The sequence below is a fragment of the Dermacentor albipictus genome, chromosome 1 (genome assembly GCF_038994185.2).
Source record: "Dermacentor albipictus isolate Rhodes 1998 colony chromosome 1, USDA_Dalb.pri_finalv2, whole genome shotgun sequence".
Taxonomy (NCBI): domain Eukaryota; kingdom Metazoa; phylum Arthropoda; class Arachnida; order Ixodida; family Ixodidae; genus Dermacentor; species Dermacentor albipictus.
Window position 1 is genome coordinate 182,460,026 of NC_091821.1, and position 281,486 is coordinate 182,741,511.

A 281,486-nucleotide genomic window follows, 5' to 3' on the forward strand; every position below is an offset into this window, starting at 1 on the left:
CGTCTCTTGCGAAAGCCAACTAGCACTATTCCTTCGCGATTTGCACACTAATCTTGACTGTAACATGCAAACTCCATCTTTCTTGATTTTGCAAAGGCTTTTGACAAAGTAACTTACCGCCGTCTGTTACTAAAACTCATCCTAATACATCCTACATCCTAATATTCTTAAATGGATTGAAGAATTCCTAACTAATCGTTCTCAGTCGGTCTATCTTAACGGCCATCTGTCCAAACCCCTCTCAGTTACCTCAGGCGTTCCACAAGGGTCTGTCCTCGGTCCCCTCCTATTTTTAATATAAACGACATACGCCTGCATGTTTCCTGTAGTATTCGAATGTTTGCTGATGACTGTGTTACTTACCGCACCATTACCAGTTGTCATGACCAACATATCCTTCAGACAGATCTTAACAACGTACTAAATTGGTGCAATGATTGGCTAATGTCCCAAAGAAAGAAAGAAAGAAAGAAAGAAAGAAAGAAAGAAAGAAAGAAAGAAAGAAGGAAGGAAGGAAGGAAAGAAAAAAAGAAATGACATACTTCTATTCACGGTTGTGCATCTCGAAATCGTGCCAGATAGAATCGTTTCCAGCATGTTTCACGCCAGACAATCAATGCCTGGCCAGCGAATCCTCGCGCACAAGTCTCGAAGCACTGTGATTTGTCCGAGTTTCACACTTGGTGAGCAGATGCATGCAAAATTATTTATGCAAGCGAATTCGCCTCACAAAACAAGCCCCCAAAAGCGGCACGGCTTGTAAAAAGTAGTCACAAACCAGTGGAATATTTGATCCTAGGAATAGATTCAGGAATCACCAGGTCGTTTAAAGATTATATTACACCAGGCGTTTTTTTGAAGACTTAAGAAAATGTTTGAATATCGCCTGTGGCATATAGCACAAATCTACTCCTTGAGCTGGACTACACGAAGAAGCGGACATTATTAATTGCGCAAGAAATCAGACGACATAATTGCCTAATTCACAATTTTTCACTAATCAACTTTCTAAATATTTGAAGGCACATATTGCAATTTGCGAATTGAAGCCAGTGAGTTTTCAGGGCACATTCACGTCAAACAAATTTTGAAACTAGCGCCAGTTTTGAGATAAGCGCCGTCGAACTTGCGCTAAAAATACGATGTTGTTCGGCTTAGTTTTACAGCAGAACGCGGAAAACGCCTTTTATGGATTGAAGCACAAAAATAACTGCAACGACACTGTATTTCACCAAACATTTTTGGAACGCAAATCTCAAAACTGGCGACATCCTTAGAATTCGCTTCCAAGTGTTCACGCCTTGCGAACTCACCGGCTGAAATTGGTTAACTGCAATATATGCGGGTAAATCCAATTAGCTTCAAATTTGATCAACAAAATTTCGGTAATTAGTTTATTATGCATCTCGATTTCTCGTGCAATTAATGCCCGCCTCTTAGAGCAATCCAGCGGAAGGAGTGGAATTGAGCTACCTGCCACAGGCGATTTTTTAAAACTCCGATTAGGTCTGAAAAGAAACGCCCTATATAAAATAGTCTAAAATGCAACACTTGGCCGGCAATAAAGACAATGTAACTGTAGCACTCCTCCAACTTAATCAGTGGAAAGAGGGGCAAACATGATGCGAAAAAAAAAGGTGCACTGGACTTCGTGTTGTACCTCAGCTGTGATCGATGGTGGAATATCGACAGAGCGTTCTGTGCACAAGCATACCGTGCATTTTCCTACGTGTTTCGAGAAGCAGGTGGTTGAATCCGCCTAACACTTAGGCTGGAAAAAAAATTATGAGCCATTCCACTCTGTGAAGGTGGATGACCAGCGAAGCTGTTTAGCACACGACACAGAGGCGACACAGAATTTTTAACAAAGGCACGGGCACATTTATTGTCCTGATCGGTGGTCATCGTGACGATAGGTACGCACGCACATTCTCGTATCGCCTCTGTTTTACTATATTAATTCCATCATATTCGCCTATAGTCCGGACTCCCGAGGAGGAACGCGCCTACGAAGAGCGACGGCAGGAACAGAGACGAGAATGCAATCGTCGCCGGCGGTCGACAAACAGCGCCGATGGAGACAAAACTTGCCAAGCGCATGCGGGACGTCGCTCTTCGGGGGCGCGTCGCTCCTCGGGAGTCCGGATAACGGCGCCAGAAGTGAAATTCGAAATGGAGAACGGCAACTTTCTTTTATGTACGTTCGCCTGGACGACGGGACCGCCGCAGCGAGGAGTTGGATGAAAGCAGAAACGCGTGACGTTTCGACGGTACCGCCACCACGGGAGAGCAGGAGCAAAGGAAGCTAGATACGCAGGCTCTTGGAACGCCGACAAAGAGGGGGCAGTGCGAATGTAGACGTGGCCGACGTGGGTCGGCCTTTTGGGCTAAGACCTCAAGCTCTTCATTGCAGGAGGTCTATCAGCGCCACGTCGCTCATCGTTAGTGACCTACTGTTGGCGCTTCCTCCTCATTGGACGGACTTCAGTGTATATTTTATTTATTTATTTGTTGCCCTTCTTGTAAACTTTCAAACTTTTCTCCTTCTTCCTTGTGTTCTAAACATTCGAATAATATCTGTTCTTACCCTTGTGCGCCTGGGACCTCTCTGGGTCCCAGGTGTGACAAGGGCAGTTGAAGGGCGCGTTACAGGTCCCGGAGCCCACTACACGGAATCCACAGGGGTATGTGCCATTGCGCTTGGACCCTTTCTGCACTATCACCGGGATCGGCCCACATTTTTGTTGACGCAGAAGAAATATGGACAAAACCCTAGCCATAAACAGCTTCGCTGTAGAAACGCTAAAATACGGTTGCAATCATTGGCTGCAACGCTGCATTGATCTAAGCAATATTGTTGATAGCTTTTAAGTTGATCGTCTCCTCTCTCCGATAGTAAGTACACATGGATGAAACTTTCATGAATGAAACACATGGAGAACAGCGTTGAGTTATACAAGGTGTCCCACATAACTTGAGCCAAGAATTTAAATATGAAAGGCGCATCAGAAGCGAATTGAACCGAACGCATACTATTCGCAATAGCCTAGAGTTACTCAGACATTTTTTTTTTGTTTTCCCCATCTCAGTAATTAATTAAGTTTAATTACCCAACTTCTTAATTATTGGCTGAGGACCCAAAGTATGATACGCATATTTGTAGCTAGAGCACCTTCAGTCGTTTCCTTTACTTTTTGCAGTTTTTTCTTGTAGCGCAAAAAGCACAAGGACGTTGAAGAGAAAACAGACACACACAGGCGCTAACTTCCAACAACCTAGAAGTTAGCACCTGTGTGTGTCTGTTAGTCAGCGCCTGTGGGTGTCTGTTTTCTCTTCTACGTCCTTGTGCTTCTTGCGCTACAAGAAAAACTGCAAAACTGCAAAACACTGCAACAAGCCCAAATATCTACACTGATGTTTCCTTTACGATACGTCTCACGTAGTCCTTTTTTCCGGGTTGCAGAGAAAGCTCGCGAAATATGAAAAATAGCCACGTGACGGAGCGCTTACACAGTGGTATCGTGCTGCTCTCAAACGTGCGTTCGGTGAACAAGGTCGGCTCCCGTCGAATGACGGCGAAAATTAAACTTAATTAAATAGTGAGCTAAGGGGAAAACAAAAAATTGTCTGAGTTACTATAGGCTATTGCGAATAGCATCCGTTCGATTCAATTCGCTTCCGACGCCCCTTTCATTTTAAAATTCTTGGCTCAAGTTATGTGGGACACCCAGTACAGCTACTATGTAAGCACATATCGTTCATATTAAAGCAATTCAGGACCATACAAGCAAAGAAAATGTTTGAGTGAGCCGAAAAAGAAACGCGCTTGCGTGCATGCTTGGACGATTTAAGCATGCGTGCACATCACACGGACGAGAAAACCTGATTTCGGATCATGTAATTGTGCCACGTTGAACGCGAATCTATCGACAGTCAAGTATAGACACATGCGAGAAGCGGTTGGGGGGGGGGGGGGTTGGATCGCCGCAATTTTAGCAGCAATACTGGGCAGAAAGAGTTCATTTCGGGCATGAGATCGTAACGGCCGAAATAGGGTGTTTATTGACAGATGTTATTTATTCTGCCAAAACAACAAAGGGGCTATGCGAATCGTAAGGGCTATGCGGGTACCGTAAGTTACACAGCGAGCAGTATACACGCGGCCCGAAAGCTGTTCTAGTCGCGCAACAGTGTCTTGACAAATTCCGACAAAGACTGCAAGCCCTTGCACGACGTTTGTTTAACTTGCCTATGCTCTGGTGGTGCAGTAAAAGCTAAACAATCGCTCCATATTTAGGAAGAAATATCTACAGGAAACAGGGGCAACCAACGCTGCAGTGATTGCCCGAAAGTCGGCTCTACGGCGCTGCGCACTGTCCCGCAGTTCAGCTGTGCACTTATTGATCGTATTTTATTTTCGTGCTTACGGCTCGTGTATCTATTTCAGGCCACACACGGCAGTTTGCGAGCAATGTGTGCACCGGGTCTCTCCGAACCGGCAGCTGACAAAGCGCAGATATGACCGGGTATTATTTTGACAGGTGGGCTTCTCGAGTTTGCCGAGTGCAGTGCTGTGAAGCGTCCGATTTTCACCAGTTTTCTTGAACATTTGGCAACTAAACGTTTATAATGACACAAAGAAACATCAATATAGCATTACAATTTGAATGTTTATTCTAAACAGGACCGAAAGCATGTAACACGATATCAGCCTCTTTTTTTCATGCTTGCATTACTTCTATTCAACACGTGCCAATTCGCCCGACAGTTTGCTTTGCTAAGATATATCGCAGCAGTACATTTGTCGATAAAACGGTTACAAAGTACTACAAACGAAAAGAAGAGCCCCTTAGGAGTGCAAGAGCAAGCTGAAAAGCTTTCAAACACCTTTAAACCGAAACATGTTAGCGCTAGAATCAGACACCCCTGACATCTTCTATATTATATGTAAGACTGTATAAATTATGCGGATTTAAATTATACACAAGGGAGAGAGAGAAGGGACTTAGTCTCCTCTTGCTCATTCTATTTCTCAATTTTACAAATGGGCACATTCTTTTGAAACGCGCAGAAAAAGATATTTCATTCATGACGGAAAACAAACAACCATATGTATTCAAAATACGCAAATTGTTGCAAGAAAGAACGATGTTTGACAGGGCGCAGCTATAAATATCGTTATGCTTGTTCCTCATGGTGTTACACGAATGGACCGCTGATTCGCACTGTTGCTTTCGTGCTATTTTCCATATGTTATATGTAGTGTGATTATCCGGACTACAATGTTCTGTCAGTAACACAGTAACATTTAGTGATAAATGAACTAGCGAATCTCCTCGAATATCCTCAAATATATCCAAGTGGTAACTTGTGCACATGCTCACTTGGAAGCACTATCATGCAGTTAGAGCTCAGAAAATTTTCTAAATGTTGCAACCAAACACTTAAATCATTTATTAACTTTTTATGGCTTTTTCTTAGGGCCTCTAAAATCAACCTAAAGCTTTATTTTTCACATCAGAACTGTTATTTTGTACACGATAATAGTAATTGTCGATCACACTTGTAATGTTAGGGCACAGACGAAACGTCTGGAAAGGGCTCGATAAGCAAGAATACCTTTTCGCTGGCAAGTTAGTCCGTTAGAAGAGTTAACTGCTGGGCTAGTTGGTGATCTTGCATACTGAAAAGATTTTGCGCCAAAAAAAAACACACACAAGAAAGACGACGACACCACGGGCGCTACTTCAACTGTTTAATGAGGGTGAAAGCCCTCGACATATATAGCCCTCCAAAACACCGCGCATGCGTACAAGGCAACATAGAGTACAAAGTTTTATCAAAGTAGGCGTGATAAAAACTTCAGCTCAGCCTCGTAAAGAAAAACCGATGTATCACTAACACAGTTAGGACCCGCTTTCTTGATGTAGAAGGCTTCCAATGTTTCACGCGATGTCTGATGTTTGCCTCTATCCAAAATCCTCGCTTCGCGGAACCGTGGAACACAATCGGTGCAAGCCCTGCAGTGATCCACAAGTCGCTCACCTTCATTATTTTTTATACCTTTTGCATGCTCCCTAAGCCGGTCGTTGACACAACGCCCCGTCTGTCCAATGTAGGATTTCCCGCAGGACAGAGGAATTTCATATACGACGTTTGTGGCACACTTAACGAAACGCTGGCCATGCTTCTTCTGACAGCCAGGCATTTGGCTTTCGCAAGTTATGCGACGGCTTAGCTGGGCAAGCTTTTGGGGAGCGGAGAACACGACCGGTACATTATACCGGTTTGCCACTTTTTTCAGGCTGTGCGTGACTTTATGGATGTATGGTATCACTAAAAACCACTCTTTCTTCTTCGGCTCTACCCTGCTTACCCCAGCCTTCACCTTCTTCAAAAGCGTTTCTGCCACAGGGACCAATACCGACTCAGGGAAGCCAGCTGCAACGAGCCTGCCCAATTGGTTGTCAAAACTTCCTTGCATGTCATGCACACACGACTTCCGGAGCGATGACTCCAGGCAGAGGTTGGCGATGCCTCTTTTTACTACCTTTGAGTGGGCCGAATTGTACGGCAGGAGCCCTTTTTGCGCACGAGGGGAGTAAGCCCAACAAATGTGCCCATCTGAAAACTTTAACTGTAAATCTAAAAACTGAAGCAAACCATTATCCGGTAGCTCATAAGTAAAACATAGTCCTTTCCCCAAGTTTCTAAAATCATCTAAAACACTGCTCACTGTAGCCTCATTCGAAACGGAGCACTGCTTGTTTAAACCCACTAAAAAGTCGTCCATGTAACGAAACATTTTAAGGACTTTGTCATTAATAAAATGGTTAAAACGATCGTGTAGAGAGCGATCGATGGATGATAAAAAGATATTGCAAAGTATGGGGGCTATGCAAGAGCCTGTGCATATGCCTTTTTTCTGCAGGTAAGGTTGCTCGTCAAACAAGATAAAAGTACTTCGGAGATAAAATTCTAAAAGGACTAAAAAGTTATCAACAGTGATACCAGCGGCATTTTGAAAAGCCACTGGGCCGCTCTCGTCTATGCAATCTTTAACAGAGGCAAACAGGTCCGGATAGGGCACTGAATAAAAAAGATCTTCTACATCAACAGAAAAGGCGTAATCTAGGTCATTCTTTTCTTCGAAAAAATGGGCTGCTTCCCTGAACTTTTTGTAAGAAAGGGATCAGTTATTACTAGGCTATTCAAACTTTTCTGAACGAACTTACTCACGCAATGTTGCTAGGTACCAGCTTCACTCACAATGGTACGGAAAGGAGCTTCGGGTTTGTGCGTTTTAACGGAAAAGAAAACATTTAACGCCCCCCTCTCACTCTTAGTTATATCTTTAGCTAGTCCTTGCAGATCGAGGCGCTTACAAAGTTCAATCGCTTTGCTCTTAATTCTCGTTTGAGTTTTTTTCACAACCACGAAGTTTTTGTTCACCGCCTGTGCTGCTTTCTCTCTATACATGGTTCTAGGCAATACTACGAAGCCGCCTATCTTATCTGCTTGCAAAAGGCTGAGTTCATTATCCTTAAAGAAATTAACTAGAGAACGCAAAGGGTCTTTAGAGCAGTTCTGTTCAGTCTGCATGACACTCTTGGCAAGGCAGTTCACTCCGTCCAAAAGGCAGCGCTCCCGATCTTCTTGTGGGGCCTTTTTCGACATAGCCCTGTTTAAGGCCATCAGTTCGTGGGGTGACGGCCCGTGCTTTTTTTTACCTTTAGGTGAGGAGGAAAAATTCTTCGTCCTTTAACCTATGGTTTGAAGTGATTTCGTGGTATGTCACGAGCGGGTCTTTGTTGTCCAGGTCCCTCCAGGCTGGTTCGAAGCGACGGGGCGGACCGCAGACGCGGAATGCGAGTTCTCGCGCCGGTTGGTGTGCCCGATCATTCGGATTACAGTGAGGCGTCCGGAAATGTTGCCCATGTGGGCCGGGAACCATGTGATGTGTGAGGACATGAGGACGTAATCTCCCATTTCCTGGCAGAAGATTTTGTTAACAACCGCGGCTGTTTTCCAAGAGACGAGGGCCGACGAGAAGAGTCCGAGTACATGATGGAGGCTCCTTTGCAGCTTCGAAGGGCAACCACGATGGCCATTTCTTCTGTTTCATAAGTGAAGTTGGTAACTACCGTGGCTGCGTTGACGAGCGAGCCATGGGCGTCCACCACGGAGACCGCGTAGGCGCCTCGATTCCATATCTGGCCGCGTCAACGAAGAGGACTTGCGTTTCGTTACATTTGATGTTGTCAAGGATTGCCTTGGCTCTGGCTTTTCTCCGCCTTTCGTTGTGGATCAGGTGTATGTTTCTTTGAATTGGATAAACTATTATTGCCCTCTTGGCGTTTGTGCATAGTTGCGACTTCTCTGGTGGCATGAAGAGGGGCTGTATGCCTGCTTCTAGTAAGATCTCGGTGCTCGCCCTTGTGAGTGAGAGCCGACTAATTTGGGCGTTTCGCTGTGCCTCAAAGAGTTCGGTTGCCGTGTTGTGTAACCCCATGCAGTTGGAGGAGTCGTTTCGTGCTAGTGTTTCTAGGGAAGCTTATAACCTTTTTTTTAATCCTGTTCTGATTAGTGTGTCGATTTTGTTTAGCTCCGTCTTCTTCCAGTTGAGGAAGGCGGCGGCGTAGGTAGGTTACATGGCTGATGAGGAAGGCGTGAAATGCTTTCATGAGGTTGTCCTCTTTCAGTCCGTCCCTTGTGCTGGTGAACCGTGATACGACCCTGGTGAAGTTGAGGGTGCTCTTTTCGCTGCGTTTTTGGGCTTCCGCGTTGTCATTGCTGTAAGCCCCAATGACTATGCCCAGGACCTTGATTGTTTTACACCTGGGGATGTTTCCTCCGTACCTGGTGTGTAGGTGAACGGGGAGGGAGCTAAGAGGCTGTCTCTCCCTGGGCCTTGTTTACAGAGGAGGAGCTCTGATGTGATGGGGGAGAGCTTCACGCCCATGTTTGTAAGGAAAGCTTCCGTGGTTCAATTGTTCCGTTCTTCTTGTAAGGGTCCGTGCTCTTCAAAATGTTAGAGTGCATCCGCACTCTGGGCAAATGTACAGACAGGTGGGACAGAGCTACGTTTTTCAGGGACAGTTGATGTTCTCGTAGGATTGTTTGACGTACCTTCCACTTTGCCTTACGTAAGGTTTTCGGCGCGAAAAGGGTATCCGGTAGACTATGCCTGCATTAAGTGGGAGACACACTGTTCGATCCGGCGTCCGACGCGCCAGAACGGCAGCCGGAATCGAGGTGTTTTGCCGTGCCGAAGCGCCGGATCGGACGCCCGGCGTGGGACAAACCGGGCAGGTTTCCATCGTCCGACGCTTCCGACAACCACACCGTCGTTTGACCACAGCCAGTGACAGCGCGGTTGGCATGTGACGTTCTCTGACGTTCCCTCCACAGCGGCGGCGCCGGTGCGCCGAAATTCACGCCGTCTTTCTTCCTTCTTTTTTCGCCGGCTACAATTCGTTTCCGACACGAAATAGTTACACGTTCAGTAAAATTATTTTGAACGTGTGCCTGTTCTGCAAAGCAGCGCCTAGTGCACTATACTGAGTTACTGGCGAGATCGGGAGCCGCGATGCGAGGGCATTTTGCAGGCAGACAGCACACACCGACCTTCTGAGCGAGGCTGCTCGCTTGGCTTTGTTAGGGTTGGCGTCTGGCACCACGTGTAGAGAAGAATTTCAACCGACCATCTCACCCTGCCTCGTCGAAATGAAGCGTGACTTCCTAATTTGCCATGACCGTTTCGAGTGTCTGCCTGTCTGCCGGAAGCCCCGCAGCGTACAGGCCTCTTTTGTGTGTGTATGTGTGTGTGGGTGTGCGAGTTAAGAGAGGCCCTTTCCTCGAGTTGGACCTAGAGGAGAACTTCTACGAACCCGCAACGCGCAAGAGACGGACAGGCGTCTACAATTCCAGGAGGCGTGACGACCTCCTCTCTGCAGCAAGCTCGGTATAGCCAGAGGAGGCGGGGCCCTCTTTGTGTGCCGATCACGTGACGTCGACGGAAGCAAGATCCCGCCCACGATTGTAGAGAGCCTATTTAAGGGGCTCCGAAATGTACTTTTAGACACTTCATGCTCTTCTCATTTTCTTTCATCTACCTTTGAATAAACTGTGCAAGTTTCGCACTAGAAAATCGTCTCGCCCTTGCTTGGTCGCCATGGTCTACCAGATGCCTGCAGCCCGCCGACAACGCCACGCTACCCAATAAGTAACGTCGGTCGAGCTTCGATAGGCAGGCGCCGCTACTTCTCGGCAGCAGTACGATACGCTACCCTGGAGTACGCAACAAACTGGCTGACAGCGATTGCGATACGGAACACTGGAGACCCCAACTTGGACGACAACTACGAGATCGTAGCCTCTTCATCCTGGCGACAACGTTCGGAAGCAAGGTGTCTGGATTCATGACTGCATATGGTGAGTGCACGGCTTTTCACTAAGATATCACTTGGCTTTACGTATTTTTTGGAAAGTACAGTGCAGTGATTTTTCTTTAACCGTTGACGGAAGTTTGAGTACGTCAAGGTTGTATAGAGTGAAGATTTAGCAGCACTAAGGGCAGCCATGAACTTGAAGGCACTTAAGAAGCCGGAATTGTTGAGCTTGGCCAAAGAGTTGGGCCTCCAAATTGCCGAATCAAAGAGAAAGCCGGAGATCATAGAGGCGATCGAAGCGACCGGGGCAGACGACGGTGAACTGAAGGAATGCCTAGAGAGCATCGCAGAGAAAGAGGAAGAGCGTAAGCGCCTAGAGGAAAAAGAGGAGCGCGAGCGGGCAGCACGTGAGGCCAAAGAAGAGCGCGACCGTGTTGCACGCGACGCACTCGAAATGAAGCGCCTAGAGATTGAGCTCTTGAAAGCTCAAAATTCTGAAAGACCTAGCCCGCAGGCACGTGAAAGCGAGCGCAGAATGACAGACTTGATGGCACCCTACGCAGTAGGAGGGGACATAGGCCTTTTTCTGGTACAGTTTGAGCGCAAGTGTGAGAAGGCAAAATTCGCGAGAAACACGTGGCCGCAACGCTTGCTTACGGTACTGCCACGTGAGGTAGCTGATATCATTGCCCGCATGGGGAAAGAAGAAGCCGAGGACTCGATGAAGTCAAAGCAAATCTGCTTAAAAAAGTACAGATTGTCAGCGGAAGCATTTAGGCGAAAATTCAGGGAAGTCTAAAAGACTAAAAGTGAGTCATATTCAGATTTTGCATACACCTTGGAGGTAAACCTGAAGGAATGGCTCAGAGAAGAGGGTGCACTCGGCGATGCCGAAAAGACAATGCAGTGCGTTGCTTTAGAACAGTTCTACCGCCGGCTGCCAGTAAACATCAAGCATTGGGTTCAGGATAGGCCAGGCGTAGACACTATCACGAGAGCGGCCAATCTCGCTGAGGAGTACGTAACCCGCCGTGCGTTCGAAGGCAACGAAGCTCCCAAGAAGGAGGTGACTAAATACAGACCCGACAAGCCAGAGCGATGGTCAAAGTCGAATCAGTATAAATCAAAGGAAAGGTCAGATTCAGTGAAAAGTAGTGACGAGAACAGCAAGGGAAGGGAGGAGTCACACGAACAGAGGGCAGAAAGGCAAAAGAGAAAAGCTTTCGAGGCCAAGAAACCAATAGTTTGCTACAACTGCCAGCAAACGGGGCATATCTCCGTGGGGTGAAGAAATCCCAAACTACTATTGATGTCACTAAGTAGTAACGTAGAAAATCTGAACTTGCTAGAACCATACATTCGAGACCTCGTGGTAAACGGCAAACCGTGTAGAGTGCTTCGCGACTCGGCAGCAATGGACGTGGTGCATCCGTCGTACGTAGAGGAAGGCCAATTCACAGGAGAATGTGCTTCGATAAGGCAAGCCGTAGAGGCCTCCAGTGTTTGTCTCCCTGTGGCCAAGATTCGTATCGAAGGCCCTTTTGGAGTACTGGACACTGAAGCCGCCATCTTGGCACATCTCCCACCGCAGTACCCGTATTTGTTTTCTAACAAATCAGAGGATTTGCTATGACGCAAGGGAATCATGTTTAATGAGGGAACAGTGCAAGCCCTAACTCGTTCCAAGGGAAGGGAGCTCGCGGCCAAGGCAGTGTACGATTGTCCAGTGGTGAAGGAAAGAGGTTTGACGGAGGATTCGTCAACCAGCACCAAACAGGACAGCCCTATAGGGGATAATGCGGAAAGTGCACCAGCTAAGGAAAAGGTCGGGAAAGCAGCAGAGCCTGAAATGTCTCGCGAGGCAGAATGCAGAAGAAAGTTATTAAATGTAAGCCCTGCCGCATTGATTGCTGAGCAGGAAAAAGATTTTACCCTGCGTAACCTAAGGCCAGACGCGAAAGAAGGTGTGGCCATACAGAACGCAAAGTTCCTAAACTCGTGCTGCCGCATCCCTATCGTGAGCAGCTCCTGCCCCTGGTACACGGGGGCTTTTGAACAGGGCATCTGGGCATTCGTAAAACAAAGGACCGCTTACTGCAGAAATTTTACTGGCCCGGCTGCTTTCGAGAAGTGGAAGCATTCATAGGAAGCTGCGACACATGTCAACGCATAGGTAAGCCCGGAGATAAAGCTAAAGCGCCAATGAAACTTCTTTCCATTATCACGGAGCCTTTTCGCAAGCTCATAATAGCCACAGTGGGACCACTTCCTGCAACGCAGTCTCGATATCGGCATATTCTCACTGTACTATGCCCCGCAACGAAATTCCCGGAGGCAGTGCCACTCAAAGAACTAAGGTCGGTGGAGATCGTCAACGCGCTTTTATCTATCTTCATGCGAGTAGGGTTTCCCGCAGAAATCCAGTCAGATTAACGATCCGTCTTTACGAGTGCACTGACCTCGATGTTTCTGGAAACGTGCTGTATTAAAATCATTCATAGCTCAGTGTACCACCCGCAGTCAAACGCGGTAGAGAAAGTCCACTCAGTCATGAAACGGCTTTTGCGAGCCCTTTGTTATGAGCACAAAGCCGATTGGGATGTTTGCTTGCCTGCAGCAATGTTCGCGCTTCGAACTGCATCGCAGGAGTCAACAGGTTTATCACCTTCGGAGCTAGTTTACGGTCGCTGCCTTCGGTCCCCTCTCCGCATTGTTCGAGAAGCCTGGGAAGGCCGGGCGGACGATCCTTCGATTGTGGCCACGTGTTGGAGCTGTTAGACCGACTGCACACATCACAAGAATTAGCAGGGCAGGAAATGCGTAGGGCGCAAAGCAATGCTAAGCATTACTATGACAGGACGACTCGAACGTGACGCTTTGAAGTTGGAAAAAAGGTAATGATCCTGAAACCCTCATTGAAAAACAAACTACAGGTTCAATGGGAAGGACTGGTTGACATAATTCAGAAATTATCTGAAACAAACTACGTAATCGCGGTACTGGGAAAAGGAAGGACCCCACAAGTGTACCACACAATCTACTTAAACCCTACCGGCAGAGGGAGGCCATTGTGAACATGTCCCTTAACCAACCTGAGGAGATACCTGTCGACTTTTCGGAGTTAACATCAGTATCGAGAGCAAAAGACATTCACGAGACCATTGACAAGCTAGTAGAACAGGCGGAGTTGAATTCCAATCAAAGGGCCGAACTGAGGGAACTCGTGTTTGAATTTAAAGACATATTTTCAGACACACCTGGCAGGACCACTGCGATCGTTCACGACATCGAGTGAACCTCATCGCACCCAGTTCGTTCGAAAGCTTACCGCGTTTCACCTCGTCAACGACAAGTCATGGCCGCTGAAGTAAACAAGATGTTAGGGCTAGGTGTAATCGAGCCAGGAGAGAGTGATTATACCTCGCCTCTTATCTTGGTTGAGGTCCCAGGAAAGGAGCCGCGACAGTGTATCAACTACCACAGGCTCAATTTAATCACAAAGGACCAGACTTATCCAATACGGCATATCGAGGAAAGGTTTGAGAAAGTGAGCAGTGCTAATTTCATCTCTACGCTCGATTTAGTCAGAGGGTACTGGCAGGTTCCGTTGACCAAGAGGGCAAGCAGGCTTGCTGCGTTTAATCATTTCCCCGATGGGAACTTTTCGGCCGAAAGTCCTGAGCTTTGGATTGAAGAATGCTCCCTATTGCTTCTCTAGCCTTATGGACCAGGTGCTACGGAGAATGGAGGACTTTGCCCTTCCGTATCTCGATGACAGCAATATTTTCTTCATCATGGGCGGATCATATGCAACACCTGCGAACCGTGTTGTGCCGTCTACGAGAGGCGAACTTAACTGTCAAGGATCCCAAATGTCAATTGGGGCGCGCGGAAGTAGCCTATCTAGGTCATGTAATAGGGCAAGGGCACTGTCCGCCTTCCGAGTTTAAACTGACCGCAATAGACAACTTTCCGCAACCACGCACCAAGCGGGACATCAGGTCATTCCTTGGATTGGCAGGTTATTACCAAAGATATAGCCCGCGTTATTCCGAGATTGCAAGTTCTTTAACGGATCTCTCAGAAAAACAAAACCACAAACGGTAAAGTGGGATGAGGCGAAAGAAAAGGCTTTTAGTATGCTGAAGAAAGCACTAACGAGTCAACCAGTGTTGAACGCGCCTGACTACTCTAAGCCATTCATCAGTGTGATGCCAGTGACCGGGGTATGGGGGTGGTGCTTTGTCAAAAGAGATATGACGAAAACGAACACCCTGTACTGTACGCCAGTAGAAAGCTTTCAGTTCAAGGAAGCATACAGTGCATCAGAAAAGGAATGCGCCTGCGTAGTATGGGCGGTGCAGAAGCTAGCATGCTATATCGCTGGTTCAAATTTCACCATAGAGACTGACCACTGTCCCCTTACATGGCTGCAGTCCATGTCTACGAAAAACGGTCGTCTTTTGCTCTGGAGCTTGGCTCTTCGACAGTACACCTTCGATATTCGCTACATGAAGGGTAAGCTCAACGGCAATTCCGACGGCATGAGTCGTTGCCCCTAGAGTAACGAAAGCCTCATGCTCACTCGGGTTTCCGTGGCATTTTTACGTTTGTATTTTTTTCATACGTTTCTTTTATTTTTGCGAAGTTGCAGTTGATTGTTAGCTGATTTTAGTAACCACGTTTTAACACTTTCAAGTTATGGCTGTTTTTTGTGTTCATGGGGGGAGGACGCGCGAAAGGAATGGGATAGCAGTAGCGGATTTTCTTTTTTTGTAAAGCCTGGTGATTCTTGGGGAAGGGTGGCCTTGTGCTCGCTGCTTTGTGGTTGCGGGTCCGGCACTGATCTAGGGTGATTGCTTGACCAAACAGGAGACGAAGCGTTGCGAGACCGGTTTGCAAGTCCAATTCACCAGACCGGACCAGGGAGAAAAGGCACAAGAGCGCCACAAGGACTGATGAATGCCTCCCAGGAATCTACCAGCTACGAACCAAGGGTTCGTCACCCCAAGGGAAATTCTGCTGCTAAAACGCCGATCCCTCGCCCAGTGGATGCTGGCTCCTGCCCGTCGGGATCTTCCTCCCCCCCCCCCCCCCCCCGCTGGAGATGCTGTTACGGTTGGCATGTAACACCCTGCTCAACCGGAACGAAGGATGGATGCTTAAATTGCGATGGTTATCTCGAGTGGATGACCAGTCTGGCAGGTGCACCGCCGTTTTCACAGGCCCCTTAGTGTGTGGGCGTGAAAACCTTTTCCGCAAACTGTGCGACTCTAGAAGGGACCCTTTCCGCGAACCAACATCACCTATTTTATAGAAGAACGGACCAGCCGCACATCGCTGACCCGCGGGTTGCCACCAGCGGAGGCAAGCTTGTGAAAGGTCACCAGGTGAAAAAGTATCCGCCGCCCGACCACAACGTCGCCTAGAAGAAAGGTCACCAGGGAAAAAGGTATTCGCCGCCCCAAACACAACGTCGCCTAGAAGAAAGGTCACCAGGGGAAACGGTGTCCGCCGCCCAACCACGACCAGACTCAGTGCCTGTCACGTGACGTGAGCAAGATCCCGGCCACGATTTTAGTGAGCCTATTTAAAGGGGCTCCGCAATGTACTTAATAAAAACACTACGCGGCAGCCTTCCTGGACATTTATGTAGGTACTTTCAAAACTAGGGAAGTTTTCGACTGTCGATATAATAATCTTGGGCAAACTAGATACACAGAATTCTTTACAGACCGGAAAGAGATACACAGATCTCTTTACCGAATACGTACAGTGAACGCCACTGCGCGCGGTCGCCGCGATGGTGTCGCCCGAACCGGCTTCTTGCGTGAAAGGTAGGTAAACGCTGGGAGTCAACTATGTGAAATATGTTCTTATAATGGGTTGTCTGTGTAAACAAATGGGGCATAACAGAATGAAGCCTCATTGCAGCGATCGCACGGGTTCGCAACGACCGACTGCGCATCTGCATGTATGTACGCGCACAATGTTTTGCTTTCGCTGTGAGCGCGTATTCGCAACGTGCCGTGACCTTTAGGTCGCAGCATATGAGCATGTGACAGTACACCAGCAACCACTGTTGCGTGGACGCTATCAGAACTGTTCAAAAATGATTTCGTTATAGAGACTTCGACGCCTACGGCGACTGTGATGTGCCGTCACGACGATTCAATCTTTTTTTGCCTTCCAAATTCTTGGACATTTCAATATTATTTCTCAAGTTGCGTCGCACTGTATGTTTATCGGTCTTCTCAGCGTGCGATTTCCGTCTGCTTCTTTTTCGTAATCCAGTGCATTAATTCATAACACAAACATGACCATATACCATGCCTTTTTTTAATGTGCGTCTTACCGCTTCCTTTCCGTTCCAGTGAACTTGCCAGTATCTAACATCAACAAGTTCATAGACCAAACCGTCATGACATTAGCCGGGCAGTGAGCGCGGGCGAGCGTCTCAGTACACGTATTCTGCTACTCACCGAACATCGCGCAGTCCCGGCGCCGTAGCAGCAATCTTCCTAGCGTCTGTGCTTGCTGCATACCCGAGTTGTAGCCGTTGGCTGTCTGCCGGTCCTAAGTTTCGCTAGCCAAGCTTCACGCAGCTCCTTGCTTTGCGGCTACGTGTGAATAAGGCTGACACCGGGCTCCGTTGCCTACGTCCGGCACGGCGGCACCGAGCAGCCCTTACAAAAATGACTTTAGACTGTCTATAGAAAGTCTATAGACTTCTTATAGACGACCTTTCCTTTCTATAGATTTGAACTTTTGTTGATACAAAGTCTGTAGACTGTCTATAGACGAAAGTCGATAAAGTTTCTTTTTCTTTTTGTCTATACGCAGTCTATAGACGGTCTATAGAAAAAAGTCGATAAGGTGTTTGCTCTTTTTTGCCTACTTTCCCTCTATGGACTACCTATAGACGAAAGTCGACACAGCTTCTATCTATTTTTGTCCATACTTTGTCTATAGACTTTCTATAGACGAAAGTCGATAAGGTTTCTATTTCTTTTGTCTACTTGCAGTCTATAGACAGTTTATAGAAAAAAGTCGATAAGGAGTTTGTTTCTTTATTGTATCCTTCCCCTCTATGGACTACCTATGGACAAAAGTAGATTACGGTCTCTATCTATTTTTGCCCATACTTTGTCTATAAAATTAAATTAAATTATGGGGTTTTACGTGCCAAAACCACTTTCTGATTATGAGGCACGCCGTAGTGGAGGGTTCCGGAAATTTCGACCACCTGGGGTTCTTTAACGTGCACCTAAATTTAAGTACACCGGTGTTTTCGCATTTCGCCCCCATCGAAATGCGGCCGCCGTGGCCGGGATTCGATCCCGCGACCTCGTGCTCAGCAGCCTAACACCATAGCCACTGAGCAACCACGGCGGCTATACTTTGTCTATAGACTTTCTATAGACGAAAGTCGATAAGGTTTCTATTTCTTTTTGTCTACTCGCAGTCTATAGACAGTCTATAGAAAAAAGTCGATAAGGTGTTTTTTTTTTATCCTTCCCCTCTATGGACTACCTATAGACGAAAGTGGATACGGTCTCTATCTATTTTTGTCCATACTTTGTCTACAGACTTTCTAAAGACGAAAGTCGATAAGGTTTCTATTTGTTTTCGTCTACTCGTAGATTATGGACGGTCTATAGAAAAAAGTCGATAAGGTGTTTGTTTCTTTTTTGTCTGCTTCTCCTCTATATGGACTACCTATAGACGAAAGCCGATACAGTCTCTTTTTATTTTTGTCCATACTCTGTCTATAGACTCTCTATATTAGACAGTTAATAATAATAGTCGGCTAAGGTTTCTATTTCTTTTTCTCTCCTGGTGTATTGAATGTCTATATAAGAAAGTCGATAATATGTAATGCCGAGTTCCCATACTCCCCGCCCTCTGCGAAGGCGATGATATGGCACTGGTTCATGCGCGACCGGCACCGCGTGCAACCCCGGCGCGGCGGGCAAACCGTGCAGACTGCTAGTCGTCATTCGGTGCAGCTGCACCGAACGAGGATCGCGGCGGAACAGGCAACGTCCGAGTCACAAAGGTCTTCCAGGCACCCGAAGGCCCTAATCCTGGCTGCTTCCCGGACGTACACTTCGCGAGACCAGCTGGTGAAGGTCAGATGGTGATGATGTGGCAAAGGTGGCGAATAAGTCGCGAAAGCCGGCAGACCAGGTGGTGAATTCACCACCTGGTCTGCCTCTGAGTTGTCGTGGTATTGCATGTCTATAGATTAACAATAGACAAACATCGTTAATCTGGGCCCAACCCGTGTACGCTGTAACCAAGCGCAGGTACCGATGGATAATACGTAGCTGCGTTTGATATAAGCCACTGAAGTTGTATACTGCTGAGATTGCTGTAGAGCCTATTTGTAGACATTAGTATACACATAGTGTATACCTCCGCATTTGTTGACCACATGATATGATCTACGTAGTCGGTCTCGGCAATCCCAAGACAGTCTTCACAGTTGTCGCATCACTTTTGCGGCAGTAGAATAAAGAAAGCAAAACGCCGATCCAATTGTTATAATAGTTGTTATGAACGCCAGCTTCAGCTACAAGTGGATTCCAAACAGGCATCGAGCTAACAGCAAGGTCACTCGTAATGTTTGTAGCTGACAACGCGCACTTTGTGAATGTGCGATGAACCGATGTCGCGCATGTGGTGTTCGCGTTGTGTGTCGTCCGATTCTCGGATACTTTTCACATTTTCTTCATACCTCGGCTGCGTCACTAACATAGGGCGGTTTTTTGTTGACTGATATCCTGCACTATAAACCCATCAAAGTTTCTCATTCACTTAAAATAGGTGCCAAATTATCAGAGCCCACCCAGTATTTCGCCGGCGGTATGCCTGGGCAGCCACGCATATGAGTACCTCAATGCTGTACTGATTGCTTTGACCTATCATCGGAACAGAAAATTAGCACTAACATACGTGCGGGCATCACATTTGGTGGTACGCTGGAAGATATGCTACAAGTACGCTGTATTACTAATCGACGCTGGCAATAATGCGTCTGAAACCTTTGAAGGGCCCTGTAATGGCTTTTACAAACAGCGCATTCAAGTTAGCGTTCCAGTCTCATACGATAGCCCACAGCGTTTGTCATACAACCTGCCAGCGCATTTCCTTCGTCCACGAAAAAAGATGAATAATGGTGATAAAGATGAATAAGCCACCCGTTCCGGCGCGCATGGCGCGGAGAGAGAGAGCGAAAAAAAAAATGAAGGAGGAAAAGGCGCTCACACTCCTCCGACCGCGCGCGCTCTCGCGCGCGGAGCTCTTGCGCATGCGCGGAGATCTTGCGCATGCGCGGCGGTGCGCCATCTCAACGAGTGCGCCAGGCACGTATACGGTTGTACCGGTGTGCGGTGTCCGCCTGAACGTTGGTGTCTGTGTATGCGTGTCATCTTTGTGGCATCACACGTCAACTACACTGAACGGTAAGCTTTAGCAAAGATGTTTTGCGTCAATAGCTCATGATTATGTGAGCGCATTTCGTAGCGCGAAGCGGCTGCATGTAGCGCAGGCGACTCGGGTATAGTGTCGGTTTGTCGTTGACATGGTTTCATAACGCGCTCTTGTTCTCGCTTCTACTATACGGAATGTCAGGCACGTACCCAGGATTTTTTTTCGGGGGGGGCCCACCACCTCCATCATCATCATCATCATCATCATCAGCCTGTTCTATGTCCACTGCCACCAAATGTCCACTGTTCTATCTCCAATTACCCCTGTCCGGCGCCAACCGATTCCAACTAGCGCCCGCGAATTTCCTAATTTCATCGCTCCACCGAGTGTTTTGTCGTCCTCGATTGCGTTTCCCTTCTCTTGGTACCCATTCTGTAACCCTAATGGTCTAACGGTTATCTAACCGGCGCATTACATGACCTGCCCAGCTATATTTTTTCCTCTTGATGTCAATTAGAATATCGTCTATACCCGTTCGCTCTCTGATCCAAACCACTCTCTTTCTCTCTTGACGTTATGCCTAGCAATCGTCGTTCGATCGCTCTTTGCGTGGTCCTTAACTTTCTCTCAAGTCTCTGCCCCATATGCACTGGCGAAACACTGGCAAATGCACTGGCAAATGCATTGCCACTGGACATATTGCACTGGCAAAATGCACTGATTCCACACCTTACTTTTCAATAATAAGGGTAAGCTTCCAGTCAGGAGCTGGCAATGTCTGCTGTATGCGATCCAACCTATTTTTATTCTTCTGTGAATTTCCTTCTCATGATCAGGGTTCCCTGTGATTAATTGACCGAGGTAGACGTACTCCTTTACAGTCTCTAGTGGCCGACTGGCCATCCTGATCTCTTGTTCCTTTGCCCGGCTATTTATCATTATCTTCATCTTCTGCATAATAATATTCAACCCCACTCTTACACTCTCTCTGTTAAGGTCTCCAATCATTTGTTGTAACTCGTCTGCATTGTTGTTGAATAGAACTATGTCATCGGCAAACCGAAGGTTACTAAGATATTTGCCGTCGATCTTTACTCCTAAGCCTTCCCAGTTTAATAGCCTGAATTCTTCTAAGCACGCAGAAAATAGCTTTGGTGAAATCGTGTCTCCCATTCTGACCCCTTTCTCTATAGGTATCTCCCTGCTTTTCTTGTGTAGAATTAAGGTAGCTGTAGCACCTCTTTAGATATTCTAACGCGAAAGACGAGTCAGTAAGAAGAGAAACTATTTACAGATTATATTTACAACAACGGTTGCAGCGCTGACCGGTTAGATTCACAGCGCGAGCCCAGTTCGTTCTCCCTCCTCTTTTCTGGAGTGATGGCGCCTACGCACCTCGTTCAAACAAACAAATACCTCACGCATGTGGCAATATTTTCCAAGCTTTTTACGTAAGCGTTCTGTATTCCTTGATTACGTAGTGCCTCTATGATTGCTGGTATCTCTACTGAATCAAATACCTTTTCGTAATCTATATAAGCCACATAGATAGGCTTATTGTACTCTGCAGATTTCGCGATAACCTGATTGATGACATGGATGTGATCCATTGTAAAGTATCTCTTCCTGAAGCCAGCCTGTTCCCTTGGTTGACAAAATCCAGTGTTAACCATATTCTATCGGAGAATATTTTGGCAAATATTTTATATAATACTGGGAGCAAGCTAATGGTCCCATAATTGTTCCATTCTTTAACGTCTCCTTTTTTTGTGGATTAGTATAATGTCTGCATTCTTCCAGTTTTCTGGGACCCTTGCAGTCGAAAGACACTTCGTATAAAGGGCGGCCAGTTTTCCAAGCATTATGTCTCTTCCATCTTTGATTAAATCGAGTGTTATTCCACCTTATCCTCCTGCTCTTCATCGTTTCATGTCTTGCAGGGCCCTTCTGACCTCATCGCTAGTTATAGGAGAGTTTCTGTATCCTGTTCATTACTGTTTCTAAGTGAACTATCGTGACTCCACTGGGTACTGTATACAGGTCAGCTTAGAATTTTTCCGCTGTTTTTACCATATCTTCGAGATTGCTGATGATATTATCCTTCTTATCTTTTAGTGCATACATTGTGGTTTGTCCTATGCCAGGTTTCTTTTTTACTGATTTCAGGTTGCGTTCATTTTTTACGGCTTCTTCAGTCTTTCACATGTTATAGTTTCGAATATCAGTTATTTCCGCCTTGTTGATCAGTTTTGACAGTTCCGCGAATAGCGTAACGCTGTGCGGCTGCCAGTCCCATACAACCGCGTAGAGCGCAGGACTCTGCGATTCTAGACGTACAGCGGTCACTGCGAAAGGTTAGAAAAACACCCACATAAGCACAGCAGAGAAGTGGCTACGTGAGGTGGTTCGACCGATTACTGTAGAAGCGTCATTCAAAACATGTAATTGTTCTCCACTTGCGGCGGCGTTTTCTCTACTTCCTTTTTAAATAAAAAGATGTTGATCCATAAATATTCTCATAAACAACGGTTAACTTTTTTTATTATTCGCTTTTGCTTGCAGTTTGGTTGTTGCCTTGGCTCTCTCCCTTAGTAGATCGCTTAATTTCTCAACTCCTTGCGATTTCTGTTTCCAGTTGCCAATTTTGCACGAAAAGTGCTATACAGTTAGGGAAAAACAGACGAGGTAACAGGCGACAGTCATCTTGCTTATGGGTTTAAGGGTTATTGCAGGGTTCCATGATGGACACTCTTTCACATTATTTTATTTCCCACCTTATCTAACCCATATCACGTGTATATGGTTGCGGGCATCTGCCAGCGTTGCGGCGAGCTGTAACTCAAGGAAACAATGAAGCAAAGGGATAAGTTAAACGCAATTGGCGTTTTCTCCGGCCGCAACTCGTTCCATGAGAGTACAGACCAGCTGAGTAACAGCCGCATCCCTCTCCTGGTCCCAGGATCAGCCTAAACAAAGAAGGTTGAACTAACAAAAGCAACAGCTATGGGCGTGACGGTTGAATAGATGGTGACAACTGAACGCATCTCGAGTTAATCGCGCGGGTGCGGAATCTACGAGAAAACTGTCCTTCACATTACAAGAGATACCGATAACTACCGCCATCTAAAAGGAGTGAAAAAGGCAGCATAATGCTGACCGATGAACAGCTGCGAAGTCTCAACATTGATCTGGCGGCGCTTTAGGAATGTGTGAGGAGTGGTGGCGTGAGTGGGGAGGGGGGGGGGGTATGCCACTTGATTTCGGGGGGGGCCCGGGCCCCCCCTGGCCCCCCCCTGGGTACGTGCCTGCGGAATGTTTTAGGGCGAGCGATCGCTCGGGCTTGTTGATTTTCGCATAATAGTTTAGGTGCGTAAAGAAGGAAGCTACACCATGTTTTAACTTGATATTGAGCTACCACTAAGCGGATTGTGTATGTTGGGCAGCCAGTGTGGTAGATCTCATTTCGTGGCGCTTGATCCGGCCGCGATGAATGCTACGCCGCATGTGTAGTGAAATTCTCGTGACACGCTTTACGTATATATCTCGAAATTGTGTTAGCATCAAGAATGTTCTGACAGACACGTATAGTTAAATAACTGCTAACGTACTCGGATGAAAGGCCGTGTTTGCGGGGCATGCATCAGCAGTGTGTGCACTGCCGTTTTCGCATTGTTTAAAGGTAGCAGTATTTTTAAGGTTTCTGGCAACCAATCTAAATAATTTTGGGAAGTTACCGCAAGCAAAACACGAGACTTGAAGAAATGTCAAGCGAAAATCTCTAGATTCACCCAATCTATTTATATGCAACCACAAACGCTTTTGGAGCATGAAACCTGCGATAAGCTCAGTCACTCGCAGCTTCGCAACTTAGCCGAAAAAATTGGAGCACAATAAATTAGTCGCTCCGGGAAGCAACTTTACACGTTTCAGACTGAAGGCATTGCGTTTGACGGTAGTTGGAAGATTTGTTTTTTGTCTCTTTTTTAAACAGTTTAGCAGCAGAAGTTATCTTTCGAGCTATATGAAAAGCGTTAAGCGCCTTTCGATGCTTCGGGGTTATGCAGTTTACGTGCTCTTAATCTCTAGGCAGCTGCTGGCGCAGATTCGCATTGTGCCAGTCGTGCACGGTATGAAGCCCTTGTCGTGCGCAATAAGTGTACCGGTTTTCATTACTGTTGCATGTAGTGCCGTCGTCTTGGACAGACTGCATACTATATGCGCTGTACAAAAGAAAAAAGAGCCAGATTATCAATTTGGTGGTCATTTCTTAGTAGATAACGCACAGATTATTCAAATAATTCAGTGGACATTGCATTTGTTCTACCCTTATTAACACACCTAAGAGATCGTAACATGTTTTAGTTGATAAGTAACCTGATCAGTACGCTTCCATTCATGTGCATTCTACTGAAAGTGTGGCAAATGTATTCATCTCGAAGTATGAGAAAAGAGACAATGCAGACTGTTCTAAGCGGAAATAAATTGCAAATGTTAACGTGATTGTTCAAAACTGCAGTCAGTATGCTGAGTATGTTCGATCGGCACGGGCACATTGCATTAACACCTGAAAAATGTGCACAGTCCAGCAGGGTATCTTTGTTTCAACAATTATTATTATAGGAATCGTTTGGGATTCTCACATTTCTTTTATTTTTATAAGTACACTGTGTGTCACATGAACCTGTCTTGAAACGAAACGTACCGTTGCTAACACCGGCGACCATTATGGTTGTCTAACTGCTTATCATACTGTAATATAACGAAACATCATAATGGTACTGATTAATATTGTCATGTAGTCTTTAGTCATAGGTAAACAAAGTTAACTAGAGGCATAAGTGGTGAGAGCAAATTATATAGAAAACTACTATTGAACTGTAAAAATAACTCGTTGTATAGTTTTCCCTCACATTGTTGCATTTGTTTTACGCGTGTCTCTGTGTCTTCCGTGCTGTACTCGTGTGGCCATCAATTACGAACTTGCCGAAGCCCTTGTCAGCTTTATTAAACAAGGGATTCAAGTCAGTTGCATCTAATCCTACATGTTAAGTGACTGACGTGTTATTCGTTTTATCTAAATATTATGGACTGGCACTACTTAGCAAGCATTAAACCATAGTATTTTTTATTGCACTTAAGCTGCAGGCGTCATAGATTGCCAGAAAATTTTCATGAAAACAGCCAGGAAAGGCTTGGAAAAAGATCGGGAAACTTTAAATTGGCCACATAGGTATGCTGTCTTGTTGCATGTCAAAGTTTCCAGAGAGTCTCTTGTTAAATATATTTTTAAAACGTTTCACTTCATAAAAATTGAGGGAAATTGGTTCTATTTATTGAAATAAAAAAGAAAGTCAAGCAGACTGACAAGGCATTTCTTACTCAATATGTTTTTTTTTTGCGTTAACTAAACGTCCTGAACCTCGATAGCCTAGAAAAAATTTTCATCTTTCAAAACACCTTAAATAATTTACTGTGATAGAATTCATTCGAACTATACTATCAGTTCTGTTTCCTAGGAGGTGCATATCTGTCGTGACATGACACAAAGTGCTCGTGTGGTATTTCGGGTGCTCATGTGGTATACCTAACTTGGAAACCTGTTAGCATGCCCAAGAGGCCTCATTACCTGCAAGAAATTAAGGTACCATATCAATACAATCAACCCATCTGCCATCTGTTGAAGTTATGGCCAATGACCCATTCATTTAAAAGTATGAGAAATACATTTCAATGTGTACTAAGCAAAATAAATTACAATCTTAGGCATGATACTGGGAATATTCCAGTCACGTCTTCTGAAAACATCCCTCTGCACGGGCATACTTAACTACCAGCCAAAAAAACTGTACAGACAGCCCAACTGGGTAACGTTTCCGCAATAAATATAGGGACCATTTGGGATAAGTACATTAATGCATCATATATGAACTTGTCATAAAAGGGAACATACTGTTGCTGACACGAGCAGCAGTTGTGACTGTTTAATTGTTCACCATACCATGCAATAGAACATTGCATAAAGGTACTGATTTGTATTGACAAGCAGCCATTAGTCTTAGTTAAACCGCATTAAGTATTGACTTAGATGGTTTGAGTAAATATATTCAGCTGCTTAATGAACATACAAAGAATACACATCTGTTATTTTTGCCTCATACTGCTGCATGTACTTATTTGCAGCATACACCTGCAGCACCTTTGGGACTAATGACGCATAGGTCAAGGCCAGCCTGGCGACCATGCTTGCCAAGGAGTAGTGTAAATATTTAATCTGTTTCCATAATAGCATAAGACAAGAATTTAAGGAATTCATGTATTATATCCAGCAATAAAAACGGTTAATGCATTGCCGGTGCATTTGTTTTATTTTTTGCACTGCATGATTCAGCACTATATAAATTCTTTCTGTTTATGCAACATATATGAAAGTACAGCTGGTTCAGGAGCTTTATTAATCTACTAACGGTAATGCATAGACGGTCTATAGACTCAGACTTCTTATAGAGTAGTCTATAAAAAGTGTATGGCCATAAGTCTATCGAAAGTCTATAGACAATCTATAGACTCAGACTTTTTATAGACTAGTCTATAAAAAGTGTATGGCCATAAGTCTACAGACAGTCTATAGACAGTGTATAGACAGTCTATAGACTCAGACTTTTTATAGACTAGTCTATAAAAAGTGTGCGGCCATAAGTCTATAGACTGTCTATAGACTAGTCTAAAGAAATGTCTATAGACAGTCTATAAACTCAGACTTTTTATAGACCAGTCTATAAAAAGTGTGCGGCCATAAATCTATAGACTGTCTATAGACCAGTCTAAAGAAATGTCTATAGACAGTCTATAGACTTCATAGACAAATGTCTACGGACTGTCTATGGACTTTCTATAAAAATTTTTGTAAGGGAGTAGCCTACCATGCTGCACGCCTCCATAGGCAGCCACTACCTATTACAGTACTTTCAAATGTTGTCAAGCAGACACCAAAGGCGGTAAAACCTAACCACTTAATTTTTACCGCGGCGCAGTTGGGACGTTAAACGAGTACTGCCACAAAAATTGCAAGTCGAGATAACTTATGAAATCGATTTAGATGGTCACACACACATCGTCTATAAAATATCAGCGGCGAATATAGCTTAGAGCATATCTAAAATTAATTTTAAAGTACGTGCGCGCAGCCAACCGCAAAACGGAGCACCTCGCGACATTGACATCACGCGGGATTGTAAATAGCCAAGAAAACAATACGTCATGTGGCTACGTCACGAATTTTTTTTGGCTGCCATGCGGCTTACATGTGCTCTTCTCCTCTGTTGTTGCTTGTTCCAGCTGTTGTACTTGTAGTGGGACGCTCTCCTTGTCGCTGCTACTGCAGTTTTTGTCGTGTCCATCGGGATATTTCCCACACTATCAGCTTGACTGCGCTGCACTGACCACGCACGAATATATACACGCTACTGGTTAAATACCATGCAGGCCACAACGTTCAACACCGGTTTGTTGTGTCTTACCATTTAACGTGGCCCATGCGAGGGTTTTGTTGAGGTTCGTCCTCTCCATCGCCGGCCGCAATATCCGAGTCGCTAAGTGATTGGCCACATTCGTCGTTTCCGTGAGTGCCATCGCCATTGCTATCAGCGGACCGTCGATCATGCGTTGAGAGGAGCAGCTGCGGGGTTCAGGTACGGTATTCGACGATGTGAAGTCAAGGACCTTGGTGAAGTGATACGAAACACATCGTACTGGCACTTGTATTCCAGTACGACGGGGTGCAGCGCACCACACTACACAATCCGCACGGAATTCAGCCATAGGAGTAAATGCTTCAGCCAAGCAAACTAGCTGGAGACACACTGATACTATAATGAGAGTGTTGTTGCTAACAAGTCTGGGCTTCTTGACTTTGAATGCACCCTTCAGAGTTTAAAATTGAAATGAATAATATGTACCTCTCTCGTCAACCGCAATTTCTGAAGAGCTAGGACATCTTTGCAGAAAGCACACAAGGGAACAAGGACAAAACGATTGCTAAGTTGGCATATGCATATTTAGCTCTCTAGCTGTAATAACTGTAATATATGCCTTCTCCGTGTGAAGTTTTGAGAACAGTAAAATTGATTCTAGTCAATTTATTGTCTTGAAGTGCATAGGCTTATTTATTTTGTTAATTAATTGCTGCCATAAAAGCTAAGCCGCAACTGTATGTGTGCTAGCTTGTGAGCATCATGTATCAGCCAGTGGAACAAAACTTTGTCGTTCAATTGAACACGCTAGAAATCTACGTTGCGCTTCGGTGAATGCTGTTTCCTGTGGGCGGGAGTGGAGTGAATGCACTGTTCAATGACGTAAAATTTCCTTGCCTCTGATGCGATAGGTCACAAAGCTTTGTAACCTGGCTTTTTGGCCAAAGCCTGCTTCAGTGATTTCGTTAATTTGATAGTGTCTTCAACTACTGGCTTTTCTCTGAGTGGTAAGAGATCAAGAAAAATGTGTTGTCAGATTACAGTCTGCACTGTGTGAATAATTACTCTGCAAGTTTGTCATCTTGATGTGATTAGTGCAATAAAAATAACCTGTTGTTACTCTTAATAGCTTATTGCCTTTCCAGTTTCTTTGAATTCTGCCCCCAAGGTTCCAAGAACCAGCACACTTGGCCTGCTGCCAGCAGCCGTTCATGCATTCCCTTGTATGAAATAAATTTGATCTAGACGCTCTTGCATCTTGAATCTTTTTCTACTTGCAGATTTGCTGCTACTATATAGCTGATTAGTCTGCGGTGTGAATGAATCGTAAAAGTAAGCTTTGCTTAAAATGTGCGCATGTGAACATTTGAAATGCGCTTAAATCTGTGTCTGCACCGCATGTATCGAAAACGTGCAGTTGTTGCGAACTATGGTTAGTGATAAATGACACTCTGTTAACGGTCACTGACATAACTGCAGGCACGATAGCTCTCTTGGCGACGGTCATTAATCGGCTGGTTTCGGCAGCCAAAATGCGCTAAGTGTCCACCTTACGTGTGTGAAGTTTTAAACACTCTTTAAAACATTAAATTTCTTGCTTTCTGACAATGATAAGACAACTTCATATGCATGCTGAAAATCATTGCACCGCCTTTTGTGGCAACGTACTGCGCGTTTGCGAGCGAACTTTGGAGCAGTTCGAGCCACGGGAGTATTTTATTTTGGGGAATCGAAGGCGGTCCTACCCCTATTTGTACGTTCATGTGTGTGTTTGTATGTGTGTGTTTGTATATGCGTGTTTACATAGGTACATACAAAGTTTCGGTTGGTTGGAAGTCCACCCCCTCCAACTGCACGAATGACTCGTTCGAGCGTAGCCTGTATTAAGAAGTGCCCTTTGCTAAGCGCCTGCGAACAAATGGAGCTTGTAGCTCGCGACCACTAGAGAAAAAGGCGGAACACCGCGCGGCATTTGGCTTTTAACAAGCTTTTAACAGGTGTATACAGGCTTAGAAGCCGGAATATCTGCGTGAGGTTGTTTATAGTTGGATGGGACTCACCTCCACCGAAGGAATGCACTAGTCCTAAGTGTCGCTGAAAAAACATGAGTGGGTGAATTTCCTAGCAAACAGTGTAATGTGAATGCAGTCACAACAAATGTGAACAGTGTACCTCCAATGGATCTTGATTTAACTTGGCTGTCAAAACATAGAGCGCACCTTGACGCAGCAGATTATCGACAATGTTTAAACTCGACATCAGAGTTACTCGCAGCGGCTCTCTCGTTTCTTATGATGCAAAAAGCTTCAGGTTCTTTTGAACTGCGTTCTGTTCTGTCAAGTTTAGCAGTTCCGAAAAATCTTTGATGACCTGAAATGATTAGTTTAACAAGTTTATAGCCCTCAGGAAATGCGCACGAAGTTGAAAGGCGGTGGTCTGGTACACTATTTCGTCGTAGAATGCTTGCAAGGTTTTATTAACACAAACAAAAAAACAGGAGTAAAAACAGACAAAGTGATAGTTAAGAATTAAGGGCGCTGCACCCTCCCTAGCTATCACTTTATTTCTCGTGGTTTTCCTGGTTTCATTGCCGTTTCATTGTTTCATTGCAGGCATGTTTGCTCACAAGACAAGCAGCATTTTCCTGGCAAATAAATAAGAAACACGAGCAAAACGTGCCACGCTGCTGCACGCATCAGCGTCTCTGTCCGCCCGCACAAACGTTGCTCGCACCACCCGCCTTCGGGCTGACATAGAGTTACTGTATGTGCTACCGCAGGTAGCATATACAGTAACTCTAGGCTGACAGTGTCGCGCGCGCCGCCCCGCGGGCGCGACAGAAAGGGGCCAGGTGCCGGGGCGGAGTTTGACAACTGAAAACAATGTAGAACGTTGATATAAATCTTATTGTCGTATATTTCGGCGCAATCTATATTCTTCGAAGTGCAGGAGACGCCGGGAACGCGTACAATTGCTATTAATTTCAACAATTGCGCTTGTCCAGGTGGCCAAATCGAAACACGCGAAGCGTCTCAAGGCACTGGCATGCCCGCGATAAATTCATAAGGGCATTTCATTCGCTTGTCGATACATGCGTCCGTGGCATAATGGTTTCAATATCAGGCTTCTGTGCTAGAGTCCCTGTGTTCGAATCCTGCCGTCGGGCCATTTCAATGATGTTTATTTAATTATTTGTTGCGCAATATACTGTTGAAAATGACGAGTTCACAAAGCCGTTTGAAGCCAAAATGACGATCGTTTCGGCAAATCCATGTACTTCCCATAATTCCCATGCTGGGACAACCGCTCCCATTGCAGCTCCCGTAGACACTAGCACCAGAGTTTCCTCTAGTAATTCTTGTAGGAAACTCTATGGGGGCGAGGACTTACGGAGTCGCCGTCTGTCGAAAGCGCCTCCTTTGCGTAGTACGAGGGATAACGCGGCGCGCTCCTCATAGGTTTGGCTTACGGCGCTCATAAAAACACCACGTGGCAGCCCTCCTACACATTTCTGTAAGTACTCTCAAAACGAGGGAAGTTTGTAACTGTCGAAATAATAATGTTGGGCCAACTGAAAGCACAGAATCGTTTATTGACGCTATCTCCTTACCGAATAGGTACAGTGAACGTCACAGCGCGCGGTCGTTGCGATAGGGTGTCCCGAGCCGGCTTCTCGCGTGAAAGGAAGGCAAACGTTAAAAGCAAACTATGTGAAATATTTTCTTATGGTAGGCTGTCTTTATAACCAGATGGAGCATAACAAAATCAAGCCTCAAGGCAGCGATCGCACAGGTTCGCAGCGACCGACTGCGCGTCTGCCTGCATGTCCGCGCAATGTTTCGCTTTCGCTGTGTACGCGTTTTCGCACCATGCTGCGAGCTTTAGGCCGCAGAATATGAGCTTTTGACAGTACACAAGCAACCATTGTTGCGTGGACGCTATCAGAGCTGTTAAAAAATAATTTCGTTATAGACTTCGACGCCTAGGCGACTGAGATGTGCCGTCGCGACGATGCAATCTTTTTTTTTTTCTAAATTCTTGGGCGTTTCAATAGTATTTCTCAAGTTCCGTCGCACTGTATGTTTATCGGTCTTCTCAGTGTGCGATTTCCAGCTGCTTCTTTTTCGTAATCCAGTGTATTAATTCACAACACCAACATGATCATATGTCATGCTTTTTTTTAATGTGCTTTTTACCGCTCCCTTTCAATTCCAGTGAACTTGCCAGCATCTACCATCAACAAGTTCATAGACCAAACCGCCATGATATTAGCCGGGCAGCGGGCGCGGGCGAGCGTCTCAGTGCGTGTTTTCTGCTACTCACTGAACATAGAAGACCCGGCGCCGTAGCAGAAATCTTCCTCGCGTCTGTCAAGGTGTCTACCAAGTTGCCATTTCCGAATTCCCTGAGTTTTCCAGGTTTTCCCTGAGCACCTTTGCAAAATTCCCTGAATGAGCCATACTTTTTTTTGTCAAGACAGGCTGACACCATGTTGCTCGATGCTGTCACTCTCTAATAAGCATGTTGAAAAAAAATGACTTAATCCAGTTTGAATAGTAAGGAGTAATATCTATTTTATTTAAGAAGAAAACAAAGGGCACAGCAAAAAAAGAATGGTAAAACCTATTCCAAATTGAGTCGAACATTGTCAAATATGAATGAAAAGGAGATGCATACGTAAGTAAATATTTTTGAATATGAGCTATTTCTATCAACTGATAGCAAGCTCATCGGTATGAGGCCTGAACTTTGCCACAACTAAGATTCTCTCTCAGCAGCTGGAAAGTCAAACTCAACTGACCTGACATACTCTCAGCCCGTACGCATCTCAGTGTTGGGTTTCACTGCATTAAAGAGTTTATTTTGGTTTGAATGAGGGACACCTGCATCTCGGCGTCAGCCAACACTGTTTTTTGAGCTCAAGCTCCTTCAAAGAGGCGGCGGCACGCTTCCTTTCCCGTTAATTCCTCAGTGTGTCGGTCCTTTCTGTTTTCATCCTCCTTTTACCACGCGTTCACCCCATAGATCATTTGAAGCATCCTCTTGGTCAGTTGCACAGTCAACGTCCGATTTTTTTGGACTCCCTAGGGGCCGCAAAAACATCCGAAAAATCGGACAGTCCGAAAAAAAAATTGGGGGACGCTTAAGCTTCGCCTTCAAGAGTGGAACGCGACAGCGTTCCCGTCGACCCGCCAAGGGGTGTAAGACAGTGGGCTACGGCGCAGCGACTACGCGCCCCGCATCGGACGCGGTGAGCGTCGAGAAGCGCCGCGTTCGACGCGGCAACGAAATGTGCGCCTGAGCAAGCGACGCACGCCTGAGCCTTAGAAACAGCTCGTTTCTAAGGCAACACCGCATTCACTAGAGACGCTTTTGTACCGCTTTGAAGCATCGAACTCATGGCTCAGTGGTAGAGTCTCCGTCTCACACTCCGGAAACCCTGGTTCGATTCCCACGTCGATTCCCACGTCGGAGACCCTGGTTCGATTCCCACGCTTACGACGTCGGCGTCGACGCCGACGACACCGGCTTTTCTGCGACACGAGCTCCTTAACGCTGTCGCGTTAAAATGCATGCATGTCTTTAACTGCCCTTAAGGGCTAAAATTGCCACAGGCACGTCCGAAAAAGCTCTTAAAGCCTGCCAGTACACTTATTAGGCATATCGGTGCTCGTACTGCGACAGGAGACGGGGGTGCACGCGTGTATAATTAAGGAATACATACTGCGTCCCATGAAAATTGCCTCTTCCCACGCTTATCCTTCGCCGCGTAACACTGCTGTACTAAGGCAAAGATAACTATCGGAGACTGGCATTACGCAACGCGTTGTGCTAGGCGAGCTTCGAAGCCACTCGCGAGGATTACAAAGGCGGAGTCGGTGCCATTGCTGACAGCAGCGAATTCTTTCAATGAAAAAAACAGCACCGCACGGTAAGAAGCTTAACAGCGAACGTAGAAGCAGCTAGGCCTAACATTGCCGAGGTGGTGGCTACGGCTACCAGCGGATCTGCGTGCGAGAGTGCCGGTTCGAGGCGGCTAGATAATCAAAATGGCGGCGGTGGTGGCTTTGATTAACGACCTACTGTATATACAGTAGGTCGTGCTTTGATTAATGCTATTTCAGACGTGCAGTCAGGGCAATATACATTGTCTATATGCAGTACGTGGTGTTGCCGCAAAGCCGCGCGAATATCGGGCATGTTCAAAAAGTCGGGCGTTTACTATGGCAATACCTCGTGCCGATGACATGGCGTCAATGGAATGACGATTCGTTGCAATTCCTGTTACTGAAGCCAGCATTAACACGACTTTCGTTCCATTTCAATAAAGTTACAGCGAATTTTCCCTGATGAAAGCAAATTTCCCGAGTTTTCCCTGAGTATTTCCAGACTATTCAATTTCCCCAAGAATTCCCGGTTTTCCTGGTTGGTAGCCAGCCTGTCTGTGCTTGCTGCATACCTGAGTTGTAGCCAATGGCTGTTTGCCGGTTCTAAGTTTTCTGAGCCAAGCTTCACGTAGCTTCTTGTCCTGCGGCTATTGCGGATAAGGCTGACACCGGGCCCCGCTGCGTACGTCCAGCACAGCGGCGCCGAACAGTAGCCAACCATGCTGCGCACCTCCAAAGGCAGCCCCCTACCTATTAGTGCTTTCAAATGTTGTCAAGCAAACACCCAAGACGGGAAAGTCTCACAACTTAATCAGAACCGCAGCGCAGGTGGGACTTTAAACTTTCGTTTTCAGCTCGCTTCGGCGCTTCCGAAGTAGCCGCTGTGTTCAAGTGATCCCTCATGCCACGTCACGCCGACGGTGGCGTCAGCTTTTCCAGTGGTGGAGCTCGCCCCCAATACAGACAGCCCATTATAAGAACATACTTCATATAGTTTGCTCTCAACGTTTGCCTACCTTTCACGCATGAAGGCCGTTCGGGGGACTACATCGCGGCGACCGCGCGCAGTGGCGTTCACTGTACGTATTTGGTAAAGAGGTAGCGCCTGTAAAGAATTCTGTGCATCTAGTTCGCCCAAGATTATTATTTTGAAAGTAAAAAACTTCCCTCGTTTTGAGAGTACTTACAGATATGCCTAGGAGGGCTGCCGCGTGGTTTTTATTGAGCGCCGTAAGCCAAACCTACGAGGAGCGCACCGCGTTGTCCCTCATACTACGCAAGGGAGGCGCTTCCGACAGATGGCGACTCCGTAAGTCCTCGCCCGCAATAGACTGTTCGGGCATCCTGCGACATCACATGAAAGTTGAATTGTCTGCTACTTGCAGCTTGTGCGAGTTTCGCGAGCCAGCAAAACCAGCGCAGCATTAGGCGATAATGATACTAGTGAAACGCGAAAGCGTGAGTGCCGCGGAGTCGAGCGGAAATGAAACCTTTCGACCGACCGCGTCATTGTCAAGGGTAATTTCAGCGAGATCTCTTTCTAAAAAAATTAAACAGAATGGGACAAGTAGCATTTTATTTCGTCTTATAGAAGGGTGTTTTTTTGCAACAAATGGTTGAGTACTAGTGATAGAATTTAACTGAGGAGTGCTTTCATCATCGGGCAAGTGCTTGAATGTCCTGGGGGAGTCTCTAACCATGTCCTGCATTTACCTCAATTTCTCGATTATTAAGGCTCTGTTCGCGATAATATTGGCGCCTTAGAGATTACCGAACACTAATCTATCACTTTAGCTTGACTTAATATTTGCCTTTAGTGTCCCTTTAAAGACGCGAGAAGGTGAGCACAGGAAGAGGATGCTGTGGAACCATTAGGCAGAAAGCGGAGGAAGAGCGTATGGCAAAAGCATGAGAAGCGTAGTGCAGTGACAGCGGCTATGAGGTGTTGCCAGAGTAGTGCGCATCGTCTGGGAGGTCTGTCTGCAGCGGCTGCTGTGAATCACTCCCACACGTCGCCCACACGCTGCCTCTCAAGATCTCCAGATTAGCGAGGCAGTCGCGCCACACTTCGCTTCGTTCGCAACGTGCCGCACGAGACGGATTGTCCACAGCAGCCAATATATCACGAAATGAAAAGGCGTATAGAGCTGCGCTCAAATTTCGCATTAGGGAGTATCTTAACTGTTGGTAAATTTTTGGCTGCCCAATTACAACCTAGTGGTCGTGCTGTTTTCACTAATGACGTCTGGAAGTGAGGCAGCTACTCGTGCTAAAAAAACTAAGACCAGAGACAACGCACACAACGCAATTGGTGCTTACATTTTTAACCTAGCTACATTTTTTAAAAAGTAACACAACACCAGGCAAGTATACTGAAAAAGATTTAGTGGGTGTAAATGGTACAGAGAGCATTGTCATGGGACACATGTGCAGCCATAATATGGCTTACAAGCTGACCTGCCTTCATTTTGGCCCTTTTCATTTTAATATGGCGTGCGCAACAGGATCTAGAGAGGCAGTATACAAGATCAAACCAAACAGATCATACCATAAAAGCCATAGTGGAGAACAAAATGTTAAAAATAGGTATTGTATGCAGATATTCAGTTGGTTGTCCACTAACTGCAGTCTTTAAACTAGCTAAGCAAAAAAAATATTCTGCACACATCTCTGGAACAAGTACAAACATGCTTATCGCAGCAGGCACTAACTTCAAAACCACCACACAACGTACAAATGTGGATACTAAAATACAAACAAGTTCGGGCTAACTAGAATGCAGTCTCATTTACCCGTTTGCTACTTTGTGTGATATCGGCATGATTCCAGCTTGGGCCTACACCATCTTTGGTGACAAGATGCATGGCATTGTGCTATAAAGCTCGAGTAACTTCTACTTTATACTTTCCCATTTGTGTTTTATTTGTCCACAACACACAAGAGACTGCAATTAAACAAGAATTAAAAGCTAGTTTTCTCTCATTTATTAAAAATAAATGTAATCAACTTAAGTTTTCTGTCAAATATATAAATATAAGAGCCATTTACAATGTGAAAAATATCTCAGAGGCAGTACAAAAGTATGAAGTACAAACCATCCCACCATGCACACGAACATAACATCAGTGCTAGCAGAGCTGTCTTTGTCCACAGCACTACATAATGTCAGACTCCTATCAGTCTTCTGTGGATGTAACTACCTTACAACGGCCTAAAATGAAGTGCACAACACTGAAGCTTAAGCAGAATGAGCAAAAAAAAAAGGTACAACATTAAAGTGCCTTTAAAGTGCCTTGCCACATTAAAGTGTGACAAAAATGGTACAATGGAATAACATATATGCACCAACCATCAAAAACGAGTAATGTCAGAGATACAATAAGAAACTTTTGCTATTCTAGGCCCACAGATGCAAATCCTTTTTTGCAGAGTTCTACGGATGGATGAAGCCAAATGGCCTGAGACCACTGAACACAGCCTTGTGCCTTTGTGTATATCGTCTACTGTGTTCAGAGATGCCTCTTCTGGCTTCTTTTCCAAATAAGCTGGTTTTTGTTTTTGCACAAACCTACTCCTTCACTTTCCTTTGGTATGAACATGCCATTTTCACAAGGTGTATTTACCCAGATCGCAGCAGATACAATGAAATTGGACTGTCAAGAGACGAACTCTCCCCAAATGTTAGCTGACCAGAACATCAACAAGACTAATGAGTTGTACTTCTTTCACATACCATGCTGGTAGCAGATGATTTAGATAATGGTGCACAATAGATAAAAAGCTCATTTTTGTGAAGCAATCTAACGCACTACTGTCATTTAAATTGGCATCACACGATTGCTTATTGTTTTCATCCATGCAACTACCGCCCATCACTACTGAAGTGTGTCAATATTGAAAAAGCCTTGAAATGAACACAGCGGAAATGTCTTTTCGCTTTCCTGCTATATCGTTTGCCACTTTAGCAATACATGTACATGGTTGGTGTGATCAGTCAAGTCTGGTTTGCACTTTTCCCAGTCAGCCACTTGTTTAAGAGGCCATCTAACAGCTGGCTAACGGAGTGATCATACGTTTAAATTATAGAAACAAGTATAGTCTTATCCCTTTATTAAATAATTATACTCTTAACTCAACACAAAAGTATTACACAAGTAAACGAACAGTAGTGAAACATTATAACCAAAAATGTTGCCATCCTGCATGATGTAGAATAAATAAGCATGCTTTAGCCATTGCTAAAGTATAGTAGTTATTTATATGGTACCCACAAGGAATTGTACTACTATTAATTTATTTTTCTGTACATAACAACAAGGGCTTGGCTTAAAGGTGGCACCACCTTCACACCATGTAACATCACACCACTTTCTCCACACAGCCTTAAAGAGCGCCCTTACACCAATTCCTCAAATCTGTCAGCCCTCTCCCGAGCTTTGTTTTAAATAAATAAAAGTTACATTCTGGGGTTTTACGTGCCAAAGCTCCGGTGTGATTACAAGGCACACCATAATGGGAGACTCACAATTAATTTTGACCACCAAGCACATGACTGTTTTTGCATTTTACTACCATCGAAGTGTGGCCAGGGGCACTGAAGATTCAATATGCATATGTCTATTGTTTTTACATGGCCATGATTACCAATAATCAAGCCCCATGGTTCACCAATAATCAAGCCCCTGGCCTTGGCCTTGTGCACAGCATTCTTTTACTCTCAATTCGACACGCTAACACACCTTCCCACGTTGCTGCACCCTGCCGCTATACACCCTCTCCCCTTTACAAGAACCCCACCTAGATATACTGTGGCAAGAAAAGCATACGTCGCCTTAAAGAAGACAAGTCCACTTGTCGAAACGTTGGCTCCTGCTTTCACCTTGTTCACGTTTTGCTCAATACCCAACAGAGCGTTTTGTTAAGAATAAGGGGAACAGTGCATTCTTATGGCCAGTTTGATGACATAGCTCCAAACAGGTGTCATTCTGGAAATTCTTTCCAAGTGGACATGCCTTCCAAACTCACTGGCTACAAGTCTTAAATTGAAATAAGTGTCGTAATGCAATTAAGCTAATTTGTGAATCCTTGTTAATTATTTTGGACACGTTTCAATTTCTCGCGCAAGTAATGTCCTCCTCTCGAGTAATCGAGCTCAAGGACTCGAATTATGTTATCTGCAAAGAGGCAATTTTTGAAATCAATGAAACTTAAAAATGATCAGCCTATATATATATATATATATATATATATATAGAGAGAGAGAGAGAGAGAGAGAGGCTGAGATTCAAATAAATAGTCTGTCCACAGGTATTTCACAATTACGTACACATAAGTTACATACTCGGGAAGCCAAGAGGGATGGAAATAAGCATACAACACTCCACAGATACACAACAGCTCTTGACAACGCGAGCAAAGTTTTTCAGTCATTCTCAGGTAACTGTGCAAACAAAATAGGCAAGCAAAGAAAATAACACTTTCTTGCATACATGGGGACACAAACAGACCTTTCACGTAGGCAAGAAAACTTGTTACCACTGTCAATTTGAGCAACTGTCCTTCATCTTGAATGAATACTTCACCACACTCTTCTTTAGTGAAGCACCTTCATGCTTTTCCTTTTACACTAGTTAATCATGGCCAACCAGAATAATGTTGTATGTGCCAAGGATAAAAACCATTATGCCAAAATTTCACTACAACTTAACAGCTAATAAATGCTTCTCATTCTGATTATGAACTAGTCACACCACTTCAAGGCTATGTTACACTTTCTATTTTTTTTGTGCTCACATGTGCAGTTTAGGGTTGGTAACATCTCATGTGCTACACTGCAAGTGCCACACAGTTGACCCTTTAGAGTTCAACTACTGCCATGGCTCTCTGTGCTCTGCCATCACTGAACATGCTTAGTAAACAGTACTGCTGGCCATGTGAGGAAGTAGATTTCTAAAGGAAGGAACTGCATCTACATCTCAGACGCAGCATGAAATATACAATATAGCTATACTTGGCGACAACGTAAGAATGTAACACAAGCTCTGCCTACAAAAGCGAAATGTGTTCCGAGGTCGGAATATAAACCGTAGAAAGATGTACAGGACTATGCTAAGGAACAAGCAGAGCTAATTAAATGCTTGCTCGTTGAATTCAGTGCTCCACAATGTTTGCTAATGCGCAAGAAAGATTAAGACAAAGTCCACATAAATAATCAAGAAAACTGTGGAAGTTTTAATAGGATATCCTGGGATAGCAAAGCAAAAATCTGGAGGACGCTTAAGCTTTGACTTTAAGAGTAGAACACGATAGCATTAAAGGATTCCCGACTGCTTCCCACACTTCCCGGCAAATGCAGCTTATGTAACCATAATGTTTACCGGGAAACACTGGCACAGAACACTATGCACGAAGGCAAGCTTTCTCGTAGAAATGAAGCCTCTCGTGTGGGCAGATCTTCTGTTATTGTTTCGCACTTTTAATATATCAGTCTGAGAAGAATCAATATAAAAAAGGCATGTGCTGTCAGTGTTTCGTTTCATGACATTTGTTTGTGGGCTGTCATTCTCAAAATTCCAAGGAATAACTTTGCAAAGAATGTAAGACAAGGTATGAGCAACTTTAGTGATAGAACTTTAGTGCTTTATAGAATATATATGGCAATTTTCGTTCTCAAGAGGGCCAACGCCAACACCGGATGCCGACACCGTATTTTCTGCAATACGGGGCCCTTAATGCTATCGCGTTAATAGGATTTTCAGTACTGATAGCTGTTTCACTGGTGACTGTCTCCCGATTATTAGCCCTTTCAGGGTCAATGACGTATATATACAGCGCAGCGAACAAGTCCAAGATGGTTGATGCCGTATATTTACGGTGCCGTCTATACGTGTAAAAAATGCGCACATTTCCAAACTTTTTCTTTTCTGGCATGTGCTGCCACTACGAGGAAACACAGGTAATATTTTTCTCGCGCCTCCCTTTTGGCTCTTGTTGCATGGTTTGTTTTAGAGCTAGTTTGCTCCGGCATGTCTATATACTACCGCTCGCGCGGTAGCGGGCGGGCGAGCAGCGGTTTCGGCTTCTTGCGCTCGCAAAACTGATGGCTATCTCGTTACTAATCACTCAAAGGGCGACTGCCTGTTTCTCGCTCGTTTAGTGCTCACAGGGGTGCACACAGGAAGGATGCCGCCATGCTCGTGTTTCCTTTTCTTTTTTGGAGACACACGAAAACTAATTACCTCTGCTTGGCGATAAGATGAAGATTAGCGGAAGTTTGTCACACGTTTTGCTTTTTTGATGGGCACACACACACAGTTTTCTTGAATGCACTCATTTACACAGTTCAATTATGCTATGGACGTAAATATTAGTGTACTAGCAGGAACATTCGAGAGTTGCAAAATATTCTCGTGTGCGCATTTTCTAAGCCTTGAATTATGTGTGAATTATGTGTATAACAATGCATCAAATTTTTAATTCTTATGAGTTTATTTCCTTTTTTTAGTGTTAGAAGCCAACTAACAATGACACCAAGGACAACATAGGGGAAATTACTTGTGCTTAATAAACGAAATAAAGAAACAATAAATTAATGGAAATGAAAGTGGATGAAGAAACAAGTTGGCGCAAGTGGGGAACGATCCCACAACCTTTGCGGCACCGTTTCCCCATCCACTTTCTTGGATATTTATGTTTCCTAGTAGAACCCTGGGAGTGTTAGCTAGCGCCACCACTTACAGACCTTGGCGGAGGACGTGGAACATCCTTTCTGCCACAGGCGTCACGAAAACATTATCTTTTTGGGTGAAGGCGACTGGCCAATAAACCCACACATACTACCTGAAGGCATCAATGTTGCCAGATTCGAGACCCTCGTTATGTAATAAACGAGAAGAAAGGGGATTGACCTACAACCTTCACGAAATGCGAAGGTTGTGGGCTCGTTCCTTATTTGCGGCAAGTTTTTCATCCACTTTCATTTCCATTAATTTATCGTTTATTTCATTTATTAAGCACAAGTATATTTCCCCTATGTTATCCTTGGTGTTAGTGTTTGTTCGCTTCTTATGATATTACTAATAAAAATCGGGCCCCTCGGTTAATCCCCTTACTTCTCAATTTTGTTCTTGTTGTTATTCATGAATAAACAGCACATATATACCAACGCAAAATTTTTTCTCACTTTATGGTCACCCTAGAAAAATTACGGAACTTCAACTTTTTGAAATAGGTCCCTCAGAAGAATTGGAATCTGCAATAAAAAAAAAATCAACCCTGGGTGGTCGCATATGATGAAAGAAATCGACCCTGAAAGGGTCAAACAAGTGATTTGCGACAAGATAGTTTCTGGTGATAATTATCATGAAGATCTTTTGAAGTGCATGTGGCAGGCATTCCAAAGTTATAATGGGCTGTTATCAACATCCTTGAAAAGTATACAATCAGCACATTACTAGTACCAACCTATGGAGCCAGAACTTCAAGGATAACTTTGCTTGCGAAAAAGCAAAGGACCATGCAATAAGTGATGGAATGGAAAATGGTAGCATTGACAGACAGAAAGAGGACTACATGAATTAGAGAGTAAACGGGTGTAGCTGCTATTCTGGTTGCAATTAAGACGAAGACATGATGTTGGGCAGGTCATGTAATGCACAGAGCAGTAACCCACGGTCTATTGGAACAACAGAATGGATGCCAAGAGAAGGTAAATGCAGTCATAGGTGGCAAAGAATTAGGTGGTGTAGGCGGGACATTCACAGGCATATGATAGAACGTGCTACCACAATACAGGGGTGATCAGAAATAACCAAGAGAGACCTTATTTCTGCTGTGAACATAAACAGGCTAATTATTATGGTGTTTGCTGGCTAAATTTAATAGCAGTTGTAGACACCAGAAATTTAGTGAACTGCACAAATACAAAATTTAACTCAATAAATTTTTTGTTAATGGGCCCCTCACCAGGTCTGGCTGTTTTGAGCTGACAAGCGCAGAGCATACAATGCACGATAGTGATCGTGTCTGCAAAGTATTACATCATTACTCGCCGCGGAAAGATCTGAAATTTCAAACCGAACGCTGTTTTCCCTTCTCCTCAAAGCCACTGTGCTCCAAGCCGGAGGATGATGTATGCGTGCTAGTGCACTGACGTACACGTGTTCACTGCGACGTTGTTCATGGTGACACGTAACTGAGAATTATTCTAGGCAACATCTGTTGTTTGTGTAATATGTTGCTTGAATAGACGAATTAAAGCTTAGAGAAATAATAGAGCACACAAACCTAATGTCTGCATGTTTTTGTTTTACTTCGCACCGCAGCGAGAAAGATGTACTTCCATTTCATCTGCTTGTCCCCACGTTGTGCAGTCGCACGTGCACATCAAAACTATGTCATTTTCTACCATGTTCCAGTGCAGGATCAGGCTCTGTGATCTGCGTAGCACTGACTTATAGCGCTAATTACGTGTCCTCATGCACAGTGTGCAAAATCGTGCACTGTGCGAAACAAGACAATCACAACAGCTCGTGCGCAATGCTGTCAGAGGAAGTGCGCCACACCGCAAAAAAGTGAGGACACGGGTTTTCAAGGCCTGATGCCACATTTCGCCACAGAATGTCGCCCCCTGTAATTTATGCGCATATTTTACTGCCAATATAAAGATATAATACACTCCATATAGTCAAAACTATTTGTTGATCCTAATGCTTAAATATGAAGTGACTGGAATGAAACATTACATCTCACTATGTATGCTTTTTAAAATTTTTCTTATGTACCCGTAACTAAAGGAGTTTTTGAAGGAGTTTTCAAAGGAGTTTTTGTGCTTTGGATTTGTGAACAAACTGATTTTCGTAGCAATCAATGCATGTTCCTTCAAATTCAAAGATGCAGTATGTGCTTCTTTGTATGAACTACCATGTTGCACTCCTGAATTACAGGCGGAGTACTACAAGTGATAACACTTAAGTTTATTGTGATTTCAGTGCTCTGAAGTCTTCTTACAGTTGTGCGTACATATGCTTGGCACCACATCCCACTGGCAAGATACTGCAATTCCATGGTATGAGAAAAGGTAAAAGCATAATTTCTGATATTTTCTAGACAGGCATATGTGAGTCTACTGCTCATACATTGAAACAGGATATACATGTTAAATAGTTATGAGCCTTTGGATAAAAGGTGAAGTGCAAGGGGCTGGGCAGGGAGAAAAGGAAGACAAAGTTGGGAGTAAATGGAGACAAAGTGTACATCATTTCCACAGCAAAGCTTTAAATGTATTGTGCCCTTTTAGCTAAGAATGCTACATTATTTTGGTGCAGCCAACAACCGACTCCAACATGTGCATGACATTCTTCCTTGAGGAGACCTCTGCTGCAAAGATCATCTTCTTGAGACACCAAGCTCAAGATGAACCACAGCTCAGTAGAGCTCGTGAACTTCGTTTTGGAGAAGGCTTCTATGTACTGAACTACTTTGGAGAGTGCCATGAAAGTGAAGTTGGATGATCTGGAGACCTTAGACAAAATAGCTTTTCAATGGATGTGTTACAAGAACTCCGGATCACGGTCTTCGACGGAAAAGGTGAGCTTCATTTTGAAGGCTCTTCAGCTACAGCACATCTTCAAAGGTTGGCTTGAATGCTGCAATACCAGTAATGCCACAACATGGCAGGCTTGGTAAGCTAGAAAAGATCCAAAGACTAAAGCCGAATGGCAGTGCTGCCGTCTTGAAGTTCCCGTACCAGCTCGCCGTGATGCCATGGATTTTGACAGTGCCTGTTTAGGTCTAGTCAATTACTTGAACTACAAGATGGACAACATCACATGCTAAAGGAGCCAAAGACTAAATTGAGCACATTTGGAGAACTTCTATATTGTCACAATGGCCTGCGTACGAGAAAATACTTCAAAACTTGTCATGTCACATTGGCACACCGGCGCTGCTGTGTCAGCTTGAAATTTAAAAAAATTAAGTTTAGCCTTCATTTCCTCTTATGGCGATCAACCTCTTACCATGAAATAGACGAAAACAGAGTTTTGAAGGAATACTTTACCACTCTAAACAGATTTAGTGTGTCCCTTTAAGCACTGAGCCAGTCCACAGAGCTGGTCTTCATGTTACCAAAGACGGTCGTTACCAAGACCACTCCTTTGCATAATGCCATCGATTAAAACCCTACAGGCACACGTCAGGGATGTAGGATGCAAGTGGGGCATTTCCCATGCCAAATGCTGCCTCAGTTTCGTCATTTATCTACAGAAACACTAATGTCCTCATCATGGGCATTCATGGAGTCGTCTTTGCATTCTAAGTTTAGCACACAGTCTTTGTAAATTTAGGCAATGTTTTTGATCCTTAAGCACAACGAAAACAAATTATGGACCTGACCTCACAGCAAGCAGCAACTGCAATCATATATATCAAATTCAGATGTTTGCCAAATAAAAATATTCCTAGACACAAGTGACTTTTTTTCCCTCATAACTCAATCATTCAAAACAGCCATTATAAGCTCCTGACTCCTATATAAGTAGTTGGACTCTCACTTAATCTTCAGAATGCCCCAGAACTCCTGGGAAACTTAGAAAACTACAGTGCCACTTTCTTGAACATACAAGAGGATGCGCTGCAATCTGACAAAGAATGCAGCTTGCATGCAGCAACACACACACGCTGCCTGCAGTAGCATTGGCAAGCAGGACATGTGAGATATATCTTGTTAGTGGTGGCCTTTACTAAGTTTGCTTTTACTCATGGCATACTTTCTCTTGTGTATTGACTTTATGAACATGTGAATCTTGCAAATGGCATGTGCAAGATTTGTAGGTTCAGTTCATGAACCTGCGAATCGCTCCAATGGCAATGGGAATGTCACTGGTGCGAAGAAAGAGCATATGACACAGTATACGTGCACCGGTGTTTTAGGCACCACATCTCAATCAATGCTGTGGCACGGTGCATCATATGAGTCTGACGAAAAATAATCAATGTTTGTTCCTTTCCAATAAAGTATCTGATCACTCACACAAACAGGTGCAGTGGTTAAAACCATGGGCTTGATACCTTTATTTTTTAATAAAGTCAACCCCTGCCCAAGGCAAACATGAGGAACGAACAAGTACAATAAGTCTTAACTCACACAAATTTCTTGACTCACAACTGCTGTTTGTGGTAAAATGACACTGCTACCTTTTGGTGCCAGTTTTAACTAATGTCTGGGAGATATAGGATAAAATAAAGAGACATATACATGCAGCTCTCTATATACCCTCAGTCCAAACTTGCCAAGGGTGATTAGAAAACTTAGAAAAAACTTAGCTAGCGATCACTGTGGTTACCCAATCGCTGTTGTACAAAATACACACAGGTAAGAAACAAAAAACAACTGATTTACAGGAATAGACTTAAAAAGGCAGTGAACGCCACAGGTGCACTAGAGGCTAGTGGGTCCCACCAGCTTGAGCAGCAGCCTCTTCTCGGCGCCGGTAATTGAGCAGGGTCTCACCAATGCGCTCCTTGGAATACTTGCACTTCGGTGAGCCACACTCACATGTGAACATTTTGTATTTAATTATCCAGAACTTTTCTCCATAGTCAAATCTGCAACAGCACAAACAGGAAATAATAAGGAAGCCTATTAAGAAAACTTTTGCTCAATAATTCAACAGATAACAAAGACAGGCATAATACCAAAATGTAAGCATTAAATTAGGTTATACCGGAAGATTATTCATTGGAAAATCACCACATTGACTAAGTCAGAAAATACTTTTACCAGCAGAGAAAATCCTAATTGAAAAGTAAACTCCCTTGGTCAGCTTCTTTTGTAATGAAATGGCGGAGTTTTCCATTTAAAAGCTGCATAACGGAGTACAAGAGTCGCTTCTTGAAGTAGAGTGCTCTGGATTAAACATTACCACCTGTCCCCCCCCCCCAAAGAGCAGCACCAGTGGCATCACTGTGTGATGACAGGGATTTTAAGGTCTCGTGAATAATGATTTGGGGCACTATTCAGCAGGAAAAACTCACAAACATTGCCAGACGGAAATTTCTTTCATTTTCAAGTGCAATGAATGCAACTGCTTATTTTTTACAGACAACAATTGATTAGCCTCAGCTAGTTGTTACCACAATTTGCTCCATCATAGTGAGCTGCTACAGGAATTTAAAGTGGCAATAAAACGAAACACTAAGTGAAGTGTGTTGGTGAATTCCATATCTGGGACACCGAAAAGGCCAATCTTAATGGTTGATTAGCTAGAACAAGCACAAAAGTTTAAGAAGGCTGCAAAACCAGCTCAAAGTTCTGACACTACCTCCCCGAAAGATAATGAACTTCGAATGAATCTACACAGAACTGTTTATCAGTCCATCGATAATTAAAGCTTACAGAGCATCATGAGAACCTATGACTCGACCTAACAAGTTCTGAGAAATTTCTCTCCACAGAAACAATCTAAACATGTGAAAGTACTTTGAAATCCATGATGTCCCATTAAGCAGCCAGCACTGAAGTTTGGGCATGAAATTCAGAATAAGAAACTTTGACCTTCATTTCATCAGCTAGCAATCAACCCTTTTTCTGCTAAATAAACAAACGCGTAACTTTAAAAGAACACTTCAATAGTTTAGGCTGATTTATTGTCGCCATTAAGTGTCCCTTTAAAGACCATACTGCCACCTGTCTTTCAGTTTTCTATAACTTTATGCCACACCAAATCCCTGCTTTCCTAACAAGTGGTCCATATGCTACTTCAGCAGTGCTACAACCCAGTTAGACCTAATATTTTCTTCAATGTCCCTTTAACCCTGTAACTGTTGATGACGAGTTAACTCGTCACGACAAAGGTTGCACAACCTTGTAATTTTGACACATGAATAAATAAGATACAATATCTTTTGCTACCTTTTTCAACAAGAGAAGTAAAAGTGCTATAAGCATTCCTGGTATATTTTTTTAGAAACAAATGGCAAGATAAATGCAGGCTTTAAAAAATCCACACTTTTCATTTAAAGGTATCAGTTGCAAGCACCCACAAGTGGAAGCACACAGTTCCCAGATTTCAATCCAGCAGTGAAATACAACACACAGGATGTAGATATGTGCCCTGCCAAAGCCCAGCAGATTTAATCAATCATTATGACATTGCTATAAATACTTATGGTATCAAGTGAAGATAGTTTGCAAATCTTGAAAGTGGCGCTCATATTTCAGAGCTCAAAGGCTCGGCAGTTTCGCTAGCTAAAGCCTGCTGACATAAACAGCAAATGTAAGTTTTGTTAAAGCACATATAAGATGTGGTGATACAATATCACCAATTGTTAAAATCATGTCAACATTTATTATGCAATCGGCAGAGGAGTTGACCACACACAAGCAAACTTCTGACTGAAGCAAAATCTCGGCCATATGCTCTGCCACAGTGCCTCAGGTCAATCAGTCCAACCTGAAGTGTTGCACCTAATGCAGTGTAACATACCCTCAGCACAGCAGAGCAATAACTGCACTTGTCATGCACTTTACCAGCAACTGTTATTTGTTGGCCACATGTCTCCCTTTTCAATAAAGGCAATTTTTTTTAAAGTTCAACACCTTCACGTTACCATCAGCGCCAGTTACCGTATTTACTCACAAAATGAACGCACTATTTTTCCCGAAAAATATGGGCAAAGTTGGGGTTGCATTCATAGGCAAGATAAAATTTCGAGTGATTTTTTTTTTCGCGGCCCCCTCTAAAAAAGTCAGTTTCGCCCGAAATGCAAACCATCTATTGCGATAGCAAATGTGTAGACACCTACATGAACTAAGGATAGTAGTTTTATCAGCCGTATAAACTTGCAAACATCTGCTTCAATGCAAACTGAATGGCGAGAGTGCTGCACACACAAAGGTGCAAGCCGCCATCAACTAAGCCCCCGACGCAGATCGCTTTGAAGATAGACGTCTACACGTCAAGTTTCATCCTAGACGCCAGCGCTCGTTTCTCCCATGGCGGAACGACTTCACCTCCCATGGGTGTACGTTTCTGTCACTTCCCTTCAAGGTCGAGCCCGAGCTTAGCTTGCGCTGCGCAAAAAACGTCTCTTGTTTGCAGCAGTGCCTCTTCGGATGACTGGAAATTATTATTGTGTTGTTAACTGCCACAACAGCAATGTAAACACGAAAGAGTTGGTGCCACCAGTGAAATCCTCTCGATTCACAGGACAATGGTACGAAAAAAGCAAACAGACGTGGATTACTGCGGTGCCCTGAACAAAGTAAGTAACCAACTGGCAAACGAAGTGATCTCGTTCATTGATCACTTGGGAGTGTATGACGGTTTTTACATGTAATCTGCATGAATTTTATGATTACTGGGTACATAATCCTTTTATTCAAATAAACACTTTCAGTTGTTAGACTAGCGCTTGTCTTCTTTCTTGTGTTTCATTTGTGTGTGCGCTGCCCAAGAATGGAAACCACTTCTGTTGCATGAGCTAGCAGTGGCCGGAGTTCATGCGTGCCAAGAAATTGAATATTTGCACAATGCATTGAACAAGATCAGAGTTCATTCCTGCATCACCACTGCACCGATCGATTGAGTTACTGGCAATACACGCCCGCGTATAGGTCGCGCCGGCATTGCTCAGGCAGAAATGATTACTAATGCTTTCAACTTCCTTCACTTGACAACTGTTAAAAAATTGCCATGCTATTTACGCTGCTGCCGCTATTCTATACTGTGGGGTCATACTAGTTAAAGTTGTGTGTGCATGTCGTATTTCTGCTATGCAGCAATATATTTTGTAGATTTCCGCATAGTGTCGGTGGAAGTCCATTGTTGCCAACAGAGAAGACACGGATTTGTTGCAAACATTTTGTGGGAAACTGAAAAAATGCCTAGCTACAGTCGCTGACTGATTTTTCGGACTCCAAAAATTTGGACATGCTCGATTATTCGGTCTGCTTCACGGCACCGTCATTCTCCCCATAGACCATAATGTATAACAACTTCCGAAAGTTCTGACACCTTGCAGCCTCTCGTGTGATTTTTCGGACACTACTTGAGCCAACTCGATCGAGAGCACCATGCACCAACTCTGACCGGTGCATGGTTCGACTTGCTGAACACCATTTTTGTTTTGAACGAAGCCTCCTTGCTGCCCCACGAAGTGGCGCTACTGCAAAACCCCGCTCATCATCATCGTTTCTGTATGGTTCGCTACAGTGGTTACAGCAGTTCCGGTCTCAGCTGAGTAAGCCACGTCAAGACAATCCAGCAGCTGATTTGTTTCTTTTTTCATGCCCGACGCTGCGAGTAGGCCACGTTTTTCGTTTGTGCGACTGGTGTCGGCGTGACGGCGTGGTGATGTTTGCTTTGCTTTGTGTGCTGTGTCAAGGTTGCGGTGATCCAACGCCGTATACGGAAACATTGTGTCAAGTGTCTAATGGCGCCGACAGTGCCCGCGCAGACTGCGCTGGGGAATGCCGGCAAGCGGGTGCCAGGAGGCCTAGGATTTGTCGCCTTCCGATGTGCTCCCTACAAACGCCGAAAATGTTCTGCCGAGACCTGCGCAGTGGTTGCATAGCGATCCCGGACACCGTCTCATTTGCCAGTTTCACAGGTACTGACACTGCTATACTGACATGCGCAGAACTCAATGACGGCGAGATCATTCGTCAGGTTTCTGCTGCACCGCCGCACGATGACTCCGAGTCGGAAGATGACGCACCATGTGCTATGCTGCCGTCGCATGCCGAGCGTGTACAAGCAGTGACTGTGCTTTCAGCCGCCTGTAGTGACCGTACGAGCCTCTCCGAGATTCAGACTTATATGATTGCGCGTAAACGGAACAGCGTGCAACGGTGCATTCACAATTTCTTCAAGCCTACTGCCGAGCCTGAATAAGTGTGTGGAAATAAAGTATTTTTTTCTTCTTAATCTGCTTTTTCAGACACCTGTTTATTCGGATAATCCCGCAGTCCCCGTGAGGTCTGAATAAACGGTCGGCGACTGTAACACGCATCTTACGTGCCAACAATTGTTCCGGTGGCACATACGATGTCGTTTCCGATTACCAGCTCCACGTCACTTACATAGCTAATCAGACGCTTCCATTTCACCGCATTGCAGCCATGAAAATAATGGTCAAGCGCACCAATCTTCTTAAAGGTGAATAGAAGTGTGCACATCGTCCTTCAAATAAAACGTCCACACACACAGGCACACACCGTGCGCGGTACGAAACGTGTCCAAACATGCGCAATGCAAGAGGCAATCAAGGCAGTGTGAATGAAAGATGGGAGAGATGTATACCCGCTAGTTGAATTTTACCCCGCATGTGGCGCTTTCACGCCGGTGCCGTTGTTGTTTTGCGCCGCAGCCGCACAATGCGTGCAATGGCAATGCGCAGTTGCTGCCAGAGGCACACCCCCCTCCTTCCCGACGCCGTGCTCGTGACGGAAGATTGCGTGTCTTCTTCCCGCTTTCCTACCTTGTACAAGAGAGATTGAGCCGCGATCATCCGCACCCCTCGGGCGCGGTTGTGCATTACTATAGTGAACTAGAATATGCAATATGCAGTTACTGCCGGAGTACAACCAAGCCCCACACACTCTCAAGTTCCAGCGATCGCCACAGAGGGCGAAAAATCAACCGCAGCGCATTCCAGCATGAAGCACATAAAGTGCAACTCCGGCGGTACTTTGATCACGTCAAGGTAATGGAATATTTAGGTTTTCGAGACCCCCTGTCACACGTCTGATAGTAAAATTGTTATGCAAATTAACAAAAAATTTTAAATAAGCAAAAAAGCTCAAAAACATAACCGAAACCTGACAAAGCAGCCAAGTGAACCTCTTCATGTGATGTCACGAGTGTCCACCGGAAAAGGCACGCAAGGCTTGCCGGTCTTGTCCGCTGGCAGCGAAGAGCAGAAGCTCGACTGAATCTCGACTGTGCCAGACCTTCAGGTGACAATATGCCAGCTACACCAGCTCTTCGGATCTGTCAAATATTGACAGTTAAAAGTCTCACAAATTCGAGTCATAAATCGTCATTCGCATTCAACCCACCACCAGAAAAGCCAGCACCATTGCGCTACATATCGTGCTGCAACATGAAGACCAAGGATACCCCTAACCACTGATTTTATATGTGCTTCTTGCTATTGTAGGTGTTTTACCTTTTCTCAGGGAAGCGCGTCACATGCTGTAGAAGAATCAACATTTGGGCGAGTCGGTACTGGTTGAACACCTTGAAGGGGCAGTGCAAGACGACGAAGACAAAAAGCAGGAAACACACAGGATAGCGCTGAACTCACAACTGACTTTATTAGAAGGCATACAAGAACTTATGTACTACAACCCATACCCACGTGCTCTTCCATGGATGGAGTCATTATTAGTGCACAGGAAAAAATGCAAAACCCTGTAGTCTAATGTTACACTATGAGGCGGTTTAAGAATTCAAATTCACTGTCATACAAATTTAATGATGGCTTGCTTCCACAATGCGATCCTTTTTTCCTGATATAATAGGCCTCGATAATCTCCCTCGCAGTCTGACTACCATGCGCAGAAAGTACTGTGGTGTCTTCATAGATTGGAGTGCACCCATGCTCAGAGCAATGCCACTTTACTCGTGCTTTTACTTTGTGCAACTGTTCTAGTCACAGTTTCTAAATAAATACCCTAGAGGGAAATGTGGCGCTAGTGTCTACGGGGGCTCTCATGAGCACAGCCTCAACCTACATGAGAATGATGGGAAGTACAGGCTTCGGATTGACTTTGATCTTTAGACTAGTGGCGTTTGCTTGCGGCGCAGTAAACGAAGCTATACTCAAATATTATCGCGTAAAATCTAATTCTATTTCTGCAGTACGTTATATAATGTACAACACGCTACATAAACTTTGTATGACTTTGAGATGGAAGCACGGTTTACTATGGTTTATCACCAGGGCACACCAGGGTATGCATTCTTGTGCGATTCTGTTCCCAATTTAACGCCAGAGAATAATTATTTACTTATTTTTGCAACAGAAATAACAACCGTGCATGTACTTATATAAAAATACTCATCAAGTATTTATGGAAATAAAAATTTTGTATTGTGAGAAAGTGTTGCGCCTTTGAGAAGAATGCTACAAGTGTCGTCTGCTACGACGCCTGCTCGCTGCAAACACAGAACTTTTCTCGCAGATGACAGGCACTTGTGAACTCTCTCGCTCTTTCAAAAGGTTGCGCCCGCTGTCACGATTACTGAACGTCTTCAAGTACCTTTAAGCACATCTACTGCAGTGCTAGCTAGGACGCTAGTGGCTTCCTACGAGTATGCTTCATCATATTTTATATTGAAGCACGGCTTCCAAAGCGTTATGGCGTGGCTTTGCACTTACCCATTTTGCGACACTAGACTACAGTCAGGAAGCAGCAACTTTTCCTACCACAATTAAGTTTGTGTTTGCAAACTCCTAAAACACACATTTCAATGAGCACATAAACGAGCAATGCATAATGAAGCCCTCAATAAAATTTGATTGTCAAGCCACTAGAAATATAACTGTCTATGTTTTGTGTCAGTAGTGCCTTCTTTTTGCTATTCTGAAGTTTCATAAAGCATGTAACGCTACAGCGTCAACCCAACACACTTAACAAACCAAGGTCCAAACGGTCAAAACATGTTCTTTCATCGTTTATGATGCCGTCGCTTTTTTGTCAGGGCTTTCACACCCCACGGCGACACAAACACCGTCCAAGCCGCTGGCCCAGTGCGCTATCACCACTTCGAGCAACATAAAAAAGGCAGAGAGCTTTGCGTTTCACTGTACCACTGCAGGTTATCGCAATTGCACTTGAGGCGAAACTAAAACTGGCAATCCGAAGCCTGTACTTCCCATCATTCCCATGATGGTTGAACGATCGCAGCACCTGATTTCCCTCTAGTTATACTAATATGAAACTCTATGGTTCTAGTATTGCTTGTGGCACATCCCTCTGTGTGTGGTTAAGTGAAAGCCTTAGATCTGTTTTAAGGTCACGTTGTGAGGTATAGAAAATATCACGTGATCCAAAGAAGGCCGGAAGCGAACCAAAGCATGTACAGCCGTGTAAAAGAGATGATTACTGATCAGCAAAGTTAATGATTGATTAGTGATTGTATTAATATGGATTAAGGTGTATTAAGGAGGATTAAAGTGTATTAAGGTCGAATGAAGGTGGATTAAGGAGGATTAGGGTGGATAAAGAAGGATTATGGCGGATTAAGGTCTATGAAGGAGGAGGATGAAGGTGGATTAGGGTGAAATATGTTGCAGTGCTAAACATTATTGCCTGCAAAATATTCTCTGCATTACTACATCAGGACCACAATCATGACTGACTGCTCAACCTTCGTTATCAAAGCGCATTGATGCAATTATTTTGGCTCGCATTAAATCAATGGAAAAAGTCTTCCCACAGAACAAAACCACAGAAAGGTACTTTTAAAACATTTGCTATTAAAGCGAAGGTTCCCGGCCTCCGCCTAGATGTCGATATCAACAGTAAGCATGTGCCGATCATGTGAACACCCACTACACATTGCCTGTATCTGTGAGAAAATGAAATAATAATTGTCCTCCACTCGTGCATGCATGGAAGTGAAGTTCAAAGGAAATTAAAAAAATCTAAGGTGTCCTTAGGTATCGCCTAAGAGATGCGAATGCAAAAACCTTGTAAAGCCTACTGTAATTCACCTTAATCGACCTCAATCAACCCTAATTCACCTTAATCCGCCCTAACCGACCTTAATCCTCCTTCATTCATCCTAATCCTCCGTAATACGTCTTAATCCTTGTTCATGCATTTTAATCCTCCTTTATACACCCTAATCTATCCTAATCCTTCTTAACACACCTTAATACACCGTAATCAACCTTAATCCTCCATAATTCACCTTATTCAATCACTAATGAATCATTAACTTAGCTAATCATTAATCTCTCATACATGGCTGGTCATGCTTTGGGTCGCTTCTGGCCTTCCTGGTCCACGTGATATTTTCTGTTCACAACGCGACCTTGAAACAGAGATCGAAAAGCTTTCGCCTTAAAACTTAAAAAATGCAATGTGGACTAGCTAGCGCTCATCATCTGCATCTGCGACGGGTATGCCACTAATTTTTTTTAAGGCCTGCATTCATTGTAAGACTGACGTACACATCGACGTAAGCTGAAAATAACAGCTCCTCTACAAGCCGCTATTTCAATTTTCAGTAAAACAGGCAACGGATCCTAACAATCGTAAATAGTGCGATCGAGAGGCTGTATCTTCGCACATAAATGTTCACAGCGGAAAGCAGAATCTATAGTGCTACATTTCCGAGTGAATAACAACAGTTGGCGACGTGCGAGGTGATGGAGCCCCAGCAGAATATTAAGCATACTGAGGACAACCCCATTTTTAGGCAACATACAAATTCCGGCAGCAAAAACGCTAGTAAGCAGGCCAGAAGAATTTAAAATATGCAGCATTAGGGGACCCTTTGATACGAGCAATAAGAAAAGACACCTCACCTCACAAACAACACTGTTCTTTGTCGGAACAAAGTTCTTTCGGCCAATGTTATGAAGTCATTGCTTCCTGCACAAGCCGTGACTCTTCCCTTGTGGTATCATAAAAAGTGCATAACCATCTTCTTCAGGCTTCTTGCTGCAGCTATATGCACAACAGCATGGCATAGCGCTAGCACAGAGAGCAGGAAACACAGCGTACAATGTTCGCTATGCCGAGCTAAAGCACTGAGCCAGCCGAGCTGAGGATAAAAATAGTGCGCACGAAAAAAAAAACAAGCAAAATGCAAGACCTGCGCGTTTCCAAGGGCAATGGCAGGCAGCGAGACCAATCGACATGCAGAACAACGGGCGCAAGATCGCTTACTGCGGGGGGGGGGGGGGGGGAAGAGTGATGGGGGGTAAAAGGCGAGGAATTTAAAAAGTGGTGGTACTTTCAAATTATGAAGGGACTTTAGTCCGATGGAGATAGCAGTGCCGCGGTGTGGCCTCGCAGCCGCTCTTGCGCCTGAAACCCAGGGACACATATTTTTGACCGCGGCTGTACTTCACCAGTTTGTCTAGAGCAATGCCTCCTCAAGAAGCATTTAGAGACATGCACCTCTTCCAGGACTGATCGCTCTCAACATAGCTGAGCAACTATAAGATTACGCACCCACACATATCTGTTTGCATTTTTGTAGACTGTTTTTATCATCTCTGCAGAGATGAAGAGTAGAAAGAAATCCCAAATCCCACGCCGTTGTAAACTGTCTTGCAATGATGTAGTCTTGTAGTGCTTGTAGTCTTGTAGTGCAACTGTCTTGTAGTGCTGGGCCGCGATGTGCTATGGGTGGCCTTCTTGGCGTGAATGGAAGTTTCTTTGCTGCCGATAACAGAACATCATAACCAAGCGAAGTATGTGCCCTGAAGATAATCAGCAGAGCTCTCAGGTCGTGCAAAAAGATCAGCAGATAAGCACGAACAAGGAAAGAGACTGCTCAAGGCTGTAAAGGAAACTCGCCGGCGAACAGCTGCTGCTTTGCTGTTATCTTCAGCATTATAACTCGATTCCTCATCACTATATTGAAGAGCAGGTGTAGCACAGTTTCGAGCACGACACTTTTCTGATGACCCCGCTGTGCAAAAATCTGATAAGACACTGAAATTTGCAATAGTTCTAACTTTGCCGTCATAATAATCATTTATTGCTTCTTTTAGCCACTGCCAACTCCCAGCCTACCTATCATTAACTGTCATGCATGCTGGACTGATAAGCAATTCCTCCAAAATGAATTTCATTCATTTGGTGCAAAAAATTATGCTCATCCAAAGCACATGTTTGAATCTATGTGAAACGGTAAACTAAATGCTATGCTTACAATTGTGTTTATTTTCATTCTATGCAAAGCGTATTTTCATGCAATGTTAGTTTATGCAGTACGTAAGTAAAAACTTTATTCTCTTTGGATGTTTCCATTTATGTCAATGCATACACCAAATCAGATGGGTGGACACTGTGGCACATCAATGCAGTGGTGTCTCAAGAGTAAAGGCAATGTATGATGCCTGTTGAGAAAAAAAACTGTGATTAAAATTGTATGGGCAGAGAAGTACGACACATATCTAAATACATTTTAGAATTCTATACCCCTTATGTGACAATGGCAGATACCATTCTGGATGTCTAAAGGAATGGCCGAGAATGGAAACGTACTCAAAGGCACACACCCAATGAACTAAGAATGGGGCGTCTTAAATATAAAAAAAAATATCAAAGAAGTCGTTGAATATCGCATGCTATTCCGTTAAGTATCCGGATCTGCTGTGTTGGCTTGATCTCTGTGCCGTTGATGGTGATAATTATGTTCGGCGATGGCTCTTTCTTTGGTCTTCCGGGCTGTAGCATGAGCAGCTCCGATTTCTGTGGAGCGCAGCTCAGGCCACAGGTCGTGGCATACTCGTGGACGGTCGTTGCCGCTCTCTGCAGAGCTTCCTCCGCCCAGGCATCGGACCCCGCGCAGTTCGTCCACACCGTTATATAGTCTGCATAGAATGCGTGGTCCACGCCTTCGATCTGATTGAGTAGTTCGGGCAGGGGCAGGAGGGCCAGGTTGAAAAGCAGAGGCGACAGGACCGACCCCTGTGGGGTACCCCAGTCTCCGAGCTCCACACGCTCAGACTGTTCCTTTCCTATCCAGATAGTCGTCGTTCTATTGGTTAAAAAATCTTTAATATAGCCGTAGGTCTTGCAGCCACACCCCGTCTTGAGCAGGTTCCCGAGCACGCTGGCATGGGAAACGTTGAAGGCCCCCTTGAGGTCCAAGGCCAGTATACCCTGGGGCGCGTGCCTCGTTGCTCTCTTAATCACTAGTTCGTGTAATTGGATCAGGATGTCTTGGGTGCTCAGGTGCTGGCGGAATCCATACATGGTCGCCGGCATCTGACACGTCTCGTCCAGGTGTGCTTGAAGTCTTCTGTGAACCATGCGACGGCAAGGCACACGCAGCCGTCAACAAAATCAAGACCACATTAGAGCAGGTCATGAGCATGATCCGAAGAGTCACCAATCAGAACAGAGGAATCAAAGACGAAGACGCACTGCACCTGGTGCAGGCATTCGTTGTGTCATGCGTAACGTACTCAGCCCCGTACCTCCAGCTTACGAAGGTGAACCGCGAGACGCTGAACACGACGATAAGGAAAGCAATCAAACTCGCCATGGGCATCCCAGTCTACTCATCAACGCAGAAGCTGCTGGACATGGGTGCCCACAACACGATGGAAGAGCTGGTGGAAGCACACCTATCCCACCAGAGAGTAAGGCTGAGCCAGACATAGCACAGCCGGGTCGTCCTACGCAAGATAGGATGGCAAATTGCACAACAACCAACAACGGAGCCGCTCCCCACAACGTGGAGAGACATTATTAAGACCAAGCCCCTCCCCTGAAACATGCAGCCGGGGAGGAACGACGAGAGACGCTCTGCTCGAGCCAAGGCACTGGCTCGACAGCTGGAAGAGGACCCTGAGGTTCTCTACACGGACGCCTCGCTTTCCAAGCACCGCACCAGAGCAACGGTGGTCGTCGCCACCATCGATAAACTGGTCACAGGCGTGTCGATACGGATGACAAATACAGCTGAAGAAGAAGTGACCGTGGCCCTCGCACTCGCACAACCGGGAGTGAGGACCGTGGTCACAGACTCCAAGACCGCCTACGCAAGCTACCGCAAGGGTAACATCTCTCCTGCAGCACTAGCGATCCTCACAAAACGCAAATCACCGGGACGGGCCGTTGAGCTCGTGTGGGTCCCGGCTCACTCGCAAGTGGAAGGCAACGCACTCGCCGACCACTATACCCGAGAACTGTCAATCCGGGCCAAGGAGGAGCCAGAGCTACCGCACCCTGTGACAAATTACAAAGACATCACCCAAATGTACAGAGGCGGCAGATGTAGGCTTCCCCGTACGCATCCACTCAGCCGAAGGCAGCAAACGATCGTGCGATGCGCGCAAGCGGGGTCGCTAGCGCATCCCATGCTCTTGCACAAGATGTTCCCAGCAGAACATGACACTTCATGCCCATTTTGCAGACGATCGGAAGGCACTCTAGCACACATCCTTGCAGAGTGCACTAAGCTCAAGAACCCCCCACCATCCCTACCCTCCACTCTCCCCCCCCCCGAGCGATGGGAGACCTTGCTGTCCAGCCCCGACCTACCGACCCAGCACGCGCTGGCGGCTAGGGGCCAGGAACTGCTGGATGCATATGGGACCTGAGAAGAAGGTTCCACCCCATCTGGTGCCAGTGCGCACCAACCTTTACTAAGGGCTCAGTAAAAGTTTATTCTCTCTCTCTCTCTATTCCGTTAAGTATGAGCCCACAATATAAAGGGTGTTTCATGTAATTTGAACCCACATTTTTTAAATAGCTATACACCCTAGGCAACTGAGGCAACCGGCATACTGTTCATAGCTGTCATGAGCTAGATTATTCATTTAAGTGTCATTCCTTAGCTAATTAGCTAAGTATAATTATGAAAAATTTTAAATATTCGTTTCATGGCCCAACATTAATGGTAAAAGTTGTAGAGCATGCTCAGAAAACCCAATCAACATTTTCTTTCCACGAGGTTATCTCTTATGTGGTTCTTTTTTCCGGGGCTTTCATTTTCCTGTCTTTTCTCATGCAAGAGTGTCCCCATTTTGCTATTATGAAACTGCAATTTTCTAATATAGAGTTTAAATTATTCTACCTCTAACGTCCTTTTATTTATTTCAGCAAACGTACAGCAAGAACATTTAAAAACCATGCACATGAAATCAGAGCTATCAGAACCAAAGGTCAGTCAATGCTTCAACACTGAGAATATACAGAACCAAGGTCAGTGAGTGCTTCAACACTGAGAACATATGAGTCACTTTCATGCAAGAAGTGTCCCAGCTGTATGCACACAAAGAAAGTAATGCAGGCAGTCCTCACAAATAGTATAAAAGTATTGGCAAACTCAATCATGCAAAAGGAAACAGACATATCAGAAGGACATGACAGGTTTTCTTCACCCCATGGTGCCGGTGAATCAATGCAACACTGTACAAGGCTGCCTAAAACCACAAGAAACACCCTTACACTTACCCCAGTTCTTCATTACGAGCAATGGGCCGTGAACTGAAGAAGGCCATTCGAGGAAACCGCAGGTCCTGGTGGTCCACAAAAACTCGTACAGGCACAAGGTTTGGCTCACACAGGTGGTTCACAAACCGGCTCACATTGCCATAATGCCGGGCATCCAGACAGTATGTTTCTCCATCCTGCATACCATGCCAACGTAGCCACCTAACACTTCTATAGACACTGTGACCAAAAATTATAAATGTCATGACTCTTGCAACCTTCGTTTAATGGTCTAACAAAGGTCGAAGCAAATACGCTAGCTTACATTTCAACTTTAACAACAGAAAGTATCACATCGTAAGGACACTTCAAGAAAGAGGCGGTAAATGAGAGCACAATAAAAAATTAACTATGACAGAAACAGCATATGCCTTTTGCACAATGATGCCAACAAAATAAATTATTGAAAAAAAATACTTGATAATTTTAGCCTTTAGGACAACCACCTTGTTCCCACAAGTACTGTTGCGATCAAGATGAGCCGCAGCTCATGAGCAGTGGCTGCAGCTACACTCTCGAGAAGAGAAGTGGAGGGTTTCGCCATTCCAGAAATGCACATACACCCATGCTTTCAGCTGTCTGCTTTCTTCACGGAGCGATAATACAGTGGCCTGCAGAGTAGCCTGGAAGTCTATAGCCCTTAGCACAGTGTGCTTCGTCATGGTGCACACTGCCCTAGCTTTATAACTATTCTTGTTTTCTTTTCTTTTTTTTCCTTTTTATTTAAATCCATAATGGAACGACAGCTGCTCAGTGGGCCAGTGTATATCGCTCCACAAAGTCAGCAGATGTACATCGATCCACGAAGTAAGCAGATGACAGAAAGCAGGTGAGTATGCACAATGCTCAAACAGCGCCACCCTCTCCATTTTTTTTTTTTTCTCGAGAACGTCGCTGCAACCACAGCTCGTGTGCTGCAGCTCATACTGAATGCGACAGTACCTCTGGTGACAAGTATGTTTTAACAATTCATTCAATTTAAATTTGTAACGGTGTTCCTATACAGGCCAACCTCACTATAATGCAACAGGGACCGCATTCTCGGACGATCACTTACGGAGATAGCTTCATTTTTGTGAGATTTCACAAGACATGGCAATGAAAATGTTGAAATAGACAGCAAACAGCACTTTTGGCACTGTGGGAAGACAGCAAGTTTGGCACAGTGCCAGAAATTCTGTCAGCTGTTGTACGCTCAGATGCGTTGTGCAGTGCTGCATGTCGTGAAATCTCATGAAAGTGAAACTATCTGCGAAAGTGACTGCCCGAGAATATCGCCCCAGGATAGAGCAGAATAATGGATATAACAAACAAAATTAAATTCCCCTTCAAGGCCCCATAGCAATACATGCACCTGCCACCTCATTTTCACGAAGCAAAACTTCCCTACCAACACATATGACAAATATTTTCCCTAAAGCAAAACGTAAATGGCCATTCCAACTCGTATATTCACTTTGAAAAGTGTTGAGTGCTACCATGAGTGGCATTTTAAAGGTCCCAAGTGTGAAGTTCAATGTGCAACATTCAGGTATGGATTCTGTGACAACGATATGCAGCAATTACACAAGGACTGAGTGCATTACCGGCACTGCAGAACATGATCGTTTTGGCCACATGCAAGCTTTTATAAATTTTAACCTTTTAGTATTCAGACAAATTAGCGGGCATTCAGCCCTGGCAACTTGTCAGCAAGTCAGCCACAAATCACCATGCTACCTCAGTTAAAACACCACTAGCTAGTCTGCAACGACTGCCCAATCTCAGGTTTGATCACTGTTAGCAGGCAGTGCTGGTGATGCATCATTACAATAGCTACAATATATTTGGATTACAAAATGTGAACATAGCACCTTCACTTTTTAGCAACTTTGTTGCTAAAGATGGTGAGCCAGAAATCAAAAAGTTGAGGTTTGGTTCATTTGATGCTTAGCACATATGATAAAAATGGTTAGGCTCAGTGGCCAAACCAAATGGCTGTTGAGCACACAAGCCATGTCGAAAATAATCCAAAGAAATATTGCATGTCGGCTAAAATTTAGGTTGCCTTTATAACATTGGCCATAGACACACAAGGGCGCCATTCAGGCCAAATAATTGAGAATGTCCAAAAAGCAGAGAAATAACTCAGTGAGTGCTTTATTACCACAAGCAAAGCAGCCCAGCGGGCAGGTGGGTCATAGTAATGGCACCTCTAGCAACCAATTTTAAATTCTAGCAACCGTAGTAAAGCATCTGTGGTCAAGGTCGCATGTGGCTACAACAAAGAAATAGTAATAACAGAGCAATCACAGCGCCTCTTCAACTTCATTTTAATCAAGTTTAACTACACTAGAGCTCAAATACAGTAGCGCAAATTAAATAGAAACACATGTTAGTCTGCTATAAAGAAGTTCAAGGAGGAATGGTAATTACTTTGTTATATCCATTACTTTATTGTAATGGTTGCCTGGCTTCGCAGCTGACATTGGCCACCAGGAAAGGGGGAAGTGTTATCAGTAACCACCGGGCAAGCCAGTGAAAAAACCTGCTGTGCACCACTGAATTGCAAAATATTTTCTGCCTCATCTTCATCAACGAGATGAGTGCATTCTCTAGTATAGCTGTCAATGCTAATCGAGTTTTGCCGTCATATGCACACAAGTATAATGGCATAATGGATCATAAAAACATTTGGCGAGCATGCCGTTGAAGTTTACAAGCCTCTGATTTTGTACCCTCGTCAGACCATGCAATTGGACACTTCTAAACAAACAAGCATATCTTTAAGATGGCGATGGCCGGTGCATGAATTAGGAGGCTTAGAGCATTGACTCTATTCAAGTACAGCAACGAGTGTTATGCATGAAATCGGAAGCTTGCAGTGCTTTGTCAGCATATATACAAAACACATAAGCCAAGCGATGGCCTAGAATAGTACGAGCAGAGGTTGTATTTTGTAACAATTCATTTTATTTTCTATTTTTATCTGCTGCGCCGAGTGCCCAATCTTGGCAATAATTGCGGCACAACTTTGTCTGAGGCAATGACAAAAGAAAGGAAAAGAATGTAAAATGAAATGGATTGTTATAAAATACAGTCCCAGGGCATTGAAGACCTCTTGACTTCGCATATGTTGCAGTTCATTGGAGCCATAGTTAGACGGTGCAACATCTAGCGAAGCATCCTTTCTCCATATGCCGCAAACCACAAGCTCTACCAATCAAGGCACCCCAACCTGTGAGCACAGAGCACAGGAAAGTGCGGGAATCAGCAGCGTTGGTAGACTGCACTGCGAGGTGGCAGCAGTAGAGTGCATGTGTGGCCGCCAACTTGTGTGGCCAGCTTAGTGCATTGCCAGGTAGCCAAGAGCTTGCAGCAGTTCTGAACAGCTGAATCAGATGAGTTACAAGTCAAGTCGCACACTGCCACATTTTGGCCCAATTGGTACAGAACGATAAGTAAACCTTCATTCTGAACTAAGAAGGTTTGTCATATTTATTTAAAATACATTTTTTGCTTAGACAAAATGAGATTTTAAATGCCTACATTTCTATGGGAATTTAAAGGGGCCCTGGAAGAAGAAAGAAGGGTGGAACAAATGTCCTTGTTCTGTGGTTCTTTGAAGTTGTGCGCCTTCTAGCTATCAGGAGCTTCACCAAAGACATCGTCCTCCAGGATGGGGCACGGACAACCTCCGCACCCTCCTGACAAGGCGAGTCCTAAGGCGGCAGCCCTGCCCTTGGGAAACCGCAACATCACGAATTATAGGCTTCCCAATTTATCTGACAGCTCAAGAGCAGCAGAGATGGACTAGGACAGTGATTACACACTAGTCCAATCATTCCACTTGAAGCACAAGCTTCGCAGGTCATTAACAAGCAGCAATTCCACTCATAAAAGCAGATGTGGCATACGGGTCTTCTCCGTTGGCTACACACCAACTACAGCAGGAGCAAATATGAATTTGCTGAACAGGCAATCAATGACCGAATATTTCAATCAAATGGCTTCAGGACATATCAGAGAGATCTGTATTAATGCTCGGAAGAACATTCTGATGGTGGACGTGAGTTCTCAAGCAGTATTGGAGGCTTTGAAAGCTATTCAAGCGGTTGGCAACATTCCAGTTCGCTCATTCCTAGCATACAAGAAGGACACCTGCACTGGTGTTGTATCAGACGTGGACACTGACATCAAGGATGAAGACCTGCAATCTCTACTATCATCACACTGCAAATCCTTGACATTCACTAATTTGGCTGCTCCCGGTGCATAAAGTTAGTCTTCCAGTCAGACTCATTGCCAGCATCAATCAAAATAGGGTATGTGAGGCACTCAGTGTGACCATATGTGCTACAACCGTTACAGTGTCACAAGTGTATTAAACTGGGTCACATGAGTGCTGTGTGTAGGAATCCTGCATTGTGCCGAAGATGTGGTGCTAATCATCAGACAGAATCCTGTGAAGCTGAAGCCATGAAATGTGAAACTGCTCTGGAGCCTATGAAGTGACATCCAAGGACTGCCCCAAAGTGGCAGAGGAGAGACAAATTCTGAGAAAAGTGGTCAGAGAGAACTGCACGCACAAGGAGGCTGCCGATTCCTTCCGCAAGAAAAGGCGCTGGTTGCGACAACGGCGTCGCTGCTCCCAGAATGAGTCCCGACTGAAACGGGCACTTCCTTAGCGTTTTTGGCTGCAAAACATACCACAGAGAGGACAAGGCCCACACACACAAGGTACGCCTTCCCCAGTAACTCTGTGGCCGTCAAGGAACGAAGCATCCTCCAACATGCATCTAACCTCTTTGGCTGCTGAGTGGCCTTCGCTATCTCAAAGGGCTTCAGGTGGAAATATTTTTTCGGTGTTAACCAAGAGCCAAGAGGGTAATGAAAGGCTTGGAAATGAAAAGGTGATAGGCATGCTTAAACAGCCAGCAAACACTATGCGAATATTGCTCTCCAGATTGGCAACGCCAACTGCAATATCTATTGTGAAGGTGTTAGATGCCAAGGAGCTGCTATTAGCGGATCTAAAGTAAGGGTGGCAATCATGGCTCTCACAATAAAACACTGGACATTGCAACAGAAAATGCATCATTCTGTTATAATGCAATGGTCTAAATGGCCGCTTCTCTAACTTTAGACAACAAGTTTTCAAATACCACTTCCCAGTGATCATGATATGAGAGTCAAATCTCACGTCGCCATTTCACCTTTCCCGATACATTGAGCTATGGTCACGTGAAGATGGACATACGTAGTAGTTCTGCGGAAACTTGCGGGTTTCCACAGAACTACTACGTCAACCTCTTGCCTTTGCTTCGTGTTGTTGACAAATTCGACTACGCCCTGCCATCTGCTAGCCGCCTGGTTAGCTCAGATGGTAGAGCGGCTGCCCCAGAAAGGCGGTGGTCCCGGGCTCGAGTTCTGGACCAGGACGAATTTTTCTTCAACTATGAGGCTTTTCTTTCGAGGAACACGCATGGGTTTCCTTTGTAGCAATTACTACGAATGGGTGGATGTCTGATTTTCCCTTTATTCAAGATGGGCATAAGAGCAAAGTGTTAAGGTGTATACACAATGGCATGATGTTTGTTAGGCATACGGTCTCTCCACATGACAGCACTGAGTATGTGTGTGTGACATTAAAACTTAAGCTACAGGTGTTTTCGATCATCGACACCTGCGTACCTCCTAGACAAAGATTTGACCTCTCCTACCTATTGACTGTGTTGCAAGGTTCTCCAGGCCCTCATGTTGTTACTGGAGACTTCAATGCTCACCATCCTTACTGGGGAAAGTGCCGCAATGAACTGACGTGCCAGGAACACAGTCTTATCAGTAATGAGCCTGTCCTGTTTGTGTATGTTGGAAGTGCTCAGGCAAAAATGCTGAGAACATGCTTAGGGATTCGATGTTGCACCTCAATTTATGGTACAATTGAGGAAGCTCGCGTCACCCCTATACCTGTCTTTCTGCGAGGAGAAACCTCTGCGATTATTCCTGCGGCTGCTGTGTCATCACCGCCGCCAACCCTTATCGACACTTCCCAGCATATGGCTGGACTCTACTTTCTTGAGAGCCATTAAATGCCAAGAATCTGCCATACTATCATACTTTGCCCCTGCTGATCTTCCACGTATGCCCCCATGGGTAATGTCCAAAATATGGGTACGTCTCTCAATTCCCAGAATTTCTAAAAAATCGCAAATACCTACCGTGGGCCTCAGACATTTAACCCTTGAATATATGTTAAAAGAATATGCCTCATCGGTGAACGTACAAAAAGATGGAGCGGTCTCGTCGTACGCATCAGGTGCGGCTTTCGTCATGCCTGCGCATCAAGTCATTCGATGCTTTCGTTTTCGAAACACGACAACACCAACATCCGCGGAACTAGTGGCAAACGGAAAGGCAGTGCACTATATCTTGCAACAGCCTCTTCAAGTATGGAAGTCTTTAGTCTTTAGTCTTCTGCCGAGCTATGTACTCTAGCAAAAGAGAATGGCCACCACATTACATTTCAGTGGTTTCCCAGTCACTGTGGCATACACAGCAACGAACTGGCCAATGCCAAAGCGAAGAAGGTACTCTAAGAACCAGAGCCACTGCTTGCAATTCCTTTTTCAGGGGCAGACATCAACTGCCTTCTCTCAAGTGTCATCCGAACAGGGACAGAAAAGCATTGGGACAATCCGGATAGTCGCCACAGATGACTCCGAAGATTGGCCCCCACCATGAAATTCAGGCTACCACCCAAAATGCAATGCAGCTGTTCCAGTCTCCTGCACAGACTTCGGTTGGAGGTGGTGTTTACGCACTGGTATGTGCACCTCGTGCGATGCACCAAGTCTCCACACTGTGAGCTGTGCAATGTGAATGAGACTATAAGTCATGTGCTGTGTGACTGCCCTCAGTATGTGGAAGAGCATCTAAAGCTGAACAATGTCCTTACATGCCTCAGCAGCCCACCGATGTCAGAGGACATTATTTTAGGCCCTTGGCCAGACATTAAATTGAGTTTAAGGCTATCCAGACCTTACTAGAATTTTTTAAAAAGCACGGGCCTCAACTATAGGCCTTAAGTAGTCCAAATTGCTTACTATATGCTTTAAATCTTTCCTCATCATCATCACCCATCATGCGCCTTTTTCTTCCCTTTCTTTCCCTCTTCCCCTTCTCCCAACACAGAGTAGCTGGCTAAAGGAATGTACCTTAGGCCGACCTCTCTGCATTTTATTGTATCATTAAAACTTTCTCTCTCTTTAAAGGCGTCCTGAACCACTTTTTACCAAAGTTTAGAAATGCATTTGAAGTTAAATTAGACTATTTCAGAAATACTTTGCCGCAAAAAGTTCTTCAGTGCATTCAGCGGAAGCAGAGTTATTGGCAATTAAACTCACCATTCACTGTGCTTCCTCTCCTTTTTCAATAATTTGCCCTGTGAAGGCTACGGCAGAGTAGGGTGCACCCACAATGCTCTGCCTACTGAACATCACTGTGGTGTCCAGTTCAAATTTGATATTGGATGTTCACACAGACACCACTATTTCCGATTTCAGCACCTACGACACGCCAAACACGATTGTCCTCAGTGAGCTGCAGTGCGCTCAGCCAGTGGACTTGTCACGGCAGCCCACGACGGCTGCGGTGTATACGCTACGTAGCAGACCACAGCTACATGCAACCACAGCATCTGCTTTGTGCACAACAGATCTAGAGTGAGCTCTCATGTTCATATGCTCTTGTTTGGCTGCACTATGTGGTGCAGATTGGCTTTGTCCTGCACCAGCTTGATTGGATAGTAGCCACTTCCAACTCGCGCATTTTGAAGCTTATTACAAAGCGTTCTGCCTAGGCGTGTAACCAGGAGCAGCCAGGAGTGAGCGCATGTTGGCAAGTGTTTGTGTGGCCTGACTTTTCGTGTGGCTTCATGTGGTTTCGTGAAGTTTCGTGTGATTCAAGGCTAGCTGAGTGTTCAAAACTAGTCGAAATTAGCGAGACCAGACAGCTACAACAAGGATAAGCAGGGTGGCCAAAGTTTAATTCCTACGCGGGCGGCCACAGCCGAGTGTGAGCAGATGATAGTCGACTTCTCCCAGAAGTATGTAATTATTATCAAAATTCGAAAGGTGATTTTCACTTGCTTCAGCCTGTTTATTAAACCGTGTCAATAAATATACACACTAACAGTATGAAGAAGTGCACTGATCCAAACACCCTTCTTGATTGACGTCAGCTATTGGCCAATAGCAGCTGCATATTGTTAAGAATGGCGAGCTGCGAAACAAGATTGCCACACAGTTACGACAGGGCGACACGACGCGCACCTCTCCCTCTCCGTCGCTGCAGCTGGGAGGCGTTCGAAGAAGCGGCCTTTGCGCTGGAATCCGCCGCCTTCCTCCAGCCCCTTCGACATTGTGACGGAACTAGTTCGGTGCGTGAACAATGATTCCGGAGTTCCCCAACGCGGAGCTGATTTGATACGCATGGACAAGCTGCCGCGGAAACTACGTATTCTTGTGCTTCTCACGCTTCGGAGTGGCGCAGAACAACGAGCGACCCTCGATCGGCTCCGATAGTTCCCGGAACGGCACCCCGCGCGGTTGCCTCTGTGTACAGAGCGCGGTTGCCTTTGTGTACGTAAACTGATCTGCAGTGCAGCGGCGAGTTGGTGATGAGTAAACGAACAGTCGCCGCGTCGTATGACCGGCGGATTGAGTGTATAAAAACTGTGGTTGTGCGAATGCTGAGGACACTTCTCTTGAGCAGTCATGTTAGACTGAGTCACTTCTCTCATGCAGTCATGTTTGACTGATACTCTTTTTCTCAAGCAGTCATGTTAGACTGAGTTAATTTCTGTAAATAAACCCCTTTTCCTCGTTCTCGATGAGAAGCAGTTCTTCACTTCATCAACGATCTCAGCGTAAATAAGTTGGACGACGGCATGGGCCAGCTACCTTCGAATTCATGCCGCACTCCAATCTTTGCAAAGGACCACGAGCGATGGGATTGAGCCCCCAATCCTGACAATATGGAAATCCATTATATTATGAAATAAGGCATCCAGAAAAGAGTGAGGAGCAGGATTCTATTGAAAAGACAGCGTTTGAGAGAAAGGCGACTTCGTGCTCCGCTTGCGAGATCCACGTGCCATGCATGACTGCAAAGTTTGGCTGAGATGTTCATAGCAGTGTATGCTATCCCCTGGCTGTTTGTTTTCACCAAGCCCGAGAGGTGGTTCAGGGCCCCTTTAAAGGAGAATTACAATTACATTGCTATACCCATTAGCTCATACCAGTGGAACCTTGTTAATACGTACCTGGTGGGAACACGTCATAACTACGCACGAAACACTACACTACGGGCAATTATAAAAAATTGTGGCTCCTTACATGCACCACCCTAAACAAAGAAAGAAATGCGACACCACAGTAAATGTTATTTAATGTACCCACTTAAAAGGAACTTTTCTTTTTCTCTCTTCTTCTCTCCGAAAGTGGTGCAATAAGCACAGGCAACATTCAGAAAATTTGTTAGGGGACCAGAGCAGTGGAATGGACAATGTATTGACTCATCGAGCTTTCTTTCCCCAATGCGTGTGTCTACGTGTTTATACAATGATCAAGTGAGTGAGAACAGACGGCGGCGCTTCTTTGCATGCGGTATCCGCTGCCGCACAGTGCCGATCACACCATGTTATTAATTGTGTGCAGCATGTCCCCTACTAGGCGCATGCTGTCCCCTTTTGTCAGTACACTTGTATGCATTTGTGAGAGCATCTGTCTGTTTGTGCCTGTGCCACTCCTGGTTGTGCAGGCGATGCACGATTGCAGTGCATAGTTTGCTGAGCCAATGTGACGACTTCAGAGTGCAAGTGACAAATATCAGCACCTCATCTGGGTTATTAAAAGTGTGCAGTAGGCTTCCAATGACACTAAGCCAAAAGCGCTGCCAACGAGAGAAGTGAAGATGTTTATCGCAATAGAGTTAGTGGCAAGAGGCCATACAGGTGTACCGATCGGTGGCCGCCGCCACGTCTCCCGAGCATTTCCGATACTTATCCGTAAAAGCATCACTGCATCTGCACTGAAGCTGTAATGATTGGTATACCAGTCTCTGCACATTCAGGAACAGTGCAAGATATTTTGTGGCACAGCGCAGCGTCAGCCATACTGCGAGTCAAGAGAGCGCAGTCAGCTTCTACAGGTGATCATGGTACACACTAACTAGTAGGTATATGACAAGCCACTACAGTTTAAGCGGTCAGCCAACACAATCTTTATGGAGACAGGGTTGGGGATTCGTCACAACTACTTTTAATGTGTTCACAGTCTTAGGATACTTCACACATTTTCCGGAGGCTACCTATGTTCCTATTTATGTATCTATCTATGTGTGTTTGTATCTAACCATTTTCCCACTCACCTGGTCACTAGGTAGTCAATGGCGGAATGAGTAGTACATCTAGCAGCTGTGACGAGGTAACAGGGTTCGAAACCAACCATCGAAACAACTTCAGTCACTGAGTAGGTGGCAGTGTCTACATATGTGCAACTCTACGACGAACCTCTTTCACGCCGACATGAGTCCCTGTTGACATGGGACTGGGTAGGTACCGCAGTTCTAACAAACTCTTTGACACTGACTTGGAACACTTTGTATGTGCCACTGGGCCTGTGCTGTTCTTCAATGAACCTCTTTGATGGCACCTTGGGTATGTAGGCATGTGCCACTGGGAATTTGCCGCTCTACAATAACGAAAAAGATCCTCTAAATCTGTCCGATTCTGAGTGGAATCGAACCGATATCACAAGGGTTTCTCAAAGACGGCAACCTGACGCTTTAACAGGCTGCGCCACAAATGCACTGGTTATGTGCTGCTTTTCAGTGAACATCTTTCACATTTATGCTTTAGCAAGCTGCACCATGAATGCACTTCAATGAACCTCTTGCCAACTGGGATCATTGAGGATGCACCACTGACTGTGCAGCAAGCGAGGGCACAATTAATTCTCAGCGTTCACAGGTATGGCGCACGACGCTTCTCATCTCAGACGCCACGCGTGGACTTCTCAGCAGTGCCACTAAATGGCGCATCATGTCCAGAAAGAAGTGTGAGAGAGGAGATATGTTGCCACATGACACCTTCCTCAGTGTTCACACTCACTCGCGTGCCATGCATTTCAGAGGCCACTTGCAGGCCCCATGGAAGCAGCACTAGATAACATAGCCACTAAGCAACCATGGTGGGTTCTCATTTGAGGAAAGTGAGAGTAAATGGACAGGCAGTGTAGCTCTAATAAAATATATTATTGAAGCATGGCAAATGTCTGTGATAGATATTATATATGAAGAAACCTTTTTTTTGCCCCGGGCCTAAAATTGCCCCTCATAATATATTCAGGCTTATACTGTGTTCTTTATCTGTCTGTTATTATGATGTCCTTTCAAATTTTGGGGGGAATATTTCATAGAAAGGCATTGCACTCATCCAGTATGCTTTCAGTTTCAAAAAAAAGAAAACCTTTTTATACAGTTAAAGAAGATTTTTATCAGGTTTAAGGAAGTGCTGCAGTGCACTTGGCACACATTACAATGGAACAGAAAAGGCTTACCCGATTTTCCAAGTCAAACAGGTATGAGTCATCTTCTCGCTTATCTGCCTCTGAATCCGAGAGCATCTCTCCAATGTACCTGTAATGATAGGCAGTGAAACATCCTTGGTGCGACATCAATCTCTTCAATGTTTTGCCATAAGGATGTCTCACAGCGATATCCGAAAGTCCTGTGGAAGCACCACTCATCATTTTACAATCTAAAGGCCCCATTTAAAGTTATCAAATTTTTTTTGACAATGGAAACAAAATAAATATATAAATTAATTAATTAAGAAAGAAATAAAGCTATTTTAAAGGGCCCCTTCAGACAAATTTTGTAGATGCATAGGGTACAGCCAAAGTCAATCATTCAAACCAAAAATTTGTGTGACCGTTTCATATTAAGAGAGCTACAGATGATTACAAGTTACTCTCCTCCATAGCCATGTGTTTTCTCCTGAACTTGTTTGCCGAATGATCGGGGCTAAGCTGCACCTTCACTGGCTCTGTGTCACGATAGCACGTCGTGTCGTCTACTTGCGGTTTCTAAGAGCAAGCACGCAAAACCTCTCCAACCTTTCTGCCAGCAGCTTGGCAGTCGACCCCAAGATCGAAACAGCGTGTGTTGCGAGCATTCTGTCACAGCACCGAACGTGTCTGGTATTCCGGTAACCACAAGCAAGCTGGGCATTTCGACGGATAGGTGGAGGTGTAAGCTCAAGCTGATGAAGGAACTTTAGCGTAGACATACGTGAGCGGCCTGATCGGTCTGCACAGTCCAGCCACCTGGTGGCGCAGAGCTTAACAAGCCAAACAGAGGGCTCGCACAATAATAGAATGGAATAACCTACTATCACGTATAGCTACTGAAGTTAACTTACCATCTTTCCAAACCTTGTTGCAAGAAAACGGTTAGTGGTAGCAGATTAGTTATTACTTATTGTTACGTGCACATATTAACATATTATGCAAGAGGTTCTTGTGTTTTCATGACTAAGTGCATGTACCCCTTGTTCATACTATTTATTTTATGTTCCTTGTGTGTGTGTTTATTTCATGTAGTTTTATTGTGCATATTTCATGGTTGTGCCCCCCCCCATGTAACACCCTCGCGTGAGGGCCCTTAGGGGTAATGTAAATAAAATAAAATAAAAAATAAATAAATAATATTGTTCTAACCAAGTGTAAAACATTTTAAACATTTACAAAAGCAATGCGTTAATGATCATGCTCCTGCAAAAAAATGTATGCAAGCAGAAAAGAAGAGTACACTTCGTTACTGCTGCTGTGTTTGGTCGAGCTCTGTGCCACCAGGAGGCAGCACCACTCACGTTTGCGCTTCTGCTCATCCCGTGATACGGCCCGGTCAAATGGCCATGCCCCGTCCCCCTGCGCTTTCGTTTAACCAAATGCCGGACTCCCAAAACGCTATCGTGGTAGTAATCCTCCGGTGTAAAGTGGCGGCCGCAAATGCGCAAATTCTGGCTCCGATTGGATATCGACAGTACAATACGCTGCAGCCCCTCCACTTGTCTGCTGCCTTGCAGAGGGACAGAATGTCGCAGCTTGACATATTGCCAGTCGCTACATTTGCAGCCCACAACACAAGAACAGCAACTCAGTGCTCACGAAAAGACTGAAGCTGACGCTGGAGCTCTTGTCAATACGGAGCAGGTTGTAACACAAGCAGACAAAACTTGCTATGTGCCAGAAGTGCTTAAGTGTATTGAGAAATTGTTCTTGTGCATTCTCTTACTTTCTTTTTATAGAAAAGAATTTTAAAATATTGTAACTATTATGAAGGACATTTGTTCACCATAAAGTTGGAAAAATTATCGATGATGTGCGCTGGGCAGTCAATCGAATAGCTCACCCTAATGGCGTCATTAGGGCAATTTAGGTCAAACGGTTAGGGGCGGTTGAAAATTCAGCCAAGCGGTGTGCTGCGATCAGCAGTGATGTACATTTTTAAAACCTTATAATAAATTACACACTTTAAGCGGAGCACTTAGATGCGTCAATTGATGATCAGAACTCAGTACATTTGTAAAGAATCGTGAAAATCGTTTCAAGTCCCTTAAACCTATGGCCAAAAATGGCACTAGAAGCTTCGCCAACACCTTTGTAATTTCAATTACCATGTCTCTGCTAGCTGCAGAGACAGCTGAGACTACACATACAGTAGACTTCTGTTAATTTGTATACAGTTAGTTCCGATTTCTTGGTTAATTTGATCCCAACCAAAGGTTCCGGCCACTATATACTTGTATACAGGGTGTTTCAGCAAACACTTTCAAATTTTTTTTTTTTTAATTGTCTGTGGCAGTTTGCCTGAAACACCTGATAATTCATTTGTATAGGCGAAAGCTTTCGTTATTTCGATGAAAATGGCCATTGCCGGATTATTTGAACATTCCTGGTCAGTACACATGCACCTGACAACGATGGCTGCATCTGTCTTGGTGGCACTAGGGGATCGTATATGCGCTGAGGACACATTATTTGCCGCCAAAAATGCTGATCTCCAGCCTGCCTTCGACAGACTTCTGATTGAAAACAGACAGCAGCTCATAAATAAATTATTACTGCATTTAACTGATTACACACACACATACACACATTCATGCACAAATATAGATACATACATGAGAGCATATATGCATATGTTTCCATATACAGTGAATGACCGATTTTCCGGACGGCCGATAATTGAGACACATTCGCAGTGGCGCCACGTACCCCATAGAGTCAATGTATAAGAACGTCTGCAATTTTGGACACAAAAAAACCTTTGCTGTCCAATTTTCCAGACTTTCTACCATGAAAGCATTAACCATAGCCAGCACCACCACATTTTCACTATCTCGCCTCCTCGAACAGGCGCTCTTGCATGCAGATCCGCTGGCAGCCGTACCAACCACCACGGCAACGCTACACCTAGCTACTTCAATTTTCGCTATGTTTGCTGCTGTGTTTTTCATGGAAACATTTCACCACTATTAGAAATGGCGCCGACTCTGCCCTCGTAATACTCTGCAATGTCTTGGAAGCTCGGAAAGCAAGGCGAGTTGCATAATGACGGCTCCCGAAAGTCACCTTCGCCTCAATACAGCTGTCACGCAGCGAAGCATACGCTAAGTATAGCAGTGAAGCGTACCAAGTGTGGGAAGGGGCAACTGTCACGGGACAGGGTATTTATTCCTTAATTACACACGTGTGCACCCGTCATGTTCTATCAGAGTGAGAGCACTGATACGCCTAATAAGTGTACTGGAAGGCCTTCAGAACTATTTTGGACGTGCCTGTGGTGATTTCAGCCCTTGGGGGCAGTAAAAGGCATGCTTTCGGTTTTTTCGGACTGCCCGATTTTTTGGACGTTATCGCGGCCCCTAGAGAGTCCGAAAAATTGGCCGTTAACTGTATAATTTTCAACCTTCATTTATCTAGTCCAAGGTGCATATTTAGAACCATCTTGCTTCTATGAGATGACTTAAATATAGGGGTGTGCGAATGCTCAAATATCACCGAATCAAATCAAATAGTGAATGTTTGACTAATTCGATTAGCAAAATGATTATCTACTATTTCATTTTTTATTGGTGTAGAGACCTGCACAGTGCCACATGATGCATGCGCCACGAAGCCCCTCATGCTCAATGCCGCACAAGCGAGCACCTCACATCATTGCTTTCAGCACAAAAGGAGTGCCAAGAACGCCACGGACAGGCTGCCCAGGCTGACATGGTCGCAGACTTGGTTTCTGCTAGCGTTTCTGTCCTATTGCATGTGTTCCCTGAGTGCTCCAAGAGAGGCAACAAACACATTCATCTATGACCTGAGATCTCGCCCAACAGACCATGGTGAAGACATTGACCTACCAATAAATTACACAACACTACAGGCTCAGAAGATGAAGACGCCCCATACCACACCCAAACCTCACGAAAAGCCAGAAAGCCACGTTCATATTAATAGACTAACACATTTCCCCTTCCAATCAGGATGCATCTGCTATTCCCCACACAATTCGACGCCCAACATAAATTCTGCAATCAACCAGGCACTCTCAGTCACATCATATGGGGGTGTGTCAACAACCCTGACCTGCCACCCCCTTCCCTGGGCAGTGGAAGATACTGCTGTCCAGCTCCCTACCTCAAGATCAACGTCTGCTGGCAGAGAGGGACAGTCGAGCCAAGACAGCACATGGCTACCTGGAATAAAGCTCCACCTCATATACTGAACGGCTGAATGTTTTGTCTCTTACTCTCGGCAATATGCTGGGATCGCACACACAGCGCCCAAACAGAACAGCAGAACAGCACCGCGTTGGCTAGGGCCACCATTGTCGGTACAAGGTTTGTCCAGATCAACAGCATCAATCTTAACGATAACATGATGCAGACATAGGAACTGTAACAAAGCAGCACATAATTTCTAAAGTGCAAAGATCGGACCAATTAGCCATCAGAATGCACACAGATTGTGATGGATACGTGGCAATGAACGCCACTTAACAGCAACCAATCTAACCCATATGTGCTATCACTGAATCAATGAGCCACCCATACAAACATATTAGCGGAAAGCATTTCGCTACGGCTTACCGCCTATTAGCGTAGCGGCCAACGACGAATTTGCCATCATCCTTCGAAAATGAGAACATTTGACAGGTGGCAAATAACATTGAACGCGACATTGAAAAGATGCCTGCTCTCCACCGACAGCACCGAACTACACAGCAGCAACGACTATGCACGAAGTGGTGATTAAGCCACGTGATGCGCGATCCGCGCTTTTATCTGTCGCACAGATTGGCCTTACCATAACCCACTTGCCGTAAAGATGGAAAAGCCTTTCTGATTTTAGATGAAAACTGGAAAGCAAAACTTTCTATGCATTAAAAGGTTGCCATATGACACAGCTCCACTATTAAACTGAGAACTTCATTGGTATTGTACAACATATCATTAATTCATTAGCTTCAGGGGGAAAATAGCGCTTGATTTTAGTTGACATTGTACTGATAAATTATTTTCCAGACCTTCATATAGATTTTAACTGTATCAGTGCTGGCATACCAATTTGGTGTTCTCTTTAATAAAGGTAGACCATATTGTACATCTTGATTGCTAAGTACCTGAGTTGCCGATAGCTTGCTACATTGTCGTTGTGCGATGCCGGGAGACTCCTGAGCATGTGTGGCATCCCGTTTTCTTGCCCAAGATTTACAAGCATTAAACTTTGTGATACATTTTCTGATATTCAATTTGAGATCTACTATTCGGCACCCACACACCCCTACTCAATATGCCTAAAAGTAAAGCAGCAAGGTGCCCCTAAACAATCCAAGTTCCCCAAAACATTAAAGACTTACTCGCACACAAATGCACCCTGGGGAATATCCTGCAAAGTGCGAACACCCCAGCCTTTTCCCTGCGTCCGGAACAGCTGAAGATGACACCTGTAGGTAAAAGTGAAAACGTGCTACAGAAAATGCCATCCTTCACAGTTTTCAATATTTCATTAGTGATGCCTCAATAGCCATGCTAGAAATGCATAAGCAAAAAAAGGTGCACTGGCATTTACTAGCCCAGAGCAGTGACTGCACACAGTAGAGACTAAAGGAAATAGTGAATTGCAAGTCCTGCAAATAAAGCAAGATTTTATATTCAGCACATAAGCAATGGTGCAGGGGTTCACTCCACGATCACACATAAAAAGAAAACCATCCACTTCCTGTGCACAGACATATTCTTCCCGATTTCTTTATCTGTTACTATACAGCACAGAATTAACTTTCCCGCTTACACTTACAATGACATTTCAAGCAGCTTTGTGCATCTTTCCCTGCACTGCTATATTCACAAGGTTGCAGGGCATTTTCATGCCACACACAAAAGCAAAATGCAAAAAATAACAGAATTCCTCATTAAAGGGCCCCTCACCAGGTCCCATAGCAAATTTCGGTTATATGTAGGAAGTTGTTACATGTCCTCTAGGGAGCGTTCTGCCACAAAAATTTTTCAAATCGGCTCATTAATAGCCGAGATAGAAATATTTCAGTGCCGCGAACCCATGATTTCAGGAGGCGGGCTCCACTGCATAGCAAGACCCTCTCCACTCGCCTTCTCTAGCCTTCGCAAGCGAAATTCCTTCCCTGCATTCTCCCATGCCAGACCTCAAGGATCGCGTGACACACACGTCACAGGCTTCGCCTTCACCTTTTTCTCCTCACTTTTTTTTTTTTTGTGATGCGCATTTTTGCCGGCAGCATTGCGAGTGAGCTGTTATCGCTTTGAGCAGCGCACTATTTTATGGGCTGTGCACAAGGACACGCGACTAGCAGTACAATTCAGTGCTACACGAATACTGGCACAGAACAAGCGGATCGCAGAGCATGATCACATACTGAAACACGCTAGAAAATGGCATAGTTTCGGTACCTGCGCGCGAGACCGCACGACCGTGGGAACAAGCAGACGAAGCCAAAGTACATCTCTCTTGCTTCAGTGTGAAGTAAAGCAAAAAACATGCAGACATTCTGTTTGTGTGTTTTATTATATCTCTAAACTTCAATTCGTCAATTCAAGCAACAGATCACAAAAATAACAGACGGTGCCTTGAATAATTTTTTAAGTCACGTGTCATTACGAGTGACATCACACTGCGGACTCGAGTATGTAGGCGCAGGCACGCGAGTATGTCACCATCCAGTTTGGAGCACAGCGGCCGTGAGGAGAGGGAAGAACAGCGTTCGGTTTGAAATTCAGATCCTTCTGCGGCGTGTAGCGATGCAATACTTTGCAGACACGATCGTTGTCGTGCAATGTATGCTCTGTGCTTGTCAGCCCAACATGGCCAGACCTGGTGAGGGGCCCTTTAAACAAAAGTGTGTTGATGAAATAAACATTTAATTTTTTCCTTCCTCCATTCAATAACTCAACCTTCAGATAGTTCAAAAGCTTTTGCCAGTCCCATGAAATCCAAACCACAAGCTTTTACTACATGTGCCATTCAAACATTCAACAAAATTTTAATTGTTTCATTAAAAATCTATTTCTTTTCTTGTCATGCAGCGTTCACACTATCATTTGACTATTTTTTTTACCTTTCATTTTAAGGCTACAATGAAGGTATGAGACACACCATAGCAAAAAGCTACAGAATAATTTCCTAAATATGAGGTTCTTAATGTCCACTAAACATGGATGTTTCTACATTCCACTGCTGGTGAAATAGTTACAGGCTTCAAGCAGCCTGTAACTGAAGTCATACAACCAAACATAATCCCATTATTAAAGAAAAGAATGGAAAAACAAAAACAAAAGAGAAACAGGCAAAAAAACATACGTGATGCCTTTCTGGACAACTCGGTTGCGGCAGTCACTCCAACAGAGACATGCTCTACTACACTCAAACAGCATTGGAGGATCCAGTAAGTTGAAATCCGGAACAAGACAGCCATCCTATGGTAAGAAAAAAGAAAAAGAAAAACTATCCACTGAATAATCTTGACATTTTCACACCACCAATGCTTCAATAATATCCCCCCCCTTTTTTCCCTCACCCTTCAATCTTCACCCTAAGCTGCAACCCTTAGTCTCACTCCTTTCACTTCTGCTGCCATTTTCCAGCATTTAATTCTAGCAACACATTTTTATGACAAGTCAAAGAAAATCTCTAACACTGTGGTGACAATGCGTTTACTATCACTGCAACTTCCCACTGTACACAGGCGAACTACAACATCAGGGGAAAAAAAGGCTTCACAACTTGCATTTACGCAAGCACCTAGTAATAGTTATGATCCATCTGTCTAAATAAAACATAGTAAATTTTTCACTGGCTTACAAACTAAGCAAACACATTTTAAATTTCTTTTTAAACATTTTGTATCAGTTTTCAAAGGGGGCAAAAAAGTACCAGCAGCTTACAGAGGTCATAACATCATAAAACAGAGCAAAATACTGACACACCCTTTACCTTCATGTAAAGTAATTTTACCAGCATTCAGGACTGCTGAAGCAACACTCTGCTTTAGGTTATCATACTTTGACAGGTGCAAGGTTCGATGAGCAGAAGGTGAATGACTCAAATATTCTTGACTATAATGCAGGCATAAAGCAGAAGTAGAAGAAAAAAATACTGCACCTCATCATACCAGCACTGGTAACTGATGCTCGAGCAGACACAGCTCTGTGATGCACATTTGTCTTGGCACTTACAACTCTGCAAGAAAAGCACAATGACTTTGTGACAAGCTTATGAACACAGGTAGTATCAATTTTTCACTAAGACAGCAACACCAAACACTTTGCATTTGTCACCAAAACAATTCTACACAAAACTAGCAGGTGCTGCATCTAGCATCCTCATACATACATTCATATCAATCACATGCTTTTCATAACGCTAAGTGCCCCACTGTTTCATTCAATATTGAAAGGCACTTATGTGTTGAGATACTGATGGATCGAAGTCAATATACAGTCACTCCTGCCTATACCAAACTCGGATATTTGGCACTATTGTCTATATCAAACAGTGGCAACATCCCCTCAAAAATGCTATGTAAAAATATCAAAAGTTGTGTGCATATACTTAACTCAGTATGCTAGCACATTCATATACTGAATGGCATGCCTCGCTATGGCCTGCAAAGTGCATTTTTCCTCAACACTTGCTACTCTGACTGTGATCACTTCTTGCACATATGATGACAGTGTGATGAGACATAAAAATTATAGCCAGCCATGATACCTTTATAAAGAACGATGGTAAGATTATGTCACGATCAGGCCCCGCCCCACACTCTGCGAACTGGCATACCTGATGTGCCATCTGTCACAGGCATTTAAATACATTGACAACTCCAGTCAACCCCCTAGATTACATGGTGCGCCAGCTAGCTCTCTAAGGCTGGGGCTTCATGCGAGCACATCGATTTCATCAGCCATGTGCCAAAGCACATCAAACGCATGTGCAAAGCACTGCGGTCACAAACACTGCACAAAATAACTAGTTGTTTGGCTTTGATCCACAACTGTAAATTGTGCGGCAGTTTTGCACATCATGACACAAAAAGATTGAGCTTTTCTCTCTCTCTCCTTTTTTTAAATTTTTACATCATATATTTGCTATTTTAGAGAAAACCAGTCAAAGCCTACAGTGAGCATGGAGAAACAAGTATTTGAGGAGAGGAATCTGTTAGGGCGCGAGAGCGCGAGCAGGCAGCCCGATAAAGTCATGGTTGGGCGACGAGGAAATGCAGTTTTCGCCGCAGCATGACAGATGATGCGCAGAGTGCGTTGTCATCGTTTACATGTTCTTCTATACAAGACCTTCGCGATATTGTGATATCGTCTCACATATTGTAAGTTTTCCGAGATTTCATTCTGTAATGTCAATAAATAGAAGTGGCGGACATTTTAGCAGCAGCTAATTACATGCAGTACTACGCTTGAAACGAGCTACTAGTAGTAATGCCGGAGCGGACGGCGTCGGCCAACGCCGCCATATTTTTCTCGCTTGCATGTGGTGCGAGTGCAGGCATAGGCGACCTTGGCGGGAAAAGCTCCCAATTTGGGCGTGCAAGCTGTCGATGTTGCTATATACAGGCTTTTCATCTCTATTCGAGCTCTCGCGGGCTTCCGCATTGCACCGGTGGCGCTGCCTTCTCAGAACTTGCGTGCACTTTCCAGGTTGCAACAAAGGCAAGCACTTTCAATCGGTACTTTTTCTAGGACGAGGCAAAAATGTGTCTGCAATGACTACACATCCTCCAAGGAAACGGTAATTACATTCAAAGTTCCGACTGACCCGGTACGGTTGGAATTGTGGGCTCATGCAATTCCAAGGAAGGATTGAAAGCTCAAGTCTTGCGACTATGTCTGCGAGAAGCACTTCTCCCCCACTGCTTGGGTGAGAAAAGTGAGACTGTGTGTCCTGCCGCCTCCAACATTTGCCATCACTTTCGATCTCGCATTTTTAAAGAAAACATATACATAATAGATTTGGCATTCTAAAAAAGTACATCCCGCAGGTAATTGCTTTGTGACGCATTTCTTTAATTTTTCAAGGCATTCAGAGCCGGCGAAGAGGTGCAAGAAACACACTCATTCGTGCCTAAAGTGCTAGTGGTGAATTGCCACCGAACGACTCTGAACCGGCGAGCCTCTTCGGAGAGCGAGTCGACTCACAACAGAGGGCGCATCAGTGCCGTGCCTTACGCCGTGACATTCTAAGGACGCCCAAGCAAGCACTGTTTCACCGCAATAATTCTTGCTCCGTGAAAGTGGGCACGTTCCTTTAGTGATCAAGAACCCGTAATGCAGAACTACAAGCTTTTGTGACAAGAACCAACCCTAGCTGTGTTCGATACATTGCTACAATTTGCAATGATCACATTATGACACAATGACAGCACTGTAATAAATGAAAGTAAGTTTGCAAGTACTGAGAAACAATGACTAAGGTTGTGAGACTACCTAACGGCATGGCATTGCATTACTAGGCCATGTAAATATAAGTATAAAAATATAGGTAAAATATATAAAGCAGAGCTAGGCACATGCTACAGCATCTGACACACAATACAGCCTTCAAGCTATAAATGTATGTGAATTGCTCTGCAACTTTCCTTCATTGTCAACCACACACGCACTTGTTACCAAGCACTGTTTTCATTTACATGTGACATTCACATAATTTATTTATAGCAGAAGGAAAGAAAAGCACCTTTCAAATATTTCTAATACAGTAGAACCTCGTTCATACGTTTTCGAAAAAATGCGAGAATAAACATACTAAATGCCGTGCCTTACGCCGTGACATTATAAGGACGCCCAAGCAAGCACTGTTTCACCGCAATAATTCTTGCTCCGTGAAAGTGGGCACGTTCCTTTAGTGATCAAGAACCCGTAATGCAGAACTACAAGCTTTTGTGACAAGAACCAACCCTAGCTGTGTTCGATACATTGCTACAATTTGCAATGATCACATTATGACACAATGGCATCATCTTTCAAGACTGCAATAACTGATTATCTTTTGAATTTATCACCTTAATACTAATAATTGTTTGAGCATGTATTTTTTATTATTATTGTACCCACCCCCCTCTGTAACGCCCTTTTGGGCCCTGAGGGTACTGTAAATAAATAAATAAATAAATGGGAAAACGTACGATTCAAAGTAAATAAAAAAATGTGACAGACTGAACCATTGTTGACATCTAAGCAATGCAAAGCGTCACGTGTATCGTTGCGGCACGAGACGCCGATGTGCGTCGAGCTGGTGGTGCTCCGGCAGCCCGAGACGCGTTTTGTTTTTATACTGCATGGTGTTTTAAGAGGGAGATGGGAAATCGAAGCAAAACGTGATGCCCACATTGCGCTGCCTGCAGCAAGGAACAGCGGCATGTTTGGATTATCACCTACTAAAAGCGCGCAGTACGCTACCAATGGCACTACGCACCACGCGCTGTAAAACAGACAGGTGAAGTGCTTTTATCACAATAGATTTGGTGGCGATAGCTGCGAATTCGGCATGCGACGACCCGAACAGAGATTTGCTAGTACCGGAATAAGAAACTGTTCACACCGTCGTTTTCCCGCGAGATGGGCAGCTATATACTGTTCTTGATCGTGCGCGCCTCACACCTTTTCTTGTTCACATGGGATCTAGTGGCCGGAAAACATATACAATCGCAGTCTGCAGCAGGGAACGGCGGCGCATTATGGTTATCACCTATTAAAAGCGTTCGCTATGCTTCCGATGGCACCACGTGCTGTGAAACAGATAGGCGAAGATGCTTATCTTAATAGGATTGGCGGTGATAGCTGTGAATGCCGCGTGCGATGATCCCAGAAAAGATTTGCTGATACGAAAATGAGAAATTGAGTGTGCGCCGGTGTTTTTATGTAAGACGGGTGGTTGAGTATAGCGGTGAAGTTATACTCAGTTACACTATAGCGGTGAAGTATAGCAGTGAAGAGCGCGTATATCCATGCAAGGAGCATGGCAGAAAGGAAAGTTGATGCGAGAAACCTGTTGGGACCTTTCCATCCTGTCGCATGTGCACAATGCCCTCTGAAGCTACCTGGGTGTTGCCACATTAGCCTCTTGACAGCTGTAATTATCCGTGACTCCCCTCAAAAGCACTGCAGAAACCGCTTAACTTTCTACTAACATGCTAGTCCAGAGGGGGGAGGTAGATAGATTGGTTGAGAGGAGGGGGGAGAGGAGGCAGAGAATGGGTAGAACCTATGCAGTTGCAAAATGAGCGAATAACAGCCTTGCCACTCTCGCAGTTCCCATAAAGGGGGAGAGGACAGGAAAGGGAAAAGGCGCGAGAAGGCAAGGAATTGCTACTATTATAGACATGACAGCGGTTGCGGTCAAATTGAAGATGGTACGGTACGTTTCTGCTATTTCTGAAAAATGAACACCATGCAAATTTGTGACGTGAACAACTGACGCAGGGCGTACAGCTGCAAAGCCGCATTAAAGCACCGTAGGGTCGTGACTCTACCGAGGTCGCACGTCAAATTAATACTTTTGTGCTTGCCACAGTAGTTTGGCGACTATGACATTCCTGGAGGTTGCAGGTTTGGTCCCAACCATGGCAGCCACATTTTGACAAGAGCAAAATGCAAAAACGCTAGTACACTTAGATTTAGGTGCACGTTAACAAACACCAGGGTGTCAACATTAATCCAGAGTCCGCCACTGTGATAACTATCATCAATCAAAGAAATCAGCATAGAAAGCTTCATTTACATCTATTCCCGCAGTGTGTGGGGTCCACATAATTTTTGTTTTCTTTTCTTTAGCTCGATCTGCTCATGCCCATGCATTTTTGCGGCTGGACATAAGACAGCGAGTCTGCTGCTGAGAGACCCCACAACTAACACTGTGAAAGCAGGATGTCAGGCTCATCATAGAAGTAAAGCAGTTTGTCTATGATGCCGAGTCTGATTCAGTCATAGAACTAACAAAGTAGCCATCAACTCGAATTTAAAATATTCCATTTTCCCACTCTACCCACCCAGTTATGCGCCGTCAAGGAGCCCCACGTTTCACACAATGAAAGTTATGTTAACCAATGCTTGAAGCTTCATGAGGAAAAAATAAACACTGGAAACGATCATCACGGATGACACTGACATTGTTGTTATCGCAGAGTCATGGCTAAACTCTGATATCGAGGACCATGAACTTCTGAACAACCCATCGTATACCGTATATAGGCTAAATAGGACCCGTCGTCGGGGGGGGGTCTTGGTATTTGTCAAATAATGCCTGGTCTCTTCTCGCTTATCTACTGAAGGTCACCACGAGATCCTTTGTCTCAAGAACGTACTGCCGACAAGCACGACCATACTGATTTCTTGTTACCGTCCCCCTGATTGTGACATTACATTTACAAACAAACTTAATTCCATCATATCCAATCTAATCTCCTGTTTTCCTCATGCTAACCTCGTGCTATGCAGCGACTTCAACTTTCCGGATACTGACTGGGAAAACTGCATCGCTTCAACCCGCGCGTCCAAATATTTCCTAGAAGCAGTCCTTATGTACAACCTTAGCCAAGTAGTTACCAGACCTCCTCGCAGTAATAACATTCTTGATTTAGTACTTACTACCAATAATGAACAAATAAATGCATTACAGTATGTTAGAGGTGTTAGTGATCACAACATTTTGTTTTTTAACATAGCTATAGAACTTCCTACCCGCCAGCCATCTACTAAATACATCCGAGATCACAATAAAGCTAACCTTGCAGAAATTAACAATCAGCTAGAATTGAAAGCATATTTAGCGCCAGCAAACAAGGACGTAAGGGAGATGACAACACAATGCGCTAACTTCAACAACTTGATTTTCAGGAAGTACACCTATATAAACCATGCACAGTGGCGCCACCTTATCCAAATCTTATCCATCCAAAAAAGCCGTCTCCTTATCTAATAGGTCGATTGAAGGGGCACTAACACACGTGTCTCTATTCCGCCAGATAGCCTGCGCTTCAATGATCTCTCGCACGTCTTTATCTTTGTGCTTCGCAAGAACCCGACAGGATTCATAGACCGGCGCACAGCCGCATTCTTGACAGTGGGATGACAGATGACCGTTTTGCTTATTTTTCACAGTTTGGCAATGTTCCCGCAATCGGTCAGAATTGTTTTTTGTAGACTTCCATCAAGCAGCTGGTTCCAGAACAGTTGAGAAAAACTGGTTACTCTATAAACATAAACTTTTGTCTCTTCTTGATGCTCAAGTTCCTCTTGTACGTATTCGGGGGGATGCCGGCAGACCCTGGTATTCAAACAACCTTAAAGAACTACCTAGGAAAAAAGAAGCGCATTTTCCGCGAACTCAAATGACACAACAATCCACAAAAATGGGAAAAATACTTCACGGTATTGCGCGAATACTCAAGTTTGCTGAGACAATCTAAACGCAAAAATATTTCACCAGGACCTGCTGAGCATTCTGCATGACAACCCTCACAAATTCTGGAACTCATTATCACTTAAACGTACTTCATGTCATAGTATCACATTAATCAACTCGGATGGGTCTCCTATTTCAGTGAATCAGCGTCCCGATGTCATGAACTCTTATGTTTGCTCGGTTTTCACTAATGAACCTCCCACTGATATTCCTACGTTGCCATCTACTCACTTTTCAGAAATGCCGGCTATTATTATAACTACTCAAGGAATCTCCAATTTAATCGATAACCCTAAACTTTCCAGTGCACCAGGCCCAGACGGCATAACGTCCAAAGCTCTAAAGGGCACCAAATCTCAATCTAGCCGCTTTTTGAAATTGATTTGCACTCAATCTATTGCCTCATCCACCATTCCGAATGATTGGGAAATTAGCAGTATTGTACCTTTGCACAAATCCGGTAGTCGTTCCAATCCATGTAATTACCGCCCTATTTCCCTATCTTGCATACCTTGTAAAATTCTAGAGCATATATTGTACTCCAGCATTGCATCTCATTTAGACAAGCACTCTTTTTTCTTTCCCAATCAACATGGATTTAGACGAGGCCACTCATGTGAAACGCAGCTGTTCGAATTCACCACAGACCTTCACCTCCACCTTGACTCCCGTTTCCAAACCGATGTTATCTTGACTTTGAAAATGCATTTGAGCATGTTGCCCATCTACGTCTTACTGCAAAACTTGCTTGTCTTAATCTCGACCCACTTGTATTGTCCTGGATTGAATGTTTTCTCACAAACCGTTCACAGCACACTGTCATCGATAACCTCAAGTCGTCAAGTAGTCCAGTCTTGTCAGGTGTACCACAGGGCTCTGTGCTCGGGCCTCTTTTGTTTCTAATTTTTAAAAATGACCTCCCTAACAGCATTCTTTCATCAATTCTGTTATTCGCTGATGACTGCGTCCTGTATTGGTGCATATCCTCCAATAATGACCAATTAATACTCCAGGAAGACCTAAGCAAAATAGCAAATTGGTGCTCTATGTCCCTCAATGTTTCCAAGTGCAAGTACATGTGTGTAACTCGCAAGCGGGACATCCTTAACCACCAGTACTCTCTTAATTCCACAGCCCCGACTAAAGTTGACTCTTACCGTTATCTAGGCTTTACAATCACTAATCAGCTTACGTGGTCTGCACACATAACTCAACTTTTGTTCTGAATCACTTGGCCTACTCAAAAGATCGATTTTTCTGTCTCCTGTTCTCTTACGCAAGCTCGCTATGAATGAGTATGCCTCAGCAATTTGGAACCCTCACCAGTCTTATCTTATTAACTCGCTCGAAGCAGTGCAGAATCACGCAGCACATTTTACTGCTTCAAACTATGACTGGCATACAAGTATAAGCGGCATTTAATCATCCCTCAGCATCCCTAGCCTAACACTTCATAGGAAGATTTCACAACTTTCCCTTTTCCACAAACTCTATTATAATTTCCCACATCTCGGGAACACTCTTTTTACTTCCGCCCAACCGCTTTCCTAAGCGTCTCTTTAACAACCTGAGTCTACGTCTTCATGGTTCCTCTAATGCCTTCAACTCTTTTTTACCTAGTGCTATTGAATTGTGGAACGTGCTACCCAACAGCATAGTAAATGAAAGAAATCCAGATAAATTTAGACACCTATTGTCATGTTTTTTAAACCCTTAACCTACCACTACTATGCTGTTACTCTAACGTCTAGCTTTTTTTTTACTTCTCTGTTATATTGCCGGTTGTGTTGCCATTTCTACTGCCGGTTCGTACCTTACTTTGTTTTGTCTTTAATTTTTCTTGCCCATCGTCTACTAGCATGTACACTAAGTTTTGTTTACTGTAGTACAAATGAGTTAACCATTGTATAATAATGACCATAGTGTTTCTTGATGCTCTTGCCCCCCCCTTATGTAATACCCTGAAAGGGGTCCTTAAGGGACACTAAATGATGATGTGACCTGCTTGCTTTTGGCCAGGATATGAGCAGAGTCACACACCTGCAAGGCAGTGATGGAGCGGTCCAAAGGAACAGCAGCTGTCTGGCAGTTCTCAACCAGATACAAGAAGTCAGTGGGAGCAGGTTCATCATCAACTCCATTGACACACGAGATTGGATGTGGCTCCTTGCCCCTGCTGATGTCCCTGTGACCACAAAATCAAACAATTGCAAAATCCACAGTACTGCTGAGTCTGGCAATAAGCCCAAGTTTGTCAATGCACAAAAGTAGATGCCCTGGCTTTGTGCAAAAGTCTACGGCATAAAGTTATCAATACCACATGCAATAAAATCTTTTATGCTTAAAGCAAATTCAAAAAGTTGTGTTGCTTCTCTGACCAGCACGACATCACGGACTCACAGGAAGTGCGCTAAGATCTTGTGTCAAGCTACCATTTTCAAGTGTCAAATCATTATTGCCTTTTGAATCTGTTAAAATTATATTTCCAAGGAAAACAAAGCACAGTCGTGCCCTCCTCTTCAAAAGAACTTAAAGTGACCAGTTTTGATATAGATCCTTGAACCTTCAATGAAATGCATCACCATGCAATTTTCCTATAATGCATTCTTTGAGCCGACAGGGCTGGGCAGCATTGAAGATGGCAACGATCTGCAGGATTCTTGATACTACATACATTACAGGGTTACCCAGCAAGAATTATCAAGTTTACGGTCATCTAAAGAGTAAATGTTGGATCTGCTATCTTGCCTCACATGAAAACCTTCAACCGGCCATGGTGGCTGCATTTCGATGGGGGTGAAATGCAAAAATGCCTCTCTCGATGCTGTTATTTCATTGCAGTCTTTTCTCCGACTTCTTGCACATTTCATTAACAGGTGAAAGCTTTAAGTGTTCAAGCATATACTAATAAGAAGCATCCAGTCATAGATTCTTCACTTGAAGTGACTTGAGCCAAAGACTGCATGCTTTTAGATGCTGGTATGAAGTGGAAGCATGTTACTAGGTTTCAAACAAGTAGAGCCTGTTGGACAGGGGCTTAGATATGACAAAATTCACTTCAGGAAACATTTTATTCAGTTGACTTAATGGTCTCATAACGTAAAGGTTCCTCTTAAAGAAAAATAGAGCTAAATACTAATACCTAAGTGGTGTTTCATGATCAAGAAGTGACTCAATTAGTTGTTTAGAGACCTGCAGTGGCAACTTCTGGTTCTGAATTCAGCTTCTGGTTCTGAGGAGCACTACGTAGCCTCACTTGCTGGGTAAGAAAATGAAAATGGCAGTAATTTGCTTAACCCAACGAAAGTTTCTCCTACTTGCAAAACTGAAAACTGCAGCATGATCAACAAATTTATGAGGCAAAAAAATTGGTAGCTTCCAACAGCTCAAACAATAAAGCTGAACTGAGACTTAGTTAAATATAGTGAAGTGTCTAAGATTCAATGCATATATCCAGATAAAATAAAATTTATATTTCTCTATCTTGCATTTGTACCTGAAGTTCTTTTTGCAAATATCATGTGTTTATATTAAGGATACAATTTTAAAGCATCTTGCACAAACTTGCTTAAAGACCACAGGGTAAAATTACATGGTATACCAATATACTCATATTTTATTGCTGATTTGGGGGATAAATATCTCAAAATGAAAACAACTTCCAGAATTCTTACTAAGTAAATATGCCTTCAGCACTTGCTTCAATACTGCAATTACAATATGTGTGCTAAAGCTATTATTTAGAAGCTCACAAGCAAGATTCCATTAACTAAGAAACTTACTATAACACAACTTCTGATGTGCACAGGGTTCGTACAGAACATCCAACTCAAAATTCAAGGACAATTCAAGGATTTCCAGATTGCTGAAGGTCAAAATTAAAGGAGGTTAATATAAGCTTCATTCATAACGTAAATTATAAAAAATCCGAATCTCCCTCTTCTTAGCAGCAATTCTTTATACCTAAGCAGCCACTTAATTGCACGCATGCTTCAAGCTTTTCAGGTTGCTTTTAAAGTCGACTTTCTCATTGTAACAATGTCAATCAAATTGTGAAAAGTCGCACACTTCGCTTGATGAGGGTTAATAAGTAGTGCCCGGCTTGATCCAAAGATACTTGTCACATTATGGCCAAATAGCTGAAACTTACTTTCTTCGAGGCATTTCTAGAGCCCAGGCCTCAAAAATGGTGCCATGATATCATGGCTGCAATGTAAACCAACTAGCAAAACAACAAAAATGGTGGTGTGGTTTGGCCGCTTGATCTGGCTTCGTCTAGCATCACGATGGCAATGGCGGTTTAAACAGCCTGTCGTCTGTGGCTCTTGACATGCCAGACTGCAACTGCTTAGCGAAGCTCTCAAACGAGAATACATCAATTATTTCCCAATAGGCACTATCCACGGCATAGTGCCAATGCGGAGTTTGTTACCTTGATTGTACATATGTCGGCCCCAAGAACAGTTTTCAAGGAAATCAAGGAGTGCATTTCTTTTCTTTTTTTTTCAAGAAATTTTAAGTACCCTTTAATATCTCTTTTTTTTTTAATTTCAAGGGTTTTCAAGGCATTCAAGGATGTGTACGAACACTGAATGTGCGCAACTGCTATAAATTTTGTGCACAGAAATGAAATTTCTTTCAACTTACCAATTTTAATACTTAAAGTTAGTTCAGCTAAAATAACTGGTATGGTTGCTTCCTTGCATGCAATATCAAGCAGTTGCAGTGTGCCAGTAAGCTATGATGGCACTGCCACTTTAGTCTCAGATTACAAAATGGTCCCCATTAGGTTTCAATTATTTGTCTATTAAAAATTTTGTTTTAACGAAGTTCTTGCATCTTCAGCAACACTCAAAAATGTTGAAAGGACCCTCTACATGACCACACATTTGTGCCACGAGCAAACACCTAGACATCTATGTTCAAAACTCTTTTCTCTAGGACACTTTGCACATAGATTAATCAGATTTTAAGTAGAGAACCAATTAAAGGTGCCTTAAAAGACCCCACACCAGGCCCGATTGGAAATTTTGGTTATACTACAGCAGAAAACTTAAACTGCTGTCTAGGAATAGTCTTACTCCATAAAATTTTCAAATATGTCCATTTTAAAGGAGACAGGAGAAATTAAATTGTCGCGTTCCCATGCTGCCAGGAGGTGAGCTTCAGTGCCGACATGAACACTCTCACCCTTTGCCTCAGCTGACACCTGGAATCAACATTCCTTCCCTGCCTTCTGCCAAGTAATTGTGTCACATTTACATAATGAGCCTTGCCTTTTTCTTTTCCAAATTCTTTCTTTCTGCACGGTGCACTTCAGTTGGAGGTTTTGCCCATTCTGCATTGGATAACTTATCAAAGTCATGCGCACTAATCAGTGATGCTGCTGGCAGTGCATCTGAGACGGAGGTCCTTATGCATATGGTTTTGATTCTCCGGCAGAAAGCCTTTCTGCATGGACTGAGTCAAGCTTGTCAATACATATCTTTCTGTTTACATTGTCCAGGAGACCCCTATTTCCCATCTGTAGCTCTGTGTCTGTTAGAACAGTTACTGGATGATATCGGAAGACTAGTAGACAGCACTTAAATCAGCAGCTTTTTGTTTTGCCATCCTGGCCCTGCTGAGTTTTTTCAAAAAAAAAGAAGAATGATATCCTCCTTGAAGAGTGTTTTAGCTTTTCCTTGTTGTGAGAAAATGTAGAGGAGGTGCCTGCCTCCGCAGATAATCTTTCAGGCATAAATTGTGAATTGAAGCCCAGTTCTTAGATTTAAATATTTGCCTGTCGACGGTAATGCGTTTAGCATTGAATCAATATGGCGACACAACATCACCGTCGAAGCGAGTTATGTATGAGGTGTGTACTACTACAGCAGGACTCCTCTTTCGCGCTTCCATAAGAACACTTGGCACATCTAGCAGTGCTGCCGCACAGCCTGCGCGTGCTTCCACAATGCATGGCACACCAGTGCATGCAAATAATGCAAAATGGTTTCTTTCCTGATTTCGTTTTTTCCTCTTAAGTAGTTACTCATGGCAGGTTTCTTTTCCATTGCCGCCACCCATGAGATTAATTCAGCCTCTTTAACTTTCCGCTTGACCTTCTTTGTTGCTGTGTTGCCCACCCCACAGGCCGCATACTTGCTGGTAAGCTTCCTAGTTCTTTTCCTCCACTGTGAATCAATGTTTTGCCTGTACAGATACCTGAACACTCTCCCAGCCCATTTACTTTCTTTCATATTCCTCAGTCATTCTTCAAAATCAATTTTACTCTGAGCTTCCCTCACTACAAAACTTGTCCAGTCCATATCACCCTGCACAGCTTCATTTGTAGTCTTCCCGTGAGCGCCCAATGCGAGGCGACCCAGTGACCTTTGGTTCCCGCCGAGCCCTGATTGTACCCCTGATTTAAAGCAAACAACCGCATTTCCAAAAGTAACTTTCTGGATGTGCAGCGCCATCTATTGGCCCTACTGAGAAGTCTGCAAGTGGCCTTTGAGATGAAAAACAAGGTGCACCAGTGTATGCAAACGCTGAGAATTGCTCCCTTGCTTGCCACACACCCGATGGCACATACTCAGTGACCCAAAGTTGGCGAGTGGTTCAACGAGCGGCACATGCCCAGTGCATTCATGGTGCAGCTTGCTAAAGCATTGGCGTGAAAGACGTTCACTGAAAGGCAGAACATACCCAGTGAATTTGTGGCACAGCCTGATAAACGTCAGAATGCCGTACTTGAGGAACCTTTGTGACGTGGGTTCAATTGCACAAAGCGTCAGAGAAATTCCATTTGGCTAAAAGTTGTTTAGTCCTACATTACCATTTGATAAATGTGTTATGCAATGCTGTTTGACCTAACCGTCTGGTCTATTGACAAGCTTGTAAATGAGAAACAAGTTTTTTAGGCTACTTGGTGTACCCTGACAATGACAGTAATGAAACGAGGGGACAGAGCATCACCAGACGCACATAGTGCACTGTGTTTGTATAAAGAGATAAGTACGACACAACAACAACCTACATCGCTTTAAAGGTATGCAAAGATGGTGAGGCTGGTCAAAAAATAAAGAGCCCTGCCTAAATCATGACAACAAATTTGTATATAGGCTGCCTAAAACTGAGGCATTCTAATTGAATGACTGTATACTAATGTAATTAGCGTTCTTTCGATAGTTCGTGCACATTCCAGTACGTCTCTATGTGTGTATCTATGTCTCTAACCATTTTCCTATCAGCTTCGGTCACTGGGTTGTAAATGTTCTAATGGGTAGGACACTGGGCTGCTGTGCAGAGGGAACCGTGCTGAATATCAATCGCTGGATCAACATGAATAAGTGACTATGTGACACTGGATATGTGCCATTATTCAATTAACCTCTTTGACGGCAACTTGGGTATGTTCCACTAGACATGTGCCACATTTCAATGAACCTCTTTGATGCCAACTTGGGTCACTGGGTATGTGCCACTCTTCAATGATAAAAAAAAAAAATACTTGAAAATTCCTTTGGTGCTGAGTGGAATCGAACCCATGTCACAATATTCGGATAATCTTGTCAGAATATACTGTAATATCCTGACTCAACTCTCATCCTCAAGTGATCGCCCAACCCCCTTTAGGTAAAAAATTTATTATGTCAAAACCACCAAGTCATCGCCCACCCCTAGAGGACATAAACAGCAGGCCTTGCAATTTGCGAAAAATACCCTTTCGAATGGTGCAACTGCAAAATGAAAAAAAAAGGAGAAAGAAAGAAACATTTATTCACACACCTAGGCAGTTGCAGTTGTTTGCAACAGCTGGTGCATTCTTTCGAAAGGGGTCTATTAAAGCTGCAGTTTTGCGGACCATATTCCCACTGTCTCTGTTGTTGCCAGTGGTGTTACTGCCTTCTTGTACATGATGAGGAACAGCTACATAGTCAAGAATAAAGTGGAGATTATCAAATGGTATCAGAACCACGGAACAAATGTGGGTGCAACCAAACATTTCATTTTTTATTTTGTTATAGCGCAAGCTTGAGAAGGACAACAGAAGGCACATATCTGACACACACAGCGCTATTTTCTTTAAAGTAGCGCTGTGTGTGTCAGATATGCGCCTTCTGTTGTCCTTGTCAAGCTTGCGCTATAACAAAATAAGATATGCCGTACCAACAAGCCCCTATTGCCATCCACACATTTCAATGTGGACAGCAAATGTGTGTGGGGGTGGGACTTGAAGTGCTGCTGTGTGAGTGCCACGAAAGTAGGAAGTATAGACGCACCATCCACAGCGGCCGTGCTGTCTTCAGTGAAGAAGTGAACGAGGGACTGGTGGATTTCCTAACAACGGAACGAGCGGCAGAATGATTGGTGAGCAACTGTAGCCTTCAAGAGCATGCAAAGCAGCTTGTCGGGAAGATGGGGTTCGGTAACTTTGTGGCCTCCCATTATTACCTCTCCCAATAGAAGAAGCAGTTCAACGATCCACTGCATTGAACGTACCTCCCCACGCCTATTTCATGCTCAAAATTCCAGGTATTGCACGTCCCTTTTACTTTTCAGTTACTTTATCTACATTTTTTAGTGTAGAGAGTGACGCCAAAGCTTATGATACTGCAATTCCTAATCGACAATTACACTGATTGCAGCAAACGTAAAAGTGACGTGCTCAAAAAACGGCTGGATGACTTCTCTCATGCTGGCCCAATGTGTCCCCCAAGTCTGGGGGCCAAACAAGAACGACGCCCGGTGCCTTCTTTTGCTGGACAAGGCACCGGGCACAAGACCGAAAAAGCCCAGAAGGACCTAAGCAAGGTGGACACCAATATTGTGTTCATACCAGGCCGACACACATCAATCCTGTAGCCTGCAGATGTGTCCTGGATCAAGCCCTTTAAGGATCATCTTCGACGCATATGGGTCAACTTCCTGAGAGCAGGAACAATCACCACCTAAGGGCAACCTCAAGAAGTCCTCCAGACAAGATGTGATTAACTTTGTGACAGAGGCTTGGGCTGCACTTTCCGAAGACATCGTCCATTGGTCTTTCAAGCGGTGTGGTCTCTCCACTGCCCTCGACAGCTCAGAAGATGGCGAGCTGAACAAGTGACTGGCGTCTGCAAATGAAGCTGCAGCTTCAGCACTGGAGCCAGAACACAAGAGGGGTTGCAGAACGAAATCCTTATGGTATCTTCGACTGGTCGCCTCCATCCCCGCAGCAGAGTCGGGCGCATCCGGCGTTCCCCGAGCTCAGAGGTAGAGGACAAGCGCGCAAGCCAAACGTGCAACTCGCTTTCGGAGGAGTAAATGGCAGATGCGAAACCACGTGACTACTACCAATGTCCGATGTTTTGTCTATCCAAAGCTCCCGGCGCTGCCGGGATAACCGGCAGACACGCCGGCGGCAGCGACGCGGCGCTGCGATGACGTTTCAATCTCGACGACTGCTCCGACGACGCAGCTCGGAGTGTCTCAGAGCGCTCGAAGATGGAGGAGAGAAATCGAGAAGAACTAGCCGAACGCAGGCCACGCAACCTCTTTCAATCAGCCAAATACAAGGCTGCTCGTAAGAGCACTCCAGAGCACTCAGAAACGACCAGCCGAAGATGGCATCGGTATTCTTTTTGATTCGTAAAGTGATGTTTCCTTTGATGGTTTTGACGAGCACGAGTAAATAAAGGTTTTCTCGGATGCCAAAGAAACATTTTGTTCCAGTTATTTCATGAAAGCCATCCATGGTTCGTCACCCTTGGTTTAAGTGGAGCAGTGTGTCATTCATGCTGCCTAGACACCCAGCCAGCCACTACTGTGTACACATTGTACACACGCACACCAGTTTTGTTTGCTTACAACTGGCTTCCTCATTTGCTTTCGCCGCTCATCACTTTGCTAGCTTGCAACTTGGATGCCTTTCCTCTTTCCTTTGGAATGCAAGATAACATCCCATGATAAAAGTTGAGGTTATGTCTTGTCAAACCACGCTAGATGCATTTTCTAGCTTTTTCCGCTTCCTTTTGTTTGGTCCCCAAGACATGGCCCACCCTACTTTTTCTATGAATTAAAAAAAAAATGAAATTATGGGGTTTTTCCTGTTTTCTATTAATTTCAGGTGGCAGGGGGTGTGGGGGGCAATGACTCCAGATATTACAGTATATTCAGACAAATGCCACACGCAGACTTCACAGCAGTAGCACTAGATTGCGCAGCGTGCCTAGAGGGATGCATAAGAGAAGAGCCTGGCTGCATACATGACGTGGTGGCAATACGGCATGTCACTACATTACTTCAATGCTAATTGCGTTAACATCGACATGCATCGTGAGATTGATTCTGCAGGAATTTTTTATTAAGCAAAAGTTATCTGCCCTGTGCATTATTCGCTCGAGAATGTGCACCTTTGCGCAACAACCGCAGCTCTTCTATAGCAGATTCATTTGGAATAGTCCTCACTTGCATCTATCTCTCTCCCAAGTGTTGTTTAACTCTTTCTTTACCCCGCCTATTCAAATCAATCACCTGTGATCGATGCTTTAGATCACCGATTTCGACACATAGGAGCCATTTCTTATCCACCTAAGACCATCCAGTGGTTAGAGCAGGCACTTCACTTTCAGAATCAGTTTAAATTTTCACGCTCCAGGGATGCTGTGATTTTTGACGGACTTTTTGTGAACTAATGTGCATATGAGGTAGCGAAAAGGGGCGTGGCTGCCACCTTCTGCCACGCTTGAGAAAAAAGCATGCTGCTCACGATTACACCACACTAGCATCAAACTTTTGTAATCAAATGACTCCCAGCAAGTCAAGAACTCAATTACATCGCCGGCTTTGCCGTCCGACAGTGCTGAGCGGTGATAATTAACCGAAAATGACACCAGCTGTTCACTAGTGAGCTTTGGTTTGGAGTTCGAGTTGATTTATTTTGCGAAAGTGTGTTTCTGAAGGTCCGCCATGTGTCCAACATGTGGACCTGGCATTTTCAACCAGTTTCCAAGAGTTTAGGTTTCGCTTCTCTCATAAAATCCAGGCAAGGGGCGCTGCCAGTGAAACTGGCAGCGCCCCTTAACTGCTGCACTGCATAGCATAGCTTAACTGCACTGCACTGCTTAACTGCATAGTTATTTGCAGCATAGGGCTGCATCGCGAGAAAAACGTCGTGCTCGAAACTATGCTGCACCTGCACTGCAATTTAGTAATGGGGGCTCGAGTTATGATTCTGAAGATGATGGCACAGCAGATTCAAGCTCTGACGGCGACAATGTTTTGAGACAGCCTGGGACATTCACAGCTGTTTAATGGTGAGTTTCCTTTATGGCCTTGAGCGGTCTCCTTGTGCGCACTTATCTGCCGATCGTTTTTCATGACCTGAGAGCTCTGCTGATTATCTTCAGAGTGCATACTTCACTTGGTTATTATGTGCTGCTATCAGCAGCAAAAAAACTTCTGTTCACACCAAGAAGGCTGCCCATAGCACATCTCGGCCCAGCACTGAGCAGTGCAAGACAGTTTGCAACAGCGTGGGATTTCTTTCTACTCTTCTTCATTGCAGAGGTGATAAAGACAATCTGCAAGAATGCAAACAAATATGCCTGGATGCATAATCTTGTAGCTGCCCAGCTACGCTGAGAGCAATCAGTCCTGGAAGAGGTGCATGATTCTACACGGACTGGTGAAGTACTGTAGGCCAAAAAAGTAAACAAACCACGGCTTAGGTGGCCGGAGCGGCTGCGAGACCACAACAGGGCGCTGCTATCTCACTCCGCCCTCACTATCACACGGGGCCTTGTAACACTTGATAAATTTCTAGTGCGCCGTTTGGCTGCTCTGCTGCTGACGGTCATAATTAAGGGGACCGTGCATCGCCGGTAGTCCAGCACATGGTGCTGTCGCACAGTAATGGACAGTTATGGGGCATCAAACCGTGGCACTGAGAAGGAACGAAGACCCGTTCTGTTTGTTGTTTCACTTATATTCACCTTATCTTTCATATTAATGCATGTCGCCGGCGTCCACTGCTGCTTGATTTTAGACAACATTACGCAAGTAGCCGCAATGGCGGCTACGGTGACGCATGCTCTTTCACACCGGCGCGATAAGTTACAAGCGCCAAGCTTTACTGCGGGCGTGGCTTCTCTATCAAGATTACTTTTCCGGCATTGGCTCCAGCAGTCAGTTTAATATTTATAACAGCTACACCTCTGAAAACTGCTTTAATTAGCTACTACAATACTTATGCCGTTAGGAAACTTTTTTTACAGAAGTACCGCCGGGAAGAGATGATTGGGAAGACGAATCAGAAAAACTAGTTCATTGTGAAAGTTTATTCACGGAAACATTCCATGGCTTGAAGGGGTCCTCAGTGCGATGAAAAGTTGCCGTCAACCGCAATGACTTGGCTTACTCGCCTTGGCATCAAGTCCCAGAGCGCCACCACTATAGCTTCGAACGTTCGCGCAGCGCTTCCCACTGTGTAACTTATCGTGCAGGCATGAAAAAGCGTGCGTCACCATAGCCGCCGTTGCCGCTACTTCGGCAACATGACTTGTGCGATGTTGCCTAAAATCAAGCAGTGGTGGATGCCGGCAACATGTACTAATATGAAAGATAAGGTGAATATAAGCAAAACAACAATCAGAACGGGTCTCGTTCTTTCTCAGTGCCGCAGTTTGATGCCCTGCGGCCGACTGCTACTGCATGACGGCACCATGTGCTAGACTGCCAGCAATGCATGGTTCCCTTCGAGACGACTATCAGCACCAGAGCAACTGAGCGGTGCACTAGAAATTTATCAAGAGTGACAAGGCCTCGTGTGAGAGTGAGGGTGAAGTATGGCGTCACTCGGGGAACTCTCGCCGTCAGCACACAGAGCGAGATAGCAGCGCTGCGGCGTGGCCCCGCAGCTGCTCCGGCCACTTGAGCCCTGGTCCGTTTACTTTTTTGGCCGACAGTACATTCCTTGGACTTCTCTGTGGACCATCCTCAAAAGATGCCGAAAAGGCGGAACTGCAAAAAGTGTTATGAGGACCGCAAAGTTAAACAAAAACCAGAGGTCTTGTGGGAAAAGTGCAGAATGCACTTATGCTTCACAAAATCCAGGAACTGCTTCACCGCATGGCATGAGCAATGAACTGGTCTTAGTTTCTTTTTTGTATCCGAAGAACGGCGGTGTACTGAGCATTTATTTTTTCAGACACTATTCCGGGCTTACTAATCTTTGAAATGTATATTCTGAATTTCCTTTGATATTAATGCTTTTGTAGGTATCATGTTTCTTATTGTTTTTATCAACTGGTAGCAAAAAATGGCGCTTTCTAGAATTTTTATGTTTTACCAAATAAATTTTTTGTTTGGCAACGTATGTTTTTGGAAAAAGCACTTCATTATGCACAATATGCTATGCTGCAATGTGTGCTGGGATATTATTTGTAGTGGTAAATAATTTTTTTTTTCAAGACCTATAAAAAATGACCGTTTTCTCGCGGTAATGAAAGAGTTAAATATTAAAAATTTAAATAAATATTCAACACATAAACTGATATTTACAATTTCGAATACTTGCACACTCCTACTCGGAGCAAAAATCTGGCTATGAGAAACGCCATAATGGAGTGATCTGAACCAATTGTGACCATCTTGTGTTCTTTAATGTGTGCCAGAAACATCATAAACCAGCATTTTTACATTTAGCATTATTGAAATGAAGCAGCAGTAGCAAGCTGGAATCGAACACACAGCCTCGTGCTCAACAACAGGATGCTGCAGCCATGCAGCCATTGGGCTACTCAGGTTGGTGTTCAGTTATGATCAGATGTGAACAGAATATCTCAATATGAATGAATATTAGGCTCATAGAACAGGATCTGCTCCTGTGACACGACAAAGCGCTTCAAAAAGCCCTGTTTTATTTTAAATTAACATTGCAGTTGTTTGTGAAGTGGCACAGATTGGTTTCAGCTTCAAGGAGCTGTAGTTGTGGAGTGCTGGCAACAAGAACTGTGCTGTAAAGCACACCTTAACTTTTTATTTACACAGTAAGGTCCCTTTCAAGATGAGCTCCGTTTGAAGTTGAATTCATGATTTGAACTAAACAAATTGCTAACTTATAACATAAGTGGTCTAGCACGAAAAACTGAAAATATGCGTGCAAGACTGGAACAATACACTAAGTCTAATCTATCCCTAACTTGAAACCTATTCATTTTGCCCTTCATCAGCAAGCATTCGCATATATTACCAAAATTTGCCACTTAGTGCAATGGATGAGTAGCACAGAATCAAGCAAAAAGAATTGTAACTATACTAACTCAGACAAACCATTTTCCACAATTATAATCATGCTGATAAAGGTTTAATAACTTTATATGTTTATGCAATGAGTGTACAGACTTCTGAAAAAGTTTAATGCTATAGAATAAATATCAATACAATTTCTGTCACATCCTCAGACTTGGACAAAATCGTGATTTCACATTATAAACAATGCTAAGCCACCTGACACAAACATCAGGTATCTTTGGTGAAATACGATTTGCCCTTCACTGAAAGGCTTTAGACATCGCAGTCTAGGTAAGAGATTTCATTAGTACTTCTCACATTAGTGAAACTACTAAATGTGCTAGTCCTCAGGCAGGCTTCATGGAATATAAAATTTTATTGCCTAATCTGCTTTACGTCTGGTACCACAGATTAGGTTCTTGACACATAGACAAAGGGAGACATTCACAACAGTTCAACAAGGATCGAGACAAGCGGTTAAAAAAAAGAGAAGCACGATGTACATGGCCAGCTTATCTAGTCAAACTGTCACAAAAACACAGCTCACACCTCAACATCCAATAATAAGACACTGTGCAAGCTGCGCAGTTTCAGACTGTGTCAGTGCCACCAGTTAATGCCACACATAACTTCCACTAAAGTGATTGTGGCCCATATTCCAGCAATTTAGGAGTCAGACAACAGATGTTCCCTGTGTGTTCAAAGCAACTCACCTGTGAAGTACACGCTCAACACGCAGCTTGTTCTTTAGCAGTTGGCCAAGCATCTGGTTGATGCTCAGCAAGGAGTAGCTTGTGGCTTTGTCATCCTTACAACACTGCAAAAGACAGTGCTCAGTGCTACTTCCAGTAGTCTTGCATGCACATAACTGCAATGCCAAGAGAAGCAGGATCACAACAAAAAATCTGCGGTAAAATTGGGACCTCAGATATAATTCTAACTTTCCCTAGAAGGATTGTGTCCCAGATTGTGTCCCAGAGTGATCTTATAGGCAAATTTTCTCTGCAAGTTCAATGCAACTCACCTGTGGCACACATGCTCAGCATGTGTGTTTCACAGGTAAGTTGGCATGTTCTGCGGACAAGGATTCGATATGAAATTCAAAATGTTGTTATTGCGATAGCAATTACATGGACCACTCTAGGCAAATTTCCGCCGTCACCGTGGTGTGCTGTATAAAGTCCAAGTGCAATAACATCGTGACCGCACGCCATATGCTGTAGGTGCAAGCAAAAGCTTGCAAGGATGAGCAGACAAGGCTAATGGCTTGATGTGGTGGTGTCTCCTCGTGCTTAGACAGGAGGAAGGCAGGGAGAGTGCGCGCCACTTTCTTACATGCGCAAGGGGGGGGGGGGGGGGGAGCAGGGAGACGTGTGCACTAGGAGGGGGGAGCAGGTTAGTGTCGCCTTCTGCTCTATCTGCAGTGGCTGCATCGACTGCGTACATCCTATCTTGGAGGCAATCTGCAATGGGTTTGAAGGCTAGCCGACTGGAGATAGCTGAAGGCTTTACGTGCACTGTGTTCTCCCACGCCTAGTTCACATTGAAGCGACAGGCAGCCCGAGGGGGAATTAGCTCACCGCTGCTGCTGCTCTTCATCCTGCCAGTGTTCTGACAGCGACTGCCCGCGGTCAGCGAGTGAAATGTGTTCTTGTTTGCCTGTATGCGCATGACAATGTTCTTGGTAATTTAGTAAGTGACTGTTTACAGCAGGTTATGCAGCTGATAAAACAATTAACCTTGCTTCATATAGATGTCTGGGAACTTTTTAAACCTTAATTGACCTGACCTTTTCTGCCAATGACCTTTCTCTTTTTTTTTTTTTGCACAAATTTACCACCAGGCCAGACGAAATATCTATTTCAACAACCAATTTATGTCATGGTAATGCAGTCAAAATAGCTTCATAAATTAATAGGTGATAATGCGAAACATTAAAACAGTGGCTTTTGGCACCACTACTTTTCCTGATGTGCAAGAACCTTTGAGATACCTTACAGCAGCAACAACTACACAGTGATGCTGCCACACTGCTGTGCTAGCCAATTAACCCTCTTTAGTGGTGGGCCTTTTGGGTGTTTCTGCCCGTTAAAAGCAGTTTAGTAGTCCATATACAAGGGGCTCCAGTTCTGACCCGCTTGCTAGCCTGCCTTTGCTATGCAGTCACACATGCTCTTTTATCATTATCTCACTCGTTTGTTGCGTGCTATCAACTGATTTCACTTCATGTAGTGTTTTGCACTGAGTGTGCAGTGGAAACAGCATGTAGCCAAAAGGCACAGAGTCCTGATAAGCGAAAGGTGACGGTATTTTCAAACAAGAAAAGAGAGCCAACGTGACGTTCTGTAGTGATGTGGTACCCACAAGTTTTCAAGCGAAGTAATCAGCGAGGAGGAGAGAGCAGCAGTGAGGAGGGCAACAAAGGTGGAAAAAAAAAAGACAATGCTCGCTTGCCTTTGAGCTCAGAGTAGTTTGTGGATCTCTTCAATTCAAATTTATTGGCAATATGCTGCAGAACATTTTAAAACTTTTCTTGATTTTAACACTCAAACAAAGTTAATGATTATGCTATCTAATTACTCTAATTATGGTAACTAGCACATTACTCAGAGAAAAGACATTGAATGTAGGTTATAAAATCCAGAATGATTTCCGCCGCTGGGGGTTGCTTTGGTCGACGGTGCATCGACAGCGCGAAAAAATTTCAAGAGGGGGAGGGGGGGGGGGCTTATGGGGCTTCAGCCCAAGTCCTCCAAATCACAGATGAAAAGTTCCTGAATTTTGGCATCACTTTAAATCTACTTGGCGTTCTTGTACCGGTTCACTATGCTGGAATTTCTGGGACGTATACCATCCCAGCAACACTGACTCATAAGCTTTCTTATGCACTCGATCAGATACAAATGCGAGCTGCCAAGAAACTTTAGCCTAAAATCTAACAGACTTCTGTATAGATGTCATCACTAGTACACAGGGGTTTCACCTCAAGAGACAGAGAGTGAGCAGAAATTGTAGCACGGCTTAACTTGGGCACAACAAAGGGGCTGCACAGATGCCCAAACAAGATAACAAAAAGCGCTTCAATAGTTAAGTGCAACTGAAATGTGTTTGAGGGCGAAAACGAAAGGGCAAAAGGCACTTTTTAATAGTCTACAGCATAGGGCAGCACCACATACTACCATAAATGATTTCGTCTTTCCACTGGGCCACTAGTCCTTCAGTAGAGAGGTGCGCCAGCTCTTCATGAAGTTCCTTAGTTATGCTGAACCTGGGAGTGAATGGTGCTCACAAAACACAGCTTAAAAATGTGTACAAGTTGCCTGTACAAAATCATGTGTGTACAAAACCACACGAAGACCTTCATTACAGATGAATGTGAGGGAACATTATCTTCCAAGTGGATAGAAAGCTATTAAAGCTTGTCACTAATTTACCTTCTCATAGCATGTGTGTGTGTATAACTTGCTGTGAGGGTAGTCTGTGCACAGCTTGCTGTAGAATTCGTTTCAGCACGAAAACTTCAGCCAGAAAAGACAAACTTGTCCTATTTATGTCCTTTTTTGTGAACATGTTTTCTTCTATAACTGCTGCTGTGTTGGAAATTCCTTGAAGGTTAGAGAAACTTGCAATAAACACAGAATAGGGAATATCTAGAATTACTTGTGCAACTCATAAATACAGTAATGGTAAACTAAAAGTCACAATTCAAATCTCTTACAAGCCAGGAAGTAGCTTTGGCAATAATTTTGCACAAGTAGCAATCTTAAAAGCATGTGCAACTGTAAAAGATGCAGGCTGCTTTACAAAGAAAATTGACACTTTGGTCACACAGAAAGCAGTAAAGAAAAGAAAAGGGAAGGTTTATGCAGTATAAGAGAGAAATCCTGCTTTGCTGACTGGAAGCCTTGCCCCAGACTGAGCCAGTTGCTCTACCACTGTGGTACTAACCACTATGGTAGTCAAAGTTTACACCGAGAAGTGTGAAGCCAAATTGACAACAATAATTAGCAGTCACTTGGAAGTCTGGAAATGTGATGTTCAATTTTTGGGGAGTGGAGGTTAGGAGGGGGTCGAATGTGCCGATTTTTACAACTTGCATAGGAACTTGAGGGTGCAGACTCCTGAACTGTTTCGTTACCACACCTATAGAAATTGATCAAGTTGATTGCCAGGTTTTCTATGCATTGTTAAACATTTCTGTTCAATTTCTTCTACTAGCAGCATCATGCAGTTTCTGAAATGATGACTCAACTAGTTGTCAGGTTTGCCAATTATTGGCAGATTGGGTAGAATGGCAAAATAAAACTTCAACTGGAGGTATCGTCACGACTAGCCTCCCACAGCCCTAGCAGTTTTTCAATTAAAAGGTGCAAAATTTGCACTTTCGTCAAGTCAGCAACGTTTTTGAACAGCAGCAGCAGTGAAGACACAGAAACTTCTCTTTGGTGGTCTGTTTTCCGATCCGACACATAGGCCGTTTTAATGATGTCTACTCAAACAACGGTCAGTGGTGGTCTAGTCAGTTTGGCATTTGGGACAATTTTTGGAGCAGGAGAAATGTTGTTCTGGAGCAGTTTAGGAGCAGCCACACCAGCATTGTGGAGCAGCTTCAGAGCAGAAAAATTGGTCTTTTTGGAACATTTGGAGTAGTACAGCAGTAATTTGTGGCCATTTTGGCGAAGCTTCTTATTACTTTGCAATCAGTAAGTGCTGCTCAAGCATGAAGCAAGACACAAAGCTAACAGCAACCAATTAAGGTTGCCTTCCCACGAAGGGTATACCATGCATAGTATGTTGCAAACATATTGATTTGGGTATGCAAGGAACTTAACTTTGTAAACAATTCAATAAAATTTTGGGGCCTAATGAGAATAATTTGCACCGTCAAGCAAAAAAGTGATGGCAAATGTCTTATGTGCATTCCAAATGACAGATGCGCTTTGATATGCTTTACCGCATAAGACAAAATGTCTATTACGCCCAATAACAATGCTAGAAGCTCGACAAGAAACTATGTATCTATGAACGGCACCGAGATGAGATGCCTCCGTATGGTGTGTCACAAACATGGTGATGGCAGTTGGAAACAACGTTCGTACCATCCCGTACACTCACTTTTATTGCGAGGCGGTTTGTTAGCTTCCTGAGTGTCATGTGGCCTCTGCGGATAGATACTCAAGTCGATTCAGCGTAAAACCATAACTTCTGTCACTGATACCCGGCTGACCTTTCGAAGCACTGCCTTTTACGGCCCCCAAGGGCTCAAATTGCCACAGGCTCCTCCCCCCGCCCCCTTTTCCCCCTTTTTTACAAGACACCTCTGATGGTGGGTGGCTATTGCTGTGATACTGGTTTAGCAAAAAAAGTGGAACTGAAAAATAAGTAAGGAAAGCTCAGGACCAGCAGCTGCTATGAAATTTTACTTACTGCCAATGGTGTGTCACCAAGCTTGTTTGGGGCATCAAACCGAGCCTTGTGGTTCAGCAGCAGCCTGCACATGCAAAAAATCTCAGGCTAGGATCAAAGGTCCCTTCTATGACCACTTTAATCACAATATCAGGCTGACCATAAATACTCACACCACCACATCATAGTTGTCCTGCCTTGCAGCCACGTGCCTTGAAAGGAGAAAGGGAGAGAACATGCATTGTCAGATGCTGCAAACTAAAACATTTTGACAGAATTATTTGCATAGTTGGGGTAATTACAAAGTGAATATTTCCAAATGAAACTAGTCTTTATTCCGCCCAACTTCTCAGGGCCAACTTGGCCTCTTCCTCAGGGGTTTAACAATGGATGACATGCAGCACAGCTTTAAATAATAATAAAGTGAGGGGGTAGATGACAAAGGTGGGCCTTCCTCATTTTATATGAAAGGCCATCTCTTTGTTAATCCCTCCATTCCCTCCCCCCACCTTTAGCTGGGCTGGGATTCTAGCCTCAATAGATATGTCTGCTCAATGCTCAATTTTCTTTAAGTTACCTCTGAAATTGACTATAGAGATGACAAGGCCTTATCTAGCCCAAATTTTTACAATCTGTATAGGCCGCGAGAACGGGCTATAGGTGGCAGCACCATCTCCGCATTAGTGTGGATGGGCAGTAGGCGGTGTGCATTGAAATGTACCAGGCAGCACTTCGCTGAGAGCGATTTGGGCCGACTGTATGTTAATGACACATGTTGACTGCAGCATACTGATGATATATTGCCCTCCAATGCCACATTTTTGCACGATATGCCCTGAACATTCCTACTATATGTGAGAGGAGCGTAAAATGCAGTTGCTGTTCTGGTATACATACATGGTGATTTTTGTTGAAGTGCATTCAGCCTATTCTGCTGGCACTGCTGTTGCACAACTCAACTTTCTGCTATCTTGCACTGGTTATAAAAATGTGTTTTCCTGAACAGTGAAGTTAAACCAGCTAGTTATTGTGACTCTACTTCCCCACTTGTCTGCATACATTAGTACCATTTACTTCTTTTTTGATTCTCTGTCATGTACAAGATAGTTAATAAGCTTAATTATACAAGTTAGGCCTCTATGAGTGGCAGTGCAGTGGCAGGGTCACCATGTGGCTTCACACGCATTTCCGTTTGTTTATTTGTTGTTGTTTTTTTTTTGCAGTAACGCTAAACACATAGCATTTTAGCACAAGGATATTTTTGCATGATTACATGTGTGAGAATGGTGCGAATAATTTTTTAATTATTTTAAGACCCAGCCTTATGGCACTGTTTTTATTTGTGAAAATAATGACTGCTACCTTCTGTCAAGCTAACAACACGTGCTAAACAGTGCATATATTAGCCGCCAGCAACTTTGCTTTGCTGCACACTGTGCCTAGCGAGTGAAATTTTACACGTGATCCTCTTGTAATATTCAATTTCCACTTTCCTTTTATGGCAGATAATTTATAAGCACAAAAATTTATTATGAGGTAGAATTCTGCATAATGGGATACCCATATAATGTTAGTACACCTCAGGAACAGCTAAGGATGGTCAGCTAAGGATGGTCACAGCTAAGGATGGTCACAGCTTAGGATGGTCACCACTAAGCGACAGTCATGCAAACATACACTTAAGATCGAATGTACCTTGCGATACGATATGAGCACTTAATATTTTATTTCGTACTGCTGAATGACCTCGCACCTCCTCGTTCATGTTTCGTGGTATCCCCAAAATTGCGCAAATATCAACACTTTGCTACAAGGAATCACCAAAGCACCGCATTCAAGTATCGCAGCGACCACTTTAGTTGTTTAAACAATGCCAAGTGTTTTTGTGAAGTACTTGAATCACAATGCAGCAATAAAATTTGAATAACTATGACGAACAGAGGGTGCAATAATTGCACAATTGCATGCTCAACATGTGCAGTCATTGATTTTATTGCAGTACAAGCCAAATTAGTTTTTACATCATCAAAAAAGTATGTACCACCATTTACGACTGCGATACAACCACGGAACAAACAAACTTTAAATGATATGTGCGCTGTCCGTGTACATGTAAACAAGTAGCGGCTAGCTCAATCTCACGGCCAATAGTGTAACATCAGAGTGGTGCAATAACTAACAGAGGGGTGTCACCACGCTCATTGCTGGCATTGGGATCACAGCCGCGCTCCAGGTACATCCACGAAATCTCCACATTGCCTGAGAAGGCAGACCAGTGTAGTGCTGTGTTCTCCTCCTGATCAAAGAGCCAAAATAAATTTTTTTACCACAAGCACAATATAACTCTGCTGCTTCTGAAGCAAAGAACTCAAGTCTAGATACAACATGTACACATGGAACTGTACAATTCCCAGAACAAAAACATTTAGAATGTAAAGACTAATGCGGTGTCTAACAACCTTAAGTGAACAAACCATAACAGGTTCACGGCAGTTGCACGTTCAATAAAAAAATTATTAATCAGGCAAACAGCAATAGCACAGAAGATGCAGATGAACTTCATCTTCTCATATCATTTAACAAATTATTTGACTGATTAATGAACATTCAACACAATTGGTAAGAGAAAGGCATAAATTGAGTAACATTGAGTAAATGAGATGTTTCAGGCTGGAGCCCATATTTCATCAAAGGGTCGTGTCTAAATGTCGGCTCCAAGCTGAGGCTTCCCTTCTTTACCCAATGTTAATCAGTATCACTGATAATACCACTACTTTAAAAAATACAGTAGAACTTTGATTCAACAAACATTGACTTAAAGATGTTTGATTGTTTGACCAGAGCCAGTAACATTCACTTAAGTTCATATTTTATGAACAACATGTGTATACAGAATGCAGGGAATTTCTTGATGTTCTTTGTTCATTTGATCTGCATCAAGTATCTTCAAGAAGAGTATGGTAGCGCGATTCAAAGACGGGACAAGAGAAGACACAAAGGGACACACACAGCGCTGTGTGTGTCCCTTTGTGTCTTCTCTTGTCCCGTCTTTGAATCGCGCTACCATACTCCTCTTGAAGATGCATTACCAACAAGCCCACATTGCAACCCTCGTGCATCAAGTAGTTTGCAAGCCAACACGTGGAAACTCAATTCTAGATCTAGTCCTCACAAGCGAACCAGAAAATATGCTTGTTCACATCCTTGAATGTATTAGCGACCACAACGTAGTACACTGTGAATATCTTTTACAAATTAGTCAATCAGAAAAAGCACCGAAATCTATTTACGATTACTCCCGTGCAAATATCAACGTGATTCTTGCAGAGCTGTCATCTTTCTTTGTGTGGTTTTTGGAAACCATGGCTTATCACAATACAAATGATAACTGGCTCGCTATCCGAAGAAAGCTTACTGAACTGAAACAAAAGCACATTTCCAAAATTGAAATCACCTCATATACATAGAGCGCATGGTTCACGTCTCAAGTGAAGAGAGGAATCAATAAAAAGAAACGTCTTTACTCTAAAGCCAAGTTGTCCGGCTTGGATGGTGATTGGCAGCGCTACCGAGAGCAATCAAATAAATGTAAAGCGGGAATTGAAGCATATAAAAACAAGTTTTTAAACATTGACATCGTCAGCATGTTAATTAACAATCCAAAAAAGTTTTGGAAAGTAATTATCCCTGAACACTCTTCTAAATCCACTATACCAATCGTTAATAATGGCGTGCTACTCTCACCATTTGAAGCTGCAACTGAATTAAACTCATTTTTCAGCTCTGTATTCACAAACGAAAACCCAATACCACCTGATCTTACATTTCTTTCAATTAACTCATCTATGAATGACCTTATAATTACGCCGGAGGGAATAGAATCAGCCATCGATCGACTTTCGAATAACTCAGTGCCAAGTCCAGATGGCATCTACACAAAGATGCTTAAAATGATTAAGCCTATAATACCTCCTGTGTTAGCCGCACTTTTCCAGCAATCAATAGATACAAGAATTGTACCGGATGACTGAAAAATCGGTCGTATCACTCCCATTTACAAATCAGGTGACCGATCAGTGCCCTCAAACTATACACCTATATTCTTCACTAGTATTCCAGGTAAATTACTTGAGCATATATCTTCAGCAGTTATGAAATCGTTCATCATCATCATCAGCAGCAGCAGCAGCAGCAGCAGCAGCAGCAGCCTGGTTACGCCCACTGCAGGGCAAAGGCCTCTCCTATACTTCTCCAACTACTCCGGTCATGTACTAATTGCGGTCATGTTGTCCCTACAAACTTGTTAATTTCATCCGGCCACCTAACTTTCTGCCGCACCATGCTATGCTTCCCTTCCTTTGGAATCCAATCCGCAACCCTTAATGACCATCGGTTATCTTCCCACCTCATTACATGTCCTGCCCATGCCCATTTCTTTTTCTTGATTTCAACTAAGATGTCATTAACTCGCGTTTGTTCCCTCAACCAATCTGCTCTTTTCTTATCCCTTAACGTTACACCCATCATTCTTCTTTCCATAGCTCATTGCGCCGTCTTCAATTTAAGTAAAACTTCGTTAAACCATACCCGCTTAAACAGTAGTTTCGTTTTAAAAGTAGTAAAGTCAAATCGCCGACTCAGCGGCCATAGAAGATAATGTGTTTTGTATCCACATAAAGCGGACCAGCTACCCATCGGTTAAAACGTAGCGTTTCAACTTTTCGTCATGCAAACACGGCGGTGCGCCGTCTCCATCAGGCGGCCCTGCAGAACAACAAGCCTCAGAGATCGGAACGACCTCCAAGCGCCTGTGCATTTGCGTGTGAAGCCACATCAACATCAACATCATTTCCAGGTACATTTCGTCTATTTGCCCTCGGTGAACGAGGGCAAATAGACGAGAAAAGAGTGGCAGTAACGAAGGGGAGGCTAGAGGATTGGTGGAGGAAGTCAAGGGAGAGATAATACCAAAAATCGGGAAGCTAATGTTTTCTATACTATTTTAGATATTTATTTTGTGGGGAGGAGGGGATATAAAGGAAAAAATAGGACGGGGAGCAAAAGGTTAGGTGGCGCCAGCCGCCGCCCGTTACAAAGGGTGTAGCCACCATGCATCCCTCCATCCGTGCCAGAGAGCGTTATGGGGTCATGCAAGCGAGGACTCGCGTCGTTCCGAAGCTCGGATAAAAAAGACGCGGGGTGCTCAGCATAGAAGAAAAATTAAACATCGTCCGTGCTATCGAACGTTACACGAAGAAGTCGGCGCAGGCACGCAATAGGGATCTGCTGTTGACTACAGTGTGTGGCATTTGGAATGTGAAGAAGTTGTTCGGCAGCGCTACGGCAACCGCGAAGACATGTCGGCTACGAGGTTCGACTTTTCGCCATCGCTGCCTGTGTTGTTGCCGAAGTGTCGACTAGCGATAGAGATGAGGATGACACAGAAAGCAACAGCACGGGCGATTCAGGCCCGACAGTGGCATGAGCTGCGCGTTACGTCAGCCTCATGAATGCAATTGTCGCGACGAGAACAGGGGTGCGATAACGTAACTCTATTCCAAATGAAAATATTCCAAACTCCGGCACCCGGCAATGAAAAAGGTGCCCCCGGGACTTCTGCAGCACTTCTGCGCACGTGCACGGAGAATACATAACGCCAACGAGGAATCTGCCATGCGAGTGTTTGCCGAGAAGAGGGGGCTGGCTGAAAAGCTGGCACGCAGCTTCAGTAAGTTTGAGGTCGCTGTCGTCGTCGTGCTAGGCCACCGCGGCATCAAACGAAAACAACATTTTTGTCACGCGAAGTGAATAAATAATGCATGTTTTTTTCCCCTTTCATCACACTCTCTCTGAGTTCCGTTTTCAACAGGTAAGTGGGCGATCTCATGCTATTTCGGTTAAACAGTACTACCGACAGTATGTACTTTTTCCGAGCTCCGGCCAACTACGGTTTAACGAGGTTTCACTTTACAACCCTTTTCGTAAGCCTCCATGTTTCTACCCCGCACGTGAGTACTGGTAAGACACAGCTGTTATACACTTTTCTCTTGAGGGATAATGGCAACCTGCTGTTCCTGATCTGAGAATGTCTGCCAAACACACCCCAACCCATTCTTATTCTTCTGATTATTTCAGTTTCATCATCCGGATCGGCGGTCACTACCTGTCCTAAGTAGATGTATTCCCTTACCATTTCCAGTGCCACGCTACCTATCGCAAACTGCTGTTCTCTTCCGAGACTGTTAAACATTACTTTAGTTTTCTGCAGATTAATATTTAGACCCACCCTTCTGCATTGCCTCTCCAGGTCAGTGAGCATGCATTGCAGTTGGTCCCCTGAGTTACTAAGCAAGACAATATCATCAGCGAATCGCAAGTTACTAAGGTATCCTCCATTAACTCTTATCCCCAATTCTTCCCAATCCAGGTCTCTGAATACCTCCTGCACTTCCAATGCTATTCACAGTGTGTTTACAGGAGGTATTCAGAGAAATATTTACCTGAACATAACTTTTTTCCAATAATCAGCATGGCTTTCAGAAGGACGCTCTTGTGAAACACAACTATTTGAACTTATAGCTGATCTTCATCAAGCTGTTCACGATTCAATAAAAATCGATGCCATATTTATTGACTTCAAGAAAGCATTCAATAAAGTTCCCCATTCTCGCTTAGTGATGAAACTTGGCTGGCTTAACATTCATGGTAAAAGTGTTAAATGGATCTCAAGTTTTTATAACCAATCACTACCAATTTGTTTCCGTAAGTCATCAGTTTTCTCTTTAGCACTAGTTAAATCTGGCATTCCTCAGAACTCCATCTGTACTTGGACTAATCCTATTCTTAACTTACATTAATGACATCAGTAACAACCTGACTTCAACAGTTCAGTTGTTTGCAGATGACTGCATTCTTTACAGACAGATTATCACCTCTGAAGATACTAATATTTTACAGGCCGACCTAAACAAAATTTCACTTTGGTGCGAGCAATGGAAAATGGAAATATATGTTTCTAAAATAAAAACAATGTCATTTACCAGAGCCAGTAATGTTCACTTAAGTTCATATTTTATGAACAGCATATGCATAGAGAATGTACCTATGTTAAAATATTTGGGCGTTCATTTAACTTCAAACCTTACATGGAATGATCACATTGATGAAATAATTTCGAAAGCAAATAATACACTTGGATTCATTAGGCGAAATTTGTATTTAGCAAATCAGTCAGCTAAACTATTAGCTTACACAGCTCCAGTTCGTTCAAAGATGGAATACGCTTCCATAATATGGAATCCAAATCAGACATACCTAATAAACAAGCTTGAATCTTTACAAAATAAAGCAGCACGTTCCATCGCTGAAACCTACTCTAGAACATCCAGCATCACGGCTATCAAAGAGTCCTTCCAATTACCCTCTCTAGAAAAATGACGACTGTTAGCACTGTTTTCCCACTTCCACAGATTGTATCATACCCCGTCATCCTTTACAGCATCCCATATCAAACCCCCGCAAAGAATTTTCCGCCGCCTCGACCATCCCTTCAAAGTGCATCCCATGTTTGAGCGTATGAATCTCCTTCAACAATCACCGCTCTTTCTTGCTATTTGTCAGTGGAACAAGCTGCCAAAAGAAATTGCTTCTATACATGATTATGACTCATTTGTAACTCATTTGAAGCGCAGTTTAAATACGCATGTCGAGTAAAAACAAAATTTTGTGCCTTTGACGCATTGTAAGTGCATTTAAAAGCTTTGTACCGAGTGTTATTCTTTTTCCCATCATTTATGCATTTTTTTTTCATGTTGTTGTATTTGGTGATCTATACTACAGTGTTCTATATTGCCTTTCCCCCAAATTGTGTCTGGAATATCTTGTTGTTAAACCCCCCACCCCTTAGTAATGCCTGTAAGGGCCTTTAGGGTATCTGAATAAAGCAACCTTCAAAAATGTCTTTCAGAAATGATTCCATAGCAGATATGAATTGTTTCCTCAGTTTAGTGAAATAGCACATATTTTTGTGCAAGGGCCATACCCATGTAAGGGCTGCATCTCTAAATTTCAGACTAAATATTTAAGACATCTTGAAAATTATTCGTAATTCATTATTCAGAATAAAAAAACAATTGTTGGAAGTTAGCACTGTGTCCGCGTCGTACTTCTGTGTCTCATCCCTTTTCATGCGCTAAAAAAGTAAAAGTTATGGAATACCAACATGCCCAAACCTACACTCTTTCAGGTAACAGTATGTTCAGGGATACCACACCAGATCTAACCCCGACGAAGCGTATTCTCATGGCAGATTGGTTCAATATCGGACACACTCTCAACAGTGACCACTTCATCCTCCAGACATAGATCACGGCCAGTTCGAGTTGACAGGATGGACGGCTGCTTAGTCTCACGGACTGGGATTCATTTCGAGCACAGCGCACACAGTGCAACCTCAGGTCTGGATTGCTGGGTTTTAATGGTGCAAGGGCATCTTTGGCCAAAGAGCGTCAAGTCTATGGATATATTCAACGATTTATAGTATAAATACAAGAGTCAGACCAGAGTGGTAAGCATGTTGAAGTGTGCTATATAAAGGGGCAGATAATTCCTAGTTAAAAAGATATAAAAGGCCTAGCTAAATAATGCGGTTAATGTTATATCAGGTACCTCATCTGTGCATGGGTTAGAGGTTTCGGTGACTATGAGTGATCACTTGTTATATGTTATATTCTATGTATGTGTTATACAGATTATTTTTAGTTTTCAGTAGTTATAAGCAATAAAATTTTGCCTCAAAGCCGTCAGCAAAGTACTTTTACCTTGCGAAAAGGTGCAAGACCTCGAGGCATTGAACTCCTCAGGCTCTTCAGGTTTGTGATGGAGCATGGCGGTTTGGGTTGTAGTATATATTGTTTAAAAAATTGACATTGGCAAGGTATTTAAACACTCTGCTGACTCTAAACATAGGGTCATGGGATAAAAATAATGCAAGGTGAGATGGTATAAACGAAGTCGAGATGGCTACAACAGCGCTATAACAATACACAAATTAAACATAGCTCTAAACAGCTTCCGAAGTTCAGCTCCAGGTAAGGAACAGATCAGTTATGACATGCTAAAGAAACTGCCGCAGCAGACGTTTGAATGCTTGCTGGGCTTCTTTAATACAATTTTTGATGCTGGTTGTCTGCCCTACAGCTGGAAAGAGACAATCGTTCTACCGATCCTCAAACAAGGCAAAGATCCCTCCGTGGTTGCAAATTATCGGCCGATAGCTTTAACTAGCTGTTTATGCAAAGTGTTTGAAAAAACCATGAATCGCCGCATTATACATTTTTTTTAATACAATGGTATACAAGATCCGCTACAAGCCAGTTTTCGTGCAAGATCAACAACTGACAATGTGGTCCTCCTTGAATCGCACATATGAGATGCCTTTGTCCATAATCAGTACTGTCTTTCTGCATCCTTTGATCTCGAAAAGGCATATGACACAGCACAGCGGTATAGCATAATGCAAGACTTGACCGCATATGGGATAAATGGAAACATGCTACAAGTCACACAGAGCTTCCTCTCCGATCGAAAGTTCCGGGTGAGGATAGGTAACAAACTATCTCGAACTTTTGTGCATGCAATAAAATGGTGTTCCCCACGGAGGTGTACTTAGTTGTAAGCTGTTCATTGTAAAAATGAATTCGCTTCGAACTTTTGTACCACCAGCAATCGCCTACTCGGTCTACGTAGACGATCTGCAAGTGAGCTTCAAATCTTGTAATTTATCCATACGTGAGCGTCAGGTTCAGCTTTGTGTAAATAGACTATTGAGATGGGCAAATGATAATGGTTTCCGCTTTAATACAGAAAAAACAACATGCGTACTATTTACAAGAAAAAAAAAAGGCCTAAGCCCTGATCCGTCCATTGAACTAAATGGACACAAAGCGATGGTCAAAAGCAAACATAAATTTCTTGGCGTCATTTTTGGTAGCAAACTTGCATTTATTCCAAACATCAGGGATTTCAAACTAAAACGCCTCAAATCGATAAACGTCATAAAGATTGTGGCTCATTATTCCTGGGGAACTGACACGCAATGCCTGCTATCACTCTTCAATAGCCTTGTGAAGTGCCAAATAGACTATGGCAGCATGGCATTTCAGTCAGCGTCTAAAACAATGTTAAAGATGCTTGACCCCATATACCATTTAGGCATTCGGCTAGCCACTGGTGCTTTTTGGACCAGCCCTGTTCAAAGTCTCTATGCAGAGTCCAATCAGTGGTCCTTGGAGTATCAGAGAATGCACTTAGGAATTACATATGCCCTCAAAAAATAGCTCAGAGGGAACACCTGTGCAGAACACTAATGGATGATCGAACATCAGAACAGCTGTACACAAACAGGCCATCACTAGCTCAGCTGTTTCCTTTGGCTGTCACAACTGTTGCCGAAAAATTAGGGCTTAGTTTCTCCGATATCTACGAAACTGGACCCAGTAATCTCATTGCTCCTTGGTGCCTCCGACCAGTTCTGTGTGACATGACTTTTAAAGCACTTGACAAGAAAAACGTGCAACGCGAGGCTATTATGCAACACTTCTCATCGCTGGAAGACAAATACAATGCAACGTCCTTTTTTACGGACGCCTCAAACACAGCTAAGGCAGTCTCGTGCGCTGCACATTGTCACTGCTATAATATTACAAAAAACCTCAATAGAAACTGAAGCATATTCACTGCCAAAGCATATGGTATACGACTGGCTGTGGATCATATACGACAACATAGCATACAAAAAGCTATTATCTACACAGATGCTTGAGTGTCGTGACTGCATTAGCCAGGGGAAAGCTGGGGGATAACCCTGTTTTTAATCAGCTGCTAAAATCGATTTATGATGCTTACAATGAAGAACTTTCTCTCGTGGTATGCTGGGTACAGGGGCACTGCGACATAGCAGGAAACGAGGTGGCAGATTAGAATGCTAGAGAAGCTGATCTACGATCTACGTGGTGACATTGAAGTTACTAAGGTCCCTATTCGAGATATTAAATCTTCTGTCCGTAACCGGCTGCACCAGCGCTGGCAACATCAGTGGAATAAAGAAACTGAAAACAAATTACACGCAATAAAACTCCAACTAGGCAAACTTTTTCGAGTTCCTTGGCATTGATTACAAACTGCTTGTTCTTCATTTTTCAATAAAAAGTTATGTGTGAGATGTGTGTGTGTGATACGAAAGCGACATAGGATACCATAACTTCCATGAAACGTTCCTGGTGGTATGATGTCTTCCACTCCTGCAGTATGGGATTTGTAGTTTGTTGTTAACTTGACAGTCCCAATCCTTTTGCCGCTTTGTGGTGATCGCAGCACGGACTACCCGAACATAGTCCTTGAGTGGAAGATTTATTTCTGTTAGCCTTTCATGGGCTGTCACTACTGCATATTGGCCCGCCTTTTCATTTCCCAAGATTGTAACGCGGCTTGGAACCCAACAGAGACGAATTAATTTACCATGATTTTCACTTTCACCAAGCATTCTCAGGATGTCGCCGAGAAGAGGTTCGCACTCTGACTTTCTATGGAGGGATTTACTAAGTGAACTGAGAGAATGCCCACTGTACCTTTTGATTCCTAGGTACCTAAGTTACTGACAGCTTGCAACATTATTGTTATGGAATGCTAGTAGACTTCTGAACATGCACAGCTCCCTTATTGCTTGCATAAAATTTGGAAGCATTGAACTTCGCGATACACTTCCTGATATTCAATTCAACATTTGGCTTTCCTTTTTCTTGATTCGATTCAATAATCAATTCGAAACCTACTATTCAGTATTCGCATACACCTACATAAAACATGAAAGCAGTTCTGAAAACAGAGTGAGCACGTGGATTGGAGAAAGGTGCACAGAGGCTCACAGTGACAATTGCTACCATTCTTATCAACAAACTAGGCTTCACAGAGAAGTCTCCTCTTTTCTGAATGTTACTGCAAGCCTTGCTCCCCTCTGCTGCACCACTTCTGACATTCTGTGCGCATGGCATTATAGTGACAAATTAATGCCACATCGCAAGCACAGACAGCACCACCAAGCATAGGAAGCCTGTGTACATGACTAGCTGATCTTGTGCAGATGACTGTGACGAAAAGCAATGCTGATGCAAAGCCCTCTTGCAGGGGCATGCACAGTGTCATTCAATTAAATCTACCATAAAGTGGGAGTTGAGCATAAACAAGCAATTTTCCTACTGTCTTACATGAAATTTTTAAGATTATTTTTTTCTACTGTTTGGTATAGACAGTAATCTGAATTATCTTTATTCAATGTAGGCAGGTTTGGCTTACACGGAATTATTTGAACTGCTAAAGCACAAAACTCATCGAAGTGTTGTTAATTTTTTTTTATTTAGCATAGTCTTTAACGAGAAGCAAACATTTTTTTACGGTGTAGGGCTTACATGTAATAGAGCTGCATTTACTTACAGTATCCCTGAGGTTTGGGTCTGCTCCCTTGGATAACAGAAGTTGCACCACATTGACTCGCCGATGCTCTGTGGCCCACACCAATGGTGTCCATCCTCCTTCATCCTGCACGAGTCACACGCATACCATACCCAAATCAAACATGTGCACAAATACAGTGAAACGTGAACAAGTGAATGTAGTTTGTGCAGTGCAACAAATTTTTATTTCCTACGTTTTCCCATTAAACTGAATATGATTGGCAAGAAATGATAATAGAAAGTATACAGCTACCATGCACATTGGGCACAGAGTAGTGCTAGTTGGGAAAGGAACAAAACAGGACAATGGTAGGAATATGCTGTACCAAAAGATAAAAATACAATAATTCATAAGCAAAGAAAACAGTTTTTCACAACAAAAGCTGCCTAAACTTTGCTTTTTGTGCACTGCAGTCCACTGTAAAAGGGGACACTTTCATGTGCGGCCCCAACACTGCTGGCACTCCTAACTACAAGTGCCAGCTGAAGCTATGCCAATGCTCTGAGCGAATGTGTACAAAGGTGCCAACATCGCCAACCACAGGTAATCTGCTGCAAGGCAAGGCAATTTAATTGTACACTTGACACAGTAAAAAATTTGCACCTGCTCTACACTCATGTTTTCCTTTTCAATGGAGCACACAGGGCAGCTGAATATTTTGTGCCACTGTTCACACCTGTCTGGTTCAACATGTCACAGAATCTGTTGATACCATGCAGTGCTGCCTTGATGGCGCACATGCCTGTGGGAGGGGGACCCAATGCCTGTTACGTCCCAGGAAAATCCAGTTTTTAACATCAGCTCAAAAGGATGGTAAAATCCCATTATTTGTATTGCTGCGTTCATTTCACCTGTACTCACTTCACCATCACTTATTAGACTTATTGTGCAGTTGCCAGGCACTGTGCAGCTTTGGTCAAGCACAGCTGTTGATAGAGCATGCTAATGCACTGCGCACTTCCAAGCTAAAGCTGCCACGCCATCATGATGTGATTTCATATCAAAGTGTGCAACGATCCTTCTAATGGTGCACAATACATTAAAGATAGCAAGAATGGAAATCAGAGGAAGCAGAGACCAGAGGGAGAGAAGAAGTTTCCCGATGGCTCGCATGTCATACCATGTCAGTTCCCCCCAGTGTGTAGCCCCTATAGCTTGATCATTTGCAATTTATGTTCATCATCTGCCCAGGCTGGCGCAGTAGTGGTACCTCTCAAATCAGTTTTGCAACGACACCATACTGCTCTCAGCATCAAGACAGTGCGTGCATTCACCAACAAAGTTCAGCATTAAACTATTTATCTACTTATTTATCTGCATATACAGTCAAACCTCGCTAACTCTAGCTCGGAGATCTTGAAAAATCAGCTAAGTCGAAATTTTCCGCAGCATCGAACCAGTTTCCATACATGCCATGTATTTATTACCCCTTACCTCGAAATATTTTTGGGCCAAATTGCGGATATCTTTAAATCTTGACTGACAGTAGAACAAGAGCTCCGCCACCAGACCATTTAACAAGCTTCACACGAGGCTGCTGCACCTACCACAATGCGGACACTTCCCCCAAATCTGAAGTCTCAACCTAGTGGCATAAAAACTTTGCCAAGCGACCATGTGGCGCGTCATATGATGGGAGAGATGTGCACAGAGGCAGGGCCTGCTAAATAGCACGCTTGACGCAGTTTCTTTATGCAACGCATGTGATTTACCATCACAGGTGTGATTTCCGTTTTAATTTTATTCTATGCAATGCACGCAGCACAGATTTTTTTCGTTGGCTGTGTGGTGCGGGCAACTTGAGCATGAGTGCGACAAGGATGGTGCCACCAAAGCAAGCCAGGTCACCGACGCTACAAAGAAAGGTAGCCCTAATCATGCTCATGGCTCATGCAATGTGTGAAGCAGCTCGTGGACACCTCTCCAGGTCCAAGTGCTACTGTGAAGCCTACCACCCTTATGCAGTCCTTCTGCACTGAATAAAATGGCAGTGCCGCAAAACGGAGCTGGTTGAAATCTCCGGTACATTTATATTTTTTCTTTGAAACCATTACGAAGAGCCAGTTTAGAAGCTCTTGTTGGAAGGTTGGTCAGTAGTGGTGAATTTTTTAGAATGAACTCGACTTTTCACCGCAATTTCTGCAACTTTGCTTATCTTGAAATTTTTTCCGGTTTTTATGACTTCAAGTTAATGAGCTATTACTGTACTGAGGTCTCCTTTATTACTAAGCAGATCAGAAAACACACATTCGCAATGAATTTCATGCTATGCCACTTTAAAAATTAAACATAGACATGTAAAATATGCATTAGCACAGCAGACCGTAACAAGTATGCAGTGCAAAATAAAATTTTCTGTCAGAAGTTTTACAACAATAATTGATTCAATAAAGAGATACTCCACTAATTCACTGCAAGCAAGGCTTCTTAAACTTTTTTTTTCGTAGGACACAAAAATAAAGGCTCGTCAATCCATCTAATAATTCTGTAGAAGGAATGAATTTTTAACAAGTTTGTATGAGCCAATATGGAAGCAAATTATGCTTATTACAATGCCTCAGCTCACACAGTGAAAATGGCTGTAGGTTGTTACACACATGTGCAGGTTTCAGATTTTGTTGAAGAGCAAAAACCCATTCTAAATGTGCTATTCTCCACTAATGAGTAAAAATGATACTTCTAAATCACAAATTCTTGGTGCTTGGTAGGGACAGGCAAATATTTTTGAATTTTCGAAAGCAGGTCAAATACAGCACACTAACAATGTATATTGGAAATGCAAATATTCAGTATTTTCAAATACAGTAGATTTTTGTTAATTCAACTACAGTTATAATGATTTTTCAATTATTTCAATGCAGGCCGGAGGTCCTGGCCGTCGCCCATGCTTTTCTATGAGCTCAAGCTTGCATTAGTTAGATCCTAAAATTGGCCTTTGCTGGATAATTCAAACTTAACCAGTCAGCACACATGCACCTGACCCCCATGATGATACCCTTTAGCAGCAGCAACAGTCTCAGCAGAGCTTATGGGACAGTGGAAGCGGTTGAAAATGCCTATTTTCCCTAGGAAGATTTTAGAGCAATAACTATAGCTCACAATGTCCGATTATTAGGCGTATGCTAATACTTGTATATCCCTGAATTTAATAGTGCACATTCGAATAATTCGATTCGCGAATCAAATATTTACTATTCGATTTCTTGAATATTAAATATGTGCGGCATAGGGACCTGTGCAGTGTCGCATGCACCGCAGAGCCCCTCGTACTCAACGCCGCTCAAGTGAGCATTTCACTTAGTTTTCGACGCAAATGAAGTTATGCTTTGACAAAGCAATTCAATAGAGCCTGCGAGCACGACTCAGCTCTATTCGAGCAGCTCATTCTTTCATGGCACTGCTTTAACGCTCTAGCGAGCCCTCAATTTTCGCTTACTTTAGCATGCTCAAAGTGATGAGCAGCTTTTCGTGCTAATTCAGAGGTAATGATGAAGAGGTAATGATGAAGAGGTAATGATGAAGAGGCACAGAGGTAATGATGAAGTGTTCCCATTGTTTTGCTGCAAGCATATTGCGGGTTTCTTTTGGACAATGTGTGTGGGTACCCCGATGAAGAAGACAAACTGCTCCTGAGTCTCGAGCTGTTGGCTGAACTGGCCAGCGCTGCAGCAGTGTTTTTGTAAATATACATTGTATTTTAAATGGCCTTCAGTGTTTAATCCCTTGTTTGCATAACAGACTCTGCACCTCCACCAAATATTCAAGCCACTGAAATATCCATGCATTTCGCTGGATCACTGCAACTGCAGCCGCACTTTGAAGAAAGCAAAATGGAAACTTAGATAAGTCAAGGTAGACAAATTCAGATTTTTGTAATAGTGCCGCCTCCCGAAGAACTTTTGTCGCATTATTCTTATGCATTGCAGTGCTATCACAAGTTGGTGGTGACAGGCATCCTGCTACCAAAATGTAATTGAAAAATATCAAGGTTGGCACTCTTTGGCCATCCCTGGCCCTTGCACCAAAAAACCCCATGCATCATCATCAAAAGTATAAATGCAATTAACTTGTACCTAGTTGGAAATCAGAATGAATGAGTCCGGTTATCCAGACACCGTCACTCCATATGAATAGCACCTCCCAGGCACATACCTTCCCCAGATGTTGAAGTAACAGGAGCCTGCCCTGCTCACCAGTGTCAGAGCAGAGAGACGATGAAGCCTATGAGGCATCGGCTGAGGGAATCAAGCAAGGCATCAGATTGCCCGGAGCAACAATCTAAAGAAACGTGTATTTATGCTAATCTCGATTTATTAAACAATTTTCTCGCCCAAACATGGCAACAAAAACATCTTAACCAAGCCTCTATATGGACAGGCAGAAGAATGATGCAAATGTCCAGTGATTCCATTAGGAATGTCAACGCAAGAGCACCGAAAACACAGTTGCCAGCGATTTAAGGACTGGCGACTAAACAAGGACCACAATGCAGAACGGAAAGCGCAAGCATTGGCTCCCGTGTTTTAAAAAGATTCATCCTTTTGTTGAACACACCAATACCATACTGTGCCCCAACCGGTTTCAAAGCCGCAAACTGTGCTGCCTCAAAGGGTACCTATTCCTCATCTATCCCGTGGCTGCACATCAGCTGCAACAGGTGTCACGGCGCTTGCTGGCAAACTCCACTGTCAAGAGCATATTGGACCCCGCAAGGTAAGAAATTTCGTTTGACAGTCTGTGCTGCATTTCAAGCAATTTAGGCTTAGGGCATGACACCGAATGTTGTGATGCAGTTAGCGAAAAACAGATTGGCAGTTGTGGCGAGTTAGTTTGGCACATACCAGGTCTTACTGGGACATGTTTGGGACACTTTTTATGGGCCCCAACATTATTGTAACCTATTTTGGTACTTCTTGAGGTACTTTTCGGGCACGCTAGCCGCACAGGGCATCATGATGCAGTTAACAATAGACAGGTCAGCCGCTGTCATGCAGTTAGATTAACATTGGTTAGGTTCACGTTGACTGAATCTTGCTGGGCCAAGTTTGTGATGCTCTTTATCCCTGCCCCCCCCCCCCCCCCCTCCCCAAACAGCCTTACATTCTTTTGACACTTACACTTGTCAAAACAGAGCCGAGTGGTTGCAAAAAGTGATAACACAGGGGTGCGTTGCTTGTGCCGGCAGAATGCGTAAAAGATGATGCCAAGGAGCTCAAGAACCAGGAACTTGTAAATACAAAGTTCAGTCTTCTGAACGACAAAAAACAAGCTTTGCATTCATGCATTTGTCTTGAGCACGAGTAGAAGACATTGTGTATTTGTGCTCTTTAAGAGCAGAAAATAAGGCATAGAAATGTGCCTTATTTTAGGGTAGAAGAATAGGATTCTAGAGGAGAAGGCATCTAACACGGTCTGGCTGGGAGCCTGTGTACGTGGCATACCATCGCGTCCGCTGAGGCTAAGCTGTGTTGAAAATGTGCAGTTACCTATGTATTTGTGCTCTTTAATCTTTTGAGGGTCGATTTTTTTTGCCATATGCGACCGCCGAGGGTCGATTTTTTTTATTGCAGATTCCAATTCTTCTTAGGGAGTTATTTGAAGAAAATTTTAATTTTTTTAGGGTGACCGTAAAGTGAGAAAAAAATATTTTGCGTTGGTTTATACATACTCTTCATTCATGAATAACTACAATAAGAACAGAAATGAACTTATAAGAATTAAAATTTTGATGCATTTTTATAGTTCAAGGCTTTGAAAATGCACACGCGAGAATATTACGCAAGACTCAAATGTTCCTGCTCTTACACTAATATGTACACCCATAGCATAATCGAACTGCGTAGGTGCGCGCACTGAAGAAAACTATATGGTTGTGTGCCCATCTAAAAGCAAAACGTGATAAACTTTCGCTAATCATCTTATCGCCAAACAGAGGCCATTAGCTTTCCAAAGTCTCCAAAAAAACAAAAAAAAAGCAACGGAAACGCGTGCATGGCGGCATCCTTCCTATGCACACCCTGTGAGCACTTAACCAGCAAGAAACAAGCAGTCGCCCTTTGAGCGATTAGCAACGAGGTAGCCATCAGTTTTGCAAGCACAAGCCGAAACCACCCACGTGTAGCGAAGAGTTTTTAGAAGAGACGCTAGTGGGTTCAGCGCTACTGGCTCTAAACGCTAGTGGGTCGAGCGCTCCTGCTCAGCAACGGCTCTCGTGCTTGGAAGCTCTGACTGCCCTGCCCGTCGACGTTGCGCTACTCCCGAGCTCTGCCAAATAAACACCTTTAGAATTGGTGGAGTGTGCGGGGTAACCTCAGACGATCATCCTGGAACTCCGGTCCCGTACCATACCATCTACCATGCCCCAAGACGCCTCCCAGCAAACGCCTCCTCCTGCGCCCACTGCGTGTCCCGGGGTGCCTCGTCATCGCGACCCTCCTATCTACACTGGAGCGGACGACACTGACGTGGACGAATGGCTCACGGCGTACGACAGAGTAGGCGACCATAACAAGTGGGATGAAGCAGCCAAATTGAGCCATGTTCTGTTCTACCTCGCTGGAGTGGCCAGCCTGTGGTATAACAACCACCAAGCAGAGTTCCAGACATGGTCGGAATTTAAGACTTCCCTCGCCGATGTGTTTGGGCGCCCTGCTGTTCGCAAGCTGCGTGCCGAGCAACGTTTGCGAGAACGAGCTCAACAGCCAGGCGAAACGTTCACCAGCTATATCGAAGATGTCCTGGATCTATGCAGGAAAGTCGATTCGACTATGGCGGAGTCTGATCGCATCCGAAACATACTCAAGGGCATAGAAGACGACGCCTTTAACATGCTGCTGGCCAAAAGTCCACGCTCTGTGGCTGAAATTGTCACACTGTGCCAGAGCTATGAAGAACTCCGCAGGCAGCGGTCACTGACCCGTCGATCTCTACCACGTGACGAACACCTCGCTGGTTTGTCTGCCATGTCCAACCAGGCAGCGTTGCTCGCAGAAATGAAGGCGTTCGTCCGCGAGGAAGTTGCCCGGCAACTCTCGTTGATGGATTTTGCACAGCCGCATTCGGTACACACGCCTACGCCAAGTTTTGCGCCTCCGCTTCGCCGCGTCATAGCGCAAGAACTGCACGAGGTTTTGCCTGAGCACCACCAGCGTGTTCCTGCGGCTGCGCCTCACAGCTACGCCGAAGTCATGGCCAGGCCCCAACAGATGCCGACGGCTGCGCCACTCAGCTACGCGGAAGTCGTCACCCAGCCTCAACCACTCCATCAACGGGGACCTCTCACGTACGCCGAAGTCCTCGCTATGCCCCGACAACAGCCGGCTATGCAATCACTTCACCAGGCGCCACGTCCAACGCGTCCTTCCACATGGATGGGACCTCCCGCAACGACTCGGTGGCGTACAGCGGACAATCGACCAATATGTTTTGCGTGCGGCTATGCAGGCCACGTCGCACGCTACTGTAGTCGCGTGCAGTCGCCTAGCGCTACACCTTATGGGCCAAGTTCTATGGCGAGTTCTCCGCGCCCTTATTACGATGACGAACCTCGGGCTGCGTCACCACCATTCCGCCGGTCCGCTAACATCCGCCGCTCAACTTCTCCACGCCGACGCTCCCCATCACCGATGCGGCCTCGTCCCGAAGCTCGGGATGAGGAAAACTAATCGTCGCAGTCCATGAGGCAAGGGCTGCGACGCCGTCGAAACGCGGAAGTCCTCAACGTAGCCCGACCAATGTGATAGACGTGTTAGTTGACGGTGTGCGCACATCTGCCCTCGTGGATACCGGAGCCGCTGTATCAGTTATGGACGCAAAGCTTTGTCGCTTCCTTCGAAAGGTTACGACGCCCATTGGTGGATTCGCCCTCCGCACAGCAGGCGCACAGCGTATTCACCCGATTGCGGCGTGCACCACTCGTGTTCTCATCGAGGACGTTGTATACGCCGTCGAATTTATTGTGATTTCCTCGTGCTCCCACGAAGTTATCCTGGGGTGGGACTTTCTCGCCCGCCACGATGCCGTCATTCATTGCGCACGGGCCGAACTAGAACTGTCGCCGATAGCAGATATGACGCTTGCCGATAATGCTCCTTTTGCGAACAAACTACTCGTCAGGCACGACACAAACGTTCCTGCCAACTCGTCAGTGATTGTGTCAATGCAGTGCAACAGCCTCTCTGACGCCATCGCACTACTTTCTCCGTCGGGCCGCTTTTACACTCGAAAACGTCTGCTGCTGCCTTTTGCGACTGTGAACGTCAAACAGGGCTCCACAGCTATTTTTGTATGTAACCCCTTCTCATACCCTGTGATGCTGCTTCAAGGCGAATGTCTTGGCCACGTAGAAGTGCTCGACGCCGTACAAATTACGGATGTTCCCGAAGACACGTCCTGCGCCAGTTACAACACGCTCGGTTCTCTGTCGACGTCCGACCCTTTGCCCACAGGTGTGTTCGATTCATCTATTGCCGATGGCCTCACCCCACCTCAGCGTTCGCAGCTTCTGCGCATCTTAGAAGAATTTCGTTCTTCTTTTGATGTCGAGCAACCTTCCTTGGGCCGGGCGTCTGCTGTCACGCACCATATTGACACTGGCTCCCAACCACCATTGCGGCAACGACCATATCGCGTCTCTGCGACGGAACGTCGTGTGATTAATGAGCAAGTGGACGATATGCTTCGCCGCGAAGTGATCCGACCCTCGAACAGTCCATGGGCATCCCCTGTTGTCCTTGTTACGAAAAAAGACGGCTCGATACGGTTCTGTGTAGACTATCGCCGCCTCAACAAGATCACTCGCAAAGATGTATACCCGCTGCCGCGAATTGATGACGCCATCGATAGCCTACAAGGAGCAGAATTCTTTTCATCTCTAGATTTACGCTCCGGCTATTGGCAAGTACCCATGGCTGACGTCGATAGGCCGAAGACAGCCTTTGTCACACCCGACGGCCTATACGAATTTAACGTCATGCCGTTTGGACTTTGTAATGCGCCAGCAACTTTTGAACGCATGATGGACACAGTCCTCCGCGGTTTGAAGTGGCACACGTGCTTGTGTTATCTCGACGACGTTGTTGTTTTTGCCTCTGACTTCACCACGCACCTTCAACGTCTACGGCATGTTTTGACTTGCTTAGCGAACGCTGGCCTTCAACTGAACCTAAAGAAGTGCCGATTTGCAGCGCGGCAGCTTATGATACTAGGCTATGTCGTCTCGAAGGATGGAATCCTCCCCGATCCAGCCAAACTTCGTGCCGTAGCTGAATTTCCTAAACCGACGTCCGTCAAAGAATTGCGCAGTTTTGTAGGTTTGTGTTCCTACTTCCGGCGCTTCATTCGCAATTTCGCCGCCGTCATATCACCCCTGACGAAGCTCCTTGGCAGCAACGGACCTCTCCATTCGTGGTCGTCCGAGTGCGACGAGGCGTTCACTAAGCTCCGTCGTTTGCTGACGTCTCCTCCCATTTTGCGCCACTACGATCCAACGGCACCTATTGAGGTACACACAGATGCCAGCGGTGTTGGCCTCGGCGCTGTCTTAGCACAGCGCAAAGAAGGGTTTCCTGAATATGTTGTGGCATACGCAAGCCGTATGCTTACTAAAGCCGAGACCAATTACACCGTCACGGAAAAAGAATGCCTGGCGATCATCTGGGCGCTTACCAAGTTCCGGCCCTATTTGTATGGTCGCCAATTTGATGTCGTCACGGACCACCATGCACTATGCTGGCTGTCGTCATTGAAGGATCCCTCAGGCCGTCTCGCCCGCTGGGCGCTTCGCTTACAGGATTACGATATCCGCGTACTGTACCGCAACGGACGCCAGCATGCTGATGCTGACGCCCTCTCACGTTCTCCCTTGCCAGACGACAATGCCTGTTGCGCAATATCCCAGCTTGACGTTTCTTCCGTCGACATTGGGACCATTGCTTCTGAGCAGCGCAAGGACCCCTGGATTGCCTCCATCATAGACTGCCTTGCTGATACGTCATCGCAGCCAACCACTCGTGCATTGCGCCGTCAAGCTCGCCATTTCGCCATTCGCGACGACCTGCTTCATCGACGCAATTACACCTCTGACGGCCGCCAGTGGTTATTAGTTGTACCTCGAAGCCTGCGTTCTGAAATCTGCGCATCGTTCCACTCTGATCCACAGTGTGCGCATTCGGGACTTTTCAAAACCTACCAGCGCCTCCGACGACGCTATTACTGGCGAGGAATGTACAACTACATTCAAAAGTTTGTTCGTTCATGCCCCGACTGCCAGCGCCGAAAATCTTCACCCCACCTCTCGCCAGCTGGCCTGCAGCCTCTACCCTGCCTTACCCAACCGTTCGGGCGCGTTGGCATCGATTTGTATGGACCACTTCCCCTGACGTCGGCTGGTAACCGCTGGGCCATTGTGGCCGTAGATCACCTGACACGATACGCCGAAACCGCCGCTCTCCCCGCAGCTACAGCGCGCGATGTTGCATCATTCCTGCTTCGCCGATTCATTCTGCGGCATGGTCCACCTCAAGAATTGCTCAGCGATCGCGGACGCGTCTTCCTGTCGGAAGTAGTTGAAGCGATTCTCAAAGAGTGCCACGTTGTTCATCGCACAACTACGGCGTACCACCCTCAAACGAATGGCCTCACAGAACGCTTCAACCGTACGCTCGGCGACATGCTTTCAATGTACGTTGCCTCCGACCACACGAACTGGGACGCCGTTCTGCCATTCGTCACCTACGCGTATAATACCGCTACGCAGAGCACCACTGGGTTTTCACCCTATTTCTTGCTGTATGGTCGACACCCTTCGCACACCATCGACACCATTCTTCCGTACCGGCCGGATGCATCCGAGTACGTCCCTATTTCTGACACGGTCCGATATGCAGAAGACTGCCGTGACCTCGCACGGGCCTTTACTTCCGATGTTCAAGAGCGCCAGAGGAGCACTCGCGGTGACGCCACTGCCACGGTCACCTTCGATCCGGGAGCGCTCGTGTGGCTCTCAGTCCCTTTAACTGCCCCTGGCCTCTCATCAAAACTGGTCCCTAAGTATGAAGGCCCTTATCGTGTTCTCGAACGCGCATCTCCTGTAAACTATGTCATCGAACCAGTTGAGCCATCTGACGACATGCGCCGCCGGGGACGCGACCTTGTCCATGTCGACCGTTTAAAGCCTTACTACGACCCGCTCATCGTGACGAACTGTTAGGTCGCCGGACGGCTCCCTTCTCGCTCCCGGGGGGTGGTTGTAGCGAAGAGTTTTTAGAAGAGACGCTAGTGGGTTCAGCGCTACTGGCTCTAAACGCTAGTGGGTCGAGCGCTCCTGCTCAGCAACGGCTCTCGTGCTTGGAAGCTCTGACTGCCCTGCCCGTCGACGTTACGCTACTCCCGAGCTCTGCCAAATAAACACCTTTAGACACGGAACAAAACCCAAACTGCCGCCCGCCAGCGCAAGCGCCAATGGTAGTATATAGATGTGCGGGAGCAAACTAGCCTTTAAACAAACCAAGCAACGAAAACCGAAAGAGGGAGGCGCACGAAAAAAATTCCCCGTATTCCCACATAATGGCAGCACAAAACAGAAAAGGAAAAGTTAGGAAATTGGCGCGCTTTTTGAACATACAGATGGTGCCATAAATTTCATTCCATTTCATTTATTGAAGCCTTAAATGCCCGGAGGCATTACATAAGGCATATATGGTACATACGGTACATAAGCATATACGGCATCGACCATTTTGGACTTGTTGGCGGCACTGTATATTTACGTTGTAGCGGCAGCAGCATCGGCGCCGCACGAGAGATGACGTAGACGCTCGCCTCTACACGAGGCTCGAGTGGCTGGCACGCTCCGGCACGGGCTAGTGCTCCGAAAGAGATTATTATTAAAAGAATGCTACGCTAAGAGATGGAGTGTCGGTCCTTCCTCTCCTGTCCCTGTCCCCTGTCACTCGCGCGGAGTTCGAACACATGCTGCAACTTGACATCATCCGCCCTTCCTCCAGTAACTAGGCATCACCACTTCACATGGTGCCCAAGAAGACGGGCGACTGGCGCCCATGCGGCAATTACCAGGCACTAAACAACGTCACAGTTCCTGATCGCTACCCTCTACCGAACATTCAGGGCTTCACAGTAGCGTTGCACGGTGCGACAATCTTTTTTAAGATCGATCTTGTTCACGCCTACCATCAACTACCAGTCGCTGAAGAAGACATTCCCAAGACAGCCATCACCACACCCTTCGGTCTTTTCGAATATCTCCGCATGCGTTTCAGTTTACGGAACGCAGGCCAATCCTTTCAGCGTTTCATCGATTCCGTCGCCCGAGGTTTGCCTTTAGTTTTTGCATACATTGACAACCTTCTCGTCGCAAGCTCTTTGGCAGAAGAACATCTTCACCACTTGCGGTTGTTGTTGTCACGCCTTGCCAGTAAAGGAATTGTCATCAACGCTGCCAAGAGTGAATTCAGTCAACCCGAACTCGAGTTCCTCGGTCATATCGTCAACGCTAACGGCATTCGACCTCTACCATCCAAGATTCGCGTCATCGAAAACCTTCCCCGACCGATCACACTTACCAAGGTTTGCCAATTTCTCATTTCGTCAATTTCTACTGCCGATTCATTCCTGAGTGCGCACAACTTATAGCTCCGCTAGACGCTCTTCTGGTAAACAAATGCAAACAAGTGCTTCAGTAGACTGAAGAGGCCACCGACGCTTTCACAAGAGTCGCTTTCGTGTCTACGTGGATCGCAAGGTTCGGCTGCCCATCCACAATAATCACAGATCACGGTCGACAGTTTGACTCAGCACTCTTCAACGAGCTACTCAAACTACTCGGAACGACACGTTTTTGCACAACTGCTTACCACCCGCAGTCCAATGGACTCGTTGAACGTTTTCACCGGCATCTCAAGGCCTCCCTTATGGCACATGAATCGCCGAAGTGGGTCCTACATATTCCTCTCGTTTTACTTGGCATCAGAGCCACACTCAAGAGCGACCTAGGTTGCTCCTGTGCCCAGTTAGTCTACAGCACTCATTTACGCCTTCCGTGCGATTTCTTTGTCACCACCACCAAAACCCCTATGCCATCACCTGCCGACTACGCTGCCGAACTGCAAGCTTTCTTCAGCCAGATACGCCCCGTGCCTACACAATCACAAGAAGCAAGGTCCCCATACGTTTCTCCCGCACTCAACTCTGCTACCCACGTTTTCATGCGTAACTGTGCCTTGCGGAAGCCTTTGCAACCACACTACTCTGGGCCATATTGTGCTCTAGAGCGTCGTCCGACGACGTTTGTTGTGAATGTCAACGGCCGATCAGACACGATTGCCCTGGAACATCTCAAACACGCCTACATCGAAGCACCCGTGCCATCAGCTCCACCAATATGCGACGCGACCCTGCTGTATCCTTCGCCGCCGCCTGCGCATGTGACACCCAAGACCAACGCCAAGACACGCCGCGTCACATGGACTTTCTATCGTTCGTCGAACTTTCCTCCTCTCTAGTGGGGGAGCCCTCTGTAGCGGCAGCAGCATCGGCATCGCACGAAAGATGATGTAGACGCTCGCGTCTACCACGGCTCGAGCGGCTGGCACGCTCCGGCACGGGCTAGCGTTCCGAAAGAGATTATTATTAAAAGAAGATAGAGTGTCGGTTCTTCCTCTCCTGCGAGAGCCCGAGACTTTACCAGTTTACGTGGTCGCTCGTTGCCACAACGTCATTGACCTTCAAAGGGTTAAGAGCAGGAAATAAGGCACAGGAACGTGCGAATGCTTGGTCACATATTATGTATGGTATTGTTTGGGATGGGTCGGGTGTTTCTACGCCATGTTTTGTTCGTAATGTCCATTCATCATTTTCGCATGTACTACCTCTACATACAGCTTTCCTATAAGGTCTAAATGCCAAAATGACACATGCTTGCAATTCACTTTTTTCAGTTGATGCCATCCGGTGGCACTTCGTACGGGAACTACTGCTGCTTACCTGACACCGCAGCATTGGATGAATGCATGAAAAGCCCGGAACGAACACTTTCAAGAGCCGTCCATGTTACCAGCATGGCAATTCGCCACATGCCATTTGCCGTTCAACGGTAGTTTTGCTTGCAAACGGTGAGGTTTTCTTGCCGTAGAGAGTATGGGACCAGGACCCATTTGTGCAGTAGCCATACAGTGAAGTGGCCAATCAGCAACCGAGGAGTGGTCACTCTGGCACCGACAACAGCCTCACCATAGGTGTTCTGTGGCCTCACCACCACTGATTGCACGGTGGCGCCAGTATCATCTCTGAGCCTTCTTCGATTCACTTGAAAGGGAAAGACTACTGAATGAATCACAGAACACCTACGCTCAAAAGACGCAATGTTTTGTTACCGTTGTTGTCACTCTTCAAAATAATTACAGTAAAGCCTCGTTATGACGAAGTTGTAGGGGGGGTCGTAATTACTTCGTTATAACCATTAGTTTGTTATACCCACTATCCATTTCTATTCACAATTAGCAAGCAAGAGAGGATGTACTCACCACCAAATCTCGCAACAGCCCACCACACAAAAAAGAAAACGGCCGTTGCATGGAAAAAAAATACGCAAAATAAAGACAGCAAGGAATTGCTACTTTATTCACGCCAAACAGCTCATCACTGATCGATCAACAGCACACCAGCTGGCAGCGCACTTCGCAGAAAAAAAGACCTTGATAGATTTTTGCCGCGTCTTCTTCAGGCGAATGACGGCTTTTTCAGGTGCAGCCGCTATTCCGAGTCCGTCCTCGCCGTCATCGTGAGCGCCAAAGAAGCGGCGCAGCAGCTCTGCCGCATCCAACGCTTGTGCGGGTGTAGGTACATCGGGTTCGCCAATATTAGGCTCCCGGCTGTCATCGACACATTTGTCACTGTCGTCAATAGGCACCCCCGTCCCCGCGTGCACAATTTCCGCCTCCGTTAGCTCTTCGGTCATCACCACGTCAGCATTGGCACTGCATACGTGGAGAAGGTGTCGCAGTCAGGCACAACGCCGTCAAGGAGAGCGTCCCATGACGCTAGGGCTTGCTCGCCCGCGGCACCCTCACATTGATGGCAGCACCGAGATCTTCGCTGTAATTGCCGTTACTGATGCCAAATGAGGCATGCTGGAAGCAATTAGCAATCGTGCTTGCCGGTACAGCCATCCAAGCAGGCTGTAGCATCTCGATCGCCATGTACAAGTCGATCATGGACTTGCTCTTCATGCTTATATTGAGCAGAATCCAGTCAAAAACACGCTTACGGTAGCCCGACTTAAAGTTCATGAGAACTCCTTGGTCAAGGGGTTGAACAACTGCAATGCTGTTTGGCGGCAAGAAGCATAGCTCGATGTTATTGAGCACAGTGGCAGTGTGGTGGGCCGAGCAGTTGTCCAGTACGAGGCATATCTTCCGGTTCAGCTTGCCCAGCCGCTCGTCCCACTCTCGCAGCCATTGTGCGAGAATTTCTCTTGTCATCCAAGCCTTACGATTGGACACATATCACACTTGGAGCTTTCGTTCGCCTTTGAAGCATTGTGGTGACGCACTTTTGCCGATCACGAGGGCCAGCAACTTTTCCGACCCTTCCATGTTGGCACAAAGCAACAGGGTTACGCAGACCTTGCGCTGCTTACCACTGTGGCAGCGTTCACCTTTGAGGGCCAAGGTTTTTTACGGCAGCATCTGGTAGAACAGGGCTGTCTCATCCGCGTTGAACAAATCCTTGGCACTGTATTTTTCTAGCAGTTGTCCAACGTTTGTTTCCACCCACGCCACTGCAGCTTCGCAGTCGAGAGACTGCGCTTCCCTGCTGACAGCCCTGCCGACGATGTCGTGGCGCTCCTCAAAACGCTGCAGCCAGCTGACACTCGCCCCGAAATCGTCATGCCCCATGATGCACGCAAAGCCCCTCGCTTTGCGCTGATAGTGTGCCCCACTCACAGGAGTGCCACTTGCTTTTGCGTCCAAAAACTACTGAAGACTTCCTTTTTCTACAACTTCGCAAGCGGGTGCTCGCAGCTTCTTTCTGTCGCCTTTAATGCCACGTGCGACACCAGTGGTGACAGCTTCTTTGCTGCTCAAAATCGTTGACAGCGTGCTCAACACTATGCCGAAATCTTCGGCCACTTTTTTCTTCTTCACGCCGGACTCAACAGCTTTCAGCATAGCCACCTTCTGCTCGATTGATATTGTTTTGCGCTTCCCTTTGTCGTTGTCCATCTCTTCTCTGGCGGCAGGAACTCCCACGAACGAACCGACAGAAACACTGACATTGTTGATGCGCACTGAGGCAACGGCAAGCAACAACAAAACCGCAGTCGGCGCTGCCCCACGCACGCAGTGAAAGAGCGGGCGGGTCCACCAGTTCCATGGGAAAACAATTGCTGACGATTCCGTTACTTTCTAATGTGAAATTTGAGCGCAGCTCTTCAGCTGTTTCGGCTTTTCTATATACTGAGGCAAATAATTTGAGCAAGACATGTATGTACAGTCACAACTTTTTATTCTTCACTTCTTCAAGAAACACTCCACTCCCAGTTCTTGATTGTCATGAAGGTAGCTTTGTGGCCAGAGAAATAGATGGATATATACTAGACTTGCTGCACCAATGCCTGGTTTGGCGTAGCGCACCTCAGGATTTTGGCGGCAACAGGGCAGCTCGTTTAGCAGCAGCGGCAGACAAAGGACTTCGACCGGTTGCCTCACTTATGGCTCAGAAAGAACTGGCTGAGAATAAACTACTTATATAGGCATACAGATTATATTATAATATAATCCATCTGGTGTGGAACATTTCACACCCGCCGCCACAAATGGAGCGTAGCTTGGCACAGCTGCCACGCTTATCGGGAGGTTGCTGGAGGCAGTGCGTAGGCGCATAGGAATGTTGCCCGGCAAAGAGATGGCAGGTGCCAGCGACTGACTGACGCCGCTGATGCTGCTAGCAAGTCAACTGAAGGTGGCTTTGCGTTTCATCTTGGAAAGCACTCACCATGATACGCTGATACCAAGCCTACGCTCTACCGGCACTTCAGCAACCAGAGAACACGACACGCTCTCACGCGGTCGTCGCCATGTAGGAGAGGAGGGGGAAGAGGTACACACAGTGGCGAACGGCGGCGGCTATGCGTTTAAGCTTGAGCAGCAGCACATCAAAATCAGCCGCCACCTGGCTGGCGCTCTGATTGCCGCCACACATGGGTGGCATTGGAGGAGGAGCGAAGAGAGCAAGGCTCACGCCGTGCGCAAGAGATGGTGCCAGGAGCGTACTGGCCCCGGCTACAGAGCTGGTTATGGCAAGGTACGACAGTGCCGCGAAAAGCAGGAGTGGGCGCCAGAGAGCTGCACTCTAAAATATCCCATTTCGTTATAATGAGGTTTTACTGTATACACAAAGAAAATATGCTAATATTAGCGACGCCATCAGATGCGATGCAAGCACACATGCACCGGTCTTCAGACATTGGTAGCCGCGCACTGCAGCTGAGCTCGACAAGTATCAGAGCTCTCTGTCGTGTTTAACGTTTGACAGTGAATATTGTTTTTCATAAAATGTACAATTTACACATCACTTTACCTAGCGGAAAGTTTTTTGCTTGGAACAAAAGCTGCAGCCAATGTGCCCGTTCTTGATGTGATGTTCACAGTCGTCGATTGGCCCATCAGTCGTGCGGCGGGCGGTGCGCCGGCTGAACAGCTGTCTACTTTGGATACCTCTCATGTGGCAGACGTTCTGTGGCTCTGGAGGCCGGTTTGCCCCGAGCGTGGACGTGCCTTTCCAGAGTAAAATAAGCATTTCTTCATTTCACAAGGCGTCTTACGTCTACATCATGAAATTGCGCGTTGCACAGAGGACCGATTCGATGGGGGCTTGTAAAGATTACTTGCAATCATATTTATTTTACTAAATAAAAAAAAGACATTCCACACCAAGACAGTGTGCAGTTGAGCAGCAAAAGCCAAAACAAATGCCGCGCCGATCAGTGTAGCCATCGTAACACGTACTAGCCAGCGTTCAAACTGCGCACACTCAAACCGAAAGCGTGGTTCAGGTGTTCACATCAGTCGCTTGGTGCGCTAAAGTCAATTTGGCCACTGGGCTCTATGGGAGTGTCCGCTCTTGTAGAATTTGTTTATCTATGGCTCCCTGACGTAGGCCCGATGCGCAAGATCGCACACACAAACAGCGCCCGAACGACACAATTCCCAGAACGTTGCCACATCAGCCATGCCACCTCTGTGGATACAAGGGTCGACCGGGTCGACAGGACTGATCAAAATGATAATGAGACACGGACAGGGAGAACGGCAATAAAAGCAGCACGTAATTCGGGAAGTGCAAAAGCATGTGCAAACATTGGACCGATTAGCCGCCGATGGGCAAGCAAATTGTGTTGGATACGCGGCGCTGGTCTACGTCACTTCAAAAGCCGTCTATATAACCCACACGCATTACCTTGGGAATGATCATTGATGAGCCACCCGTACAAACTTGCCAGCGGCTAGCGTCCCGCAACAGCTTGCGGCTGTCGCGGGATGCTAGCATGTCCTTAAATCTAAGTGCACGGGTGTCTCTTATTTCGCATCCGTCGAAATGTGGCTGTTGCGATCGTGACGAAACCTGCGACCCCGAGCAATGCCATAGTGGTAAAGCTACCTCGGCACCGAAGTGTTTATTCACCCACTGTGGTTGCTTAGTGTGTTGGGCTGCTATGCATGAGGTCGCGGGATCGAATCTCGGCCTCGGCGGCCGCATTTCGATGGGGTTGAAAACACCCGTGTATAAACTTAGATGCACGTTAAATAACCCCAGGTGGTCCAAATTTCCGGAGTCTCCCACTACGGCGTGCCTCATAAAATCGTGATTTTGGCATGTAAAACCTCATAATTTAATTTAAGTGTTGATCAGATGCGTGACCGATTCCGTAGTGTCACCTAGACCCTATGGTGCACTTAAATTTACATGGCATTATTTTTCAGAAATAGCAGAAATCTACCATATTTTGAACTTACATTTATTCCATTTGCCCTGAACCACTGGCATGTTCATAGCAGCAGCGTTTCCTTGCCTTGGTCACGTCACCTTCTACCTATCTCTTTCCCCCCCTGCTTGTATGGGAACTGCGAGCGAAGAGTGGCAAGGCTGTTATTCACTCATTTCGTGACTTCCGTTGTTTCTACCCATTCTCTGCCCACTCTCTCACCTCCTTTCTACAATTCTATCCACGTCCCCTCTGGACTTGCATGTTAGTAGAAAGGTAAGCACTGCAGTTGCTGCAATGCTTTTAAGGCAAGTCAGATAATTACAGCTATCAGGAGACTCTGTGGCAATGCCCAGGTAGCTCCAGAGGGCACTGTGCACATTCGACGCAGTACAAAAGTCTAAACGAGTTTCTCGAGTCACCTTTCCTCTCTGCCAAGCTTCTGTCATTTATACGCATGTTCTGAACCACCCCCAAAACAGTGTGCAAAACAGCAGCAGCAGCAGCAGCAGTGGGAAAGTCGAAGGAACAGGCAAAGGAAGCTTTGCTTTAAAGATATTTTACAGACCTTCATACAACAGAAGGGAGCTACAGTCAGTGCCAGCATACTAATTTTGTGTTCCCATTTTCTCATATTCGATTCAAAATACACTATTCGGTATTCGCACACTCCTACTGATTATGGTATTTACCCGATTCTAACAAGCACTTTTTTTTTGCTTTTTCAGGACAACTGGGCAGAAAAATGCCTGCGCGGTGCAATCAGACAAAACACCAAAACCGATTTCATGGCATTTCTGTGCTTTACCACATAACAAAAGTATTGCGGCGAAGCTGACTTTTTGAACCATACCCTTCCTGACGCCCCCCCCACTGGCTGCCATTGCGCAAGGCATACATTATTGCCCATTTTTCTTGCTGAAAACACGGGTGCAGGTTAGATTTCTACTTTGTATAGGAGCTTTAATGTCATTTCTATGTCAGTTTTCTTTTTCAAAAGTGGGTGCGCGTGTGATTCTAGGCCGTGTTAGAATCTGGAAAATACTGCCACATGAAACAAAGGTGTGTATTGGCGTTTTTTTCTGCACATCTTGTTAATTCGACCCGCCGGATAATTCTATCAATTTTGTCGGTCCCATCAGAGTCGAATTACCGGAAGTTGACTTAATTCGAATCTAACCCAATAAACCTTTGGTAACATATGTTAAAGGCTGGTTACTGTTCTCAGTCTGCAAAACAAAAGGACGAAGTTTTCAAAAGAAACAATATAGAAACAACAAAATGAATAATACTAGTTTCCTTTTGATTTCCCTGCAGAAGCCTCACTAAAAAGCGGAATAGCACAGATACTTTGCACCGAAATAGTCCGCAGAACGATTAGGCACTTGTCACTGTCATGAAGCACTACCATGCTGTGCTGCCAACTACAACTAGAGTTATGAATGAAATAAAGGAAATGAACGCTGTTCCTGCATCAGAGTAGATGGCTACAGCACACTATTTAGAAGAGGTGTTATAGTAGGATACAACTTAAATATCAGCAGTTGGCAACCAAGGCACACAAACTGCGCGGAGTTGCTACTCCACCAGCCAATCACAGAAGCAAACAAAATTGTCGTCATGCAACCATCTCAAAATAGCGTTGCACTACTTGATACCTTCGGAGCGTCTGCTGTTTATGAAGAGTCTTTTCATCAGCGGAAGCGATGAGGTGTGCAACAGACATGGACAAAGTGCATGTGGTCTGAGCATTTCATTCCTCAAAACTCCACAGTACAGTTAATTTCACTGCCGACTGCGTTTTACTCATGAAACTGCACTGCAAACTGAACTGAAACTTGACAATAAATAGTTGCAGCGAAGCAAGCGTTTTATTTCACTTCAAGAAAGAATTAGGCTTTCATCGTTCCCCTATAGTAGACGAATGAAAAAGTACAAGATCACCAGCTTATTTTATTTTTGTGTTTAACACCTTATTTAGGTAACAGGGAAAGTTTGAAGTACGAACTATTTGCAGCCTTGCGGCGAAACAGTGGCTGGCGGTTATGAGGGCGTGGGTGGGGCTTCACTGCAGACTTGAGTTGTGTCTGACTATATAGTGAAAAAAGGTCTGACCACTATGAGTAACGGCAACCCATTAAAGTGCTTCAGGTATCCTACCTAATAGAACTTCGCACCACACACCTTGTGACACTAGGCACACATTTATCCCAAGTGAGAGGGCATTTCCTGTGGCTGGAGGAGTTGTTTCTTCATGAATGGAGCACATCTTCTAGACCAGAAGAAATACTTTTTTTTTCTTCTTTTAAGGCATCAATGACTTGCTTGTAGTCTGCCATTTAGTGTGTTCGGCAGTTGTAGTCATTTTACATTTTACACTATCCCCTGTGACATTTTACATGTGTTTATGGCACACAAGTCCTTCCACAGTTTCTTTCCCCCTTTTTGCACAACTTGGGGCCTTTCGACCATTCATTTGCAACCAGGCTCTTGAGTGGTTAAGAGGCTATATTCATGCATGTTTTTTTTTTTTATGAAAATTTGTCTAAGCTATATGTACAGTATAACTCTACTGATACATTCCTCATTCATATACTTTCTCGCGTATAACGCTGGTAAAGCCCAAACCCAGCAAAGTGCTCGTAGAGACTTATGTATTAGAACCCCCTTTGATACGTCATCATTCCCGCAACGTTCCCACATGATACGTAGAACTTTTTGCATATAATTGCAAGAAAATATCAAGTGTACCATCTTTTTAGTATGCAAGATCACCAACTAGCCCAGCAGTTAACTCTTCTTCTAAAGTACCATCTATAACTTCGAACTAAAAGAAAAATGTAAACCATGCTGACACCCGAGCTGCACCCCCCCCACTTCCGAACACCACCAACATACGCATTTGATGCGCCACAGCCTTGGCGGTGTAGTCTTGGCGGAAATTTCGAGCACCGTTCGATATTCGGACTCCACCTGCACGACCACGTGCCAATTTGGCCACAGAATCAAGCAAAAAATTGTTATATTTTATTTTTAATATGTTGCCGACATGGTGATTGGGTTTGTCACCGTCTTCTCCTCAAAAACGAAACTAGCAAAGCTTAGTCAATCCAGTAGTCGCACCTAATCCACAGGGGAAGCCAAGCGAAGCCATTACTTGTTGAAAGGCTGCATCAACTGCATTTGTTAGCTGTTGTGCAAGTTCCACGTTTCTTCACTTGTGCTTTAAATAGCGACACAGTCCCAGCAACTTCTTAAAATTATTGGGTTTTACCTGCCAAAACCACGATCTGATTATGAGGCATGTCGTAACACGCAGTGCAGGACGCGCCTGCATGTATCGCAAGTTTCTTGAATGTTATCGATGGTTCCATTCGCTGTCTGTGACCGAACCTTGTGTAATCTGATTGCATGTATGTGTGACACGAATAATGTAGAACTTTGTGGAAGGCACGCAGGTCCCAGCAATTACTCTGGAACATTTGACGACCGTTGTATAAAAGCCGACGCGCTTGACCAGCTGATCAGATTTCGACGACCACCGATCATGTTCGCCGCTATTGCTCTCCACTGAGTGTAACTTGCTTTTGTGGGCACAAGTTCGCCCAATAAAACGCTAGTTTTGCCATTCACCATTTTTATTTTCTTCACCGTCACTACCACGTGACAATAATGACCCTGCATTAGCAAGCCTCCACAATTTCAGGCTGAGAACTTGAATTGAAAACAATTAAAACAAAACAGTACCTGATCATTTACAGGCAGTTTTGCATCCAGGAACATCTGACAAAGTTCCAGGCTGCCACACCGAGCGGCCAAATGCAGGCAGCTCATACCATCTTCACCCTAAACAAAAAACAATGTCCAATAAGCTCACCAATGAACAAATAAGTAAGGCGTAGTGTTTTTTATTAAAACTGAATACATAATGTTTTCAGAAAAGTGTGCCAAACTAATCTTTCATATTTTGGTTTTAACTAGAAACATGCAAGACAAATGTGGCATGCAGAAAAACGAAGTACACTGGCAATTATACACTGGCCTTATGTGAATTCAGTAAGCGTTCATGTGAACGAAATATCCCCCCCCCCAAACACACACACACACACACACGTACACGCGCACGCACACACACACACACACACATATATTTCCCAGAGAAAAGCAATAACAGAAATGTCAAATCTTCCAAAAGAATTGAAAACCAAAAACATGGACCCCTACTCAGGAGTTTGTTACATGAAAATTTCTTCTACAAATGGCACTGAATTATAGAAAAGACATTCTCATAGCCTAAAATTATATACAACCAAAACCGCAGGCTAGCAGCTACACAGTTGGCAAAAAATCAAGGACAACGATAGAGTGATTAGCATTAATCAGAATGAATTACTCATTTTCTCGAAGTCAAGGTAAAATATACAATATGGTGTGTGTACACATTTGTGTTCCCTCACTGCTATAAAAACTCACTGCTTTTTCCCTCTTATGACAAAATATCTGCAAAAAGCTGCTGAATGAGTACTCGACTACTCTCAAAACACAGATTACCACCTCTTGTGTGTGTTTGTCTACTTGGAGCAAGTACCCACAAGGCCCCAGCAGTGCACCGCAGTACACATCGCTTTGCCAGCTCTACTTTTCGCGGCAATATTTCACTGTGCTTTGTACATGCATTTTTGCTGTGGGTGTCTTCATGGCATTTTCACGACATGTTGCTGCCATTTCTTAACTTTCATGGCTGTGAGTGCCCACATTTGTCTCAGTCTGTGAGTCCTAAGGCTTAAGGTACTTGTTTAGTGCACAGGGAACAGCAAGAGCAGCACACTTTTCTGGGAAGAGCTTCTCTTGCATTCTTGACTTGTCACTGCCTATAGTTGAAACAAAAAAAGTATCTAAGAACAACAGCTACAAAACAGCTACTTAAAAGGCCCCTTACCAGGTTCAGGCATAACAAACAAACAGGCCCAGTATGTAGACCACAAAGTGACAATCATGTAAACAAAATATTACACCTATCTATGCCACAACAAGCTGAACATTGAAACAGAAGTTTGCAACCCCTTGTTCTCAGAGCAGCCAGTCTTCTCCCCAGCAAAGACATCCTACATCTTGCCTACCACATCTCGGGTCCCTCCTGTAGCCTGCCAACAGCCAGCAGCAACATGGGCAACACTGTTTCTTAGGAAATGCAGAGCACGGAGAGCCTCTAGTGGAAATCTACTTCCCAGCAAGAGTGGAAGAGAAAGAAAGGCAGGTCTCGTGACATGAATGCGACAATGGCTCTCACCTCCAAAATGGGAGAAGACAGGTGGATGCTGGTGAAGGCACTGAAAGAGCCTCTGCTTGGGAAGAGAAAGTAGCTCACCTTTTTTCACTATTACCGCACATTTAGATTGCTTATATCTCTATTACTAAACCATTATGAAAACTTCTCTTGTTAGAACGTTCCTTTGGAGGATGTTTATAAATTCCAATGCATAACTTCTTACAGGGCCTGGTGAGGAGCCCTTTGATGTTTTATGTTACTTGTTTACCCTATTGTCTAAAGTGCAGTTTTGTTAGCCTGACAAGTTAGATCATTTGCTGCACTAGAACTAAAAATATTTACTGTAGCCTCAAAGTTTTGCATCTGGACATTTCAGTCAGCTTAGACTTAATGTGTACAATAAGCAACAGTGCACAGTTATGCTGCAAAACACATTTTGCAGAAATTACACAGATACATAGAAATTTATGTATAAAGCTCGTTATGATGTTGCCTAACCACACATTCATGAACAAAAGAAAATAAAATCAGATCTGAAGTGATTGGCGTTCTAATTTTGAATTCCAATGGCAGAATGGGAGCGTGAGCTGTGTGTTCCAATGGCAGATTGGGACCAGCCGCTGATCCCGGATTGCTCCGTGGAGCAAAAATATTTGCTCCACCAAAATCGGCGGATTTGACCGGAAGTCCTCGTGACGTATTTCCTTACCCCACCTCTGTTTCCTGTCACGGTCGGCTGTTTCCTGTCGTGGGCAGCTATGGACGACATCGGAAACGTGGACGCCGCTTCGCGCCGTGCGATTTTGTTCGCGCTCCTAGACTGCTCCGACTCAGACAGTACAATTTCCAAGGCGAATGATGACTCTTCCAAGGCGAGTGATGATTCTTCTGACACAGACAGTGAAATGGGGTGGTGGGTTGCGCTTCCAAGCGCTTGTTCCTGTCTCTATTCTAGCGCCCTCTCACTTGATTTTTCTGTACTAAGTGCCCCCGCGGGAGTGCACGCATTCCCTTCGCAGATATGGTGTGAGCAGATGAGAGCGATCTCAGTCGGAGCAACGCGCTCCGTACGTGATCCGGCCGAGCGCTCGCGATCTACCATTGAAATTCAACATTAGATTCCCAAGCCTGAGTAACCAAGTAATAGATGATAAAACTGCTACTACCCGAAGTCTACTACACAATGTGACACTTGTGGCAAGGAAACTCATGCCTGAAGCAAACGAGTTTCAGCCTCACAAACACACACATTCATTCCCTTTCATCCAGGACATAAAGCTGTCTATAAGTTTCTATGGCACATCTGCAAGAAGTATAGATTTCAAACACATTCAATAAAAAAAGGAATTTCAAAATAAAGAATAGGCAAGCAGTTTACAAATGAGGCTAAGTGACTTAAAAGTTAAAACCATTTTTAAGAACAATGCCAAGACCCTAGGTACAGGGTTTTTTCGTAATGTTTTTTTGACATTATAGGGACAAGCAAGTGATGTATACAGTACAAAATTTACTTAGTGCAATGCAATGAGTACCATCCAAGGTACTCAATCCTGCAGTGGCAGTGCAGAAAACAACATGTAATAAGAATTTTTCTATCTGTATCCGTGATAGTGTTCACGTAGCCGAATACTGGAAACAGTGATAAGTGAGCATGCTAGCAACTGTCCCTTAGCGTGAGAGAGAAGCAAACAAGTGCAGCCCAGCTGTAAGGTATAATCCTTTATTTATCAAGACTATTGTCAGTGGCTCATGCTTTCAGTGCTCTTGAATCTTTTATAGAATACGCATGCATTTTTTTTCACCTTCCTGTCAAACTGTCTTTTATGCTCCAGTCATTTCCAGACCAATCCAAGCCAAGACCTGTATATAGAGCTTATCTAGACAGGATGTGGCAATTCCAACACCCCTTTATGCATAAAGCCTTTACGGCACGAGTTAAAGGCATTATGAACCTTCTTAACCTTCTGGGGTTTCACATGCTAAAACCATGGTCCGATTATGAGGCACGCCGTAGTGGAGGACTCCGGATTAAGTTTGACTACCTAGGGATCTTTAACGTGAACCCAATGCCCTACACCATGGGCATTTTTGCTATTCGTCGCCATTAAAATGCGGCCGCCACAGCCAGGATTTGATTCCGCGACTTCATGCTTAGCAGGGCAACGCCATAGCCACTAAGCCACCACAGCGGGTTGTGTATCTTATAAGAAGACCACAGACCACCATAAAGGACACAGGGGAACTTGAAAATTCGTATACTAAAGACTTATGTGTGCCACCATGGATTGAGGGAGATCACTAGACTCTGCTGTTCCAGTCATTGCTTTGACAGCAGCATAACTTGCAAACATGAACTTTCTTTACATTGTAATACAGTAGAACCTGTTGATACGTTCTTCAAGAGACTGCAGGAAAAAAGAATGTAACAGCCAGAAAAATGTAAGAGTGAGGAAGACCCCAAATGGCCATTAAAAAGTCAGAACAGCTCCGTGCACATGTATAATTAGGGGCATGTACTATGATTTGCAACAATGAACCCATCCCACAAATAATGTGCTTCACCGCATAACACTGTTGTATTGCGGCGAAGCTGACTTTAAAATGCCAGCACTATCTTTAATTGTGCCGTGACACACTTTGACACACCTATCAAGACTGACGACCACACAATTCCGGCATTTCGCGCTTCTGAATTTGCCTCTGCACAGCTCAATTTACGTGACTGCTGCATTCACATACAATGTAAGATGCGGGAACATTACAGAATGGTGATGTATCAAATGGGAACATAATACATAGGAGTTAATGGGATATAGGTCAGGACCAAGCGCAGCAGCAAGCAAACGTATCAACGAGGTTCCACTGTACATACAAAAAAATATCGACCAACATATATAATGAAAAATTCTTAAAACAAGAAGCATAGCACACTTCTTAGTCGAGGCTAACTTATGTACACCAATTTGTGATCACATGCAGCAACTTGTTAGCAAAGTTTCCCAGTATAGTGTCTCAGCAACCAGTTTCCTGCGAGTTTCTCGGTCAATTTAAAATTATGCTGCCTTATTTAACTGCTACCATCCTGCTCAATCCTACCAATGTAAATAGCATTTTCATTTCCACCATAATCTCATGACACAGTTTGGTCAGTTGTTGTTACCTTAATTTAACATTTTCTGCTGCCCACAACATATATAATTACTAACCAGCATGCAAATTCAGCTTGCAGACAGGACCCATGACGTGGTAGGTGAGACTCGTCACTTCTTTTGACCCTTTCAGGGTCAATGACGTAAATATACGCCGCCGCAAACAAGTCCAAAATGGTCGATGCCGTATATTTACGGCGCGGCGCCGTCTGTACGTTTAAAAAGCGTGGCAATTTCATAATTTCTTTCCTGGCATGTGCTGGCACTATGTGGGAATACAGGGAATTTTTTTCTCGCGCCTCCCTCTCTCGGTTTTCGTAGCATGGTTTGTTTTAGAGCTAGTTCACTCCCGCGCATCTGTATACTACCACTCGCGCGTTGGCGTGCGCGCGGGCGGGCGGCAGTTTGGGTTTTGTTCCGTGGGCGCTTTCGGCTTCTTGCACTTGCAAAACTGATGGCTACCTCGTTACTAATCGCTCAAAGGGCGACCACTTGTTTCTCGCTGGTTAAGTTCTCACAGGGTGCGCATAGGACGGATGCCGCCGTGCATGCGTTCCCGCTGCTTTTTTTTTAATCTTTTTTTTTTAGACTCTCGAAAACTAATGGCCTCTGGTTGGCGATAAGGTGAAGCTTAGCGAAAGTTTGTCACACATTTTGCTTTTTTGACGGGCACACAACCACACAGTTTTCTTCAGTGCGCGCACCTACGCAGTTCGATTATGCTATGGGTTAGCACATATTAGTGTAAATTCTCGCGTGCGCATATTCAAAGCCGTGAACTATAACAATGCATCAAATTTTTGATTCTTATAAGTTTATTTCTGTTCTTGTTGTTATTCATGAATGAAGAGTACATATATACCAACGCAAAAAATGTTTTTCTCACTTTACGGTCACCCTAGAAAAATTACGGTAAGCTTTTTTCAAAACAGGTCCCTCAGGTGATTTGGAATCTGCAATAAAAAAAAATCTACCCTGGGCAGTCACATATGGCGAAACAAATCAACCCTGAAAGGGTTAAGCGAGGAGACTAGGTGCTCTAAGAATAAGGGCACGCAGGCTTCAACGAATTCCTTTCGTAATTACCTTAGTAAGCTGCCTGCTATTTCTTTAAATCTCTTATTATTGTGGCTTGTGACAATCGCTTAGAGTGACAAGTCAAGAAAGTGGGGAAGCCTCTTCCTAAAAAAGCTGGATACGACTATCCTTTATCCCTCTGCACATCAAGAAACAGTACTAGTTCCCTTATAGATAGCACACCAGCACAAAGAGGTGCCCTACTTGTTCAGAAGCAATGACTATGTTGCAGTCCCATATGAAATGCACAAACAGCCAAATTGCCAGGTGTACCAACAAAGAAGGCAGCTCATGGCACAGACAGGTTGTTTAAAAAAAATTAGGAGAAGGATCTCATTGACATCACATGCAGAGTACTTCTTCATTCCCCACCCCCACCTTCTGTGTGGGTGCTCACCAGCATCGAGTTGCACCAATAAAGGCTGAATGGCCCAGTTGGTTTCTTCACAGACATGGGCATCCTACCCAATTTTTTATGCTTAAAAGCCTACCACAGCAATGTGAGTGATTTCTTGACGTGAAAGCGCCTGAACAAAGCGAAAGTGGAGACGTGAATAAAAAGGATAAGGTGACCAAGACACAATGATTCACTGGTGCATGTACACATGTTCCCAGTAAGGGGCACGAGCCGCTGCATTCTTAACCTACTAATGACTATGAAGGCGGCCGCATAGCTGTGCGCTCAGGATTACCTTGGCATGAGCATCAGCACCGGCTTTCAGTAAGTACTGCACAACAGCGCAGGCTCCAGCATCCACTGCCCTCATCAGAGGTGTGTACAGTTGATCATCACTCTGGTTAACCGAAAGGCCCACCTGCACCAAAGCATAAGGCCCGTTTTGGCATTCACAACAATACATATTCGTGCATGAGCAATGTTATTTGTGTAAAGCAACAGTGGAGCCACTAAGAGGCATATGGCACCCACTTTCAGACATAGTGGTGCCACTAGCAGTCAGCTCCTAATACTAATACCCTGCCAGAAGCAGCAAACCAGCCTCCAGCTGATGATGAATGGCTGTCACTAGTTAGACTGTGCTGTTCAAAAGTTTCAGCAGCAGTTTCCCAAGAGCCAAAATTCCACCAATGAAAATTAAGTTACGGGGTATACGTGGCAAAACCACGATGATCAGTGATTGTGAGGCACGCCACAGCGGGGGAGTCCAGAATAATTTCAACCACCTGGGGTTTTTGTAATGTGCATTTAAATCTAAGTACTCGGGTGTTTTCGCATTTCGGCCCCAACGAAAATGCAGAGACAAATGCAAGAAAGCAGAGTGCAGACGTGTAACTCCCACTTATACTCCTTTCAACTAACGAGCGTACACAACACCACCAGTTTTTGTTTTCTTTTTTCCTTATTCACTTTTCAGGCAAGTTGGAGTAAGATTTCATGCACTCCTTTGCAGATAGTGAGAATAGTTAGGGCTAGTTGGTAATGCATAACATATTTTTAGTGCAGAATGTAACGAACAAAACAGTTTGAAAGAGGGTAACGATTATCCCTTATCTGCACAGCATGTCCCATTATCGTAAATAGATTGGCAGAAATGCTGGCTTGGAAGTCGTCATGTCTGACTCAGATAAAGGCCGAACTTTGCAAGATTATGTCAATGATAGTGTAGCAGAAGGGAGTCTGCAACGCAAAGCATAAGAACAGTTTCGTTTTCTGCATCAAAGGCATAGTGTATTGAAATTCCACTGTTCTGTGGTAGAGTCATCTTGCCTCTCAGTGGTTGTGCTCTGTGAAAGAGGTCGCTACACACGGAAGAGTTTACAGGATGTAGCAATGCTGAGTGACGATTATCAGTGCACAGCTGCCTACATCAGTTTCCTTACTCAAGAAAGAATTTTACCTTCTAAATGGTAGGCAGTGATAGCTGATTACGTTTTGTCATTGAACATGTGCTCCCACTTGATGTGATTAGTTTGGTCGCAGTCTAGTATTTTCCTGTTCATAAACTCTTTTTCTGTTATTTTTTGTTCATGTGTGTACAAATTTAAAGTTTCTGGCATTAAAGTAGTGCTTGTGCCTGTCCTTTTGCATTTTGTTATCTGTCTTATCCTGCACTGAAAAGGTCTTATGGCATTTTTCAGCTTAATTTACACTGTAAAAAAAGTGCAAATTAAAACTCTCTTCATTAATGTTTCTATTGCATAACACCAGTAGAACTGTTACCTACCATTTTCAAGTATAATACCACTAATGACCCATTTTCGCACCCCCCCCCCCCCCCCCAATGCAAGCGTCGCAGAAATTGGGTTGAACTGCAATGAACAAGAGGTAAGGATTATAAAGAAAATGAGGCACTGATAAAGTAATGAGAAAACGCGACAAGCACTAACATTCAATAAAAAGATAAATATTACTCATTTCCTCATACTAAAAAAAAAATTACTATACACATATGCTAAGAAAACGCCGTCTCATTAATAAATCAAACATTTGACATAGCAGAACCACAGCAAAGTGCAACTAGCTAGGAACAATGATGTGGACAGTACTAAATGAGCTTATAAATCCTAAGTTTATCAGATACAAAGAGGCAGTTTAAGAATACAAAGAGAAACCAAATATGGTGCTCAATATATTTCCAAAAAGCAACCTTACAGTGCCTGGACAGCACACATGACAAAGACATCCCACAATTACTTATTACAATTATTATCAACAAAAGAAACAAAACAGTTCAAACCTGAAGGAGCATGTGAACCAGAATTAGATGTCCTCCTTGGGCTGCTGCATGCAAGGCTCCATAGTCTGCTGGGCCAATATCTCGACCAGCTGTCAGTGCAATGCATACTGTGTACTTACTGATAAAAACATACATACGTTTTCAGTAACAATATGCAAGGTTTAACAAAGTGTAAGTAGGAAAACACAGTGGCTGTTAACAAGGCACACAGGGACAAGATAGAAAGTAGGATTTTTTTCTAAATATGGGGAATGGGATTATATTTCTTGTAGCACCCTAAAATAGTGTGCTAGCCATAAAGCAATTACACTATATGTTACAGAATCTCAATATAGTGGAATCTCAATTTTATCAAGTTGTACTTAGGGGGTCCTGCAACACTTTTTATTAATCATTCAAAGCATTTCAAATTAAAGGACACAAATACATAGAGTAGCAGGCCAGATGCTCCATTTTCTGGCCGACCTCTCTACATTTTCCAATCATTAAACTACTTCTTCAATCACAAAATAATATTAGTATTTTTTGCTAGTATCTTCTTGACTTACAAAAACATAGTCACAAAAAAATCAGTCTGTACAGCATAGGCAATTACCAGGCTATTAATGCTGAACTTGGCAAATTCTGCTTACAGCACAAAGCACGTTTTTACAACAACTCAGCTGCAAATAATTGGCAACTATTTGGCTACTGTAAAAACTAGTAGAACAGTTCATACCAAAAATTACAATGAGAAACAAAATATCTACCATCTGGTTTCCCTATACTATGAAGAAACTAATTTAAAAAAAGCAGCTATTCAGATCAGCTTAAGAAAAGAACTGGTCGTATATGTGCGAGGCCTATTCTGACTTGGCAAAACACATCACCAGGGCCATCAGCAGGGCAAAACAAAAGTTTATGAAACGAACATTATTTTACCTCGTCATCATTACCGGGTCTTGACGGCATCAGCAGAAGCTACAACTAAAGAATACGGATAAAACTAATTTATACTTCAATTACTCTTGGTGCTGCCCATTTGCATCATTTCAAATTCCTTCAGGATGGAAGCCAGCTTAGATTGCCCCCATCTATAAACTAAATGACAGAAGTTCACCACTCAAATACCAGCTGATGTCAGTACAAGCATACCATCGAAAATTATGGAGCACAACATGTTTGCAAATGTTATCAGTCACATTATAAAATACAATTTTCTCTTTCACAACACGAGTTCCAGATAGAATTATCGTCGGACAATGCATCTAACACAAACAATTTGCCTTGAAAGAGTGTATAGTTTTAATGCATATGGAATAGCCGGAAAAATGTTCTAGTCTTTGAACAACAGTAATGAAAATGTGGCTCACAAAGGCAGTGAACAACTCTATCAACATCGCCTTGACGGCAGGCAGCCAGTAAAACAGATGTGCCCGCAGCGCCTTGTGGAACTGGACGACCACTAGTGGATGAAGCAGCCTGCCGCAGATGCCGCACCAATTGGTCTAATTCCTTGCGTCCAGGTGATATTGGAGGCTGGTCAACAGTGGCTGCACCTATGAAAAAGATTACTCATTTCTTTCTTATACTGCATATATATATGCAATATACAAATATTCAAAATAAGGCCCAACAACTCAGCTCAAAAGTAAAACCTCATTAGAATAAAATAGGTTACAACAAACTAGCAAGAAGCGAAGCACAGTAAAACCTCGTGAATTCAACCCTCATTAGGTAATTCTGAAAATCAGATAATTCGGACTCGTCCTCTGGTCCCGGCAGGCATATGCATTATTTAACGGGACCAAACTCTCGTTAATTTGAACGTATTTCGTCACACAATGGTTATTTCAGACGACCCTTGGAGCATGACAAGTACGGAGCACCACAAATGTGCGAGGCAAATGACCAGAAGCGGCACTAGCATGCAACAACAATGAAGTGGCAGAGTTCACATTACCATGGTCATCAGCGGAAACCATATATATAGTAATACAAGAAACAACAAGAGCACCGGAACTCATCGTGCCTATTTCAGCCTTCATTCTAGCAATTAACACCATGCATGACACCCTATCAGCCACATGCCTTTAAAACTGTGTGATCACCATCCATGATCGCATCAACACCGACTGCGGCAAATAGCAGGTTCTTTTTGATTCACCGCATGTTGGTCGCATTCCTTCACAACTGCAGTTACCATCTGTGACTGCATCGATATATTGCAAACACGGTTTCAAATGTGTTTAAAGTCTCGAACAATAACCTCCCCCTGAACTGTTAACACTACATCCATGGTAACAATGATGATGTGACAGTGTTTAGTGGCGTAAGGGGCCAATGTGGTCGAAGGGCGCTGCACTGAAGAGTGTCAATGAGCTGTCGATGACCAATGAATTGCAATGTGCAGATGTAGCATGGCTGTAAAGGGGCCTAAACTCATGGTAACAAATGGCACTCACACTCCTGTGTCTCCTTCTTCAATTTTCCTTGGTCTCCTTTTTCATTACTCGATGCTGGAGGCTTTGGCTTTGGGAGCGACATACGTGCACGAGGACTGCAATGCGGTGCAAACATCAGACTAGAAGGTGATATCTGCACACTCAATTTTCAGGTTATATAAGGCATAACACTGCAAAATATGTCCATTCAAAGTGAACAAATGCAATGTGAACAAAAGTGAACAAACATTGTTGGAAGTTAGCGCTATGTGTGTCCCTGTGTGTCTTTTGTCCTGTCTTTTAACCGCGCTACCGTACACCTTTTCAACTACGATATGGCCCTAGAATTTTAAAGGGGCCACCCTGGGACACAGGTTGAGCATGGCAGTTATTTGTTCTTAGCATAGTATGGACGTTGACAGTGTCCAACTGCCATGACAGCAACAACATCAGAGTATTCAGTATATTAATCTGCTCTACAATGCATATTCTTTGCCAACTGCAGCAATATGTGGTGGTTATATTATTTATTGAAATACTGGGGTTTTACGTGCCAAAACCACGATATGAATATGAGGCGTGCTGTCATGGGAGACTCCGGATTAATTTTGACGCCATAGGGCTCACACACACCCAACGCACAGTGCGCAGGCGTTTTAGCATTTCACCCCCATTGAAGTGTCACCGCTGCAGCGAGAATTTGATCCAGACCAAAACCACCAGGCCACCAAGGCAGTGTCAGGGGTCAGAAGGTTACGCTTCCCTTGTGCATTCAACATTATATCCCTTGCCTGTCATTGATACATGCAACAAAGAGCTAGGGCACTGTTCCCATAAGTTGTTTCAACAATTGGGTAAAGCCTCGGCAGCTGCTCATTTCTTTAACTTGATGCAAAATGAATGTTTACTTGCTGAGCCATGTGAAAATCCACAACAATGGCAACTGGGTACTTTCAGATAAACATCTGAAGAATAGGATATGTATGCATGTAAGTGGATCTCCAAATGTCATTTAAGTAAGTCACGGTTATGATTTGGCACATAGGATAAAATAGAATATATAGGATAAAACAGCAGCGACAGAAATCCTGAAATTTTTCAAACTGTGCATAACCTTTAACACAAGTGTGATTTCAAGATGCAAGTTATGCAAATATTAAAACTTCGGAAACACTTTTACTTTATGGACATTCAGCCAGAGACTTTACAATGTCTTGCACTTTGCACTACATGTTTTCACAACCCCCCCAACCCTTCTCTTCTTTTTTCCCTCCTTTTTATCAGCCAGAATTTAACCTTCACAAAACTTCAAGGTGCTCTTGGCAGAATTATTGCTGTCATTATCAAAAGGTACATTTACTTATCTATGCATTTACAACTGACAGAAAAGAAAATGAATTAATTTTTTAAGAGCCTGCTACACAAACGAAAAATACTAACCCTGGTGCAGAGCAATGCTGGGAAGTCTGGAAGAGGGGACAGCCAAGGGCTTCAAGGCGCACAGGCTGAAATCCATCGCAACCACAATGGGGGCAGCTTTCCTTTGCATGACCATTCTGCTGGCACTGGCTATGCCACAGGTGCCCTTCGCTGCACATCACAAAATGACCCTGCAAGACAACACCAGCCACAGTAAATGCACCCTGCAAGCATAGCTAGGCCAAGATAATTTACAACAGTGGCTCTCAAATTACCGTACAGCATGCCCTTTTGGGGTCAATAAAGTCATTTCTAGACATCTTGAAATAGTTCACTCCTCAGTGAATTATCCTTCCTTTTATAACTAAATTGTCAGGTATCCATCAAGACATATGAACTAATTCATGCCTTTCTGTCAATCTTCATTTCAAGAGAGGCTGCTGAAGAAATCAGTTGAAAAGAGCAATGAAAGGGCCTAATTGGTGGCACTTCTAACTTTCTTGCACTGTGTAGTACGAAAAGACTGGGTCAGAAAATAATGGGCAGACGAATGGTGCACAAAGTGCAACTTCTTATTGTTATATCACATTTGTGTGTGTGTGTGGGGGGGGGGGGGGGGGGGCGAGGATCCACTAGAAATAGAAGTGAAAAAAAAAGAACAAGAAAAAAATTTTTGAACACACAATGATCGCTGATGCTCACATGAGCCATTCCAACAGATTATAGGTATCACGGGGCATTCTGCACGAAATAAATTTCTGCTTGTTTGGTGTACAGCTAACGTTGTCTTCTTTCTTTCTCGAAAAAAAACAAAAGTTTTTCATTGCTATTTCAATCTGACCCTTACCCTAATATACATATATATACAGGGTGCCCCAGCTAACTTTAGCCAGAGTTTAAAAGTATGCGAATGCCATGTAGCTGGACAGAACAAAGGTAATGTTGTCTGTCATCACTTGGAGATAGACAAATAATTTTTTTCATTCCACCTAGTTAGTTATTCAAGTTTTCATATAGATGAAACGTGTCAATGAGAAAATTGTGGAGCGACCTGAAAAACTTCCGATACAGCTTTCTGTTGCTCAGTACATGCTACATAAAAGTGTTTTTCCAAGCATGAAAGAAGTCCGTGAATGCAAAATTTCTGTACAACTGGCTGCTGGAGGCACTTTGAGTGTATTCGCGGACTTCTTTCACGCGCGGAAAAACACTTTTATGCAGCACATATTTAGGAACAGAAAGCTATATCGGGAGTTTTATATGTCCCTCTACAATTTTATCACTGACATGTTTCATTTAATTATAATATGTAAGTTAGTCAATTAATTGATTGATTAATTACGACTAATTATCTAATTAGGTAGAATGACAAATGTAGTTAGGGTATCTCCAAGCGACGGCAAACAACATTAACTTTGTTCTGTACAGCTACGTGGCATTTGCACATTTTTGAACTCTGGCTAAAGTTAGCTGAGATACCCTGTATATGTCATCTGACACCAATAAACCAGTTGAAGTTTGCACACCATTTGTCTGTCCATTCCTTTTTTTCCCCAGTCTTTTTGTACTATATAGTGCAAGAAGAAAGTATGAAGAAACCAGCTTTGCACCATACATCCATATTACACACTAAACACCTAGTGCACTATTTCTCAAACCACACTTTATGAACTACCAATGTTTCTCAAGAGAGTGCAAGAGTCCATGAGGACCGTCCCAGAGGCAATAGTCTTGACTTTTGGAAGAGAAACCAACTCTGTCTGGTGCAGGCCTGTGATGTGTGTGAAACTAAATTTTTCACACTGATTTATATCAACTTAAAAGCGAGAAAGAGGGTTGATGTCAAACCTAATTTACCGCTTTGCCTTCAGTTCAAACCAACGTCAGCATCTACTGGTGTGGAACAGCACTTTTCTACTTATATAATCATGCTACGAGTGACACATTAAAGCACCTGCCACACAATTGAGGCAACTGAAAAATTTGGATGCTTTGGCTTCAGCCTGCCATATTGTGTGTGCTTCTGTACACATGAAAAAAATCAAGGCACAGTGGCAGCATGGTGAGAATAACAATATTTTAGAGGCAGAACGCAGAATAAGAAATACTTACCGTATTTGCTCGCACAATGCTCACACTTTCTTTTGGAAAAAATTGATGCAAAGTTGGGGGATGCGATGATTACACAGGAAAAAATTTTACAATAGAACATTTTCGGTACTAAATGGAAAAACAAAAGTTAACTTGCTGTAAATTGAGGTTCTCACTGCCAGCAATGGTAAACTCAAGCAATATATTACTTCTAAACAGCTCTTACCTTTGTAATAAGAGCACATGTCCTACACAAGCAGGAACTGCAAAGACCCTTTAGTGTTTGCAGACTCTAGCTACACCTAGTCACAAAACAGATAAAGTGATACTGGCCCGACCTGTTCAGAGTCTGTGTCAACACTGACGTTAGAAGAAGCAAACGACTGTCGCTGCAGCAATTCGAGGGTGCAATGATTAAATAGAGGAAATAAAGAAATCAAATTTTTGATTGCCAATGTAGGAGAGTGCGAGCATTATGCAAGTAAATACAGTATCTAAAATAAAAATGCTGCAACATATGCAGAATCATTCTTTGGTGACTTAAGCCTCATCTACTGATTTATTTGCATTAAATATATTTCAGCTCAACCAGCTTTAAACAACTTTTTTTTGTTAGTGTCCTCCAAAAAGAAGTTTCAATTTCAATTATATATTGTAAATAATAATGAGCCACTTTAGCAGTATCAACCTTTGCACTTATACCTTATGAAAGTACAGTTATCAAGATGTCACATCAAAAAAAAATTTGGGTTTCAGTCCAGGTTCAAAGTGCTTCTATTTTGTTCCAGTTTTGTGCTTCTCATCTTTCTAAATGCGCTTGGCCCATCAAGTGCACAGCTACAGCTCCTTGCGTAAACAAGAAAATTATGGTACTGAAATTCTACACAGAAAGCGCTTCAAACAACACAGGTCAGCTGTTGACCTAAGATTAATGACATACTGAAAATGTCCAGCCTACCATCGTGCATTCTATATCAAAGGGTGCTCTGGCCACTGAGAATTTCAGCACAGTCCCAGTTGCACCACAAAGCAACAACATCACCACAGAATACAAATTGTCACAAGGGTAGATGAACTGTGCGACAGGAGCACTGCTCTGATTACCAAATTTGCTCTTAACCACACCACAACAAGATAAACAAAAATGGGGAAGGATTAGGCGAGTGCTCAGGAGACTTTCAAAACTTTATTTGCACTTCCAATCCTTTTTGTTCTTCTATATAGGCTGTAACAGAGGATGCAGAAGATGGACACAGAAGATTTATGTTGGTGTAAAGCGAGATGTGAAATGATGAGGCGGAGCGGCGTGGCATCAGGAAGCCTAGACAAAGCAATGGGTACTCGCACGACTGCATCACATGTCCCTCCCCATCGACATTAGGATGGTGGCCGTATACTCAAGACACAATTGCATCAGTTTTCAGCACAATGACATTCACTGAAAGCAGCAGGGCAAGAATTAAGAAGCAGCATTCCTCTGGCTGGCTTGCCACATTCTCTCGCTCTGCAGGCCCATCCAATGATCTGTATTCAGTGGTGGAACAGCCATCTGACCTCTCGGCACAGATCTTGGCGCAGGCAGAAAGCTCATTTAGCACAGCGATAAGCACCTCTAGCACGCAGTATTAAACACACATCTGCACACCACATTGTCCAGATATTAACTAAAATAATAAATAAATTTAGCAGAGCTGGCTTTATGCACATCGATTCGGCATTTGGGAACAAAATTAGCAAACAAGTTTTACTAGTTTTTAATAGAATAGCTTCCCCTATGCGTACATCGTGTTACAGAACCGCTTCTACCATTTTGACCTGCAACAATGTGTGTACATTTTCCACGCTTCAAGGAAGCAAAAATATAAAAGAAAAATGGCACATAGCATTGCATTATAAAGCCACTTCTACCATTTTTACATGCAAAAGGCATATGCAAATTCTCTGAGCATCAAGCAAGCAAAACAGTTTGCAGGACAGGGGCTTGTAAGTTACAGTGAAGATGTCGAGACATTTCTTTACTTTTAACGTGCAGTCTCTCCGGCACAAACATATGTTGGGTCTTGTGAAAGCTGTTTAAATTACACCCCTGAGATCTGCTCTACCTATTGTGCAAGCCTCCAAGAAAAGTCCCCACTAGTAGTAAATTAATAGCCAGCAGTTGCTAACCTCCCCATAATTCCCTGTCTTTTCCCTCCACCTCCACCAAGCCAGTGGTTGCAATTACAAGGTATCTCTAAAGTGGCACGGCCAGCAATTATGCTAGACAATGTGCGACCAAACATTATCCGAAGCTGCTTTTAGACCTGACAGCCTCCTTGAGCAAGCTCCGTGCCACAGTAGTACGAGGTATGCAAAACTGCACCACAGACAGCACAAACAAGACTGCACAGTGGTAAAACATTAGAACCTACACTAGACAAAAAATGCAACTATTAGCTCACTATAATACAACCAAAGAGCGAAAACAACAAAGGAAAGACTGATGGTGTCGGCTGTGCCCGAGACAAAGGCTGCTCGGTTCACCTCCATCATGATGATAACGATAGCATGCTTAGGTTCTGGTTTCAGTTTTACTAGTGAGGCAGATCTTGTGCTTCTTCAGCACAGGCTTAGTGCAATTTTCTGCTAAAATGCCATTTTAGAACAGGATGGCACAAAGGCTTGCTCTCAGCACAATTTGGTGCAATTAGCACAGCTGTTCCATCCACTGTTCCTTGCCGTTAAATATGCTTAAACCATGTAATTCCATATCGATAACCACTGAGGCAAGTTCCAAGACCACAGCATCAGTTCTGCTTCAGGTTGTTTCAGCCAAAGCTACCAAAGTTTCAGTTTGGGTAAGGTTCTTGAATCAGGTTTAGGCTTAGTTTAACACACTGATTGTCGTGTTTAACACACAAGTGTTTAGTCAGTGTAATGACAGCAATCTGAATTTTCAAACTATTTTTAAAGTAAAATGCTGATACAGGCTGGACTTGGCAGAGACAGTGCTTTAAGCACACTCTCCGATTTCATGCAGGATTTTGGGCAGTCCAAATCAGTCACATCGGGCGACTGGACATTATACACAATATTGTCATCAAGCATCACATGCCACCTAGTGAAGCCCAGATTTTAGGCCTTTTCTTTTAGCTCTCACAGTAGTTAGCACATAATTCAGGGACAGGACTGCCCAAAGTCATTCTGGAGCAATTTTTGGAGCAAGTAAAATTGCGTTTTGTAGCACTTTGGAGCAGGCAAAATTTTATTTTGGTACAGCTTGGAGCAGAATAGATTTTATTTTGGAAAAATTTGGAGCAGATAAAATTTCATTTTGAAGCATTTTATAGCAGGCCTATCTGAATTTTGGTGGAATAATGGATATGTCCGCACACTTCGTAACCACGACGAACCAACACAAGCGCTGTACTACAACTGTATTAAGCAACATCTTAAACTGACTTTTGAAGTAGACTACTCTGGTACTGAAACTGTCTAGTGCATGCAAATTTTGGTAATAGTGCCTGTAGATTTTTAATTAGTGATAGCAATCACAAAAACATGCATTCTGCAATGGTGAGTCAGACATTTTTAAATGTAGTCGAATACATCATTTTTAATGCCTCGACAGCGTGGGTCAAGTGCCTGGAAATGCGCTTCACCAGCAGACCGTACGGAGAAGCAAAAGTTATGGACAACTGTGGTTTATTATTGCGATAGCAATTATAGGGACACTTGAGCCCATGTATGCCAGTGTCACCATAATGTCCTGTAAAAAGACCAAGGGCAATAACATCATCACCGCCCGCCGTATGCTGTACGTGCGACTGAAAGCGTACAAGGGTGAGCTGGCAACGGTGGCTCAATCTCACGCGCGCAGGGGAAGAAAGTGAAGAGGTAGCATGCCGTCTTCTGTAACGCGCAAGGCACCTGGGGGACAGCAAGGGGTGGGGGGATGGAGAGGGGAAAGGCGTTCTACTCCGGTGGTTGTCGAGTATGACGTGGCTAGTGCAGCCGCGCGGACCCTATCTTGAAAGTAATCTGCGATAGGGACAAAGTGCAAGTGCAAGTGCTGACAGCTTCGTGTACACTGAGTTTTCACCGTTTAGTTCGCATTGAAGCGAGAGGCACCACGAAAGTCAATTCGCCCGCTGCTCCTGCCGCGATTCCTCACTCCTGCATTCTGACAGCGATTTTCCACGGTCATCGGGCGAGATGTGTTCCTGTTTACCCGTGCGCGCATGACACCGTACTTGTTAATTTAATTAGTAACCTAATGATTACAAGTGTTTATGACTGATAAAATTACTATCCTTACTTTGTATAGCTGTCTACTAATATGCTATTGCAATCATCTTTCGGGCGAAACAACTTTTTTTTGAAAAGCCTTTTCACATAACAGACCAGGGCGATTTCAAAGCACCTAATGCATAACTTTATGACATGTAAAATTATCACAATCTGTTATTATTTCAAATCTGCCATTAGTCATTCGTGATAGGTCAAAATGACTCAGGCCTCACCTATATGGGCATAAACACTGGCTGGAACAGTTCTACATTATACCGTCCCTGGGGACAGACACCCGCATGCTGGACCCGCTGCAGCGTGCGTCGCCCTAACACCTAGTTTGTTCACAGCACTCTCAGTCTACTTTTCATTGTTTTGCGCCTCAGCTTTAGGGAGCACTGCACAGCATGGCCCACTCAACCGTATTCTAATACACTCTAAATACAGTCACCCTGGCCGTTCCGACAGCAGCGCGATGACAGCCGGAAGTGGCCGTGCATGCCGGCCACTTGCTGGAAGCGCCGAAAAGGCATGCTAGAAGCACGAAAATTATTAAAGATTGTGCGGGAGGTGGCGTCATGCAGTGTGAGAAATGTGAACAACTGCATTCTTTTTCGGAAACAAATCCGCTCGCTGTTCACAACCACTGCAAGAGCGCACGTGCTGAAGACGTTCTGCCGCAGCATGGCACAATTTCGGTCAATTTTCTGTTTGGTGTAGTTTAGTGCAGGAAGTTGCATTTGTATCAAAATGGCACAATTGGCACAGAAGTCCCACCTCTGATCATTTGATTTAGAAAATAAAGATTATGTCCACACTTAAATTTCAACTTTATTTTTTTAACACACAAATATAGGTTATCGCACATGACCATGGAATTGAGCCATCTTGAAAGATGCATTTTCTGTATACCACAAGTTGCTAAAAAGCAGAGTGTACCACCCTTGCTTAGCTACATGAATGTCGACATTTGCACCTCTAATTAATGAAGCCATACATGGAGCCAAAAATACTATTTAAAAGATTTGGCAAAACTGAGGTATTTGTGCTTCAGAAGTTTAAATTGATTTTATGGGAATGTGCCACCAATGGCATCCTCAAACTGCTTTTGCCTATTTGTGCAATTGGCCTGCGTCATCTGCTCGTGCTTGCCAGCGTTCATGATGTCCCCCGTGCAAGAGCCCTTCTTCAACTGGACACGGCAGCACCGCCGTGACTATGTCACTTGAAGTTCCGCTTCTTGTGCAGGTGTTCTACAGATGCATTTGCCTCGAATCACTCACGGATGCTTCTTTTCCACCTGATGGACAACGTCTCTACGGGTACAGCGCGCCACTGCGACTGCACACAGGTTTCAGGAACCACGCATCTTTTACATTAGACCGACTGGCCGGACAGCACGTGGATGATGCAGGTGACGCCTACCTTGCTCACGGAGTGACATCAACAAATGCCCATGTGATCACCCGACCGACACCTTTAAAAGGGATGCCGGCTCTATTAACCAGCAGTAGACACGGAGGCACCGCCGTGACTATGTCACCTGAAGTACCGTTTCTTGTGCAGGTTGGTAAAAGCAAAAATGGTTTCTGCAGTGATTACATCTGCTTATTAGTGCTGCCGTGCCCACGCACTCTTGGTTGTTGTATCACTGAATGCCTATCCGTAATAAGCCTACTACTGAAACTTTCTGGGGATATCGAAGAAAACCCAGGACGTAACGATAACATGCTTGAGCAGCTCATGCTGTCTCAAAAAGAACTACTTGAGAAAGTGACGAAAATTAGAGATAAGCAGGCAACATCAGAGGCTTTCCTCTCACAGATTGACAGCAGACTTCAAGCTATTGAAAAAAAACTTGAATCCTTAGACGATGTTCATAAGCATCTTTCGGCGCTTGATTGTGCTGTAAGTAAATTTGACGGTCAGATGGGCAAGTTGGCTGAAGGAACTGATAATATCGAAAACTGCTCAAGGCAAAATAACCTTATAATTAAGGGTACAGCATAAGAAGACAAAGAAACAGATGAAGATCTCAAGCACAAAGTAAATTCTGACATTTTTGAGCAAATACTGAAAGTTAAACTCGATTGAGCGTATCCACAAGCTTGGTGAGAAGATAAACGGAAGAAACAGGCCGGTTATTTTGCGCTTTGCTGATTTCAGGGAAAAAAAGAAGGTACTAATCAATTGTTCGAAGCTTAAGGGAACACCTTTCAACATCAAGGAGGATTTTTCTATGAGAGTTAATAGCGCACACAAAGGCCTGTGGAACTCAGCAGTCGAGGAAAAAAATAGGGGTGCTAGAGTTAAGCTCATCTTTGATAAGATAAAAAATAACACCGTATGCGCTTGGGATGACGTAAATCATAAACGGTACGTGTGCTCGGATCCTTCAATGAGCAGGGATGCATGACTTCAACCAAATGACCTTGCATGTTTCAAGATCATAAATCTTAACACCCACAGCACGCTGAATAAATTAGATATGTTAGAAAGTATTCTACTCGAGCATGAGCCAGATATTGTTGGCATTACGGAAACATGGCTGGCAATGACATTTCCGACGCTGAGGTTACTCCCTGCGGTTACACTCTTTTGAGAAAGAACTGATGCAGTAGAGGAGTAGGATGCAGTAGGATTACTTGTAAAGAATTCTATTACGTACACAGTATTGCCGGATTTCAGAGATATCAAAGCTCTATGGATTAAAGTAAAACTTCCAAACCATTCACTTTGCCTTGGTGCATTTTACAGACCTCCTGACTCAACTGACAGCGTAATGGGAAACCTTAGAGCATTTATGGAAGCTCCTAGCTCAACCGACAGCGTAATGGGAAACCTTAGAGCATTTATGGAAGCAAGTTTTTGCCACACAGATAATATATGCTTGACTGGCGACTTTAATTTACCTGGAATCAATTGGGTAACAGTGGATCCTGGCTCATCTGAACCTCGATCCTGTGAAGAACTGCTTAATTTGACGTTCTGTTTTAATTTATCCAAGATTGTCTTAGGACATACTAGGGTGTGTGCGGATACTCCCTCAATCCTAGATCTTGTATTTCTTTCTGAGCCGTTACATCCCCATCTTTCTAGCTGCTCGGTTGAGGCTGACCACAATATGGTTATCACATGCTTTAGGCTTGATGCAAGGATATCGGAGGACCGCTTTCGAAAGTTGATCCTGAATTTTAAAGATGCTAATGATGTATGCATACTAGATCACCTTGCCTTATCATTTGAAGATCTCATTACTATGTACCGTTCTGGTGAGAGCGTTGACAAACTCTGGGATCATTTTTCCAACGTGGTTCAAGGTTACATAAATTGCTATGTTCCACGCCGTCTTAAGAATACAAGAAAATGAAATCCATGGATAACCAGAGACATTATTCATGCAAAAAGAATATTAAAGCGAAGGCATCAGGTGCTTCCACAGTCTGGTTGCCCACATTCCATTAATGTTATCAAGACTATGAGCCAGGAATTGAAGCAACTTATTAAAGATTCAAAAACTAACTTCTTCAACACTGCCTTGGTATCCTTCCTCAAAAATGCTCCTAGTAAATTCTGGAGATATGTAAACCCCTCGCCTCATACTGACTGTAAGGATAATGCTTTGGACAGAGCGCAGTCACTAAACAGTTTTTTTTCTACTATTTATATTAAAGATAATTTCTCCACACCTAATTTTGACAAAGTTCCCAATCAGCCCCTATGAATGACGTTGAAATGAATGAACAGGGTGTATTAAATCTGATATTGAACATCGATAGCAAAAAGAGTCCAGGACCCGATAACATTCCTAATGAGCTTTTGTATAGATATGCAGAGTGGACCGCTAAATACCTCACAGTTATCTACCAGTCCTCAATTTCTACTGGCTGCTTCCCATTTGCTTGGAAATGCGCAGAAATTGTTCCGATTCACAAAAGTGGTAATAAGTTGGATCTTAATAGGTATAGACCTATTTCATTAATTAGTACATGTGCAAAAATACTAGAGCATATTGTCTCAAAACAATTATCCATATACGTCGCTGATTTCAATATCCTATATCGCTGCCAACATGGTTTCCGTAAGCAGCACTCGACAATAACTCAGTTGGTTGAATTAACACATGATCTCGCAAGTGCCTTGAACGAACGTAAACAAATAGACATAATATTCCTTGACTTTGCCAAAGCCTTCAATAAAGTTTCCCACTCTAAATTGCTCCTAAAGATTGATAAAATTTTCAAAAATCTGATGATCACTAAATGGTTTTCATCCTATCTCTTCAAAAGAGAACAGTACATTGTGCTTGAAAACTGTCGCTCCGATCCCTCAGGGGTACTATCCGGTGTACCCTAGGGTAGCGTTTTGGATCTGCTCCTTTTTTTTAAATTTTCATTAAAGATATGCCCAATAATATCACAGTACCCATTCGGCTGTTCACAGACGATTGTGTCTTGTATACATAACAAGGTAGAAAATCCCAATGACCAGACTCTTCTTCAATTAAACTTTCAAAAGATTAGAACCTGGTGTGACACATGGCAAATAGTATTAAACACAAAAAAAAACTGTTGTCATGAAGGTTATGAGAAAAAAGAAACCTCTGTTTCATACATGCTCCATTGAGAACACTTCCTTAACAACGGTTTCCGCTCATAAATATCTTGGTGTTGCTATTGCATCTGACTTAAGAGCGAATGTTCATATCAATGACGCGTGTACCAAGTCATGCAATGCACTATGGTCCATAAGAAGACGCATTCACAGCACAACTCCTGAAATAAAAATTCTGGCATACAAAACGTTAATTAGACCAATCTTGGAGTATGCCAAAATAATATGGGACCCTTACACGGTGACAAAAAAATCTAAACTTGATAAAATTCAATGTCTCGCTTTAAGGTTTTTTTATAATAAGTATCGGCAGCATGACTTCCCCTCAGAACTTAACAAAATTGCCAATGTACCCTCTCTAGAATCGAGAACTTCCCTTGAAAGACTAAAATTTATCTTTCTTGTCATTCATGATCTCGTTAGCATTAATAAAAACAATTACTTTATCATCCAACCAGACACCTATTTTAGGCACAGACACAGTTGCTCTGTCTTTATCGATTCTTTTAAAGTTATTTAGTTATTTCGCTAGGGCTATCAATGAATGGAACAAGCTACCAGACACTATAATGAAACTATCATCAATAGGTGAATTTGAGGAAAAAGTTAAGTCTACATATTTTACATAATTTGTCCCCTGTGACCTTAATTTGTTCCTGAGTATACCTCTATAGTGCGTTTTCCAGAAAGTGTTCGTTCGTTAGAATATTTGCTCAACTATGAAGACAGTAACAGAAGTGCAATGCTCCAATCCATACCGCATGTTACTTTTGCTAGGGTCTGGACACTCTTTGTATGTCTTTCTATACATCACCTTTGTATGTCACTTTGAGTGTCTTTGTGTACAACACACTATCTTAATCTTGTATATTTAGTAACTGCTGTTTTCTCTAAGTTTTCATCTGACAGAATATTCTTGCACCTAGAAAATGAACATTGATGTATGATGTTTCACTACCTGCCAAGGAATGTAACACTTTGTATGCTCTTTCTGTACTTGTTCCACTCCTATAATGGCCCATTGTGGTTTGACAGTATTAATAAATAAAATAATAACAACACGACGACTTACTATGACATGTGTAGCACATGGACCAACGGCGCCTGCACCATAAAGGATAGCAACGTCTTTTGTGCAACGCTGGTCATACCGTTCAACAACACAGCCACTTTGATGCCGCCAGCGCCTCCCGGAAACCATATAAGCAATCTGTGAGCGGCTTTACTCTTCAGTAGGCATGGGAATGCGGCACCGAAGGCATCCTCAAACTGCTTTTGCCTACTTGTGCAGGTTGGTTAAACCCCATCCTGTTTTTCTAAACGTTCTAACAATGTTGCCCTTCTACAATTCCCATACCCACGGGTTTTGGTGTCTATTGCTATTGATTTTGTTCAGTGTTTCAAAAGCTCTTCTACTTTGCACCAATGTTGAACTTATTCCCAGAACGCAGCATGAAGAATGTAGTGCACAACATAGGGAAATTCTAGCTGTGATCAAGCAGCTTAGTACACATTTGGACACACATCATGATGAGCTCCTCAAATCCATCAATGAGGTCAAGGAAAATCAAAACTGCTTGACTCAAAGGTCTTGGACTTAGCTTCTAGGGTGTCTGCTCTAGAGGACAAAGTAATTTCCTTGGAACATAGCCATGAGGACCCAAACATGGAGAACTTCGTTTCTGTAGTGGTCGAAGCAGAAAATGCAGCACTACAGGCACAAATGGATGATCAGGAAGATTGAGCTAGAAGGGAAAATCTTTACTTTTACAGTAGGGGTGTGCGAATATTGAAATTTTCGAATACGAATCGAATACGAATAAGGCAAAAAACTGTCTTCGAATATCTAATCGAATGTCGAATATGTGTGTAGTATTAAAAAGTTCAAAACGAGGTTACAATACCTTTATTACCCTCTTAAGAATAATATTGGAATTTACGAGGCTGCTTCAGGTTAAAGAGGCACTGATTATAGGTAATGCACACAGGTAATGTCAGGTAATGCCCTCAGTCAGGTAACGCCCTTGTTAAAGGTTATTGTGAAGGAAAATTAACTGCTTAACATGTTCAGAAAGTAAGCGCTCTCTATGCATTGTGACAACATTTCCACCGGTAGAAAAGACTCTTTCGCTAGGAAGGTGGCAGGGATGGCCAAGTACTTCTGGGCGAGCGCACTTAAAAGCGGGTACTTGAAGCGGCCAATGGACTGCCACCACTCACAAGCATTCTTGCCCCTTTCCAGAAGAGGCTTTTCCGCATAGGCTGTAACTTCCCTCTGAGGGCCAGATGCCGAATGTGTCTTCTCCCTGTTCATCCCTGGATCGTCAAAAGCATTCCATAAACTCTTATTTTACATATATACATATATATGTACGCTACATATTTTATTGCGTATACTTACAGAACACGAAAGTACATCATATATCGTTATGAAAGAGTCCTGGAATAAAGCTTGGTAAAAAAGAAACCGATACTGATCATGTCTTACGGGCGTTATGCAGATAGACTGAAACAGAGACTACATATAATGAGCGGATCATGCGAAGTTCTTAGTGAACAAACATGTTCTTGGCAGAATGCGTAGCAAGCATATAATTTGTTAATTGCTCAAATATTCGCAGTCTGTCCGAATATTCGCCGTTTCTACCATTATTCGGCCGTCCTCGAGTATTCGGGAATTTCCGAATATGCATTCCTCGAATCGATTACGCTTCGAATAAGGAAAATATTCGATTCGTATTCGAAATTTCGAATATTCGCACACCCCTATTTTACAGCATTGCAGATTGTGGCACAGAATCTTGGGCTAGTGCCGAGGAAAAGGTGCAAGAATTGCTATCCAAGTGCATTGGTCTGCAGTTGCCTGATCCCAAACATGGAGAAATTCGTTTCTGTAGTGGTCAAAGCAGAAAATGCAGCACTAAAGGCACATATGGACGATCAGGAAGATTGAGCTAGAAGGGAAAATCTTTACTTTTACAGCATTGCAGATTGTGGCACAGAATCTTGGGCTAGTGCCGAGGAAAAGGTGCAAAAATTGCTATCCAAGTGCCTCGGTCTGCAGTAGCCTGATGACGGGACTTCTCGCGCTCATCAGTTGGGTTCGTTCCTTCCAAACAAGTGCAGACCAATTATGGCATGGTTCTTTTCATTTAAAGCCAAATCAACTGTGTAATCTCAAAAATCTAGGCTTCTAGGCACTGGAGTATCTATTAGCGAAGATTTTTGTCAGATGACGTGCAACTCGCGCAAAAAACTGCTTGAATTTGGGAAAGCCAGTGGGCAGCCGTATGTGCTATGCCACAATAAGCTAATACATTGACCTCTCATTAAGGCGAATTTGTTCAAGTCGAATTCTCACATAAAACGAACAACATGGGAATGTTTGTTTGGTTTTCCATAGACTCGATGGAAAAGAAAATCCGCTTAAAGACAAACCACCTCAGACGTGCTCTTCAGTCAAGACGAACATTCGGAGTGGCCACCACTGCTACGAATCCCGGAGGGTAGGGGGCCTCAATGTGCTGCGCCCAGAGGCGCACGCATCAAGGCACCCTACTGGAGGCCTGCGACGCGCATCACCCGTGGACAGAGGCAAAAGCAAGAGGGGGAAACAAAAAGAGACAGTGATGTTTCACTTTGTGAACACGGGTGGCACGCAAGAGTATTAGTGCCAGATCGCATACGAAGCTATCGACGATCGGTGCACCTAGACTGTCTGTCTCGTAGATTGTATTCAAGACAGGCCTCGTGCGGCCGCGCCATATGCGGAAGCTGCTGGAGTAGAACACCCCTTTGTAATAATTCGCTCACTAACTACATTAACAGGCACGGTGTTAGCGCGCACTGGCAAATATGAACAAAACACACTCAATGACTGCAGACACTCGCTGTCAAAATGCTGCAGTGAGGAATCACGGCAGCAGCAACGAGCGAAGTGACCTTTGCACTGTCTATTGCTTCAACACAAACTGAGCGACGAGAACACAGCACATGCAAAGCTACGAGCCATCTGCCCACCTAGACTGTGCCCCCAAAGCTCATTGCTTTCAAGAGAAAGCCTGTGTGACTGCACGTGGCTGAAGTACAGCAACCCCTCTCTCTCCCTTCCCCAGTGCTATGCGCGCAATGAAAGATGGAGCTCCCCCCATTTCCTCCTTTGTGCACGCGAGAAAGAGCCATCATCATTGGCTCACTGCGTCGCACACTTTCCCTCGCACATACAGCGTAAGGTGCATGAGAACGATGTTAACATGAGACGAACCTAGTATGTCCTTATCACAAACAAACCTGCAGCAACTGCCAGAGGAGGTCAACTCAGCACATCACCCGCCTACCTCTCTCCTCCACGACTATTTGCCTCATTTCCCTTTCCCCACTTCACTCAACGTCACCTAGACTTTCCTCTAGGTGGCCTTGTTTTGCTGCACGCTCAGCGTACTTCTTCGTACTTTCGCTAGCTCGGAGCCTGCACCGGTGACCTGTGAGGTGGCAGATGCTTACTTTAACTCCTCAGTTAACTTTTTCCCGCAGCACAAAGGCACAGAAGAATTTTCAAGGTCATTAGGCGAGATGACATTGTTTGTGGCTGCTCGCCAATATGCACAGAAGCGCCAAACATCACAGACTGGATAAAACCAAGTAAGAGTACCACTAGAAAATAGTTTTCTATTAAGTTCAGCTAAATAACCATTTTGAAGTAAGATATTTGGATGCACCTGGTCATGTTACCAATTATTCTTCTGATAAGGCAAACTTCTGATAAGACAAATTTTCATGGTCCCTTCGAGTTCATCATAAAGGGAGTCTACTAAATTAGAAAAAAAAAAAAGCTATACCTTTTGTAAAACGACTAACAGAGTATATGAACTTGAACCGAATGGTAGCACAGCATCCTCCCTAGCACCAGAGGCGGCCAGAGCACAGGCACCAGCCCCACTGGCATAGCAAAAAAAAGAATTGTTCCAATGTATCCAGCAATGTTTATTTTTTCTACTGTAATATCAGAAGTTTGCTAAACAAACGTGATGCCCTATCATCGTTAGTGGACATGTGTTGCGCTGATGTTGTCATATTGAGAGAAACGTGGCTTTCTGTAAAAATCGACAAAAATTTTGAACTGTGAAAGAAAGTGCACATTTTATCGGTGTGATCGCAGAACTCGTATGGTGGCGGAGCTTTAACTGCAGTGAACCATGATCTTCCTCCTTTTGTTATTCCTGTTGTATCGCCCTTGGAACTAGTTTGTGTCTGCATCCGTCTCCATCATAAAGACATTGTCTTTTGTGCTTGCAACCGCCCTCCCGGCCATCCTTCCGGTTTCAGCTTTGAATCACGCAACGTTCTGCACAAGGTGCAGGTTCGATACCCCATAGCACCGAAATTTCTGGTCATAAACATCAGCCTATCGTATGTCTACTGCAGGACGGAGGCCTCTCCCTGCGATTTCCAATTACCCCTGTACTGCGACAACCGACTCCAACTAGCGCCCGCAAATTTTCTAATTTCATTGCCCCACCTAATCTTCTGCCGTCCTCGAATGCACTTCCCTTCTCTTAGTACCTATTCTGTAACCCTAACGGTCCAATGGTTATCTAACCTCCGCATTACATGACTTGCCCAGCTCCATTTCTTTCTCTTAATTTCAATTAGAATATTGCCTATACCCGTTTGCTCTCTGATCCAAACCGCTCGCTTTCTGTCTCTTAACGCTATGTCTAGCAATCTTTGTTCCATACCTCTTTGCGTGGTCCTTAACTTGTTCTCAAGCTTCTTTGTCAGTCTCCAAGTCTCTGCCCCATATGTCAGCACCGGTAAAATGCACTGATTGTACACCTTCCTTTTTAATGATAACGGTAAGCTTCCAGCCAGGAGCTCATGATGTCTGCCGTATGCGATCCAACCCATTTTTATTCTTCTGTGAATTTCCTTCTCATGGTCAGGGTTCCCTATGATCAGTTGACCTAGGTAAACGTACTCCTTTAGAGACTTTAGAGGCTGACTTGCGATCCTGAACCCTTGTTCCTTTGCCCGGCTGTTCGTCATTATCTTTGTCTTCTGCATATTAATCTTCAACCCCACTCTTGTACTCTCTCTCTTAAGGTCCTCAATCATTTGTTGTAACTCGTCTGCAGTGTTGCTGAATAGAACAATGTCATCTGCAAACCGAAGCTTGCCAAGATATTCGTCGTCGATCCTTACTTCTAAGCCTTCCAAGTTTAATAGCTTGAACACTTCTTCCAAGCACGCGGTGAATAGCACTGGAGAAGTTGTGTCTCCTTGTCTGACCCCTTTCTTTATAGGTATCTTCCTCCTTTTCTCGTGCAGAATTAAGGTAGCTGTGGAATCTCTGTAGATATTTTCCAAGATATTTACATAGCCGGTCTGTACTCCTTGATTATGTAATGCCTCTATAACTGCTGGTATCTCTACTGAATCAAATGCCTTTTCGTAATTTATGAAAGCCGTAGAGAGAGGCTGATTGTACTCTGCGGATTTCTCGATTACCTGATCAATGACATGGATGTGATCCATTATAGAGTATCCCTTCCTGAAGCCAGCCTGTTCCCTTGCTCGGCTAAAGTCCAGTGTTGCCCTTATTCTATTGCAGGTAGATTTTATATAACACTGGGAGTAAGCTAATGGGCCTATAATTTCTCAATTCTTTAACGTCTCCCTTTTTGTGGATTAGTACAATGTTTGAATTCTTCCAGTTTTTTTGGGCCCTTCTAGAGAGCGGCCAGTTTTCCAAGCATTATGTCTCCTTCAGCTTTGATTAAATTGACTGTTATTCCATATTCTGCTGCCGCTCTTCCCCGTTTCATGTCTTGCAAGGACTTTCAGACGTCATCGCTAGTTATAGGGGTTGTTTCTGTATCCTGTTCATTACTGCTTCTGGCGGGTGATTTCACCTTTCCGGGCATTTCATGGGCCAAGCCTCATCCTCATGTAAGCTCTTATTCCTGAGAATGTACTTTTTTCATAAACACTTGTTCAGATTTCAATCTTGCACAGCTCATCAAATGTCTGACACACTTAAAAAAAAAAAAATTATGGGGTTTTACGTGCCAAAACCACTTTCTGATTATGAGGCACGGCATAGTGGAGGACTCCGGAAATTTCGACTACCTGGGGTTCTTTAACGTGCACCTAAATCTAAGTACACGGGTGTTTTTGTATTTCGCCCCCATCAAAATGTGGCCGCCGTGGCGGGGATTCGATCCCGCGACCTCGTGCTCAGCAGCCCAACACCATAGCCACTGAGCAACCACAGCGGGTGTCTGACACACATTAAGCTCTCTAGCGTGACTACATTACATTTACTACTTACCACTCACCCTTCTTTAGTTGGCAATGTAACAATGTTACCTGGCTTGAGCGATTATTTAGCGATGCACTTCTCATTAAAAAATTCTTCAATGCCAATAAGGAAAACAGAAAAGCAGATCAGGGATTACAGCCGAGGTAGTTATAGTGTTGTTAATGCTGAACTTGAACTTTTCTTCTCTAACTTCATTTGGCAATTTTCAGAAAGATCTATTGATGAAAACTGGCTTTCATTCAAGTCTAAAGTAATCGAACTATCAGATACATGTACATACCGTTACAGAGGGTAAGATCAACAAATCACCTTGGTTCACGCGATCTCCAAGACGGCTTCACAACAAAAAAACAAGTCTTTACAGATAGGCTAGGTAACCTTAGAGCGCTTCTCGTAGGGTAGCTTATCACGACACAGCCAATGACTACGCACATGCGCTGTCATCAGCCAAGGATTTATTCTTTAAAACAACACTTCCCTCTTTACTTTTTAGTAATCCACACAAATTCTGGAAGATGGTGAAAAGTGACAGCAACACAGTAGTTGAGCTCATTGGTAAAGTAGGTGCAATCGTCTTCAAGACCTAATCGCTGCTCTTTGTTAAACAACATATTTTTATCTTCCTTTACTGTAATTGAAGCCACCTCACTTCCCATACTTGCTCAATATCATTTTCCTCTAATGGATTCCATTATCATTGACTCAGTTGGAATTGATATGTTAATAAAAAAAATAAAGCTTCCTTCGCTAGGTGTAGATGCTATCAATCCAAAGTTCTTGAAAAATACTAAAGCTTATTCTTCTATAATGTTGTCGATGCTTTTTGGGCAGTCACTAGATGCTTGTGAACTTCCCAGTGATTGGAAGGTTAGGAATGTGGTTCCCTTACATAAGACAGGTAATGTACAATCGCGAACAGCGGAGCGGGTGGCCGATAGTACAATCAGCGCAACATGCTGGCCATGCTCAATTCAGGCAGTGAGTGCGAGAGTACATGTCCCACTGCGATATGTTCAACCGCACTTTCCTGTGTGCTAGTTTTATCATACCGCTGCACCGGCACATCGATGGGGCTTCCGCTGCGCATGGGGCTTCAGCTGTGGCTTCAGCTGTGCATGCCACGATTTGAAGATCCTGGTCCTCTGTCGTAGCTCGATGTCTACGTCCACGAGGTAGATTTCCAAGCCGTCCCTTGTCACGCTACGCTTGGAGAATCTGATTAACAGCCAACAACTGGCAGCCTGTAATGCTGGCATTGTCACATTGCGGCACATTGTATCAGTAAAGAGCAATCATCTTAAAGGGCCCCTGAAACAGTTCGGACAAATTTTGTAGGCGCGTAGGGTACAGCTTAAGTAGAACATTCGCACCACAATTTAAGTGAAGCGTTACGTATTAATGGAGCTGCAAGCGATTAGAAGTTACCCTCCTCCCTAGCTATGCTTTTCCTCCTCAACTCGCTCGCCGAGCGAGCGGCGCTAAGCTCCGCCTTCACTGGTTGAGCGTCACGATGCGACGTCACATCGCTCACTTCCGGTTGTTTAGGAGCACGCCCCCTCCCGCGCGAGACCTCTCCGCTAGCCGCTTGGCCGTTGACCGAGAGCTATCGAAGCAGCGTGCGTTGCGAGCATTCCGTCGTAGCGCCGAACGTGTCCGGTACTCCGCTAAAAACAGGCAAGCTGGTCATTTCGGCAAATGACTGGAGGCATAAACTCAAGCTGATGAAGGAACTTTAGCGTAGACGTACGTGAGCAGCCTGATCGGTCTGCACGGTCCAGACACTTGCTGGCGCAGCGCTTAACCAGTCAAACAAAGCGCTAATATTGTGTAAAGCATTTTAAACATTTATAAATCAACGTGTTGATGATTACACTCCTGCGAAAAATACACACCAGCAGCAAAGAATACACTCGTTGCTGCTACTGTGTATGGTTGAGCTCTGTGCCACCAGGTGGCTGCACCGTGCAGACCGTTCACATTTGCCCTTCTGCTCATCTCGTGGCTCATCCCGGCACAGTCAAGCGGCCAGACCTTGTCCCCTTGCGCTTGCGTTTGCCCTAATACTGGACTCGCGGTTTGCAGGTCGCTAGGTTTGCAGTCCACAAGGCAACAAAGTCGAATCATAGTGCTCGCGAAGACTGAGACCGACTCTGACCGCGGAGCTCCGGTCAAAATGGAGTACGTTGTAACACAAGCAGACGACACTTGCTGTGTGCCGGAAGTGCTGAAGTGTACTAAAAAACTATTCTTGTGTATTCTCTTTAAGTTATTTTCTTTTTACAAAAACAAAGTAACTAACATTCCACCTATTACGAGCATCATTTGTTCACCATAAAGTTGGAAAATTATCGACCACGCGCCCTGGTCAGCCAATCAGATAGCTCGCCAATGTGACGTAATATGGGTTATTTGCATCATATGGGTAGGGGCGGCTTAAAATTCCGCCGAGCAGTGCGCTGCGATCGGCAGCGATGTGTATTTTTAAAACCTTATAATAAATTACACGCTTTACGCAGAGCACTCAGATGCATCAATTAATGATCAGAAGAACCTACTCTAACGACTCAGTACGTTTGTAGAAAATCGCCAAAATCGTTTCAGGGTCCCTTTAAGTCTGTCCTCTGTCCACATACCAGGCATGGCTGAGTTCTAATGGCCGTAGGAACACCGGGTCCTGACGTTATATACAATAGCGCCGACATGGCAACACCGCCCTGTTAAAGGGAAGCTGAAACACTTTTCGAAAAAAATGAGTTCTCTGCGGCATTCTACAGTTCTGAGTCCCCTGAACACGAATATCTGGTTCAAAAAGGGCGGAAACAAATTCAAGCGGCTGTTTTTTCAAGAAAACGCCCACCAGCGCCTCAGGGCATCGCGCGAACGCCGCTGTTGCCCGTGATTGGTCCGGGTCGCTGTGGCGCCGTTGGCGGTAGTCGCCGGTCGGCGCCGCCGCATGTCTCCGTTTCAGAGCGTAGCACCATTCCTTTCTCTCTGGTAGCACACGGTTCTGCTGTTCTGGCTTCATAGCTGACTTGTAAGATGGAACGTTCTCGCTGTCTCTGACAGCTTGCATTTTCACCGTACATGTTCGAACCGACAGCCGATACAGAAAACGATGGCGGCAACGGCGGCAACGACGATGTTGAGTGTGCCAACAGCGAGAGTGATGTGTGCGCCTTCTCGCACGCTGGAAATCTTAGCTTCAAACTCTTCATTATATGCCTGTGTCACACTGGCTGCTTCAAAATCTTCGATTGGTGATGGTAGTGGAACAGGTTCATCAGGGGCTCGGTTCTCGAGGAGCTCTGCTAGTATCTGAAAGAGTGCAAGGCATGGATGTCATGAATTTCAGCATATCAGTATACATGACAGCAGTTGGATTACTTACAATAATTGAAATACTTTTTCAGTAATTTATGTGATGGATTAGTTGTCTAGTGATAGTAATGTGAAATATTTTGTCTGTAATTTCATGGCTAAAGTAATTTAGTAATTGCACTAAATATGCACCAGTAAGCTGTGTACGGCGTCAGAACGTAGGTAATGTGGTGAGGTGTCGTTGAGAAACATGGGGGGAGGGCATGAAAGTGTATGTTACCTTAAAGAAAGGTTGGCGTCCCTTTATACTTTGCTTTTTGCTTCTTGTATGCATGAAAACTTTTTGGAAGCAATCGTGAAGTAATACCATTACTTTTTTAAGGCGGTAATTGGTAATGTAATTCAAATCAATGAGCATAATAAGACAGTAATGAGTAACGTAATATAATTACTTTCAAATAATAATTTTCCCATGCGTGATGCATAGCCAGTTCCCTAGGAACAAGGCCAAGAAAATTTTTTTTGCCAAGCAGCGATGCCTGTATAGGGCTAGACCACGTCGAACGCTGATAAATTCAATACCTCACAACGTTACTTCATTATTTGAGCCCGTTCGCCTTGCCACGGGCGCGGCTGTGCCGACGCTCGCTTTTGTGGCATTTCGCTGCTGGTAGCAAGCTGTGAGTGCGAAATCTACGGAACGAAGTTTTTACACGCCGAGTTCAACTACTCTAACACGAGCATGAAAATATTACCGTAACGCCTCATGTCGTGCGATTTGAACACGAATGCTGAACGGCTAAATCTGCGGGCACCGCAAGGTAGGACGGATAACAAATATCACTGAATGTGCAAGCGTACCCCCGGCGAGTTATTTCACCGTATCAGAACAGCGCCGAACAAACAGCTGTAGTACAGTGTTCCGTGACAAAGCGGAGAGGCAAAACAGGATGAAAACGGCAGGCACTTTGCACGTAGGTGCATATTCCCGGCTGTGCCTCCACCTCGCTTCGTCGTAGACCGTTTGTTCGACACTAAGGTGATCATCTGGTAAAAAATTGCCCGTGTGCACATAAAAACCCTTACCTCACGCTTTCTCCTCTTGGCGAAGGCCGCTTTTGAAGGTTGCGAGGTGTTTCTCTTGTAGGAGAATATAGACGAAACAACGCCAGGCTTCAGTCGCGCCGATTTAACTGGAATACCGATTGCCTGCATCGTTGTCAAGCTCCGATGATAGTCACTGTCGCGGAAATGGTCCGAGCACAGCATAGTTGATTTCGTCGGCAGAACTTATCTCTCCTCACCACATGTACCCACTGCGCTGCAAGCTTCTTTTCCTTCGGGAATTTGTTAAACACCACATCGTCTCGCCCACCTGTGTTCGCGCAGCCGAATGCTGCACAGAACGAGGGCATGTTGGGCGCCCTTGGCTGTAGGCACTCACGCAGCACAGAAGGAAAGAACAGTTTACGAAAATCGCAGAACAAACGTGAGAGGCGGCGGCGGCGCCAGATCTCTCGTAGCGTCGTTCAGTAAAGCGCAGGACGGAAAGAGGCATGCCAGCACATGCCAGCACGCCGGTCCGCAGCTCGGTTGGCTCGGTCTCCGCCCATGACGTCACTCTCACCGGTTCTCTCCTCTGGCAACAACCTCACCCGGCGCTCCGGGAAGCGATGGGGGCGTGTCCGCGTGGGTGATTTAGAAAGCGATTTCCGCCCCTTATATTAACAAAACGAAAAAAAAAAATTTCAGAACCGTAAATTATTAGGTCTGTTCTTCCCAATCCCAGCAATTCATGGAAATTGAAAACCGTTTCAGCTTCCCTTTAAGGTGTGGCTCTTGTGCAAGCGGCATTTTTAACTGTACAATTGAGTGGCACGAGCAATGCTGCCTGCCAGCAGTTAAAGCACCAGTGGTAGCGAGGAGACTATGGTGGCAAAAATAAATACATAAATAAAAAGCAAAGCTTGATAGTGAGCAAAGAAAATGCTCGTCTCACACGTGCGGGCTGCCTATAGGCAACACCGCATGGTGAGAAGCTGCTTTGACGGCAATGTCAGCGGTGCGCCGGTATGATAAAACTAGCACACAGAAAACTACGGTCGAACATACCGCAGTGGGACACGTACTCTTGCACTCGCCGCCTGAATTGAGCATGGCCAGCAGGTGGCGCTGATTGTACTATTGGCCACGAGCTCCGCTGTTCGTGTTTAATTTGTCTACGATAGCACACTTTCCTGCCAACTATAGGCCAATTTCCTTGACAAGCATACCTTGTAAATTAATGCAGCATGTCACCTACAGCCACTTAATAACTTTCCTCGAAGAAAACTCCTTCTTAAATGTGCCTCAACACAGTTTCAGGAAAACTTGTTCATGCCCAAAACACAACTCCTCTCCTTTACCCAGGACTTATTTTCTGGACTTGGCCGTTGCTCATTCTTCGACTGCATCTTCATCGATTTTGCAAAAGCCTTCGACTCTGTTTGCCATAAGCTCTTAACTCTTAAAACTCAGCATACTCAATTCGCACACTAATATCTTACAATGGATTGAACGCTTCTTGTCCTCTCACACACAGTTCGTGTCAGTTAACGGCTATAACTCTAACAGCTCTCCTGTAACATCCAGTGTCCTTCAAGGGTCAGTTTTCGGCCCTTTACTCTTCCTCATGTACATAAATGACCTACCCAATAATGTTTCCTCCTCCATAAAGTTATTTGCTAATTATTGCATGGCTTATCGTGAAATATTAACAACCACTAAGAGTGCCATCCTTCAGGCAGACCTAAACAGGGTTTCTGCATGGTGCGATACTTGGCAGATCAAACTGAATGTAACGAAATGTAAAGTGATGAGAATTTCCCGACATGTAAGTAATTTTCCACCTTCTAATTATTCTCTTAACAATGCTCCACTATATCAAGTTTCCTCATACAAATAATACCTACGCATCCACATTACCGAGAACCTTTCTTAGCAAGTACACATAGACCACATCATCAACAGTGCAAATCGATCACTTGGCTACTTAAGGAGTAATTTCTCGCTTGCCCTTAGCAGCTTAAAACTCCTACTTTATAAAACATTAGTGCATCCTAAATTGGAATATGTGTCTTCTATTTGGGATCCCCATGTTAATTCCCTCATCCTTTCTATCGAAGCAATCCAAGTTTGCTCTGTACGCTTTATTATATTGAACTATTCACAAACAGCTAGTGTTACCTGAATGAAATCATCCCTCAGTTTGCATGACCTGTCACTTCGCGGAATATTTCCTGTCCCTGTCTTTTCCATAAAATTAATCCTTTTAACCCTGTCCTACGAGACACTTTTTTTACAACCCGTATATATTCAACAGCATGGACCACCAGTACAGAGTTGGCGTACCTCATGCCGCAACGATTTCTACTTTAATTCATTTGTTCCCACCACAAGCTCCGACCAGAACCACATTCTCTCCACCATTGCTTCAGTAACAGATACAAACGCCTTCAAAACTGCCATCACCGGAATCATTGTATAATTGCATTATCTTGTTCTATATTCTTTTTTGTCTGTCTTACCCACTTCTCTCTGTAATGTCTCTACCTTGAGAGTAGTAAGTAAGTAAATAAATAAATAAATAAATAAATAATGTTTTTCTGGTAAATAATCAAGTAGGAGTGATCATTTTTTAAGAAGTGTTCAATATAAATTTGGACAATACTTGCATACCTAAAATAGTCATCCTTGTTCTGTGCAGTCGCTTTAGCTAGACAAGCAGAAACAAAGCAGTGCCACCCAAGCATGACTAGGAACCTCCCATTTATGACATTTAAGATCCAAAGTAAATTAGGATTAATAAGAAACTGCACAGTGTACTTCTTCCACATGAGAACAAACCATGAACGCCACAAACAGCTGTGTTGTTACAACATGTGCTGATGTGTTGTGACATTTGCAGACACTCTGTGGTTACCACGCAAGTCAACATTCAATAGCTACAGAATCTTGATAGAAGCAAAAAGCCCTTGAAATAAAACCTTGTACCTCTGACTGCACGAACTTTTGGAGGGAGGAATCCACAACAAAACAAAACTTCAACAGGCACAAAGCGAAAGTGTAGTAGGTCACCACATTCCATCCCTGAATTTCAGGCCAAAATGGCAGACACAAAAAAAAAAGAAACGACTTTCCCATGAATCTGTGCTCAAAAAACTTTTGCGGTAAGGTGTGCACAGATTGCACCACAATTGGAAATGGTGTTCAATTATTTGCCTTAACAAAATGACAGAAAAATGTTCACGCAGAAAGACCATAAGTTAATCCCCAAGGTTACTCAATACATTATGATTTGGAAGCGCTGAAAATATTTCACTTCTTGAGAACTGCAGGTAATGCAGAGAGAGTAGTGACCCACTTGAGTGCAGAAGAGGCCACAGTGGGGACAGCAGTGGTGCAGCCGCAGCCGATGCTGGTGGGCACCACAGAAGGCCCCGAAAGGCATCCGCACTGAAGCACGTCCTAGTTGCTGCGACCTAAGCGGCCGTGTGCATCCCACTACCTGTAGTATGAGCACATGAGACAGCAAACCTACAGGACTACATGAAATGCTAAGCACAAAGCCTAAAGAACAGCAACATGTTCTTTTTCTTTCGTAACTAAAAATAAATAACTTCCCCATGTGCACTGCACCGGCACTGCTACTGTGTATGGCATGCAAATAAAGGCCTACACGATACAACTGCTTTGTTTGCATCTATGGTCACCAAAGTCCCAACTTGGAAAAATACACATCTGAACAAAAAAAAAAATTAATGCCACAAGAATAATCTGTTCAGTAAGTAAAACCTCTGTGGACAGTTCAAAATGCCAATGTCATTATTTGACTAGTTAAATACATTACTATAGTTACATACCTATAGTACGTATGTACTAGTTATGTACAGTCAAAATTTTATGAGGTCACTGTGTTTAGCACTCATTTTTGGCTACTCCTTTTTTTCAACTTTGTCCTTTTGGCTTTTGTGCTGGTGATGTGCATCGTCGCAATACTTTCACACAAACCCAGTAACAAAAGCATCCTCATAATTAGTGGGCAGTGCACAAAGAAATCAAAGCAATCCAAGTTTGTCCGAAATGTCGTTTAGTTGCTCCTCATTACTTCAGCATGCTTTGTAACCTCACTGCTAGGCACTAAAACATTTCTTTCTCTCTATCACTAAGAGCTGCCATAGTGAAACATATTTATGCACTGAAAAGATTGCACACTTCAAATAACAAGATAACATGAGAAGAAACAGTGCAACTGACCCTGCCTTGCAAGGAGTCCAGACCTTGACAATGTGACTGATTCTCTGTTGCAGGCCTGCTTGGCTCTGTGCAGCAGCATGGCCGCTGGCATGACGGTGACTCGCTATCCCACTGAATACAAGAAGGAACCAAGACTACTATGGGCCATGTACGTACTTCATTTTCATTTACAGTGAAGCCCAACATAGTAAACACAAAGAAGCACTTCACCCATGCTCCAAGCTGTGTGGGCGTACGAGACGAAGATGGTGCCTTTGGATTATGCACACAAAAAAATCAGTAGTGTTGCAAGGATTGCATTGACTCCAGCAGCATGTCTCATCATGGATCAGCTCCGTGCATTCCAGACAAAACCATCAGCATCTTTGCACATGTGCAGCATGCCCACAGGCCACATTCACACATGGTGATGTTGCCTCATTTGTACCACACTGTACTATTAGCATAAATTCAAATGCAAGCAACTCCAAAACTACTTCAACGTGTTGTATAAGAAGCCAATGAACAAAGACACCAAGGACAACACAGGGGAAATTACTTGTACTTAAAATTGAAATAAAGAAATAATAAATTAATGTAATTGAAAGTGAATGAAAAAACAACTTGCTGCATGTGGGGAACGATCCCACGTCTTCGCATTACACATGCGATGCTCTAACCAATTGAGCTACCACGGCGCCATTTTCCCATCCACTTTCCGGGGTATTTATGTGTTGCTACTATAACTAACTCTGGGACTGTTAGCCAGCGCCACCACTCACAAACCTTGGCAGCGGATGTGGAACATCCTTTCTGCCACAGGTTCGAAATTCACATTAGTTAGTATCATAATCATCGGTGAATTTTTCTGCTCGCATTTCAATTTATACTGATAGTACAGTTCTCAGAACTGACCCAGGCCAAACAAACCTACAAGGTACAAGCAGCCCAGAAGACAAACGAAAAAAAGTAACAAGAAATAAAGCACTATGAAATTACAATTTACAGCTTCAGGGCCACAATATGTATGTGAAAATGCATACATGCTACAGGTGTTTAATCTTGCTTAGCAAATAATACAGACAGGTGAGACTTGCTCAAAGCTAGAACTAGAAAAGTAGAAAGAACAATGACTGCCAGCACGCAAGTTGTCATTCTGACAAAGATAAGGACAGAATGTGCACAGACATGCTGAACCATGGCCTAGGCTCCAAGAATTTCTTAACTGTGCAGTGACCACTTGGAAGAGTACCTTATAGCGTTACGAGTCCATACAGTTCACACAAGCTTTACAATGCAAAAGTGTACAACTGGCAGCTGACAATACAGATCACAAGCATGCTTTACAAGGCAATGTTTACACTCTATATGTGATGCATACATACTGAAGTCAAGACATAGACACTTCACTAAATGCTGTGTTGGCATGACATCATGGTATCACATACCATGATGTTATGACAGCATAGCACAGGACCCATGATGGCAACATTTAATAGGTAAGCCCACATCACACAGATAAATGGCATGCAGAAAAAGTATGCTATCCATCAACTAGATGCAATTCAGCCTTGCGCTATAAACTTTGCACATAATGTCCCTCCTTAAAGGGGCTGTGAAACACTTTTTATAACTAATCATAGAATGGCCTCACTATTAAAGGAACATCCCCTCAACAATCTCCTGCCCCAAAAACATTTTTCAAATTCTTCAAGTATAGGCAGAGTTGAAAATAGCTATCGCACCAATGCACAGCCTTCTCTCTCCTTTCGTCTCCACTAGCGTGCTGGAAGCTACACGGGGGATGGCAAAAGAGCAAGGCCCCAACAAAACGGGGGTTTTTTTTCGTTCTTTTTGTTTTCTTTGTGACGCTACTTTAGGCATGTGCGATGCTCTCTCGATGCGAGATGGGCACTCAGGCGCCTCGAGTACAATAGCAACATCACCACCATAGTGGCTGCACTTGGAACTACATCAATTATAGAGACCAATCAGCGTACATGGTTGTCTGATCGTCTCGCCGACAAGAGGGCTCGTGGCAGCACCTTGTGGTGGCCAAGATAGTTACGCTATGCAGCACACCAAACTAGGGTTGCCAACCATCCCTGATTTAGAAAGACAGTACCAAATTTTTGTAAATGTCCAGTGTCCTTACTTGACTCAGTCAGGACAGCAAAATGTTCCCAGACTTTTGTTTTTTTTTTGTACAGGATAACAATAAATAGACCAGGTTTTCTTTTCATAATGCCTGACAGCTTGTCTGCCCAATATTCCTTTCTGTGTTTTGTTGCATTGTCTAATTTAAAGGCGATTTCATTTTTATCATGCTTCTAATTCCGTTACAGACCCTAACCGTTCACATTACCTCTATCGGTATTGGTAGCTGTGTTAGGCAACTATGCTTTACATTTATTGTAAGTTGTGAGAGGGTAGTACAGAAAAAAAAAATATTTCAGCCTTGTTTCACGTACGCACTGACAGCTCCTCTAGTACTGACAGGGTCGGTCATCGCCCGCCTCTCCTCTGACTTGGTCCACTCGAGAGTTGGCAACACTACACCAGTGTGATCTCGGCAGCCACGCTTAGCAGATGCAGTTACAAGCAACTGGCACGTTTAGACCAGAAGTGCGAAGATGAAATATTTGTTTGGTCTTTTTGAGAATGCACACCTGCGTGGTTTACATTTATTTTTAGCAATTATAGTATTACTGAGAATGTTCTCATGATCCCAAAATGGCTGCGTGCCACGTAGCCGCATGACGACATTGCAAAGGAAAGAGCAACAAATTTTTCACTCTTTTTTAAACAAGATTGAAGATTCCCTGCTGCAGGTAGTGCCGTAATATTTGGCTCATATGTTCACAGGAGCCTCATCTACAGATCCACAACATTTTCTTATTATGTTCAAATAGTGTTTCAGGGCCCGTTCATCGTATAGTTAGTACACTGTTAGTGGGCTTGGCTGCGTGCCACGTAGCCGCATGACGACATTGCGAAGAAAAGAACAACAAATTTTTCACTCTTTTTGACACAAGATTGATGATTCCCTGCTGCAGGTAGTGCAATAATATTTGGCTCATATGTTCACAGGAGCCTTATCTACAGATCCTCAACATTTTCTTATTATGTTCAAATAGTGTTTCAGGGCCCGTTCATCGCATAGTGCCATTGCATTTACTAGTAGAATTGTAACATTTCTGAGGACAATGCAGCTAATAAAAGTGGACAAAAGCACATAGATATCCTGTTATGCAAAAAATTTGTATATACACAACAAGGCTAATCTCTTTCCTTTTTTTTTATCCTAACAATATTTAACTTCCCAGGCAAAAAAAGTGCCACACGCGGTGGCATGAACCGAAATTTCCAAAGAGGGAAGTAAAATGACCTCATAACATAGTGCATACAGTGTTCAACTCCCACTACAAATGAAAAGATCCCCTCCTTCTACATCATTGTGATTTCTTGTACACCACTGTAGTTCTGTACCATAGTTTTTCATCACTACAGCATCAGCTGGTAAGCAGCTTCCCTGTTGTGTGTTTCTCCTCATCCACACCTTGTGTCCAATTCGCAAAGCCTTTTGCATACTTATACCGCAATAAGGCTTCCACTGCCAGCTTATGCTAGGCATGGTGCATGGCCCTGAATTTAATTATGACCACTTGTAGCACTTTTCTGTTGCACAAAAGCATCAGTATAGTCATATTTCTAAATTTTACAACTTGTGCAATGTCTAGCAAAATTTGTATGACAAGCTATAGATTTCAAGTGATAGCCATTTGTACAATGTGTATGTGAACCACTGAATGTCTAAGGTCTTCTTCGTTGCAGAATAAAATTCAGTTAGTAGTGGACCTTGTTTTTGATGGTGTTATTAGTGTGTGCATGTCTGTACTCTTTTCAAGCTTAGCTTAGTTTGGGAAGACAGCACTCCTGCCCTACGTCTGACCTGCCTCGCTGCATTCTTAATCTTCCAACCTTTGTTACCGATGACAATGATGATAATGATGTTTATTTGCATCAGTACATCAGTACATGAGGCGAGGGGCATGCAGAAAAAGCTGCCACATGGACAGCTTGACGAAGCCGCAGGCCCCTGCATGGGCGTTTGTGCAGTGTTAGCAAACACAAAGGATGTACTTCATTGTTGAGAAATGCCATTTATACAAAATTGAGCATCATAAACCATGGGAAGCGATAATCATAGGAAAATAGGAACTGACAAAGATTAATGGTCTTGTTTAAACAAGTATGACCAAACAATTCTTCAACGGGCCTTACAACGAACCAGAATAATTACCAACTAGCACAAAGAAAGCACAAATAGCAAAGCAACCTGGCTATGTCAGTACAATACAACAAAATCCTAAATTGGATGCACATCAAGAACATCTTCATAATAAGGTTCCCAATTAGTTCTCTCCTAGTTACTCACAAATGCTAATCAATACTGTTTAGTTTTGATACTCATTAAAGAATAATATCAGTCTTCACGCATCCTCTGAGCTGTTTTGGTTCAGTAACCTACCGTCTGTTTGCTCTCTGTGATGTAAAATATATGCCACATTTTTCTGCTTATTTAAGCAGCAGTTACAATAACAGTGAAGGCAGCTTAACTGCATTGGCCAAGTTACAAATTGTCTACAATTTCACAGCTAATATAAACAAACACACCACCAATACACATCAGGGAACTCATTCATGAATGAGTCAACTCAAGACTAGAAGTCACCCATAAGCTTGACATCCCGTGCAAGTCATAGGGTATGACAGCCCAAGTGAAGCGTCGTTATACTTTAAAATTTTACTCAAACATAAGGCGGTTTATTAAAAGCATCGACAATCGAATCTTTTTTTAAAGGCTAGTTTTTATTTTTTTAATTCTTTTAGTTAGAAATCACTCTGATTAAAGCCAAGGAAGCGGTCTACCATTCTTCCTAAAAGAAACATCGCATTACTTGAGTGTCTAACAAGCTACGAAGTGTCAAATGTGACCAATTTTACCTAGTTACCGCAACACAGATTTTACACATTTTGATTTGCTGAGCAACACTCAAACTAATGCGAGGTGAAATTCATTATTAATTGATAACTCTGTCTTCCATTACTCTGTCCTGTGACTGTTGTGACTTTTGTTTACAACATAATTGTGGATTCGGATACCAGTGTGGCAGAGGACGAGGATAATGTATTGAGGCTAATGGTACTACTGCCAGATATAAATACTTTATTGGCCTGGTTTTACACCTTCTTTTTGAAGAATTTGTGGCATTCGCTTTTAATGTCAAAGTAACTTCTTTCCTGAAGCAGCTGTTCTTGCCCCAAATAAGTCTACTTCGGAGTTATGGGTCCCGCTTGCACTCCCATCCGTGCTCCGACTGAATACCAGGCCTTGTGGGAACAGAAACCCATTCTCTCACCTTCAACTCCCTGAAAGCTTCAATGTCAGCTTTCGGGACATAAATTATTGTCATCTTTGGAAGTTTAGGCGTCGAAACTTGGACCATTTCAGAAGCCGGGTTAATGGCAGATGTGGTGTGACTTCGAAGATTGTGTAGTGTCACCTGGTGCTTCACAATGCCACCAATGTCTTAACAATGCCTCCTGGAAACTTTTTTCAGAGCACAAACTGCCTACTTTATGTTCCCACAGTGAACACAGACACACACTTTATGTGATGGTGTGGTCGTGATCGTTCTGGTCACAAAGAATAGAACTTTGTCTGTCCAATTCCAGTGTCTTGGTGGGCTTCCTTAAACATGAAATGAGCCTCGCAAATACGACACATGGCGCACTTTGCAATGTACTCTTTCTTTCCACACATAATGCCAACCACATCCTTCTTGAATGGGCTGGGTGGACAACAGTTACATTTATCTTCAATGTGATAGTCCAATGCTGCTTCTAGATCCTCCTGGTTTACCCTCCTTGTGTAGGGGTCAGAAGTTGACCACACACCATGATTCTCCTGGTATTCTCTACATTTATGGATCATGTAACATTGGCTGCTGGAATAACATGCTGTATCTCCTTCATGTCAAGCGACTTTAGTAGCAGAGTTAATAGACGCCAAGACTAACTGAATGAGTATGAAGCTTCCAAAGGTTGCTTTAAGTTGTTCAACCACTCTGAACAGGTACTGCAGCTCTATTCCAATGTCATGGGCTGGCTTTCTATGCCATATGATGCTGATAAACTAGATTTAATTTTTTTTTTCTGAGACGTTGCTCCATTTCTTCTTCCTTTTGCTTGGCATATGACCCTTGATGTTTTCTTTTAACCATTAAGGAAATCTTGAAGGCAAAACTTCTGGGCAGTGCATGCACATGTTAGGCTTTTCAATGCCCCGCTTATTTTGGAACGAGCACTTCCTCTGACCCAGAAGTATCCTCAACCTTAGCTGTATCATTTCCAGATGTTTCTACCAGTAACAATGCATCCTCACTTGCAGCTTGTCTTCAGGTGCCAGTGCCATTGAAGAATCCACAGTCAGTAGCCTGAAGCAGTTGACAGTTCCCACAGAGAAAATTTGTGTCTCGAAGTGGAAGAAAATTTCGATTATAGAAAATTTTCTTATTATGTCTCTGCAAATAGTCAGCACAAAACACGTTTCCCACTAGGCTTTGAAGCTGCATTTATCAGATTGGAAAAAGAAATGCAGGCGTCCTGTACTAGAGGCACTCTCAGCAACACTATTGCCAGAACTGTCCCTAGCACGAAATGAACCTCCTTTGTGCACTGATAGCTTTCACCTTTCACAGTGCTGCATTCTCTAACTCACTTGCCCTCTACACTTCAATGTTGCACGCGGGCATGCAGTATCAAGTTTGGCCGGGGCGCGATTAAAGCGCACACCATATCTGGCCGTCTGCTAAGCGGCGGATCGGGGGACAAAGCTTGCCGCACCATGCAGCTTGGGCACATGTCTTTCATGTTAATGGCCTCTTGGTGTTATAACAGGTGCAATTCTTTTTGAATGACCTGAATGATTTGCAGCACAAAATCAGAGCCATGCTGACTCCGTGGAGTTGGTCACGTTTGACACTTTGCAACTTGTTAGACACTCAAATATGCCTTTTTTTTTTTCAGGCAGAGTGGTAGACTACATCTTTGAATTTAACCAGGGTGAATCGTAAAAAAATATAAGAAATAGCATTTTTTTTAGAAACTATTTTCAAATTCCGTCATATTTATTAAACCACTGCATTTGAGTGAAATTTTGAAGTATAATGGCGCCTTGATGCAACACCAAAATTACTGCAAAATAAACCCCAAACATGTAAGTCAATGGCCATAGAGTTTTATTATCCGAAGTTTAACCAGGATGTCTACCAAGTCCACATTTCCAAATTCCCTGAGTTTTCCAGGTTTTCCCTGAGTGCCTTTACAAAATTCCCTGAGTGACGCAGAACTATGTTTTATGTCAACACAGGCTGAAACCATGTCGCACGGTGCTGTCACTCTCTAGTAAGCATATGAAAAAAAAAATTTTTTAAAAATGACTTAATCCAGTTTGAATACTAAGGAGTAGTGTTTATGTTATTCAAAAAGAGAGTAGAAGGGAGGGGTTAGTAAAATGCACAGCAAATAAAATGTATTTGAAAAAAATTGAAAACCAAGTCGGACGTTCTCAAATATGAATAAAAAGGAGATGCATACAAAAGCAAATATTTTCGAATATGAGCTATTTCTATCAACTGATAGCAAGCTCAATAATATGAGGCCTGAACTTTGCCACAATTGAGATTCTCTCTAACAGCTCGTAAGACAACCTCAACTGTCCTGACATACTCTCAGCCCACGCACGACGCCTCAGTGTTGTGTTTCACTGCTTTAAAGAGTTGATTTTGGTTTGGATAAGGGACACCTGCATCTCGGCATCAACCAATACTTTGTTTTTTGAGCTCAAGCTCCTTCAAAACGGCGGCAGCACGCTTCCTTTCCCGTTCATTTCTCAATGTGACAGTCATTTCTATTCTCGTCCTCCTTCTGCCACTCGTTCGCCCCACAGACCATTTGAAGCATCTTCTTGGTCAGTTGCACAGTCCATGTCCGGTTTTTCGAACTCCCTAAGGGCCGCGAAAACGGCCGAAAAATCAGCCAGTTGGAAAAAATAAATGCATGTCATTTACTGCCCTTAAAGGCTCAAACAGCCAAAGGCACATTTGAAAATGCTCTGAAGGCCTGTCGGTACACGTATTAGGCATATCCGTGCTCGCACTGTGACAGAAAGTACTGGGTGCACGTGTGTATAATTAAGGAATACATACTGTGTCTCGAGGCAATAGCCCTTTCCCACACTTGTTATGCTTCACTGAAATACTTTTGCGTATGCTTCACCAATTAACATTTCGGTAAAGAGGCAAAGCTGACTTTCAGAAACCGGCATTATGCAACGCACCGTGCTTTCCAAGCTTCTAAGCCAATCGCAAGGACCACAAAGGCGGAGTCCGTGCTATAGCTAACAGCAGCGAATTCTTACAATGAAAAACACGGCAACCAATCGCAAAAATCTTAATAGCGAACGTCGAAGCAGCTAGGTCTAGCGTTGCAGCGGCTACGGTTGCCAGCAGATCTGCGTGTGAGAGCGCCGGTTCGAGGCAGCGAGGTAATTAAAACAGCAGCGGTAGTGGCTTTGATTAATGCCGTTTTGTATCTGCGGTCACGGAAAAAATTCAGAAAAATCGGACAGCAAAGGGTTCTTGCACTCGAAATTTCAGACGTTCTGGATACATTGACTCCATGGGGTATGTGGTGGCGTCGCAAAGCCGTTCAAATTATCGGGCATCCGGAAAGGGTCATTGACTGTACACTGGCAACTCCTCTAGCCGATGACAGGACGTCAAAGACGATTCATTACGATTCCTGTCTGTTACTCGAGCCAGTGTTACCACGACTTTCGACCCTTTCAATAACATTACAGCTAATTTTCCCTGATAGAGGCACAAATTCCCTGAGTTTTCGCTGAGTTTTTCCAGACTAGTCAAAATCCCTGAAAATTCCTGGTTTTCCTGGTTGGTAGACATCCTGTTAACGTGTCTGAGAAATAAATTCCTAGATTACAGGTATTCTGGACCATTTTCCATATTTGTGCTTTTTTCCTTCAAAACTGGTCCACTAATGAAGTGAAATAAAATGCATATCAGGTTCTACTTCACATGTTCTTTTGCTGTAAAAATATTGCAATCAAGAACTCTCCCAATTTTTTGCTAAGGTACGCTCAAATATGAAAAATTGTGAAATTTGCTAAAAAAGGGTTTTCCGCAGCCAAATGTTGCATATTTCTTTTTAGGCAGGCAAATTTTTTTTTCTCCCAAAACGAAGTTCACAATCATAGACCTGGGTCCAAAACCTGCCCAAAATTAATACTTATAAAAATCGATGATGGTGACCAGGACTGCCTGTTCGTTCTTATCTGGATTCACCCTACAGTTTCTACACTGGTTGGCATTCAGTGTGCTCCTTGGTATGATTTCTGGTGAGTCTAAGTCAGGATGAGCCAGGCTAAGTCTGAAAGAGCCCTAAGCTAAAGATATACAGTTAAAAATAAATAGTTTGAGAACATTCTATTTATTTTGTCAATCTATGCCAATGCACAAATTTTCCATCACTGTAGTGTTGGAATTTCTGGGTGAAAAATTATAAAATTGATGCACACTTTTTTTTTTCACATACTCACCACAACCTCTAGTCGAACACAATTGAGGTCTGCCTGGCAGAAGGGACCGCCACCATTAATACCTGCAAGAAGACATGGAACTAGCTGAGTAGTCATTACCATACAGAAAGCTTACGCCAGAACACACATTCAGAAAAAAAAACTATAATATTCACCTTCACATTACAGCCTATCCATTAGGAGCCATACCCAACAGAGTCAATGAAACCTGAAAATGGGCCTAGTAAAACATTTTTAAGAACTTTTACAACAAAATACTACCCACTTCTTCCATAGACTGCATCCCGATAATGATATGGCAATGAAATGAAGAAATTACATTACTTTACTTTTTCCTTAATTGCAGCAGTGTACTTCCTTAAGCTAACTGGCAATGTGTAACCCTGTCTGAGAATGACTGAATTCAACTTCCACAGGTTTGACACATTATAAACTTTAATTAAAGTTAAGACTAATACAGAAAGCATCGCACTGGCAGAAAACAGTGTGGTTACTCAATGTGACTTGGTGTAGGTAACACAAACAAAAGGAGATAGCACAGTCTTTCTGCTGCTTTTGACATCAATACAGCAGCATTATGCGGAATCGCCAGTGCATGCTCAGTGCCACTTACAAATCATGCTCTCAGAAAATCTAATTACTTTTCCGATAACACAACTGAAGGCATAGACATGCAAATGTCACTAAGCAAAGCTATCATTTTGATAGCTTTGCTAATAATCACTCTGATTAGCTGGTTACGTACGGCTTTTCTCAACAATAATTTTATTGAAATTTGGCCCTCAACCCTAAATTTTGCAATGATGATCTAGTAAGCCATCATTATTGTTGTGATACTCAGAGAGCATCACACATCTGCCTGTTTGGCCCCCATAGGTCCTAAAGAAGACACATGATAAATGACATGCTCTGCATAGCCAACGAATTTGCACTTGTGAGACAGCTTAGCCTCTGTAGCTTATTGGATGCAGAACATACCACCTTCCCATCTAAGTGCATTATTATTTTTATTTTTTTCAAGTGGTAAGAAACACCGTGAATATGTGGGATCACACCTAGCTTGTGTTTTGCCATGGTCATAGATGAATCCAGTCGGAGATTCCTCACATTTTCCTCTGAAAAAGACTTCTGCTGCGCTAACCAGAACATGGTCAGGATACCCTGCATTACCTCCCTATTTTACCTACAGGCAAGCTTTACCTAGAAAAAACAAGTGTGCATTGGATCACGTTTAACAATGGTCCTCAGAGACTTGCTTTCAGCTCAACTTGGCACAAAGATTTCTGCTTGCTTAGGCCAGTGAAAAGTAATCAAGGTTTTCAGGTATGTTGAAGACTAACTGTTTTTACTTGAATGCAGTTCCAGTTCCTTTGAACCTGATATTGCCAATGTACTAACACTTGTTCGGACATGCTTAGCTGCTCTCAAGATAACACATGAGGTGCTTGTCGATGGGAGCACTTCTTTCACATCCGATTCTACAAGCCATTTGCCAACAAGCCTTTGCTTCCTTTCCACTTGGCTCAATAAAATCACGTAGAAGGACCATTGTAAAATTATATTTGATCGATGTTATGTGAAAGTCATGTTGACATCACAGTGATGTTTCTTTTAATGTAGAAACTAGGAGCTTAGTGAATGCAGAACATCCTGACCATGTTCTGGTTAGCAGAGAAGATCTATTAAGAAATATGTTGAAAACGTCCTACTGTTTCACCTGCAGTCATGGAAAAACAAAAGTTTACTGTGGTCCCACATACTGTGTTTCCTACCCTTTGAAAACAAATAGCGATGCACTCAGATGTGATGTTTGTATGCTCTGTATCTATCCAATAAGTTACAGAGGCTAAGCTGAGGCACCAGGACCTCTTGTTCTGCTGATTGTGGCTGTGACAAAGTTCACAAAAGCAGCTTTGTTGGCTGTGCAAAGAATGTCTATTATTGCATGGCTTTTTTCTGGCCTATGTTAGCCAAACAGGTTAACGTGTAAACAGTCTGCTAAGATAGCATCATAACGTAAACAACAATGGTGGCTTTCAAGATCTTCATTACAAAGTGTGCAGTTTTAAGCCAAACTACCATAAAACCATCAATGTTGGAAAAATCCATAACCAACCAATCAGAGATTACTGAAGGGTATTAAAGTAGATATGATAACTAGGCTTGGTGACATTTGCATGTCAAAGCCTTCACAAGTGCTAGCGGAAGAGAAGCGACTATAGTGAGAGCGCCCCTCACTGCAGCAGCAACACTGTAGTGACGGGGCAACAGCAGCCAATACGGAACCTGTGTAATAGCCCCCCTCCCCTTCTCGTTTGTGATCGGTGGCACCATAGGAAAACACTGAATTTGTGACTGCAAGACCCTCGTTCCCAGCCATGTGTGTGTGTAGTATTTATTTCTTTACCTTTTAAATTTTTTTCCTATTATTTCTTTTCAATATAGGTTAGGAACGAAATGAGCAAATGCATTTGTGAATCCGTACATATGCACCATATGTACCAACTAGCACAAGTCTGTGCACAGAACATGCGATTAATTAAATAGGGGCCCCTCACCGTAGTGACTGCCTATCCAAGAAAGGATTAGGATTTCCAAAATCATGACAAGTCAACACGTCGAGAATGCACTAACACCGCTACCTAATGCTGTAGGGTTCACATCAATAAAAAAAGCAATTAAAGTTAGTGCTACGTGTATTCCCTTTTTTTTCCATGCTCATTTATTGTGCGCTGCCTACACTCAATCATGCATTACCAGCTTGCCCAAACTGCGCAACGGTAAAGTGACATACCTTTCTATGAGATAAAAACAGCGAAAGATCAAAACTGATAGAAGAATAAAAATGTTTACTTAAGCATGTACGTAGTCCAGTGAACAAACTCTATGCCTTAGGGAAAGCACAATATAAAAAAATTCTGCACCACTGCCGTAACTAATTAAGCCTTCTCTACAAGAGATGAAGTGCCCAGTTAGTGCTCAAGTGCCTTGCAGCGCCACATAGGTGTGATGAATGGGAGCAACAAAGCAGTCTAAGATGCTCTCATAATACTATTGTAAGAGTGTCTTATAGAGCATCACATAGGCTGTTTTTTCTGGCCCGGACCCGGCACGAGCCCAAAAATGCCATGCGCTGGTCTGCCCTAGCCCAGGTCAGTGTTTCAATCTTGGCCCGGCTCAGCCTGGCCCTTCCCATTAGCCCTTCAGCCTGAACGAAGTATGTTACAGTTCTTGGTTATTTACAAGATACAAGTCATACACAAAGTTTTTGCTATAGAAAAATATCTGAATATCAGGTTTTTCAGTTGTTGCGGGCAACTTGTAAAAAAGAAAGAAAAAAGTGCATCACCTGTTTATTATGCTTGTGAATTACTGTGTGATATGAACACCTGTATTACATTTGCCAAATAGTTGTGTGGCTATTACAGCGTAAGCATACGTGACTACTCCTGTACACACAGCTAGTCCTTTCATCTCACTCATAAATCTCGAAGAACCATTGCAAGATACAATCCTAGAATTTGAGAGAATAAAATTGGCTGGAATGTAAACTGAAGTACACTGGTTTATCAATTTTCTGAATTACATAATACAATGCCGCTAGAAGCTCTTCCAGCTCTATTGTATACAAACAGGTGGCATGCAATGGTAGCACTCATGTGCAATGATATTGCCATTTGGAACAAGGAATTTCTATTGCTTCATTCAGCTTCATTCTAATATCAATTTTTCAGCCAGCAATTCAAGTATCTGTGTTTCGTAATATGGAAGTGAATTTCAGCTCTGTCTACTTCTGATTTAACATTTGGGTTGTTAAAGGGACACTAAAGGCAAATATTTAGTCAATGTGAATTTTGAAAATACCAATTCCACAAACTTTGCAGCAATTGTTTGCTACCACTAAAGAACTGTGTCTAACAGAAAAACTGCACATCATCATCATCATCATCATCATCCTATATATGTCCACTGCAGGACAAAGGCCTCTCCCTGCGATCTCCGATTTCCCCTGTCCTGCACCAACCGATTCCAACTAGTACCCGCAAATTTATTAATTTCGTCACACCACCTAGTCTTCTGTCATCCTCTACTGCGCTTCCCTTCTCTTTGTACCCATTCTCTCACCCTAACGGTCCAACGGTTATCTAATCTGCGCATTACATGAACTGCCCAGCGTCATTTTTTTCTCTTACTGTCTATTAGAATATCGTCTATACCCGTTTGCTCTCTGATCCAAACCGCTCTCTTTCTGTCTCTTAAAGTTATGCCTAGCATTCTTCGTTCCATCACTCTTTGCGCAGTCCTTAACTTGTTCTCAAGCTTCTTTGTCAGTCTTTAAGTCTCCGCACCATATGTCAGCACCGGTAAAATGCACTGATTGTACACTTTCCTTTTCAATGATAACGGTAACCTTCCAGTCAGGAGCTCACGATGTCTGCTGTATGCGATCCAACCCATTTTTATTCTTCTGTGAATTTCTTTCTCATGGTCAGGGTTCCCTGTGATTAGTTGACCTAGGTAAACGTACTCCTTCACAGACTCTAGAGGCTGACTTGCGATCCTGAACCCTTGTTCCTTTGCCCGGCTGTTCGTCATTATCTTTGTCTTCTGCATATTAATCTTCAGCCCCACTCTTACACTCTCCATGTTAACGTCCTCAATCATCTGTTGTAACCCGTCACCATGCTATCTGCCTATTTGCTCTTCTTAATAAAATACATGGATAAAGGGAGCATTACATCCATGAAAGTTGTTACACCATTGAAGTAAGTTCAAGTAGACATGGGAGGGAGTTCTAAAACAGCGCATAACCCCACACCCTCTGTGTAACCAAGCCCCTCTCCGTGCTAGTCCTCTTTTGTACTCCTTTTACATTCTTTTGCACACATATTTGCCTTTTTTTTTTTTACACCCTGCAGTTTGCGTCCCCTTACTTTGGGTGCACGAAACCTAAAATTCCCTAATGATATCAAAATTTGCTCAATAAGCCTTTTTTACAAAAGCAGGCAGATTGTAGCGATAAGTAAAAAAAATCTATGGTATATTTTTATTTCTCCTTGTGCAGAGTAAACAGGCTTCCTTGCAAAATAAAGAAGAAATATTCTAGCACCTATTGGATTCAGAAAACAATAACAGTGCTCCAGACCATAAACTAAATGTAGGCAAACAAAGCTAATGACTGTAATGAAAATGGTAATGAACATTCTTGACAGCAAGCCAGGTGTTATATTTTATAACAGTCCTTAATGTGCCTAAGACTGCATTTTACTTGATGACCATACGACCACAAGGGTAGCACCTGTGGTGGGTAGCAATACACCTTCATAGATACCCACCTTTGCGTGGAGGAACTTTTTTGCCAGCTCCATCAGGTGGACTGCTGGATGAGCAGAGGCTCACTTCATCAACATCAACATGGTCATCCATTAGGCGCCGCTTCACTCGCTGTCGACTTTTGACACTAGAAGCAATGCTTGAATCATGGCCCCAACCAGCAGAGCCCTCCCCAGGCTGGACCCCATTCTGCGAGTTTCCTTCACTGGCACTTTCCTCTGCTGGAGCCTCTGCTGATGGTGCAGGGCAGCTGTTCTCCTTGCCCGTTTCAGGTGCAGTTGCCTCCCCATCCATAGAAGTCCCACTTTCGTCTGAGCCGGCCTTGCGGTGACGCCGTTTGCGCCGAGAGACACTCAGGTATAGACCATAGGTGCCTCCACGAAAGAACCTTTTCCTGTGCTTCTTGTGGGTCTCACAAGCGGCAGGAAAGGATTTCCTCGCCGTATTCACCCGTACCAAGGCCACCTGCTGTGCTTCTCCAGGAGCACTCATTTTGGCCCGTGCTGGCGCCTCTTCCGCTCCCCCACCGTTGCTGCCGCCTTTGCGGGCTCGGCCTCCACCCATTGCTGCAGTAGGCACCTGTACAGTAGCATAGCACTCTGTTGCTGAGGCCACTTCCTCTATTACTCCTCCGGACCAAAAAAAAAACCTTTTGGCACTTACGTCGAACTTCATTGCGCTGCTCGTGCAGAAATAGAAACAAAACTCTTTTCCCTCACCTAACCTAGTAAAACAACAATGCTCAATATATATTACAACACTCTATACAAAACAACTGTAGTTAAATAAGTGATTTACTCAGAAATGTATTAATTATCCTAGTCTGTTAATATGGTGACTAAAATAAAGGGTCAGTTACAGAAGGTTATGGCTGCATTAAAGAAAATACAGCTTAGTGACAAGAAAAATTCATTAAGCCATTAGTACCAGCAAAGCAATGCAGATGGCTTAGAACATTATAAACAATTTAAAATAAGTGTTGTGGTTTCTTAAATCTCTTTTCAGAATCACAAATAATTTTCAGGCCATTACAGCTAAGGTGCCACAATTACATGTGTAATTATGGCACCTTAGCTCCAATCATTAGGATAACTTTTACTGTCATAACACAGCAAATACAAGCCATGACATTAAAGAACATGTTACAATGCAGCACCACAACTCATGATTAAACCAGACTGCGATTTTTAATAAATAGCTTGCGGTTTATAAGTTCTGCAAGTTTTGAGCAACGAGGAATCACACAGAGTTCAGATATTCACAATCACATAAGCTACAAAATGAGCACATTAGTTTTTTCAAAGCATTTGGGCCTGTTCATTTCATTTAAATTTGTAAACAAGAATGAGAAGTAAAATTTATTCTTGCAATACCACAGAAACAATGAACTGTGTAGTCAAATCCCTATTTCCTGGACCTTGCATGCTCTGCCCTGTAACAGGTGTTTACTTCAGTAGCTTCCCTGATTCAAACGTTTCAGCTACCATTGAGGCAACACTTATTGCCAACTGTATGTAACCAATAACCGTATATAAAAATATTTGCAATGTTCTTCCTAATACATAGCACACCTCTAATACACAAAAACCAGCATGATGAAACTTTTGTGCTTATACATGCATAAAATTAGACCCGATATACAGTTCAGTAGTTTTCCTGGCATGCCTCGGAATACAGTAAAATAAAATAATACAATATCAGGTATCAACCGAGCAATACCCTTAAGAAAACAGGCGACATAAACCTTTGGAAAAGTGAAAACATAAAAGATACCAAAAAAATAACCTTAAAGAGCATAAGAATAGCAACACTGGCACACCAATTATAAGAGACTCAGAAATATTGCTGCAACAACCAAACTTCCTTGTCTACCTCCATTCCCATTTTGGATGCAACAATTTACAAGCAAGTTAGCTGCTGGGGAAAAGCAAGAGGAATGAATAGCTAGGATCTGCCTTTGCCCCCCCCCCCCCTCACCACCACCACCTTTTTTTTTCCCCCCCCCATAAACCAACCTTGAAATCTGATGTTGGAGTTTAGTTCTCCTGTACTTGTACAAAGCCTGCAAAATAGGCCATTACATTTTTGAACTCTAACCAATGAAAGTAAGAATGAGCTAATGGGCACCAGATGGCATTATCACTTAGTTTTGAAATTTATCCAAAAATAAGTCTATTGAGAAGAGTTTTTGGTTGGAAAGCGGCTTTCCATGGCAGCCAACTTCACAAAAATTTGCAATTTATTCATCAAAAAGACACGCATATTTATTTAAACTAAATTTCACTCCAAGATAGGAATTCACGAACACTGATTTTTGAGACCGAATCGAATAGTGTCACAAGCGAAACCAATATCAAATACTTTTAGGATAATGAAAAGTTGTTATCCCAATTAATATAAAACGATGTTCCCATCCCAGTATTCTTAAGGTTAGCAAGTTTCTGTCATTACACAAAGCAGTGTTTATTAAAAACATAAACGGAGCTTTAGGAGCAAACAAGTAGTTTCTTTGCATGCACAGGGGGCTTCAGAGAATGCGAATGATCGCTGTACAGTCTGTAAAGTATGGCTACCTAAGTGACGTAGCCTGCCCCATTATGCAGTTCTCATGTTTTATGTCTACACTACGCCCGCAGGGATGAAAATTTACCATATTTTCCCTCCAATTTTATGTTTATTTGGCCGCAGTTGATGTTTTCAAACACTGAAATGTATTAGTAAAATATTCGCATTTACAAATAGTGACTGTTCGATTCAAAGACCAAATCGAATAGGACACTGATTCGTTATTCGACGGTTTCAAATATTCACAAACCTCTACTCCAAGACAACACACAGAGTGCCCAGATAGCACCTGTCCGAGCCTGACGATAGACGGTTCTAGGTTACAGAACACAGAAGGATTATGTTCCACTTGTGTACACAAACTGCTTTGGTCCCAGCAAAACCTAAGTAGACTCTGGGTTCTTAGGCATGCAAGCCTACTTGCGTCTTTTAATCAAACACTTTCTAATGGTAGTAGCAGGTATCCATGAAAACGTGTTTTGCTTCCAGAGGGAAAAGCAGTAACAACACAATCATAACTCCTGTTCATTTACCTTGCAATACAATGCTGCAAGTTCGTTTGACTTCAAGATATTACAATACCATACGCACAAACGCAAGTGAAAGTCCACACTGTCAAAACCACAACATACAAATCCTAGGGGATCATAAACTTCATACAGAGTGCAGGAATTATGTACATTTAGTAGTATGTCTACACAGTAAGTGCACTGTGGAGCAGCCCATCATTTGCATTTGTTACTTGCTGCGCTTACGTCGAGTGAGAAACTCGCAATAAAGGCAACACACCTCAGGGACGCTCACAATCGCAAAGCACGGATTTGTCATGCACGTTTACAGACAACAGCAATGGAAGCAAGCACTATCTTTTAGGCGAACTATATTAATCTAATGCCTCGTTACGTGCAATATGCGGCAATTTATGTGAAGGTCATCCGGCTCTTGTTATATATATGCTCGAACAGCAAAGGAAGCAAGCGCGATCGTTTAGACGCGCTATACTAATGCCATACTACGTGCAATACGCGGCAATTTTATGCAGGTCATGCGGCGTCCGTTATAAATATGTTCGGACAAACGCAAAGGAAGCAAGCACGACCTTTTACGCGCGTCAAATTAATCTAATGCCTCACACCATGCAATACGCGGCAATTTCATGCAGGTCATGCGGCTTCTATTATAAATATGCCTTATCTTAATGCTAACAAGATAACCATTACACTATTTTTAAAAATACGGCTGTTCAGGGCTCACACACAGGCTAAACGTAAATTAACACAAGTTGGAAAACGATTTGTTTCACGCTGATAAGGTTTTAGGGAGGCGCGGAATTCCCGCGCTCCACGTTAAATACATAACTGCTGTTCTGTAACATGCCTGCCATAAACAATATTCCAGAGACAAAGGTATAACATTTTGTTCTTCTAAATAGCTATGCCAAAGACTGCCAAGCGCACCAGAATTGATTTCAGTTTTCGAGCCGGTCACCGGTTAACTTGTCGCGTCGTCCAAAGCAGTAGCTTGCAGTTCGCAGCGAACGCCGCTGGTAGCGCTTGGCTTGACCATGAATGCAGTGTTACGAACTGCGGCTATTGCTTGGGGACTAGATGCGTCCAAATCCTGCGCACAGCAATTGCCGATCTCGAATGCAATGCTTTTCCAAATGCGTTTCGCCAAAAACTATGCAGAGGCTTAAAACAATCCATACTGTCATAGCAAGGATTCATAACAGAGCGCACTTATCAGGGGGTACAGGCACAACCTGTTTCACCTCTTTTTATTTTAACCTAAATGAAGAATCTCGAAACCCTAGAAAAAATAACAAGCCTCAGAGCGCTTAACCAGTTTCGGTTTCGTATCCTAGGAAGTCTGTCCCTGATTTTCACATCAGTGGTGTATGCGTGATGTCATCACAGAAGGCAGCCAATAAATACACACTCTAAAAGAATTTAGTACCTCACGTAGCTTAGAGGAAGCAAAGAGGAAGCTTTAGCTCGGGTGCTCCTTTCTAAATACGTGTAAAAGGAGAATTCGTTTTTCTCGGCAACCAATGCACCAAATTTGACGAGGTTTGTTGCATTTAAAAGAAAAACTTAAAATCTAGTGACTGTTGGTTTCGAATATTTTATTTAGGCCGTCAAATTCTTATTAAATGTCGGCAAAGATCGAAAATTTTCATAAAACGAAACTATCAAGTTTAAAGCTCTCTAACTCAGCAATAAAAAATGATATGACAATTCTGTGAATTGCATCTGATAGTACATCTAAAGCAGACAAAATTGATATGTTGCACATGAATGCGGAAAAAATTTGGTAATATGTGAATACAACTTTTGCAGAACCTTTGTGCACAACGTACACTCTAAGAACAGTTTACACCCTTTGGCTTGCCCCTTCTGCCACACAAAAATAATCGTCATCTGCCTTGATGCGTTTCCTTTCTTTACCGCTGCGAGCCCGGAACTTTCCAGTAATGAACGGCACGCGCTTTATCAGCATAGAACAGTTTACACCCTTTGGAGTGCCTCTTCTGATAACGCGCGTGCCGTTCGTCACTGTAAAGTTCCGGGCTTGCAGCGATAAAGAAAGGAAACGCATCAAGGCAGATGACGATTATTTTTGTGTGGCAGAAGGGGCAAGCCAAAGGGTGTAAACTGTTCTTAGAGTGTACGTAACAAATTCACGTAGTCCGCTTTGAATGATCGAATAGATGCCGTTTACAGAACCGCGACATCTGTCCTTCACTCTACACTCTTAGAAAAATTTACACCCTTTGGGGCTTATCTTGTCCCACAACAATAATCGTCATCTGTCTTGCCCGTGTTTCCTATCTTTAACGCTGCGAGCCCGGTACTTCCCAGTCACGAACGGCATGCGCGTTATCAGTGTGACGCAGCGTTCTCGACAGGAAAGTAGCGAACACCTAGTATCAAGAAAGGAAACGCAAGCAAGGCAGATGACGATTATTGTTGTGGGACAAATATACACCCCAAAGGGTGCAACCGCTTTAAGAGTGTACACTCTTAAAACGGTTGCACCCTTTGGGGTGTAAATTTCCTTTGGGGTGACTTTCCTGTCGGGAATGCTATATCATGCTCATAACGCGCATGGCGTTCGTGACTGGGAAGTACCGGGCTCGCAGCGTTAAAGAAACGAAACACGGGCAAAACAGATGACGATTATCGTTGTGAGACAAGATAAGCACCAGAGGGTCTAAATGTTTCTAATGCCATCTTCGACTGGTCGTTTCTGAGCGCTCTGGAGCGCTCTCGCGAGAGGCGTTGTCTTCGGCTAGTTGAAAGAGGGTGCCCGCCCTGCGTTCGGCTGGTTCTTCTCGATTGCTCTCCTCCACCTTCGAGCGCTCTGAGGCGCTCCGAGCCCTGTCGTCGGAGCAGTCGTCGAAATTGAAACGTCATCGCAGAGCCGCGTCGCTGCTGTTGGCGACGGCCCACCGTAACCTAGGCAACCTAGGCCACTGCGACGAACGCTCGTCCCGCCGGCGCGTCCGCCGGTTTTCCCGGCAGCGCCGGGAGCTTTCGATAAGCGAAACATCGGACGTTGGTAGTTGTCACGTGGTTTAGCATCTGCCATTGCCTCCTCCGAGAGCGAGTGGCACGTTTGGCTTGCGCGCTCGTCCTCTACCTCTGAGCTCGGGGAACGCCGGATCTGCCCGACTCTGCTTCGGGGGATGGAAGCGACCAGCCGAAGATAGCATAAGAGTGTAGTTGATATGGTTTCCTGCCAATGAGGATTTGTATAACTATAGGTTCATCTCATGACTTGCGAACAGATATGTTTGCCATTAAATGTGCCTGTGAGGGATTTCGCTTGTTTAAGTATGCTTGTGTCCAAGAAGCAGCTATTGCGTGTGTTAATCGCGAGTGAGTTACAAGGAAAACCATGAAGTTTGAGCTGCCCGAGCGCAAAATCCCAATTTCTCCCCGGTTTTCCACTTTAAATATGACACCCGATTTTTACTCCTCGGATCTAAAAAAATAAAAAAACAAGAAATGAATGACGTCCTACGAATAATGCATTCAAGCACTTGACAAAACGTTTTTTTCTTTTATTTTTTACAAAGGATATAATTTATGCACACACATTTCACCCGGCATGCATCTCGGTGGCAGTAATAGATCGGGTATAGGACGGCGGGCTAAATTCTGCACCGTTTGTAAAACTTACTTATAACGTTCTGGAGCGCTTGCGTAAGGAATTTACTGGAAATGCCGCAGTTGATCCACATACTCTAAGCATTGCCTACACCTCCACACACACCTCCAAGCTTTCTCCTAATACTAAACAAACTAAGTTCCTCATTTAATTCGCCTAGGTCATCGGGGAAAGCTATCGATCTTGCCTCGTGGAACGCATGAAATAGGCAGAAGATGAGTATGCAATAACTATTTCCAACGATCATAATTAGACCAGGAATGTTAAACTTTTTCCCACATCACACTTAATGTGGCACCCTATCTACACTGAATGTGAATTTGATGGCATGCACAATTATCTTGGGGCACTTTGAAACAGCGAATAACGACCGACTCACACTTTCAAGCACTTGCTGGAGAAATTTTAGAATTTAACAACACACATTTAACTTCACATGCTGATTGGCCATAACACTCCCCATCCCCCATGACCGCCTTTTACCAAATTCAATCTTAGCGACAATTACAGTTCTCTCGGGGTAAATTCTTAAAAATTAATTCTGGCGTTTTACGTGTGATGACATCCTGATACACACTGTGCCCGCCTGTGCCACTGACAGGCGCTGAGATAAGCGCTGTGCTTTCATTTCCTTTACACAAGTTCTCACAAAAGGCATGTGATCATTCTGGTTATGTATTTATTTCACGACGGTACATTAAAGGGAATCATTCTTGGTCATGAGACGAGTGTCTATCTGCCTGTCTAACATGGTGTCAGAAGTGGCTACATCAAAGCTGACTCCGATGTAGCGCTGCAACAGCCACGTCAACGAGCAAACAACTAGCCAGCTGCTTCAGCAAGAACAAGTCCTCCCGGTGACTCAAGCAACACTTCAGAATGGCGGGAATCAAGCCTCCAGAGCCCTTCGACTTCCAGAACGCTGCCGAGCTGCCGATTGGCCCTCATGGATGGACGAATTCGACGACTAGAGATTCGCATCCGGACTGCACGAGAAACCAGACGAAGTTCAAGTAAGGACTCTTCTCTGCAGAAAGTCACGGGAGATTCTTCACTCGCTAAACATAAAAGACCAAGAAATGGAGGACTTCAACTTTGGGAAGTCTAAATTTGAGCGCTATTTCGTCCACACCAAGAACACAGTCTACGAGAGTGCTCACTTTAATCTACGCCGCCAACAACTGGAAGAAACGGTAGACCAGTTCGAAACAGAGCTTAACAGGCTAGCAGACAGATGCGAGTTCAAAGACATGAAGGAATGGCTAATAAGGGACCGCTTCGTAGTAGGATTACGGGACCAGGTTCTCTCGTAAGAACTACAGATGGATCCTAAGCTCGCCATGAACACTGCTTTGGCAGAAGCGTGTACAAGCGAAACCTTAAAGAAACAGCACACGGAGCGAAAAGAGCACCAGGGCGCGATCCCAGAAGCTTGCGTCGCCCTAATAAAGCCCAAGAAAACCGCTGGAAAGAGCACGTTCACTCGCGATCAAAAGCCGGTTTATCGTCAAAAGGACTACAGTGTCTGCGCCGGATCATTTCATCCGAGAAGTGGTTGCCCAGCGCAACAAGAAAGATGCACGTTTTGCCGAAAGTTGAGCCACTGTTCACAGCAAACCATTTACGGCGTGCACAACTTGCGCACGCCCTTGTTGGGGCTACCAGCTATCAAAGCCTTAGGAATTGTTCGCTTCCTAGATGAAGTAAAGACCGCTGAGGACATCGTAAGCAGGTATCCTAATATGTTCCAAGGCACAGGTTCCATAGCTGGGGAACATACCATACGCCTCGTTCCGAATGCAACTCCGTACGCCCTGTCTACACCCCGACGGATTCCTATTATGAAGAAAAAGGTTAAGAAAGAACTGGACACCCTAAAACGAGAAAGAATGATACAAAAGGTTGAAGAACCGACAGACTGGTGCGCTCCCGTTGTTTCAGTAATGAAGTCGTCGAGAGCGATAAGAGTCTGCGTTGCCTTAACTAAACTAAACCTGTTTGTTAGACGGGAGCGTCATCAGCTACCAACTATAGAGCAAGTTATGGGATGCTTCCTAGAAGCCAAGGTCTTCTCTAAACTGGACGCCAATTCTGGGTTCTACCAGATATAGCTTTCCAAAGAGTGTCAGAAGCTCACCACATTTATTACGCCGTATGGGCGGTGCTGCTACTGCAAGTTACCGTTCAGGATAACATCCGCACCAGAAATTTTTCAAAGAAAGTTCTCGCAGGTCGTGGAAGGCCTAGACGGCATACTGAACTACATGGACGACATTCTGGTGCACGGCAAGAATCAAGTGGAACACAACCGCCTGTTGAGCAGGTAGCATTCCTGGGCGCGTTTTTACAATTGCTAGTAGGTACAGCGGGGCGTGGAGCTTTTCATGGCGCTCGACGTTTCTGCGAAGGCGCCAGTAAGAGCGGATGCGATCGAGAGAAAATGTGGGGGCCTTTGCTCCTTTAATATATGTGTCTGCCTAGGCACAACGGAGGAGGTTTCTTAACTTGTGTTGTATGCGTTTGTCCCCTAGGCATGCCGGCATAGACAAGAACGGCACCGAGAGCGGCGCTGCTGCGCCGGCGTTGAGAGCGCTGTATCCGGGGCAAAATTCAACTAGCGGGTGGTACGCCTCTTCCATCTCTCGTTCACACCGCCTTGATTGCCTCTTGCACTGCGCGTGTTTGGGCCCGTTTCGTACCGCGCGCGGTGTTTGCCTACGTGTGTGTGCGTGGACGTTTTATTCGAAGGGCGATGTACAGTCTGTTTCACATTTAGGGGGAAACTCGGAGCGCATTGCATCGCGATGCGGCGAGCGCTCGAGTCAGGCGGCGGCAGCAGCTCGCGCAGGTGCTCGAGGGGCGAGATCTTGAACGGCGTCGTCTGCTACGGCGGCGCGCGCTGACCGCATTGTCGGGAAGCGTTCTACCATGTTCTACTGCCAGTTGCAGTGCGCCGCTCTCATCGTTACTGCGTGAAATGAGCCGGTATTCTGTACTAAGCGTTGTGCGACGCCCACTCATACGCCTCGAAGGTAAGTTCCTCGCTGAAAGGTGCAGGACAGTCACAGATGACGTACTGATTCCATACATTCTTGACGGTCCGTTCCACGAAGGTGACTATATATTCTAACGCGATAGGTCGCCGATCCACACTGCTCGTGTTGTGCAAGAACTGCTGGAAGAGCGCGCAGTCACTCTCTTGGAGTGGCCGCCTCAATCCATGGGCGCCAACATCATTTAAAATGTCTGGGGCTCGTTGAAAGTATCGCTGGCGCACCATCCCCTCTATCAGTCGCCCGAGGATAGGCTTCGATCCACCATCGTCAGCGACTGAAATGTGCTGCGAATGAACACATCCCTGATCAAGTCATTCTACACTTCACTGCCTTTCAGGTTGAGCGCTGTCATGAGGAGGAGGAGGAGGAAAAACTTTAATCTGGTCCTGTGCAAGGTGTTGCCACCTGCCTGGCTATCGCTGCCACTGGGGACATGACGAGATAACTGAAGTTCGGAGCGTGACGTGTCCAATTCCCCGCCGGCGGGCAGGATCTGTCTGGTGTAGTGAATGATTGTCGAGAAAAATCACTTCCAGCTCATTGTCTTTACCTAAAACATTCCTTTAATCGTATCCGTTTGTTTCATCGTGTTCAACCCCCATAGATATCATTGTTGAGTGCTTTGTTTTCCTTTCGAGTCAAATAAAGACTGAGCACGTTGCGCGCATATCTTGATGCGTCTTGTAGCTGCTTATTACGGTAGCTCACACAGTGAAGAAATATACGTGCACGTGCTCAGTATCCCGGCCTTTCGAAAGAACAAGCGAAGTATGCTGTCAAAGAAACTTGTGCCACAGAGGACACCCAATTTCCCGAACCCATGATCCCATCTGAAACAAGAGCTTCCATGTGAGAAAATCGGAATTGATTTATTCGAGCTGAAAGGAGCTGTTTGTCTTGTCGATTACCACTCCAGGTATCCTGAGCTGGCCCTGCTCGATTGAGGAACATCGTCAGAGGTGGTCATCCAGCATCTGAAAAGCATCTTCACCAGGCACGGGATCCCGATAACGGTAATATCGGACAATGGACCCCAGATCATCTTATTTGCTTTCATTAATTTTGCAAGAAACTGCGGCTCAAGCATGTCACAACGAGCCATCGTTACACGCTAAAGGGCAAGCTGAGCGCATGGTAGGGACTCTCAAAAGACCCCTGAAGGAAGCGCAGGGCCCCTACATTGCCTTCATTGCCCAACCAGCTATAGCCCATCGCAACCACTAATGAGCCGCCGCTTACGCTCACCAGTGCCATGCATGCCATCCGCGCCAGAGCCGCGATTAGTAAGAGTCTCTTGGAAAAAGCAGGACGAAAAGTACAGACAAAAACAAAAGATACATTTCGACAGACGTCACGCTGCGCGACCTCTTCCCAGTCTATCCGCAGGCAACCATGCAGAGACACAAGTGTCGAGGGCACAATCCTTCGTCCTTCCTCGTCCTTCCTATTATCTGCAAATATAGAATTGCTACCACCTTTAGCTCTGTCAGATGGTGTGAAACTTTGTGAGTAATTATAATCACCCAAAATACTTCAAAATCTTTATGTGCACCAACGCTAACATTTTCCGCATTTCCTCTAAATATAACAGAACCAGTGCACTTAAAGAACAAAGACAGAGAAAACGTAGCGCTGACAGCGCTTCGCGTAGGCCTTCATTTTTAAGTGCGTAATGATTTCTATGCCTACCCAATGAGGAAACCCGTCCGCCCATCCATCACGTAAGACGATCGCTTTCAAGATAGGGCCCGCAGCAGCGAGCGGATTGACCTTTATGCTGTCTCTCGCTTCAATGCAAACTAAGCGGCAAGAACACAGCGCACATGAAGCTACCAGCACTCGGCGCACTCTGTCTCCATCGCAAATTGCTTTCAAGTTAAGGCCCACACGGCTGTGCCACACGCAGCAGCTGCCGGATAATGGTTCGACGCGGCTGGATAAGGTGCTTAAGAGCGATAACAGCTTGTAATGATGGGAACGTCATCAGCGAACTTGGGCACCGCCACCTGCAGTAGCTTGCTTGCGTCATCAATTCGCCTTGCACCGCCATCCACAGCAGTTCGTGTTGCCACAGCGCTGTCGTTTATAATGGTCGGATCAAGTTTCATAAAAATTATATTGACACCGGGCTGCGTGGAGATGAGCAAGTGCCACAATGTTTACGCATACTTAGAGAATTCCCAGAGGACTTTCCTTGTGCATTTTTATCTGTGTCCATATTTGTTTTTTGTTTTCAAATAAACTGACAATGATTAAGTCTTGAATTAACAAATAGCCCATCTGTACAACTTAAAGGGCCCCTCACCAGGTCTGGCCATTTTGAGCTGACAAGCGCAATGCATACAATGCGCGATAACGATCGTGTCTGCAAAGTATTACATCTCTAGGCGCCTCGGAAAGTCCTGAAATTTCAAACCAAACGCCTTTTTTCCTTCTCCTCGCGGCCGCCGCGCTCCAAGGCGGACGGTGTCGTAGTCGTGCTCCTGCGCCTACGTAGTCGTGTCCGCAGTGTGTCGTCGCTCGTGGTTACACGTGACTTCGAGAATTATTCAAGACATCTGTTATCTGTGCGATCTGTTGCTTGAATTGACGAATTGGAGTTTACAGAAATTATAAAACACACAAACGGATTGTCTACGTGTTTTTTTGTTTTACTTCGCACCGAAGGAAGAGAGATGTACTTCCGTTTCGTCTGCTTGTTCCCACGGTCATGCAGTCACGTGCGTAGGTACCGAAAATGTGCCATCTTCTACCGTGCTCCAGCACGTGATCGCGCTCATATTTCCTTGTGCACAGCGCGCAAAATCGTGCGCTGCGCGAACGAGACAACAGCTCGCGCGCGACGCCGTCAGCGGAAATGCGTAGCGCTAGGGAAAAAAAGCGAGGAGAAGGGTGGGATGGGGCAAAGGTGGGACCCGTGACGTATGCGTCACGCGATCCTCGAGGTCTGTTATGGGAGAACGCAGGGAAAGAATTTCGCTTGCGAAGGCTAGACGGGGCGACTGGAGAGAGCGTCTTGCTTGGCAGTGTAGCCCGCCTCCTGAAATCATGGGTTCGCGGCACTGAAATATTTCTATCTCGGTTATTAATGAGCCGATCCAAAAAATTTTTGCAGCAGAATGCTCCCTAGAGGACACGTAACAACTTCCTACATATAACCGAAATTAGCTATGGTGCCTGACGAGGGGCCCTTTAAGCTCTAAATCATGGGTTCTGAAAGTGGGCTCCGCGGAACACAGGGATTCCGCAGGCCCTGCCTCGGAGTTCCGTGAGCCACTGATAAATTTTCCCTGGGTCCACGCCTGCCAAGTCGCTAAGACGGCGAACACAAGGAGCTCTCGACCCAAGGAACCTCCATTGCATGCCCATGCCCCACTGTCAAAACCTAGGAAGCACGCAGCTAGCTAGTAGACGTCTACCTTCCAGCTTGATCTAGCTATGGCCACAGCTAGTAGCTGTATTTTGTAAGATGTACTCTAGACCTAGACCTCTAAAAGCCAGCTGCATGGTAGCTCAGCTAATGGTCCTTCCACTTACGGCTAGTAGCCACCCTGGGAGGCACTGTTGTATACATTCAATGTCCAGGCTTGTTTCAGCTTCGCAGATGCTATAGTTAGCTTTACTTACCATGTTTACAATCCAGGAAGGTTTAATTCTTATTTTACATGTCACTAAAAAGCACAAGAAAGGCAACGACCACAGTAAAATTTTCAATTTGACTGTGGCCAGTGCACAGTACCGTGGGCCAAAGCGCTAGAATGCCCAAACGCCTTGCGTCCCTCTACTCTAACACTCTCCATTAATATTCGAGATAGAAATATTTCAGTGCTGCGAACCCATGATTTCAGGAGATAAGGGCCACTGCCAAGAGAGACACCCTCTCCACTTGCCCCGTCTAGCCTCCGCAAGCAAAATTCCTTCACTGCATTCTCCCGAAGCGTCATGGGCCCCGCCTTCTTTTTTTGTTCTCTCACTTTTTTGCTACGCGGTGCACTTCCGCTGACGGTGTCGCGAGGGGGCTGTTGCGCTTGTCTCGTTTTGCGTAGCACACGATTTTGCGGGCTCTGCACAAGAACACCTGACTAGCGGCCGCTATAGACCAGAACACGCTAGTCTCGCACCCAGACTAACCGAACGCATACTCTCGCACCCGGGTTGCCCGGTCGACCGGCGCTATTTTGTACTGGGCTGCCAAAGTGTGTTCGCCGGCGACCAGTAGACATGGCAAGCGCCAGCACTAGGGCTCCAAAGTGCGGAAATGTGTCCGTTCACACGGATCCAAAGTAGAAGAAGTCATCTGGGCATCATTGCGTCGTGTTTGGATGCCAAAACAACCAGCGGAAAAGGAGCAGGTTGCTTAGCGCTGTTGGCGAAGAGCACAACACACGTAGGGAATCGTGCCGGTGCGGTGTTTTCAGCCTGCGCCGATTTCCATCCGCAACGAAGAATGCCAAGCTGCGCCACCGGTGGATAGCTGCAGTGAATAGGAAGAACTACCAACCCAGTGAAAATGCACGAGTGAGTATTCGATCTGTGTATATTTTGGTGCCACGTTCAACTTTGCGCCCTACAAACGTAATACGCAGGTTTGCTCCGAGCACTTTCTGGGCAACAAGCCTACAGAGCAGAATCCCGCGCCGGTGCTTCGCCTTGGCTATAACAAAAAGGCAAGCCTTTTCGTGTTTTCATTCAGGCAGAGCTCCCGACGGTTAAGCGGAACAGTTGAGTTTGCGGTTAGCGATACTTGCAGCTGGTGCACGGAATGGCCATTAAGCGTGAACGACAAGTTGTAGGCCTTGCTGGTGAGCGTTATTGCTAATGAAAGTAAACCGAAGTCTGCTCGTCACGTAGCATGCGTCCACAAAAACGTAAACGACGACTACTCGTCGCCGAAGGTGTTCTTGCAGCGCACCTACCTTTACGAGCTGGTGTTGCAGGTGTCATTCGTAACGAATTCATTTGAGCCTCCTGAGCTCTAAACTGCGTGCGGGCTGTTATGAGGGGCAAAGCGCAAAATATTTCCGTTCATATGGCGAGGAAAATAAGGTGCTTTATTATTCTTGTATTTTGTAACAAACTTTTGATCCTTCTCACTAGTTTTTTTTTTTTTACTGTTTTCTTTTCTAAGGGAGCGCCAACAATCCGATGGCCTCGCACAAGCGAAACAGGTCTGGTACCAGGTAGCTGCAGTTGGTGGGGCTAATTTCTTGGAATGCAGGTGCGGTTGTTGTCTTGTACCAAAGGGGTCCTGATGATGCAGCTGTAAGTAGGGATGGTAATTTTACGTGCCCTGTCATGGTTTGTGCAACTGTACAACACCTGCATCTGTCATGCTCGCCCTGTTATACGGGCTTTGACTGCACATGTAGTTGAACATTATAACTACTGTAGTACCTCATTTTCCAATGAGTGCAGGTTTAGCATAATATGCTGCTTGTTCGAGTGCTGTAGGCTTTTGTTCTGAATGTTTTACTCTTAAGTGGTTGCACGATACAATTGGCCTGGTGTATTTTCTGTTTCATTTTGAGAGGACTTTATATCTTCGCAAAAGTGATGGCATGGGAAAGAACTACAGCCCTTCTTACTATAACATCTATTTTGTTTTCAGTGTGCAGGTGGTGAAGGGCAGGCGTCTGCTACCCAGGCAGTCAAACGACCTCGCCAGTTGGTTGCCAAGCGCGGCCAGCCATTAAAAACAAGACCAAACTGAAAGTGCAGATGACAGTGTTCTGCGTGCTTTAATAATATATGGCACCAACACAGTGCTGTAAATTCCTTCACAGGTTACGTGCCAAAAAGCTCACAGGTGTTCTAGCATATAGCGCGCGGTTTGTACAAACGTAATAGCGTACCTACCCGATGTATTCGCTTCTGCTGTCCGCACAGCACTCAGTGTGTCCATTGTGGACTTGCACGAGGTCTTGAAGTTTGATTGAATCCAGACAGCGAAAATGACAGGTTAGAAAAAACGTGAAACACGCCTTCCGCCCAGCTAAAAAGCCCAAGTTTCGCTTTCGCGCCGGGTCGCATCTCCCGGCGTGGCAGCCCAGGCCTGCTACTTCGCGGCGCTTGGGATAGATGGCGCGACCGGCGCTCATCAATATGGCGGCGCCCTTTGAATTCACGGTGTTCTGGTGTATAAGTCAGTGCTACCCGAATAATGAGGCAGACACAAGTGGTTCATAGAGCATAATCGCGTGACGCATACGTCACGGGCCCCGCCTTCATTTTTCCCCTCGCTTTTTTGCTGCACGGCACACTTCCGCTGAAGGCGTCGTGCGCGAGCTGTTGCGGTTGTCTCGTTTCACTCAGCACACGATTTTGCGCGCTGTACGCGATAACACCTGACTATAGCGGCATAAGTCAATGCTACACAAATACTGACACAGACACAAGCGGTTCATAGAGCATGATCACGCGCTGGAACACGGTAGAAAATGACATGCTTTAGTTGTCCGCGCGCGCGACTGCACCGACTGCACGACGTGGGAACAAGCAGACAAACGGAAGTACTTCGCTTTTGCTGCGTTACGAAGTAAAACAAGAACACGCAGACATTCGATTTGTGTTTTATTATTTCTCTAAACGAGTCGTCTACTGAAGCAACAGGTTATACAAATAGCATATGTTGCCTCGAGTAATTCTCGTAGTCACGTACGTGTCACTACGAGCGACGTGACAGTAGTGCGATGTTGTACGTGGACGCACTTCTGCGATATACGTAGACTCTCTGGCTGGGAGCGCAGCACCCGCGAGGAGAAGGGCAAACGGCGTTCGGTTTTAAATGTCTGCGCTTTCCGAGGCGCGTAAAATTAGTAGACTGCAATGCATTATGTGCACTCAGTGTGTGTGTAGGCTGTACTGCTACACTTGTTTAAGCTGTATATTAAATTCTTAAAGGGCCCCTCACCAGGTCTGGCCATTTTGAGCTGACAAGCGCCGTGCATACAATGTGCGCTAACGATCGTGTCTGCTAAGTATTACGTCAATAGCGATGTAATACTTAGCTTTCGTGTTGTCCACTTCTCTTCTCTTGTGTCCGTGTCTGCACACCTTACCCTTTTTTGCATTATTAAAGCAATCTGTTTGAGCGTTGATGTCTTCGGAGTGTGGGTGTGTTTGGTGGCGCATTGAAACTTGGCTGCAGGAAAATGAAAATCTTTTGTGCTATACAATGCATTACGAATGTTTGATATTAGTCTTGTGCATTTGGGTATTATGCAGACGAGCTAAAGATTATTTCAACTGGCACTCTTTTTATGGCGCAGTCGGGAAAGAGAGCCGCGCTTTCAGATGAATGAATAAGTCGCATGATCTGTCATCATACAATCAGGGCTCACTTGTACGCGCTATTGGTAAATCTCCGTCGATTAATGGTGGAACAGCATGTGTGTAACGTTAAAATATAGTTCTCACATGCACACCTCTGGTTACCGTAATGCTAGTTCGGCACGCTGACAAACGAACTGCTTGCTTTCGTGAAACTTCTTCACCAGAGATATCTGATGGCAACCGCAATCGTCACTCAAATTTATTCTGCACAACCACACCCTACAAGTTATTACTTTTGCAGCCACAAACCGAAGATGTAAAGTTCCGGCTTTAGTCTACCGTGGCGGCCGAATGGCGGTTGTAGAAGCCGCCGGGGCGGCCGGGCGCGGGACTACGGTATGAGGCCTATAACGGCCTGGCACGACGACCATCTACATATTTTTGGGTATTTTCTTGTTTTTTCCTGTCTCTACTCTGCACTTCCTGGCGTAGCTTCGGAGAAGAAAATTCTGGGTGAATTGGGGGCATGTTTGCAACGTCCAAACGAGTTCGTGGTTGACGACTATGGAGCAAAAGACGGTTTGGCAGATTTATCTGCTTGTTGACACACAAAGCGATTTCACACAAGTTCCTCAACTTGTCTATCCATGCGAGGCCACCAGTAGATGCCTCTCAGTCTGAGCTTTGTTTTAGTGATGCCTAAATGACCTTCATATGAGAAACAGACAGGAGTGTCTGACCCAAGGAAGCAGGCGGAACGATACGTTCATCTAGGAGAAGCAGATTATCTACGTAGGACTATTCGGACAGCAGCATATGCCTCTAATTCTGGCGGGAGATCCGCCGCATTTCTCCATCATATTGCTATTTTCTCTTTTAATGCTTGGCAAACTGGATCTGCTTGTGTAGCTGCTTGGAGTTCTTTCTTTGTAATACAAGATGAAACCAAAGACATTATTTCCTCATCTAGTGCTGGTTCACATACGGGAGGGATAGGTAAACGCGACAATGCGTCCGCAATGACATTTTGGTCACGGGAACAATGGTGAAATTGTAATACAGTAATCTTGAAGTCCACCTTGAAATTCTTAATGGACGCTGTCCAGAACCCCTTGAAGACAGTAATGCGACTAGAACTTGGTGATCAGTTCGTAGTGTGAACTGTCGACGCCACAAGTAAACATGTCAGTGTTCACACGCAAACAGACATGCCAATGCTTCCTGTTCGCCTACGGAGTACCGTCGTTCTGCGTGCGGAATATAGCGTACGAGAAGCAACAACTGCTGTAAAGAGCTAATTTCCGCATTTTTGCTGTAGAACGGCTCCTATGTCAACGTCAGAAGCATCAACCGTCACAGCAGGAAGATGCGGTTGAAACATGCGTACCACCGGGCGTGATGCAAGTACGTCTTTCATCGCCTGAAAGCTGTATTCAGTATCCCGATCCCAGACAAAGGCTTGTCCTTGCCTTAGGAGTTTCCTTAGCGGTTCCACTACGTCGGCATACTGCGGGATAAATTTAGCATAATATGCCGTGAGGCCCAGAAATGAATGTAGAGCCTTTTTGTCCTTAGGCTGTGGTGCCGCCACGACTGCCTGAATTTTGCTACCCATCGGCAAAATGCCGTTTCCGGAAATTTTATGTCCTAGGAAAGTTAATGCTGAACTTTCTGAACTGCATGAACACGCACTTGTGGTTAAGCTGCATGCCTGCATTACTTATTCTCGACAGGACGGTTTGCAAATTTCTGCCGTGGCCACGTTGAGTGTGACCCCATACAAGAACATCATCAAGGCAGCACAAGGTGCCTGCTGTGGGTTCGCATCCCATCCTCGTCGCCAGTTTGTAGTAGCTTCGACGGGGCGGCCGGACGCGGGACCTACGGCATGCGGCTTGAGGCTGGGACCAGGCAAAGAATGACGTTACTATAATTATTCCAGCGAGGGGAAACGCAGCACGTATACTTACAGCGTTTGGCGCTGAGTGGCGCCCTGACGTAACGATTCGAAACCGAAACAGAATGTGCGAACAACAGAAATTACATTTGCGGATATGATGCTCACGACATGACTTGTGTAGATAAAGTCCGAAAATTTTAAGAAACCATTGTTTGACATTCAAAATACTGGTCGCAGTTTTACATTGACTTTTAATGAGGCAGCCCTAATAGTTGAGCTTGTGCAAACTATAACTTGTGTACTGCAAACTTGTGTGATTGGTGGGTGACGGTGATAGAAAAGCCATTGAAGACTTCTTTCCTTTTAATTAAACTTTTCATAAATGTCATAGTTTAACTTCGCATTTATTCTGTGGTACTGTGAATGACATGACATGACAAGAACTTTATTTGAGCCCTGAGGGACTGAGATCTTGGAGATCTTGGACCGGGAGATGAAGTCCGGCCGCAATGTCGTGGGCCCTCTGGACAGCCTGGAATTGAATGTGGAGATTGCTGCTCTTGAGGGATTCCTCCCATTGTTCTTTCGTGATGGGTGGAGAGGCGCTAAGGGCTGGGCACAGCCATGTACGTGTTCAAAAGAGCATGAATCGTGACCACATTTGGGGCACGACTGTGAGTGGTCAGGATCCTGTTAAAGGACCGAGGAGTGGGATACGAACGGGTTTGCAGAAATCTGAGTGTGCTAGCCTGAGGTTTGTTCAATTTGGGGTGAGGGGGTGGAAATGTCCTCCTGCCCAGTCGATAATGGGAAACAATTTCGTGGAAAGTACATAATGGATCCTTGTGGATGTTGACCTCGTTCCAAGCCTACTGTGAATGTCACCAAGAATTAAAGCATAACTGAGGGCATTACGCGAACGGCATTCACTTGTTGATGGGTATTGTTCATTATTGTCACAGTCAGTATTTCTTGTTCATTGTGCACGAATACATCTAATTAGCTAACTTTATAACTCACCTAGGCAACGAGATGTGAATGGAAAAGTTGTGGTGGATGTTGAAACATGAGCGATAATTCGATTTACTGCAACCTAGGATTTGCATTATCCAATTTTCTTATCCAATAAGTGAGGTAATTATTGTTAGCTAATTAAACCTAAATATTAGTTGCTTTTGCACAACGAAAAAAAACCTATTTATAGCATTAACAAAAGCCTATCAACATACAAGGGGTGCTGTTCGCGTAAATCCTTTGGTATTTTTCTTTCTTTGCCAAATTTAGTTGGCATGGCTGGTAGGTAACTTAATACGTGGTGGTTTCTGAAGAATGCATATGGGTTTCCTTTGCCAGGTGTATAACATTTATTTCTTTAGTGAACTTTCCTCCACCTAGGGCTTCTCCAAAATTGATTCGCCGTAGCCTGAAAGTGTTCTGCAAAGTCAAACAGAGAATACCTATTCATAATTTTCCTGTATTTCACTCATGTTGAGTTTCACATAGCATCCTGCAAAGTGTGTATCTTCTGCTCCAAAATTAGCAATTCCTGCTCCAAACCTGTTCCAATGTGCCAAATTTTCTGCTTCCAAAGCTGCTGCAAAACTCCCTTGGCAACTTCCAACCCTGTTGTGGTTGGCCCTGGAGTCTTGTTTTGACTAGGAGGCCCACCATTTCTCTGACCGGAAAGGCTTGATTTTCACCCTGAAATACTTTGTTGCAATCTTATGCAGGCAACTGGGACTCCCATGCAGAAAGTTGGTCCATGAGATCACAGCTACATAACTTCCTTCTTCGTGCCACCACAGGGAAAGGTGCAGCTGCTTACACAGGGATTGGCAGCCTCAATGGTCCCTAGTATTCTGCACGAGTTAAAACAAGACATCAACAGTGTAAAATAAATTGCGCATCGAAATTATTACTCCTTTAAAATCAATTAATGCACTTATGAGAAATTCATTAAGGGAGTACTGACACGAAAACTTTGTGTCCCACTTTAGTGCTCTTTTTTTAGGGAGTTGCTGACCTCACAATTATGACATGAAGCCTCAATTCCTTGAGCAGCACAAATAATTATTACATCACATTTTATGCAGCAAGTTTAAAATTCACTCCAAGTGCAGCACTATTTCCTACGTGAAAGGAGACTATTCACATCAGTGAAAACATAGTTGAAATTCATACAGTGTCATTAACAACTCAAGCACGAGACAGTTGGCCAATGCAGTAGTTGACGGTGATCGTGATATAATGACCTTGTCACTAAAAGCTGTCCAACTGACCATTCCAATTGAGCACTTCTTGAAATGCAGGACTCTTCCCCCGTTATCCTGTAGAGTGTTGAATGATCTGTTTTTGCAGCACCGTCATAGTTTGTGCGTATACGCCAGTTGCGTCTGGTACCACGAGACTGTAACATAAAGTGTTGGTGACATGACCATGGTGAAAGCCACACTACGCTTCTCATGTTTTGAGCTGTCACACGAAAATTTAATGTGATAATATTATTTCTGTATTATTAAACAAGTATTTCAGGCTCTGTAGCATAATTATTGAGTTGACAGCTATCCATTCATGGCATAAAAATAAGATTATGTAGTATACTCCTAAAAAGAACTAAGTACTCTCTGGTCAGCACAAACAATGACAAGCAACCTTATGGTCATTGTTGGGATGTGAAATTCGAAAACAACAGTGCAATTTTTTTGCCTCAGCATTTTTGGATCGGCGCTGAAAATCCGACCACTACAAAAACGGACGAAACAGCCAAAGAATGCTATTATGTTTAGCTTTAGGCGAATATCACAACGTTGCACATGACGCCGTCATCAACTTCCTGGAGACTATTGGAATTGGCGGCCGCATGCTTCGCTGGTTATCTGACTATACAACTCGCCGGTCGTTTTTTGTACAAACAGAAGATGACCCCACAACTGAATATTACACTTACTGCGACATGCCTCAAAGAGGAGCACTGAGTCCTACGTTGTGCAATATGACACTCATTGGACCAGCTGAAGTTTTACTTAAAACAATCTACCTCTCGATGTACGCAGACGACATCTGCCTTTGGACGTCTGCGGTAACTCGCCTTCAGGTTCGCGCGCAATTGAAGCGGGCAGCAACTTTGGCATCAGCATACATTCAAACACAAGGCTTGACTGTATTGACCGAGAAATGTGCATTGATTGCATTCACACGTAAACATATGGCACCATACCCGCGGTCTCCATTAATGGACACACTATCACCTAGAGAAATACCCATCGAATCTTGAGTGTAATAATCGATTGAAATCATTCCTAGAGCCCACACACACTACATGTACCTGAAGAAAAAACTGTTGTCGATTGCTCAGGTACTGAGATTCATGTGTGGGAAAACATGGGGCACATCTGTACGCTCCACGCTTCAGTTGTACAGAGCTCTATTCCTAGGCTATTTACACTACAGCGTTCCAGTGTTGCCCAGCACGTGCAAGTCAAATATTCGCTCATTGGAGAGCTTACTGGGCCAAGCATTGCGCACGTGTTTAGGACTTCCTCGCAGTGCATCAACAACTACAACAATCGTGCTAGCCAAAGATAATTCCATCCAAACATACGTTGCTGTGGATTGTCTGAGGACACATATCTGTCATCTTTCCCGCATCCCTGATCATCACTTGGCGTTCTTGCCATCGCAGAGAACACGTGCAACGTTTTGTGAAGTTATAATCACCCATGCAGATTGTCTTCCATTAGGATACATAACAGCAGCAAGGTCTTCATTACCCTTGTGGTGTCTCCAACAACCTCAAGTGTGCCTAAGTATCCCGGGTGTAAAGAATAAGGCCAACCATCCAACAATAGCTCTGAAACAGATGACACTGCTGTTAATCAATGAGCAATACGGGGACCGAATACACGTCTGTACTGATGGTTCGGTCTCACCAGCTCTTCAGGTGCCACTGTCATTCCAGCTACGAAAACCACAATGAAATTCAAACTGTCCCACATGACATCAACGACGGCAGAGCTTGCTGCCCTGCGTGCTGCTCCAAATATCTCCTGCAAGAGACACCTCAGGAATGAATGAGTCATTTTTTGTGACTCTAAGGCAGCACTTCAGGGTCTGCATTTAGCCATATATCATAGGACTCATGAGCAGCCGACATATGAAATAAGAGAAGACCAACATCAAGCTATCGCTAACGGGCATGAAATTATATTCCAGTGGCTACCTGGACATACCGGCATTGCTGGTAATGACCTCGCCGACGAAGCCACCCGGTCTGCCCATCTGGATGCCCGACCAGTTCCAATCCCCTTACCAGAACCGACGCTGCAAGCAAGCTTCATATATTGTGGCTAAAGCTATGACACACACATACTGGTCTTCTCCCAACATCCCGAAGTGTCATCTGCACAGGCTGGATCCATCCTTAAATTCTAAAGTGCCACCAAGAATTTCCCGCTCTGAGGCGACAGTATTGTGCCGCCTCTGGCTCGGGGTGGCATTTACGAAGGCCGACTTGTTCCGCATTGGAATGCGGAATGCGCCCATGTGCGACTCTCGCATAAACACAGAAACGATTGAACATATCCTATGTATCTGTCCCTAATACGACGTCGAGCGCGAAGTTCTCCGGACAGCACTGAACCAGCTGGACTCTAGACCATTTTTCGTAATGAAGATCCTTGGACCCTGACCATACGCGTCGATGGCACAGAAAGCCACAAAAGCGCTCTTGAAATACCTCAAGTCGACAGGTCTTGGGAACCGTGTGTAGACTCGGCGCAAACCTTCCAGGTACTGTGCGCGAAACTGTGCTCTCTCTCTTCATCCCCATACCCCCTTCCCCCAGTGCATGCAGGGTAGGAAACCGTACGTGCGTCTGGTTAACCTCCCTGCCTTCCCTGTCTTCTCTCTCTCTCTCTCCTTCAGGTAGCATGTGTGGGTTTATTGACCAGTTGCCTTCGACCAAAAAGTTCATGTAGACGTGATGCCTGCTGCAGAAATGATGTTCCACATCTGTCGCCAAGGCCATGAGTGGTGGCGCTAGCTAACACAGTGTTAGTTCTAGTAGATAAACATAAGTACACCAGAAAATGGATGGGAACACGGTGCCACGGTAACTCAATTGGTATTAGCATCGCACGCGCTGTGCGAAGACGTGGATTCGTGTCTCGCCTGCAGCCAGTTATTTTTTCATCCATTTCTATTATTTATCATTTCTTTAATTCAATTAAGAGCTACAAGTAATTTCCCATATGCTGTCCTTGTGTGTCGGCTCCATATGACTCTATACATTTGACTCTCGTTACAACGGACCCTGATAATCCGACAAAGAACGTCCGTTTTAGCCGAAACGCCTCACTTCTGAAACTTTCGTCGCGATGTCTAACAACTTTACGTATTGCAAAGAGTGCGTGACGAACGTCCAAAGTGAAAAACAAACAAAAAAGTCGCAGTTTCGCCCGAAAGGCGAAGCATCGATAACGATAGCAAATTAAGCAAGCGCGGCGCAGCAGCAGCGAGCGAATTGACCTTCGTGCTGTCTCTCGCTACGACGCGAACTAAACGTTGAAAGCACAGCGCATACGAAGCTACCGGCACTGGGCGCACTTCGTCCACATCGCAGATCACTTTGAAGATGAGGCCCGCGCGGACGAGCACTTTGTCCCCATCGCACATCGCTTTCAAGATACGGCAGCAGCAGAAGCCACCGCAGTAGAACCCCTTCTCTCTCATCTCCCCCGTGCCTCGCGCGGCAAAAGAAGACGGCGCGTTTCTGCCCCACCTTTCTTCCTCGCGTGCGCGATATTGAGCCGCAATCGTCGGCTGACCTTCGCAAATCAGTTATCAACCCATGTCGACAAGGCAAAAGTAGGTTTTATACGCGCTACATTGAAAAAGAAAATGCTGTTAATTTCGTCCGCTGCAGCCGATAGTACGTTGCAGCGCGGTCCGTTAATAGTGAACTTCGTTGCATTACTAGGTAGAACAAACTAAGGCTGAACTAAGGTCCGTTATATCCAAAAGTCTGTTGTATGCGGGTCCGTTGTAACGAGCATAGACTGTGTATTACCCTCCAGCAGTGAAGGAAAAAAAAAGAAGAAATATGCAGTTGTTTTCATCTGTCATCATCATCAGCCTAGTTACGCCCACTGCAGGGCAAAGGCCTCTCCCATACATCTCCAACTACCCCGGTCATGTACTAATTGTGGCCATGTTGTCCCTGCAAACGTCTTAATATCATCCGCCCACCTAACTTACTGCCGCCCCCTGCTACGCTTCCCTTCCCTTGGAATGCAGTCCGTAACCCATAGTGACCATCGGTTATCTTCCCTCCTCATTACATGTCCGGCCCATGCCCATTTCTTTTTCTTGATTTCAACTAAGATGTCGTTTACCCGCGTTTGTTGCCTCACCCAATCTGCTCTTTTCTTATCCCTTAACGTTACACCCATCATTCTTCTTTCCATAGCTCGTTGCGTCGTCCTCAATTTCAGCAGAACCCTTTTCGTAAGCCTCCAGATTTCTGCCCCATATGTGAGTACTGGAAACACACAGCTGTTATACACTTTCCTTTTGAGGGATAGTGGCAACCTGCTGTTCATGATTTGAGAATGCCTGCCAAACGCACCCCAGCCCATTCTTATTCTTCTGGTTATTTCAGTCTCATGATCCGGATCTGTGGTCACTACCTGCCCTAAGTAGATGTATTCCCTTACCACTTCCAGTGCTTCGCTACCTATCGTAAACTGCTGTTCTCTTCCGAGACTGTTAAACAATACTTTAGTTTTCTGCAGATTAATTTTCAGACCCACCCTTCTGCTTTTGCCTCTCCACGTCAGTGAGCATGCATTGCAATTGGTCTCCTGAGTTACTAAGCAAGGCAATATCATCAGCGAATCGCAAGTTGCTAAGGTATTCTCCATCAACTTTTATCCCCAATTCTTCCCACTCCAGGCCTCTGAATACCTCCTGTAAACATGCTGTGAATAGCATTGGAGATATCGTATCTCCCTGTCTGACGCCTTTCTTTATAGGGATTTTGTTGCTTTCTTTTTGGAGGACTACGGTGGCTGTGGAGCCGCTATAGATATCTTCCAGTATTTTTACATATGGCTCATCTACACCCTGATTCCGTAATGCCTCCATGACTGCTGAGGTTTCGACTGAATCAAACGCTTTCTCGTAATCAATGAAAGCTATATATAAGGGTTGGTTATATTCTGCACATTTCTCTATCACTTGATTGATAGTGTGAATATGGTCTATTGTTGAGTAGCCTTTACGGAATCCTGCCTGGTCCTTTGGTTGGCAGAAGTCTAAAGTGTTCCTGATTCTATTTGCGATTACCTTAGTAAATACTTTGTACGCAACGGACAGTAAGCTGATCGGTCTATAATTTTTCAAGTCTTTGGCATCCCGTTTCTTATGGATTAGGATTATGTTAGCGTTCTTCCAAGATTCCGGTACGCTCGAGGTTATGAGGCATTGCGTATACAGGGTGGCCAGTTTCTCTAGAACAATCTGACCACCATCCTTCAACAAATCTGCTGTTACCTGATCCTCCCCAGCTGTCTTCCCCCTTTGCATAGCTCCTAAGGCTTTCTTTACTTCTTCTGGCGTTACCTGTGGGATTTCGAATCCCTCTAGGCTATTCTCTCTTCCACTATCGTCGTGGGTGCCACTGGTACTGTATAAATCTCTATAGAACTCCTCAGCCACTTGAACTATCTCATCCATATTAGTAACGATATTGCCGGCTTTGTCTCTTAACGCACACATCTGATTCTTGCCTATTCCTAGTTTCTTCTTCACTGTTTTTAGGCTTCCTCCGTTCCTGAGAGCCTGTTCAATTCTATCCATATTATAGTTCCTGATGTCCGCTGTCTTACGCTTGTTGATTAACTTAGAAAGTTCTGCCAGTTCTATTCTAGCTGTAGGGTTAGAGGCTTTCATACATTGGCGTTTCTTGATCAGATCTTTCGTCTCCTGCGATAGCTTACTGGTTTCCTGTCTAACGGCGTTACCACCGACTTCTATTGCGCACTCCTTAATGATGCCCATGAGATTGTCGTTCATTGCTTCAACACTAAGGTCCTCTTCCTGAGTTAAAGCCGAATACCTGTTCTGTAGCTTGATCCGGAATTCCTCTAGTTTCCCTCTTACCGCTAACTCATTGATTGGCTTCTTGTGTACCAGTTTATTCCGTTCCCTCCTCAAGTCTAGGCTAATTCGAGTTCTTACCATCCTATGGTCACTGCAGCGTACCTTGCCGAGCACGTCTACATCTTGTATGATGCCAGGGTTCGCGTAGAGTATGAAGTCGATTTCATTTCTAGTCTCACCATTCGGGCTCCTCCACGTCCACTTTCGACTAACCCGCTTGCGGAAAAAGGTATTCATTATCCGCATATTATTCTGTTCTGCAAACTCTACTAATAATTCTCCTCTGCTATTCCTAGAGCCTATGCCATATTCCCCCACTGACTTGTCTCCAGCCTGCTTCTTGCCTACCCTGGCATTGAAGTCGCCCATCAGTATAGTGTATCTGTACAAAAGGCTTAATTCCCTTTAAAAGAAATTTTAAAGATTGGTGCCCTATAGCTGGGACACCCTGTATACATATACATCAAGGAGGTTATGATATCCAGTGCTACCTTCTTTGAATTACACTGGAATTCCGTTGAGTTACGGCTTCAGCACGCAACCGCCCTCGCCCTTCTCCAATCATCACATTCTACCTCATTTCTTCACAACCCCTATAATTCCTTTACATGGGATCAGTCCAGTTGTCATTAGATCGTCTGCTGGATCGCCATGTCCCCGGCATGGAGGAAGGACATAATCTAGGCGAGAGCACTATGTCAAGCAGCCAGCCTTCAGGCGCCAACTCTCCATGACGCCATTGCCTTTGCATTTTCTCTCAAAGTCGGCCCAACACAAGGCCCTGTGCACTCGGCAGACTCGGCCCCAAGTATTCGTAGTAGGTTGTAATCGAAGCGCACTTGATAAGGTGATTTGCCAACCTCCCTGTGCACATTTTCTCCCGATATGGTCGTGTAATTTCTTACACATTTATCTTAGCTTAAAGGGACACTAAAGCGAAACACTGAATCAGTTAAGATTCAGAAAATATTCTACACAACTCTACTTTCATTCAGTTCACGGTATAAGGTCGATTATAAGAAGACAGAATGATGGTCAATTTCCAGCGGCGTAGCTAGGTCGTCTGGCACCCGGGGCCCATAGTTCTGTCATCCCCCCCCCCGGGTGTAGCCGGCGGAAAGAGGGGTGTCTTCAGACGTATATGAAACCCCCCCCCCCCTCCACAGGCCCCTTGCACCCGGGGCCCACGGCCCCCCGGCCCCGCCTATTGCTACGCCACTGTCAGTTTCATTTTTTTTAATTTTGTGCTGTAACCTGTTCGCACGGTAACCGTAATCGCTGTTTTCAGGTCGTGGAAGGATAATTACTAACACAGCTAAAATGATTTTTCCTTAGTGTCCCTTTCACTGCGCGAGTGCGGCTGCCACATGTTGCTGTTGCACCTGCTGTCTTTTCTAAAGAGCGTACTCGGAGTGCGGCGGTAGAATAGACTTACCGCGGATCACATGATAGACCAACTTTTCTTGGCTACGTAATAAGCCATTATATTTCTTTTTAAGTCATGGTATCTGGGATCAGTCCACATTAGTTGGCGTGACAATGACCAAGTGGACCCAGCCGCCAAAACAAGGGGAGGAAGGCAAATAAAGTTTTCATAAATTCTGCGCTTGCAGGCGTGCACTCGTTACAGCAAGCATATTTAGGCCATGACAGGTCTCTTGAAGACAATGTCTTCCTTGGCAATGCGCCGCCACTTTTCGGCAGCAGGTACCTTTTTCCTGCCTCTTTCGTGGGCTGATTCCGAAGATAATGCAGTCTAAAAATTTGACAACTGATTGACCATATACTTTATTCTGGAAGCCATGCTGATCACTGATGATGATGATAACTTATGACAAAAATCTGTAAGGCGATTCAAACATCTAGTTAACGTCAATCAAGCGCGGCTCTCAATAAATTGAACGGTTCATACACCCCCTGTCTCCCCCAGGATGAAATTCTTTCATTGACTTCAACCGGAAGTTGAACCGTCTTCTAAAATTTTGGTAGAACGCTTCAATAAATTCGATATTAGGCCACTAATGTTTTTGCAGTTGAGCTATGTGGCTAGGCAAACATTACCAGCAAGAAAATTTTCAACTATAATTTTGCCAGTTACCTTTAAAATTGCTCACTTTTTAGAGCATGCATGATGTAATCGTGAAATCAAGCACCGCTTTCGAGGTATCTGCCCCCAAAATCTGCTGCTAATGGAACGAAATGCTGGACTGTGTAAAAAGCAGTTTCAAATAGTGTATAGAGCAGCATACGGACGAAATTTTATGTTTGAGATACGAGTGAACACGACACTACCTAAAAAAAAAACGCCACTTGAGAACACGGTACTGTGTTCCTCGGCATACCTCTGGGCATTGTAAGGTGCTCCAGCTGGTGAGCCTCTTCACGATTTCGCACTGTGCGCAAATGGAGCTGGCAGTGCAAGTAAACATGTCATTATTTGGTGTACCTCGGCAGATGCATCATAAAGCCCCTCCATACATGTTTTCGCTGACCAGGTTAAGTACCGCCAACCTAGCCTCCTCCCTCGCTCATCCCCTTAGCTTCCGGCGTCAAACAGAACTTAAGTAGTCACAGCACGGAACAGCTTTTGGTTTCAGTCGGAAGCGACAACACTGCTGCATAGAGGTTCGAGCGTGCAACAAGCGAAAATTCAGGAACCGGAAATCACGGAAGTGGAAACGGAAACCTTGGAAGTAGAAATTGCGGAAGTGGAACTGGTCTGAGCGACGAATCAGGGAACAGCGGTGCACTTAGCAGCTACTACAAAAGCGGCGGTGGCACTAGGTGGAGGGGCTTTAACACATTAAAGTGGGACCCCAGACGTGGCTTGCCAAACCACGTATCACCCTCGTCCTAGATGGTGTTGCCAGGTGCCAGCTTTGATCCCATCCTTTCCTACAAGTAGGTAAAATTCCTTTTGAGAAAAACAACTTTGATCGTTGCGGTTTAACAACAGAGTTATAGCCACAATTTTCTATAGTATTGTTTTCAGCTCAAAGCCAGTTTCTGGAACACTTTCGAATATGTGCATAGTAAATAAATCTGAAATAAAAAAAAAACTGAAACTTGGTACGTATGCAGTTTCTTGTAGATTTCAGCACAAAAATCGATAAGGCTACAAATGAAAGAAACAGCCCTTAATTTGTTTTCCCTTTTAACTAACATGAGCAGCAACACTTGCCATGAGTAATTACAGTCGAACTCACTAATAACAACTTTTAAGAGGCAAGAAAATCCCATTGTTATAAGTGGGTTGTAAAAAAAAATCAGAGTGGCCAAACATTTTAGACATAAAGAAGTACTGTCAAACTCACTTAGCGACCCTTTTCACGGCAATCCCGTAGTCGCTGGCATGTCTGATGACGTAGTGACGCCTCTATTGCTTACCTCAGCAGCCTAAGTTGCCTCCGTGTTTACAGTGGATGTGCATGACACCAGGGCGACTTAGCAAACCAGTTTCAGGAGATATCGTAGACGGTGACTTGGTGGTAGACACGAAGCTTCAGAAAACATGTAAAATCGCTTTTGGTGCTGATTAAGATATGTCCAAACAGCGCGAGTGTACATGGTGCTTGCTCTAAAGGTGGAGCTAAATATTCCAAGCTATCCAAATTTCCGCTTATGAATTGAATCAGAATCAGTGTGTTCTGCTCTTTATTGTTTATTTGGCAAATACTCAGATGCAGCGGCTTGCCCCGTTCTAAGTCGGTAAAGTTGCTCGGTGCGGTCCCTATCCAATAGACGTGTTCTTGCTGCACACAAGGCTTGCTACATAGCTGTTCTGCACTTTGCAATAGCTTGTAGAAAACACGCATTATCGCTAACTCGCACACTCCTGTGGACTGTGACGAAATCTTCAGCCTTGACCATTCGTGTGCTGTCGGTATAGTGCTGTCATTTATTGCGCGCATATATTCAAATGTGCACTAACGATACCTTGGCAAATGAGAGGGCGTAGAGAGAGACAGAGACAAAAGGGAAGGAAAGACAGGGAGCTTAGCCAGTGTAAATACCGGCTGCCTACCCTGTGCTGGGGAAAGGGGTAAAGGGAATAAAAGGAGACGGAAGAGAGAAAACAAAACAAGAAAAATGCACAGAGTAACGCGATGTTACGCGCAACTATATATAGTCAAAGGTGGGCGTAAGTTTGCGTGTAAGTCAGGGTACAGGTGTGTAGATAATGTGTGCCAAACTTACGACAGGAAGTGGCACTGCTCCCTTTGTCATTGTTTAACGAGCGGTACTCACTCTTGCCAACGTTTCGGGGTTGAAGTACTTTCTCTGGAGGTTAGCGATACGACACTGGCAGATGAGAAAGTTATTGTTTTATCCTCAAGTCGTGCATCGCGAAGGGCTAGCAACACAGGCTGTGCTTATGTAGCAGTGGTCTGTGAACTTGGACACACAAATTCATTCCATTCCTTAAGAGGAAGCTTTAGCTTGGACCAAACTCCGACGCGGCCTATTCAAATACACGTAAAATGCAAAAATGCTTTTCCGAGATAACCCCTGGACCCCTGGACCGATTTTAATAAAATTTATTGCATTTGAAAGAGCAAATTAAATTCTAGTGACTGTTGGAAGCGGAATTGCGATTTAGGGCCTGAATTTTGTTAAAAGAATTTTCAAAACATTGAAAGTTCAAAAAAAGATAGAAGCATTAAGTTTACAAAATTAATAGCTTTGCTTCAAGAACACACATTGCGGTTCTGTAAATGGCATTCATTAGATCATTCAAAGGGGACAAATTTGATATGACAATTTATATCTTCCTTGAATTCGTTACGTTATGTACAAGGGTTCTGCAAAAGCTGTATTTCCGTATACAGTAAAACCTCGTTATAACGAAGTTGAAGGGGGGGTCGTAATTACTTCGTTATAACCATAAGTTAACCATAGCCACTATCAATTTCTATTCACAATTAAGAGAGCAAGCAAGAGAGGATGTGCTCACCACCAAATCTCACAGCAGCCCGCCATGCGAAAAAGAAAACGGCCGTCGCACGAAAAAAAACAAGCGAAAAAAAGACAGCAAGGAATTGCTCAGGGCGAGAATTGCTAATAGTTGCTGCATATGGTATTTTTGTTCCATTTTTCGCTGAAAAGTTCGCGTTACGTTCAGAAGGTTATCACACCTCGATGCCGCCTGAGCAGACTTAACACGCCGAGTGATTTGTTTGTTTCACAACGTAGTCCCTTCTTGCATGTGACTTTTGTGCTCAACGGAATTGTTTCTTATTATGCTTATACCGCAGAGGATTAAACCCGGCCTTGCCGCCAGCGCTCTACTTTGACTTGCGCTGCTCTGCCTTTAAATATATCACGTGGCACCTCTCTCTAGTAACATTAAAAATAATGTACTGAAAAGTTAGTCAGACTTCAGCTTTATACGTTACCAAGCAGCTCCCTTGGGGAATTTAAAATTGCAGAAACTGCAGCGAGAAGTTCATCGACATATACGTAGAATTGCATCGGCGGTACAGCGCTCACACACGCGTTTATTAACCCGTGCGTTTCATAACTTCGTTGACTAGTGCACGCGTTTCCATCAATAAATTCGCAATTACTCTTCTTGCGCCGACTTTGACTACACTTATTTGACGTCACATGTATTCATCGGCAGAAAAATCACGGCAAATGCAGACATTGCACCTTGTGGATTTGTTTGATATAAATCTGCACTAACGACGGGTGCTTATTATTGAGGTACAGAAACAGCATTACGGCAAGGGTAGAATAAAAAAAAAACATCGAGACATCGCATTACTCAAAAATTTATCGGCAAGTTAACATGAGTTCCACTGCATGTAAATGGGGTTCATGGCATTTGTTTGCGGGACGCACCTGGAACGTATGTGGACCATGTTGCCCCAAACACCGGTAACATCGTGTTTATACCCGTTCCCACAAAGGTCAGCGTCCTCCCTACGCTACGCTCGTCCAGGCCTTCTTGACGTCGCGCATCGTTTACGCGGCGCCGTACCTCAAGTTACTGAAAAAAGACAGGGACCAGTTGAACGTCATTATACGAAAGGCAACCAAGATGGCGCTGGGCATTCCGAAGCATTCTCCGACAGACAAGCTTCTCGGCATGGCCAAGCACAACGTCGTCGAAGAGCTCATCTCATCTAATCAAAGAGTTCGGCTCAGTCAGACGTCGGCGGGACGTCGCGTTCTTGCCAAGTTGGGCTGGCAAGAGGCAGAGCGGTAGGAAACGGGGCCGTTACCCAGGTTGTTGGCGCATAAAATCCACAGTAAGCCACTGCCTAGAAACATGAGGTCGGGTCGTAACGACGGCCGCAGAGCGGCTCGTATAGCGGCCTTGACGGAGACTTTGGGTCAAATAGTAGAAGAGGAAGAGGGGGTCACTCTCTTCACAGACGCTTCGTTACCCAAGTTTTCATCGAAAGCAACGCTAGCAGTTACGACGCGGGATGTGCTCGTAACCTGCGCCTCCATCAAGACGTCTTTTCCAGAGGTGGCAGAAGAGGCCGCGATAGCGCTAGCACTCGCGCAGCCCAAGGTGGGAAGAATTGTCACCGACTCGGAAAAGGCGTATAACAACTACAGGAAGGGGTGGGTGTGTCTTGCGGCACTAGATATTCTCCAAAGTTAACGCGACGTACCTGAAAGGAAAGTTGAGTTAATATGGACACCGGCTCACTCTGGGCTGGAGGGCAGCGAACTTGCCCACCAGTTCGCCCGAGAGATGGAACACCGGGTTGAGGAAGGTGAGCCACAGTCCACATTTAGTTACAGAGACATTACGAACCATTATAGGACGGAGAGGCGCCGTTACCCCGATCCTCACAAATCGCTTAGCAGAGAACAGCAAGCGATCTACAGGCAAATACAGGCAGGATCCTTCCCGCACCCTTACCTTCAAAACAAGATGTACCCGGAAAGCTACGAGGAGGATTGTAACTTCTGCAAAACTCAGTTAGGCACGCTCCAACACGTCATTAGAGTATGCGATTTCATCAAGGCGATCCCCCCACCTCTTACCTGCCCCGCTACCCTACCCCATCCCTCATCCACCCTTACCGAGCGATGGGAGACCTTGCTAACCAGCACCGCCCTGGAAGACCAGCTCGTCCTGATCTCCAGGGGCCAGGCGGCTAGGGAAGCATATGGGTCCCGTGAAGAGGGAACCACTTCCATCGACGGCGTCTAAGATGTCGAGCTCGGCTCAATAAAGTTGTTTCTCTCTCTCCCTACAGGTGTCACCGCAGCAGAAGCAGCTGGCGCCCGAACAAAGGAGAAATCGCAGCCGCAAACTTCAACCATCCTTGCTGCAAAGGGTTGTCTGCTACTGCTCCCGCGCGCTGTAAGAGTTGAGGAGGACTTTGAGATGAAAACTGGTTTATTTACATTATGTACAGTGGGAGTACAAAGAAATTAACAGTCGGCCAATCGACGATCCCGCTCAGGTGACGCCATTTTCGGCCAATCGGCGAGCCCGCTCAGGTGTCGTCATTTTCGGCCAATGGTAGGCGCCTTTGCGATTGTGTCACACCCGGCGGAGAGGGTCGCTCCTTGGTCCCCAATTGTCCGAGTGCTTACTTCTCTGCGGTCTTGCCTTCCCGGTCTGCAACAACCGTGACAAAGGCGGACGGGGGAAGATTGCTGCCAGGGCTTCACGGTGCATTACACCCGTCTTGCCTCTTGGACCCACGTTACCTGGAACAGTGCCAGGCTCTCCCTTCACTTTCGGGAAGAGTCAAGCAGTGAATAGCTCCAGATGCGGCGTACGAGGTGGGGCGCCAACTTGCTTGCACGTGCCGCGCCTCGCTCCTTAATTAGCTGTGGCGCGATTCGATGTGGTCTGGTCAACTTGAAGGAGGGTCAGGAAAAGGTCCCGTATCTAACAGCTCGTCCTCGCCCTGGAAGTTCGGAATGGCCGGTGAAATCAATTCGCTGGCCATGAGGAACGCTGAAAGAACCTGCAGGGTACTGGTGTCGAGCCTCGTTTGACGAACTTCGGGATCCTGGAAGGTTTTTTATATGTTGATATGTTATATATTGGAAGGTAGCAGGTTTCTTATACTTACTGTGAGGAAATTTTAGCTTCGTTGAAACAAGGTTTTCAATAGACGGTTATTGGAATTTCAAGGGGAATAATTATAGCTTAGTTATATCGTTTCTTTGTAACGAGGTTTTACTGTTTAATAGTTTCAGGATTTGTTTCACATACCAAGTTTGTCCACTTTAGATGTATTACTATATGCAATTCATAGAATTCCGCTATCATTTTTCATTGCCAAGTTAGCGTTGTAAACTTGATAGCCTCGTTTCCTGAAAAACTTTGTTTTGCCAATGATTAATAAAGAATTGGCAAGTTGCTAAATTGAAAATTTGAACCGACAGGCACTAGATATTAAGTTTATCTTTTAAATGCAATAAACCTCGTCAAATTTGGTGTAGTGGTTGCCAAGAAAAACAAATTCTCCTTTTACATGTATTTAGATGGGAACACTCAAGCTAAAGCTTCCTCTTAACATGCCAGTCACTATTTTTGCAGCCAGCTACAGCACATTTCTGCATTGGAGCACAGTGCGTAAAACTTCGCTGCACTCCTGACAGATGATCGCACATAAGCAGGGTAACAGCGGTAATAGTATTTGTGCACCGTCACTAAGGCAACATGCAGCACACTGTCGAAAGTGCCATCTTGTTTCTTTAGAACTGCTCTGCAAAATGGGTGAATTGAATGACCTAGTAAAACTCTTGCTTGGGCTAGTTGGTTCATGCTTGAAGTAGTAAAGGCAAGGCGCAAAAGACCAGGACTTAGGGAGAACACAAACTTGCCAGTCTGCTTGCCAGCCTCGAGTGGTGTCGTATTGCTTGAGAAAAAGACTGGTGCCTTTGGAAGTACAGTCTATCTTCGGCGTCTTGGAACCGTCTTCGGGGCATGTCAGGCGCGTATGCAAAATACTAGAGGTGTGCGAATATTCGAAATTTCGAATACGAATCGAATATTTTTCTTATTCGAAGCGTATTCGATTCGAGAAATGCATATTCGGAAATTCTCGAATATTCGAGGATGGCCGAATAATGGTAGAAACAGGGAATATTCTGACAGACAGCGAATAATTGAGCAATTAACGAGTTATAAGCTTGCTCCGCATTCTCCTAAGAACATGTTTACTCACTGAGAACTTCGCGTGATCCGCTCATTAACGGTGTGCTCTGTTTCAGTTTATCTGCATCACACCCGTGAAACATGATCAGTTTCGGTTTCTTTTTTACCAAGCTTTATTCCAGGGCTCTTCTATATCAATATATGACGTACTTTCGGGCTTTCTAAGTATACGCAATAAAATATGTATCTCGAAAATGTTACCTAGACAATTTTTAAACGTCTGGAAATTAAAAAGAAAAAAATATATATGTAAGAGGAAAACATTGCATCGCCATCGACAACTCCCGCATTGTGTTCCCGCTTTTCTAAGGTGGTCGCCGTCTCCTTGCTTAGTGCTGCGCTGCTTCTCTGTTAGTCAAACGCAAACCACGCTAAATTCGCCGCTGCGCTATTTACAACTATCTCCGTGCTGATACAGCGCTCGCTCAGGCGTGTTCTCCAAGAATGGCATCAACTGCGCATGACGAGCCACCGAGCAAGCAAGAAAAGAAAGCTAGAAGAAGTCTTCTTTGGCGGTACTACACAAGACTCTCGCCGTCGAGAGCTCGGTGCAAGTCGTGCGAACGTGTTCTTCAAACGCCGACGGGAACGACTGCTACTCTTCAAAATCACATGAAACAGCACCCTTTGTTGATGGAAGAGTAAAAAAACGATGCCGCTGCAAACGCGCCGGTGAAGAATCAACCGACGCTGGATGATATACTACAGCACAGACAGCAGCCATTTTCTCAGAAGAAAGAAAACGCACTTAACCAGAAAGTGGCAGAAATGGTCGCCTTAGATCTTCTCCCTTACAGCTTTGTTGAAAACCGGGGGTTCAAAGCACTGATGAAAGCAGCTGCACCGTGCTACAGTCTGCCATCGCGAACAAAACTGTCGCTGTGCTCGTCCCGCGCCTTTACGACGACACAAGAACAAAGGTACGAGACGAACTGCGAAAATCACTTGAAGAAGGAACAAGCGCTCTCGCTTTTACGAGCGATATCTGGACGTCACGTGCCAACGAGGGCTTTCTAAGCCTCACGTGTCATTTTCTTACGGTGCAGTTCGATATGAAAAAGTTCACTTTGAACACGCGACATATTCCGGAGAGTCACACGGCCGTGAACATAGCTGCGTCATTGGAGCAGCTTTGCACCGACTGGGAGGTACCAATCGACTGCGTTAAGTACATTGTGACGGACAACGGCCGCAATATCCGAGCGGCTGCCAGGAGACTGCCATGGCGAGCCTGCTTTGCGCACACTCTGCAGCTGGCGATCAGGGATGCGATGTCGTGTACTCCGGCAATCAACAGACTCTGCAAGAAGGCGAAAGCGATTGTAGGACACTACAAGCACAGCCCTAGTGCGCAGAAAAGACTGAGCGATCTGCAAAGGCACTTGAACAAAGACGTGCTCCATGTTGTGCAGGATGTTGACACAAGATAGAACAGTCAGTACCTCATGCTCTCGAGGCTCCTTGAACTGAAAGAGTCCATCACACTTGAGCACACCACTTCGGACAGAAGCATAGATACCTTTAACTCTGCAGAGTGGAGAGATGCAGTGGAGTTTGTGGAGGCACTGACGCCCTTATTTGACGCTACTATTATATTAAGTGCTGAAAAGTACCCTTCCTTGTCATGTCAAACTCCCATTATTTTTGGAATGCTGCATTGCCTCGAAGGTTGCAAAGGCAACTCAGGGAATACTAACAATCTTGCAAAATGTATAAAGACTAGTTTCGCGGAGTACGAATTCGATGAAGTGGCCAGCCTGGCCATGTTTCTTGACCCGCGCTTTAAGGCAGGCATCAGGCATCTGGTCAGATGATCTGGCTGAAAGATCTTGTGACAAGGGAGCTCCAGGCAGCAGACGTGGAACCTAGTGGGGACACTGCCATGCCAGCGTTGACTTCCTGTCCTCTGGTGGCATCCAGTGTATGGAATGCTTTTGACGATCTTGTCATGAACAAGGAGAAGACACATTTGGCATCTGCCCCTAAGACGGAAGTTACAGACTATGCGGAAAAGCCTCTTCTGGAAAGGAGCAAGGACCCTTGTGAGTGCTGGCAGTCTACCGGCCGCTTCAAGTACCCGCTTCTAAGTGCACTCGCCCAGAAGTACTTGGCCATCCCGGCCACCTCAGTTCCTAGTGAAAGAGTCTTTTCTACCGGTGGAAATGTTGTGACAGTGCATAGAGAGCGCTTACTTTCTGAACATGTTGAGCAGTTAATTTTGCTTCACGATAATCTGTAACAAGCACATTACCTGACATTACCTGAAAGCATTAGCTATAATGAGTGCCTCTTTAACCTTAAGGAGCCTTGTAAAGTGCAATATTATTTTTAAAAAGGTAATAAAGCTATTGTTACCTGTTTTGCAACTTTTTAATACTGCAGACATATTCGATTCGATATTCGAAGACAGTTTTTCGCCTTATTCGTATTCGAAAATTTCAATATTCGCACACCCCTACAAAATACTCAAGTCCGAGTGGCGCTGGTCCTGTCGTTTGTGTTGTTCTCCCTAAGTCCTGGTCTTTTGCGCCTTGCCTTTACTACTTCAAGCATGAACCAACTAGCCCAAGCAAGAGTTTTACTTGGGCATATTTCTTATACATTGGGCCCTTTCTTTCATCAAAGCTTTCGCATCGATCCTGCCATTTTGTGCGTCAACCTGACCGCCGTCTCAGCTTGCCAGTCTCGAGTGGTGTCGTATTGCTTGAGAAAAAGACTGGTGCCTTTGGAAGTACAGTCTATCTTCGGCGTCTTGGAACCGTCTTCTGGGCACGTCAGGCGCGTATGCAAAATACTCAAGTCCGAGTGGCGCTGGTCCTGTCGTTTGTGTTCTTCTCCCTAAGTCCTGGTCTTTTGCGCCTTGCCTTTACTACTTCATGAATGACCTATTTTGACAATACAAATTAAACCACACTACAATGCTCCCGTGTCACATTATAGGCCATAATTAATCTGCCTACTGGGTGCTTGCACTAAAAAAGTAACACGAAATCTAGGAAAATGTTACACTGCTGGCCTCGAGCGCACCTTTGCCTTCACCCCTCTGATACACAAGCAGAATATTAACCCCCTAAAACAAGTTGGTCAACTGCACAGACATCAGGGCTGGGACAAGGGCGTGTGAAACTATGTATACAGTTTCCTTTTCGCTGTGCACACACCCAGTAGCCCAATTTCATGGTTGTATCTTATAATGGGGCATGGGAGCATTGTAGGCATCATTATAAGCAAGTTCGAGAATACTTTTAAACGATGTTTGAAGACAAAAGTGCAATTTCAACAGAACCAGTTATTTCCATAATGGATAGTTTTATTGGCAGACTGGCATATGTGCAAGCTTTTTAATACAATGCAGCGAAAATCTACCCTTGGCTGTACTTCAAGTCCCACTATAGACTTGATGCTAAAGTGCCCATCTGACCAGCTCGATAATGAGTCTAGCCAATTGACAAAACACCTGCACAAGACGACTGCAAAAGTCAGCACATCCGCCAGTTTATTTTCTGCATTCACTTCTTCTTGGGTGCTGCTTTCTTCTCTGGTTTCTCCGGCTGACCCTTCTTGGCAGCCTTTTTGGAAAGCGACTTCAATTTCAAGAACCGGAGCCGCACAACCTTGTTCAACTGTGGACAATGAAAGGAGTACGGCGTCTATGTTAACTTCGCTATTTAAAGAATATGTGAAAAATAAAATATTAAAAAGAAAGCACTGAATATTAAAACACTTCCACTGCAAAAGGTCAAGGAAGGCGAAAGAAGCTAGAAAGAATTTGCTCCAAAGGAGCCGTATTGTTGACATTTGAGTATTTGGTGCAATACTACACCATAACAAAAGGTTTGTTCGATTCAGAAAAAGGTGCATGGCACCTCAAACGAAAAAGTGCAGGGGGTGCCGGGCTGCACCCACTCGCTGCAAGGTTCAAGGGTGCAGTGCACCACGGCGGCATCTTGCCTTGCACCCCGTTCAATCGAGCACGGGGGTGCAGGGTGCGCTGCTGCACCTCGGGGAATCGAGGGTCTAGGTGCAGAAGGTGCAGAGAAACTTTACTGTATCGAATAGACCTAAAGGCAAGTGCAGACGTGGTCCTTGCATGCGAGTGCCATGCACTCTTAGATCTTATACCCAGAACAGCCTGGCATTTTTGTGTGACAGCCTTGAAATATACTCACTCCAAATTACACTTGGAGTGGCTTGCAAGCCAATAAACTTTGGCAGGAAGTACAAGGCTTGTGTCATTTTTATTGGGGGGGGTCCGATGTGAACAGCAGAATGCCAAAGTAAATAGCTGTGTAATCAGCATAGAACCTTTACACAACAGCCAGAAGTCAGCAAATCAAAAAAATATATTTGCTTGCTATCAAGACAACTTCATGCAAAAATGCAAGTTAAGCATTTTCTAGAATGCCAGCAGTAAAGAAAAATTTGTTTACGGACATTTGCTCAGTGTTGTACACTTTCCCAATGGCCAAGGCTGTGGCAGTGTAAAGTTTGCCAGTCGGGATGCCATGAATTATTTAAGAAATTGTAAGCATCATGACTGTGAAACGCCATAGCAGTTTAGGCAGCATTGTGGAGCTCGGTGCTTTCCACGTACACATGGGCTTGAATTAACCCATTCCGTACAGCAAGCACGCAGACAAGGTTGGCAGGCACATTTCAGATAGTTGACAGCATCAGCTAATTAGTCACACCCATACTAATGCGACAAAAGGCTGCAGCTAGCACCCTTTTGTTCGCTGACAAGTGGGTTTGAATTCTTAACAGGATGTGTTATGTATAAGCAAAAACCAGTCTACTTCACATGCACAGTTGACTTGTTGCTTAGTTTATAGAAATATAATTTACAAATGATTCTTTGTAAACCTGGAGCTGATAATCGAATGTCTCATTGATAAATACAATAGGTTGAATTGCAAAACAGTAAAACCTTGTCAATTTGGATGTCATGAGATTAAAAAGGGTTTCATTACCTCAATGCCCAGTGATTAAATGAACCAAGAAAATAAGTCCATTGCAACTTCCCTTGCAGCATGGTGGTGGCAGGACACTATATTCAACCAAATAGCCATGCTTTTCACTGTGTCCACCTCTCAATTTTGCTGACACAGTCAGTTAATTGCTCATTACGATGTGCATGCAATGTGTGACTAAGTGCCTTTCATGCTTGTGAAATATTGTTACCATGTACTAGACAGGTTCATCGCCTAGCTACGAACTTGATACTACACACTAACTGGATCTGTTGATGTGGACCACAGCCAATAAAAAAAATTGAAGTGATGCAAGAATTGTTGCCTAAAATAGCCATCAAGAGGTTTTGTAGTTGGTTCTGGGCTAGTCTATTAACCAGTGCACATCCAAATACCTGCAAATTGCCTCACCTGATCCAATCGAACAGATACGTTGGCAGTCCCAGACAGTAAAAACAAGTTATCCAATTGTCCAAATTAACAAGGCTTCACAACCAAAAGCACTTAAGATATCTAAAAAAAAAAATAGTCAAAAGCCAGCCATTTGCTACAATGGCTAACAATGACTGCAAGATTACAAGATGTAGTACGCACCGATTGCTTTGCCCGCCTCAGCTTGAACCTGTCGAAATCGTTCATGTTGGCTTTCTGTTGGAAAAAAAAAAAAAAAACTAGCAGAATTAAGCACAGCATAACATACAAAGGCAATCAAGCATGAAGTACTGTAAATCAGCATCCAAATATCGTCATGCACGAATCAGACGGCACTTCCTGGATGAATTCATCATATGCCCCAAGGCAACCCTGTTGCTACAAAAGCTGTTGCTTGTCAGCTACAGTCGCCGACCGATAAATCAGACATGCTCGGCAATTCGGACAGCTTCGCGGCACTGCCAATGGCCCGATAGACTTAATGTGTAAAGCCGCCAGATGTTTCGGACAGCCGCCAGCTCTACATTCAATTACCCGGACACCGTCTGTGGCTGTAGCACATGCCGACATTATCTCCTCTGGCAACATTGTCAAGGCACCAAGTATCGCCTCAGAGATTACACATTGGACGGTAATCCCCGAGACCTTGCCTTGGTTGCATCACTACTTGGTTTCATCACAAATGCCAATCTTGCAGGCTTTGCCTGAATTATAGGTCGCATCAACATCGCGATCATCACATCCTATTCCAGCAACACTGCGAAAGCACTGCGAGGTTTCTGGAATGGTATTTTAACAGACCATGTTTACTTCCAGGGCAGAGCGTTACGTGACCAGACACAAAGTGAAAAGCGTCGAAAGGCATTAGCATAGGGAAAAAGTCATCGCTACAGAATCACGGCCTTGGTTACTGCTATATTAGCTAAGTGCCACCAGGTGGCTGCACCGTGTAGGCTGTTCACAACTGCACCTCCGCTCATTGAGTAAAACGCCCAGTCCGCTTGCGCTTATCAGAATACCGGACACACTATAATTCCATTGGGGTAGTAATCCTCTCGCATGAAGAGGCAGGCGCAAATGTGTAGATGCTGCCGTTTTTACACATCGCACTCAGCCTCGCAGGGCTTTTCTCTGTGATTTTGTTGAGTGACAATAAAAAGTTTGGTATAAGTGTATTCATATTGAAATATCTAGAAGGTGATGCTATTACTGTTACTCTAGCATCATTGTGCTAATTACAATAAAAAATATTGAGTGAAAAGATAAAATATTGAAGTAAATGTTCGTCTGTTTTCTTACCTTTAGAATGCTTTCTAACAAATAAATATAGGATCACCCCACAGAGCAAGTCTTTGGCATTAGCATCATGCACTTCTTGTGTTTAGCAATGCGATACTGCCAAAGAGCCCCGCAAGAAGTAACCATTAAGTTTATTTTCAGACATGAGTGCTTCACGAGTGCACCGGGAAAGAAGGGGAGGGAGCATGTGGTAACGCCATCAAGCGTACGTGAGGGGGTGGTAAGCTTACAGTACCCGTTAAAGGTACTGCTTCAATCAATTTTTATTTTGAACAGTTAGTTATACCCCAGGCGATAGCAGTTATGAACCACTTGAATGTGCCTGAGGGCCCACATACACAGCAGTAGTTTCACAGGCCAGATTTGTACAAATGTATACTAACACATAACAATAAAGGAAGACATGTAAAAGGACCAGAAAAAAAAAACCTTCAACTTCCACTTGACCTGTCAGGCTAACGAACTGCCATACAAGGGGCTTAACCAAAAACATTACTACCCAGAACAAATGATTAACAGAACGCACCAGACGACGAGCAGCCAGCTTCTTGGCAAGTGCAGACTCATTCCATTTCTGAGTAACATCATTCTTCACCCAGGCCTTGCGCACAACCTTTGTGGATGTACCCATAGGCACCCGGATTTTCTGCCGAGTGAGCCTCATGTGCTTGAATGGCACTGCTTGGCGTGGCACTCCTGTCTCAGGACCATCAACAACAGCCTGGAACCAAAAGAGCCTCAATCAACCTTTTCTACTCGCATCAGTATGGTAAAGCTGTCTGACCTTTCATATGTTGTCTTAACTTCTCATAACTTTGGCAAAAAGCACAGGAGATAATGCATTGCTACTTTAGCTGACCCTTGCAAATGATGTGTGCTCCGATCGGTCAGCGAAGACAGTTATAGCAGTTACGTTGCACAGTTCCCTGTGTACCGAGATTCCTGCGCTCTATTCCAAGAAAAATTGTGTTACAGTGTGCTCAAGGGACCAACAAACAATGTTTTAGCAGATTAGGCAAAAATATATTTTTGTATTAGAAGATTAAGCAAGATACTAGTAGTTAAACCAAAAGTTATTTTATAAAAACAGAAATCTGTGCGAAAGGAAGAGGCGACACTGTGGTGATAGCTTGAAGCAGGCACCAACACATGACAAGCTGTTCAATGGTTTATAGTGAAACACCAGGCTTTTGCACTGTAAATGTAACTCACTATAGTCGGATACAACTTTAGAAAAAAGGGGGCGTTTACTTCTCCGAGGCGGAGGCACACGAGCACCCGCCAATGGGCGCGCACTCCGGACTAACGTCATCAGCCGGACGGCCGATGAGCCCGCCAACAGAGAAGACAGCCGCACGCGCTTCGAACTGGGTGAGGTCGCATCTGTGTGCTTCAGCCACTTGTCAGAGTGAATTCCAGAACTGTTTCTGATGGTCTATCATGTCGGAAATATGACTACAAGCTTACGATGTGGCATTTGTGCCGCGTGCGTTTGTTCGGAGCCGTGATCCGGCAAAGAAACATTGCAGCGAATATCGCTGGCGCTGTGCTACGCTTTTCCTGAAAAGAGGACCCTGTGGCGACCGCTACGAACACACATCCTGCGTGTTTGTTCCATGTTTTATTTTCTACCGAGTGAAGTTACGAGAAAAATTTTCCAGACTAGTGCCTACTGTTAGCAGTGGGTGTGTTCGTGTACTGTGTCGCTGCGTTTTTCATCAGACGGGGTGAAGTGATGGAGCAAAACCATTCTCAGGAAAAATCAGAAATGTGTGCCCGTATGAAACAAACTTACGAGTGTCTCAGCAGAAAATATTTGGAGAAGAAGCCTTCAACGCAAAGATTTGTCGTCTTCAACTTAGCGTGAACGATCATTGTCAGCAGTGAGATAGCCGAGCGTCTAGCGACGGTGTTCGAGCATTGTCTAGCACCGTCGATTGATTGCTGTCCATCAGTGCTCACTGCATGCGCAAGCTGTAGAATGCGTGCTGTGAAATTGTGAAAACACAAACCAAAAAATATAAATTTTGTGCTATTTTAAAACGATGAATGAAGCATTTTTGTACCTCCCTGCCTCGCCCGTATTCTCGCCCCGCGTTTGTATTGGTTGCGATAAATGCATTGTTTTATATAAGTACTTTTTCAATAGCAACTGACTCATTTTAAGGTTGGAAAACAAGTAGTAGATACACCGTGTACATGTAAACAAGCGCAAAAGCCATGCAGAGCTGCTCTTTATACTTTTGCCACTTGCAATGAAGCTAAAGAGCAGACGATGGGCAGTGTTGTAGAAGGCACAGGGTTATTTTTCTGTTGCTATCCGGCATGTGGTGTAGCACGAGAGCTCTACTAAACCTGTCATCAAAATACAAAAGTCTTTATTTATGCCAAGAATTACGCATTTCAGGAGCACGATTTTTCAAGCGGGACTATTTTAGTCGCAGAGGCAATTGGTTGTCGCGCTTTGGTCATCTGGGCGGGACCTCCCCTTTTTTCTAAAGTTGTATCCGACTATAGTTATATGTTGACATGTGGCACTGCTACCTCAGAACAAATGTGTGACATCTAGTGTTCATGAGCTTTACCAGGAGGCAATATACTCCAACCAGAGTTTCGAGTCTAAATATTTTTCGTTCCTGTTCAACTCTGGAGCCAAAACATCACAGTCCAAACAGGTTCTGGTCGATGTGCATACACAAAGGATAATTATAAAGAAACAGCATAAATTTATTCCGTACAAAAGTCCAACGCTGCATGGAAAGATTGCAAGTGCTGTTCTTCAGGAAGCACATAGTTTCGCCAACTAATTATGCAGATCCAACACCAATGCTGGTATTCATGTAAAAGGAAGATTCAGTGAGAGAATGGGAGGAGAAAAAGAGGTATGAGGATAGACAGTAAGATGCAACTTGTCCAAATGATCCATTCACAGCCTTGATTCTAAGCTGGAAGTAACAAAATATTCTCAGCTTTGATAGGCAGTTTTGTTTACATTATGTCTTGCCAAAGTTCTAGTAACACTCTTTTATGTCAATTGCCTGTTCGCAACATTAATGGGGAGGTCAATGGCTGCCTTTCAAAGTCGTACTGGGGACAAACATCAAGTACATGCTCCACTGCCTCAGGTACTTTGCACATATCAGAGTCTCCGTGAGAAATGAATCGCAGTCCGGCCGTGAAAATGAAAAGAATGTTGACAAGCATACAGTGCGAGCACTGACTGATCAGAACGCACATCTATCGTTTGCCAGTGTTGGCTTAAGTTGTAATGCCTACATAATAGGAAATGCTTTTACGCTAGAATTGTTTGGAAGAAAATTCCAGGCAATTCTGATGCTGGAAATATTGTTTGAGGCGGCCAGCCAACGGCAAAAATCGCTTGCAAACGAAACCCTTTGCGAGTTTGACCCTATCATAATCTGCTGGAATACGGGCAAGCACGGCTCTGACACCTTTCACCCTTTTTTCCAAAGGGAAGACTTCGTGTTATAGCAGACTACACATGTCTACAGGTCACTGAGGTACAACATTGGAAAGTGAGCCGACGTCTTTTCACCTCAAGTAAAGGAGTGCACTACCTATACCCAGCACCAATACTGCCCTCCACCTTGCAAGTTTTCAGCAATGGAGGCGGCCAAGAGGGGAGCTATAGCACATAAATTAAGCAGGATCCTGGACTCTTTATAGGATCCTTCTGCCAGACACATTTCTTTGCGCAATTTAAGGGGGGAAGTGGGTCTTAAAACTTTTTTTCTTATTTTTGGGTGAATATTTCATAAACTCCACTGTCTGGGGTAATTTTTCGTGCTGATTTCAGATCTGTAATTAGATTTTTGATAGCTGTAGCAGTTAAAAAAATATTGAGGTCTGAAGTCAAATTAATTTCAAACTCGTTACGGAGCTGTTTGATGATTCCGTCTTGCTAAAGACCTACTGTAGGGGGTGATGCTATTTTTTTATTCATTTGGAAGCATTTTGCGGACAAGAAAACAATCTTGCATTTATTATGAAAATTCTTTTCTAATTAACAGCGAGTACTATACCTGAATGTAATTTTCATGACGGTGCAAGAGTAATAAAAATAGCATCACCCCCCAGATCATTTCAATACGAATAAAATGATACCATCCTTGTCATTTTTGGCCAAAGACAACACAGAAAAAACACCCGTAAGGCGGAGTACAGTGTGCAAAAACATTGAACAGAAATAAACGCATTTGAAGTTTCAAACAAATGTAGCTTTAGCTGAAGTGAATCTACAGCAATACAAATGGCACCATTTTGAAGCTCTATGTTTTGTAAGAATGGCCATACTAAATGTGTGACTGCACACTCTCAAAATAATAGCACACTGGCCACTGAACTAGCACAAGAAACTTTATTAGGCACCATGCTCTACAAAGAGCAGAAACATTCGCAACAACCCGTGATAGTGGAAAAAAAAAAAAGCTCTAATTTAAAAATTGCACTGTAAACGCCCACGTCAGAAGCAATAAGTCATTTTCATTCTGTCTACTTCAACCTGCATGCCACAGCAATCAAAAGCCATCACCAAGCTAGCAAGCGTGTTTATTTCAACGATCATACATTGGTCCGACAGAACTAATTAACAGTCACCAATTATAAATGCTTTCATGTGTATTACTAGGGTGTTCAGAAAATATTCATTTTAAACTTTCAGTATTCTTTCTTTTAATGACATGCAAGGTGTTGTGAAAACAGACTGCCACAATAATTATTGTGTTAGCAAACCTAATACAAACAATTGTCAAACCACATCTAGCCTTATCCCGAAACAGTTACAATGGTGTACGGTGTTAAAGCAGCTCTGAAGTCAATTTAATTGTTGTGCCATCAGCATTTGTGCCAGTGGTTTGCCAATATGTCAAAAACAGTGGTACTTGAGTGAAAAATGAAATTAGCCAGATTAGGGTTCATTAACTGTATGTTCCAGCCTTGTCAAGGCACATTCACAAAAACCAGGCCAAGCCTAATATGCATCATCACTGCACCTGTCGCAACTTGTAGTGCTTCAATCCTATTACCAGCAAGGATGCATGGTCCCAAGAATGACACTGACCTGAGGTGCCTTCGTAGCGCTTGCAGATACTTGTTTTGCACTCCTTGAATATATTCACTAACCTACACAGCTGCCTCCAGCAAACATCTCATTTTCTATTTCAGTTTGATATTCGAACAAAGCTTGTATTGCCTCACTTGTCTCAGCGTCGGTATTGTACTATGAAAAAACTCAAGCTGCGCAAAAATAAAAATTGCTTGTCGGGCTGCGGACTAACTACCGACCTTTGGGCTGTGAGACCATGCTAACTGATTCGGCCACTATCGGTTCATCATACACACCCTTAACCCTTTGAAGGCCAAATTATTTCGAAAAAAAAAAAAAACTTTCCCAGGTGGTCAAATTACTGTGGATCTTGAATGTACAAAATCGAGAATAAATAGTAAAAAAAAAAAAAATTAGGAACAGTATTTCGGTGTCGGCATCACCCAGAACTGCAAAATGTTCAATGATATTTCAGAGTGTGGTACTCATTGAAACACGGGTCTACGCACAGCGCCTTATCGCAGTCTGCACACCTAAAATGTGTGTGTTCTCTTGAAGTGGTGAGTTGTGTTGGCACAAACATGACATCTTCTCTGCCTGCAGCTGCCTTGGGCAGAGGTCTCAGGCACTCTCTCGCGTAAGTGCGCTGCCGGAGAGAGTGAGAACACCTCGTGAGTGGCGGTGATAAACAAGCTAAGAGCAGCACCAATAAATGTAGAAATGAACTGCCACCCCTCCAAGGGAGTGCCAACAAAGAGAAAAAGCACGTTTCGCGTGCCTCCGTTGCGATCACACGGCGCAACACGCTGAAGCTAGAAATCAGTTCTGTTTATCTCCGCAAGAAGGTAGCACAAATTTCAAACTCCTATAAGTCCTAAGAGGTGGCAGCACCTTCCAGTGAGCATGCATCATCATTATGGCGCGAAATTTCCAATGGAGGGTACAAATCGTACCCGTACGGCAAAGAACTTGCGGGAGAGAAAACCGCCGCCATACATATACAGCAAAAACCTTTTAAGGGTTATTAATGCAGGGTTTTATCGTCAAACAATCGCAGGCATCCCCTCCTTCCCGAGGAGGGAAAGGGTGTGATTGCATGTTCCAGTTCATGCCAGGCAATCAGATGGGGAGGCAGCGCATCATGTGTCCGGCCAAAGGACAAGCGGCGTTTCATGAACGCCGCCGGCATTCTGACAATGAAGAGCCGCAGATTCTGAGCTTCGCTTGGACTCCTCTTTGCAATAGCATACCTGCCAACATGAAGATTTTGAAATTCGTAAAACGGGGGGCATCTTTTTTGAAGGGATTAACCTTTTGCAACAAGCTTACTCACTTATTCATAACCGCAAGTGAAATCCGTGACTTGGAGAGTAAAGAGCGAAAACTCCACTAGGGCACAATTTATCTTTGCAATGATTTTGCTGTTGCCAGCTTTGCCTGCTTCAGAAACTTCTCTGTGTAGATTTGCTCAAAGCAAGTACCACTCTGGTGCCCCTTGACCATCAGCAGACTTTCAAATTTTCTCACACACAGATGAACGAAACTCTGTTCGAGTTTTGTTCACAGTGCTGAATATTCTCTCACATTCAGCATTGCTGTGGGGAATGGAGAGAATACCCAGCATAACCACTGAAATGCTGTGGAACCTGAGCGATCCTCGACACTTCGAAAGCTTCATAATTGCGACCACATGTCGCACCTTGGCTCATTCAATATGTCGGCTGGAACCTGATGTGCTTGCAAGTTGGCAAACTAGACTTCTTTCGCATCACCACTCTGCTGGGGTAGGATAGCAGGGAACACCATAATAAAATCATGTACTGTTGAATGAAGCAGTTTCCAGAACTTGTACTTGAGCAACTTCAGCCATCTTGAGATTGACGGCTTCTAGCGGGAATTTGTGGCAAGTGTAATCGCATGCTGCCGTTAACTATAGACGTACAGCAGAGAACTGCTCTCTATTAACGCAGCTCAGTGTCTCAACCACAGAGTAGGTTGTGCTGCCAATGAATGTCTTCATCACCTTTCTGGTTCTCTGCAGCTCGTCACCTTCCAGCAATGAATCGCATGCCTTGACAACACCTGGGCACACAAATCTAGTTGGGAGATCCTCGAAAAGGCTGTTCAAGAGGCCCCTCAGTACATAAATCTCAGGAGCCTGTGCCTGAAGAAGGCAGTTTGCCTTCTCAAAAAGAGGTATAACATTTTGGAGAAAAAGACAGCATGCCCTGTTTAGCTCCAATGACAAAAAATAAAACAGGCGTTCCTCACGTGGCTGGCTTCCCCAGAATGAGCTCCTTTCCTCTTTAGCGAGAGTTCATCGCCGTCAATGCTTTTCTTCCCAAGGCCTGCAGCAGTCTTGTGAAGATGTGTAGCAGACTGGGGTCAGTGCAGGGTTCTTGGGGGGTTTGTGAGGAAGTCTTCGAAATTTGGTATGACTCCAAAAACAAGCTCTGCTTTGTTTCAGATAACAAAAAAAAAAAGCTGAGTAGTGGTTTCCCCTGGTCCAGCAGCCTCTTCAAACACTTTCCCAACGACAGCCACCGTGTCGGCGAATGCTTCAACATCTTTCTGACTTCCGCGTCTTGCCATTTTTTGGAACTCTTCAGGTCGATCTTCCTGTTTTGAGCTTTTCTCTAGGTATAAAAAGATGTCAAAGCCTTATCAACTTTTACAAGGAAACATGAAGCTCCTTTTTGGGCAGCCAAGTTGATGAGATTGCACGGGCAACCAACCCCTATCAAAGCGGGTTGAGCCTCCCTCAATAAAGTAGAAACACTTCTTCTTGCCGATCACGACATTGGCATTGTCCTAACAGGTTTCTAACAGAAAAATTCCGAGACCATTTCGTCCAGAACCAGATTTGCAATCTTGTGACCCGTCACTTTCAGTTGGATTGTCCCGGGGCAAAAAAGTCTGCTTTCAACTCGACTCTTTAATGAAATATGTTGCAATAGGGTAAAGCTGCGTATCCCTATTCTTACTGCCATCCACAGCGATCGAAAATACTTGCTGTTTTAGGGCATCCAGCAAAGGAGTCTCCGTGTTGGCGACCATTTTCTGAACAATTGACGTCGTCATTGTTCGTCCACAAGCAGAGTGTTTCGCTTCTTCGCACTTGGGGAACATCTACTGCAAAAGCGGTTCGGCATGATCGCCGACACTCAGCAGGATGTTGTGTTCAACTGAAAACGCTGTTAAGAGGCATTCTGCACAAATCACACCGAGGTCGCTGCATACAAAACTTGCTAGGATTGGCTGGCTCTACCGCAGCTCGCACATATCCCCGATGCTTTTTCGAAGCGATGTGGACCCTGATGCTACACTTGCCACCATGCTGGATGTTCACATCACAGGCACACATGGTGCAGAATCCAAACTTCTCCCCTTTCTTTGAGGGCACGAAGCACGGATATTCTGCCTTGTACGATTTCAAAAACACTTGGAAGTACTGTTGGGGCTTCAAGCCCGTCATCGCACTGTGAAGCCGCTACAGGCCAGAGTCTCACTGTGCCCGATGCGGCAGCTAGTCACAAAAAGCGAGGCCAGCACTGCAGTGACTGAAGCTGACTAAAGTCCAAACACGCACGAACAAAGGCACAAGAATGACAACAAGTTTGCGGAGGCGCTATAGAGCTTTCAATATTATATGGATTCGTGACCCCCCTAGTAGACAGAAGTCACTACAACCTTGCAGCTGCTGATACCACGCATACGTATTGCCATCTTGTGGCAGCGTAAGGTAACAGGGTGTAGTTTAACAATTTCACGGGTTTTCTTTACAAATGAAATGTTTTCCACAAAATTTCAAGCAAGATTAGTAAAATCGTAAGGCTGCTCGAAATTCATACACTTTACAGAAAATTAGGAAGAGTTGGCAGGTATGCAATAGTGGAAGGGCAGTATTTTTTTGTTGACTTGTCTGCGTGTGCTCAAGTTGCAGATAAGTGTTTTTCAATAAATAAAGGGAGGGGAAAATGATCTACATAAGTTACATTAGTGTGGCATCAACAGCACTGTACCTCACAAACAATGGAGTTCCCTCCGTGTTCAGGCTGTTTGGTGCTTGCCACAAACACTTGTTACACAATGTCCCTTAATAATTGCAGTGATGCTACTGGTCCATGCCATTTCAAAGCAGCATTTGGAGCAGTCAAAAATTCAATTTCGAGCACTAAAATGGACTTTCGGAGCAGGTTTATCAAAGCGATTGCAAATTATATTATATGAAGCTTTTACAGTGGGCGAGCCATGTGAAGGTAGTGAGGGGTCACTGGTTCATAAACTCTATCCAAACACAAACTGACCCCCTTCCCCCCACCCTGCATTGCAGCCCTTACTGTGGACTGTGAAGATGGTTCGGTGTCCTAAGATGCGCTTAAAAGCAACTTCAGTGACTAGAAAAGCACAGAAGCAGTTGAAGTGCTACATGCAGACTCTGGAGGCATTTTGATAACCATCGTGATCTCACCGCTATAAATGTATCCTTTAAGACAGAATTCTGTAAACAGTGGTGGTCCAGCCAGTTTAGGATTTGGAGCAAGTTTTGGAGCAGAAAAAATGACATTTTGGAGCAATTTAGAGGAACAGCCACACCAGCATTTTGGGGGCAGTTTCGGAGCAGAAAAAAAAAAAAGGTCTTTTTGGAACACTTAGAGTAGTAAAGCAGTAATCTGTAGCCATGTGGTGAAGCTTGTTATTACTGTGCAATCAGTAAGCGCTGTTCAACAGTGAAGCAAAGCATAAAGACAACAGCAACCAATTAAGCTTCCCACGGGCGGTATACCATGCACGCTATGTTGCAAACATTTTTATTTGGGTAGGCAAGGAATGTAATTTTGTAAACAATAAAATTTTGTAGGCTAACGAGAACAAAGATATGCACCTAAAGCTCTAAATAGCTTTAAAGACCTGCCATACTTACTAGGCGTATCGGTGCCCCTTACTAATGCTTTTGGTATGCTTCACCGCGTAACACTTCCGTATTGAGGCGAAGCTGACTTTCGAGAACTGGCATTATGCAACGCGTCGTACTTTCCGAACTTCGATGCCATTGGCGAGGATTACAAATTGCTGATTCCATAGATATGATCGCTTAGGGAAAACAAGGGAAGGACAGAAGGGAACAGATGCAGCACCACGTTCCCTTCCGTCCTTCCTTGTTTGGCCAAGCGATCGTATTTATGGTCTACTCAGCAATATGAACCGACTAGCCCAGCAACATGTACTACTGGAGGAATACAAAGGTGGAGTCGGCGCCATTACTAACAACGGCGAATCGTTTCAATGAAAAACACGGCGCCGCACATCAAGCTTCGTAAGCTAACGTCGAAGTAGCTAGGCCTAGTGTTGCCGTGGTTGTGGCTACGGCTGCCAGTGGGTCTGCGTGCGAGAGCACCGGATCGAGGCTTCGATTGATGCCGTTTCGGACCTGTGGTCATGTCAAAAAGTGCAGAATATCAGATGGCTAAGGTTTGTTTTTTGCGTCCGAAATTTTAGACGTTCATATACATTTACTCTGGGTAGGTGGCGGTGCCGCGAATGCGTCCGAATTTTCGGTCTTATCCGAAAAGTTAATCGGTGACTGTATTTGAATGTTCACAAATCGATTCGTGTGGTGGAGTACGTGTAGTTGCATAACCCTACTGAAAACATTGCATTGCCGTAAAAACGCGAAAATGCCACACTTTCGCACAGTTAGCGCAAATGACACTTGAGTGGGCGCAGCCAGGAGAAGGCAAGTCGAATTGTAGCAGAATGGCGCAAGTGGCGCAGTTGGACCTCGACTGTGTAAAGGGATGTTGACAATACAGCTGAGCCTGATCTAATAGACACACTTTCCTTTTTTTACCTTTTTAAATGTAATTGGCATTTAAAAAAAATTTTGTTATGGCAACGTCCTTATTTCCAGATTATACAAGTCCTCTAAAAATAGGTAATTTTGATAACTAATGCTACCTATGCAAATAGTTGAGTGCATAGGTAGTTTGCTATCGCATACACAACTTTTGCAAACAAGTAGAGCCGGCTAGTAAATTTTTTTTTTATTTCAGCTTGGTATACAGGGTGCTTTTTTTAGCTGCACCAGATTTTTTAATGATTGCCTATGGCAGATAGCACAATTCTAACCCTTGATCTAGATTACCCAATGAGGCAACCATTACTCCTACGAGAAAAATGTTCAAGTGAATAATTATTGTAATTAACTTAATTACATTATGCCACATCTTTCAATCTACGAACTATAGCCGCTGAGTTTGTACAGCATATCCACTTAGAACGAATTCTCTTGACAGTACCAGTTCCGAGATAATTTTCAGTGTCCGCCGAAATGCATTATGTTGCAGTTACTTTTGTGCTTCTATGCACAAAACAGCGATTTCTTAAGAAACGTAACTGAGTGTGACAAAGTGCAAGTAAAAATGTGGTGGATAAAACATTTCATATCTCTTTGTCAAAACGAGATACCATGCTGAAAAGCTGCATTATGGTGGATTGCTCCTAAACTCGCAGGAAAGGAAGCTAAAGAAGCTCAAATTTTTATAGGTTTCCTATTCCAAGCAATGGGCCATCACGGTAAAATGTGAAGGCTGGGATCCGACGCCAGCTCATCGACTATGCACCCAACATTTTGTCACAGCATCGTAGTTATCTTGAGGTTGTTTTTTAGCCCAATCAATAGCTTGCCATCCCAATTTCATACTGCACTGCAGGATAGATTAGCATTGAAAGAGAGAGTAGGTGTGCCTAAATGCAGGCCATGCTTGCAGTGTGGTTAGCTTAAAGGGGTGGAGACATCAAAATTTTCGTTCATGCGTTTGTTGATTCTAACGTTGCATCATGCTTCCGGGAGCACGATACACACAGCGGGATACGTATATATCCCATAAATAATTTAATAATAGCATTATTATACCGAGCGATTTCGGTTTCTGGGCTCCGGGGGATGCTATGACGTCACAGAGGAGGAAACTCAACATGGCTTGGTCACGTGGGCCACAAAAAATAGTGACGTACCATAAAACTATGTTGCGTCATCTGCTCGCGCATACGCATGCTCTGCCAGCAGAGGTCAACAACTGGCGATTTGAAGTGCATGTCGCGATTATTATAATTATTGCGAAGAGCGACAACAACGGTAAGAAAATATTGGGGCTTGTGAGAGTCGGTGATTCATTCCGAAGCACCGTAAGCTTTAGCTTTGAAGTGAACCAGAAAAGGCATAGCGACGATGCTGCCGCACAAAAGCGGACCGACCGCGAACTGCAAGTTTCCGTGTCAGTAACGTGGACGGGCCCTCACATTGAGAAAGGCCAAGTGAACAAGAGATGGCTCCGAGCTGCCGAACTATGTGACTATGCGAGGAGAGAAGCAGACAACACGAACGCTGCATATCCTGGTCCCTTTCGGAGTCGTGTCGGCTAGTGTTACACTCAAACGTGTAGTAAAGGCCTGTCCGCACAGCAACTCGCCGCACGCAGTTTGCCTTTCACGGGCAGCTGTGCGGCGTTCGTGTTGTCCACTTCTCTCTTCTTGTGTCCGTGTTTGCACGCCTTACCCCTTCTTTGCATCAAGGGGAGACACTGGTGTTTGATTTTTTTTTAATTTGTCATATACAAATTAAATTTTCAGGCAAGGTATACTTTAGCCTGCTAGAAGCATATATGCAATCAATTTTTTCTTACTTTAAGTAGTTTTTGAGATAATACTTTTTGAAAATCAATTTGCCCAATTTAACAATTTTACCACTGAATATCACGAAAATTTATATGTACACATTCTACAAGGATCAGAGATCACAATAGACCATCACTGTAATTTTAGCTATTTTTACAATAGTTATTGCCATATCTAATGTGGTGGTTATGAAGCCCACAATTCTTATCTGTTGTAGTGCCCCATAAAAAAATCTAGCATAAGGGATATCATATTTTATTAGTTTTATTGTGTGTAGAAACTCATAAGCTTTTGAATGCAACAAGAATAATTGAAATCGGACTATTACATCAAAAGATACTGTGAGCAACAGCCCGTGTCATAGGAGAAATGCAGCTTTTGAGAAAACGCAAAACGAAGTTCTAGGACATGACCTAGATTTATTCTTAGCAATTACAGCAAGAAATTCAAGTCCACCTTGCACTAGAAGCCACCAGGCACATAATCACCATCGCTCTCTCTCATGCGCCTCTTATTTATGGCATGCATGAAGTTTTCTGCTCTGGCGTGCTTCTTGTCAGACGCCACTAGCTGGTGCTGGTCTTTTTCAGCCTGTATTCCCCTCTTTTTGGCAAGCTTCAGCTGGTGCTTATGTCGTCACAAAGCGCAAATGGCACAGTTCACCCCTAGTTTCACGGCCACGGCAGAATTCGCATTTCGCGCACCGAAGCAGGCAATTTAGAGCCGCTAGGCTTAGAATCGTAAACGCGGTCTCGCTCACCACCGCTTCTGGGGAATCTGATCAATGACAGCTTTCGGCGGGTAGCTGATTAAAAATACAGCTTCTGTCGTTCCTCCTCCGCGCGACGTTCAATTGCCACTGGTTTGGCTTCTGTGATGAGAAGCGTGCCGACGCGCGTTGCTGGCCGCAAGCACCGCGTGCGCGGCCGTAGCTTCGGTTGCTGCCGTTCGCTCGCTGGCGCATGTCGCTGTGCAGGCTGCCGTCGCTGCCGATTCATCCAACGCCACTTGGGTATCCGAGAACGTCGCTTGCGTTATTTCCTGAAAGCATGAGGCTTCGCGGACTTCCGTCGACTGCCAGCCATTGTCGCGTTGCTACAGCGCACTAGACTGCATGCAAACCATGTCTAACATGGCGTCTCGCATCGGAGAAATGGAACTCCTGGTCGACCAATCGGAGATCAGGATTTACCCCACGTGGTACAAAGGCGCCAATGCCGTGCGAGTATTCCTCTTTTTCGAAAGCATGTACCTTCATAGTAGCCAGATTGTGCCCTTTTTCCGCTAAAAACGGAATGTAGAAAAATCCAGCTTTCAAGTGATTCCAAAATGGTCGCGCTGCGGGTAACGGTTGGCGTAGACGAAGGCATTGAATTCGCCTCTTTTCGAGGGGCTTTTGCGAGCGAAAGTGGTGATGAAGCTTACTTTAGAGTGCAATAACAAAATAAGTACTTGTCAGATTGCGTTATGATTGCAGCAATAGCTTCTCTAGGATGTCTAGATTGCGAAAAAATGTTTTACAAAAAGTCGATTTTTCAAAGATTTTTTTGGGCCAGAAGACTTGTGTCTCCCCTTAAAAAAGGATAGCTTGGTCATAGTGGAGGCTATGCTCGATCACTCGGCTCAGCAGGCTCCGTATTCGGCATTTCATCGCTACTCATCATACGTCGCGTTTTTGCGCTAGCGTGCTATGACGTCAGTATTTTCGTTCCTCCTCTGTGACGTAGTAGCTGCCGCGCTAGCGATGGGTCTTGACTACGAGAAGTTTTTAATGACTTTTTGGAGCTGAATTAAAATTATTTTGAAATGTTTGAAGCGCTCAATACCTCGTTCTGGGTGTCCTTGCATACAGAAGCAGCCTACAACATGCTTTTTATAGCCTCAAAATTTGGTGTTCCAACCCTTTTAACAACCTCATCACATGTGCAAGAAGCAGCATGGTCACAGCTGTATTCATTGCAGTGTGAAGTCAAACATGTCTAAACATGTTCATGAATTTGTGCATAAATTAACATGTGCTGGGTTGGTCATTCACACAAGCGCAGTTCCGGAGATACTTTCCCAGTGAGTGCAGAAAATGCATGGTACAACCTAGCACCAATCCAATTACAGTCAACGACCGATTTTTCGGACCCTCTAGGGTACGTAAAAATGTCCGAAACTTCAGGCAGTCCGAAAAAATGAATGCATGCAAAAAACGCTCTTTTTTTTTTTTCTCGGATCTAGAAGTAAACGGCGAAGTACCAGGTTTCTGAAACCCTGCCAAAGCATCAGTTAAGTGGCTATAAAAAAACGCATTCAAAAACTCTGTATGCAGCTGACTGCCGGTTTTATTGCTGCAGTGGCTTGAAGGATTTGTTGATTGTTGTTTGGACGGCGTTCCGGTTGCACGCGATCATATTAACCTCGATCTGAGCAAGGGTCATGTCAGCACTGTCCACCGATGAAAGAGTCAACAGTGCTCGCGTCAACTCGGCGCTTGTAGGCGACACAGGCACTGGCTCCTCATTTTCAACATCGGAGTCTTCTGAATCCCCTACAACCCGACTCCTTGCTCCATGCCGAACTCCTTGCTCAAGTCAGCCTGCGATGGGCCACTCACAACTTGCTTAATAATGGCGGCTTTCTTCTCCATCATTTACAGACGGTACAGCTTTCCGCGCCTCGATGCCATCAGCGAGGACGATGAAGGCGGAGTGGGGGCCATCGAAAGCAAGTGAAATCCTCAAGTTGCGAACAGTGGAGTTCGCAGACGAGTGTCGAAGCACCTAGGCCTAGCGTCGCAGAGCATACTTGACACAACAGCACAAACACACACCACGCTAGCCAAAACGCGGCCTACGCAAACAAATGAAATGGCGCCGCTCCGAAAACTCCGCCGGAGGCGGAAGTGCAGCGATGAACAGGGCCAGCGTGGCCAGACCAAATCTGTGTGTGACGGCTAGATTTGGCTAGTACTGGTTCAAAGCAGTGATATGCTTCGACTGCAAGTCGATTTCCTGCGCAAGGGCACTGCACGAGGAGCCAAAGGACCTTCCGTCGCGTCAAAAAGTCCAGAAAATTGGACGGCAGGCGGTTCGAGCGTCCGAAACTTCAGATGTCCTTATACACTGATTCTATGGGGCTCGTGACGGTGCCGCGAAGAGGTCCGAAATATCAGGCATGTCAGAAAATTCAGTCATTGACTGTAGATAGCCACAGCCCACCACAGTGTGCGTTAAGGGCCAGAGCCAGCAGTACAATAAAACCTTGTTAATTTGGACTTTACCTTACAGGTGTATGCATTACTTAAAGAAATAAAACTCTCGTTAATTTCATCCATTTGGAACGCTGCAAATCTGATCAGAAAGAGCAGTAGTGATGCCACCATCCAACCGAAACGACGCAGTGGCATCTGCAGCACCATAGTTATCAGCGCAAACCGTGTGATGACAGGAACCAATGAGTCGTGCCCATTTATACTTTTATAGCTTTTATTTGCATTTACCGCAGCACATAACACTGCATTGACCACGGTTTCGTCTGCAGCAGTCATGGCAAATAGCATAGTTTTTACTGGCAAGCACGTCACCATCATGCCTTCAGAGCTGCGGTGACCGTCCGTGATCATGTTTCATGATCAAGTGACCGTGGTTCCATATGCAGTGTTTGCAGCAAACAGTAAACCCAACGACAACTTTGTGCAGCAGCACAGCCAAAGCTACAAAGCCAAAGAACTTATTTACTGTGTATCAGCATGTAGTCTATGAATGCAAGCAACTGGAAGCTACAAAGTGCAAGGCAAATTGTACTATTATTTAAATTTTTTTGTGCAATATATTTCCTAACAAATAAAAACCTTGCTCAGGAAAAGGCATTCCATTGTTTGCTGTGTACTAGTTTTGGTTTTCTGGTGTGTGTCTTGTTTTTCCTGGTCCTGTAAACTGCCAGAAAAACATCAGCACTACTTTGCGTAGTAACACAAAAGCAGAAACTCCGCACGTGCGTGCAGCCTATAGTGTAGGCTGTATTGGCACAGAAAGTTGTCATCACGTATAGTTTCGCTTTGACGGTGCAATGGCCAAGCAGGCAATGTCACAAACACGGCGGAAGCTGTCCACTTGTAGACATTTACAGAGATTGATACTGAGACCTTATGGTGGCTGTTCTCTATTAAATGCAATGCCCACAATGACTGAATAATAATGTAACTGGTTTGCCACTTGCGAAGGATTGTTCCTTAGTGCTATGTAAACTAGGAATATGCATATAAGAGAGCTAATAGCTTGAAGTAATGAATGTTAATGTCATGTGTTGAACCCACATACCTGGACATGCGGTTTATTGTTATTGAACTTTTATCACCAACCAGTTCAACACCCCAAAACTCTGAACTTGTAAAAATCAAGCTACAGTATACAGCATCTTGGAAGCAAGACTTGTAAGCTGGTTTGTCAATACTGTAAGCCATTTCACAGCTTACATAAAATTTTAGACATATGTAGCTACACATTTAGAATTACCTCCAGGAGTTACCAGAACCACTAAGGGCCAACTTATGCTCAATCTGCATGCCTGAGAAACTGCACATGCTGCACAAATTTTTGTTTACACCGAGTCTGCATAAGCAGTGCAAACTGAAATTTGCGCACCAGCGTTCAACATGTGCAGTTTTCTGCTCATGCACACATGTGGAAGGTGGTGTGGATTGAGCCAAGTCGGATATAATTATCACCTCTGGCACGGCAGCATGGGAATATTCAACTGAAACTTTGCATTAGGAGGGGGAGCAAAAGGCTAGGTGGCGCCAGCCACCGCCCGTTACAAAGGGTATAGCTGCCATCCATCCATCCATCCTCGGCCAGCTGAAGCAGCCAACACCCCAATGCTAAACTGATAGGTGTGTGCAATTTGGAAAGGCTACATGCCTTTACTACAGAGATGAAACAGTGGTCAGATCCTTCTTTCATCCAGTAATAAAAGCATGTGTTTTGCAATTGTATTGAGAATGCATGTTTTACAAAGTGATAGGCCAACAGCTTCCAGTCAACAGCACTGATTGCTATGCCAGTGCAAGTCGAAATATTGGCTATAGCTGCTTCTAAGGTACGCATACGGTTTTTTAAAAGCCCGATGTGATAGCAAGCACCTGTGGCACCAGCACTATCATTGTTTGGCATCATTGAATGTAGACAAAATCGTACAACTGACACTTTTCTGCCTAAACTCTGTATTGCATCAAATGCCACCAGAATAAAAGATGATCCTCTCCCACAAGGTGACCAAGTGACAGGCTTTGGAGAGGCCAAACAAGACATGCCTTTACCCTTTACTAGATGAATCAGTGGTCAGATCGTGGACACCTCGAAGCAACATTGGTGCTTTAAGAGTAACTTTCGATCTGGATCGAATTTCTCCATCGTTTGGTTCACTTGCAGATTCAGGGAGCCAATCACGATCGAAATTGCCCTCTGACAACGGTATAATTTAGACCACCAGGGGAGGGATTCTAGGTGACGGAAGACAATTAGCAGACTGTTTAGCAAGAGCAACCTCAGAACTCATGTTGTCGTCATGTACGTGTCTGACGGCAATTCCTATCAAAAGCATGAGGGTTCATCATATGTTGCTCTGCAACAAGAACAGTCCCTACAAGGAGCTTTACTTTTCCTGCTGTGCCACTGTTTCAAGAATTTCAGATTCATGATGTTAGCAGCATGTTGCAACCGAATTATGTGTGTATACATGTTGCAGCTACGTCCTTCAAAACCACTGCTGCATCTGTGTACTCAGTTCAACTAACTGTAGTCGTTTGTACAACCCCCCAAGTGGCGTTTTAGTCGCATACGACCTGCCTTCGAAATTACGATTATAGAATAAATGTGCACGTCAGAACATCTAAACAGCAACTCACAAATGTTGCCTTTAGTTCGCGAAGGTCCACACAACGAACCGAGCAACGCACAAACGTGACATGTGCTTCACCAAGCTGCCTCACGAAATTGCGTTGAAACAAAAGACCCACCCTGTTCTGGTCGACAATGTTAACGATGCCGCAGAGCCGTCCCCGATATTTGCCATGGGTCAGGTAGACCACCCGGCCGATCTCCACAAATGTCCGCAGGGTCTGTTGAACAATAGAACGGTTATGCGCTTTTCTGTCCCGAGATCCACGCCTGGGAAGCCCAGTACCGTCAAAAATCCTCATTGATATCAATATCCACTGAACTGTGGAGACGTAACATGCAGAAGCGAGTAATTGAGCAACACTCAGAACTCATGTCGTCGTCAAGTACGTGTCTGACGGCAATTCCTATCAAAAGCATGACGGTTCATCACGTGTTGCTCAACGGCCACCAAAACATCAAAATTCCTGCACTACTTAATCTCATATGATGCTTGATTTCACCAAAACGCTGCTTAGTTCGATAAGCGCACATGCTCTGAATGCACGTCGGGCGACCTACACGTGTTGCTGGACAGCAAGCACGCATCTAGGGAAATTAAATAAGGTAACCACCACCACATAGAACTAACAAAAACTCGTAGCGGTACACATTTTGTTTTACCAATTTCATATCCAGAACATGTAAAAGCTTAACTTTGATCTCCATGACAAATCATGACAAATACGGCAAGAGATTAAGGCTTAGCACGTGCAGTTCACCATTGCGCCGGACAACACCGTTTGAACAACATCGCGGTCGTGTTGAAAACTAATAAAGCAAGAGAATTAAGGCTTATACTGTTAACACGCCATATTGTAGCAATATATCAAATCATATAGAATATAACAGCCTAAGCTCGCCACAAAAAAGAACGAGAAATTACTCACGCCACGTACCATCGTGAGGGACCACGAAAAAAAGGAATGTTAAGCGCAAAGCAGCGTCTGATGGGAGTTTGTGCGGGCGCTCTAGCGGAGACAGCAAGAAGTAACTTTCAAAGCATGCAAACAGCCAACGTTTTTTTTTTTTACCAGATACATGATTACCGAAAAATTGTATTTCGAGGCACAAATAATATACAGAACACTATAACTTTGTTATAGTTTGTTACGTGAAAATGCAAATGTCGGCATACAGTTGATGAACTAGCCAACGTCGGCCGAAGCCATGTGGGATTAGGAGCTCTCGATGTGCTGAGGCATAGCCTCCTCTATTTTTCTGTGCCTGCTCAAAGGCTGTTGAAGCGCCGTCTGAAGGCAACGCCCCTTTGCCGAATTTTTCCGCGGGGCGGCGCTGCCAGCCCTGGGGAAGGCACATGCGGGTGTGCGGGCTGCGGCGATCAGTCGGCGCATTGTTCGCGTTGTGTTTACGCAGCGTTTCGCGTGTGCCAAGAGCTATGGCATACTGCTGTGTGCCGGGATGCAAATCAGACGCGAAGCGGAAAGTGCCAGGAATTTCATTCCATGAAATTCCTAGTGATAACGACTTAAGAGTGAAGTGGCTGCAAGTGATATCCAGAAAGGACTGGGTACCGAATACCACATCACGCTATTCGGTCGTTTGCAGCAAACATTTCCTCCCTGACGACTACAAGGAAGGATGCAAGACTAGGAAGCTTAAAAGAGGTGCGGCACCGAGCGTGTTTCCAGACTATCCAGAGTATATGCAACCACCTGCGAAGAAGTCCCGGAGCGATGCTGTTTTGAGAAAACGGGAGGCTGCCGTTTTGCATTCCACGTCCCTTGTCCGTGCTACTGCAAGTTGCCTGCCTCGCGATGTCACTGCCGACTCTCCGCTACCGACTGCATCGTCCCCCGTGCTTGACTCCTCGAACATGGATGTTGCAAGTGGTGACGATCGGCTCCACGTCGAGCCCTGCTGCAGTTCGAAAGACGAAGCGACCCAGGTAGATGTTCGCAGCTCGATGTCTGTCGTGGAACGCCAGAAGTGGCGACGAAAAGAGCGCGACATGAAAACTCAAATAGAGCGACTCAAACGAACTGTAGACAAGTATAAGGAGGAGCTCAGGCGACTGAAAGAGGACTGCAATGTCGCTGCGTTTGCTGATGTTGTCAAAGCGGCGGGCGAGAAGCACTTGGGTGCAAGCATTCTCGTCGATCAAATCAAGAATTTCAGTAAGACCAGACCTACCTGGTCTGAGCTAGTAGTGCGCCACTGCATTATTCTCAGAAATCTATCAACCCGCGCCTATGAGCATATCCGCAAAGAAGGCATCCTGAAGCTGCCAAGCCGGTCAACCCTACAGAGATACCTAGGAGTAAACTCTGGCGAGGTAGGGTTCACCTCCCTTGTGAAACAACGTCTTCAGGCGGAGGTAAGCAACCTAAAAGCCGAGCAAGCTAAAGTGTGCTCCTTAGTTGTGGACGAGATGCGGATACAACAGAGACTGCAGTACAACAAACAAAGAGACGCGTTTGTGGGAGAAGTTGATCTGGGAAATAGAGTTCAAGACACAGCTACTGGTGAACCTGTTTTGGCCAACTCACTTCTTTGTTTTGTGCTTGCAGGGTTGTCGGTGCATGTTCGAATACCTGTTGGGTATTTCCTTACAAGGAATTGCACTGGACAGGATCTCTTACCATTGATAAAGCTTGTGATAAAGGAAGTTGAAGTAATAGGCTTTAAGATTGTGCGCATTGTGTCTGACAATCACAAGATCAATGTCCTTGCATTTCAACTTCTGTGTGGTGGAAGCTTGAGCCATTGCACACAGCACCCTGAGGATCCAAAACGAAAATTGTTCCTCGCGTTTGACCAGTGCCACATTATCAAGAATGTGCGGTCCCAATTCCTTGCCAGGGACCTTGGAAAAGATGGCGAAGTGTCTTCCTCACACCTGAAAGAACTGTACCGGATGCAGCAAGACAGCATTGTTAAACCGGTTCGCTTTTTAACAAGGAAGCATGTTTTCCCATCTAATATAGAAAAAATGAATGTGTCAAGAGCTGTGCAGGTTTTATCACCGCCGGTCACTGCTGCACTTAAGCTTCTTAAAGAACAAGCTGGACACACATGCGACATGAGTTTTGCTTCTGTGGGGCCTACAGTGGAGTTTATGGACATGATGCACAGTTGGTTCCTGCTGATGGATGTGAGCAATTGTTCACAACACATTCATCAAAAACTGCCAGATAGCAGGCAGTATGACAGTGCTGAAGATGCACGTCTAAACTGGCTGATGACATCGTTGTTAAGTTACCTTGAAAACATGCGACGTCATTGCCAAGCGAAACAGTTCCTTAGCAAGGAAACTTATCAAGCTCTTGTTATGACAACAACATCAAATGTGGAGTGCGTCAAGCACCTCCTTGCTGTTGAAGGCTTCAAGTTCGTTCTGACAAGAAAATTCTCATCGGACCCAATTGAATCGTTCTTTGGATGGTTAAGGCGATCTGCTGGGAGCAACGATCAGACAGATGCTCGAGCAGTCCTCTCTGGGGTGGAGAAGGTCTTGAAGACTGGCTTAGTTTCAGCTTCGCTAAACAGCAACGTTGTTGACACTTCAAACCATTCACTTGGACCACTGAGTAGCGAGCCTGCAGTGAGCCAGCATGTGGATTTATTTCCACAAGAGATAAGAAGGCTTCTTGGTGATCTCCTCAAGAACCCGAAAAGCTTGCTGCCTACACCAGATACTGCGGCACTCTCCATGTTAGGAGGCTACTTGGCCCGTGTTGTGCAAGAGAAGTTGGACTGCAGCTCCTGCAATGCTCTTCTCACACGACCTGCCTCATCTGCGCCCAGCGACAGCCTGATACGACATCAGGACAGGGGAGGGCTTTTTTATCCATCTGCCGAGTTCGTCTATGTGCTTTATACACTGCGAAAGTACATTGAAGTGATGCTAAAGAAAAGGAGGTTTCTGGCAAAGCCCCTTCAAGCTGCAGTCTCAACTGCCGTGGATGTCCTTGCAGAACATGGGGCATTAAAATGTGCACGTGCATGCAGTGACCATCACAAAGAACTTTTGAAACTTGTTTGTGCAAAGTTCTTCAGACCAGTATTCACGAACTATGCCTTGTCTGTGACAGACAGGAGGGACATAGTCAAGCCACTTACATCCAAGCCGCTTTCTAGGAAGTTGCTGAAGCTGTGACATGTGTTTGCCCTTATGACTTTTTTTTGCTTATGACAGTAAAGTTCTTGCTTTTCGACTAGATGTGCCTTGCCTATTATACTCTCATATAATGTTTGTTAATGAGGTAACCTAAAGTTTATAATGTTAGTGTGTTTTATAGGGAACTAGCGAAATGAATAGCATCGCTGGTGATGAAGTCGACAAACTAAATGTTCACCTTGGAATCGCTGCTCACAATTTGCTTGGTAATCTAACAAATTCCGTCGCGATCATGTCCCAACTGCCCTGCCCTTTATGCCAACCTATTCTGCCCTGTTGCGCTGTAATGGGGTTTCTTTCCCACCTCCTCCCATACTTGCTGGACTGGCTTGGAGCTGAAAGTGAACGGCGCCTGCTCGTACAGCAGGCCATCGACATCCTAGACGCCTAATGTTTTGTGCCTGAATAAAGTCTTATACTACTACTACTCATTTATGTACGCTTGCATATGTATGAAAACAATATATAGGTAGCCAACATTGTGACCATTTTCCCAAATTGTGTATGTTCGGAGAAAAATCGAAGCTGCGCTGTAACAATGCGCAACGTTCTCTACGCTACGTATTACTGCTGCGGCGTCTGCTCAACCCAGGTCTGCAGGCGCCACCTGGGAGCGGCTTCGCGTACTTGCGCGAACGGCGCTTGGCAACGGCCGCAGCTGCCATTGACCAGGCACAGAAAAATAAAGGAGGCTATGGCTGAGGCATAGCCTCCTGGCTGAGGCAACGCAAGTTCTCTGTAAGTAGCGCCTGACTGAGGGCATGGAGGCCCTTGGAGGGGATATTTTCCCTTGGCGACGGTAATTCGACGGGACTAATTCAAGGAAATTCGCTGCTTGGTTTTTGTCCGATATCTGCGGTGTGCTATCGACTTCCAACATGCCCTACATCAACGAACGTAAGCTGCAAAGCGAAGGAACTGCCCATATACGTTTGCTGAAGCTGTGTTTCATCATGGTGACGATGTTATTTTATAGGAGGCGAAATCATGGAGTCGCGGCCTCTGTGGCGGATAGGAACCATTACCGATTTTTTCCAAGGCTTCGCACGGATGGTTGCTTTATTGTGAGTTTTTTTTTATTTATCTCATTTATTTATTTGTTTTATTTTGTCTAATTTCTTACAAGCTAAGAGGAATGAGTTGTAGGATAGCCATTTGTTTGCTTGCGGTCTCCTACCACCTTGCATTTTGACGGAGCTCAGTGAGCTATCTCTGTTTATTGCTACGACGAATGGGGACTACACCTCGACGTTCGCTTGTTTTTGCAGTCAATTGTGTTTCAAATTGTGCGGAAAAATCCAGCGAAGGCGCTCTGCTGCACCTAGAGCTAGCCAAATTTATTTTTGTTTGAACTATATAATGCAATAAGAACCGCTCTTCTGGAAGCTGTCACGGCTTATCAACTAACATTATTCCTTGCATTGCGCATCGCGCCGTCGATTTGGTACCACCAGTAGTTATTACTCATCTGAGACCTGTATTCTTGGCAGGCATTACTGCAAATGTTTGAAATTAGAGCTGACAGTGAAGTGAGTGTAGAAAGTGAAGCATACGTGGCACTGGCATTACTTCTTTCGTGAAATGTGAAACCCATTATCAAGTACACGCCATAGTATTCCTATGTATTACTTGTATCTACTACACTTATTGTGGCATATTTTTGTATTTCAGCTTTCAGACTTTGTTTATGGTAAGTGCATTCAGTACTTGTAATATTAGTATCACAGAAACCATTAGGTGAATAGTTTAGAATCCTTGCGCTTATAAATCTGCATTCCAGATGGATTCTGATAGTTCAAGCAGATCATCGTCGTCAAGGCCTGGAGGGACAAATGCAAGAAGGTATATGCACAAGCAGCTGTACTTTGAAAAAAGTATTTCTGCCATGTTTTAACCTATGCACGACGTCCTAGGTTAAGTCCACCAAGTTTAAAAAAGGAAGCAAAGCCTTTTGTGCAGATGAAGCCGCATGATGAAATGTGCAGTATTTTTTGTGTTCACCTTGACTACTTTGTATTGACCAACTTGTGAATAATTTAAGCCCAACATGACAAGGCTTTTTGAGCACATTAGTGAACATGTAAATTGTGGCATGCTATTGTCAGCACAGTTTTTTTCCTGCTTTTAGATAAAAGCCTCACAATTAAACAAAAAACCTGCTCCCAAACACACTGTGAACAAACTGAATCTGTTCCATGCCTAATAAGGTGGCTGCACCGATTTGATCTTTCAACATGGCTGCTAGATTTTTGCTAGAAGTGAGTGAAATGTCTAGCCTGCACATGGGACAAATAGTAACTGCAATAAGGAATTCGAAAGCCAAGTTATCACAACAGGCCACCCCAAATAGTAGCATGAATGTAGAGCCCACTTCAAACAAAGGTAACACATCATATTTGTGAGTGAGACTGACCAAATACGCAAGCATAATTGCTTTACTCATGGTATAATCGAGAGCAGCATTGGCTGTTGTGTGCAAGCAGGAGGCCATATCTGCTTGAAATTTTGCAGCTTTTCTTTTAAACACAGGAGCCACACAAAATATAGCATACCACAAGTAATTTACTAGTGTATTCAAATGTACTATAGCAACCATGAAGTTGATCATTAACTTTATGGCATAGTGACTGTAAAATTGTTCATTAATTTGTTACTTATTGCTCAGTTATGAAGGAGTAGGCAAGAAATGCTGGAGGCTTATTCCAGTGACTACACATATTCTAATTGACATCAAGAGAAAAAAATGGAGCTGGGCAGGTCATGTAATGCGCCAGTTCGATAATCGTTGGACCATTAGGGTTGCAGAATGGGTACCAAGAGAAGGGAAACGCAGTCGAGGACAGCAGAAGACTAGGTGGAGCAATGAAATCGGGAAATTCGCGGGCGCTAGTTGGAAACGGTTGGCGTAAGGGTAATTGGACATTGCAGGGAGAGGCCCTCGTCCTGCAGTGGACATAAAATAGGATGATGATGATGACATGTTGCTTCTGTTTGCACAGAGAGCTTGACTTATTAATTTAATTTTATGGAAAGGCCATTGCCATGAGTAGTAGTGGCTTGATTAGAAGTTACAGCAAGCATGGTGAACACAGAAAATAGGTGTGCCACAGCTATGCCTTTGCAGTTCAACATAGCACAGACAAAAGAAGACAAATAAATATTTCATGCTGCCTAGGCATAGTTGTTAATATGCACCAACTTGCCCACCTTTCAGTCATATTGTGGTGTGCTTAGCACTGGAACCAGCATCTGGCAGTACAGGATTCATGAAAACGTTACTTCAAAATATCCTTAGCCATCGTGTATTCAGTGGGGAGTCGGTTTGTACAGCATATTTTCACTTTCTTTTACAGACCTCCTGGGCCACAGCCTAGACGCAGGCTTGGTGGTTTTGGAAACCTTGACTCTGGTAAATAAATTGCATAACCAATGAAAGTTTTTATGCTAGTACCACATCCATTTCTGCAGCATGCTTTGGGTAGCTTATGTTGCTAGGTGCACATAAAATGCAAGTTGGCTATGCATGGAGATAAAAATGACCCCAGTAACTCACTATTAGCATGTATTAGAGGCTTATAGGAATGACTGACTTTTTTTTTCTGTCAGAATGAACCGATTTCGCCAGGCTCCGAGTGCATGTGCACCAGTCCTGGCAGTGCCACGATTCTGGTGGACCTCACTTTATCCATTGCACTTAATTAGGTGCAAGAAATTATTTTTTCTTTACATCTCTTTTTATTAACTCTCCTCTTCCCTGTATCTGTTTTTCCACAGCTGTGGGACAGTTCAGGTATCCACTGGAAAGTGAGACAGTCATGATCCCTGTAGCTTTTCTTTTCCCTCCTTTGTCCTTTTCTGTAAATATGATAAATTATTACTACAGACTTAAGTTTATTGCCACGACTAAGAGTTGCATTGTGGTTTTTACGAAGGGGGATGTGTGTTTTGCTGCTGGGGTGGCTTTTCAACACTTTTCCATCAGTGGAATTGTATTCTCTTGTAGCAGCTTTTCCCTTACCCTTAAGGTTGAGCTGGTTTACGGTGGAGAAAAATGAAAAATACGAAACTGTGTGCAGCTAGTTGTGGTTTCCCTTGGCTGCGTCCAAATTTGCTGTTGGTTTGATCTATTAACTACACTGTTTCTATATCTACGAACTAGGATTTTAGTCCTAAGGGAGTAGTGGCATCAAAAATTTTTCATGCATTCTGTTAGGAACATTACTTTCGAGTTATTACACCTGAGAATTTGTCGCTCTAAGTATGACATCTTTATTCTCAGCACTGCTACTCTCATTAAAGAAAATAGCAAGTGGGCAATACAAACACGTTATGTATAGTATTAGTAAATTACATGGATGCTGTGCATAAGTAGTTGTGGGTGCCATGCATTTATGAACTATAGTAAAATGTAGTGTTACCTCCTTTTCTTATTGCCCCAGCTGAAATGAAGCTGGTAATGAAATCGAATGTTTAGTGCAGTCACATTTGCAGTCAAAAACTTGATTGAATCATAACCTTCACTCAGTTGAGGTTTCCGTTTAAGTAAAAATTGCTTCACAGGTTACTGGCACAGTCGCAAGATTTTTTTCTCACTAAGCGTTATGAACAGAATTCTGCAAGAAACTCGACTGCCATGTGATAATGGTCGTGTTAGGAGCAAATATTTTGTACAGACTTAGTACTCACTGTTGTACGGTGCCTTGCATGCACGTGAGCCAGCCATATTGTTCAAGTAGAATTTGTAGTTGGGGCATGATTGCTTACAATAGGTTTAGTGTGAAGCATACAAAGACATGCTAGATAAGTGCTAACTGACAACTGTTTATTCTAATTACGAAGATTTTGAATGCATAGGGGCGACATGCTCTCCTTATTTCATGTTTTTTTGTTTTTTAAGTATTCCGTATGTCACCCAAAATACTATCAAATCAGGAAAACATGAGCCAAAAGTGCTTTCTTTTTTTTTTAAACTCCTGTCGACCCCCTCTCCTCCATTCTACCTTTTTTTTTTTATTAACAGGCACGATGAACTGCTCCATTCCTGGTGGTGGATGAGGCTAAAGGGTCTTCTGTGCACAGAAGACCCGAGAAGATATTATGAGCAACCACCTTAAAGCACTCTTTCTGGGCAACACGATGATGCCCACCCTTTCAACTCCACTGTGAACTAGGGTGTGGCTGAAGCTTTGCTGAAGAGTTGCTTCCAATAATGTATCATCCAAGTGTTTCCTCACACAGCACAAATTAGTAAATGCTATGTAACTGGTTTCAATAAAATTGCACGAGCAAACCATGACAAGATGTTATAATGACCTAATAAAGTATTCACACATTTATATACTTTCAAATGTATTTGTGGTGTTAACCATACAGTGGTGCTAGATTTTACCTGCAGCCAAATTTAACATTGAAATTTCAATTTTTTTTTCTCAGTCATTCTCTCAACTAGAGGTTTCAAGTGCTACTGTTTACATTCACTTACATTGACCAGGTAACTTCTTTCAATGCGTGGTTGTGCCTCAAATCTGTGTTGGACTTGCAGGTGTTAATAAATCAAACTGACATGCAGAAAAATATATGCAGGAACTAATACACAGGATGTCTACCAACTGCGAAAACCGAAAGTCTCGGAGATTTTGAATAGTCTCGAAGAACTCGTGGAATTTGTGCTTCTGTCAGAGTAAATTGGCTGTAATTTTATTGAAGGGGAACGAAAGTCGTAATGCTGGCTCGAGTAACAGACTCAATCATAACGAATCATGTTTGACGCCGTATCGTTGGCTGGAGCAATTGCCAGTGTACAGTCCACGACCGGCTTTCTGGACGTCCCATAATTCGGACACCTTCGTGGCACCACCACATACCCCGTAGAGTCAATGTAAAGAACATCTAAAATTTCGGATCCAAGAACCCTTCCCCATCCGATTTTCCGGACCTTTCGCCGTGATAGCAGATCCAAATCGGCATTCTATCAGTTACTATATCTCATGCTCGGTGTTGCTTCTTAGACTCAGTAAATCAATATTGTACTATTTTGTCACGAGAGTTTTCATGACGCGTGATCGAGTGTGGCAACAGATTTAAATTTAGTTAATGCTTTCTAGAGTTGTATAATGTTCAGGTAAGGTTACAGAAAAATATGAAATAATTTTAACCAATTGACAAACTTCAACACTGCAATAATTTATTGACAAGTCTGCCAGAGATACAAAACAACCATCAACACAAGCACTCGCGTAAACTGTGAGTAATGATGCGTAATCTTTCCAGTTAAGCTGTTTTGGCCACGGTTTTTGTTGGCATCATTGTGCAGCTGGCAATTTTTTTAGCTAATTTTTTTCTACAGGCCTTGTTCAATGTCCCAGCCCTTACCCAAAGGGAACTTTCTTCAGTTATTGCCTTTTTATTTGCCTATGACAATTGCTTGCAACAGCTGTTCTCAGTGTCTTGGAACGAGAGCAATACTAAGCATGAGATGAAATGCAGTAGATATGACAACCATTCCAATACTGGAAATGATGGTCAGGTAATGCCAGCTAACAGCATACTAAATTATGGCCATTGCAGAGAATGGCGTCAATAGAATATATGAAGAAAAGCCTCGCCCCCGACATCTCATGTTTAAGGCATTGCACTGTGCCTCAAAATGCCGCTCGTGCCAAGTACACCCTACTATCACTATGGGCCTTCATGCGCACCATCAAACGTGATTCTTTCTCCCGCTTTAAATTATTAGGCTGTGGAGCCACATTCAAGCAAGTCAAAGCAAAAAAATATCGCTATGTTGCCAGAGAAAGGAAGTCAAAAGCATGAATATGCCACGGGATACTGTTCTATGTATAAAATTTCATAAACATATTTAGACAGATATAAGCACAGATATCATAACAGCAATGCTTAAAATATGCAAAACTCCGCAAGAAGGTTTCTCTGCTCAATCTAAATAATGCCACTAAAAAAATGCCAATTATGCCCACAATAGGTACAATGCAGCGAACACATTCACACATGCCGCTCTCCTATTTTCACTTCCAGTGTGTACGCTCCAACTTAGTACACCCTGCAAGCATGAGATCCACCTTCTTTGAAGCAACATTTTAGTTATGTGGGGAAGTATGCTTGCAGAGTTTAACACACAAACCAACTGTGCTTCATTTTTGCTGTTACTTGACTGTGGCAGCATAAAATGACTTGGCACTATGGCTGAAGTATTTGCCCTAACCACCCTTTTTGAAAAAGAAAACACGAATGAAGCCAGTTTATTGGTAGACATGCATGCTATTATCCCTCCAACTCTCTTCCAAGAGCCAAAGGTATACATGATTAAATGCATTTAGTCATGTGCATGTGCTTTTTGCTATAGTAATGTTCACCAAAAGTGTTTTTGAAAACTTGCCACTTGCACCAATGAACTTTCAGAAATTAAGACTCATTCTCGCTAGTGAGGAAAGATAAGCCTGGTGTACGATATACTTTTACACAAGCACACAGAACAATAGCTGTGCCAGCATGTGCTGCCAGCTAAGGTTAGCCATGGTCGATATTGTATGTCTTAAGCGCACAATGCAGTGTGGGAAACGCTGATGTAAATCAGCTTGATGTTAGCACAATACCAGGTCACCATGGATTCTTGTGTCATTATCAATAAAGGGCAACATATTATGATTAACATGAAAAACTACTGTAAAAACCGCAATATAGGTTGAACTCTTAAAAAAAAAAATGCAGCAAGAAGTCGACCCCCGTCCTATAACCGTTCATTTTTTACAAGTTTATGCCAGGTTTTTTTTTTTTTTTGAAGTTAAAACTTTGGGGGGTCGCCCTATCCTCCGGTGCGACCTATATTCCGGTTTCTACGGTAAATACAATAAACACTCGTTAATTCAAGCTTTGATATCTCAAAATATTCGATCAGTCGAAATTCTTTTCCAGCCACATGGCGTCAGCCTGTTTTTCATCACTTATCTAAAAATGTTTTTGCGCCGCACTCCGGATATCTCTAAATATTGACTTTGGAAACACCAGGGATAAGGAAATGGAGCAGCGCCGGCAATGTCGCTTGCACTAGCATTTCAACCAGCGACAGCTCACTAGATGAGCCATGACGGGGCCGTGTGCTAGCTGATTATCTTTCCCCCATTCTTTCTGCCTACCCTGCTAGCTCGCTGACCCTTCGATGTGGCCTCACACAGCAGCAGTGAGCTGGGAGTCGGAAGCTTTTTTTTCCCCCCTCTTATTTAGACACTTTTTTGTGACACATCTGGAGGAAAATTCACAGGCGAAAGTTGGAATCGGTTGACACAGGACAGCGGTATTCAGAGATCGCAGGGAGAGGCCTTCGTCCTGCAGTGGACGTAAAATAGGCTGATGATGATGATCGTGGTCGCAGCGTATTAATCATGACCTTAAACAAGATGATCGCTACTTTTCAGCAGTACACTCTAAGAAAAGTTTACACCCTTTGAGTCGTATCTTGCCATACAATAATAAATGTCATCTGTCTTGTCCGCATTTCTTTAACGCTGTGAGCCCGGTACTTCGCAGTAAGGAACGGCATGCGCATTATCAGCATGACATAGCACTGCCGACAGGAAAGTAGCAGGCGCGGCGTTTTTAAGAAGGAAAACGCAAGCAATGAATGAATATGTGTGGTTTAGTGGCGCAAGGGCCAGATATAGCCAAAGAGCGCCAAGACAGTGTTAGTGATTTCGCGGTGGAATTATTAGTTCTGTGACGAAGATGTGACTTGGCTGTAAAGGGGCTTAAAAATAGTCGCTGTAAAGTGCGTAAAATCTACGCGCTATAATATTATGGCGATGACTAATGACGAATACTATGAACATTAAAATCCATCGTAGAAGAATGATGCAAAATATAAAATATATAAGATGGTAAAATTACTTGGAGCACTGCTGCCTCGCCAGAGCCCTTGAAACACAAGGGGCTAGAGGCATGTGCTATACCAAAGAGCTATCACAGCGGCATCCTCTGAAGAGAGGACCCACTTTGAACATGTGGGGCTAAAAACATGCAGGACAACATCTTTCAGGAAACTTAGGACTGCGTTGGTGTCAAATAAAGGTTCTGGGCCGAGTAGCATTACGGGATGTAGGGGGATGTGCTGCTGGTATGCTAGAGAAAAATCTTTCTCTCAGATTCGGCTGCCCGACAGTCCAGGAGGACGGTCAGCCTGTCCCCACATCTACCACAGGTTGGAGGCTCGTTTCCCGTAAGTAAAAAATTGTGTGCCAAATGTGTGTCCTATTCTTAGACGACAGAATAGGACATCTGTCTGGCGTGATTTTGTTACAGGAGGCCAGAAACCTAATTGTGGCTTTATTACATGCAGCTTATTATTTGTTTCTAGATCCCACAAGCATTGCCAGTAGTTTCGCAGTTTCCTTCTTAAGAAAGGCTTCAGGTCTGTGACAGACACCGAAGCAGTAGGATTAACTGCATGCAATGAAATTGATGTGGCCATCTGGTCCACTAGAACGTTACCCTCGATGCCCCTATGTCCAGGCACCCAGCATATAATTACACGGTTAGATATATATGCTTTGCAGAGTAGAGTAGAGACAGAGTAGAGTTCATTAATTACCGGATTTTTGTGGTTACAGAATGACATCAAGGCCTTCACAACACTAAGGGAGTCCGTATATATAACTGATTTCTGGAGTTTTGATTTCTTTATATGCTTTACAACCGACAACAGTGCGTAGGCCTCAGCCGTAAAGATACTGGTTTCCGGATGTAGTACATCGGATTCCGAGAAGGATGGACCGACGGCTGCATAGGATACCCCGTCGTGTGACTTCGATGCATCTGTATAGAACTCCGTGCAGGAGTATTTGTACTGGAGTTCCCGGAAATGCATTTGGATTTCAATCTCCAGAGCATGCTTTGTGACTTGCACAAAAGATATATCGCATTGTATGAGCTGCCACTCCCAAGGAGGTAGCAACTTGGCTGGATGCATTAGGCGGAGCTCGAGGAGTGGGACATGCATTTCCTCACTAAGCTCCCTCACACGCAGCGAGAAAGGCTGTCTTACGGAGGGACGATTATGAAAGAGTGTAGCATATGTCATATCGTTAATGGTATGAAAACACAGATGTTGAGGATTTGAGTGGACTTTCAGAAAATATGTTTGGCTGATGTATGTTCTCTGCAGATGAAGTGACCACTCATTTGATTCTGCATATAAACTTTCAATGGGACTTGTTCTGAAAGCTCCAGTAGCCAGTCGGATTCCTAGATGGTGGACCGGATCTAGCATCTTTAGCGCGCTCGGGGCTGCAGAATGATAGATCACGGCACCGTAGTCCAACCGCGATCAAATGAGGCTCTTGTAGAGATTCATTAAACATTTCCTGTCGCTGCCCCATGTTGCGTGGGATAAAACTTTCAGTAAGTTCATTGTTTTTAAGCATTTGACCTTGAGGTACTTTATGTGTGGAATAAAAGTTAATTTAGAATCAAGTATGATGCCTAAGAACTTGTGTTCTTTGTTCACAGGAATTCGCTGACCATACCTTTCGATACTGGGTTCTGCAATGAGCCCTCTCTTTCTTGTGAAAAGCACACAAGAACTTTTGTTGGGGTTCACTTTAAGTCCGTTTTCTTCTGCCCATTTGGACACTTTGCTCAAGCCCTGTTGTACTTGCCTCTCACATACTGTAAGGTTGCAGGATTTGAAACCCATCTGTATGTCGTCTACGTAAACAGAACAAAAAATGACTGGCGGTAATGAAGCACGAAAGGTGTTCATTTTCACGATGAAGAGTGTGCAGCTAAGTACACCTCCTTGAGGTACACCAGTTTCCTGTATAAAAGGTCGCGACAATACATTGCCGACTTTCACGCAGAATGTACGGTTGGACAAATAGCTTTCTATTAGGACGAGCATATTGCCACGGATGCCAATTCCTGACAAGTCTCTCAAGATTCCATAGCGCCACGTAGTGTCGTACGCCTTCTCCATATCGAGGAATACGGATAGGAAATATTGTTTATGTAGAAAGGCGTCGTGAATGTTTCCCTCAATGCACACAAGGTGATTGGTTGTGGACCGCCCTTCTCACACTGAAAGGGATCGAGCATATTGTTGAGTTCAAGGAAATGTACAAGTCTGCGGTTAACCATTTTTTCAAAAAGCTTACAAAGCCAATTTGTAAGAGCTATCGGATGGTAACTTGCCGCTAAGGAAGGGTCTTTACCCTGCTTAAGAACAGGGACCACAATCGCTTCTTTCCATGTAGATGGGAGGTATCCCGTAGCCCAAATAGCGTTGAAAAGTGTGAGTAGTGTAAGTTTGGTGTCAGTATGTAAGTTTCTGATCATGTCATACATGACGCTATCAGGTCCCGGTGCAGTGCTTTCGCATGTGTTCAAGGCAGCTCTCAACTCAGCAATACTGAAAGGCCGGTTATAAGGTTCATTCTGTTTGGATTTTCGTATTATTGGCTTACATTCTTCTATTTGTTCGTATTTCAAAAAGGATTGCGAATAATGATTTGAACTCGACACGCTCCCATAGTGTTCCCCAAGTCAGTCTGCCTGATCTTTCAGTGTTTCACCTTGTGTGTTTACCAAAGGAAGTGAATGTCTTTGTCGCCCTTTTATCCTATTAACTCTGTTCCAAACTTTGGTCTCATCTGTATAGGAGTTGATACCGGACAAAAACTTCTGCCAACTCTTTCTTCTGGCCTGTCGGCGGGTTCGCCTGCCTTGGGATTTTACTTTTTTAAAATTGATAAGATTAGGCAGTGGGAGGCATGGCTTGCGGACGAGGGTCGGGAGAGCCAGTTGGCTCTTCTGGACCAAGCCCAGCGAGCCGCTCGTGCCAGTGGGGCCCTGGAATAGGGGCTCCAACCATCGTGCCTTGTTTTATTTACATTTTATAAAGTTTTACTCTCTCTCTCTCTCCGCAGTGGGGGAGGCACGTAGCAACCCCCACGCTTTGTTCTGTTTCTTACGAGCGATCCTACAGTCGTCGTTCCACCACGGGACATGACGTTTGCATGCCGAGCCATTTACTTGTGATATACATTTAATTGCGGCATCTATTACGAAGGCTGTAAAATATTCCACAGCAGCATCAATTCCTAACGAGGACATGTCATCCCATGATATACTAGTTAAGTTTCGGAATTTCTCCCAGTCTGCTGTGTCAATCTTCCACCTAGGAGCCTGTGGTGGATATTCGTTTTCTTTAGGTGTTCTTAGCAGTATGGGGAAGTGGTCGCTTCCGTAAGGATTGTTTGTAACTTCCCATTCGAGTTCAGGCAGAATAGAAGGAGAAACTATGCTGAGATCAATTGAAGAAAAGGTTTTGTTGGCAAGACAGTAATATGTGGGTTCTTTCTTACTCAGAATGCACACACCAGAAGAGAAAAGGAATTGTTCAACAAGTCGTCCTCGCGCATCTATACGAGGGTCGCCCCACAGGTAGTTGTGTGTATTGAAATCGCCAAGAACAATATAAGGTTCTGGCAATTAATCTATAAAGGTCTGAAATTCATGTTTGCTAAGTTTGTAATGGGGGGTTATATAAAGCGAGAAAATAGTGGTTAGTTTGTTCAGCAACACAACTCGAACCGCCACTGCTTCAAGGGCTGTTCGTAGCTGTAAATGTTGACACGCAATGTTCTTTTGAATTACAATTGCAACACCGCCCGATGATGCGATTGCATCATCGCGATCTTTGCGAAAAGTAACATGCTGTCGGAGAAAGTTTGTGTGTTTGGATTTTAAGTGTGTTTCCTGTAAACACAGCACTTTTGGATTATGTTTGTGGATGAGTTCTTGCAAATCATCAACGTTTCTAAGGAGACCTCCGATGTTCCATTGAATAATTTGTGTATCCACATTTAAAATAAATAAGTGCTGTGTGTATGGAAACGGAGGTGATGCCTTAGGTTACAGAGCTCTTTCGAGGCCTTGTAACGGGGGTTCTGCCCTTTCTGGAGCGTTCGAGGGAGCCTCGCCGCTCCTTAGGCGTTTGGTGCGCCTTGAGGACAGGTGTAGTGTCCATTGCCTCTTGTGGGGCGCCGGACACGTGCTCTTGCGAGCGAGAAGTTACAAGAGAGAGTCCTGCCTTGGAAGGCAAGACCCCTGCGCCCACCAGCCCGGAGGTCGATGGGGCACCCTGCGGGATTTGGCTGCGCTGGCTGTTGCCAGTGCTGGAAGGGGCTGGGGAGGTTGGGGCAGCCTCAGTTGCGCTAACCTTCGGGGTCGATGGTCCCCTCTGCTGTGTTGACGGAGCAGCGCTAGCTGCAACTGCCGCGGGGGTAGATGGCGTAACTGCCGACTCACTGCCTGTGGGTCGGACAGCCGCCGGAGGCCGTTGTGACGCTGCCCCCTTACGCACCACATGGGCAAAGCTGCTCTTAGAGAGGTATGACACCCGCCTACATGCCTCTTTGAAAGATATGTTTTCTTTGACTTTGATTCTCACAATCTCTTTTTCTCTTTTCCGGGACGGGCAGGACCGCGAGTATGCAGCATGCTCGCCATCACAGTTGACACAATGTGGAGTGTTCTGGCACGTTTTGGAGGAACGTTCCTTGTCACTGCACTTGGCACATGTCAGCCAGCCTCGACAGTTCTGTGAACTGTAGCCGAACCTCTGGCACTTAAAGCATCTAAGAGGATTGGGCACGTATGGCCTAACACAAAGTTTGATATAACCGGCCTCGATGGACTCGGGGAGGACACTAGAACCGAAAGTGAGTATCAGGTGTTTCGTCTTGATCTCTTCACCATCTCGCCTCATCTTAATTCGCTTAACATTTATGACATTCTGTTCACTGAAGCCTTCTAAGAGTTCAGCTTCAGTGAGCTCTAGCATGTCATCGTCCGAGACAACGCCGCGGGTAGTGTTCATGGTACGGTGCGGGGTTACTGTTACTTGGGTCTCCCCAAATGACACAAGTTTCGGCAGTTTCTCGTACTGCTTCTGATCGTGGAGCTCCAAGAGAAGATCACCACTTGTCATTCTCGACGCCTTACATCCTTTCGCCTTACATCCATTCCATCGCCTTACATCCATTCCATCGAAACAAGGAACGGTGAAATGTTGCGCACTAGTTTGTCTGGCTTTTCTGAGTGAATCACATGGAATCGAGGAAAGTTCTGGACTTGTCGTCCGAAAAACTGAAAGAGATATTCGGTGCACCCTCATTTCTGAGGGCGATCAGGAAGTCTAGGAAAAGCATTTTCCATAAGTATAGTTGGGTTTTCAGCCGCGATGCCAACCATCCACCATGGAGCCCAACAGGGGGACGTGACAGAAGTTCCTGCAAGAGAAACTGTGCCAACGCCAGCTGTACATCGCTGCTATAACCAAATACAGCATAGCCAAGGCTGGCCAGACACACAAGGTTAACCCTTGCCGCAGGGAAACTAGGAAGTGAGCAGAAGTGAAGAGATGACAGGAAAGATGAAAAAGGCGAGAGAGAAAGTCGAAAATTGGAGAGGAGGACAGGAAAAGGCGACTACCGATTTTCCCCGGATGGGTCAGTCTGGGGGTGCCGTCTATGTGAAGCAGAGGCCAAAGGGGTGTGTTGCCTCCGCCGGGGGGCCTTAAAGGTCCAAACAACCAGCATCAGCTCAACCCCCAGGATCCCCTTTTCCCCAGACACGGCTAAGCCGCGCACGGCTACACGCAGGATGGTCCAACCCTCGTGTGCTTGGGTACGTGGTGTCGCAACACACCAAACGCCTGCTGACGCAGACGCCCCTGCGGGGAAAACGCAAGCAAGGCAGATGATGATTATTGTTGTGTTGCAGATATACACCCCAAAGGGTGTAAACTTTTTTTAAAGAGTGTAGCGATCAGCCCAAATGCTGTGCCCAAAAAGCCAGCATGCGAGATTGCTGTTTGATAATAACGCTCGCTTCATGCTTGCGCCATGATGAGGCATAAATGCCACGTCACTCATGGGATGACAATTGTGCTCTTTTGCAGTGCAGTGAAATTGTTAGGAATTCATTACAATGCAGAAAGTAGCAGCGTCAACTTTTTCTATGTCTGGAACTGGCTGTGCCTGGATGACTGGCTTCAAATATTAGGATAAATCGTCTTCACTGTGCCAAGCACGCTGTCTTGGCACATGCCCATGAAACACGGAAGCAGGTATTGACGTCTAAAAGATGTCTTGAACGGATAATCCAGAAGTCTAGTAGCTGTCTTGATCAAGACATTTTGTAGCCATCGATATCTAGAAGTACTTCGCAAGCCCTGCTAACATTACGCTAAAAGTCGGCTAACGGACATCTTGATAAGAACTTAAACTTTTATTAAAAGTTCCCTCAAATTTTTGTGGCAGTGGTAATATGAGGTTTGCCCAAAGTTGCAATTTATTTTAAATGAGGCACGGACATCAGAAAAAAAAAAAGTTTATATTGTTGGATAGAATGATGCACAGGTAGTTTTTCCAGATGTGAACCATGGGAATAGTGTAGCACCGCCTGATTGGTCGACTTGTACATTTTGCTTAAACCAATCAATTGAATGCCGCCTGCCAGAATTATTTTAGAAATAAAACAAGATTTGTATTGTATGCTGATATCATGCCAATGTGCGCCCATTGACTGACACAAGAATGCCACCTCGGCACGAGACACATCATTGTTAACAAAATTTTGCCCTGCTGGGTCTCCACCAAACTGAAATAGTTTCTAGCAGGGAAACATTTTGTCAGTGATGCTGCAGTTCAGGCAAAAATTACATCCTGGTTTCAGTTACAGGTGGCAGGATAGCATGACATCAGTATATGAAACAGAATGTTGTGCTACCATGAATTCTTAAAAAATAAAGGATAGTTCACATCTGGAAAAACACTCTGTACCACTCTATCCAGCAATGTATTTTTTTTTCTGATGTCCATACCCCATTTAAATGTATATTGTAACTTACTTTGTGGGTGCCCCTTGTAAGGTATCGCCATATGCTTGCATAGCATCACGCAGAAATAATGGCCAGTTCTTTGGCACACCACCCATTAGTGATCGAATGCCTTGCATGTTGCATGTTACCGGAACTGAATGATAAATCATAATATGCTGTTATTTTTTTTATTACACTGTAGGATGAGTTTTTCGTGCGGTGCATAAAACATGATTGCAAGCGAAAATGCAGCAAGACATCTACTTTACAATGTGGCATAGTGAAACTTTATTACCTAATAAATGAGAAAAGATGCAGAAAGTGTAATTAACAAGAGCGACAAACAGCAGCAAAGGTGGTCATGCATGAATCTTGAAAATGGTTGCCACCGCTGCCAGAGCAGGCCAGCCTTTGCAGGAGAGGACTGGTTGCCCTTACAGGCTTGCTGTCACAGGCCACGTGTGAAGGTTCTTGTTATGTATTGACACAGCAGCTTTTGTATACACGGGCAAGCAATATCTGCACAGAAGAGGAAAAAAAGGCGAGGGAGGAAATTAGAATGTGCAAATTGGAACTTCAATTAGAAATATGTACCAAGGAAGAAGTTTGGCTCACATTAAAAATAAGTTTAAGCCATCCTTTCTCTTAACATACTGGGCTCTTAAGGTATGTATGTGATGTTTAAAATAGTAGTATATTTCCTGGCATATAGTTATTAAAATGCAGAGCAGAGTCAGACAGAGAAGTGCCTTCAAATTAATATATGATGTTTTGCAGCTAAAAAGGCACATACCAACTTGTCAAACTACTCTGACAGCTTCCCTGCAAAATATAATCAGTTTAAGACGGTTATGTGTTCTGTGGGGAAATAATGTGCTATCATAATTAAAAAGTTAAATCGCATTTTATACTGTTAAACCAGAAGCAAGTTTGGTATTTTGCGCTGTGTAGCTGTTGCCTTTTTTTCATACTTAAACATGACATAGTACAGGGTAAGCAGGTAGCATACAAAGGACTGTTGATTAAGTATCACAAACCAATGCTTCTAGGGCTGGGTCAATCGCTTTGTTGATATATTTTCATGTCATCCTAACTGGCTTAGGGCAACACCTCACACCAATAATGCATCACCTCAGATGATAAGCATTACAAAAAATTGGGAGGACGCTTAAGCTTTGACTTTAAGAGCAGAACGCAACAGCATTCAAAGATCCCTGAATGCTTTCCACGCTTCCCGGCAACTGCAACTTATGTAACTGTACTGTTTACTGGGAAACACTGCTGGTGAACGCTATGCATGAAGGTGAGCTTTGTGGTTCTTTTTTTGATGGTGTGCAAGGAACCGAGTGGGCCGCGCAGCTCCTACTAAGACAAACCTTAAACAGCAGCTGGAAAATGCTACCACGTTAAAAGGGGTTTGTGTTTGAGTTTCCGCATACTAACAGAATTATGTTTTTTCATATTCATATTACAATCGGACACTATCATGTCTGTAGGTTGTCTGTAAGCTGTACTTTACGATTTTTCTGATGCATTTTACTCTGAGAAATTAAATTCGTTCAGTAACTTCTTTGTGCTACATGGAGGGCCTGCGTGGTTCAGAATGTATGTTCCCGAAACGACTGTCGACGTGGGACGCCGGATTTTCTGTGGCACAGGGCCCTTAACGCTAGGGATATCGTTAAGGGCTATCGTGTTAAACTTAAAATTGAAAGTATCTCATGATGTGATCAAACGGGAACATTGCCTCCTGCCTTGATAGTGTTAACATGCTTGTTGCGCCAGAAAGTGCAAAGTGATTTGTAGAGGTTGCAAATTCATTAGTGCATTTATAGCCTCAGGTAATTCTGAGCATCTACACTGATAGCAATTGAGAAGCCACTATGCACAAAAAACTGTATTCAAGTAATGGTCCATGCTGAAAAATTTTCCACCTAGCGAAAGGTCAAACGTGGCAGCCTAATCAGAGGGTCAAGAAAAATAAGTTGCTAAATTTTGATAAGACCCCCAGTTGATATTATTGAAATAGATGACAAAAAAAAAGCAGCACAGGTAAAATTAGAGTTATGACAAAATTTTGCAAAGCACCTCTGCATACTACTGGAACCCACAGCATCATGCCTGTTCTATGCGCGACATGTGACAACACAATCCCTATCTCAGATAAATGCGCCTCCACATGTCATTGTGTGACCCCCTCACAATAAGGTTAAAAAACAGTCTGCACAGGCTACCCGAGGTGATTAATTCAGCAGGTGCCAGCCAAGTGCCGATAGTGGTAGAGTCCAATTGAAGTATGTTCTTATATGGAAGTCTCGGTACATGGTTTATCAATTGTAGCAGCAAAGCATAGATTTTGCAGCACACACAAAGACCTGAAATTAGACTTCTTTTTGATGGTGTACAGTAAATTCCTGTAAAGAAACTAAATCAGATAGCAAACATTTTAGAATACAGAACTCATCACATACTGCCTTGAATACATTTGTGCATTAGGGAAGCAAGGTGCAATGTACACTGTTGTAGCAAATTTTTACTGACATATGGAATGCTCATAAATGATGACACAACAGAGTTAATTTGCGAGTTCTTACATAGTATTAACTACCTACAGTGAGAAGTTTTGTAAAGCTTAGGGAAACGAAGTAGTAGTGAAAGTAAACTGTGTACACTGGTGCTGAGAAGCTGGGAATAATACTGGCAGCTTGTTTGGGATCAGTGCAAAAAAGTGCCCGCGACCAACTAGCGATTTACCACGAAGTGCTCCCTGGTCTTAACCCATATACAAAGCACTGTAAGGACCAGAGAGGGTACAGTACATTGGCTTACACTGATTATAATGCCGAGGTCCCGTCATCCAGCTAGTGCCAACAGACAAGGGGGATGCCCAGCTATCTAAACAGTGAAAGGAACAAAATAAAAGAGCATCAAGTCGTCTGAAAGACAGAATTGCAATTAAAAATAAACTGAACCACAGTCATTAATTAAAAGAGACAAGCAGTCATGATTGCACTCCCAGGTGAAGCACCTAATAGGCTACACGTTTTGCAGCTTTAGAACAAAGCACCAGTGAAATGTTTCCATCAGCAGCCGATTACATTTGACATTGCATAAAACAAGCAAGCATTACAGTGATCTTTTTGTTTTGCTATAAAGTGGGAACACTACAAGCTGTATAGTCACACACACATGCATGCAAAGCACAGTAAATTAAGTACAGTAGTACACAAAGCTGAACCCCATGTAAGAACAAATGCACTTAAAATAAGGTGAGTCCAGTCTAGTTCATGATTACGGCCAGCGCATCCTCTTTGAATGCACTCCCTTCGTTTGTTTGGTGCTACGTTAACCATAACGACATTAAGCAAGCAGAAGCCTCATATAAAAATTAAGTTGACGAAAATCGGGAACGCAGAAAAGCCCAACCATCAATAATTTTCATGTTTAACACCTGCAAAAATTCACACATTCTTGACAAAAAACTAAGTGCAAAGTATTTCACTTACCGGAAAAGGTGCTATGCGAATGTGCGATGCAAGAAGGTGCACCAAGAACATTGAACATTGGAGGCAGTGAATGCAGATCCTGTCATTGTGGTAGTAAGCCCTCGGCAAAAACACACATACAGCTGATGTCGCGAAGCACTGATGCAAAACACATGGCAAACAGCGTCAGCACAGCTAAACGACTCCAGCTGATATTCCAAAATTCGAGGACACCTAAGCACTTCCTATGAGTTGGGAATGCGGAAGCATTTATAACCAATTGAATGCCACTAAGCAGCCCTTCGAGTTTTGCACTGCGAGTAATGTACCATAGCGGTACGTGCTATCCGAGCCAGCAAGCAGCAGCAGCCTGAGGTACCAACGCCACGTCACCGACGGTGTCCATGGCATGCGGCGTTGCATTGCCGTATCTGCTTTGTCAAGGCACGCGGGTGATGTGACATCACGGTGATGCCCTCGATCCCCTTACGCAACACCTGGCATGCTTCCGCTACAGCAGGTGTTCCGATTTCGCCCGCTCTGCTTCGTCGAGGCACGCTCATGACGTGGCGTTGCAGTCAATGGGAATTTTGGTGCTGTTTCACTGCTACATAAACCGCCGGCTTTTTCGCTCAATGGGCTATTTGATGTTTTCGCACCAATAAATGTACAGAACAGCTTAGAACAGCACACAACTAAAATAAAGTAAGAATTAACGACCAAGACACTGCGTGTGCCACCGGTCATTTTCTCGAACTTCTTCCCTCCCAGTGTTTCCAGCATGGAATGGGATGCATGACAAATTTAGAGCCACCTCTGCTTTACTATTGCCGAGTGGTCGCAGAACAGTGGCTAGCATTGCGACACTGCTGCTTTCACCGTGCTGCTATCACTGTGGCACCCGTTTCGCTTCTGCTGTCAGCCCCACCTGCACGAGCATGGAAGATTGGTTTCCAGGCATAGTTTGCGTGCCCCGAGTTGAAGAAGAACACCCGCTTGATTGTTGAAGTTTCGGTGTAAAATTACTGAACATTAAAGTCAGCTTATTATGTCGCTTCTGATGAGTTTATTTGTCTGTGGTGTGTTTTGTTTATTAACACCGACAGTTGGCATATTTTTTAACATGCCATTTGTCATTTTGTGCACTTTTAGACGAAAACATCTAAAGCAGTTCTACAGTTAGATGTTCTGAATGCGTTTGCGAAAATACTCTGGTGACAGCAGTAGTGGATTGTTACTGCAGATAGAAAAATACTAGTATATTTCAGGTGTTTAGGTTATGTTTACAAGTAATTCTATTTTCAGTCTTATTCTAGACCAATATGTCTATAGCCATTTGCCACCGTTTCAAGACGTTAAGAGGTTCTGTTTTGTGGCAGTAATGTCATTGCCCGTAGACACATGTTCGGTGCTGATTCACGCAAAAGTGATCAAGAATATTACTGGTGGCATTTTCTATAGGCAGCCAGTGGGTTTCTATTTCCACGATTTCGCTTACGCCAAAACTCCACTGATGTCAAATTTTTTCCCAGTTTTTACAGCTTAGAGTTAACAGGCTTTTCCTTTTTAAATTTTCCCTAAATTTTTACAGGAAATGAGCTGCATGCAACTGCTTATGATGTCCATTTCACCAAAGGGGCTGGTTCAGACATTGTAATACTTGCTTCACACAATGACCAAGATTCGAAGTAAGCTTGTGAAAGAACATGTTTATTCAGTGATACAGAAGTGTTTACATACAGTGGCACCAATCATTATCAGGTTATGACACGGTAACTGAGAAGAGATATC

General features: G+C 44.3%; 3 protein-coding genes across 6 annotated transcripts; 1 reads left to right on the forward strand and 2 right to left on the reverse strand.

Annotated features, from left to right (window-relative positions):
- Positions 1-45,223: 45,223 nt before the first annotated feature.
- On the reverse strand, positions 45,224-198,716 carry G9a (histone-lysine N-methyltransferase G9a). Its single transcript, XM_070530331.1, has 23 exons — positions 198,565-198,716; positions 194,545-195,121; positions 189,209-189,270; positions 179,548-179,658; positions 178,655-178,798; positions 152,661-152,830; positions 151,242-151,336; positions 150,150-150,335; positions 148,798-148,886; positions 146,794-146,916; positions 140,354-140,452; positions 117,583-117,687; positions 107,274-107,389; positions 105,267-105,305; positions 105,115-105,178; positions 100,401-100,504; positions 87,469-87,613; positions 79,117-79,194; positions 78,316-78,431; positions 76,340-76,426; positions 70,981-71,059; positions 59,342-59,517; positions 45,224-45,789 (listed from the first exon to the last, which is right to left on the reverse strand). The coding sequence occupies exons 2-23, from the start codon at positions 195,104-195,106 to the stop codon at positions 45,630-45,632; spliced, it is 2,910 nt and encodes a 969-aa protein (XP_070386432.1). The 5' UTR covers positions 195,107-195,121; positions 198,565-198,716; the 3' UTR covers positions 45,224-45,629.
- A 35,565-nt stretch (positions 198,717-234,281) lies between these two features.
- RpL14 (ribosomal protein L14) lies at positions 234,282-257,181 on the reverse strand. Of its 3 annotated transcripts, none has more exons than XM_070530333.1 (5): positions 257,077-257,181; positions 256,258-256,359; positions 238,038-238,232; positions 236,375-236,428; positions 234,282-234,433 (listed from the first exon to the last, which is right to left on the reverse strand). In XM_070530333.1, exons 1-5 carry the CDS (start codon positions 257,077-257,079, stop codon positions 234,320-234,322), a joined length of 468 nt encoding a protein of 155 aa, XP_070386434.1. In that variant the 5' UTR covers positions 257,080-257,181; the 3' UTR covers positions 234,282-234,319. The 3 variants fall into 3 exon arrangements, with proteins under 3 accessions (XP_070386434.1, XP_070386433.1, XP_070386435.1); XM_070530332.1 differs by having other exon boundaries at positions 257,068-257,116; XM_070530334.1 differs by lacking the exon at positions 257,077-257,181 and adding an exon at positions 256,900-256,922.
- Positions 257,182-257,252: 71 nt separating this feature from the next.
- LOC139053302 (selenoprotein K-like) lies at positions 257,253-265,654 on the forward strand. Of its 2 annotated transcripts, XM_070530347.1 has the most exons (7): positions 257,253-257,378; positions 261,041-261,215; positions 261,295-261,382; positions 261,990-262,008; positions 262,099-262,160; positions 263,672-263,727; positions 265,339-265,654. In XM_070530347.1, the coding sequence occupies exons 2-7, from the start codon at positions 261,197-261,199 to the stop codon at positions 265,371-265,373; spliced, it is 279 nt and encodes a 92-aa protein (XP_070386448.1). In that variant the 5' UTR covers positions 257,253-257,378; positions 261,041-261,196; the 3' UTR covers positions 265,374-265,654. The 2 variants fall into 2 exon arrangements, with proteins under 2 accessions (XP_070386448.1, XP_070386442.1); XM_070530341.1 differs by lacking the exon at positions 257,253-257,378 and having other exon boundaries at positions 260,992-261,215.
- The last annotated feature ends 15,832 nt before the right edge of the window (positions 265,655-281,486 follow it).

Bases quoted from the DNA above. Each gene is read 5' to 3' on its own strand.
- RpL14 (XM_070530332.1), bottom strand. The intron at 236,429-238,037 runs GTGCGTTCTGTT...TTTTTCCAACAG, and splicing joins AGCTGGCTGCTCGTCGTCTG to AAAGCCAACATGAACGATTT. The intron at 234,434-236,374 runs GTGCGTACTACA...CATTGTCCACAG, and splicing joins TGAGGCGGGCAAAGCAATCG to TTGAACAAGGTTGTGCGGCT.
- G9a (XM_070530331.1), bottom strand. From the start codon at position 195,106: ATGGGTGGAGGCCGAGCCCGCAAAGGCGGCAGCAACGGTGGGGGAGCG. The intron at 87,614-100,400 runs GTGAGTTGCTTT...TTGTGGTCACAG, and splicing joins GTTGAGCGTGTACTTCACAG to GGACATCAGCAGGGGCAAGG. The intron at 78,432-79,116 runs GTGCAGTATTTT...TTCTTACCATAG, and splicing joins ACCAGTGCTGGTATGATGAG to GATGGCTGTCTTGTTCCGGA.
- LOC139053302 (XM_070530347.1), top strand. The intron at 262,161-263,671 runs GTATATGCACAA...TTTCTTTTACAG, and splicing joins GGAGGGACAAATGCAAGAAG to ACCTCCTGGGCCACAGCCTA. The intron at 263,728-265,338 runs GTAAATAAATTG...TTTTATTAACAG, and splicing joins TTTTGGAAACCTTGACTCTG to GCACGATGAACTGCTCCATT.